Source organism: Sarcophilus harrisii, chromosome 5, assembly GCF_902635505.1.
Source record: "Sarcophilus harrisii chromosome 5, mSarHar1.11, whole genome shotgun sequence".
NCBI classification, from domain to species: Eukaryota; Metazoa; Chordata; class Mammalia; order Dasyuromorphia; family Dasyuridae; genus Sarcophilus; species Sarcophilus harrisii.
Genome location: NC_045430.1, coordinates 57,901,974 through 58,190,331, shown reverse-complemented (window position 1 = coordinate 58,190,331; position 288,358 = coordinate 57,901,974). Strand labels below are relative to the sequence as shown.

Below are 288,358 nucleotides of genomic sequence, written 5' to 3'. Positions count from 1 at the left end.
TACTCCTGTGCTTGACTCTTTACGTCAGGATAGAACTGAGTCCTGATAACAATGGGTAGAAGTTGCAAAAAGGGCTTCTTCCCTGTTTCTGGAATAAGGGTTATGATATAATTTTGGCTTAATGGAAAATTTTCTAACAATTGGAGGCATCCAAAATATAATGGGTTGTTTTGGGAATAAATGTTTTTTATTTTTAAGCAGAACTTCAAGAAAGAGAGAGTTGAAGTAAAGTGAGGCAGTCAAAATTTGCATAATTCAAATTTATGTAAAGCAAGAACTGTCTTGTACAAACCAAAAAAAAAAAAAAAATAGCCCCTGCCCTCAAAAGGCTTTATATTACTTTTGAGTTTTGTCTTCTCTATTAGATTTAAACTCCTAGAAAGCAATGTCTTTTTTTTTTTTTAATTTTGCATCCCCAGGGCTTAGCAAAGCAGGTATTTAATAAATGTTGATCAATTGACTTAATGTAATTTTAGGCAGCTACATAGCATAATTGATAGAGTGCCGAACCTGGAATCAGGAAGACCCGAGTTTAAATATGACCTCAGATAACTCAAGTTACTTATTCTGTAGCTGTCTCAAGTTTTGTCATCTGTAAAATGAGACTAATTATAGCACTTACTTGGGAGGGCTGTAAGAATCAGATATGATAATATTTGTAAAGCTTGTTGTATATCTCAAAGTACCATATAATTGTTAGCTATTATTGTCTATTAATGGAAGATGACAACAAATAAAAGGGATTGGGAGAGGTAAGTGTGGAGAATATTTACTTCCTTGCCTGATAAATTACTTGAATGGTGGAAAATCATGAGGATGAGAAGAGGAGGAGGAAGACAAGGAAGAGGAGGAGGAAGAAAAGGAAAAGGAAAAGAAGAAGAAGGTGGAGGAGGAGGTGGAGAAGAAACAGAGAGAGGGGAAGAATGAAGGGGAAGGGGAGGAAAAGGAAGGAGAGAGAAGGGAAGGGATAGTGAGAAAGAAGCAGGAGGAAGGAAGGGAGGGAGAAGGAGGAAAAGGAGAAGAGGGATGAAAAGGGAGAGGAGAAAGAGAAGGAAAAGGAAGAGGAAGAGAAGAAAAAATACCATGTTCCCCTTTTCTTTTATCTACAAGAGTAGGGTGTAAAGACAGGATTTATGAGACAGAAGGGTAACTACTTAGAGAATTATATGTAGCTCTGGAAGTTTTCATATTATCTCTAGAACTAATGACTGCCCATTCAAGATTTTTCTTCTGCTTTTAATAAAACTTTTGTGATATTTTGAATTATGACCATGTAATCAGGCCATCATTTTTGGCATTATGTGTAGCTTATTTCCCTAGGTTTCTTGGAGTGGAACTACATGTTCAGAGAAGTTAAAAAACTTCTCCCAAAGAGGACTTAGACCCTTCATCACACAAGGGCTCTGGAACAAGGATCATGTTAATAATTCCACTCTTGTAGAAGTTATGTTGAAGTGTATATATTTGTAGTGGAGAGTTGGGTTAGCATTCCAGCTTCGGTCACTTACTAGTAATTTCTTCATCTGTAAAATGGGGGTAATAATGCTCACAAAGCCAACTTATACCCAGCACATGGTAGGGTAGGGTAAGTATTTTCATCTTGCGACCTTATATGTCACTGGCAATTGGGAAAAAGTGTGAACTGAGAAGCTTTCAGTTAAGTCCTGATTGCCCCCAAATATATCAGTGTTTTCACAATAGGCCTTGATAAGGAAGAAAGGAATTATTATTCTTATTCATCAGTGAGACAGCATGCTCAAGACCAAGTTTTATATGGGTCAAGCACTTCAGTTACAAAAATGCCTGTTTCATTATATATAATTGAATTCAACAAACACTAAGCACCCACTTTAATTAAAGTACTGGACTGAGTGCTAGAAATTCAAAACTGAAAGATGATATAGTCCCTTTCCTTCAATATTCTTATACTCTAATGAGATGGATATACAAGTAACTAGGACATAAATAGAATGTAATGGAGAAATGCAAACATAGTCTTTGCAATTTGAGGAAGTTTTTATTGTTTAGCTGTATCCAATTCTATGACTTCATTTTGGGGTTTTCTTTTCAAAGAAACTAAAATGATTTTCCATTTCCTTCTCCAGTTCATTTCATAGATGAGAAAATTTGAGGTAAACAGAGTTAAATGAATTATCTAGAGTCACACGGATAGTGAGTGTGGGAAGTTAGATTTAAACTTAGGGAATTGAGTCTGATTCCAAATCCAGTGCACTAATTGCTGCACACCTAGCAGTCCTTAAAGAGGTACCTCATACTTTCAATTGAAATACATCACTGACATAATCACATGCATATAATTGGGGAAGGGAAATGAGAGAGGGGTGATGATTTTTACAACCTTCTCCAACCTGCCTTTGTAATCATATTATACCCCACTGCTTTCACATATTTTGTAGTCCAGCTAAGTTGATCTTCCTCTTCACTGATTCAAGGACATTCCATCTGCCATCTTGCATGAGCTATGTGCCATGGTGGGAATGCATCAACTCATCTCACTTCTTACAATTCCTAGTTTCTTTCAAAGCTCAACTCAAGATCCACTTCCTGCCCAAGGCTTTTCCTGATCCTCTCAGCATTAGTCTACTTCCCCAAACTACCTTGTTCTGTATTTTCTATATCTCTATATTTTATTTGGAGATGCATAATGAATATAGAGCTGGTTTAGGGGCCAGGAAATCCTGGCTTCGAGTCTTGCTTTGGATCCGTATTGTTTCAATGCTTCAGGGCCAGATGGATTTTCAAGTGGATTAAGCAGACAAAGAAGGAGTCCTGTTAAATTCCTTTTATGACACAAATATGGTACTGATACCTAACCCAGGAAGAGCCATATTGTTTCTATGACCTGGTAGAACAGGTGCCAATCTATATGGGTAGAGGAAGTTTCCTCACTGGGAATTCTCTTTACTAATGAAACCAAGGGGATGATAAAATGTGTATTTTTTCATTTATATTTATTTAGCATCAGTGATCAGTTGGTCCAGAGGACCAATGATGAAGAATGTTACCTACCTCTTGATAGCAAATGGATGAACTAATATGCAAAATGAGCACACATTTTCAGACAGGGTTAAAATGGGAATTTGTTTTGCTTGACTTTTGCTTATTTATTGCAAGGATTTTTGTTTTCCCTTGTCTTTCCTCATGATGGGTGGAGGAAGTTGGAGAATTTTTTTAAAAATTTGAGATATATATATATATATATATATATATATACATCTCTATATATGTGTGTACGTATGTATATATATGAGTGTGTGTATGTATGCATATACACATTTATTTAGCATCAACTAAGATCTGTGTTGTCTCTCTCATAAAATATGTGTCTTGGGATAGGCAGGCTTCATCTATCTCCATTTCCTAGAACAGTGCAAGGCTTATAGTGGGGATTTAATACATTTAAATTTTTTTTCCTTTTTTTATTACAGCTTTTTATTTTCAAAACATATGCATAGATAATTTTTCAACACTGATCCTTGTAATACCTGGTGTTCCAAATTTTTCCCTTCCTTCCTCCCCACCCCCTCTTCTACATGACAAGTAATCCAATAGATTAAACATGTTAAAAATACATCCATATATATGTATATATATATACATATATATATATAATTAATTGGTACAGTGGATAGAGCACCAGTCCTTAGTCAGAAGGATCTGAGTTCAAATCTGACCTCAGACAAGTAACACTTACTAGCTGTGTGAGCCCCAGCTGCCTCAGCAAAAAAATAAAAATAAATAAATAAACATATCTATATCTATAGATATAATTAAATCTAATATATGTGTACATATTTGTACGATTATTATGCTGTACAAGAAAAATCAGATCAAAAAGGGAAAAAAATGAGAGAGAAAACAAAATGCAAGTAAACAATAAAAAGTGAAAATGCTATGTTGTGATCCACACTCAGTTCCCACAATCCTCTCTCTGGGTGTAAGATGGCCCTCTTCATCACAGCATCATTGGAACTGGCCTCAATCATCTCACTTTTGAAAAGGGGGGGGGGGAGGGACTTGATAAATACTTAAGCAGCTAGGTGGCTCCTTGGATTGAAAGCTCAGCCTCGAGTCAGGGAGGCCTGAGTTCAAACCACACCTCAGGCATTAACTATGTGATTTTGGGCAAGTCGTTTGCCTCAGTTTCCTTATCTATAAAATGAGCTGGAGAAGGAAATGGAAAAATACTCCATTATCTCTGCCAAGAAAATCTCAAAAGGGGTGAACAAGAATTGGACACCACTAAAAAATAAACAACAAAATAAACGCTTACTGATTGATTAATGGATAGAAGGTACAGTTGGACAACATTCTCTTAGTTTGGTACTACCTACCCCTGGAAATTAATTGATTAAAATTCACTGAACTGGGATGGGGGAAGTAATATATTAACAGGTGTGTGTGTGTGAGAGTGACCCCTGGACACCAGAGGTCTGGGATTTTGTCATTTTCCCAGATTTCTGGGTAAAACTTTGCCGTTTCAGGCTTCCCGATGGATGATGAAAAGGCAAAGCTGCCAAGAGTTCTGGGATTCCAGGAACGAAGTGCTTGGAGAGCATACAGCTGGGTCTGGAGCTCGGGCATTGTCTGGAGCATCCCTGGCCCTTCCCTTTCGGGATGACGGGCTTGTCACGCAGCCCACATTGTACAGAAAACATCCTGGTTCCCACTCACCTCCATGAAGCCAAGAACACAGACCAGCCCACCGTGTTTGGGGCTCCGGAGCCTGCCGACACATCCGGATTTGTGGCCGCCCAAGCCCTTTATCTCTGCATTCTGGGTCTTTTTAGCTCCAGTTCCCTCCCACCTCCCCTCCCTGTGGACACGTAGCCCATGCAGCCTTCTCGGAGGGGAGGGCTATTTTCAGCTGTGGGGCCGGTAACTCAGCCCCCGCCTATGTGCTTGCTTGGGACGGGAGACTTGACACGTTGTGGGTTCAGCAGAATGCAGGATGTCAGGACTTCCGGAGACAGGCATCCCCTTGGCTTTTGTTAAGAGGTCAGGGTTATTGTCAGGATGGGGATAAGCAGGACATACACGTCTATCTCGATGCGTTCGAGAGGTCAAGAATAGCCCTTCCCCCCCAGGCTACGGAGCAATAATCCTTTTCTCAGGGTGGGGAGGGAATTAAGTCCCATCATTGTCCCACTCCAATTAATAAATGCAGTGAATCCTGATGGCCTCATCCATCCTATCAGTTGTCTGAATCTATAACTTCACCAATTTATTTTCCCCTCAATGACATCCCCCACGGACTCATTTATAGAAGAGGGAGGACTTTGGAAGACACTGAATTCAGTGGAGAGTATCAGTCTTGCAATCAGAAAATGTGAGTTCAAATCTTGGGTCCAGATTTTGTCTTAAGCAAATCACATTCCTCTGAGCCTCATTTTGCTCATCTGTAAAATGAAAAAAAAATATTTGCTCTATTTACCTCACAGATTTCTGGTAAAGAAAGTGCTTTATGAGTTTGGACAGAACTTAGCAACTAAATTACTATTTGATAGGTGAGGAAAGTTCGGCATAATAAGGTGATATGACTTGCCAAGATTATAAAACTAATAAATAGTAGCCTCTCCATTCATTTCACAGGCATTTATTAAATACCTACTGTTGAGTAGAAAACACCAGGATAGGCATTGAGAGAGAGCCAAAAATAAGTTTTCCATATAATGGAGGGAGGGGAACGGTGATATAGTAAGACAAGTACATGAATAACCATAATATAAGTCAGATGAAGCTAAATGCACAGGGAGAATAAAGTTTTACGAGATTTAAAAAATACAGAAGTCATTTTCAGGTAGGAGTATCAGTTAAGACTTTACAGAGGAGTGGAGCCTTCCAACTAAATGAATTTATCTGTGTCATAGGTTAACTAGATCTTGGAAGTGATATTAGAATTCATCTCGTTTAATTTTCTCATTTTGCAGATATGCAGACTGAATCCTAGCTTTATTTTTTTTGGAGTGGGGAGGGAGTATTAGGTATGAATTTAAAGCTGGTAATGGCCTTTGAGGTCACCAAGTTCTATCACCTCATTCTAAAGATGTGGAAACATATTCCCAAATCTACTTTCTCTGGAAGAAAAGTAAGGATAGAAAGACTACAAATGGCTTATGTTACTTAGGGTAAATATGCTAATAATAACAACAACTCACATTTCTACAGCAGATAAAGGTTTATAAAACTTTCCCAAATGACCCTATGAGGTAATATAAGTATTTTAATTTATTTTATAAAGAGGAAGTTGAGACAAAGAGATTACATGGATTGCCTAGAATCACATAACTACTTAATGTCAGTGCAGGAATCCTAAACCAGGTGTCCAAGGCCAAAATGCTTTTTGTCACCATAGTGATGGAACAGTGTCCAACTCAAAATTTTTCATTTGTGATATTTTATAACTTCTTTGCCTTTGCATTTACCATGTTTTCTTTCTTGTCCTTTCTTTTTTAAAGGTAACCTCAGATACTTGACACTTATGAGCTGTGTGACTATGAACAAAGACACAACCCTAATTGCCTCACCACCACCCCCAAATAAATAAATAAACAACAACAACAACAACAACAAAGACTAGATAGAAAGTGTCCCTGAAGAAAGCCAGCATGGATTGAAGTATCATGGGATAGAAGCCCAAAGCATCATTGAAACTGGAAAAGCCTTTGTGTAGGGAGGATAGGAGCATTGCCTAAACTGTGGAGGCTTTAGAGGGATGGAAGTAGTTCCCTAATCAGGAATAGTTGATCAGAGGGCCAGACAGAAGACAAAGAAACTTAGCATCAGTCCGACTGCTCCCTCTGGGAGGAAAGGGGAAGGGAAGAGCCTGGCCAAGGCACAAAATCCCAATCCAGAAATTAGGGTTGGAGATATTAATAAATAGAAAAAAAAAAACTATCACCAAACATTTGTGAAGAAATATTATGGATCAAGAGATACCTATAAGTTAACCTAGAAGAAAGTTACCCACAAATTATGAGTCTTAGGAAAAATTAAATGGCTGGGCTGCAAGGAGTACCTGAAAGAAATGAAGCAAGAGAAAAAATGTGTAAAAATTATACAGAAGATGTAAAATCTTATTTAAGTAGGAAACTTCTAGAAAATTAGAATAGAAAAAAAAAGAAACTCAGTGTCTATAATACAATAAGAAACATTAAAAACAAATCAAAACATCAAGGCTGGGGGTGGGGGGAGGACCAAGTGAAAATGTAAGGTATCTATTACTAAGAACAACTTACCTGGAAAATAGACCAAGGAGAAAATAATCAGACTATTTCAAGAAATCAGAAGTGAAAACTGCACAGATTTGCTAGAACCAGAAAGCAAAATTAAAAAAAATCCATAGTCACCTCTTGAAAGAAACCCCCAAATGAAAACTTCTAGTAATGTCATAGCCAAAATTTAGAATTTGTAAGTCCAAGCAAAAAGAGACAGCCAGAAACAAAGAATTCAAATACCAAAGAACCAATCATGTTCCTACAAGATTTGTCAACAATCATCTTAGAGGAGAGAAAGTTTTAGAATACACGATTTCACAAAGCAAAGCATAAAGTCATACAAGCAAAATTTTAAGCAAAACTTGTAAGACTGAGTATAATTTTATAGAAGGAAAAATAAAAGGGTCTTTATTAGAATAGAGAACTTCCTAGAATTTGTGAGGAAAAGATCAGAGCTGAATAGGCAGACATACAGATAGAAAAAATAAAGCATTTTTACATTTGTATTATGTGTGCTAAGCACTTTGCTAATTTCTAAGGAGGAAAAGCAAACACAAAAACAATAACCTAGGAAAAAACGAGATTATCTTTACATTTGAGGAACATGTATCAAGAAGGCCACAAGGTGGCCTCATCCTTGGGGTCTGGGGGAGGAGAAGGGAGCTGGTAATGCAGCTAAGTTTGAAATACAGCAAACCAGAGAGTGGGTCAGGAGGAATTATAGAAACTTAGAATTGTAAATATAGAAATCAAGAAAAATTTAAAAAGTTAAATCTGTTGTTGTTCAGTTTCAGTCATATCTGACTCTTCATGACACTAGAATGGTTTTCCATTTCCTTCTACTACTCATTGTACATATGAAGAAACTGAGTCAAGGAGAGTTAAATATGCCTAAGTTCACATAACTAGTAAGTGTCTGAGGCCATGTTAAAACTCATCTTCTGACTTCAGGCCTATCTAGTAGTGCCATCTAGCTTCCTCAAGAAAGATAATGACATTTGAAGAATTGGAAGGGATTAAATGATAATGAAATATTTATAATCTAATTGGAAGAAAAGAGGCAAAAGTCAGTTCAAAATCCTAATCTTCAAGGATCAAAGAAGAAAAGACCAGCAGAGATCTACTGATGGTTTTTTTTTCTTTTCATAGTCTTGAAAAGGGATAAAAAGGAATAAATTGGGGAGGGAATGAAAAGAAAGGAGTAGAACTTACTATATCTAATAATTAGGGTCCATGAAAAGAACAATATGTATAAGGAAAAGATTGAAGGAGTAATTAACCAGGAACTAATTTCTTTTTTCTTTAAATTAAAATAAAACATTATTTTAAAATATATTTCCATGTTATGTTGTACAGGAAAAATCAGACCAAAAGGGGGTTAAAAAACATGAGGAAGAAAAAACAAATAAACAAAAAATAGTGAAAATACTCTGCTTTGATCCACATTCAGTTCTCTCTCTGCATGTAAGTGGCCTTTTTCATTCCAAGTCTATTGGAATTGTCTTGGATCGCTGCATTGCTGAGAAGAGCTAAGTCTATTATCGTTGATCATCATATAATCTTGCTGTTACTGTGTACAGTGTTCTGGTTCTACTCACTTCCCTCTGCATCAGTCCATGTAAGTCTTTTCAGACTTTTTTGAAATCAGCCTGCTCATCATTTGTTATAGAACTATAATATTCCATTACATTCATATACCATAACTTATTCAACCATTCCCCAATTGATGGTCATTTGTTCAATTTCCAATTCCATGCCACTACAAAAAAATAGCTACTACAAACATTTTTGTACATATGGGCAGGAATCAAAGACTTATCTGAATAGGTTAGCAGGAGGGTTGAACACTACACATAAATATTGTAAGATATTAAACTCCAAAAAGAAAGGGGAGAAATTTAAGATGGAGGGAAGTAATAATCACAAAGTAAATTTCTACCTTAGAGAATGCCTCACAAATTGGAAATTAAAATAGAAAGTAAACCACTGATTGGGATTTAGATGGGGGAAAGGGAAGAAGGTCAACGCAATGGAAACAAATTATGTTATTTTCAGATCACTGGTGTTGATCACATTCCTATTCTGGTGAAGCAGGATCATAAAACCAAAACAGTAGGGAGTTGGAGAGGGGGGTTGATAAAGGAATATGATGGAGGGAAATATACAACCATGAATATGAATAGGATAAAATGGAATAGCAAAATGGATTAAAAAACACAGTAGAATTCAACAATACTTTGTTTACAAGAAATATATTTTAAAATATGAAAAATTCACAGAACTAAAATAAGTGATTACATCAGAATATATCATGCTTCAAGTGAACTAAAAAAATGAATAGGAGTACTAATCATGATTTTAAACAAGGAAATAATAAAGATAAACCTGACCTAAAGATATAAAAAGAGAAAGTACACTATATTTTAAGGCATAGTTAACAACAAAATAATATACATATATCTTGAATGACATAGCATCTAAACATTAAAAGGAAAAGTTAACTGATTTTTAGGAAACATACTTTCCATAATTAAAATTATAATAGTTGGGTACCTTCAACATGTTCTGGTGGGGCTTAGACAAATCTAAGAAATAAGAATGAAGTTAAGAACCTGAATAGAACATCAGAAAAGTTAAATACAACACATCTCTACTAATTACAGAATGACAACATAAAAGAATATATACTTATTTCTTAGCTGTGCATAGCACCTCTATAAAAATCACCCACATATTAGAGTATAGAAATCTGATAAGCAAATGCATAAGCTTGTGCCAGAGTAGGAAAGGTATGGCAAATCTGGATAGCATATTAAAAAGCAGAAATATCACCCTTCTGACAAAGATCCATAAAGTTAAAGCTATGATTTTCCTACTAACAATATATGGCTATGAGAATAGGAGTATAAGGAAAGCTGAGCTCTGCAGAACTGATGCTTTTGAATTGTGGTTCTTAAGAAGGCTTTTGAGAGTCCCTTAGGGAGCAAGGAAATAAAATCAATTAATATTTAAAGAAATTAATTCAGACTGTTTATTGGAAGGTCAAATACGAAAGCAGAAGCTTAAATATTTTGGCTACACCATAAGAAGACAGGAGTCTGGCAAAGACTGATGTTGGGAAAAATTGAAAGCAAAACGAGAAGAGAATGGCAGAGGATGAGTTGGATATATAGAGTAATGGAAGTAATAAATATGAGCCTCAACAGAGTTTGGGAGGATAGAAAGATCTGGTATACTGTGGTTCATGGGATCACTAAAAGTTAGACATAATGGAATGACTGAACAACAATGACAATAATAGGCAAATGCAGAAAAGCAGAAATATTAAACATCCTTTACTTACCACAACAAAATTAAATTAAAACTAGTAAAGGACTTTTGAAAAATAATTAAAATTTAAATATAGACCAATTAATTTAATCCAAAGAATTGGTTAATTGAAGAAGAAAGCATAGAAATAATAGGGATTTCATCAAAAAATTACAATAATAAGATGATTTCATAAATCTTTTGGGATGCAAACAAAGAAATCTTTCAGGGGAAATCGATATCCTTAAAACAAAGAGAAAAATATCACATCAATGAATTGGGCATGCAATTAAAAGAATTAGAAGAGTAACAACAACAGCAACAATAACAACAACAATAAAAAAAAAACTAAACAATAAATACAAATCCTGAAAATCAAAAAAGCCAAATGGAAGGCCAAAAAGCCCATGATTTACAAATACAATTAGAAGCCAATCTTTTGAAAACAACAAGAACGATGAAATATTTAAACAATTAGCTAACCCAATTTTCAAGCAAAAGGAACCCCAATTTCCAATGTCAGAAATAGCAAAGAAGAATTCACAACAAATGAAGAAGAAATAAAAGAAATTATTAGAAGCAGTTTTGTTCAATTATAGTCCAAAATAAATGATAACAAGTGAAAAAATGTAAATATTTGAAAATAAAGTAAAATACACAGGTTAACAGAAGAAGAAATAGAGGATTAAGATACCATCTCAGAAGAAGACACTAAAAAATTCAAAAATTGTTACTCAAATAAAAAAAAACCAACCCACCACTTCAGCGTCCTGTGAGTTAATAATTTAATTAAAAATATTCAGAGAATAATTAATGCCAACATTACATTAAAATGTTAGAAAAAATAAGAAGAGATAGTGTCAAGTTATTTCTGTAGTATGAATATTTGGATACATAAAATGGAAAGTGAAAAATAAGAGAAATGAAAGTATTGACTAATATAATAAATATCCTCTCCATTTACTCTCCTTAATTCTCTGCAATCTGGCTTCCAACCTTTTTATTTAAATGAAACTACTCTCTCCAAAGTTATCAATCATTTCTTAATTGCCAAATCTAACAGCTTTTATTCTAATCCTCATCTTTCTAGATCTCTCTGCAGTCTTTGACACTTTAGAAACAAATAGAAACAATCTCCACTAGCAGCATATTGACATAGAACATTACACATTAAGATTAGTTATATTATATTGTATTTTTATTTTATTTATTTTATTAAACATTTCCCAATTCCATTTCTTTCTGGTTCAAGTGCAGGGGAGTCTTTCAGGTCACGTGCTTGGGCAATTGACACCTCTGTCATAGATCACATTCCCCATATTCATTTGTAGTCCTCTCCTGGTTTTCCTCTCACTTGTCTGACCACTCATTATTAGACTTATTTTCTGGATTTTCATCCAGGCCCTGCCTGCTATCCATAGGTGTCTCCCACAAAGGTCTGTCTGGGTTTTCTTTTCTTTTCCCTTTATGCTATTATGATTAATGATCTCATAGGCTTCCATGAGTTCAATTACCATCTCTCATCCAGATGATTTCTAGATCTACTCATCCAGGCATAATAATACTTTTCTAACCTTCAATCTTGCATCTCAATTGCCTAATGGACATCTGGGGTTGGGTGTCCTTTAAACATCTTAAATTTAAAAAATCCAAAATTGAACTCATTTTTCTCCATCCCTTAAGCTCTCTTCTCTTCCTAATTTTCCCAGTACTGTACAGGGCACCACCTAGCTGATCAGGCTTGAAACTAGAGATTCTTTCTCCCCCTTTCTACATTCAATCAGCTGCCAAGCCCTGTCAATTCTTTTAAAAAATTAAATAATTTATCCCCCCACATACACACTTAATAATATTTTATTTTTTCTAATTATACATAAAGATAGTTTCAACATTTACTTTTATAAGGTTTTGATTTCCATTTTTTTTTCTTCTTGCCTTCCCTCCCCCTCCTCCAAGGTAGCAGGCAATCTATTATACTTGTACAATCATATTAAAAACATTTCCACATTAGTTATGTTGTGAAAGAAGAATCAAAACAAAAATGGAAAAACTATGAGAAAAAAAGTGAAAATTGTGTGTTTCCATCTGCATTCAGACTCTATCATTTTTCATACTGGTTTGTTGTTTTTTTTTTTTTGAATTGTCTTAGATCATTATGTTGCTGAGAAGACTTAAATCTATCAAAGTCTGTCATTGCACAATGTTGTTATCATGTACAGTGTCCTCCTGGTTCTGCTTGCTTCACTCAAGATCAGTTCATATAATGAAGGCCAGGTTTTTCTGAATTCCACCTGCTTATCAATTTCTTGTAGAACAATATTATTCCATTATATTTACATAACATAATTTGTTCAGCAATTTCCTTGATTTCCAATTCTTTGCCACCACAAAGAGAGCTGCTATAAATATTTTTCCACATGTGGGTCCTTTCCCCTTTTTTTATGATCTCTTTGGAATACAGACCTAATAGTGATATTGCTGGATCAAAGGATATGCACAGTTATATAGTTCTTTGGGCATCATTCCAAATTGCTGATCAGAATGGTTGGATCAGTTCACAGCTCTATCAGCAATACATTAGTGTTCCAACTTTCTTACATCCTTTCCAACATTTATCATTTATCATTTTCCTTTTTTGTCATATTAGTCAATCTGATAGGTGTGAAGTGATACTTCAGAGTTGTTTTATTTTCATTTCTCTAATCAGTAGTAATTTAGATAAGCCTTTTTGATTCTACCTTCATAACAAATCTCTAATATATCCTTTTCTATCTTCTAATACTGCCACCAACATATCTATATCTATAGCTATTATCAATCTATCCACTCTGTAAAAACGTTTTAAATTTTAGATTTGTGATTTCTTTATTCTTGTGCTGTTCTTATTTGTATATACAAAATAGATTGTATAAGTAATTTTTTCTTGTCTGAATATTCATATCACTCTAGATCTTACCTTTTTTGATCCTAATTTGTAGCATAAAACCTCTCTATAAAATCTATAGTAAGTAGTTTTTTGGATGCTCCTTGCAACTTCCAATTCAAAGAGAATGTATCACTTATCAAAGCATTGACATAGCACTTTGAGGCTTGTAGAGCTATTGACATATGTGATACCATTTGATCCTAGTGACAACCTTATAAAATAAGGAATATTATTATGATTATTTTACAGATGGAAAAAACTGAGTTTAACTAAGTTTTCCAAGATCAAAATTGAACATAATATCTTCTCATTCATATTTTATTTTACTCCTCTAATTTGGTTTTGATTTTGGCCTTTTCTTTAAAAAGTTAGTGATATAACTAGACACTGACATCTAGATGAGAAATGAATCTTATTGTGGTAACCAGTCATTTCTTATTAATATATAATAACAATATACAATAATATAAAGGCATCGCATATAGGGAGTTATTCCTTTTTTTGTATTTGTATCCCCAGTCTGTATCTCCCTCCTCAAGTTAGGCAGTCTCATTCAGTTGGAGATCTTGGTCAAATCAACTTCCATTGAATCTTTTGGGGATGACCTGGATCCCCTTCAGGAAATTCTATTTGATGGGGAGATTCTGTTTTATGGGAGAGTTCATCCCATTCACATTCATAGTTAAAATGACTAATTCTATATTTCCTGCCATCTTATTTACCCCAAATTATGCTTTTCTCTTTTCTTTTTCCCTTTCCTTCCTCCTCAGTATTTGCTTCTAACCACCACCTCCCTCAAACAGCCATCCCCTTTTATAGCCCCTCCCCCTTTCTTATACCTTTTCCCTACTACTTCTGTTTTCCCTTCTATTAGCCTCTACCTTTCCTTTCCCCTCTTTACTCTCACTTCTTTATAAGAAGTTTCTCTGTAAAAACCAATATGTTTGATATTCTCTCTTTGAGTGAAATCTGATGAGAGTAAGATTCACACAATGTTCATTTACCTTCTTTTCTTTCCCCTCAATTATAATAGTCTTCTTTGCCTCTTCATGCCATGTAATTTCCCTCATTTTACCTCTATTTTCCTCTTTTTCCAGTATAATCCCCTTTCTACCTCTAGGTTCTTTTTCATATTATCACAATAAAGTCAAATTGTACTCTTTAAGTATACCCATAAGAAAGATGTCGTTCTCAAGAGTTCTTCATTTTTACTTTTTTTTTTTTGGCTGAGGCAATTAGGGTTAGGTGACTTGCCCAGGATCACACAGCTAGGAAGTGTTAAGTGTTCCTTTCTACCATTTTATGCTTCTCTTGAGTTCTATATTGGGAGATCGAATTTTTTGTTCAGCTCTGGTCTTTTTATCAGAAATAAATGAAATTCACCTGTATCATTGAATGTTCATCTTCTTCCCTGAAAGATAATACTCAATTTAGCTGATAGATAATTCTTTACTGCAATCCAAGTTCCTTTGCCTTTCGGAATATCTGATTCCAGGCCCTTCCATCCTTTAAGATGGAAGCTGCTAGGTCCTGGGCAATCCTGATTGTGGCTCGTTGATATTTGAATTGTTTCTTTCTGGGTGCCTACAATGTTTTTTCCTTGATCTGATAATTCTGAAATTTAGCTACAATATTACTTGGAGTTTTCATTTTTGGGTCTCTTTTAGGAGGTGATTGATGGATCCTTCTTTCCTTCTTTCTCCCTTGCTTCCTTCCTTCCTTTCTTCCTTCCTTCCTTCCTTCTTTCCTTCTTTCTTCCCTCCTTCCCAGCTTCCCTCCTTCCCTCTCTCCTTCCCTCCCTCCCTCCCTCCCTCTCTCCTTTTCTTGCTTGCTGAGGCAGTTAGGGTTAAGTGACTTGCCCAGGGTCACACAGTTAGGAAGTGTTAAGTGTCTGAGATCAGATTTGAATTCAGGTCCTCCTGACTTCAGAGCTAGTGCTCTAACCACTGTAACACCTAGCTGCCCTCTGTGAATTCTTTCAATGTCTATTTTGCCTTTTGGTTCTAAGATATCAGGGCAGTTTTCTTTGACGACTTCCTGAAAGATGATGTCTAGGCTCTTTTTTCATCATGGTTTTCAGGAAGTCCAATAATCTTTAGCTTGTCTCTCCTAGTTCTATTTTCTAGCTCAGTTGTTTTTCCATTGAGGTATTTTACATTTTCTTCTATTTTTTTCTTTTGGTTTTGTTTGACTGCTTCTTGATGTCACATTGAATTATTCATTTCCATTTGTTACATTCTAATTTTTAGTGAATTAGTCAGTTACTTTTTTAGTTCCTTTTGTATCTGGCCAATTGAATTTTTAAACGAATTGTTTTGTTCATTTTTTTTTTTCCCCATTTCACAAATTCTGTTTTTCAGTGAATTGGTTTCTTTTTCATATCTATTTTGTAAGGAGTTTTCTTCAGATGGTTTTTGGTTTTCCTTCTCCATACCATCTTGCAAAGATCTCATTTTCTTTCCCCATTTTTCTTCTAACCCTCTTTTAAGATCTTTTTTGAATTCTTCCAAGAGAGCCATGTGAAATGGGGACCAACTCATATCATATTTGGGACTTCATCTAGAAGTGGTTTTCCTTTAGGAACTTCAGGGTTTAAGGTCTGTTCTCTCTCTCTCTCTCTCCATAAAAAGCTGTCTATGGTCAAAATTCTTTTAGTTTTTTTGCTCATTTTTAAAAAAAGGTTGATGTTTACTCTTGAGGCAAAGGGGTGACAGCCTCTTTAGTTTGCTCTGGGGCCAGTGTTTCTTTTTTATTATTATTATAGCTTTTTAGTTACAAGATATATGCACAGGTAATTTTTCAGCATTGACAATTGCAAAACCTTGTGTTCCAATTTTTCCCCTCCTTCTCCCCACCCCCTTTCCCAAGATGGCAGCTTGACCAATACATGTTAAATATATTAAAGTATAAGTTAAATACAATATATGTATACATGTCCATACAGTTATTTGCTGTACAAAAAGAAATGGACTTTGAAATAGTGTACAATTAACCTGTGAAGGAAATCAAAAATGCAGGCAGACAAAAATAGAGGGATTGGGAATTCTGTGTAGTGGTTCATAATCACTTCCCAGAGTTCTTTCGCTGGGTGTAGTTGGTTCAATTCATTACTGCTCTATTGGAACTGATTTGGTTCATCTCATTGTTGAAGAGGGCCATGTCCATCAGAATTGATCATCATATAGTATTGTTGAAGTATATAATGATCTCCTGGTCCTGCTCATTTCACTCAGCATCAGTTCATTTAAGTCTCTCCAGGCCTTTCTGAAATCATCCTGTTGGTCATTTCTTACAGAACAATAATATTCCATAATATTCATATATCACAATTTATTCAACCATTCTCCAATTGATGGGCATCCACTCAGATTCCAGTTTCTGGCCACTACAAAGAGGCTGCTACAAACATTCTTGTACATACAGGTCTCTTTTCCTTCTTTAAGATCTCTTTGGGATATAAGTCCAGTAGTAACACTGCTGGATCAGAGGGTATGCACAGTTTGATAACTTTTTGAGCTAGTTCCAAATTGCTCTCCAGAAGGGCTGGATGTATTTACAATTCCACCAACAATGCATCAGTGTCCCATTTTCCTACATCCCCTCCAGCATTCCACATTATCTTTCCCTGTCATTCTAGCCAATCTGACAGGTGTGTAGTGGTATCTCAGAGCTGTCTTAATTTGCATTTCTCTGATTAATAATGACTTGAAGCATCTTTTCATATGGCTAGAAATAGTTTCAATTTCTTCATCTGAGAATTGTCTGTTGGTATCCTTTGACCATTTAGCAATTGGAGCCAGTATTTCTAATCGACTTCCAGTGCTGGATAATTGTGGTCAGGTGGCCAGGTCCCACATTCTTCCAGGGCTCAATGGCTTACAATTTACTTTTTGTATTTGCTTTTTGGTGTCTCATAGAAAATCTGCTAAACCATCAGCTTGCAATCAGCGCACAGTAGCCTTAGAGACTCACAGATTCCTTAGTGCACTGACACTGCAATATTCTGGCTCCCTGTCCCAGTTCCTTGCCCCAGACTCCCTGTACTTCAGACTGGTCTTGGTAGCTTCTCTCCCTGCCCAATTAAAACAGATGTTTCCTGAAGTTCTTCCAAAATATCTTCTTCTGGAAATTTGTTGTACTCCAAATATTTGTGGGTTCTGTCACTTCAAAACCAGGCTTAATCTACTGTTGATTTGAAGGAAGATCGAATGAGGTTACATAAAGCCATGTCTGCTCTATGCCATCTTGGCTCTGCCCCACTATGTTAAGTAATAATGCAAATAATTGTTATCTTTACTTTACCCTCATATTATTGGAAAGTCCTTTACCTTATTCCAATTATATACAAGTCTAGCTCTTTGTTTAGAAAAGTTCTATTTACCTATTGAGGAAAGATTTATTTATTTCTATGCTTTCTAATGTTTTTTTTTTTAACAGTTTTTTTCTCTATTTAGTTTTTTGGCTTTAATATTCATTAGGAATATTTGTCCACTACTTTTTCTATCTGACTTGTTTCTCTCTAGGTATCAAAATCTTAGAAAAGGATTTGTTATGATCCTTTCTTTTCAAATTTTTGTAAACATTTCATCTAACATTGGGATTGTTTTTTTGAATATTTGATAGAAATAAACTGCAAATTCACCTTCTACAGAGACCTTTTCTCTTTAGGAGTTCATTTATGTCTTATTTAATTTCTTTTTCTGAGATTAGGCTGTTTAAGTTCTTTACTTCTTTTTCTATTTAGTCATTTTGTTCTTTATTTTTAGCTATTTACCTGCTTCATTTAAATTTTCTTTTCTTTTCTTTTTTCTTCCCTTTCCCTTCTCTAGGTCAACATTGGGTATAATATTTTTCCCTATGAGTGCTCTGCAAAGGAATGTAAATTTTGATCACTGAAACTTTACAAGATATCTTGGGGTTTATGAGCTAGATTTCTTTCTTAAGGATCATATCTTAAATCCAAATCACTATGGCTCTCTTTGATTGACCAATAATAGATCCTAACCTAAGCCCTATTTGGTCCTTGTGCAGACCCACTTTGTCTTGGAGTGACTATAATAAATAGCAATTGTTTTGTTTTGACTAGAAACCCTAAAGTTCTTCCCTTTTCAGACTGATTTTTTTTTTGACTAGGTAAAAGAGGCCATTCTCTGTCTTATTTCTTATCTATGTTAATCCCTGATTGGATGTTGTCTCTGTCAAACTGAGACCTGTTAAAGACCTTAGCTTAAAAATACCAAGGTCTTCCTTGGCATTCACAGCCATTTCCACTCATCCTGATTCATCATCATAGATAGACCATATCTGTATATCTTGCCACTGGACTCAGATGGCTCCAGAGAGAAAGGGAGGCTGATGACTTTTCATAGCCCTCTCTCACTTCAATCCAATTCACTGGCATGTCATAGCATCACCTCCTTGATGTCATGATTCTCCAACTTTCTCCCTCCCCTAGTTAGTCCTGTCAATTCTCCACCCAGGAGTTTAGATTCTGAGAATTTCCAGAGAGCTATGTTTAAAAGTGGGAAGTGTCCTTGGCACAATAATGAAAAAGAGAGACCAGTTCATGGAAATCTTTACATGCTAAATTGAGTAGTAGACTCTCGGTTATCCATATGAATAAAGGGAAATATGACATAAATAAAGCAGAATAACAGATAAACTTTGGACAAAGCAGAATGGCAAATAAAATCACTTCTACTGGACTCCAAATACAACATGATATGTTTTCTCCAGGAGAAAAATTTAGTCTTCTTAGAAAAAAGCAACTGACAACAAAAGGATGAATACTACTAAAATGAGTAAGTTCTACAAATTTATTGAAGAATCAGTAAAAATTAGGCATTTTAGATCACTGTTATTATTAGAATATTTGTATAGCTTTACAGTTTGCAAAACACCTTCCCATATGTAGGAAAGGTAATTATAATTCCAGTTTTATAGCTATAGAAATTGAAGTTCATTAAGTGATCCAAAGCAATCCCAATATATTTTGTTTATTGTTGTTGTTTTTGTTTTTTGCTGAGGCAATTGGAGTTAAGTGACTTGCCCAGGGTCACACAGCTAGGAAGTGTTAAGTGTCTGAGATTAGATTTGAACTCAAGTCCTCCTGACTTCAGGGCTGGTGCTCTATCCACTGCCCCTAAAAATAATTTTTAAAAATTATCTAAATTTAAAAAAGGGAATCCCCTAAGGTTGGGGAAAAATATCTGTTTTCTTTTCAATATTAATCAAAATAAGTAATATAGTGGTTGACATAAGAAAAGTATTTGATAACTGTTAATCAAATGAATGGAAGATAGTTTTTAAAAATTAGCAATAGCAACACAGTTGAATGAAATAAAATGCTATTTATCTATCTTTCCCTATCATCTATCAATCTATTTATTTGTCTATCAATTTATGTCTTGAAGCATTTGGTGGACTAATTTCTTTTTCCCTTTTTCTTACAATATGGAATGTCATTATTAAAAAAACTTTGCAGGATTGCACTTGCCTTGGTCTTTATACCTTAACAGTAACCTCATTACTTCTCTTTATCCCTACCCCCCTTGGAGGGCAGAACAAAGATCTCCCAATAGGGCCCTCCACCATCTCATTGCTCTCTTCTAGATACTGTCTAGCTCGTCTAAGTCTTTTCTTAATAATGTGTTGTCCAGCAAAGAACTAGAAATCGAAGGAATGTCCATTAATTGAGGAACAGCAAGACAATAATCCAAGACAATTCAAAAGGACTCTTGATGAAAAATGATATCTACCTCCAGAGAGAGAGAGAGAACTGATAAAAGCTGGGTGCAGATTGAAGCATACTTTTTAAACCTTTCTATGTTTGGTTTGTGTGTATATTTTCTTTTGAATCATGGTTCATATGAAATTAAATATTTTATGATATAAATAAAATTTTAAAAATATGTTGTTCAGAAATATGTGCTTCAGAAGCAGCCTAGGGTAGCAAATTCATTAGTGGAAAAGAATATGTATTTGCTATGTAGCAAGTGTAAAGGATAAGATGAATTAGCCTGAATGTTAAACTGATAAACATAAAGTGCAGTTGGGTAGATCTTCTGTGGAGAATTTCCAAGAAGCCAAGAATGGACAAGTATCCCCTGGGATGAAAAGGCATGGATGGACAGCTATCTGTTGCAAGAAGTCAAAAATCCTTGGTCTTTGACTTAATGGTAGATACCACAACTTGCCTCTTATCATTCCTTCACTATTCTCAATACCTTCTAAGATTTCTGGATAGTTTCCAAGATTTCAAGATAGTTATTAGGAATCAGAATGGAAACTGCAAATGGGTATAAATATTCCCAGATTTAAAAAGATAGTTTACACCCAGAAATAGGAGACAAGGGAATGGAATTAAATGGTCTTATTTTAATAGGTGCAGGAACTAGGCATCTTACATAGAACTCAAATTATTATAGTTCCAGCCACTTAGGTAGCCCTTTTGTGTGCTATCTAGGGTAGGCTGTGAGGCCAGGTAAGAAAAGAGTTAATGTGTTAAATAGCATGTTGTTTCAAATAGTCTTTCTCTAAAAGAGTGATTGCATTTTTTTGGATCAGCAGAATCAGTGGATGATAGTCATGAAGGCAGAATGAAGTAGCAGAATGGAACATCTCTCCATCATCAGTGAATAGTATCTACTGAATAAAGATACTGTGAAAATTTGGATTAAAGAAGTAGCAAGGGGCCATAGTCAATCACAGGAAGATGGAGCTGTGAGAACCTAGACCTAAGAGACATGATAGCTGGGAAGCTCAAATAATTCTTTGCTTTCAAGCATGATTTTCCTGGGTTATATACCCAGGTTATATACCTGGGTATATAAAAGAAAAGGTTATATACCCATTAGTTTGTGAATCTCTTTGAAAATTATTCATTACTGTATGGAGAAGAGAATGATTGTATTGCTTGATTTCCCTCTGTATTTTGTTTTACAGTTTTCCTCCAGTTAGTTATTTTATTTGTGGTTCCTTTCTGGTATGTTAGTAGAGTAAGCATTTGATCAAAGTTCAAGACAAGTATTATCTCTGATTGAATCCAGTAATACATAGAATGCCAGAATTATTGGAAATGCATGCTTAAAAAAATATAGTTTATTTTTGCAGTTGTATTCTTAAGATTATTCTTTTTTAAAAAAATTATTTATTTTTAACATTCTTTTTTTTAAATTTTGAGTTCTAAATTCTCTCTTTGTTCAGTGCATCTCTCTACCCCTGCATTGAGAAGGCAAGCAATATGATATCAACTATACATGTTAAATCTTGCAATATATTTCCATATTAACCATATCATAGCTTTTTATTTTGAAGGGATCTTAGGAATCTAATGTAGTACAAAGTCCTTATTTCAGTAGCAAGGGGCAGAACAAGAAACCAGGTCTTATGATGACCTTATATCAATACTCTTTGAGGAAACCGAGGCTTAGACAATTTAATGTAATGCCAGAATCAGGATATGAATCCAAATTTCATCTCTCCTGACTTTCAACTCTTTTCCATTAAACCATAGTGGGTACAATAATGATATACCTGGTGCTCGCTGTGACCTATAAAATTCTATCTTGATACTTTTGATCAATATTATCCCCTTTTCTAGAGTGTCTTCCCCTCTATGTAAATTCCACCCATCTTTGAAGGCCTATTTCAGGTTGTAGATTCATGATGAACCCTTTCCTGATTAACTCAACCTACAAGAACTGTTTCTTCTTTTGATCCTACTATATGGCCTTGTAATAAAATTTCTTCTGTTTGTTACTAAACTTTTTATTATTATACAACAATACACATGTGTATGACCCTCAACTAGAGTTTAAGCTTCCTGCAGGCAGGTTTATTTATAAGAATTACTATGAACTCATTCAAGAGCTGGGCACAAAATATGCTCATTGAATACTAGTTTTATGACTAAATCAGTGAATTAATGGTACTTTTTTTTTCATTTTTGCTATGAAAGATGAAAAGGACACCAAAAATATTCTCTTAACAAATAATTTATTGAGTTTCGGTTTTTTTGCATGCTGTACTTTCTCCTTGTTCTTCATAAAGTTTTATTTTTTATTTTTATTTCATTTTATTTTTTGGTAGATTTTTGAAATTTATTTAAAACTAAATATAAAGTAAGACAAAACAAAGTAGAAAAAGAAAGACAGAAAAAGGAAAAACAAAAACAAAACATTGTCACGTATCCTACTAGGAAGGATTCAAAATATGTAACAATAAATTCCCATTTCAAGAAAGCACATATAATTATAAAAAAAACATTACATTTACAACTGTCCATCTTTTCTTTGCTTCCTTGTAAGTTTTTCTTTTGTTTTCTGCTGTGAAGTTTTTAATTTATTCTTTTTTCCCTTTTTCATCCCCTCACTGTCCTTAAGCAGGCTACAGTTAAGCAAGGATATATTTATACACACACACATATATACATATACACACACACATACACATACACACACATTCACACCCACACACTCTCCTCCAATACATATATCTATATGCACACATACATACACCTATATGCATACATATACACATATTTACACATATAGATATACACAAGCATTTATACATATATAGACATGCCTTTAAAACAATTTTAATATTGCTGAGATATAAGGCAGATTTTTTTTTAATTTTTTTTATTTAATAGCCTTTTATTTACAGGATATATACATAAAATTTTAGCATTAAAATTGCCAAACCTCTTTTCCAATTTTCACCTCTTCCCCCCACCTCCCTAAATGTCAGGATGACCAGTAGATGTTAAAATATTTAAAATATAACTTAGATACACAATAAGTATAATAAAAACATTTTTGCTGTACAAAAGAATCAGACTCTGAATTATTGTACAATTAGCTTGTGAAGGAAATCAAAAATGCAGGTGTGCATAATATAGGATTAAATTAATGTAATGGTTTTTAGTATCCCAGAGTTCTTTTCGGGAAGCTAGTTCAATTATCTCCATTAAAAAGTTTGGTTATCTCTTGCTGAGGATGGCTGATCCATCAAATGGTCATCATCTATTTGTTTAGAAGTATAAATGATCTCCTGGTCCCTTCATTTCACTCAGCATCAGTTCGGTAAGTCTCTCAGGCCTTTCTGAAATCATCCTGTTGGTCATTTTACAGAATAATATTCCATAATTTTCATATACCACAATTTTTAATTCTCAACTGATGGACATCCATTCAGTTTCCAGTTTCCCACAAAAAGGGCTACAAACATTCGTGCACATACAGGTCCCTTTCCTTCTTTTATAATCTCTTTGGGATATAATCCCAGTAGTAAACTGTGGATCAGGGATGCAAGTTTGATAACTTTTAGGATAGATCCAAACTACTCCAAAATGGTTGGATTCGTTCACAACCCCCAAAAATGAATCAATGTCCCAGTTTTCCCAAATCCCTCCAACAATCATTATTTTTTCCATCATCTTAGCCAATCTGACAGGTGTGTAGTGTTCAGGTTGTCTTTTTGCATTTCTCTGTTTAATGACTTGGAGCATCTTTCATTGTAGAAATGTTTCAATTTCTTCATCTGAGAATTGTCTGTTCTATCCGCCATTTTCAATTGGAGAATGGCTTGATTTTTATAAATTAATTAATTCTCTATATTTTTGGAAATGGGGCCTTTATCAGAACCTTTGACTGTAAAAATATTTTCCCAGTTTTTCTTCCTTCAATCTTGTCTGCATTAGTTTTGTTTGTCAAAAACTTTTCAGTTTGAAATAAGAAATTTTCTATTTTGGTCAGTAATGATCTTAGTTCTTTTGGTCATAAAGACCTTCCCCTTACAGGTCTGAATAAACATCCTATTTCCTCTAATTTATTAATAATTTATTCTTTTCCCAGGTCTGAACCATTTTGACCTTATCTTGGTGTACTGGTAAGTATGGATCAATCCTGTTTCTGCCATATTGTTTCCAATTTCCCAAATTTTTTTCAAACAGTAGTTCTTTCCAAAAGCTGGGTCTTTGGGTTTTAAAGACTAGGTTGCTATATTTGTTGTGTTTTATCCGAACCAATCATTCCACTGATCAACTAATCTATTCCTTAGCCAATCAAATGTTTTGGTAATGTGCTCTATAATATAATTTTATATCTGGTCAGCTGCCATCATCATTTGATTTTTCTTAATTCCCTTTGAAATTCTTGACCTTTTGTTTTTCCATAGAACTTTGTTTTTTTTCTAGGTCATTAAAATAGTTTTTTGGGATCTATTTTAGCCTAAATAAATAGATTAGTTTATAATATTTCTTTATTATTTTTCTCCCTATAAGGCATTTAATATTTTAACAATTTTAGATCAGACTTTTTTTGAAAATGGTCTGTAATTTTGCTCTAAAGTTTCTGATTTCCCTTGGCAGAAGATTCCCAAATTTTTATATTATCAATTACTTTAAATGGTTTCTTTGTAACTCTGACTGTTGGATTTGTTAGTGATATAAGAATGTGATGACTTATGGGGTTTTTTTATAAACAACTTTGCTAAAGTTGTGGTTATTTCTTTTTAGGAATCTCTGGGGTTCTCTAAATACCATCATGTCATCAGCAAAGAGTGATAATTTGGCTTCCCATTTGCCTTTCTTATTCCTTTTCTTTTTCTCTTATTTTAGCTAGCGTTTCAAACAATTTAAATGTAACGGTGATAGTGGAACCTTTTTCCTCCAGATCTTATTGGGAATGGTTGGTTTGTTTCCCATTACAATGATGCTTCTGATGGTTTTAAATAGATGCTGCTGATTATTTTAAGGAAAAGTCCATTTATTCCTATACTCTCAAGTGTTTTTAATGGAATGGATGTTGGATTTTATCAAATCTTTTTCTGCATCTATTGGATGATCATATGGTTTTGTTAATTTGGTTATTTAAATGGCCAATTTATTGATAGTTTTCCTAATAAATTTGAACCCCCGCATTCCTGGTATAAATGCTACTTGATCTAGTGTATTATCTTGGAGATGATTTTCAGTCTTTTGCTAATATCTTATTTAAGATTTTAGCATAATATTCATTAGGGAATTTCTATAATTTTCTTTCTTGTTTTCAGCCTACCGGTTTGGTATCAGTCCATGTCGGCATAGAAGGAATTTGGTGGACTCCTTCATTCCCTATTTTATCAAAAATTTATATGCATGGGGAATTGTTCTTTAAATGTTTGGTAAAATTCTTAAACCATCTGGTCCTGGATTTTTCTTAGGAGTTGTTTAATTGCCTGTTCTATTTCTTTTTCTGAAATGGGACTATTAAAAATTCTTCCCTCTGTTAGTCTGGGAAGTCTGTATTTTTGGGTAGTCATCCATTTCACTTAGGTTATCAAATTTTTGGTAAAGTTGAGCAAAATAATTCCTTATTATTTCTCTTTTCCTCTTCATTGGGGGAAAGTTCTCCCTTTTCATTTTAAGACTAATTTCTTTTCCTCCCTCCTTTTTTCTAATCAGATTTCCAAACATCATTTTATTGGCTTTTTTCTAGAACCAACTCTTAGTTTTATTAATTAGTTCAATAGTTTTTTTTTTTTTCAATATTTTTAATTCTCCTTTTAATTTTAAATTTAATTTAGTATTTGATTGGGGTTTTAATTTGGTCTTTTTTAGTTTTTATTTAAGAATTCATTAATCTTTTTTTCTTTTTATTCAAATAAGCCTCTAAGGATATTTCCCCTCTTATTACCCTTTGGCTGCATCCCCAAATTTTGGTATGATATCTCATCTTGTCATTATCTTGATGAAAATTAATTGTTCTATAATTTGCTGCTTCACCCAATCATTTTAAAAGATAGTTTTTAGTTTCCAATTACTTTTGGTCTATTTCCCAACTTTTTGTTGAATAGTTTTATTGCATATGATCTGAAAAGAAAGCATTTATATTTCTGCTTTCTTATTTAATTTTGGGTCTTGTCCAATATATGGAATTTTGAATAGGTTCCATGAACTGCTGAGGAAAGTATATTCCCTTCTATCTCCATTCAATTTTCTCCAAAAGATCCAATATACCTAAATTTTCTAATATTCTATTTACCTTTAATTTCTTTCTTATTTGTTTTCTGGTTTGTTTGTCAATTCTGAGGTGCAAGGTTGAGATCTCCTATATTACAGTTTTGTTGTCTTTCTTCTTGCAACTCTTCTTTTCCCTTTAGGAAGTTGGGTGCCATACCACTTTGAATATGTTTAATTTGATTTCTTCGTTGTTTATTAACCCTTTGAGGATGATTTACCTTCCCTCTTTTAATTAGATCAATTTTTACTTTTGCTTGATCGAGATGGGATGCCTCCCTCTTTTGTCACCTGAAGCATAATAGATTTTGCTCCAGCCTTTTCTTTTACTCTATAGCATCCCCTGCTTTAGATGTGTTTCTTTGAAACAAATATTGAGGGTTCTGACTTTTGTCCAGTCAATCTGCCCCCTTTTGGGGGATTCATCCCATTCATTTCGTTGTTATAAACTTTTTCCTGCCATCCTAATAACCCCCCAGATTGTGCTTTACTTATTTTGCTCCCCCCAACCCTCCCCCTTTAAATTATGTACCCTCTTGTTCACGATACTTATCCTCTTTTAATCCCCCTCCCCCTTTGATTTTTTCCCCTTCCTTCCCTTTTCTCTTTTTCTTTTCCCTTTTTCCTCTCCCGTTTTTTAATGGGGCGGGAGAGAATTTTCTCAAAACAAATGTAATTATTTTTCTTTGAGCCAACTCTGATGAATAAATTCACAATGTTCCTCCCCCTCTAAATTCCCTCAGATTGATAAGTTTCCTTAGCCTTTTGGGATGTGGTTTTCTTTTATCCCTCCTTCCCACCTTTTCTGCCATCATCCCTTTTCCATATCTACTTTTTTTATGTTATATCAGTATATCAAATTTACATGTATTTTTTGTATATCCACAACAAAATAAATTTAAAGTTATTTTACCTTTTCATCTCTTAGTTCATTCTTGGAATCAAATTTTTTTTTAGTTCTGGTTTTTCTTCAGAAACAAATGGAATTCATTTGTTTTTAAATTCCATTTCTTCCCTGGAAGAAAATGTCACTTAGTGGGTAGTTTATTCTTGGTGATCCGTTCTTGTGCCTTTCAATATCATATTCCAGGCCCTTCTTTCCTTTAATGAGGCAGCCAGATCTTGGGTGATCCTTTTTGGCACCTCGGTATTTAAATGGTTTTTTGGTGCTTGTAAAATTTTTTTCCTTAATCTTATAGTTCAAATTTTGCCCAAATATTCCGGGGTTTTATTTTGGTTTCTTTCGAAGGTGTTGTAATTCTTTCAATGCCTATTTTACCTTCATTCTATTACATCTGGGCAGTTCTCTTTGATGATTTCTTGTAAATAGTATCAGGCTCTTTTTTTCATCATAGTTTTCAGAAAGCCCAATAATCCTGATTATCTCTCCTAATCTTTTTCCGTCTTGTTTTGTGATAGATAATTCGTGGTTTTTCCAGTTTGTCATTTTTTTTGTTTTTTGCTTGACTATTCTTCTCAATGAATTTATTTTTGTTCAGTTCTAATTTTTAAAAATTATTTTCTTCAATGCTTTTTTACTTCTTTCTGTATATGTCAATTAGTTTTGAATGTATTTTTTGGTCTGTGGAATTTTTTTCCATTTCACTAATTTTTTTATGAATTATTTTCTTTTCAATTCACAGATCCTCTTTCTTGGTTTCTTTGTCTTTTCAATTACGGAAACAACTCACCGGCAAGAAAATCTGCAGTCTGCCAAAAAGGTTGGTTCCGGGGCCAGGGGAGATCCGGGAGCGGGGAGAAATTGGTTCCAGGAGAGCCAAACCGAGGGGAAGGCCAGATCTCCAACGGCCCCCCCCCCAGACGGGGCTTTCCTTGGGGCAGTTTGATCCTCCCGGGAGGGGGCGCCGGTTAGCCTCAATCTGCCAGTGGGGAGCTCCCTTGGGGCCATAGAAGCTTTCAGGGCCGTTTGCACAGGAGAGCGCTGGCAGAGTTTGTGGCTTTTGCGCCCCGCAGCTGCAATACCCCAGTCCCAAAAAGGGCCCGGCCTGGGAGGGAACTTTCACCCTTAGTTCTCAGCCGGGGGCAATGATAATCCCCCAGCCCTACTAAGCAGTTTTGCTAGGCCGTGCTGAATCCCTTCCTGTTGGGGGAAAACTCTCAAGGCACTCCATACCTCGGGCCAAAATCGGTTTACATCTTTCCCTGCTCTGCAGAGGAAGCTGAACCCCTTGCCGAGACCACCCTAAAAGGCTTTCAAACATGAATAAAAGATGAAAAGCGATCGACAGTTTATGAAAAAAAAGAGCAGGTCAGCAAACCTGAAGAGACCTAAAACAAAAATGCATAACTGTCCTCCACATGATGCTCCAAGAAGAGACCATTAAAAGTCTCAAAAGAGTTAGAAGATAAATGGGGAAAGGAAAGAGAAGCCTTACAAAAGAGCAACAACTTCCTGAAATACGAATTGGAAAAAGTAAAAAAATCTCAGGAAAGTAAGAATTGTGAATTGGAAAAAATAAAGAATTCACTAGAAAGTAGGATTTGTGAATTGGAAAAGACAAAGAACTCGCAAGAAAGTATAAGGCAGATTTTTCTCTTGATTGAATCTTTAAGTTTGACTTTGAGATCAATGATTACTAGCTCTACTTTTTTTTCTATTAAGTTCTACTCCTAATCCTTGTTATGTTTGTGTATATTTCTTATTTCCTATCCCTGCTACTTTAGTTCTACTCCTTAACTTACCTTGCTATTATTTAACCTCCTCCCACCCATTGATCCCTCCTTTATTTCCCCACCCATCCACCCTTTCCCTCTCTCTTTTCCTTTTCCATTAATCTACACATTTTGTCCACTTCAATAAATCTACACATCTATTGTCCATCTTATCCTATTCCTTCCCCCTTTGTTTTTTAAAAATAATTTGTAGGGTGCTATGCCCATCCTGGCATATATATATATCCCCCCCCTCATTTTTAACTTGTTCCTGATGTGAGTAGATTTGCAGAACAACCAGGCCTTCTCCCCTATCTAATGCCTCTGTTTCATTTCTTCCTCTGCACTTCATTCATATGGCACAATTATATTCTAATTTTAGTTCCAGCATTTTGAATTTTTGTTGTTGTTGTTTGTTTTGTTTTATTTCTTGTAAAATTTTCTCTTTGATCTGGAGTTTTGAAATTTGGCAATAATGTTCTTATATGTTTTCCTTAGAATTTCTTTGAGGTGGTGATTGGTAGATTTTTTTTTTCTATTTCTACTTTCTTGTATTATTGTGTCACAGTTCTTTTTTTCATCATAGCTTTCAGGTAGTCCAATTATTCTTATATTTTCTCTTATTGATCTGTTCTTCATATCTGTTGTTTTTATTATAAGATGGCTTTACATTCTCTTCTATTTTTTCATTCTTTATATTTTGTTTTGTTATTTCTTGATCTATTATGCCTTCACTGGCTTTTCAAAGAATATTTTTCTTCTTCAAGAATCTAGATCTCCTTTTTTAGTTGGTTAACTTTCTTTTCATAATCTTCTTGTTTTTCCTGGATGGTTTTTATTTGTTTATTCATTCATTTACTTATTTTTTCCTCAATCTCTCTCACTTGATTGTAAAGTCTTTTTTTTGAGTTTTTCTATAAATTCTTTCTGAGCAGTTAGCCATTTTATATTACTCTTTGGGATAGGAGAGGCTTTTTTTTTTTTTTTTTAACAGCCTTGTCCTTTTTGAAGATGAATCCTTGTCTCCCCTATTCCCATAGTAAGTTTTTATGGTTGCATTCTTTCTCCTTTGCCTGCTCATTAAAAAAAAAGAGAGAGAACTTATTAGTTTTAAGAAACTCTAATCCTGGAGGGCTGCCTCTAGCTTCACTTAAGGTCTTACCTCAGACCTGGAGTGCCCACATCCCTGGCCCACTGTTTCTGTATTCTCTAGATGTACTTATTTCTTCTTGCTCCAGGGCTACATCTCTGCAGCACAGCAGGGCTTGGCTTTAGATTCTTTCAATCTTCCTAGAGTTAGACCCCCAACTCCCCTCACTTTTCAGGAGGTGCAAATTCCTGTGGCTCAGGCTGAGACTGCCTTCCAACCCAGCTAGGGTTTCCTGCTTGCTGTTTCTTCAGAGATAGTGGGAAGGTTCACAACAAATAAATCCTGGTCCTGAGGTCTTTTGGATCTTCTTGGGTTGTCCCAGGGGGACCCCTATTCTGCCCCAAGTCCTATTTGTGTGTGGGAGAAATCTGAGGAGTTTGAATTTTCTGACCTAATCTGTCATCTTCCCAGATTCCTCCTCTCTTCATAAAGTTTTAGAGGTATATAGAATCTTAGAGATGATCAGGTCCCAATCCTTGATTTTACACATGATAAAACTGAGATAAAGTGATTTTATCAAAGTCCCACAGCTAGTAAATGGCAAAACTGGAATTAGAACCTAGGTTTCCTGATGGAAACTCATTCATTTTTTTCATTTAATTTAGCTAAAAAAAGGACTTTATAAATATTTCATAAATTTATTACATTAAGCATCTACTGTATGGAGAATATGATGCTGGGACCTGGGATTGATACAAAATTTATAGAAGACATAATTTATTCCCGTCATGACATTTCCAGACGAGGAGTAAATTAAATTGCAAACATAGATAATGATACTATACAACATCATATGACAAGAGCAACTGAGAAGTATAAAAAACAATGTCATATTCTGTTTGTGGGAGGTCATTACTAACCAGGGAGATGAAAGAAGGTTTTACGTGGGAGATGGCACTTCAGTTGGGCTCTAAGGATGGAAAGTTTTCAATAGATATAAGGTTATGTTCTTTCTACCACACTACACCATTCTCAAATCACTCATGCATTAAATGTCCACAGAATGCACATTACTTTACTAAAAACTGTAGATTTATCTGCAGCCTCTATTCTCATGGAGCTTGTGATCTACATCATAGAATGTCCACAGAATTGAATAGGGAAGTCAGAATCATCATCTCTCAGAGTTACAATGAAGAAATGCAAAAGCCTTCCAGCTCTACATAGACCTCTACCTTTTGTAGTATTTTTAACGAGCGGTCATCCAGAATCCTCTTAAAATCCACACCTCTTGGTGCAGCAATTCAATTCTTGAATAGCTTTAATTGTTAAGAAATTTTTCTTTATCTAAGCTCCTCTGCAACTTCCTTTACTTTAATTTCTGCCCTCTGGGACTAAACAAAACAAGTCTAATTCATCTTCTAGCATAACTCTTAAAATATTTTATAGACAGCTATTATAACTCCTAACTCATCACTTCACAAGGATAAAAATTCCTATTTCTTTTCATTTTTTTTCTCATAAAGCAGGATTTGCAGTTGTCTCAATCCCTTTGTCATCTTCATCAAGATGTTCTCTTAGAAATAAATTCAGTACTCCAGGTGTTGTTTTCAAGGTATCCCAATGTTTACTCTGGTCACATTAAATTCAGTCTACTCAGTATTATAATCTGGCAAGATCTTTTTGAATTTTTATTCTGTCATCATTCTACATGGAAGCTACATTTCCTTTGTGCCATGAGCAAATTTGATTACATGCCATTTATGTCTTCATCCAAGCCCTTGACAAAAATGTTAAATAGTGTAGGACCAAGGACAGATCTCTGGGATACTCCAGTGGAGACCTTATCTAAGTTGATAGATTTTTAATGATCATTCTTTGGACCAGGTTACTCAACTAGTTCTAAATCTATCTGATATTGTCTAGTCCATATCTCTCTATCTTATTTACAAAAGTATTAAAAATCTAGCAAACTGTATAATTACAAATCTAGGAAACTATATAAACTATTATATAACTATAGTATTCTTCTGATCTCTGAAATGAGGAATCTAGGGGGGAAATAAATAAGTTTAGTCTGACATGAACTGTGTAGCCTTCAGAAATCAATACTTATTTGATTCTGCCTGAAGGTAGCATAAACCATTAATATAGCAGAGTCTCTGACATGAACTACAGGGGTTTGAATGGCAGATCAAGAAATCTAGTGCTACACCTCTCAGATTGGCTAAGATGACGGGAAAACATAATGACGGATGTTGGAGGGATGCGGGAAAACTGGGACACTAATACATCATTGGTGGAGTTGTGAAGTGATCCAATTTCTGGAGAGCGATTTGGAACTATGCCCAAAAGGATACCAAACTGTGCATATCCTTTGATCCAGCAATGTTTCTACTGGACTTGGATACCAAATAGATCATAAAGGAGGGAAAGGGACCTATGTGTACAAAAATGTTTGTGGCAGCCTTTTTTGTAATGGCAAAAATCTGGAAACTTGGTGGATGCCCATCAATTGGAGAATGGCTGAATAAGTTATGTTATATCAATATTATGGAATATTATTGTTCTATAAGAAATGATCAGCAAGATGATTACAGAGAAGCCTGGAGAGACTTACATGAACTGATGCTGAGTGAAATGAGCAGAACTAGGAGATCATCATACACAGTAACAACAAGATTATATGATGATCAATTCTGATGGACATGGCTCTCTTCAGCAATGAGATTATTCAGGTCAATTTCAATGATCTTGTGATAAAGAGAACTATCTGCATCCAGAAAGAGGACTGTGGGAACTGAATGTGGATCACAACAGTATTTTCACTCCTTTTGTTGTTGTTTGCTTGCCCATTTTTTCCTTTTTGATCTGATTTTTCTTTTACAATATGATATTTGTGGAAATATATATATAGTAGAATTGTACATGTTAAATATATATTGGATTACTTGCCATCTAGGGGAGGGAGTGAAGGGAAGGGAGGGAAAAAATTTGGAACTCAAGATTTTGCAAGGGTAAATGTTGAAAATTGTCTATATATATATTTTGAAAATATAAAGTTTTAATTAAAAAAACTGAAACCTAGTTCTAGTGTTACTAATTACATGAGTGACTTTGAAAAAATCACAAATCACTTTATTTCTCTTGATCTTAAGTTTTTTTTTGTTTTAAGAAAAGTGAGTGAATTGGACTAAAAGATCTCTAAGGATCTTTCTGGTCTCTTTATTCTTTCACTTTCTACTTCTTTGGATAACATTTATTTGTTTATTTGTTTCAAAGATGATACCCTTCTCTGCCTAAATTATACTCCATGAGAGCAGGGTCATTGATTTGGAGCTACAAGGGACCTTAAAGATTCTTAAGTCTAAATTTGACTTAACTTCAAATAAGTTAATGACTTACTCATGATCACTCAGATAAATAGTAAGTAAGACCTTGACAGAGTCAAGGTCCAACCCAGTCCCTTTGAGCAAATTCAGCACTCTTACAACTGCACCACACTAACTCTTATACTTCTTTAGTTCTCTCAGATTTTGTCACAAATGTTTCACACCATAGGGCAAATTTAGTGAAGTACTTGTTGACTTACATTTGCTGTAATACTAGTTCTGAATTCAATAGCTAATATATATATTAAGATTCATTAAGCTCAACAACTTTATGTGATAAACACTGAATTGTTCTTGCTCTCTGTGGCTGAGAGGTCTGGAGACAATTGCCACTTGTCTTCATGAGGCCAGGCTGTGCTGGCATGGTCTGTCCTATGATTGTACTCCAGACCCACCTCAATATAACGGACTTCTCCTGCCGACCTTCCAAGCTGCCTTTAGATGAAAAACTATCATAAATAGAAGGAAGATTAGACTTCATCTAGTCTAATTCCTTTCCTCCCATTTTCCCCCTCAAGTTTATTATTCTTTTGGCTTTTCATCACATTCGTGTCTTTTCATCATAATTCATTCCTGAATATATTTCACTTCACCCTAGCAAGACTTGTCTTGTGCAAAAGTTAACCAAAAAATCAGCAAAACCAGTCAACATCATCTATATTGTAGACAAATGCAGCATCCCAGGCTTATAGTTGCCCCTCTTCTCTCACCATGAGGGGAGAATTGGGTATTTCTCAACTTCTCCAGGGACATGATTTCTCATTAAAATTTCAATGTTTAGTTTATTTTTATTTATATTATCTAATTGTTCTAGTCATCATGTATGATGTGTTGTTTATCTGGATCTGCTCATTTAATTATGTTAAGTCACTTCCTGTAAGTCACTCCATGTTTTTCCTGAATTCTTCTTATTCTTTGTTTCATACAGTACAATACTATTTTATTACATTTCCATACTACAGGTCGATTAGTCATACCATAGGTGATGAGTATCCACCCAATGTTCAGTTCTTTGCTCTCATAAAAACTGCTATTATAAATTTTTTTTCACAAAATTCCACATTGGTTTTTTTCACAATGTCATTCCTTTTTCTTTACAGAGGATGAAAGTAAGATCCAAGGAGGAAAACCAACTTACATCAGGACACATAGTAAATGGAAAAACTCAGACTAAAACGTAGGTCTTCTCTTTTAAAACCTAATGGTCTTATCTCCCTTTCCCCTAATCCCAACCCCAATTTGCTCCATCAGTACTCTCCATATTTTTTCAAGATCAGAGAATATTGTACAGCTAGACTCAGCTTTGATTGCTTGTTTTAAGGAATTAGACTCAAATATACTGATAATACCTTGGGGGAACCTAGTAGTTTTTCCATTCTACCACCCAGAATTTAAATGAACCAAACTTTGCTGGGCATGAGTTTCCTCTTCTGTAAAATGAGGAAGTTATACTGGATAGTGTCTAAGATCCCTTTCAGGTCCTGAACCAAAGTGAATTGATTTGAAATGGACTTAAGTTTCAAAAGAAGGAATTTAAATTAGGCATAGGGATGAATTCTATTTAAAACTGCTGTCACAAAATACAACAGGACATCACTATGTCTTAGAGATATGTTCCAGAAATTTCTTAAAAATTAAAAAAATCTAAAGGATTTGCATTAAGAGCAACTGGTAGAGGTTGTTGGGAGAACAGCAGCAATTTTGGCTGTAAGCTCTTTTAGGAAGGGTCCATACTGACCTACTTGAGAGTTGGTGGCCTTTAGTCTGCTTTAGAGAAATTGATGAGGTTATAGAGAGATAAAAGAAAATATCCTTTGGAAGTTTTCAGCTTTAAAAATGTAGAAGGAGATGAAGAGAAATTTGAATGTGAGATTTTCACCATCTCTTCATTAATAAACACAACACTAAAAGATATTTTCAGTACTATTAACTTCTGTATTTTTTTCTTGTTAAATATTTGCTCAAAATGCTTCATTTAGATGTTTTTATATTAGTATATGTATTCATTAATTGAGTTACTTCTGTATAGAATATTCTGTATTAGGATCTTAACTGGGACAAATGCATCTTGACTGTCAAATTTGGCTACATAAACGAGTGAACCTTAATTTTATATTTGGCCTGGGAATCTGGGATCTTTGGACTGTTTTCATTTCTGATAGTGGTCATTCTTTGTTAACTTTATGTAAATGAAAATTACCTCAAAGTTTACATAGTATACTAAAAAATCATACTTTAGAAATGGTCACGAGTGACCAAAATGGAATATGTGCAGAAAGATTTGTCTGTATAATTTCTACAAGGTAAAATCTGTATAATTTTAATTTGGCCTATTATTAAGCCAGATATTATGACTTCTCAGTCAACATGGCTTTTAATAAGTGTATATTCATATCTATATATATGTGTATGTGTCTATCTATAGCCATATCTATCTTATCTACACACATGTGTAATTACTGATTAGGACTCCATTTATCAATATTCTTATTTAACCAACACTGCCAAAATGTAAAAGATTATTTTTGGTTAAAATAAATCAATCAATATATTTTAAAAATTTATTGTATATCTTAAAACAAATGAAGTCATATGTAACAAATAAAATCTCTATTATTTTATTAAGCAAAAAAAAGGAAACAAACAAAAAAGAATTGGTTTAGGACTAAGCCCATCTCATCTCAAGGTAGGGGAATGGAATTGTTAACTTCTGAAGATTCCTTCCAGTTCTAGGATTCAGGAATTCTTTGGTTCCTAGAATTGTTGGCTGGAAGAGTCATGCTTACAATAAATTGTTGTATGTAGGGAACTAAAGGTAACAGGAATCATGTTTTTGGCTTGATGTTTATCTTGTTGGCTAGCCAGAGACAGCTGTCTGTTTGCCAACATCTCATCAGCTGCCTATGCTTTCTCTTCTCCACTTCCTTTGCCGTATCTCAAAACTACTGTAAATTGGCAATGAGGAAGTGAAGGCACAATGGGCCAGGGATCTGGCCAGATCCCTACATCAGTGTAGAGACCAAATGGAAGACAATGTCCCTCCTGCCTGGGAAGCCACTGCTGCCTTTTTGTCTGTGACCCCTAACCCAGCAGAGACAGTGAGTACAGTGAAGGACAAAGAACACTGGATCTGTTTGACGGCTCTGCTGCTCAACTATCAATGGGACTTTGGCCAAATCACTTCATTCCCTGACTTTGCTTTTCTCGTTTATAAAATGATGGGGCTCTACTCCTCTGAGATCTTTTTCTTCCACTACAGTCTATGATATAGGAATTCTTTTTTTTCCCTTCCTATGTATTTAGTAAATAATTTTAATAGTTCACTATGTACATAGTATGGAGATCAGTTCCAAAATACTAGCTGTGTCTGAATTGTTTATTTTCCTTTCAAATTGGCCTTATGGGTCTCTAGTCAGCAAAATAAAAAATGTTCTGGTAGAAACAGGCCATCAACAATGAAAGAAGAAAACAGGATAATTGATTTAGAGTTAGAAGGGACCACAAATTCTTAAATGGAGCGGTCACTTCTCCCCAGGGTTCTCATCATTTTCAGCTCAGCAACCAGCTCTTCTCTTAGTAAAACAGATATAAAATCGAATTCCTACTTTTTTGGTCCCTCTATCTTTGGAGGGTGAAATTATCCTAAGAAACGTCAAGGATTTATTTATTTATTGTTGTTGTTGTTGTTATTGTTTTTGGATACTTATATGCTTATCACTATGCTAGACAATTTAATTATTAGGATAAAAATAAATAATTTTTGCTTTCAAGAAGGTTATTTCCTATTGTGGGAGGTAACATACATCCATAAGTATATAAAAATAAATATGTGCAGAATAAACACAAAATAAATGCAAGGTAGTTAAACACAAAAGGAGGATACTAGCAGCTGAAGTGGTTTTGTGTAAGAGATATCTATGTCTTGAAGGAAGTGGGGAATTCATTGACACAAGAGCAAGGAGGGAATATATTCCAGGCAAAGGAAAGAGTCAACGATACGTGAAATGATACATGAAATGTGAAAAGCCATATATGAAAAACAACAAGTTTGGCTGTGTCATTGAAAGAGACAAAAAGGAAAGAAGCAAGCAAGAATTTGCTAAGTTCCTCTCGTTGCCAGGCACTGTGCTAAGCACTTTGTAAATATTATCTTATTTGATCCTCCCAATAACTTTGTGAGACAGGTGCTATTATTAATCCCATTTTACAATTGAGAAAATTGAGACAAAGGTTAAGTGATTTGCCCAAAATCACACTGCCAAAAAGTCACCTAAAGTCACCTTTAGACTCAGATCCTCCTTACTCCGTATCCAATGCTCTATCTACTGTGCCACCTAGCTCAGGAAACAAGAAGATGGATTGGGTGGGGGAGGGAGAGCGCCAAATTTTGAAGAGCTTTGAAAGCCAACCAATAGAGCTTATATTTTGTCCTAAAGGCAATAGAAGGTCATAGGAATTTTTTAAAACTGAAAACATTTTTTCCAATGAAAAAGTATTTCTTTTCTTTCCCTCCCATTTCCTCTAGCCCCATTGAAAAACAAAAGGGAAAAAAGTCTTCTAACAAATATAGATCATTACTATGCCCAAAAGGATATCAAACCATGTATACCCTTTGATCCAGCAGTGTTTCTACTGGGCTTATATCCCTAAGAGATCAAAAAGAAGGGAAAAAGACCCACATGTGCAAAATATTTGTGGCAGCCCTTTTTGTAGTGGCTAGAAACTGGAAATTGAGTGGATACCTATCAGTTGGGGAATGGCTGAATAAGTTATGGTATATGAATGTTATGAAATATTGTTCTATAAGAAATGATCAGCAGGATGATTTCAAAGAGGCCTGAAGAGGCTTACATGAACTGATGCTAAGTGAAATGAGAAAAACCATGAGCTCATTTTTCATGGCAACAATAATATTATATGATGATCAATTTTGATAGATATGACTCTTTTCAGCAAGAAAATTATTCAAGCTAGTTCCAATGATTTTGCGATGAAGAGAGCCATCTGCACCCAGAGAGAGAACTGTGGGGACTGAGTGTGAATCACAACATAGTATTTTCACTCTTCTTGTTGTTTGCTTACATTTTGTTTTCTTCATTTTTTTGTCCTTTTTGATCTGATTTTTCTTGTACAATATGATAATTGTGGAAATATGTATAGCCAAACTACACATGTTTAATATATGTTGGACTACTTGTCCTCTAGGAGAGGGGTTGGAGGAAAGGGACTGAAAAAATTGGGCACAAGAGTTTGCAAGGGGAAATGTTGAAAATTATTCATACATATGTTTTGAGAATAAAAAGCTTTAATAAAAAATAAAAACAAAAAAAGCCAAATATAGATCATTAAGCAAAACAATTCCTATACCTCCATGTCCAAAAAAATGTATGATGCATTCAGTGTCTTGAGTCCATCACTTCTTTAAAAGATGAGTAACATCCTTAATTGCAGTTGGCCACTACATTGATCAGAGTCCTTAAGTCTTCTGAAGTTGTTTTTACAATGTTGTCATTGTATAAATTATTTTCCTCATTTTCCTACTTCAATCTATATCATGTCAGACACCTTCCCAAAAGTACCCCTTTTTACATTTCTTTCTTTCTTTCTTTGCTGAGGCAATTAGGTTTAAGTGACATGCCCAGGGTCACACAGCCAGGAAGTGTTAAGTGTCTAAGATCAGATTTGAACTCAGGTTTTCTTGACTTCAGGGCTGATGCTCTATCCATCCTTTTGACATTTCTAATGTAAAAATAATATTCCATTGCATTTACATAGCATAATCTGTTCAATCATTCCCCAACTTATAGGTACCCTTTAATTTCCAGTTTTTCACCCTTACAGAAAGAATTGTTATAAATATTTTCATACATATGATCACATGATTACTCTCTCTCTCTCTCTCTCTTTGTATAGGCTTAGTATTAGTATCAAAAACTAAATGGTGCTCTATCCACTTTGCCATCTAGTTGCCCCCAAAATGTTTTTCCTTAAGGAGACACTTGATTAAATCATTTCGCTACTGAATAAATTCCACTGAGAAAAATAAAAAATGACGGATGCTGGAGGTGCTGCAAAATAGACACATTGATGCATTGTTAATGGAACTGTGAATTGGTTCAGTCATTATGGAAACCAGTTTGGATCTATATATGCCCGTAAAGTTACTAAAATGGTATGTATTACGAGTTGATGGAAATTACTATTGATTAATTGATATAATAATCTATTAATAATAACCATTAAAATAGAAAGCAAGAAGACATATGAAACCCTCTTTTGTAGGTTTGAGATTTAAGTAGTTGTAACTTCTCTATGTTTTTAATCATCATTTTTCCATCTATTCCCAGCAAGAAACTTGTTCCTTCTTTGATTCTCTTTTTTCCTAATTATGTCAAGATCTCCATTTGGATGACAAAGGAGTTCCTAGGTGACTAGCAAATCTAATAAAAAGACTTAAAACTAAAAACAATTAAGGGTGGGGTAAGGCAATGTATATTACCAAAGCTAGATACTATAAAGAATAGCCACAAAGAAGGCAGAAGAACAGATAGCTGAAATACCCAGAAATTTATCAGTTAACCCAAGAAAGGAACCGATAGTAACAGCCATTTTGATGGGAGTGAACCCTGAAATTGTTCCCTTTGACTTTGGGGGGAAGCAATGGAAGTGAACCCTAAAACTGTCTCCCTTGACTTTAGCGGGGAAGCAATGGGGTGAGCTCTGAAACTGTATCCCCTTTGATCTATAAAAGAAAGGTGATTCAGAGTCTCAGACTTCAAAAAGTCTGGGAAAGCATATGTTCCCAGATAAATTAAGTGGCTTTATTCAATTGGAAATCTTGGTCAAATCATTCTCCATTGATCTTTTGGGAGTAGCCCAATCCTCTTCAGGAAATTCCAGGGTCTGGAAAAAAGCCTTCAAAATGATTTAATTCAGTTGGAGATGTGGATCTGTTGAGTGGCTTGAAACTCCAAGATAAGTATCTAGGCTTGGGGACACTGACTTTCTTTTCAACTGGAACCAAGCCACAGATCCCCAATAAAAAGATAGTTTTTGAACCCCGAATCTTTGTATAAGTCTGAAGTAAGATTATGCTTTGCCAAGGGACCTCTCTTCTTGTCACAGCTGCCCACTAGGACTCTTGTCTGCTGTGAAGACATTCTTTTCTCAGTGATAATCTTTATTTCTTTGACAGGACCTCTTGCCATTGAGGAGTCTGTCTTCCTAGCAAAGCTGGCTTCTCAGTCAATAATAAACTTCCCTTTTGCCAGTCAGACTTTTCAGGTTCATGAATTCTTTCATGTTGGACCTGCATCTCTGACCAGAGGGGATTCTCACATCAATTCTCTACCACTAGACCCATATCAATTGCATCAAGTGACTATATTAAATTTAAGTTAAGTTTAGGTGATAAACAAGAACAACTAATGCAAAAAGACAAATTTGATCCCATAGGTAGAACTGAAATTTGTTAAGATAAAATTCATGACTGGAATAGGGCTCTTGATAGCTATATCTTAAGGAGAGGTGAGGAGAACTTTGTGTTTAACGAAGTATACTTGTGAGAGAAAATCCAAGAAGCATAGTGGAAAGACATGATAGAGGGTATTTGGATCAAAGGAGGGAATAATAGAAATCATTTTCTTACTGGAAAACACCCAAACAGAATGAAGAAATAAACAAAAAGTTTGAGAAACATCATAAACCTCTCACAGAGGCATGGGGTGATGGGAACTTTAGTTATCCAGACATCTGCCAGAAATCTTTGCTAAAAGCAGAACAGCTAATAATTTCTTGACTTAGCTTAGAGAAAATTTCATAGTGGAAGGACTAACAGGGGTCATTCTATTATGGATATGATACTAACAAAGAGAAATTTATTGCTTGTGTAGAAATCATGGAAAACCCAGAGTAAAGTGACTCTTTAGTCCTAGAGTTGTGATACAGAAGAGGACATAGAAATGATTTGATATATAACCTAGCTTTGAGAAAAGCAGATTTTAAAAGACTAAGAGGAATGATAGGTAAAGTTATAATAAAAAGCTTCAAGAAAATTCAGCCCAAGTAGTATAGATCTTCTTTAAAATAATATTCTGAAACCACAAAGAGACAATTCCAGTGAGAAAGAAAATGGGGAAATCAATGGAGATATACAAGGAATTCAACAACCAACTTAGATTTTTAAAAGAAGTGTATAGAAGATGGAAGACCAATAACTGAAGATGGATCTAAGCTTGTGACAGCCCTATGAAAACAGTATCTGAAATGCTAAATTTAACATAAAGCTAGCGATGGAAAGTGAGGACAAACAAAAAGGGTTTTTAGCTATATTCAGGAGACAGGGTCAAAGAAGGAACAAGTTCCTTTCTGGGAGTTGATGGGATAGTGATATTTAAAAACATAGAGAAGCTAGAATTACTCAATGCTTAAACCCTAAAATGGAGAATGACCTTCACAATGGAAATGGTGGAACAAAAATGATACCTAATGCTTTTCTCTAATGCAGAGAGCTCCAATTCCATCCTGGTGTGATTTCCCTAAGCTTAGCTGTCATCACTCAGCATCCCCGTTCCATTTAACCACTTAACATCAATCAGCCTTTATAAAAGGATATTTACTTTGAGGGATATTTACTAGAAGTCTTAGATGAATTCAAGTCACAAGTCTATAAGAACTGGTAGATGTGATTCCTGAATAATATCTGTCAGTAATATCTGAAAGGTAATAGAAAACAGGAGTGGTATTAGAAGATTGGAGAAGTATGAGATCATTTTTAAAAGTATTTAAAGTTTCTCTTGTTATAACTTCTTCTTGAACAACCAAGAGTTATGGAAGTAGAATCCATGTTTTTACAGTTTGTGGTTTACATCCTAGAGGTTCAGCTCTATTTTCAATCTCCTAGAGCCAGATTAGATATATTGCTCTCTCAGGATTCTAAGAGTACTCCTAAGAAGTTGGAGTATTCTCTTCTAGTGTTATCAGCTCAAATCCCATCCTAATGTATTTTCCCTATTCTTAGCTGTCAGCACCTAATATCCTAGTTTCATTCAACTAATTAACATCAATTGGTTTTTACAAAAAGATAGTTTTTTTTCAAGAAATAGAAAAAAGTATACCATTTTCTTCCCAGCTCTTTGGGGGGGCAGGGTACACATTCTCTTCTATCCACTTTAGTCTCTGGGAGAGTTGACTCATACTTAATCCGTAGCATTGGTCCCATCAAGTTCATATCCAAATGTGGCCTTACTGTTGACTGAATCCTATTTTGGCTACTACTGGATAGGTCCTTAGGTAAAAGTCATCCCTCATTCCTCAAGGTCCCAAAACTTAACAAATTGATTTCAAATTTTCTCATGAGTCTTTTGAGTCTTTTGGTGGTTTGTTCTTCTAACCTTTCAAAATTCACAGTGAAGTAGACTCTAATTTACTTTGTCCATAACAAAAGAAGAAATGTGGCAAAGAACCAAGACACATGTCATAGTCTATGTCAGACTTTGACAGAGTCTAAGGTCCAAGGCCTCCTCTTAATATTGTCTCTTTTTTCTCCCAAGAACACTACTAGACCAGAAGTCATATTCAGAGAAAGGCAAAATTCTGATCATCTAATGCCTTTTGAATACAAACCCAGAATCCTTTACATCATATGGCTAAGCACCTGGAACCAGTTACGGAATGTCTACACATAAGAAATCACCTGAGAATTCTATGCATGCTCATGCTTCATTGTTCCCTTTGAACAATGCATAGAAGATGGATTTTTATTTGTTTATTATCTCTAGTTTATTCTGTATATATCTTATTTGTGCATAGTTGTTTGTATGTTTACCCTCCCCCCCCGAATGAGTTCCTTGAAAGCAGAAACGATGAAACAATCTTTTGCCTTCCTTTGTAACCCTAGTGTTTAGCACAGCGCCAGACATGTAAAAGGCATTTAATAAATGCTATTGATTAATCTTTTATTTCTCAAAATAAATTGTTATCATTTGTTTAGTTCTACAAAGTACCTTTTTGGTTGTTGTTTGTCCTTTGGTCTGAAAAAAAGACCAATGGCATCAAGAAAATGATGTCTTAACTTGCAAGTGAATTGCATTTAAGTGAGGGATGGCTGTGCAAAGTCATCAACCTCCCTCTCTCCTCCAGTCTTTGGAGTCCAATGGAAACACATAGTTAGGACAATAGGAGATATCCTAAGTACAGTGAGAGACTTTGGCCTTTTTAAGCTAAGGTTTTTCCCAGGTCTCAGTTTATCTGAGACAACACCCATTTAGTGATTAAAGGCTAGGTAAAAATTGAAGTAAAAGAATTTGCTTTCCCAAAGAATCAATCTGAGAGGTGAAGACCCTCAAGATTTCAGGCCAGAACTGAAACAACTGCCATTTATACTCACTGTGAGCCATCAAAACTTAGACAAAGAGCAAGTGAGGTTTGGCCTGGGACCTATTATTGGCCAATCAGTGAGAGATTTGGGTTTAAAGGAATAGTCAAGTAGCTCCATTTGAATCACTATGGGTTTTAACAGTCTGATTTTTTTTATAGCTATTTTTCCAGAAATCACAAATAATAACTATATGAGGCAAAATAATTAATTGTTCTGATTTAAGAAAAAAGGCATAGAACATATAAGTGAGGAAGAGGGAAAAAAAGGAATAAAAGAAAAAAATCTGTCCTTAGCATTTATTAAGTGTTTTTTGTATATTTGGCACTATGCTAAGCACTAGGGGTACAAAGGAAGGCAAAAAATAGTTTCTGCTTTCAAAGAATTCACACTCTAAGGGAGGAGAAAACATAAAACAACTATGCACAAATAATATATATACAGAAAAATTGGAGATAATAAACAAAGGAAGACTTTGGCTTCCAAAGGGAACAATGAAGTGTATTCACTGAGTGTGTGGGCTAGACAATGTTTCTCCTGTGAACAGAGGGAGAGAAAGAGGTAGAAAGGAGGAGGCAGAATTTTAGGATTAGGTAGCATAATTGATAAAGTACATATAGTGTCTGTAGAGTGAAAATATAAATTGATATAAATAGTATAAAAATTTTATTACATAGGTAAGCTCTCACCAAAAATAGTGACTAGGTCTGCAATTTAATCCTTTATTTCTATAAAAATGTTGTTTATTGTTATGCTTTTGTCAGTCATGTCAGTCTCTTTGTGACCCCATTTGGAATTTTATTGACAAAGATAATGGAATCAGCTCATTTTACAGATGAGGAAACTGAGATCAACAAAGCTAAGTGACTTGTCACACAGCTGGTAAGTGTCTGAGGCCCACTTTTGAACTCATGAAAATGAGTCTGACTCCAAATCTGGCACTCTAACCACTGCCCCATAAAGAGTATGCTGTTGATATACTTATGTACATTTAGATGAGTTTTGTGAAACTTGCTCTCAAATGTTTAATGCATTTAAAAACTATTTTGAATGGAATTCCTTCATGTAGCTCTTTTTGTTTTGTTTTATTTTGTTTGTGATGTTCAGAATGGTTGATGTTTGTGAATTTATTTTGTCTCTTGTTATTTTATGTTATATTTTAATCATTTTATTGAATCTCTGTGTTTTTTTAAGTAAATCACAATATTGTCTGCAAAGAAAGATATTTTCCTCTCTGCTTCTGCTAACTGTTAATCCAACAGTTAATTATTTTTTAAAAAAATTATTAGCATATTAAGCACTGTATCAATAATAGTGGAAATAATGCACTTTAGCTTGATCTTATTAGGAAAGCTTCTAGTGCTTGTCCATAGCAACTAATGCTGATAATTAGTTTTAAGTACAAACTTTCGATCATACTTGTAAAAAAAGTATTTTTAAAATAAATTAAAAAAAATTTTTTTAAAAATTCTTTCATTTCTATGCTGTGTTTATAACATAAAAGAGAGCTGCATTTTGTCAAAGGTTTTTCCTGAACCTATATAGAGATTTTTTCCCATTTGTCTTGTGATTTTATGATAATCAAAACTTCCTTTTAAAATTAAAAATTTTTTTTTCCAGAGCTTCCTTTAACAATATTGTTGATAATATTTAACATGTATAAGACTGCCTGCCATCTAGGAGAGGGGGTGGAGGGAGGGAAGGGAAAAGTCAGAACAGAAGTGAATGCAAGGGATAATGTAAAAAAATTATCCATGCATATGTTCTGTCAATAAAAATTTATAATAAAAAAACCCAATATTGTTGATACCTTCATTGCTACTTATTGTTCTATTTGCCTGAATATGAAAAGGTTAAGTTATTTGCCCCAAATCACACAGCTATTATAAGTCAGAGAGGGAACTTGAAAGTGTTTCTTCCTAATTCTAATTCATAATTACATGCTCTTTATTATTTTTGTTTGTTAACATATTTTGTGATATTTGTAGCTTTCCTGATGTTGAAACATTATTACAATAATGAATCCAATCAGATCATAGTGAATAACTTTTTAAAATGTTGCTGTAGTTTCTTTGTTCATATTTTAATATTTTATTCCAATAGTATTCAATCATAGTGATCTATAATTTTACTTTTCTCTTTTATTTCTCACTGGTTCAGATATAAAGTATATTAATCCTATAGTTAGAATCTGGCAAGGCACTTTTTCCCTCTGCTTTTGTGAACACTTTATTTATCTTAGGCATTAATTGTCCTTATAATTTGTGTAGATTTTCTCACTACCATCCCCTATTTGGTTTACTCAGTCTCTCTTTCTAAGCTCAGATTGTTTAGATTCTCATTTTCCTTCTTTTTAAAATCTAGGCATTTTGTATTCTTTTAAATATTCACCCAATTTATCTGTTTTTATTTTTGTTTAGATACAGTTAAATAGAATGGTTTCTGACCATTTTCTTTATTTTTGTGTGTTCTCTGTCCTACACTCTTTCATCTACATTACATGGTCATTAGGCAGGGATCAGTACCATGATGAGAATATGAGTGTAAACTCATTTCAATAGGTAAAGGAGGGGGAGGGCTTATTGAATCTAGGATTATTCAATTAAGGGAATTATCACATTTGCTCCTCTCCACTCACATGTTTTAATTATGAGATTTGGGGGTTTAGGGAGCAGATGTTGAGAAGAATAAGAAACATTTCTTCAGTAAATATTTAAGTACCTCTTGTTTGCCAGAATCTCCACTAAGATATTCCTCTCATGCCTCATTAGGGCATGAAGGTGACCCTGAGTTTTAAAGATCAGCAGGCATAAACTTTGGTGGTTATTTCTGAGAGGAAATAGGGTCATACAGCTAGTATGTGTTAAGTGTCTGAGGCTGGATTTGAACTCAGGTCCTCCTGATTCTAGGCTGGGTACTCTATCCACTTCCCCATTTAGCTGCCCCATGGCATTAAACTCTGGCAGGCACCATGTACCAAGCCAGAATGACTTCAAGTATAGATTCGCTGAGTGATTGTGTCTGAGAATCAGCTCTTTACCAGAAGGTTAACCACAAGGTAATTTTTTTTTTTTTTTTTTTTTTTTGCCTCAACAACTCATGAAGTTTCTGTTCTTATTGTTTAGTTGTTTTTGTTTGTTTGTTTTGTTGTCGTGTCTAATTCTTGGAATTTTTGATACTTTTCTTCCAGTGCAACCCTCCTGCACCCTGTCCCCACTCCACCTGAAGTAACATTTATTTTGTATACATTTATATGCATGTTATCTCCATCAATAGAACATAAGCTCCGTAAGGGCAAGGAATTTTAACATTTTTGTCTTTGTATTCTGTACAATTCAGGCACAGTAGGCACTTCGATGAATGTGTCAGTGGTTGGATTCTCTCAACCTTCAAAATGAGGAGAATCATTCTGGTGCTTTCTGTTGTTGTTTGTCCTTCCCTCTCAAAGGGGACCATAACATTAGGGAGGTAAACCATAACATGCAAATGAATTGAATTTGAATGAGGGAGACTGGGCAAGTTCACCTGCCTCAATTTCCCCTCCAGAGAGGGACCCAGAGGCTAGATATGAATTAGGACAACTGAAGGTGGCCCTGGATACAATGGCCTTGGCCCTTTTAAGTTAAGTTTTTTTTTTTTTTTTAATAGCTCTTTAATAAGGTTTAATAGGTTTTTAATAGGTTTTAATAGTTTGATTGGGGCAACTGCCCAAACAGTGATAGAGATACATTAGTAAGACATGCTTCTTGAAGGAAAGATACAACTGCAACCCAGAGATTTATCATTAATTTTAATGGGGGTGGAGGAAGGGAGATGGGGAGACAGAGGAGAGATACAGGATGGATTTGGGAAAGAGAAGTTGGGGATTAAAACAGCTTAGAGAAATGTATAAAAAGACCGCTTTTTTTTTCCCCACTGGTACATGAAATGGTTTGTGCACAGCACATACATTCAAAACAGTACAGAAGCATCACATCTTTTACTAACATTTGACTGATCAGCTCCTGTTTTCTGACCTGTTGTACAAACCTCTAGAACTGCAAAGGCCTGATATGAGGTATATCTTAATTTAGAGGAAGAGAAAACATATCAGGATGCAACACTGTCCAGTTTTGTGCAAGAAGGAACGCTAAAAATGCGATTGTTCAATGAGGTATATCTCGGACAGGTGATGCAGGTGGGCAAATGAGGAGGGCCCAGAATTGAATAGGAGTACAAAGGGGGCAGAATCACATTTGGTAAATGTCTTAGCATTGTCAAAATGCTTGCCGCTACAAAAGAACATTTTTTTTAGCACCAATATTTTTCCCAGTCATGCAATGTGGCTATGAGCCATGGCACCTCTTGATCTCCAAAGAATCACAATTTTGAGTGACCCAAAGGAGCAAAGGAAAGAACCCTGATAGAAGTGAGCAGGCTGTACAATACTAATGATGATTTATGCTTAAGTTGAATTTATCTACTCTCAAAAATACGTGAAGAAGTCACTAAGAACCACAGAATGAGAAGGGATGAACTGGTCGTGGTGGACACAATAGAGACAACGACCATACCAATGAGATCTCTGACCCATAAGAGCACAAACGATTGGTTTAAGGTGTCCAGGTGGTAGGAAAAAGATACATCTGCAATTCACGTGGCCTCTGATTCACATAGTGGTTGGATGGGCATAGATGGCATATTAGGGATTGATACTTGCTATATAATGTCAAGCAACTCCTAATCCCTTTCCCCTTTTCCTTTTTAGAAGTTTGATTCCTCCAGACAGCAAGAAAGTATTTACATTCCCTGGGGGATGACAAGGTACACCAATATACTGGACACTGCTAAATGATTTATGTATCTGGAGGACTACAGATCCCCCAGATCTGAGTTGATTGAATTTTTCTCATCCCCTACTCATTTTCCTCCATTTTTCTATTTGGTTTGAGACAAAAGAGTATCAAACGATCCAAATTACTCGATGGGGTAGGAAACATATTCTCAGGAGCTCATTGCCCAGAGCCTAGGGGAAGAGCAGAGGTTTCTAGAAGATGGAAAGATGAATAAAACTAACACCTGGATTCATATATAAAAGGGCAAAGACCTATATAACCTGAGGTCAGGTTGATATTCTAAGGTCTTAGAAGCCAGAAATAGAGCCCAGATTACTTTGTAAGGAGATGGTATCCAAGGCAAAAAAGGGGGACAGCATTTAGACATTAGTGCATATAGAAAGTGGAAGTGAAGGCACATGAGTTCTTGCAGATAAATGTATCATCAGCCATCATGAAAAGTAGATAGTACTAGGCCATGATAGAAGTGCTCCAGAAAGGAAATTTATCCAGCGCCCTAAACTTCTAGAGACAAGAGTAATAGATCATTCATCCTTAAAGTGATAATATGATAATCTGAAAAAAAGAAGAGGAAATTATCCCTTTCTTAGATCACAATTCTAGGTAGAATTCAAAGGATGGGAGATGGGGAGGGAGAATGAATTTATAGTTTTTTTTTAAAAAACTAGTTTAAAGAGTTTCTACAAAAGAAACATGTATGAAATAAGGAAACTCATAGGGGACATTGGAGAGGGGGTGTGTGTGTGAGAGACATGACTGAGATATAATAATTTTAAAAAGGTAGAAAAGTCATTTGGTATTTTCACAGTGGGTCTTCATAAAGGCAGAAAGCCTTTAGACAATTCTTGAATTGTCTAGTAAAATTACCAACTCCCCCAGCTCCCAACTAAGGAAAAGTATATCTACAATCAGGGTCAAGCATTTCCACAGTTTTGTTCTTTATACTGATCTCGTGAGTCTAGAGAGGTAATAATACCACGCCCTTGTCCTCAGGGCTAGAAGACAAGCCAACCAGCCCTGACTGGAAGTCAGGAAGTCTGGAAGACTTCTTGAGAACTTAGGAAAGGTGTGATCTAAATCATATTTCCCTAAGTGACTGGACTTCTGTGGTAGAGAAGGAAAGTCATCCTTGGCTTCCCCTTCCTATGACTGAATCAGTCCTCTCAACAATCATTTTGGTTCGGTGGGACTGGCTAGGCTGGAATTAGGACGGTATATATAAAGAACAGATAGGTATGAGGATAGAGGTACCCCTCATCTATTCCTGGGGTACCCATTCTTATCCCTCCACAATGATCTGTCCTGGGGGAATCAGAGTGGGCTCAGGACCCTAAAGTCAATACAGTCAATGTCAAAGAGTGACACACTTCCAATTTATGAATTACATGAGTTTCTTTTTTCTCTCCCTCCTCTTAGTCATCATGTGACACATTTTCACCTTCACCAGAAAGAGGGGATGAAATTTAAATTGTCTGTTTTACTAAATTCAGTTAGTAGGGAGACATGTAAACTTTTGGCTATTAAAATGTGGCTATTAAAATTTGGCTATTTGCAAATTACATTACAATTCCCACAGATAATCGAAGGTTGGCTGCAGGATTGCCTAACATATCTGAGGAAAGACAACTCACTAACCACTGCATCCTCTAGAGGACATTTTTCACTGGCCTCATTTTCAATCCACTCCTAGATTGGGAAAGGGAAGTTGATATCTGAAACAGCTCCCAGTCAGGGTTTGAGTCATCCAATATGGATCCAATAACCAATTTCCTTGAATACAAGATGATATAGAAGTTTGGCTCTTATGGCACTCTCTAGAATTTCTTTCCATTAAAGCCAAGTTTTTGCAAAGAGATAAAAAGACAGGAAATGATCTTTCCCTCTTTCCCTGACTGAGATGATCTACCACCTTTCCATGGAGCATTGTGCTGCCATTCTTTCATCTAGAATTCCAGTGCTCCCTGAACCCCAAATTTTGAATTCACATCTTAAGATCCCTAATGATGATGCTATCTACCATCACTGACTTAATAATCTGGAAGATGCCCCCAGAAGTCATTTCACTCAGATCCCTGCTTCCAAACAGACCAGACACAAGGCTGCCTTTGGCATTTGACAGATAGGACTATAGCTAGCATAGTTTTTTGCCTTTGGGTTCTGTAGAGCCATCTTTGGTCCACATACCCACTGCTCAGATCTATTTATAGATGGGAGCATCTACAAATAGAGAGGTATGCTGAGGTTGAAGGTATTTGCAACAGATGAGGGATTGTCTTGCGGTCGGAGGAGGGGTCAAGAAAATGGCGGCAGGGTGGGATATCAGGTCATTCTGTAACTTTCTGGTTCACATATGCAGAGAATGTTTTGTACTCTGATACGGCTCAATCTGGTTTTAGATTTAGGAGTGCTTCAGCAGGGTGGGAATCTGATGGCAGAGAGTCAGTATTTATAGTTGATTTGGGGACCTCTACTTCAAAAGGCAGGGGGTGTCATAGAATTCTAGCAGACAAGAGTTCAACTTAAGCTTGGCTGATGTCAGCAGCTCTTTTTTTTTTTTTTTAAATTAATATAACCCCTGGACCATGTGGGAAAAGACAGAACCTCTAGAGATTCATTCTACCAGCTCCAGGCTAACGACTCCAGAAATTGGTGCTGTTGCATAGTATTTGCACTTGTGTCCTGATACATGTCTATTTTTTCCAACCCCTTTCTTGTTCCTTCAAAGGGGGTGACCATATGAGGCACCTTGCCTTTCCAGGTTAAAACGATATATTTCAACACAAAGAAGAATTACGGGCAGGAAGCCTTGTCCCTGCCTTTATTCTGAAGAGAGTCTTCCCAGTGAAAGGGACCTCTTTGGACCATCCAATTCACCCTTTGCCTGCAGGCAGGTCTGTTTCAACCATTCTAGGCAGCTGTTGTCCCCTTTTACTCTTAAAGAGATACCCCCAGCTCTCCTAAGGCACTGCATTCCAGTGCCTTAGAGTCAAGAATCTTTGCGTGTCTAATCACCATTCCTCCTGTTCATAGTTGAAATCTCTTGCCTTGTACTCCGTGGACTTACAGGACAGCTGCTCCCTGCTTGCTGTGAAGTCACTGGCCTCTGAGTGGAGAGTTGAGAGAAGAGGTCATATCAGAGAGCATCCATCAATCCTGACCGTTTGACAAGTGACATACTTGTGGGTAGATTCCTGTAGCCATGAAGCCAGGAGAAATGAAACTCAATGCCTTGAAATGCCTCTGTTTTGTACATATAAGGACATATAAGTATGCATAAACATGCGCACACAAACACACACACGCCCCATGTGTGTACTTGTATCCCATGGCTGACATCTATACCTTCTATTACAGTATAAGATCACAGCAAAGACTCCATTGCCATTCTGGGAGACGGGGGCCCTCTTCCTGTGTCTAGAGGGTGACATTTCTAGGAAGCACCAGGAAAACCATATAATTGGGATAGGAGGAGCAGCAAACAGGCAACCAAATGTTGTTAAGAAGGCTGAAATTTCCTGGTCACTTTCCAGATATACACATATCCATGAACACTAAAAACACTTGATTCAAGGGACATCCATGGGGGTAGGAGTGGGAAAGGGACGCTTATTCATTTGTGCAAAATTCAGAGAAACGATCCTCTCCAGGTAAGCCTTCTTCCTGGTTTCTTCATATCCGGGGCAGAAAATGAGTGACAGTCATGGCGGGGGACACCTTATTGCCACGCTTTATTCGTCCATGCTTGCTCAGAGCGATGTAAGTCCCTCGGTACAGGTCCGATTCGTAAGCATTATAATTGTTGGGCAGGAGCGTTTCTCGGAATTTGCATTCCTCTTGGAAACTGGGCTGGGGAGAAGAGGAGCAAAAAAGTGGGATAATTGGCAGAGAAGGACTAATAGCAATCATAGTCATAATCTAAATAGGACCATCTCCTCCCTCCCTGCCAAACCTGCTACATCTCCCAATCAAATAATCCAATGAGAATCATAGAATGTAAGAGTTGGAAGAACCTTAAGCATCATCTCATTTTACAGATTATAACAATAGCTAACATTTATAAATACATATATATATATATACACATATATACATATATATGTATGTATAAGTATATAATACTATACAATTTGAAAAGAATTTTAAATGTTATCACATTTAATCCTCAGAAACCCTTTGAAGTAAGTATTATTTCATTTTACAAGAGAGGAAACATAGGATAAATCAGATTAAATGACTTGTTTAGGGTCAAGTAGTTAGTGAGGGACTAAGGCAGGATTTTAATTCAGGTCTTCCTGACTCCAACTTCTACATTCTACCCATTTCCCTATGAGGAAACTGAGGCACAGGGAGGTAAAGTAATTTGCACATAATCTCATAATGAATTATTATAATTGCTGAGATTAGAACTCTAAATCTAGTGCTCTTTCCATGGCCATAATTGACAATGTTTTGTGCTATTCTGGAAAACAGTTCAGTATTTGGGGGAGTTATACTTTATTAGTTGGTGCAGTGGATAGAGCGGCAAGATGAGAATCAGAAAGATACACGAGTTCAAATGCAACCTCAGACATTATTAGCTGTATCAATTAATCCTTATTTGCTTCAGTTCTTTGTCTATAAAATGGGGACACACTGGAGAAGGCAATAGCAACCCACTTTACTACTTCTGCCAAGAAACCCCTATGGAGAAAGTCTATGGGATCTTGTAGAGTTGGACACTGGGTGAGTGAACCAAAAATATTTTCACTGATCTCAGGATTACCAGCACCAGAGTAGAAGGGAATCTCTCTATAACTTGACAAATAGTCTCAGAGAATTACTGTAGCTGAAAGTCAAAGTTTGTGGCTATCCTCCTAATGAGCTTCTTAAAACACAGCTAGTCTGGTCTTCAAATTATAGGTACATAGTTCATTAAATCAACTAGACTCAAAGTCTGACAAGCTCTAAAGGAACTACCAGGTATTATACTCCATAGCCATCAAATGCACAGAGTCACCTCTATGCCAGGATGAGGCATTAAAGTAGAACTCTAGGGGCAATATGGCTTAATAGATTGAATATAATGACTTCTAAGGTTCACTTTTAGATCCATATCTATGATCTTTTAAAACTACACTGTGAAGTTAGCTGATTTGCCTAAAGTTATACAGCTAGGATTTAAATCCAGGTTCCATCTTATGTAGCCAATATTCACTGCACCACATCTTTCAGTTTCCAATTGTAAAATTTCCATGATCATTTCCTGATTTTCAAAATGTGGGGTTTCCTTTTTGTAACTTATCTAAAGAAATGTTTCAGATCTATTCAGATCATTCCTATAATTTAAAGAGATCCACTCATAAGTTTTTAATGTAACTAATATCATCCCCCAGATAATAATTTTTGCAATAGTTGTTTTCTGCATTGTTTATGCTTGTGTAATGTCAGATAATGCCTGTACCCATATCTCTGGAGATCTCCAATACTCAGAGATGAATTCTGAGATTTCCCAGACAATTTAAACTAGGGGTAATAAAAAGCCATACTAGGGGCAGCTAGATAGTGCCAAAGTGCACAAAATATTGCATTTGGAATCAGGAAGACTCATATTCCTGAGTTCAAATCTGGCTTCAGATACTTAGTAGCTTTGTGACCTTAGGCAAGTCATTTAACCCTGTTTGCCTCAGTTTCCTCATATGTAAAATGACCTGGAGAAGGAAATGGCAAACAATTCCAGTATCTTTGTCAAGAAAACCCCAAGTGGGGTCACAGAGAATTGGACACAGCCTCAACAAACAATTTAGGATTGAATTTTGAATAAACCTAGAGTTTGGAATCCTAAGCTATGAGTTATATAGACACACCCACCATGAGATAAGTGTTGTATTTATTAGCTTTGATTTATACATGAGGAAACTGAAGTTGAGAATGAGCAAATGATTTATCCAAGATCACACATCTTCTGCCAAGAGGAAAGACTTAAATCTAAATATTCTGACTAAAAGTCCAAAGCTCTTTCTACCATCCCTTTCTACTATGGGAGTATGTGAATATGGTATTATAGAGGACAGGAAACCCTCAAACCTAATAAAGGAGGAGAGTAATTATTTTCTAGAGATCACAGTATCATCCTATTTTATACTAATTTGTCAGAGGATAGTAATGCTCAGATAATGGATGTTAGCTTTCTGTCATACATCAATAAGCTCTTCTCCTCTTCATCCTCTCCCCTCCCTCCCCACCTCCCCGCCAAAAAAAACCCACCCATGCCTAGAAAATAGTGGTCTCTGTTCGTGTCTAACAATTGCTCTTTGTCCTATGCCAGAAGTTGCTTGAAAGATAAAAGAATTTTCCTATGCTATAGTTGGACATACAAATGGAATTTTGATAAGAGCATGTGACTTCCCAGGAACCCCTACAACCCAAAGAGACACATTTTCAAAAGAAAAACAACCCCGGTAACCATATTCTTCACTGCTTCTTGCCACAAAGGATCTCAACTAGTTTACTTATTTATTTTTTCGATCAATGCTATTAATGCTCATGATGTGTCATTTCATTTATGGCCAACTTCTTGTGACTCCATGTTGGGGTTTTATTGGTAAAGATACTGGAGCAGTTTGCCATTTCCTTCTCCAGCTCATTTTACAGATGAGGAAACTGAGGCAAAAATGTTAAATGACTTGCAGAGGGTCACATAAGTACTAAATGTCTGAGGTTAGATTTGAACTCCTCATTCTGAGTCCAATGCTCTATCCTCTGCACCTTCTAGCTGCCCATTAGCTTCATCAGAACCATAATATAAAGGCCAGTTTAAGAAACACTGACTCAGAGATCTCAACTTTCCTTGCTTTAATTCATTGTCTACAAGCGGGCTTAGAGTTGGACAGAGATTAGTGTCCTCATTAGGAATACTGCCTTCCAGCATAGCTTAATTAACCAATTTCCAAGACTGTGAACAATCAGGTTCATTCTGAGTGCATAATTTGGGTTCTTTTTCCTTTAATAGTCTCATAGAAGCACTAAAGCCTAAAGCCGGGGAGAAAAAAATAAATCAAGGGGTTGAGATAACTCAATTCTTAGAAAAAACAATTCATCGTTTTCCTAAGGGAAGAAAGTTATATTTGGTTAACCAACTTCCTATTAGTTTCATATAATCTGCATATTTAATTGTGGCAGATTTGGACTATAAATCTCTGAATCTGAATTGGGCACTAGGGAATATTTCTTTGGAAATTATAGACATGATAACAGGAAAATCACTTTTAAAAAGTTCATCCTTCAAAGGAGATCTATCAAAAGATAATAAAAAGACAATGTTGGTAAAGTGCTCAGTAGAGTGTCTCTAGCACATAGTAAGTTCTTAATAAAGGCTTGTCTCTACTCCACCCCCCCCACCCCCTCATCCCCTGCCCCTTTTTTCCTTATCAATGGCAAGTCATTTTTGGAAGGAACAAGTGACATGTTATTATTTTAACCTATTCAGAGAGATTTCTATGTATATGTATATCTAGATACTAGTAAGAAGAGAAAATCAGCTTGAAATCATAGTTAAAATACCTTGTTCATAGGTCCTGTATGGTAAAGTCTTTATAGTGAATAATTCCACACATAACTTGAGTAGTATGACATATTCATCTTTGTCATATTCAAAAGTTTGTAATTTTTTGTTAATCAAAAAAGGGTGGGTTTTTTTTTTTTTAGAAAAAAGTAAATATTTGGGTAGTTTTCTGCCTTCTTACAACAGAAGTTTTCAACAAATACTGAAAATTTGTGAAAATGTGAATTTAGATGAAAATTATTGTTCTTTTAGTAAAGCAATTAATTTTTTAAATGCTAAAAATGATTTAAAATAATGTAAATGCATGTCAAAACAGTTTTTAGCAAAGTTATTACTTTTTCTTTCTTCTTCTTCTTCTTTTTTTTTTTTTTGCTGAGGCAATTGATGTTAAGTAACTTGCCCAGATTTACATGACTAGGAAGCATTAAGTGTCTAAGTTAGAATTTGAACTCAGGTCCTCCTAACATTAAGGCTGATGTTCTATCCATGGTGCCATATAGCTGCACCAAAAACTATTACTTTTTTGCTGAAAATACTTATAATCTGTAAAAACAAATGTGAATTTACATAAAATAATTGTTTTTTAGTAAAGAATTAATTTTTGCCAAAATGTTAAGTTTATGAAAACTACTGTCAATTTATGTTGAAACAACTTTTTTTAATAAAGCAATTACTTTTTTTACTGAAAATACTAATAATGTACAAAAATGAATGTGAATATATCAAAATAGGTTTTTTAAAACAAAGCAATTTTTCTTACTTCTTTTTCCTTAAAGCCTTTGATATCATAAACGTGAATGGAAAAGTTTTTACATGCATGATGGTATTGCTATGATGACAGGTCTTGTGATTGCTTTAAAGCAGGGCTTTACACATGGAAAACTTAAGACATGATCATGCCTTTTTAATTTGTTAAGTTTGGGTTACTAAACTAATAAATAAGTTTAACTAACTAACTAGCAACTAAACTATCAAGTACTATTAGATTGTAAACTCCCTAAACACAGAAATGATTCAGTTTGCTTTTTATTCTTTGTTTTTCTATAATGTATTCATAGTATCTTGATGCTACAGGGTAGTAAGTATTAAATAAATATTTGTTGATTTGAACTAAAATAAATTGCATTTATTCATTGGTGGATATGCGGAAATAATCAAAGTTGTTTGCTCTTAGCACCATCATATACTCAGCTATTACAGGTGGGCATTTCTTCCCTGTGTCAGTCAGTGAATAAACATTTCACTAAGCTTCTATTGCATGCCAGATACTATGTTAAGCACAGACCAGATAAAGACAGTGGTTCCTATTTAATGGTTCTCAAATTCCTTGGAAGTTTGTGAAGATGATCCAAGAGGTTTGTGCTAAAATTTCTTTAATGGTGCCTTAAGCAGTAAATGACTTCTCATTCATGATATAATTAGAGTTTTATAATTTTGAAATTAGGATTTTCATGATAATAAAATTTTAAAGTTTATAATTTTAATTATATAATGCAAATTTTGATTTGGAGCTTTTGGGGGGCAAAAGGCATTAAATAAGTTACTGTGAATAATAATTCTAAAAGAATATTATGAGTATCATATTACTTTACACTATGTTTTTATTGTTGCTGAAAGGGGTTTTTAAGAAAAAAAAACACTGGGGAACACTGCTGTAGTATAAGGATGCATGACTTTATATTGCTCCAACACCTACCTCAGAGCTCTGCCCATGGTAGGAGCTTAATTAAGTGCTTGTTCCATTGAAATGAATGTAAGATCAAGTCCCTGTATTAGTTGTTAATTTACATGAATATCCAATGACAGGGAATGCTGGCTTCTCATCTCTGGCAAGAAAGAGTTCCAACCATGTGAATGCTATGTTAATAAAAGCAGCTACTGTATATTATTACTTTAACAAATGAAAATAATCCCACAGGATCACATATCCTGGGCCTGTCATGCCTCCAGCCCTTGGACTATATGGTCTTAAAATCTGTGCTGATCTAATGGGACATATGTGCAATCTATCTCTCCAACACTTCTCTGCTCTCAGAATCAAAAGAGACATTTTGCAAAGAGACAAATTAATAAATGTTTCAAGGTTTATTCTCTGGAGCAAAAATGCTCCTTAAAAATATGGGATTCCAACAGTGTCAGGAAAGGTTGTCTCCTATGTTCTCTGTCTTAAACAGAGTTTTATATTTAAACCAGCCCCAGAAATTGAGGAGGGGACATTCTGATTTTAAAGACTTTCAGAGAAGAGGTCTCACTCAGGACTTAGAGGACTCTGGTTTTATTCCTGGTTCTGCTGCAAAGGTAAAAGGGAATTTTTAAACTGAGGTCTCTTCTTGATTTGCAAAAATGAAAGTGTTAGAAGAATTGATCTCCAAATCGATTCCAAAGACTTCCTTGGCTATTTATTCCAAACTTCTCACAATCCTAGCTACTATAAAGTTCTTCCTGAATATCCTAAATCTCGCCTACTAAATCATTCTTCCTTTTCTAATCTCATTTTTAATGAATAAAGGCCAAGTAACTGAGGTCACTTCTTATTTTCCAATTACTCTTCAGTACCATTTATACTGTATTGATCTATACTTTTTAAAAAATGTTTTTAGAAAATGTTTTCTGGATTTTTTGCTCAATTCTATTTGTTTTGTTCTTTCAGTTAGATTGTAAGCTCTGTGAGGCATTCAATCTTCTCTCTTTGGCATCCACTAGAAGGGTTTACCCTGGAAGGATTGAACAAACAGCACCCACTGTCCATAATCCTTAATATTAATTCCCTCCCTCCTTCCTCCCCCCAAACCATGAATCCAATGTTGTTCATGGAGGCATGGCCTCCTGTTTTCCTCACCTCCTTACTCCATTAAAACTTATATGGACGATGTCCCATTCCCTTCAGAGCCATACTTCCTGGTGGAAACCAACATCAGATGTTTTAGGTCACTAAATTACTTCCCTTCCTCATATCTTCCAAGATAATGCCTTTGATCACTAGTTCTCAAACTTTTGTTCTTGGTATTTTTATGTTATTAAAAATTATTGAGGATAGAGCCAAAAGTTTTTATTTATGTGGATTATATTTATAGATACTTCCAAATTAGAAATAAAAACTAATTTAGAATTTGTAGATCCTCTACAATAGTTTCAGAGACCCCCAGGATTCTGTGGACCACACTTTGAGAACCATTGCCTTCGACTTCAGAATCAGAGAATCCCAGAGTTGGTAGAGGCAACACAGGTCATCTAGACCAAACCTCTGCTCTGATAGTAATAATACTGGACATTTAATTTATTTATTACTTTAGAGCTAAGGGTCTAACCTTGAAGTCCATGAACTATTCTTTATTTTTTTGCTCTATTTATTTATTTATTTTCCCTAATTATGCAGTACATTTTTTTTTTTTAAACACAATTCCTTATGCATCATGTTGGGAGAGAAAAATCAGAACAAAAGAAAAAACACAAGAGAAAAAAACAGAAGAAAAAGAAGGGAAAAGTGAATATATTATGTGTTGATTTACATTATGTGTCCATAGTTCTCTCTCTGGATGCAGATAATGTTTTCCATTCAAATTTTATTGAGATTTCCTTGGGTCACTGATCCATTGAGAAGAACCAAGTCTTTTATAGTTGATCATTGCACAATCTTGCTATTATTGTGTACAATTATTCCTGGTTCTGCTTGTTTGGCTCAGCCTCAGTTTATGCAAATCTTTGCAGGTCTTTCTAAGACCAGCTTGTTCATCAATTAAAAAAAAATAGAACAATAATATTCCATTACTTTCATATACCATAACTTATTCAGCCATTCCCCAATTGATGAGCATCTACTCTTTTTCCAATCATGTACTATTAAAATTTTTTTTTGATAACTGTAGATCGATAAATGTATTTTGTTTGTAATCTTTTGTATTTTATATTTAAAACCATTATTTTGAGAGAAGGTTTATAGGCTTCACGTTGTGAAATCCTGATTCAAAGGCTACAAAACTCTACAATATTGCTGATTGATTAATGGTTATCTGGCTCCTAGATGAAATACTCCAGTGCTGAGAACTCATTATCTCCTGAGGCAATCCATTCCACTTCTGGATAGTTCCTAATGATAGGATCTAATGAAGTACAAGGAAAGAACTGTCTCAAAACCATACCCATAAATGCAGAGTATTAATCATATTGGGCATAGGTGTAGCAATCTTAATACCAAAACAGTCCTAATGTCAAGAGGGAAAAAAACTTAGCTTTAATGAAATTTTTTGGAAGGAATATTCTTTGTTTGACTATCTAGTAGTACCTCCCATTCATCCTTCATTCTTTCCTTCTTTCCCCTCCCTCCCTCTCTCCTTCCTTCCTTCCTTCCTTCCTTCCTTCCTTCCTTCCTTCCTTTCTTGCCCTCATTTTCTATCCCCATGATCCCTTTCAGCTTTGGGGAGATCCCAGTCTTCATCATCTCAGAAGCATTTCCAAACTTCTGGGTAATTTAGGCTCTGGGTACAAACAGCAGTCTTTCTTGTTGAAAACCACGTTGCTGTTCCCGCTGAGAATTCAGAGTGAAGCAACTCTAGGAGCTTAAAGAGAAATAGCTTGAATGAAATCACCACCCAACAGGAGCCTTACTGGCTCGGAACTCAGTTGGGCAATTGTTTTTTTAGATTGTGATTACAACCTCTGAGGCTCCTAGTTTGGTGCTGCTGGGTTGGGGAGGAGAAAAGGGGAGGAAGGTTAAACAGACCACCTGGTCTCCTGCCACACCAACTGTCAGCTGCTGTCAGCACCCAGGACACAGGCTCCGTAAGGCCCACGCAGCTCTCCCATATAGCTGCTTAGAGTTCTGAGCAAAGATGGGGGTTGGGAAGGAATCTCCTATATCAGAGAAGAGGCTTTGATGAACCAGTCTTTTCTCTGGCCAGATGCCACAGGGAGAGGAGAATTAAGGATTTGGAAATTCCCACAGGGATTCTCCCTTTTCCTCTGGAATTTAACCATTTAAGAATAATATGTTTTACAAATTTCTGTGTCCCTTTTAAAGTTACTTACCTCATGGTGTGCAATGAGGATATGCTTTATATGTGCCTCTAATAGTAAGAAATTTTCAATAGTTTGACTCCGTTTTCATTTGTGTTCTCTGAGTTTCTTTTTTTTTTCTTTAGCCTTTTTTCTTAAAATCTTAAAACCTCATATCCTTTTGCAGCCCCCTTCCCCATATTGGTTCTGAATAAAATTGTGAAATTTGCTATTGATCTTCACAGTCTCCTGTCTTCTCTCTTTTCCCACTTTAGCATGCCTCCAGCTCTCCCTCCGTGCCTTTGGGAGAGGGTATCATGACATCTTATAGGAAAGCATGTGTAATATTCAATAGTAAGAGAATTCTCAGTGAAGGTTTCATCTGATGACCTTAGAATGAAAAGTTTTTAATAAAATTGTTATCTGCAAGCTTCTACTTGAGAGACAACTTGGAATAGGGAACTGAAGACTGAATTTCATGTTAGAAAACCTGAATATAGATCTGATTTCAGCCTTTTACTATTTGCATAATCATTCCTTGTCTGTAAAAATGAGGGCTGCTTTCTAGCTCTCTCTCGCTATGGATAATAATGGTAAAACATTCTAGGATCCTTGAAATCATTTCCTAAAGGAGGTTTCCTACTCTGCCTACTGGTAAAGCTGAGGTTACTAGATGGCATCTTAAAGCACTGGGTTTGGAAACACAGGAAGAGCTGAGTTCAACTACAGCCTCAGAAACTTTTATCTGTGGGAATAAGTGATCCCACTTTTTGCCTCATTTTTCTCAACTGTAAAATGAGGAAAGTAACAGCATCTACCTCACAATGTTGCGATGATCCAATAAGAAAATACTTGTAAAGTGCTTGTCACAGTGCCTAACACAAAATCGGCGCTATATACGTGCTTATTCCCTTCCTTTATCCCTTACCTAAGTTCCTTGTACTAAATCTTTTGGGAGACTCATTAGGTCACTCTACTCCTTGAAAACAGGATAGGATTGTTTCATTTTTGTCTCCGTTCCTCCATTTCTTTGCAAAACACCTGATACATAATAGGCTCTTAATAGATGCTTGTTGATTTGTTGCTTGATTGCTGAAACTATTCTGTCCCATGCTCACTGTCTATTCTCCAATATGGTTACCATGTTTAAAAATTACTGTTCCAATATGTTCCATCTCTCTTTCTCTTTCCATCCTCCATTCATAATAGAAAAAATTTCCAAAGTAGATGATTTCCCTTATCTCCAGGTAAGACTTCCCTAAAACCATCCTGGACATTTGAAAACCTGCATTTGGTCAAGTCCATTATAGCATTCACCAACTACATGTAACAAAATATCTTTTCCCAAATCCTCACTTAATTTCCCTTCTTAATTTTCAAAACCACTTCCTCCTAGTCTATCTCCAGTGAAGGTGTAGAACTTATTTCTTGACACATATTAACAATTTGTATTTCTTGAAAACTGTCTTTGTCCTCAGGATTAATAATGTCACTTTTTTTTTTTGGAGGCAATTGGGGTTAAGTGACTTGCCCAGGGTCACACAGTCAGGAAGTGTCAAATGTTTGAGGTCAAATTTGAACTCAGGTCCTTCTGACTTTAGGGCTGATGCTCTATCCACTACACCAACTAGCTGCCCCCAATAATGTCATTTTTTAGCCTTTCCTAACAAGGATTGTATTCCAGCAGCAAACTAACACAAATCAGTGGACAGGAGTGAGAACAGAATCCCCTTGGATTATGGCAAGCCATAAATCCTAGAATCTCACAGGGAACTCAAAGTTCATAAAGCTCAATTCTCACCTGTAACATAAAGTAAACCTTTTTCTCTATGAAAGTGCCAAGTAATTCTTTCCTAAGAAGTGATAGGGTTTTTTTTTAAAGCATTAATGCTAGATGTAATAAGAAGAATGATTTTACAGTCTGGTATCTAGTCTAGAAGAGAAAGTAGATTGGATTTGGGATCAAAAGATTTGGACCTGGGTTCAAATATGTTCACTTTCTACCTTAGTGTACTTAGTGAATTATTTTCATTCTCTGGGCCTCAGTTTCCTCATTTGTAAAATGAGGGGGTTGGTATAGATGAACTCTGAGACCCTTCCAACTCTAGATTTTTTAAATTATGAAACCTGAAGAGGAAAAACATTTCATCTGGGTTGCAGAGAATTCTCCTTCTTAATACCCCAGATCCACTGGAATTCAACTCTGTACAACCACTCCCTGAGAGAATATAAACTTCATCAATTCAAAAACGGTTTCATTTTTTTTCTTTTATATCCCCAGCACATAGCACAGTGCCTGATACACAGTGGGTACTTAAAAAATGCTTGCTGATTGATTGTGGGGAACAAGAATTGCTCTATTCACCAGTCATTTTTTGTGGGGAGAAGTTGAATCACTTTAGAGTATATCTGTAAATCTTTCATAAAGGGTAAGAAACAGCAACTCTTAGTCCCACAAACCCTATTCCTACTTTAACTTAAGTGTGCTTCATCCAAAGCACCCTTGGAAAAGGTTTTCCCCTCATTAATTCCAATAGATTCTGAAGGGAGAGAAAATTAAACAGAAGAAATAGAATCATTCTGTCAGTACTTAGACCCTTGATCTGAGGTTTCAACCAAGAGTCCATGGATGGAGGGTCCATGACTTTCTTGGGAAAAAGATTGGATAACTATTTGAATATAATCAGTTTCTTTCTATCGTGCAGTTAAAAACATTATTCTGAGAAGGGAACTATAGACTTCTCTAGACTGTCAAAGATTAAGATATAAAAAAGACATTTAAAAAAAAAATGATGACCTTCCCATCCCCATCCCCCGCATATGTACACTAGACCTTCGGAGGAACTTGCTTATTGTAATTCTTATTCATTTACAGAGCTTCAGGAGAATTAGAACTATAAAGAAAAGGGTCCATGTACTCACTGTTCCATAAAGTCTTCCTTTACTATTCATGGCCACAAAAAGAGCACTCCTTACTCCAAATAGACTCACAACACCTCTGTCCACAGTTGAAATTTCCAGAAGACCTAAGTAAAAAGAAAGACTGATAACATTAAACTCTTAGAATGCATCTAGGGGAAGGGTCCCTAAGGGCACCCTGCTTCAGTGTCCTCATCTGACTAAAAAGAAAATTCATGTCTAATCAGAAGGAACAGCTTGCTCAAAGTAACAGAGTTGAGGACAAAATCAGAATGGGAACCAGAATAGCATCTCTGGACTGTTTACTTCCCACTGTACCTTTTTCTTTCCCTGGGGCTTGTGTTAAGCAAGAAAGCATTTTTCAGTGTCAAGGTCTGGCTAAAAACTCTGAATTTGGGGACTTAAGGAGGACATCTAATTCATGCTCCTGCCTTCAAGATTGATCTAAATTTCTGTCTTCCCGAAAAGTTGCATATGTTAATCACTCCTTCCTCCAATCCTACCTCTTTTTCATATTGACTTCTGGGAAGAGACAGTGTGGAGTAGTGGATCAAGAGTGCAGGTTACAGACCTACCTCTGACAGGTAACCCTGGGCAAATCCTGGATAATAAAACTGAGGTATAAAGGAGGTGTAGTCCTGCATTATTAGAAGGAATTTCCTCAAGGGAATTTCCAAGATAGATGGAATCATCAATCTAGTTCCTACTTTAGCATCCTTACTGCTAGTTCTTTCCTGCGGCTCAAAACTCTTGATGATCCAAAAGTACTTTCTGGTGTCTAATCCAGATAGTCTAGTCGAATACCATCACTGCACTTAATTTAATTTGTGCCCAAACAAAATTAGTTCTTACTAGGAGAACACCCACCAGTAGGAGAATGGGTCAAAGTGACTGAGTCTCTGCCCACTTCATTTACATTTAAAATCTAGCATCTCCTAAGGCATCACCCATCACAAACAGCCCTTTTTCTGAATCAGTATAATGTAGGAGAAAGATCACTGAAATGAATCAGGAGCCAAGACTTGCCAAGCAAGTCACTTGTTTCTGGATCTCAGTTTTCTCATTCCTAAAATAAGGGAGTTAGACTACATAGCTAAAGTGTCTTTATAGAGATTTACAAGATTTAGAACTGGAGGGGACTTTAGACATCATCTACTCTATTCGTTCATTTTACAGGTGAGCAAACTGAGGTCAAGAGGGATAAAGTGACTTGCTGGACACAGTGGTTAGTAGTCAGTGACAGCTTCTAAGCACAAGGTTCTGTGGATTCACTGGTCTGATCTCAGACTGTCATAATTCTTAAACACTTAACTTGGTTTCCTCAGTTTGTTCCCCTCCCCCTTCCTGGGTCCTGGAATCGGGATAGTTGTCTCTCTGTCTCTCCCACATCTACCACAAGCAGAACATTTTAGAAAGAAGAAATAGGTGAGAAAAGAGGAAGGGGTGAGATAGGGATTTTGGAAGACCTTTCCAAGGCTAGAAATTGCAAAAGCTGCTTTCCTTTCCTCCTCTGTGGAGCAAAACCTTTTTTTAAAAAATAAGCTAGAGTCTATTTGGTCCAAGTATTACTGACACATATTCCCTCATGTTTCCAGAACTGAAGGAGCTCCAGGGATCTTAATAAAGTGATAGATAGGACTTTGCTAATCCTGTGGAGGTAATTAGCAATAATAATAATAAAAAATGACTCATATGGTGCTTTACAAAGTACATCCCTAACAACCACTCTCTGAGATAAGTAGTGCAAGCAACATTATCCTTATTTTGAACTCAGTTGAGTAAACTGAAGGTCTGCAGTTATGCAGCTAGTAAGTGTGGGAGCCAAGATTCGATTGCAGTCTGTGCCCTTCCAGGCTCAGGCCATTATTTCTTCTGTACTACTCTGTCCCTCAGGTGCTCGGAGAGATGATGGTGAGAGGCTGTGAGGATCTTTAACCAATCACTTGCCAACACAAAGGTTCAGTCTCGAATGGGGGGCAATGAGAAAGAAAGGGGAGGTGGAATGAAGAGGAAAGCCCCTTCTCTTTTAGAAGAGATCTATTTTCCAGATTTCCAGATTCCTGCAAGCTTTCTTCCCTTGCCCCACCATGAGGGCACTATTCCCCCTGCTCTCCCTTCTCTCTCAGGGTCCTTATTCCCCAACCACCCCACCAGAGGCCACTGTACTTACTGTAGGGATTCTCATCATGGGTCCCACTGATCCTGCCATCTGGGGGCACCTGGAGGTGAAAGCCAATGCCCACGTTGCAATATAGTCTCCTCTGCCTCTTGATCCCCAGCAAATAGCCACTCTCCCAGTTACTGCTGGATAGCCCACCAGGCAGTCCAGCCTGGGGCTGGGAGCCCAGCAGTGTCCCCCAGCCTCTTTCCAAGAGCACAGGGTTGGCCAAGCCACCCACCAGTGGCCAGGGTACCAGCATGCCAGCCAGAACACCCAAGAAGATGAAAGCCCACAGCGTGCCCCCGAGGCAACCTCCTCCTGCAGGCATAGTGATGAGCAGCTTCTGTGGGAAGGCCATCCACCTTGCCTCCCAGGCACGTGGTCAGAATTAATGGCCCTAAAAATACCGCCCTTCTTGTTTTTCTCCCCTCAGCATGGCTGCTTATTTTTGGAAGGCAGACTACAGCTCCTGACATGAAACCAAAACCTGCCGCAGGCACTCGGGTTGGGAGCAGAGGGACCCTGGCTGAGCCTCTGAGGATGGTGGAGACCATGGCTCAGGGACTGTCTCCGGCTCCCTTACTCTATCCTGCTGGGAGCTCAATTATATTTTATTTGACCTATCTTTAGAGTTCAGAAACCCAGCCCTCCTCTATACCCATCATCACCCTGACGTCAACTGGCCGAGGTCACTTATCCAGAGCTGTAACATTAACCTGCTCCTCGGCCCTGGCTCCCACCACCTTTCCCTCCCCCAAGGGATGTTGAGAGCCAACAGACACTGTCATGCATGTGAACTATGAGGCTGGAATGAAGCATGAAGGAGCATCCCTGGAAAGGAGATAGTTGGGGGGGTGGGGGAGGTGGGGAAGGTTTGGTAATCAGGAAGAGAAAGGAGCTGCAAAGGACTGAAATTGGGTAGCTCGACAAAGTCTGGTTGTTTATTTTGAGGTGAAAGGATCTAAGTGAAGGTTAGAGCTCAGCCATGGGAAGGCCGGTGATGGCTGGGGCCCAGAGTAAGGCATCAATGAAAAGTTTTCATTACCGAAGTTGGGAGGGACTGGGGAAGGATGTCTATCACTTAAATTATCCATTTTCCAGAAGAATATCTAAAGATCCTGAAGAACCAAACTTTCAGTGCAGAGAAAAGTAGGGTCTTCAGTGGAAAGAGACATTTCTGAGAACAGAGGGATATATATCTAATGATCTATGAAGAACCAGACTTTTTTTTTTTTAATGGAAGGAGGGATACTATTAATTTTGGATATTCTGTTAAGTGGCTTGAATTGATGGTAACTTTGTCCAGCATAATTTGCAATCCCTTGATAAACTAGAATAATCATTCTCTAGTGTTCTAATCTAGTCCACTCTCTTAGTTACTTAATACAACTAGATGACTGTGTCTCCATCCCTAAGTCTCTCTCTTTGCTTCATACTACAGTAAATAGTCCCAAATCCTTTTCTTTCTTTCTTCAGATTTCTTCCCATTTCACTCCCCTGAACATCTATCTTGGTCTTACCTAAGCCCAAAGTCCACTATTCCCTACTTAAATTTCTCAAATATTCTTTGGAATAATCTTAACAAAAAATTATTTTCTTAAGACTGAAGCAATCTAATAGACAATTCAGATAAAGTTAGACTGCCTGATTAGTACTAAAAGCATTGGACCAGGAGTTAGAAGTCTTAGGTTCTCAGTTGATCTTTTACTAACTAGCTATGTGACCTTAGGCAAACTTTAATTTCTCTAGTCCTTGGTTTTTTTCAGCTAAAAATGGAAGGACTGGAAACTAACTGAAATCTCATATCATATACTAGAACAAATTCCCAATTGATCTAAATATTTTTTAAAATATGCCTTAAAAATCTATGCACGATCTTTTTCCCCTGAGGCAATTGGGGGTAAGTGACTTGCCCAGGGTAACACAGCCAGGAAGTGCTAAGTGTTTGAGGTTAGATTTGAACTCAGGCCCTCCTGACTTCAGGGCTGGTGCTCTATCCATGATATCAACTAGCTGCCCCTCATTGCTAGTACAGTGTCCTGCACATAATATAGCCATTGACAGTAACCATGCCATTAAAAACAACAATAGCAGCAACAAATTTATTCCATACACATGGGTAAATGAGGTAGAAAAAAATCTGGGAAAAAAAGGAAGATGTAGATAATATGTGAAAAAGCAGCATTGACCAATTGATAAATAATTATTTATTAAGGATATACTATGTGCTAGAACACTGTTCTTAGCACATCTTTTGGGGGTGGGGTTAAGCATTATAATAATAATAGATTTTTTTAGGCACATATTAAATTGTTTACAAAAATGTAAAAATAATAACAAGTGAAGGATTACATTAAATGACATTCATGAATTAAATGTCCCTTCCAACTCTATATTTCTTTGATTAATTTCATCATTTTCCCAATAGGATATAGTAATGTACACTATACCTTGATTCAAGAAGGTATGTCTGGTTTTATCAGGCTTATTTCTTTCCCCACAAATAGGATACATCCAGTTCTACAAACAAGTTGCACTCCTCCAGGAAGTCTTCTCTGATTTCTCCTGCTGGTAACAACTTATGTCCTTTGACCTCACAAAGTAATAGGTTCTGCACTCCTCTAGACTTAGTGCATACATCTAATATAGCTTCTTATATTAGTCTGTGTTTTGGTTATACCATAGATGGTAATTATCTTGAGAGCAGGGACTTTGTCTTATGGAAACTTTGTAAAGCTTTCTTTCTTCCTTTCTTTCTTTTATAGCTTTTTATTTACAAGATATATGCATGGGTAATTTTTCAGCATTGATAATTGCAAAACCTTTTGTTCCACTTTTTCCTCTCCTTCCCCTCACCCCTTCCCCCAGATGACAGGTAGATGCAAAACATGTTAAATATGTTAAAGTATATGTTAAATTTGGTCAACCTGCCATCTGGGGAAGAGGGTGGGGAGAAGGAGGGAAAAAGTTGGAACAAAAGGACTTGCAACTGTCAATGCTGAAAAATTACTTATGCATATATTTGTAAATAAAAAGCTATAAAAAGTATATGTTAAATATAATATATGTATACATGTCCATACAGTTATTTTGCTGCCTTTGTAAAACTTTCAAACCTAGCACAGTGTTCTGTGTAGTAGATGATTATTAAATGTGAAATGAATTGAGATAAATTGAATTATGTTTTGGAAATCTAGCTGTCAGACAGTTGTCAGAAATCAGACTACAAGCTCCCATGAAACTAAAAAGTGTTAAAACTGGAGAGAACCTAGTCCTAGTTGGATCTCTTTGTTTTACAAAAATGATGATTTAAATATTAAGTTATCAGACTAGCTAATAATTCAATAAACATTTATTAAGTGCCAAACATAAGGCCTAGGGTTAAGTATCTGAGATACAAAGATTTAAAAAAAAAAGGTGATGCAGTCCCTGCCCTCAAGAAGCTTACATTCAAATGGAAGTGGGAGTTCAATAGAACAGGTATATAAATATCAGCATACTGCAACATTAAGGGTGAAGGAGACAAAGAGGATATTCTAATATAAATACTATAGCTAATTTTAAGGAGGAAGAACAATTTCACCTCTAGCCATTAGAAAAGGTTTCACAAAGGAGATGTTACTTGAGTTTAAATTCGAAGAACCACTGCTTCACAATATACCTGAAGCATAAGATTAACATTTCCACTATAATTGTTGTTTAAATATTGTTTCAATAAAGAAAACCTCTAGGAATATGTCTCATCTTCTTGTCCTTAGCAACTGTGTGGAATATAGGCTCTAGAAGGTGAGAAGGAGGGTAGGATATACTTGGTGCCTTTGTAAGTCACTATATTAACTATTCAGTTGCATAAGAGAAAGCACTTCTGTAATATTAACTCATATTTACATACCACTTTATAAAAATTATCTCATTTGATCATCTCTATATCTTAAAGAGGCAGCTAGAGTAAATGTGGTGATTTCCATTTTACAAAAGAGTAAACTAAGGCTCACAAGGAATAAATGATTATACAATCAGTCAGTAAACATTTATCAAGAGTCTATGTTGTGCTAAGTAGTGAAGATAACAAGAAAAGATATTATATTATATTATAATATTATTATATAATATTCCATTACATTCCTATGCCATAACTTATTCAGCCATTCTCCAACTGATGGGCATCCACTCAGTTTCCAGTTCCTTGTCACTACAAAAAGGGCTGCCACAAACATTTTTGCAAATGTGAGTCCTTTTCCCTTTTTTAGATATCATATAGTCTTGCTGTTACTATGTACCTTATTGTCCTGGTTCTGCTCATTTCATTCAGCATCAGTTAAATCTTTCTAGGCTTTTCTGAAATCAGCCTGTTCATCAATTCTTATAGAACAATAATATTCCATTACATTCATATACCATAGCTTATTCAGTCATTTCCCAAGAGATCAGCATCCACTCAATTTCCAGTTCCTTGCCACCATAAAAAGAGTTGCTACAAATATTTTTGTACACGTAGGTCCTTTTCCCTTTTCTTTTTTTTTTTTTTTTATGGTCTCTCTGGGATACAGACACAGGAATGGCTCTGCTGGATCAAAAGGTATTCACGGTTTTATGGCCCTTTGGGTATAGTTCCAAATTGCTCTCCAGAATGATTGGATCATTTTATAATTCCACCAACAATACAATATGTTTTCCCACTTCTCCTCCAACATTTATCATTATTTTTTTTCTGTCATCTTAGCCAATCTGAGAGGCATGAAGTGGTACCTCAAAGTTATCTTAATGTGCATTTCTTTAATCAATAGTGATTTAGAGCATTTTGAAAAGCGTTTTCTTAAAAACTTACATTTTAACAGAGGAATATCAATCCCATAGAGAAAAAGTGGCCACACATGAAAGACTGATGGACCTTGAAAGACTGTGGACCTTGGATGAGAAAAGTTGGGTCCCATTATTGACTCTGTCACTGATTAGTTTTAGAATCTTATGCAAGTCACATTATAAATTTGAGGACCACTCAATTTGGTTGGAATTTATTTAAAGCAAATATCATTTGGGAAAGACCAATTGGAGCTTTCCCACATTGATCCACTGATTTGATTTGGGAAGTCTCTAGCACCTGGAGTAGATGTAGAAGACAATTGATTGACTTTTCTCCCTGAAAGATCTTATTTGATTACTACTCTTGATAAGAGACTTATGGAGCTGTTTAAGGTCCATTGCGATAGACTGTAAACTTCTGACTGGCATTCTTTGAGAATGGTCTCAAAGTTCCAGGCCCATAAACAGTTCCAGGATAATAGATTTAGAGATGGAAAGAGTCTTAGAGATGAACTTATTGAGGACCAACTTTGATGAGAAAGCTAAAGAATAGAGTGGTTTATTGGCTTTTCCAAGGTTACTGTGTATCCTTGATCACATAGCTATTAAATGGCTGAGTCAGGATTGGAACTTAGTTCTTCCTTGCTTCAAATCTATGACTTCATCCCTATTCCAACATGTATGCCAAAGCTTAGAAAAAAATAGTTCAACTTTCTTATTTCACACTTGAGAAAACCAAAATCCAAAGACTGCAAATGATTTCTTTAAGGTCACATAGCTAGTTAAATAAGGAACACAGATACAACTGGAACCTAAATCTCATGATATTATTTACATTTATCTTTTTCTTTTTTTCTTTTTTTTTGGAATTTTCCCTTCATTCCCTTGTTTATTCTTCATAATTGGACAAATAAGTTCTTAAAAAACATGGCCTTTGAAGCCAATAACAGCCTTTAAATTATACCCTATTGGGCATGAATTGTCAGGACCAGATGGCCCTGATCAGTTGAATCATAGTGTATGACTACTTCTTTCCTCTGCAAATTTTTACAAAGATGATATTATTTGAGATGATTGAGGGAAGCCTTGAATAGAAACTGTAACCTAAGTATCAGGGGCAATAGCAGAGAGAAGTGTTAGCTGATGGAGAGAAGAGATCACAGATGGGCAACATGAAGGGCAAGGAAGAGGGAGAGAACTGTATTGTCAATCAAATGACCATATCTTTGTCCCCCCGCTTGATGTTCACTAGGGTAGGGAGAGGAAAAGAGAGTGAGGTACTAAAGAGTGAGTTATGTGACCCTCCATAGTTTTTTTATTCCTAATTGATTAATATATTTTATTTCAGTTCAATAAGATACTTCCCAATGAATACACTGTCAAACTTCTTTATGCTGCTGATATAACCTTTGTTTTTGGCCCCAAAGAATGGATTTAGTCCTTGGGGAGTTGTCTCTAATGAAAATGTTCAGTCTTTTATTTTTTATACTCTTCAGAGTTAAACCCAGATTCTGATATCCTGGATTTCATTTTACTGATGGCTTAGTAGATTTTGGTCTACATTTAGCAGCAAAAGATAGGAATAAAAAGGTACTTAATGCATAGTATGCATCAATTGAGATAGGTAGTTTAGTCATATACATAAAAGGAATCGCTCAATAGAAAAGAATCATAAGTGTATTTCTAACAAAAACTGAATTTAGAACATGGTTCTCTAACTTCATTTATAATTATTATTACATTTTGCATGAGTTTAATATTTAAACCTTATCAGGATATAAAATGATTTGCAAGATTGCTACTTAGGTATTTTACTTGGTTCTGTATGGTTCAAAAACTCCTGGGACACGTTTTCTGATAAAACAATTAGGTTTGAGCCAATCATCTTGTAGGTGGTTTTCTTTTGTATAAGTACTATAATAGTGACTTGGCATTCGTTCCCTATCTTCATTAAACTTCAAATAATTCATATGTGTTAATTTTCCTTCTATAAAGATCTGTTTTTGGGTTTTGCCAAAACTGAAATGACCCTCATACCTAGCAAAAATATGTTTCTTCAGAATAGTTTCTCAAGTTCTATTGATGTCAAATCCAACATCATTATTTGGATAATGGAAAAGAGCTGGCTGGGTGATACAATAGATGAACATCGCATCCCAGTGACTTAGAAAAACCTGAGTTCAAACTGGCCTCAGATACTTTGTTCCAAATTGTGTGACCCCACAAACCACTTAACCACTGTCTGCTTCAAGTTTCTTTTGTTGTAAAATGAGGATAATAATAGTATCCAGGATTGTTGTGAGGAAAAAATAAGATGTTTACAAAGCACTTTGAAAACCTTAAAGTGCTATAAATGATATTACTTCTTTATTCAAAATCCTTTAAAGATTCTCTTTTGGGACAGCTAGGTCCCACTTAACCTTAGACACTTAACACTTCCTAGCTGTATGACCCTGGCCAAGTCACCTAACCCCAATTGCCTCAGCCCCCCCCACAAAAAAATTCTCTTTCATCTATAGATTAAAATTCTAAGTTCTTTACCTAGTGCTCAAGTTTGCCACAATCTGTCATCACTTTTCCTTTCTGATTTCATCTCAAACTATTTCATGCCTTGCACATTAAACTCCAGCTAAACTGGCCTATTCATCTTTCCCTTTATATACCTCCTTCCTGACTCTTTGCCTTGATTCCTTATTCTTGGAGTAGTTTCCCCAAACCTTCCCTGAACCCTCTTCCCCTAGAATATTTGCCTATTCTTTAAAACCAATTCAAATGCCATCTCCCAGAAGTCTTTTCTGATTTCTCCAATTAGACTTTTAGATAGCACATAAAATGTTTCTTGCCCCTCTCTGATGCACTAAGAATGGAGATTGAACAAGAGAATACCTGATCAATTTTTTGAGTTACTTAAATAAACTTGATGAGATTAGAAAGGGTAAACATTACTTCAGGTATCTGAAGGACATTTACCAAGGAGTTGACACCTTACTAACTCTGACAAGGTCAGAGTTGCCTTCTAAGGTTTGTTAGACTGAAATTCAGGAGTATAGATTTTCATTGGAGGACCTTCCCTCCCTGTGGTCTCTAAGAGAATTTTGAAAAGACTCAACATTTTCCCCCTTTCTTTTCTTGGATTTTCTCTCTCTTTGACTTCTTGACCAAAAATAGGGGAGTAGATTTCTTTCTCCTTCTTGTTTAGGGAAAACAAAATGATGATTTTCAGGAGAAGGACGTGGCAAAATGACTTCTGTTTGTCTTGATGAGCTTAAAATGAGCATTTAGAGATTGCCCTTTTATTGAGCACATATTAGAGACCAGGGATTCTAAGAATGGACATCCTTCAAGATTACCTTATAGCTGGTTTTCTGGTGTGCAAGAGTAGAAGTTTAATGAGCTAATGATTATGAAAAAAGGAAACCTAACTCTTTTCATTAGAGGCAAACACCCCCAGGACTGAACTTGGTTCAACCGAATGTCTGAGGCCAGAGCAGATGCATCCCTTAGAGAAGAGAGTGTTCCCTGTGGATCCAGCAGCAGTTCCTCAATAATGAAGTAGAGCAGTGGTTCTCAAACTTTTGTTTTCAGTATCTTTATCCTATTAAAGATTATTGAGGATCTCTCCAAAGAGTTTTTGTTTATCTGGATTATATTTATAGACATTTACCATATTGGAAATAAAAACTATTTTTGAATTTGTAGACCCTCTAAAAGGGTTTCAGAGATCCCCAGGATTCTCTAGACCATACTTTGAGAAGCACTGGAGTAGAGTATCAACAACTCTGGGTTACACATAGTGAAGGGAGATGGTTTGTGGTGGAGGAGTATTCATAGTACTCTTCAAAGTACATCCTTAATTAGGTGGTCATCTTTTCCACTTCCATGTAAGTTCATCACTGCCCTCTTACCCCCAGCCATGCTTCTTCAAACCCACCTTCTGTTGGCGTGATTGTGATGTTGGTGGGATAATAAGGTAGGTTGTCTCAGCCCTTATCATTGTCCCTATTACCATCAGCAGCTTTTGCACCACCATTTTTTTTTATCAACATAACACATGATATTACAAGGTCTTGTAGATGACTTCATGATATCCTCTTGACACTGCCATAACTAAACTCTCTCTCATGATTATCTAAGAGACCTTGCTGATGGTATTCCAATTCTCTTTTTAATGACATTGTCAGGAACTAACATAAAACTTCTCATTTTTGACTTCCGCAAGATACATGTGCAAAGTCCCTCACCTGAACCAAGTGACAATATACCCCAGATCAAGAAGAGACCAAGTCCTTAAAAGGGGAGAGAAATCCATGAAAGCTGGCTCCACAGGGTCACATTCAGGCCCTCGAGGCTGCTGGGCATATGTTGTGATGATGGTTGTTAACATATGCCGGAGGAGGCAGCTCAGATTCCTAAGATATTCTGAAAACCAGTAATAGCTTCAGTGCTGTCCCCAGTTATGTCGTCCCTAGTTAAATATAAAACTTAAGTAATTTGTTCTATTAAAAAAGTCTGAGTCTTATTTTTATTGGGTGACATGGTAAAGCCTGCTTTAAATCAACCACAAGACCTGTCACCATAGCAATACCATCATGCATACACACATACACACTTACAGTCTCTCTCTCTCTCTCTCTCTCTCTCTCTCTCTCTCTCTCTCCACAAACACACACACACACACACACTCACTTTTGAAAAGTCTAATTAAGTATAAAACTTCTGAGGTGTCTTAATTTACTGGGTTTTCACTTGACTTTTCTCAAGTTGGGACTCAGTTGCTCTACTAAAAAGGAAGTGCTGAAGGACCCAGGTGGGGTCCTCTCCTTAGTACCTTCTTTCCTTTATCTTAACCTGCTGGCAGTTGGGACTTGTCAAACACTCACTCTTCCAGAATAAACCAAGAACTGGAGCAGAAGAGTAGGGAAAAATATTGATTCTATAGGCTCTTTCTTTAGCCAGAGTCTCTTTTCTCAAAGGGTAAACCATTAGACTGCAATGACCAATTTTAGGACCCCAGAGGGGAGCAGGAATCTTCTCTCCTCTTCCCACCCAATTCTCCTTCTTTATCTTTCTGTCAAAAAAAGGAGCCAATAATTTCTAATTGTCATGGGGAAAGGATTCCTGATTTTTTTTTTTTAATTAAGAAATTGTTTTTGCTATTGTGATGTTGCTATGGGCAAAGCATGCACTTGGCAAGCTTCCCAGGTGATATTTGCAATACTACAGAAGCTTGAACCTGGCTTCTTTCCTGTTCTGCTTTCTGCAAGACTACAGGAAATCAGCTGTTGCTTTAATTCCTTAATTAACCAGTGAAAGAGCTTTCTTCTATGTCTGTGTGCATGCAGCTAAACCTGCCCAATCTCAGGCTTGAAAGAAGATAGCAAGAAGGAAATCCTCACTGACCCAGCCAGGTTCCTACTTCTAGGAGAATGAAAATGAGATGCTCCTTGGAAAAATATTGGAAAACTATGAAACAATTCATAGGGACCTCTCCTTCTCAATCGTAACCCTCTATATTTATATTTTTATACAGTCTATTCTACTTTATGAAACCACATGGTTTATTAAACACAGGAAAATTGTAAGAAGATTGTTTCATGTATAATTGATATCACACTACTTGCCTTCTCAAGGAATGAGGGAGGAAGGGAGAGAATTTGGAACTCAAATTTTAAAAAATAAAGTTAAAATGTTTTAAATATATAATTGGGAGATATTTAAGAAATAAATCATATTTGTGTGTATGTTTTAAAGAAAGAGAATTAAGTACTCTCCCTTCATGAAAAGCTCAGCCATCCATAGATTAGGAGTAACATTTGGGCTCTACAAAGCTCATAAGAGTTGAATGTGAAACAATTATAATGAAATTGAGTTCTGGAAAGGACCATTAGAAAAGGAATCGAGAATTTATTAAGCCTTTCAATTGGAGAAGATAGAATAAGAAGTCATCTTCCATCTTTTCTCTTGAGGGATTGGAGGAACAGTTCCAAATTACCTGCCCCAATATTGATCATGAAGAAATCACAGGGTAAATTTCCCGAGAGATCTCTTCTAACAAAGTAAAAAATTGATCTCACTTGAAAATTCATGCAATATTTCCCATTCATATCACGAACCTTTCTACTTAGAAAAATTAACAGATATTTATTTTTTTCCCTTCTCATTTTTTGCATCATTGAAGGAAAAGAGAAAAACAAAACTTTCTGTAATAAATACGAATAGTCAAACAAAGCAAATTCCCTCAAAATCTAATTGCTACTTGATGATTACTTTGGTCTAGGTTTGATGATAATTAAATTTTCATGTAGATAATGTCAAGTTCTATATATCCAGTTCTAGTATGTTTTGCTGCTCTACTCTGGACCAGTTGCCTAATGGACATTTCAAGTTGGATATCTATAGGCAGCTTAATCTAATATGCCATCCCCAAACTCATTTTTCTTTGCTATTTCTGCTGAGGGCATCATCATCCTTCCAAACACTCAGGTTTATGAATTATAGAGTCGTTCTTAATTCCTTACTATCCTTCACATCACATGTATACAGTTAATTGCCAAATCTTGTTGATTCTACCTCCACATCTCTTACAATCATTTCTTTCTTTTTCCATTACCCTAATTCAGTTTTCCCAGAATCTCTCACTGAATTATTGCAATATCCCTTCTAACTGGTCTCTCTGTGTCAAGTTGTTTTCATTGCAAATCTAATCTCTATATAGCTGCAAAATGATTTTCCTGAAATACAGTTCTGACATATCACTCCTCTACTATATCTAAATCTATCTATAATATATATGCCATGTATCTATAGTATATGTATGCATGTATATTACACATACATACATGCATACATATAATATAAATAGATATTCCAGGATCAAATAAAAATTCTTCTATTTGGTATTTAAAGATCTCTATAATCTGGTCCCACCTTACCTTTACAGCCCTTTTAGAGACTACTGTCCTAAAGCTGAAGCTCAACTACTTTGGTTACATAATGAGAAGATGGATCTCATTGGAACAAACTCTGATGTTGGGAAAGATGGAAGGCAAAAGAAGAAGCAGATGGCAGATAATGAGATGGATGGATAGGATCATGATCCTGGAAACAGTGGACATGAACTTGGACAGACTTTAAGAGATGGTTGAGGATAGAAGGATCTGGCTTTCTATGGTCCACTGGGTCACAAGAATTGAACAACTGAACAAAAAACCAAAACCTCCATATTAGAACCTAATGGCAGTTAGAGCAGGAGATAGAATGCCCAGTCTAGAGTCAGGGAAGAGCAGTAGATAGAATGCCCAGTCTAGAGTCAGGGAGACCCAAGTTCAAATGTGGCCTCAGATACTTACTAGCTTTTTGATCCTGAGCAAGTTATTTGACACTGTCTGCCTTGGTTTACTCATCTGAAAAATTATCTGGAGAAGGAAATGTCAAATCATTCTGGTATCTTTGCCAAGAAAATCCCAATGAGATCATGAAGAGTCAGACAACTGAAATGATTGAAAAACAACAAAATTGTAACCTAACTGAACTTACTTGTCTCTAATCTCTGTCTAGAAATGCATGTCAGGGGCAGTTATGGATAGAGCTGTGGATAGAGCACCAGCCTTAAAGTAAGGAGGACCTGAGTGCAAATCTGGCCTTAGACACATAATATTTCTTAACTGTGTGACCCTGGGAAAGTCACTTAATTCCAATTGCCTCAGCAAAAAAAAAAAAAGAAACGCATGCCATTTCCAGATTATCCCTAAGAGTTTCTTGCTTCCTTCAAAACTTTTCTGAAGTGCCACCGTCTAAATTAAACCTTTTCTGATCCCCCCAGCTGCTAATACCTTCCCCTCAAAATTATTCTGTATTTAATCAGTCAATTGACATATCAATATGACATATTGAGGAAATGATATAAACATTTATTAAGTATCTAGGCTAGGCACCCTAAACGCTGAGAATACAAACCTAACAAGATTTGATAGGCACCCTGGGATTTATAGTTCAAAAGAGCAAACATTGCCTCTCTCAGGTAAGAGAGAGATTTGAGACTATCTTTGAACTAGAAGGGAGACTTGAATTATGCTCAGTAGTTCTTTTTTTTCTCCTTTTAAAAAAATATTTATTTTATTTTATTAAAGCTTTTTATTTACAAAACACATGCATGGGTAATTTTTCAACACTGACCCTTGCAAAACTTTGTTCCAAATTTTTCCCTCTTCCCCGACCCCTTCCTCTAGATGGCAGGTAATCCAATACATGTTAAATATGTTAAAGTATATATTAAATCCAATATATGTATACATATTTATACAGTTATCTTGCTGCACAAGAAAAATCAAATCAAGAAGGAAAAAAATCTGAGAAAGAAAACAAAATGCAAGCAAACAACATAGAAAGAGTGAGGATGCTATGTTGTAAACCACACTCATTCCCACAGTCTTCTCTCTGGGTGTAGATGGCTCACTTCATCATTGAACAATTAGAACTGGTTTGAATCATGTCATTGTTGAAGAGATATGCTCAATAGTTCTTAAAGGGACTTATACAATCTGGGAAGTATGTAATGTGGACTGTTCAAGGAGAACTGGTGACGTTGGTGTGAGAACTTGCCTAGTTCTTTTTCAGGGCTGTTTAACCACCTTTGGTGTCCACTTAGAACTCAACTGTCACATGTGGCTCCAAGAAGCTGTGTAGCTTGTGCAACCTGGACTAAACCAGGTTGAGGGGAATCAATGGGCTTCAAACTAGTCATTGAATTAGGATAGGTGTCTACCCAAGTATGTGAAACTTTTGTTGGCCGAATGGACATATGAGAGCAATTTGTTTCAGTGGCCATGAAGGAAGCTGAAGCAGGTGCTATGGAATTCCTAGAGCTTTCTCAGGCATTGAAGACCCCACCAAGGTCATCCATTGCATTCTAGGCCATCTCTAGTCATTCTGACTTCTGTCTTACTCCTAGATTTTGAAGACTCCAGAAAAGAGAAAGACTGAGAACTTTCTGCAACTATGTCTTACTTAAATCCAATTTATCACCCCATGATGTTGTTGAGGCTGGAAAAGGGGGATCCTAAAAGTTCCCCAAGCTGGTGTTGTGAGGTGTCTCCAAAGAATTTGCAGGTTTGAACCCTTCTCCTAGTCAAGGGGCAAAGTTTATTGAAAGTAATGTACCACCATTACAAAATGGACTGAATTGTAAGGGAATCTAGTAAAGAAAATAAGCAAGGAGATACATTTATACAGCTTTCAATCATAGATATGCTACTAAAGCTCAGAGTAGGAAGGAATGGTCTCCAGAAAGTGTGGTTCTCAGTTGATCAGATTATTACTGACAAGATTACCAGTCAGCAATGAATTGGAGTGGTCTTATTCATTGTCTCAGGAGTTGGATCTGTGGGAGTTTCCTGAGGCCAGAAGCTATCTGGCCAAGGGTGGTCAGAATCAGACAGATGAGTGTGAGAGTTTCCTGAGGCAAATTCCAAAGCCAGAAGATCCAGGACCACTGACCCATTAGAAGAGAAGCCCCTTAAGGTCAGGGGACCACAAAATCAATGACATTGGTCCTCTTTGAAAATGAAAGATAAACAACACCAGTCTGTGAAATATAAATTTAGGAGCAGTTTGAAAGCTGAACAGCAATAGCACTAAGGAGACAGCAAGCATCCTCAGCCCTGGTTTTATAAGCAGAGGCAGAAAGGGTTTCTGACAAGGAGGTAGCAGAAGAAAGGGAAGAAGAAAATAAAAAAGGGAAAAATGAAAATGAAAAGGTGGCTGAGGTGCTGTGGGTAAAGTGTCAGTAAAGGAAGATAATTGGGACCTTACAGGAATCTCAGAGGAGACAAGTCAAAATTATACTGGTAATTGTACATATCACTTCAAGGACTGAAGGGAGTTCATTAAAAGATCCACTCTGACTCCATTTTTCCCTTTCTGTGCCAATTCAGAAACAGACATTGGGGTATACTTTTTGCTTGTTTTAACAACATATTTCTCTTACCTCGATTTTTGCCTCCAAACATTTAGAGGTTAAGGGTGAGCTAAAGATAAACAAAAATTTAAGTCAAAATAGAGACCCAGACCTCTATCTGAATGTTAGGAATTTTCATAACGGGTGGGAGTTTATGAGCTGTTGTGGTTCAATTAATAGCATTTCTTCTGATAAAAATAGACAAAGGGATGATGTGGATTTGGGGCATTTTATGAAGAGATCTAATTGTTGTAAGAGGGTGTAACTAAATAAGTCTTCTGAGAGAAAAGGGATAGGGAGGGAGGGTCTGTGTCTAGAAAAGCTCATAACCTAAGGTACTTTAAAAGAGAGAAAAAAAAAACTTTTTGGATCTAGAAAGGATCTTTGTCCCTAATCACTGAGCAGGAGGGAGTACAGAAGATTAAGGATGTTACAAGTGCCAATACTACAATCCACTCAGACAACCACAGGAATGATGTACACACACACACACACACACACACACACACACGGAGCTTACATTCTAAAGGGGGAAAGAATAAATACATACTTCCACATCATTGTCCTGTGCCTGTTTTGTTGGTATATGCTTATACAAATGCTGTTTCATTTTTGTCTTGCAGTGTCTAGCACATAGTAAACAATCAATGCTTTTTGACTGATTGATGACTTCTTTCCTATCTCTGGAGATGTTCGGGTACTGAGTGATGATTGAAACCAAAGACCATACACTGTGAGAACTTAGTTCCCTTCAAAACTGGTGGACAAAAGGAGGCATTAAAGACTGGTACAGCTGATATGACCCTGTGGAAATCTGGGGCCAGGAGCAATAATAATAATAATAATTAGATTAATAATGTTTATCTAGCACTTTAAAGTTTGAAAAGTTCTTTCTCATTTGATCCCCACCAGAAAAAAATTTTTTTGAGGCTTTGACCAATGAAGTGAATTGCCTAATTGCCCTGTCTGGGGCACGATTCAAACTTGGATGTTTCTAATTACAAGTCCGGTTGAGGGGAAAGGAATAATGATGTCATTAGGGACAGTTTTCATGCATAAAGTACATTGTGTACTCAAGGGATGAAAATTCCTCATATGTGGGAGAGGCTAAAGTGTCTGCTTCTGGGACAGTTGTGATGACAAATAATAGAAGGGCTTTGGAGAGACACTGGGTTATGCCTTCTGAAACTGGATTTTGTCAGCTAACCATGTGGTCAAACAGAAGACTCCTTGATTGACTGAAGAAGCAAAAAGAACTAATTAACTAAATCCTTGGCCACTTTACTCTTTGGTTGTTCTTTGGTGGTCTAATTCTTTTAAGGACAGCATCCAGGGGGAGACAATGGAGAGAAGCATTGGGTTTTCTCCCATCTGAGGTCATGTGGCCACATGAAAATTTTTGGTGTTGTTCAGTTGCGGCCACCTCTTTGTGGCCCTATTTGGTGATTTCTTCGCAAAGATATTGTAATGGTTTGCCATTTCTTTTTCTGGCTCATTTTTCAGCTGAGGAAATGGACAAATGTTTAAATGACATAACTAGTAAGTGTCTGAGGCCAGATTTGAACTCAGGAAAATGAGTTTTCTTGACCCTATGCTCAGTACTTTAACCATTTTGCCATCTAGCTGCCCTCTCGTGAAAATGGGCCTCAACATACGTTCTTCTGTTCTAGGTAAGGGAGATTAATTCAGAGCTCCAACCTTGTGAGTTTCAGAAAGTCAGGGGGTCAAGTCATCGGGAACCTAGAAAATGGATGGAGTTGGTGTTTGCAGCCAGTTTAGCATCAATGTGCTAAGGAATAAGAAGAATTCTTCATGAAGAACATCTGAGACTCAATCCAGTGATAGCTGAGACAAAGATTCACTCAGCAGCAACGCTTAATTTGTATATAAACTTGGTGAAGATCAATGTCATTTAGAAATTGAGCTAAGTTTGCCTAAAGTACTATAGGAGACGGTTTGGCCCCAGAAATGTTGTATGGGTGAGAGAGAAGTTTGTATTTTGGTTCTTGTTGTAAATATCTTTTTCTTGCTAATTAGTTGCTAATGGTAAGGGCAAACACAATTGGTGGGGGCTTAAGCCAGTAATATTAGAGATAAATTATACCCCTCAGGACCATACTGTGAGTGAGATATAGCAGCCTCACTCTGAGAGAATGAACCCAAAGTATACTTGCTATAATAGTAATGGTTAACATATATGTAGAAACTTTATAATGCTTTAATTTTTTAAAAAATCATTTGATTTTCACAACCCTATGAAATATGTAGAACATGTATTGTTAGTACAACAGGAGAATGTAGTCAGTTTGAGGAGACTTAATTTAATTAGACAATAAAGATGGTGGTTATTTTTGGAAGGCAACTGAAGGGCACAGGGTGATTGGTTGAATGAGGATCTATCACCCTTCCTCCTATCCTATAGTAGAAAACTAGCCTATTCTTACTTTTCATGACTAGCTCTTTACCTTTTCTCTTTTGTCTTTTTCTTGAATATAACAAAGGGGAAAGGATGAGGAGGGCATGGAATTTCTTCCATCCCAAATCCAGCTGCAAATGAGATTTAGACTAAAAACATGGTAGAGTGTTTACACATAGCCTGAGAGGTGAATTTAAGACCACTTTTTAAAACCCCAACTTCCTGTGTAAAAGAAGGGAGGAACTTTAATTCCCTAGTTATCATGATTCCAGGATTTAACCTTTAAATCAGAGAAGGAAGATTCTTAGTTAGTACCAGGCATGGGAGTTACTTCACACAGGGAACCCTCAAGTACTAGAATTGTTGAATTCAACAATTCTAGCACTAGACCTTTTCTTTTTTTTCTTCTCTTTAAAATAGTATTTAAATTTTTTTCCAATTACATGTAAAGACAATTTTAAATATTCATTTTTCAAATTAAAATTTTAAGTTTCAAATTTTCTACCTCCCTCCCCTATACCTTAAGATAGTAAGCAATTTAATGTAAATTATTTATGTGTGCAATTATGTAAATAATTTCTATATTAGTCATATTGTGAAAGAACAAATAGACAAAAGGAAAACAATGATAAAATAAAGTACAAAATATTGTTTCAATCTGCATTCAGATTCCAGCAATTCTTTTCTCTTTTTTTTTTTTTTTGAGGTACATAGCATTTTCCATTATGATTTTTTAAATTGTTTTAGATTATTGTATTGTTAAGAAGAGCTAACTCAATCATAGTTGATCATTGCAAAATGTTGTTGCTATATAGAAAGTTTTCCTGGTTCTGTTCATTTCACTCAGTATCAGTTTATGTAAGTTTTTCCACTTCTTCCTCCTTCCCCCCCCTTCTTCCCTCCCTTTACTCCCTCTCTCCTCTCCCTTGCTCCCTCTTTTCTTTCCATCCCTCCTTCCCTTCCTCTTTTCCTTCCCCTCCCTCTCTCCCTCCCTTCCTTCTTCCTTCTTTCCTTCCTTCCTTCCTTCCTTCCTTCCTTCTTTCTTTCCAATTTTAATTATGAATGTAGGCAATATAGACTTCACTGGACTGGTAAAGATTCATAAAAAGCTTAAGTTCTCCTATTTAGAGAGAAATGTCTTAATGTCATATGTTTCTTGGAAGAAAAAGAAGACAGTTCACATGATTTTTCTACAGTTTTCTATTTGATGAACAAAGTCAGTTACACAGTGAATATTGAGTCTCAGGAGAGTGTATATGACTTTAGGGGAAAGAGGGACAACCTGGAACAACAGCAAGCTGCCCCATTCAGAAGTCCAAGTTCAGCACCATTTCAGAGGAAATTGATGGGTCATTTATGTTTTGGTTCTCATGAGTCCTTAGCATCTCATGTATTTCCTGGAGAGTAAAATAAAAGCTGTCCTATGCCCAATACTCACATAAATGAAGGTTCAGAAAAATTAAATACATGATTGAGATCACATAGTATGTGCAGGAGCTAAGACTCTCTGCTAGGTATTTTGACTCTAAAATTTGGTATATTTTTTCTTTACAACAGACCATAGAGATGAATCAGACTGAAAGTTTCTGGGTAAGACTTTTCCAGGAAATTAGAAGGTATGTTTCTGTGGGAGAATCTAAATCCTTAAACTTTTCCAAGGTCAGAGGGATCTAGGGATCACGATGGATAGTCAGGAAGACTTGAGTTCAAAGTTGATTTTGAATATTTACTAGTTGTGTGACTCTGAGCAAGTTCTGTTTGCCTCAGTTTCTTTATTCATTTAATGGGGATAATAATAGCACCTACTTCCTAGGAATGTTGTAAAGATCAATCAGGATGATAATTTTAAACTGCCTGGCACATAATAGTTGCTCAAAATAAATGTTTATTTCTTTTCTTCCAAGGTAGGGAATGAGAAACCATAGATGAACCTCCTTAGATACTCTTTCTAGTGGATGGCTTTATGGGAATTTGTCTTACCCATTGGACAGAAATTGTCCCATTTTGATAGATATCCTGCTTCCCAAGTTAGTCCCTTTGCTGAATTCTTTTTCACCTGGCATCTCACACTGTCTATCCATGTTTGTTTCTCTTCCTTCCTCCAGCCACCTGCTCCATTTCCAGTCCTGGAAGGCCAGCCAATTGCTAGAGAATCATAACATGAGAGCTGATTGCCTTGCCAGCCACCTTGCAAAGTTACATAATAATAATAACTGAAATTGATACAAGGTTTTAAAATTTGCAAAATGCTTTTCAGACATCTCATTTGAGTCTTACAACTCAGTGAGGAAAGTAAACCAGATACTATTATTCTCATTTTACAGATGAGAAAACTGAGACTCAAGGAGATCATATATCTTTTTTATTTGTACCACACAGCTAAAGGCAAATATTTGAAGCGTGGGATTTCTGACTCCATGTCTAGCACTCTATCTGTATAACCCTACCTCTCAAAATAAAATTTTAAAAAACCAAACAACTCCATGACAGAGGAACAGGGAGGAAAGAAAAAAAAAAAGAAATTTACATGACAATTTTGTTATATACTTGAAAGGAAAAGCAAGTTGTACATAGTAGATTTGCAACTTTTTATATAATCATCCTTTTTATGGTACTATGTTATAAATTTTTAAAATTTTATTCCACAAATAAAAATAAAATAAAATTTAAAACAAACAAACAAAAAACAACTGACATTAAAAAACAAATAAACAAACCAAACAACTGAATAAATGGCAACAATTAAGTCTGGGAATAAATATTATTATCAGTGTGGTCATCATATTTCTTCCTTCTTATCCAAGAATAAAGCAAGAGGATCTTGAGCAAGTTTCTTCTCTCTGATTCTTAATCTCCTTTGTAAATAGAGGAGGTTTGCTAATTGATCCCTAAGGTCCCTTCCAATTCTATCTTATAATATTTCTATAAAATGCATATAGTATCAAACAATAAGGATTCAGCAAAAAACCACAGTAACAATGATTCGAATTGACATAGCACCTTCCAATTTAAATAGATAGAATAGGCATTATAATTTCTATTTTACAGATGAGAACATCGAATCTCAGAAACATATAGTTGGCCCAAGGTCAATACTACTTAGTATTAGTTCTAGCTGGGACTTCTGAATCCAATTCTAGAATTCTCATTAAAATAATAATTCTATCCATTTTCTGGCAGCAAACCATTATAAAACTGTATGTTGTTGTGAAGGGCCACACTGAAGAGCATCTACCTTTCATTTGATACAGCGATTCCTTTCACAATATCATTGAATGAATTGCACAAAGCCAGTGTAGTGTGGGGCAAAGAACTTTGGCTTTAGGGTCAGAGGAAAGAAGTAGTATTGTGTTATGGAAAGAATGGTAGGGTAGAAATAGTGCTGGTTTTAAAGTTAGAAGATCTGGATTCTAATGTCAATTCTGCTATAAACCATGTACTCATAGATGCCTAGTATGGCATCCTGTTTTTAAATTACAAGAAGTTAAAAAATCTAATGAGAAAAATAACAAACAAACAAATATATACAAATAAGCTATCTACAGGATAAATAGGAAAAGTTAACAGAAGACTGTAGCTCTTCGGTCTTTTGAAGATTTTCTTGGCAAAGATATTGGAATGATATGTTATTTGCTTCTATGGCTCATTTTTCAGATAAGAAAACTGAAGCAAGCAGGGTTAAGTGACTTGCTGAGAATCACACAGCTAGTTAAGTGTTTGAGGCCAGTTTTGATTTCATCTTCCTGACTCTAGGCCCAGAGCTCTATTCATTGTGTCACTTAGCTACCTCTCCCTCACTCCACCAATGATGTTTTCAGTCATCTCCAACTCTTATCATTGCCTTTGGGGAATTTTCTTGGCAGAAATACTAGCATTGTTTACCATTTCCTTCTCTGGTTTATTTTACAGATAGGGAAACTGAGGCAAGCAGGATAGCAGCCATGGTACCTCATAGGCATTTGTCCACTGTGTCACTTAGCTGTCCTTAACAGAAGGAAAGCACTCAAATTAAGAGGGATAGAAAACGGGATTTTAGAAGAAACTTGAAGAAAACCAGGGAATCCAGGCTGCAGAAATGAAGAGGAAGAATATTAAGGGATAGAGGAACAGTAAAGTACTTAGTACAGTGCTTGACACACAGTATGTGCTATGTAAGTGTTAATTAGCCAAATGAAATGTGTCACAATGTAGGCTCATAACATCTGACAGACAGAAGCATCAAGCTGTGACCATTAGATTTTGTTTAGGGTACAAAAATACTTGTTTAGTTGAATTCACTTGGCATCTAATTTATGCAAGGCAATGTGTGAAGTCCTGAGAATAAAAGGATGAAAAAGTAATTCAACCACTATCGTCAATTAGCATACAATCTACTCAAGGGATATGACATTATAGCTATCTGTATTATAAGATAGAGTATAATGAAGAGAAAGGAGAAATCTAGGCAAAATGCCCTAAGAAAAAATGGGTAAAATTTGTATGAATTGATGCAGAAGGAAGTGAGCAGAACCAGGAGAACAACATATACAATGACTACAATAACATAAAAGAAAGTTATATTAAAAGATACCAAACTTACATGAATGCAGTGTCTCAGGTTGCTTTTGGAAGAGGTAGAAGCTGGTAAAAGGAGCCTTAAAAGCAAAAAAGAATTTTAATAAATGAAAATGAAAAAACAGTACTTTCCAAATATGGAGGATGAACTATAAATTCATGGAGTTAGAAAGCAGAAGTTAAAAATCACTTCTCTGGTCAAAAATTTTCAGTGGTTCTTGACACTGAGAGGATAAAATAAAACCTCAATAATTTAACTGTGATTTCTGTTTGGCTTATTTCATACTAATATCATGGATTTGTTTCACACTCATCTCATGTACTTTGCATTCTAGGCAAATGGTACTTTTAACTCTTTTTAATCAGGGAAGATTTATCTTTTAAAATTATTCTGGGAGGTGCATAAAAGATGAATTCCAGAGGACATGGATAAGAGACAATGAGACTAATTAGAAAACCAAAAAGTGGTGCAGGGGTGAGAAAGCCTGAAATGAGTTGGCAATATGAGTCAAGTTTAAGAGATATGGAGCATGGTTGAATATGAAGAGTGAGAGTGATGAAATATGGCTGAGGTTTTGAATTTTCAATAGAAATAGCAAAGTTGGGAATACAGGTTTTGGTGGGGAAAGAAGGTAATTAGCTCAGTTTTAGATGTGTCGAATATGATATTTTGGGAAGATATCCAGGAACAGTATCTTATAAGAAATTAAGAATTATAGAGTGAAATTCAGGATAGAGATTGGGGTTAGATATATGAATCTGGGACAGTGCCTTGCATATGGTAAGTATTTAATAAATATTTTTGAATGGGATTGGATCAACTCTTTTTCAAGGTAAATATTGAATCCATATGAGAATATGAGATCTCTGAGGAAGCAAATATAGACAAAAGACAGACAGAAGAAGAGGATAAAGTTTTGCAGCATTACCACACTTTAGGAGCAGAGAGAGAGTTAACAAACACTCAGTGAGAGAGACTGGTAGGAAGAGAATCAGAAGAGAGAAATTTCATGAATGCCAAGAGAGGAAGAGAAAGTTTTCAAGAGAAGGAGGTGGTAAGTAGTGCCAAACACTGCAGAAAGGTCAAGGAGAATGAAGGATGAGAAAAGGCCATCGGATTTAGCAATGAAGAACTTTTGGTGACCTTTGAAAGAGCAATTTTAGGAGAGTAGTCAGGTGAAAGCTACTCTGCAAGTGAGTGAGGAGTGAGTTGTAAAGAAGTAGAGGATGAGTTTATAGAGGATTCTTTTTAGGACCTTGGCAGAGAATGGGAGAAAAGCTAATGATAGCTTTGCAGGATGGAATTGTCAAAGGAAAAATTTTTCAGAATAGGGGAGACCTGAGAATATATGTAGACAGTGGGGAAGGAGTCATTATATATGAAGAGACTGAAAAGGAAGAAAATGATTAATGGTCCTGGTTTGACCTTGGTATCTGATTTCCTGGAAATAATACCCACCTGTCAGATTTGGGTGAAGTATAATCCTTTTGGGAGGCAGGGCATGCTAATGGCGGTGGAAGGAAATCCTGAGAGAAAAGACTTAGTTAAAAAGCACTTTGTATCTAATTTTGTGACTGGAGCAAGTAGGGCATAGAAGTAGAAACCAATTAGGCCCTAGGAAATTAAGATATATGAAATTTTCTCTTCTGCTGAAGTACTGGCTACCATTAAGGATGGGGAGGGAGCATGCTTTATGTAAGAACAATCAAATAAGAGTTAGAGTCAGAGGATAGACTTTTTGTATCATTTTCATGCTCCCAGAACAAAGCCACAATCCCTGTTATAGGTAAACTAAGCAGGGAAGCAAACTTGGGATTGTTCTGTATAGTTGCCAAAGCAATTCCCAAGGTGCACCTTGAGTGGATACTGTGAGTGGGATCCAGGACTCCCCATACTGTAAGGTAACAGAGAAAATGACACAAAAAGTCTGTCCTCTGACTAACTCTTATTTGATTGTTCTTACATAATTTGTCTTTGCCTTGTATTTATAAATGAATCTTTATTAGATATAGATAGAAATAGATATAGTCTTTGTGCATGAATAATTTTTTTCATTCCCTCAATCACTGAGTTTTCATGCGCAACAAAGATGTTCTTAAAATAATTTCAGCATGCTTATTATACAGTAAGAGCAACATTGTGTGAAGAATGACAGGTCTTCTCAACAATATGATGATCCAAAACAATTGGATAGATAGAGGTATTTCTAGATCTCTCTTCTTCTTCTTCTTCTTCTTCTTCTTCTTCTTCTTCTTCTTCTTCTTCTTCTTCTTCTTCTTCTTCTTCTTCTTCTTCTTCTCTCTCTCTCTCTCTCTCTGTCTCTCTGTCTCTCTCTCTTTGTCTCTCTTCTCTGTCTCTCTCTGACTGTTTGTCCCTCTGTTTCTCTTTTTTTTTCTCTCTCTCTTCCTTGTTTATCTGAAGTCAATCATTTATATCTTCCTGAGATTAGAATGGCTAGTCCACCTATGAGAAGTTGTCTATGCTTCCTACATTTTCAACTTTGGGGCAAAGTTCTATACCACCTTCCTGGCTCAGATTTATTCCAATATTGACACAATCCAAGAAATCAGATTTCTGTTCTAAAAAGCATTTAGAGGAAGCTAGGTGGTAGAACGGAGAGAGTGAAAACCTTAGTTAAAATCTGGCCTCAGAAATGTACTAGTTATGTGATCCTGAGTAAGATACTTTTGGCTACCTCAGTTTTCTCAACTGTAAAATGGGAATATTAATAGTACCTACTTCTCAAAGTTATTGGGGAGATCAGATGAGATATTTATAAAGGACTTAGCACAGTATCTGATATATTTACTTAAAAATGATTACTTAATAAATCTTACTTTTCTTCTTTGTTTTCTTCCTTCCTTCCTTCCTTCTTTCCTAAGATCAATCTCTCAAAGAAAGGATGAGAAAATGTAGAGGGCCGCAGCCTTCTGTAGATGGCAGTTCCCCCACTATCTGTGGCCCTCTATAAGAAAAGGTATTTCTTTACTTTCACTGAAGAGGTATTTGGGTTTAGAATATTGTATAAGTTGTCAGCCATGGTAGATATGTTGATTTGTTTTGCTAAAATTATTTGTTTGTAAATAAGATTTTATTTTTCTAATTATGTATTAAATATAATTTTTAACATTTTTAAAATTAGATTTTGAATTCTAACTTTTTCTTCCTTCTTCTCTTTCCATTGTCCTTCCCTAAGAAGGCAAGCAAGCTGATATAGGTTATATACATGCACAGTCATAGTAAACATATTCCCCTAAATAGTCATGTTGTGGAAAAAGAAACTGAAAAAAACGGAAAAGTCATGAAAATTTTTTTTTAAAATTAAAAATAGCATGCTTTGATATACATTCAGACTCCATAATATCATTTTTCATCATGAGTCCTTTGGAATTGTCTTGAATCATTGTATGCTGGAAAGAACAAGTCATTCATAGCTGATCATTGCACAATGTTGCTCCTACTGTGTAACATGTTCTCCTGGTTCAACTCACTTTCACTCAGCACACTGAAATTATTTTTAAAAACATCTTTGTTACACAAGAAAGCTCAGTGATGAGGGGGAATGGGGAAAAAATTATCATGCATGAAGACCAGGCATTGAGGATGGCCTTCTCGCCATTAATTTCTCACATTTCTCACTTTCTTATTCATCCCACTACTCCTCATATATAAATCAGAAAAACACAGTCACTTTAAAATTACTACTGTTGGTTTTTCTCTTTTGTTCTGATTTTTCTCTCCCAACATGATTCATAAAAATGTGTATTAAGAACATTAATGTACATATATAACCAGAAAAAAAAAACAATAAAAAAGCAAAATAAAACAAACAATTCATATCATTCTTTTTTATGGTACAACACTATTTCATTCCATTTCTATATCATGATTTCTTTTTTTTTAAGTTATTTAGATCTTTTTGTTTTCTACTTCTGTTCTTCTGTTTTTTTTTTTAACGAAGCTTTTTTGTTTTCAAAACATATGTAAGGATAATTTTTCACCATTGATAGGAATCAAAAAACCAAAACCTTGTGTTCCAATTTTCTCACCTCTTCCCATTCCCTCTCCTGATGGCAAGTAATCCAATATATGCTAAACATGGTAAAAAAATATGTAAATATAGGCATGTAAAATCTAGGCATATGTGTTTATACATTATACATTATTTTGCTGCACAAGAAAAATAAGATCAAAAAGGAAAAAATAAGAAAGAAAATAAAATTCAAGCAAACAACAACAAAAGAAGTGAAAAGGCTGTTTTATCTATATCATAATTTCTGTAGTTATTTTCCAATAGGTAGGTACCCCCTTAGATTCTAGTTTGAGATTTTCACTTATTAGTTTAGGGCTACTTCAAAAAGAGCTTCAGTAAATATTGTTATCTGTGGGTGCTCTTCTTTCTTTGATTTCTTTGGAATATTGGTCTGATAGCAATATTGCTAGGACAAAGAGTAGACAGAGGTTAGTGACTTGGGGCACAGTTCACAACTGCTTTCCAGACTTAGTGGATCAATTCACAGCTTGACCAGCATGAGTCATTCCCTTTTAAAAGTACTTCCAAGTTACTGGCATTTTTAGCTCAGTGGCAAATGAAGAGATTGCTTCAGCATCCCAAAAGTACCCAAGAACTGAATTAACATACATAATTATTTGGAAGTAGCAAGGGAGTTTTCACTTGAAGCATCCCACACTAAAGGGTACATGTGGTTGACTAGAATCAAAGAGGAAAGCTTTGTGTAATCTATGATTGTAAACTAAATCTATACAGGGGCATCTCAAAAGTCTTAATGCAGTTTTAAGCTTTTAAATAAAATTGAGACACCCTATATAAAGATCTAAACTATTATTATTACTCTTCCTCCTACCACTATATTACTACTACTACTTCTACTAGTATGACTAATACAACTAGTACTACCATCACTATCATCACAATATTACTACTACTACTACTACTACATTTGTTGCTACTAGTAGCAGTCTACTAATAGCAACAATAGAAATAGTTATGGTGGTGGTTGTAGTGGTGGTGGTGATGGTGGTGGTAATATTGGCAACAGAAGCCACAGTGGTAGTAGCAGTGGTACTACTAGTAGTAATTTTAAATAGTGACTGTGTTGTTCTGGATTATTTATCCTGAGTATAAGGAGGAGAGAAATTAGAAGACAAAAGACCATCCTCGTGTTTGGTTTTTGTGCATAATATTTTTTTTCATTCCCTCTAATCACTGAATTTTGGAATTCAGAAAAGTATAGGAAGATGTTTATAAACTAAAATAGGTTCAAATCGCTTTAAAAAAATATAATTCCACATTACTTTAAAAACTTTCCTTCTCGGAAGCAATAAACTGGGAAAATATTTTTACAGTCAAAGGTTCTGATAAAGGCCTCATTTCCAAAATATATAGAGAATTAACTCTAATTTATAAAAAATCAAGCCATTCTCCAATTGAAAAAATGGTCAAAGGATATGAACAGACAATTCTCAGATGAAGAAATTGAAACTATTTCTAGTCATATGAAAAGAGGCTCCAAGTCATTATTAATCAGAAAAATGCAAATTAAGACAACTCTAAGATACCACTACACACCTGTCAGATTGGCTAAGATGACAGGAAAAAATAATGATGATTGTTGGAGGGGATGCGGGAAAACTGGGACATTGATGCATTGTTGGTGGAGTTGTGAACGGGTCCAACCATTTTGGAGAGTAGTTTGGAACTATGCTCAAAAAGTTATCAAACTGTGCATACCCTTTGATCCAGCAGTGTTACTACTGGGATTATATCCCAAAGAGATTATAAAGAAGGGAAAGGGACCTGTATGTGCACGAATGTTTGTGGCAGCCCTTTTTGTAGTGGCTAGAAACTGGAAACTGAATGGATGTCCATCAGTTGGAGAATGGCTGAATAAATTGTGGTATATGAAAATTATGGAATATTACTGTTCTGTAAGAAATGACCAACAGGATGATTTCAGAAAGGCCTGGAGAGACTTACACGAACTGATGCTGAGTGAAATGAGCAGGACCAGGAGATCATTATATACTTCAACAACAATACTATATGATGACCAGTTCTGATGGACCAGGCCATCCTCAGCAACGAGCAACCAAATCATTTCTAATGGAACAGTAATGAACTGAGCTAGCTATGCCCAGAAAAATAACTCTGGGAGATGACTAAAAACCATTACATTAAATTCCCAATCCCTATATTTATGCACACATGCATTTTTGATTTCCTTCACAAGCTAATTGTACAATAATTCAGAGTCTGTTTCTTTTTGTACAGCAAAATAATGTTTTGGTCATGTATACTTATTGTGTATCTAAGTTATATTTTAATATATTTAACATCTACTGGTCATCCTGCCATCTAGGGGAGGGGGTGGGGGGGGTAAGAGGTGAAAAATTGGAACAAGAGGTTTGGCAATTGTTAATGCTGTAAAGTTACCCATGTATAAATCCTGTAAATAAAAGGCTATTAAAAAAAAAAAACTTTCCTTCTCTGTGCTTCCTTCTGAATTTCCTTCTACCTTGTGCATTTTTTAAAAAAACTTCAATAGCCCTCTTCTTTGTTGGTATCCCTCTCCATTTCTCTTCCCCAATTAAAAAAAAAAATGAAAGTGGGGGAAGACCCTTATAAAGAAATAAGCACAATTAAACAAAATGAAACTACACAATAGATAAAGTTTAAAAAAATGTATATTTACTATATCTACTTTGAGTTAATTAATTCTCTATCAAGAAGTGGATATTATCATAGCTCCTTTGGAGACGTGATCGGTCATTATGTTGATCAGTTTTTAAGACTTTCTAAAGGATTTTTCTTTGCAATCATTTTGTCCAACATATTGATTCCTTGATTATGTTTACTTCATTTCACATCATTTCATATTCTCCAGGATTCTCTACAATTATCTCTTTTATATTTCTTTATATTTATATTTATATATCACTTATATTTGGTGAAGTAACATACTAATCATATACCACAATATTTTCAGCACTTTCCTAATTGATGGGCATCTTCTTAGATTCTAGTTCACTGCTTTCTTTCTTCTTATTCTTCTCTCCTTTTCATTTCCTCTTCATTATCTGGAACTTTTAAAATCCTATACTTTAAGTAAATATTCTACATGGAGTTGCAGTAAGGGCATAACAAAGTCAAGCTTTTGAAAAAAAAAAAGAGCCCAATGCTTTTCATTAAAGGCCAGCCTCCCCCAGGACTGAGCCTCATCTGATTCTGTGTGGGAGTCAGTGAAAGGGATCCTGAGTGGAGGAGAGAGTCCTCGGACCCAGTGGTAGTTTGTTGTTAGACTTATATTTAACTAATATTCTATTAATAATCCATTCAATTTATATAATTTGTATTAACATTGTTTATATTATAACATGTTATGTTACATTGTGTTGTACTCTATTATATTATATTAATTTTTGTTCAGCCAATCTCCATATGATAGGTACTCAGTTTCCTGTTACTTTGTTTCAACAAAAATGCAACTATGAAGATTTTGCAAAATATAGGACTTTTCTTTGTCTTATTTAGGGGGATTCCTATCTGTGCCATTGGAGATACATCCATCCATCTAGAATCTGGGGTTCTCAAATATTTTAAAAGCTTTATGGACTCCATGAGCCATATGGTAAGGACTACAGATCCCCTTCTCAATATTAAATTTTTAAACGAATAAAATAAAATATTTAGAGTTATAAAGGAAATCAATTATTTTTAAACACCATGATCAAAATATCTTTTGAAAAAAAGGATAAAAACTTAGGATAAGAACTGTTGAGTAGGATGCTGTTTTGGGGGAAGTACCTCATATACCATAAATATAGAAATATAAGTGCATACCTATTGTTACAAACATGTACAGTTGTATCACATATACACATAGGAACAGACATATACAGATGCACATGTACATGCATATACACAAACACCCACCACTGAATCAGGGCAGGTGTGGCACGAAACTGTCAAGCATCCAACCACAATCACAGAGTTCTTTTTGGCTCTGGCTTCTGAGAGGAAGGGGATCATGGAACAGTCCAGCTATTATAGGCTCCTGGGCACCCAATGAAATGCTGGGCTGCAAATTGTATATCATCAGCGGGGGAGATTTTCATCTCTTTGTGGTCACAAATGGGATTTGACTTCCTCTCATCTAGGAAGAAAGGAATTGGCTTTAATTCGTGCCAGGAAAATGGCCCAAGTTTCAGCTGACCAATTTGACCAAAGTCCTTTCTGGGCCCTCCCTAGGTTTCCCTGCTAGGGCCTTAGGAGTAGGGGCTTTATGGAAGGGGGGTCATGGGTTCCTTCTCCCACCTAACTCTTCCTCTCCCCTTGCCTTCCTGCTTTTACCTTTGCTCCCCAACAATCTGCCCCAAAGCCCAGGATAGGGACATTGAAAGATGTTTTCACATATGTGGAAGGACCAGAATAAATCTTGTACAAGTCTAGCCACACTGCCCACTCAATCCCTAGCCTATGGCACTGGCCAAGAGGACCACACCCTCAGCATAGTCTTGCTTATATCCCATTTCTTCTGGGCCTATCATAAGTCTCATTTAACCAGAGTCTCAGGAGAGTCCACATGGCAGATTATATAAGGGGTTATATAACATGGATACAGTTCTAAGTAGAGATAAGTGTCCAGAGCAGTGGTGCATGGAATGGGTATCCAGTGACCTTAGTTCCAGTACTGGCTTTGCTGTTAATTTAGTATGTGACCATCTACATGTCGCTTCATTTTTTTCTGAGCCTGTGTCATTCTTTATATAATAAGAGCATGAGATTAGACGGTCACTAAAATATCCTCAAGCTTTGACATTTTATGATCCTTTGGGTCATCTTTTGGGCTCCTTGGTCCCTCCCCCCATCATGATCTATGGTGTGGAGTCTCATCTATCTTATTGTTGCTAAATAAGTCATGTCTATCTCTTTCTGTTATCATTTGGGGTTTTCTTGGGAAAAATATTGGAATGGTTTGCCATTTCCTTCTTCAGTTCATTTTACAGATAAGGAAACGGAAGCAAATGGGATTAAATGACTTGTCTAGGGTCATACAGCTAGCAGGTATCTGAGGTGAGATTTGAACTCAGGAAAATGAGTTTTCCTGACTTGACATTGTGTCATTTAGATGCCCTGTCTCATCAATCTATTCTCCCCAAATGTCAGTCAAATAGTCTGAATGTTCCACCTAATTTATATAGACATCAACATGCATCGGTATAATTCCTGACCTTGGACAACAAGTAGTTTCATGCATGTTATTCATCTTTGTAGTCACATTTAGGTGCTGGTGCTTTTTATCTCTTGATAGACACAATCTTTCTAATTTATTGTCATCTTCCTTTCTTCTCTCGGCTAAACCCTGTTAACTAGTCATTAGATTGTAGCTATAATGTAGTTGCATTTCTATCAAATGAGATAAGGTATATGTGGCCCTTCTATCAATTAATCAATCAATAATCATTTATAAAGTACCTATTATGTGCCAGGCACTGTACTAAGCCCTGTGTATCACAGCATGTCTACCTGTTTTTGGAAATCTGGGAAATTAAAATCATTCAAACAGGGTTCTTCAAATTTTTGTGGGTTCTGACTCTGAAGAGATTATCTTCTGGAGAAATATCAGAAAAGGTGAAGAAAAAAGAAGTGCTAATTGGAATGTCCATCCTGCTTAACTGGGACCCTTCTCTGATTGTAAGGATATGGAGGAAGGAAGGGGCATAAGATAACAAATAAGGAAGCCTAGAGCAGGAAAATGGTTTGCAGTTAATCTGTCAGATCACTCACTTTATATTTCCCTTCTGACTTAGAGGTGTAAAGGGGGTGGAGGATGGGGAAATAGAAACTATTAGTCCCATCTTGGCAACAGTAAAAGCAGTTAGTATTTTTAAAGGATGGTGAATGGCCCTGAATCCATGATACATGAGGGAACTAGGAAAATTCAGCCTGGAGAAAAGAAAAATCATAGGAGATATTTGAAGTATCTTTGAGTGTCTTCAGTCTTAACAGAGAAAAGAATAAGTAGACTTGTTCTATTTGGTTCTAGAGGTAGGAATCAGGAACAAGGAGCAGAATTTTCAAAGAAGTTAATTTATATTTGATGTTAAGAAAAACTTCCCAACAAATTCGAGTTACTACCTCAGAAGGTAGGTAGATTCTCTTTTAAAACTCCTGAAGAATAAGAGAGCTAACCACTTGTCAGATATCTTATAGGAGGGTTTCTTTTTGACTATGAATTGGACTAGATGGCCTCTTCTAATTCTCTGTACTTCTATGATCCTGTGATTCTGAGTATTTCATAAGGTTCAAATCTCTCCTCCTCAACCACAGATGCCTGTCTTTCCCATTGAAAGCTTATTTTTGTTTTCTTTAGTAACTTGTTAAGCTTCCCAATAACGTGGAGGTTGGAGAAACATTCTTCAAGTCCCTTTACTTTCTCTTCCAAGATGGAGATCAGCTTATACTGGAACACAGATAAATTCCTTGGCTATGAAAGTAGTTTGAACACCACACATCACACTGAACTATTTCTCTGTAATGACTGAGATTTTTAGCTTTGTTTCTTGAAACTACTTGAAATGTTTACTCCTTAACTTCATTAATTTTTTCTTCTAAGGATTTTTTATTCAAAATTCTTTCCTTTGTCCAAACAACTTCCTAGAAACAAACCTTTCCATTTCAGCTTTGCATCAATCTCTTGTAGGTTTTACCATTTTATTCCACCAATTTATTCTACCCACCAATCTATCAATATTCTTAATCTGATTATGCCATTTTACTTTTCTTACTTATCTTGCCCTTATCTTGCCATCTACCTTTTCCTAGCTTTCTTGAGTCTTACTTCCTTAGGTTCTATTAACTAATTCTCTTTGATCTTCCTTAACTTATCCTTTTATATTACTCTTAATAGTGCTAGATCCTATTTCTTTACAATCAGGAAGAAGTCTAAAATAGTATCTGGGGCTGGTGGCTGTTTTTTACCTTTCTCCCAAAAAAATTTCCCAAATTTTGCTAAATTTCTATCACTAATCCATATCTTCCCAAATCACCTACACATTCTCTTCTTTTCATGTAGCTCAAATCTTCTTGTCTTACTCATTTTCCCATAGCCTTATCCCACAAAAATCACAAGTAGAAAATGAGAAAAATAATTCCTTCAATTGCTTATTTTTATAGCTATATTATTTGAAATGATTATTTAAAAACACAGTTTAGCTAATGTAGTCTGATATCTGATCTCATCAAACTTGAGGAAAGAAATAAGCATTTATACAGTCCCACTTTGTATCAGGTACTGTGCTAACTGCTTTTGTATAAACATCTCATTTGATCCTCATAACAACCCTGTATGGTAGGTTCTATTATTATCAACATTCTACAGTTGAGAAAACTGAGGCAAACAGAAATCAAGTGACTTGACAGAGTCACACACAACTCGAATCTGAAGATGGATTTGAACTTTGGTTTTCCTGACTCTAAGCTCAGCACTACCTAGCTGTTCTCTCTGAAGTTACCAATGAACTCTTAATTGTCAGATCTAGTGACCTTATATTTTATGACTTTTCCAAAGCCTCTGAGATTGTCCATCATCCTCCACTGATACTCTTGTACATTTTCATGATTCTCTTCTCTTCTGGCTCTCCTGTCTGATTGTTCCTTCTTATTCCCCATTGCTGGACCTACATCAAGATTATTGCTGCTAACTGAATATAACCTAATCCTCTGACCTGGGTCCTTTTCTTTTCTTCTCTATCCTATCTCACTTAGTGATCTCATAAACTCTTTTGGATTGTTTATCATCTCTATAAAGAATACCTAAAAAGCATCCATAAAAATGATTGGATCTGTTAATCTAACTTTAATCATATCTCCTGATATCTACTGCACATGTCAAATCAGTTGCCATGTAAGACATCTCAGACTCAATAATTCTAAAACTGGATTTATCATTTTCTCTCAAAATCCACCCCCTTTTCAAAATTCCATTAATAATGAGGGAACCATCATCCTCACTGTGACTTAGGCACACAACCTCAATATCATCTTATCTGTTTCCAAATGCTATTGATTCTACCTTCATAACATTTCTTGGCTAACTCATACTTTTTTCCCTCCTTTTTACAAAACTGTCACACTGGTATGGGTCCTCATCACTTCATGGCCACATTATTATGGTAGCCTTGTGATTGATCTCCCTGCCTCAAGTCTCTCTAGTCCATCTTCCACTCAACTGTCAAAATCGATCTTCCAAAAGCCCATGGTCTAACCCCTTTTTCAATCAATCACATTGGCTCCCATTAGATTCCTGCAGGATCAAATATAAAATCCTCTATTTGGCTTCTAAGGCCCTCCCTGATCTATTTTCTCTATTTCTGTTCTTACAATTCATTCCTCTTCACATTGTCTACAATCCAGTGACCAGTTTTATTCCTTCCACATGGCTCTCCATCTCCAAACTCTAAACTTTTGGAATGTTCTTATTTCTTATTTCCACTTCCTGGATCCCCTAGTTTTCTTCAAGCCTTACAACTCCATCTTCTTCAAGAAGGTCCCTTCTCTCTGATATTATCTCCAATTAACTCTATTTTGTCTCTCCTGTTAAAATGTGTGCTCCTTGAAGACAGAGAATGTTTTTTACCTTCTTTGTCTCCTCAGTGCTTAGTACAGTCCCTGGCACATAGCAAGTGCTTAATAAATGCTTGTTGCCATATCAATTTGTAAAGAGTTTGCAAAAAGGAGTTTTATTAATTTAAACCTAAAAGGAAAGCTTGTAGTCATAGTGAAATGCAGAGCTGCTCAAAGTATCTGGTAATGATATGATCAGACCCGTGTAGAAGAAAATTATCTTTGGCAGTGGTGCAAAGGAAGAATTAGAGAGAGATGAAACTAGAAGTAAAGGAGTCAATCAGCAATATAGTGCAATAGTCTGGGTAAGAGGTGATCATGTCATAAAACAAGGTAGTGATCATATAAGAGAAGAGAAGGGGACAGATATCAGTGAGAGATAGACTTGAAAAGACTTTGCATCTGATTGCTTAGATATGAGAAGGAAGAAGTTGAGAATGATGTTGGGGTGTCACAGTTGGCTAACAAGAACGATGGTACTGCTCTTCATAGTAATAGAGAAGTTTGGGAGATGAGTAGCTTTTCAGGAGTGGGGATGAAAATAAAGAATTCTTTTGGAAATGTTAAGTCTAAGATGTTAGAGTTTAGTAAACAGACTAAGTTTAGTTATAAAGATCTGGGAGTCATCTGAATAGTAATGATAATCAAACCAATGAGATTTGATGGCATAACCAAGAAAGAGTGTAAAGACAGAAGAGAAGAGTTATAGAACAGAACACAGAAGTATGCCCTCATCTAGCTGAGTCTGTCACCTTTTGCCCATACAATTTTAAAACTTTCTATGCTTAACTAGCTAAGCACATGGAACATGAAAAGTACTCAACCTAACTGATTTTTGATGATTAAGTAGTCACACTGAAGAAAAGTTGCATTTTTATTGACTAAGGAAGAAGAAGAAGAAGAGAGACAGAGAGAGACAGAGACAGAGAAAAAGAAAGAGAGAGAGAAAGCAGTTTGTATCCCTGGAGAGAGAGTAGTTTGTATCCCTGGACATACTTCCTTGTAGCTTGGCATCCTAGGCATTTTTCCAGCCCACTATGCGGCTAGTCCCACCCTGACAATGGATGGTTGGCTCACAGACTACAGTCTCTGGCACCCACAACAGTCTCTGGAAGGAAATGTGGCTATTTTCCCCTTGGGACTTATTTTTAAGCAGTGGCTTAAAGAGTTTGCTAGATGGCATGTTAGACAGAAGTAGAATGCATCCAGTTACTGATAAATGATTGCTGTCCCCCCAGGAGGCACAGTGTCAAGCTCTTAATTTCAGTCTTGCCTTATCCAAGGGGAAGGAGTCGAGTCAAAGGGAAGGGAGAACTTGCCTGAAATGGATCAAAATTTCCGCTCCAGTACAACCCCATGGTCAGGCAGTGGTTTGTCTAGCACTAAGAGCAGCTCAGATTCTGGGACCAGGCCAAAGGACTCAAAAGGGAGATACCACAGCCTCACAGACACACACTTATCTGGAAGTCCAAGGGAATAACCAAACATCTGTCCAGTGGTCTGTGGGAGAAACCTTTCCTTTGGGCGTCATTCCAAAGAATAGAAGAGGTGGCAGTAGCCCAGCTTCTTAGCCTGATTTGGGGAGGCTATCATCTTAGAATTTCACTGAAGTTCTTTAATAGGTAACAATAAATCAGTGATGTTAACAGAGTTTCTCTTATATGTCTATTTCTGTTCTAAGAGAAGAAAGGGGTCACAAAGCACCTAAGATTCCTTCTCTTTCCATTCTTCTCAAGTTTCTCCTTTTGTCCTTATTTCTGAATTCCACAAAAAGAGAAGTAGCTCAGTAGAAATTATTCCAAACGTGGTTTCTTATGACTTGGTGCTACAAGGCTAAGGACACTGGATCCCATGACTTAACTTTTCTGGGTTTTAGTTTTCCTGTCTATTAAAGGAGAGTGAAAAGTAAGAGAGATTAATGGGAGATTGGGAGTCAGTTTCTGAAGCTAATATGCTGCCAATTAGCCAAAGAGCAAGGATGTATGTGCTAATGAAGGATCAGAGTCTAGAATAGACTGCTATAGGCTCAGTTTTTGCCCAAGGTCTTAAATATCAAAGCTTCCAGTCAACCCATTTGCTCATATTGTAATTGCTCAACATCTCTAGCATCCAAAGCATGGAGATGATACTATATTAAATTTAGATTTAGATAATTTAGATAGATAGATAGAAATTTAGATAATAGAAGACCTCTACAATTCAACAACTATTTATAAAGTGCTTTCTATATGTATGGCTATTAGGCATGCAATGATGAAAAATGACACTATCTCTACCCTCAATGAAGTTGTAATCTAATGGAATTGTGACATATGTGAGTAATATTCAAGATATGATTTAATAAGCAAAAGAGAGGCTCAGCATTCCAACTTAATTTGTGAAGGAAGAAATCACATTTAACTTGGAATTGGGATGGGGACGAGGGAAGTCTTCATAAAAGAGGTTGTATCTAAGCCAAAACTTGAAGGAAAGGTATTTCTTCAGGTAGAGATGAATAAATGCTAAAGCATTTATTAAGCAGTTAATGTTTCAAGTACTGTGCTAGTCATGGGGCATATATATAGAAGAGCAGAGAATTCCTGTTCTCAAGGAGTTTACCTTTTAATAAGCAGAGACAACACATATAGGATAAAAAGAGGATGCATTTAAGCATAGTGAATGACTTGTATAAATGTCTAATTCAGGAGACAGAGCAAATCAGGGTAGAGCCAGTAGTTTACTTTGGCCAAGGGATGTGATATAAGGTTAGAAAGGTAGACTGGAGCAAATATCTAGGGCCTTAAGTTTCAGATTAAAAAGTTTCTATTAATAACCAGTGCTCACACTTAGTCCTCTCATGCCCCTCAATAATTATACTGTCTCAGGGTTCAGGGTGATGGTATTCTACACTATGTTAAGAATATGAAGTATTATGAAGGCACTACTAATATCTTTGCCAAGAAAACCCCAAATGTGATCATAAAGAGTTGGACACAATTGATATGATTGAATAAACAACAAAAATTCTTGGATCTGTGCCTTCATGCCCCCTTTTTTCCCTTTCTTTTTGCTCTTAAGAGAGATTCCTTCAGCTATACCTTTTGGCAAAGGGGAATAGAGAGATATAGTAAACCACTTTGGTAGAACTCCCTGCTTACTGCTGCTTTAATCTAGACAGCAGGAGATGAGGCAGACCTTGGAAATCAGCTTTGTGGAAGCAGAGACCAGAGTGTGGAAACTAGACCAAGTTATTGCAGTGGTCATACTTAGCTTGGGCAGTAGCCAGGCTGAGACTGGCTTGGGGTATTCCAGGTCCAAAGAACAGCCAACTGGGTATAAAGGCCAGTTCAGACAAGGTAGCTAAACAGGTAGCTTCCAAAAACCTCAGCATAGGAGGAAGACCAGGATACTGATAGTCCTCCTGCATTCTGCCCGGTTCTCCCTTGCTGAACCCCATATACCATAGCACCATCACATCCCAAGTTGTGACTTATAGTTTGGAAAAGGAATAAATATGATAACATGTAGGATCAGTATAGGTATGATGAATTTTTTTGCTTTACTTTTTCAGTCTGTTAAATAAGTCAGATATTACAGAAAGTTCATTGTTTGCATAATATCAATACACAAATTGAAGATCAAAAGGGTGCTAGAAGATATCCCAGATGTAGAGTGGGAACTAGAAAGATGTCTCCAAAACTTATATTTTTTGAATGGTATTTAACATTTACCACTGGGCTAGAATTTAGATCTTTCTTGATTGTCAGTCATTTGAAGTTGTCTGGCTTGGCAGGATGGGAGGCAAGGAGCTCCTGTGGATGTGCCAGAGAGATGCTGACAAGATCATTGGTCTTGTGGTTTGAGGATAGTACCATCTTGTGGGCAAATTATATGTGACACTACCTGGTTGGTCATAAAGTGGCATCCTATATTTGTGCAGCCTTACACAAGGCTTCCCATGGACTGGTATGAGTTAACATCTCTACTGTAGTAACTCCAGTGTCATACAGGACACCCACTCAGTGCATACATGAGGCCCACACTTGTATTACATATTTCATCTTAAGGCAACAGAGAACCATTGGAAAGTTTTGAGCAAGGGACAAATTGGTCAGATTTGTTCATTATGATGACAATTTCAATAGCCATGTAAAGGGAGATTCTAGTAAATGTGTTCCTCTGCCTTTGGGTAGGGATAAATCTGAAGCCCAATGGATATTTTAAATAATAATTTAAATACTTTAAACGAAACCCAATGGACACTTTATAGCTCTAATTTTTCAAGGGCTTCCAAAATGGAATTCATTTTTACAGAATATCTGTGGAAGTTTACTTTGAACATTTCTTGTATATGTTCCCTTGGTCTCCCTGTTTCAGATCTGTTCCTATAACAGTTTGCCCTCCATTCAGTTGCCAAAGCAATCTTCCCAAAGCTGAGATCTGACAATGTCATTCCCTATTTAATCAAGTCCACTAACTCTCTATTTCATCTTGGATCAAATTTAAAATACTTTATTTGGTTTTTTAAAGCCTTTCATAACCTGGCCTCTTCTTATATTCACTATTCTTATATCTCCTTCTCCACCAATGCTATGACCTAATGACATTGGTGTTTTTGCTTTTTTTTGCATAAGATATTCCTTCTTCCATTTCTGTGACTGTTTTTTTTTTAAAACAGTGTTTTATTTTATCCCTAGTTACAAGTCAAGAAAAATCTTAACTTTCATTTTTACAAGATTTTGAGTCCCAAATTTTTCTGTCTCTCCCTCTTTTCCCCTTTTCTGAGTATGCAGGCAGTCTGATATAGTTTATACATATGCTATCATGTAAAACATATTTCTACATGTCATAGTTGCAAAAGAAGAAACAGATCAAAAGGAAAAAAAAACATGAGAAAGAATAAGGGAAGTGAGAAAATATTTTTTGGTTTGCATTCCGAGTCCATCAGTAGTAGTTTCTTCTTTTCCTCCTCCTCTTCCTCCTCCTCCCCACCCCCTTTCTTTGTGTCCCCAGAACTTAGTATAGTGCCTGACACATAGAAGGCACTTAATAAACATCTATTGACTTAATTTGAGACCAGAGTCTCTTGAGTTTTGAGACATATAAGAAGTCAAGTCACAGAACACAAATGAGGAAAGAGAAAAAGAGTCTTTAAAAGTACATCTCTGACTTAAACCAATAAAATTTTACAAAAGCATAGAATATTGGAGTAGAAAGTAATTTCATCTAACCCATGCTTGAATAGTAATCTTCCTAGAGAAAGCTCTGAAAAGATTTGTCTCTAAGATCTTAAAGATCTCGAAATAAATTGTGCCACCTAAAAATGACTAAACACCATCATTAAGGTAGAGAGGTAGAAAGATAAGTAAATAGATGGATCAGCATTTAAGTGTTTACTATATATGTGTTTACTAACACCAAAACCAACAACTGATATTGGTTTACAACACACTTTTCTTATAACAATGCTGTAAGGTAGATAGTAAAGGCATTGCTATTGCCATTTTCCCAATGAGGAAACATAATCTTCAGAAGATTATGACTTCCCCATGATCATACAGATAGGAAATGTCAGTGAAGACTCAGTCTAGGTTTTCTACTTTTCAGTCTAGTCAGCATTCTTCCCATAGTACCTTATAATTGTACTCATCATTCCAATATAATTTCTAGCATCTACAGTTATTTGTTCTTTATAGGTATTATTACAATTATTACAGTTGCCATGGATGGTTTATTTTTGACCAGACTTGTTCCTAACTTGTTAAGAATGGCAGAGACTCCTCAAACAGGAAAGCTTTCACAGTTTAAAAAGAAAAAATTTCATTTTAATCATATTTTCAGCAAGGATTTTTCTCCTCACCTATCTCTCCCACTGAGGAAGAAAGATTACCCCCACATACCTTTTTTTTTTTTTTACAATTATGTATAATTAAGCAAAACAAATTCCTGCATGTCTAAAAACCACATAAAATGCATTTTTCATTACTAATAAATAAACAAATAAAAACCCAGGTGCTTTCTGCCCTGATGTTTAGTCTCAGCTGCCTAAAGAGATCTCAAGGAACCCCTAAATTAGTTCTGGGACCTAATTTGAATTCATTACTTTTTTATTTGGAAGTGGGTAGCATATTTCATTGTGAATCCTCTTGGAATAGTTCTCACGCTTTTTTGACGTCTCATAGGGTCATTAGCTTTCATTTAGCCAATTCTAATTTTTAATGAGTCATTATTATTATTGTGTAATAAAGTATTTTTTTTTACTATTGTTTTTTACTATTTGGCTAAATCTCACTTTTAAGGAATTATTTTCTTCAATAACAATTTTATTTTTTTTCCAAATTTAATCCTTTCTTCATAACTTTCTTGCCTAATTCTCATTTCTTTTTCTATTTTTCCTCTACTGCTCTTGCTTGATCTTTAATTTTTTTCTTTTTTAAATCTAAATCTTCTAAAAACTCTTGCTGGACTTGTACCCAATCTATAATTTTCCATGAGGCTTTGTGTGTAGATGTTGTCTTATGTGCTTATGTCTTGAGCTTTCCTGACACTATAGCAGCTTCATATTATGGCCAGGTTCTTTTTTTATTTGCTCATTCTTTCATGCTACTTCTTGACTTTGGATGTTAATGTTAGATTCTGCTCACTTTGAGTGGTGGTGATGGAAGGGGAATATCTGGCCTGAGTTTCTGTCCTTTTATGTCTTTCTGCTGCCTGCACAACTCAGTCTGGGGGACTGCAAGTGCTTTCAGAGAGGCATAATACAGGGACTATTCTGTTCACTGGCCTCCTGGGCTGACCTCTGCAAGCTGGGTCCATTGGCTTATATGTAGTTGAGTTTCACAAACTGTTGCTGGACTCAATTGCTAAAGCGCCCTGGAGATTCTAAAGGCTTAGAGTGACTGAATTGCTGGCTCCCCTTTGGTCTTGATCTCCTCTTTTCTGGTTATCTATTGTAGGTTTATGTGTTGGACTAAAGATTAGAACTGAATCACTGCTCTGCTTCTGAACTGAGACCCAAACAGTTGAGTTTCTGGAATTTGTTCCTTGATCTGTACTTAGCTAAGTTCTCTCTAGTGCGCAACAGCTCCCCTTCACTCTACCTTTGTAACCTAGAACTGAGTAATGGGTGAGAGAGTGGTCAGAAAACACACATTTTTGGTCCCAGAACTAATTTAGGGGTTCCTTGAGATCTCTTTAGGCAGCTGAGACTAAACATCAGGGCAGAAAGCACCTGGGTTTTTATTTGTTTATTTATTAGTAGTTGTGTGATCTTGGGCAAATAAGAGCCATATAGCCAGTTTTTCTAAAAGTCTAGGTGCTTTCAGTATCAGGTCCCTTATAGTGGCTGGGCACTGAAATGCTCCATCCCTGTGCCATACCTCTGGACAGCTTCTATTCCAGTGTCTGCTGACTTCTCTGTTTGTTTCCCCAAGCTGCCTTAGGCTGGAAAAATGACTCACTGTGACTTTCTTTTGTTTCCCGATTAGAATTCAGTTTGGTGTTTTCTAGGTTATTGTGGATGAGGTTGAAGTATGCAAACATGCTTCTCCCTCAGCATCTTTGCTCTCATACTTTCTTAAAGCATCTCTGAGAGACAAAAAGCTCCCCAAATAGGAGAAGCAGGAAGGCATATAGTGAAGGTTTTAAACCCAGCTCCCTTGTACCAACTAAAAATCATGACAAATGGGTAAAGGAAAGTAAAAGGTTAACAGCCAAGAATAGAGGGAAAAGGAAAGAGCCTCATACGAAAAGCCTTTCAGGCAACTAATAAAAAGGACCAAGAAATGAGCATGTGAAAAAAAGGGGTTGCTATCCAACAAATATCAACTCCAATAAAGGGCTAAAAGACATACTTATAAAAGCCTGTGGATGATATGAAATTGGGAGCACTAATACATTGGATTACATAATTAAAGATACTAAAAGTATCTTTGCAGAGTGGAGCAAGGCTATATCTAATTAGGTATGGTGGCGACAAATGTTAACTTTTATTCTTTGGTTAAAAGTCCACCGTGGGAAGTATACCTAGGGGTTTTAACAGACTACAGACTCAATATAAGATCAAATAACAGCCAAGAAAACTAACTCAATCATAGGATAAGGATGAGGGAGGAAGTTGTTCTTTAAAACTCTGGATTAGACCATATCTGGAAAGTTGTGTTTAGTCCGGGTACCATATTTGATGAAGGACCTTGATAATTTAGACCATGTCCATAGAAGGATGACTAGAATGATAAATCTATTGGAAACCATGTTATGTGAGGATTGTTTGAAGGAACCAGGAAGTCTAGAAAAGACTTAGTAGATATATCATTAAAATTTTAAAATATTTGAAGTGATAAAGATGTAGACTTGATTGTTTTGATTTTAGAAGGCAGAACTAATACGAATTAATAAAAGTTAGATTAAGATATATTTAGATTCAATATAAAGAAAAAATTTCCTATCAATTAGTGTTTTCATGGACTGCTTCAGAAAAAAATGGATTTCCCATCATTGGAAGTTATCCATGGTAGAGGATAGAATATTACTGTGTAATAAGAATGATGTTTTTTTTTTTTTTAAAGGAGAAACACAACAAAGCAAAACTGCGGAGCTGCAAAAGGTCAACGACAGACCTCTGTAGCATTCCATTAGAGACTTCTCTTCAAGATGATATATCCTAATCACAAATCTCTATAACACATGAAGCTGTAGAACCATTTATTGGGTATATCATGAAGGAAATCTAATGCCTCAAGTAGTTTGGACCAGAGGACTGCTGAAGTTCCTTTTAATCTCTCTGGATTTTGTGATATCTTATCTCCTCACATAAATTGTCAACTCTTTGAAGGCAGAACCCATATCTTGTTACCTAGCACAAGATAAGTAATATAGTAAGTAATCAGAAAGCACATATAGATTGACTGCTATCTGAGTAAATTTTCTTCAGGGTTTTATTTTTTTGTTTGTTTGTTTTTAAACACTTGCCTGTATCAATTGCAAAAATATAAATGGAGACATTCTATACTCTGCCCTAATCAGATCATGTCTGGAGTATTGTGTTCAGTTGTAGGGGCCACATTTTAGAAGAGACATTGACAGATTGGAGTCCATCCAGAGGAGTCCAGAATGGTGATAGGATTTGAAACCATACTATACAAGAATCGGTTAACAAGAGGAGGCTGAAATGCACAAGTTTAACATATATTGGATTACTTGCGTTTTAGGAGAGAAGTGGGGAGAAGGGAAGGAGAAAAAAATTTGGAACACAAAGTTTTACAGGGATGAATGTTGAGGATTGCCTATGCATCCTCATAGGATATAAAATAAAAAGCTTAAAAAAAAAACAGGAGGAGGCTGGAGAGAACTTGATAGCCATCTTTAAGTGTGTGAAAGGTTGCTGGGTGGAAGATTGATTCTGCTTTGCTCCAGAGAGCAGAATCAAGAGCAATGGGTTTAAGATATAAAAAGGCAGCATATGGACTCCATATAAGGATGAATTTCCCAACAAGCAAATAGAATGGAAGGGTCAGCTTCAGGAAACAGTGAGTTGCCCATAATTGGGAGTGTTCAGTGGAAGGTTTAATAATAATAACTTGCATTTTATTTCAAAGTTTGCAAAGTACTTAAAAATATTACCCTGGTTATGAGCCTCATTACATTAATGAGAAAGTTGAAGCTCAGGGAGTTTAAATAATTTGCCTTGAACTCTGCTCTGTTTGACTCCAATTCTAACATTCTATACACTTATGGATCTTGACCTCTAATTTCCCATTCAACTCTGAGATCCAAGAATTCTTTGACTGCAGTAAAGATCAATTACTTGAATGAAAGCACCAAAGCTGGAACATTTGATTTTATATTATTATATAATATATTTTAAAAGAGGGTAAGAGGAGAGAAAATGGAGGCAAAGGAATTTTTCTAGACAATAGGGAATGAGTCAGTAGACAGGAAGATATTAAATATAAGTAATAGAGTGGGCATAACAAAGAACATAATTTGTTGGTGAAGTTGGAAAGGAATTGAATCAACAGAGAGAAAGGGGGGTTAGTTAGCCTTCATAAGAAATAGGGCCATTTCATCATGTAGGGCAGAGGTGAAGAAGGAGGTAGTGGTAGAAGGCATCTTACTTATGAGGAAGGGGGGAGAAAGAACTTGTGGTGAATGGTCTTAATTTTGTTCTATAAAATGAGACAAGGATTTCAGCTGAAGGGATGGGAACCATGGGAATCTTGAGGGAAAAAAGGAAAAGTTTCAAAGATTATGGTGGAGAGTTGGATAGAGAGTTGATAAGGGAAGTATTATCCAGCATCAATGAAGGCCCATTTAAGGTTGTGTAACATGAATTTCTATTGGAACAAGTCAGAATTTTGCATCATTTTCTCTACCTTTATTCAGGAATATGTGAGTAGAAATGAAGGAGGCAAATGATGGGGAGTGATTCAAGCTGAGGCTTGGCAGGGGTTAACAAGCAAAATGATAAGGAGACTAAGAATTTAAAAGAGGGGTAAAGTAGAGTATAATTGGTTCACCAAAGGCTGAAGAGTAAAGAATCTTAGAATCTCAAGAAAAGCAAAAATCCCTAGAAGTAATTTCAACCATTCAACACTCCTACCCCATATAACTTTAGAAAAATTTCACCTCATCAATAACAGACAGCCAGATGTTGGCTTTGTTTCTGTGAAAATGGAATGGTTAATGACTTCACTATTTGTTCCTTGATTTGTTCATGCTCCCTTACTATACAAAAGAGGCCATCCTGACCCGAGAATCAGATAAAACTGAACATTCCTTTCCCAGTATATCAGAGGTTTTTTGCAGTATTTGCACATTGGAAGTTCCTTATAGAACTTCCCCTGCTATGCCAGAATGTCAGGGGCAAGATCTTTAAGGCAGCCTCTTCTCACCATTGCACTTCCCTTATTTTAATCATGAGTGGTGGCAGCTGAAAGTTACCTAAGAGAGAGTGGCAAAAGCCCAGGTAGGGAGACCTTTTTGTTGCAGAGTGAGCTGAGAAAACTTCATTGCATCATATGCAATAATGTCTTCATCCACAAATCCTATATCCAAAATGTTGTCAAGACAACAGGTTCATACAAATTAAGACAGGGATAGGGCCTGGATTTTTGACTTCATTATCAACACAGATTGATTCATATCACTCTCAGTTCTGAAAAACAAATCAGTCCAGAGATGATGTGATAAAGACCACCATACAATTATACTACCACTGCTTCCTCTGTGATTTTTGTCTTGTGCCTATGATTACTTTGAGTTCAGTTTTAACTGTGCTCCCGTGTATATATGTTTTCTTAGAAGGAATAAAGTCATGGATAAAATCTGTTTTGTCATTCTTAGACCAAACACTTAGAAAAAAGGTTGACATTTCTAAAGATGTCCAGAGGAGATTTTTGTCACTCCCCTTTGGTAATATATTTCAGTAGACTCATTGTCTAAGTATAATAGATATAATTGGTGTGTCTAATCCTCATGATGCATATTACATAATTCATCTAAATCTTCAATAAAGCCAGCACCTGAGTCTTGGTACACAGGGTGTTTTGAAAGTCTTAGTGCAGTTTTAAACTATTAAAGCTTTGCAACTACATTAAGGAGAGGATTCTGGGAAGATCGCAGAGTAGGTCAGAAAACTTTCCTCTACAGTAAAAAACACAACATTGACTCAGAGGGTATGTGGAGTAGAGGTAATAAATAAGTCAGGGTAAAGCAGTTCTCCTAAGATAACCTAAGACCCCAAGAAAGACCTGACCTTCAAAGGCAGAGTTTTGGCCTGAGTAGAATGAAAACATCTCTAGCCCATTTCTGTGCACAGGCAGAGAGTAAGATCATATACATGAGACAGCATGAGTAGGGGCCCTATCTGTGATTTAGGAGTGTAGTAGAGAGCTCAAGACTGGGTCCTGGAAGAGATCTCAGGAAATAACAGTAAAGGCTTGGGGCAGTATTCTCAATACCTTGGGACCAGACTTGATCACACTAATAGCTACTAAAAATGAAAGAAAAAAAAAGTGAGCAAGCAAAGCTGAAAGAACTTAACCATAGGTAACTGCTGTGGGGACAAAGAAAATCAGGGTTCATATTCATAGAAAGATAGTAGGGCTAAAAAAGCCACTCCTTTTTTTACAATGAGAAATGTAAAATTATCCCAAACACAAGATTTCTTAGAAGAACTTTAAAGAGAGATTAAGGACAAATTTTAAGAGAGATTGAGGACAAATTAGGGGGAAAAAAGAGCAATCCAAGAAAATCAAGAAAATTATGAAAAGGAAGTCAACTAACTTGAAATAGAGAACCAAAACTTTAAGGAAGAAAATAATTCCTTAAAAATTAGAACTGGGAAAAACAAAGCTAATGAGGTTTTAAGACACAAAGAAATAAAACAAAATAAAACAAAATGAAAAAATAGAAAAGCATGTGAAACATCAGAAAAACAACTGATCTGGAGAACAGATTAATGAAAAAAATTATAAGAATAGACAGACTACCCAAAAATTATCACACACACACATGAATCTTGGTACAATATTATAAGAAATTATCAAGGAAATTTGTCCTGAAATTCTAGAACAAGAAAGCAAAGCACAAATAGAAAAACCTACCTATCAACACCTAAAAGAAATCCCAGGAAGAAAATTTATAAGGAATATCATAACAAAGTTTCAAAGCTCCTATGTTAAGAAAAAATCTTGGAAGCCACAAGAAATAAACAATTTAAAATATCATAGAGCTACAATAAGGATTACATAAGACTAGTAGCTACTGTGTTGAAGGTCTTAAAATATGAAATTTTATGGAACAAAAGAGCAGGGGTTACAACCAGTGGTAACTTACTACACATACTTGAATATAATGTTGAATGGGGAAAAAAAAGGATAATAACAAAGTGAAATACTTTCAGATACTTGTGACAAAAATAGCAGAACTTCAGGGAAAAATTTGATGTATAACATCCCAGAAGAAATATAAACATTAAGGATCAATTACATTGGACTTATATATGAAAATATTATCAATTCTTTTATGTGTCATTTTTATTTGGGTAATCTGAAAGAAAGGCTTGGACTAAGTTGTAGAGGGCTGAAAATATTGGGTTGATGCACTGAGGTCAGAACTGCCGAGCACTTGAGGCTAACTACTGATTGGACGATACTCTATGGCATATACTTGGAAAATGGTCCTTTCCATTATCCGTGCTGGCTCAATGATTGGTATATAGAGGATTGTAGGAGGGACTAGGGGGTGGAGTAAAACGAGCCAAAGAGACACTCTTGGCAGTAGACTAGTGAGAAGGGGTCGGTCGAATCTGCTTCCATCCTGTTTAATCCTGCATCTGGGGACCGAGAATAAAGATTGAGGACTTTTGCTTATCCTGACTCTGGCTGATTCTGGGGTGCCCTGGGTGCTAGCGTGGTCGTTACACTAAACTATGTATGATAGGGTGAGTCTTCAAAAACTATAGAAGGAGAGATAAAAAGGAGCAATTATCTTGTACAAATGAGATTAAAAAAGGGAAAAATAATACAGAAGTTAGTAGGAGAGAGTGTTGAAATCTTACTCTCATCAGGAATGAGTTAAAGAAGAAATGACATATACATATAGAAGGTTATGAAAGTTTTTTATCCAGAAAGAAATAAGAGGGCAAGGGGATATGACTGAAGGAGAGGATAAGGGAGGGATTCTTGGAGGGGTGGGCAAGTTAAGGAATAGGAGGTCAAGGTACTAGGTAAAAGAGGAGTGAGGAAGGATAGAAATAGGATGAGAAGGACAGTGAGGAAAAATTGGAAAGAATAATATATGCAAAAAGTTATTATAGCTTAGAATTTGAGTAGGATGAATTTTGCCCATAAACTGGAAACTGATACATTAAAATTCTGAATTTGGCAATATGTTGCTTTCAGGAAATGCTATAAAAATGAGAGATACACACAGACATAAAATAAAGGTCAGGAGTAGAATTTATGGAGTAGTAATCATGATTTCAGATCAAGTTAAAGCTAAAATAAATTTAATTACACATGAGAAAATAGAGAAATTATCCTATATCCTATATTATTCAATATTGTCTTACTATTGTACTTACTTAAATAACTAGACAGTATAAAACACCTGAAATTATATCTGCCAAAACAGACATAGGAACTATATAAGTATAAAAACAAAATTCTTTATGCAAATGAAGTTAGATCAATAATTGAAGTGATATTTATTTTCATGGATAGTAAAGTTAATATAATAATAAAAAGACAACTTTACCTAATTTATGTAATGCCATCTCAAATCACTAATAATTTATCTTACTGAGTTAGAGAAATTAATAACAACATTCATATTAAAGAGCAAAAGGTCTTCAAAGAAACTGGGGAGAAAAGGGAGAAGATGTAAAGAAAGTAGATTCAATAATATCAGACCTTAAACTGTATTATGAGGTGAGAGCATTGCTGAAGTATAAAATAGATAATTTTGATTTTTAAATTAAATTTTTCTTGCATAAATAAAGCCTACATATTCAAGAAAATTGGAGGAAAAACTTTCACAGATAATTTCTCAGATAGAATTTGATTGGGTTGGAATATTATTGTGGTATAGGAAATGATGAACTGATTGATTTATAAAAACTTGGAGAGTTTTGGACATATGAAAGAAGATGCTATCCATCTTCAGAAAAACAGATGACAAGTAGATATAAACATAGTACAATTTTACTTATATGCCTATGGCTATATATGTGAATATGTATCTTTATAAATGTGTATATGTATATATGTGTATATTCATGCTTAATTATAACCTTTAGGGGAGGGAGAGGAAGGGGAAAAAAATAAAAAGTGCATAGCGGACAACAAAAGAAAACCTACAAGGAAGCAAAGTTGGACAGTTTTTAAAATAATGTATAGAATTTATTATATAGGTTTTCTTGAAAGGAAAATTTATTGCTATATATTGAATCTTCTTATGTTCTGCTGTGTACATGGCAATTTTTTCTTTTCTTACTGTATACTTAAATTTAAATACTAAAAAGAAACTGCACTAAGACATTTAGGATGCTGTATATTAGAAACCTCCAGATGGTTTCTACATGGTAAATACATAAAAGGAAGAATGAGATTTGGAAAATCCCCTTAATCTTAGGATGGGAAGTGATGCAAAGGGAAGTAATTAGAATCAGCAAAACACAATGACTACAACACGTAAAAGGAAATGGAAAGAACCATCACCAGAAAATAGTCAAAATCATACCTGCCATCGCTGCTATAGTTGTAATCATTACCATAGATATTAAAGGATATTTCCATATCCTTGATAATAAGTCATTAAATCTCTGATTCCAGTTTGTACTTTTACCTCATTCATGACCTCTAATCATAACTTCTAGTAACAACTCATCCGCAAGCTATGGCCATCCCTTCCTCCTTTATATACTGTACCCTCTTTGAGTTATACAACTTTAATTTCACACTTACCAGAATTAATTTAATTGTATTTGCCTTTTAATGAGTTCTTTACTACTTCTTTGACCTGTGTTGTTGTCTAACTCTTTTTGATCCATTTGGAGTTTTCTTGGCAAAGAAAGATTACTGGAGTGGTTTGCCATTTTCTTCTCCAGTTCATTTGACAAATGAGGAAACTGAGGCAAACAGGATTAAGTGACTTGCCATCACACAGCTAGTAAGTATCTAAGGCTAGATTTGAACTTAAGAATTTGAATCTTCTTGACTACAGGCCCAGCATTCTATCTAATGAGTCACCTGGCTGCCCTTTTTAACCTGTGTATGTGGTAATGTAAAATCCTTCTTCATTTGTTTTTGTGTCCATAGTAATTTCAAGTTTCTTAATTTCTCCAAATTCTTCCAAATATTCTCCAGTTTATTCTTCAGCTGTATCTTGGACTTAATCCACTCACAAAGATTTGACTTGGGAGAAAGAGCTCTTTTCTGTTTGAAGTTTATCAATACTATTCAGTTTATATACTTTTAAAGTTCCTGGACCTTATCAACACTGAGTCTGCCTTTGAAAAACACAAATCTAAAGTCCCTCAATCTAGTAACTGGATCTCTTCTAACTACTTCACCAAAATAAGGCAGGCAGGCGTTTAGTCAGATATCTCCTACTTTTATCACAGTTTGGTCCATCACTACAAATAATCACTCTGCTAGTTCTTCCAAATGTTTGACTCCTCAGAGGACTTTTCTATATTGCCATACTCAGTTATTCCCTTTTTGGTTGGAGGGACTGTCAGATAGGAGCCGGTGGTGGAGACATGGAATCACAAAGATAACAAGCAACACATGGTGTGGTAGTAGATTTAAAATCTATTTTTTAACGTAGGAGAAATCTACTTTTTAAAAGGGGAAAAGAACCAAATGGGTACTATTAAAACATTTTTCTATCACAGAAAGGACCTTACTGGACAGAGGAGTTGAAGCTTAGGAAGATTGTGACTTAACACATAGCTAATGTCAGCCAGAATTAGAATGCTTATCTTTAAAGTCTTAGTTCAATTTTCTTATATACAGACACTCTTTTCTATATTCTCCAGTTGAGAGCACTAGTTCCCTACATGAAAAAGCCATTGCATGTAATAGGGGAAGCAACCAAGTGCAATGGTAACTCAAGGACATCAATCCCACTCAAATACTGAGTTTACTCTATTGCCTTCACGTCTTCACTTGGCCCAGGATTCAATGCATGTCCTCTTTTTTCTGTGGCTTTACAGACACAGTTCATATTATTGTGTTTTGCTTTATTGCACTTCACAGATTTTTTTTTTAAACAAATTGAAGGTTTGTGACAATTCTGTGTTGGGCAAATCTAATGGTGTCATTCTTTCCCACAGCATAAGCTCATATCGTGTCTGTCTGAAATTTTAATATTTCAACATTTAAACTGTCACTTTTATTATAGGTTATGATGATCTATGATCAGTGATCTTTTTTTTATATTACTATTCTAATTCTTATGAGGTACCACATACTGTGCTCATATAGGATGGTTAATTGATAAATGGCATGTATTCTGACTGCTTCACTGAGCAATTATTCTTCCAACTTTTTCCCTCTCTTTAGGCCTCCCTAATCCCTGGGGCATGACAATATTAAAGGATATTACATAAACTCAGTTGATAAAAGTGTCAGAATTTGAGAGGATTGACTCCAATTTTGAAAGAAGCCCTACGGTTAGTAAAATGCCATCAGACACAGAAATCTTTCATGAAAAGAAATTAATGGAAGTGGCAAATTTATTTTAAGAAATGATCATAGTCATCCCAATCTTCAGCAACCATCACTGATCAGTCAGAAGCTATCAATATCAAGGCAAGAACCTCCATTTGTAAAAAGATTGGGGCAGATGATGGTTACCGTTTTTAGCAACAAAGAATTATTTAAGGTATGTACCTTTTTTTAGACATCACATACTTAATAGACTTAATATGAAAAAATGATTTTTATATGCATGGGAAACCAAAATATTCATGAGACTCACTTTATTGTGATATTTGCTTTATTGCAACAATCTGGAACCAAACCCATATCTCTGAGATGTGCTTGTATGTTTTTTTTTTCCTTCTTTTTTTTTTTGCTGAGGCAATTGGGGTTAAGTGACTTGACCAGAGCCACACAGCTAGGACATATTAAGTATCTGAGGCCAGATTTGAACTCAGGTCCTCCTGACTTCAGGACTGGTGCTCTACCACTGCACCACCTAACTGCCCCTTGTTATTTTTCTTCCCGGGACAATTGGCTAGCATCCAGCAGAAGTGATACAAACCAAACATCTCACGCCATCTAGAACATTCGCTTCCTCATTAGAACTGCCAATTCTTGAGTAAGCTAAGATGGCTTTGTTGTCAAAGTTACATGTTTTTCCTTGATGAAGAAGGCAGAGCAAGTATACCACTCTTCCTTGGGGCACCATGCCTCTGGCTCCTTGCAATGGTTGTGTCAGATCTTGCTTGGTCTGGCATTTAGAAGAAGGGGGAGGGAGAGAGAAGAGGTAATAGATATAAAGACCTCAGGGCAATGTCTCTTCTTGGTACATGCCATTTTCCAAGAGTATTTTGAAGGCCTCGGAGACTGTGCTGTCATGCAAGGAATGCAGCACTGTTTATACAAATAGAAAACTTCATGCCCATTGAGTCATTCTCCTTTTAATGTTCAGACCTCACTCGGAACCCAAAAAAGGAGCTAGTCTGTTTGAGCTATCTCAACTTTTATGGTAAGTTTGTCCATCGCTATGTCCCTTTACCCTATTCCTGTCCCTTAGCCTTCTAAGATTCCCCATAAGCCTAAAATATCCTTTGTGAACCTAACTTGCCAAGACCTCTCCTTTCCAGGAATTCAAGTAGCACCTGACAGTCCATCTTATTCCATGGAGTCTTTCCAGAAAACTTGGGAAATGATCATTTCCTCTATTATTTCAACCTTTAAAAAAATGAATGCCCTTTACTATACAATATTATACAATGTGAATATGAAATTTCTTCAAATAGTTAAGCATTTGGTTATTATTTATTCTCATGCTTGTGTTATATCAGTGTTGTCTTATTTAGAAACTCTTAAGGAATGTGACTGGAACTATTTAAGATCGGTATTCTGCCTGGTTATAAATATGTGCAAATTTTAAGTGTTTATTGAGTGTCTTTGAATGGTGAGAATGGTTGGAAAGCAAATTATTACATGGTTTGCTAAAGAGATTCACCAATCAGTTCTTGGCAAGACAACTGAATTCATCTTCAGTAGGACAGAGCTATACAATACAGATAGTCCTCATTTTTTAAAACAAATTTAACTTTATGTAAAGAATTCTGAAAGAAATCCACATTCCAAAAAAGCATTTGTTAACTTTATGGTATGGTAATGTGCTTTTTCTTTCTCTGCTCCTATTCCTTGGTTTTGGCTTACTGGTTATCCAGGTTCCACCCCTCTCCCAAAAATACTAAATAAAACCCTTTTAAGTAAAAGCAGAAGGGGGGCTGGAGACAGACCTTTGCCTCCTCTGCCCATTTGCCCTATCTAATCTATGTCCCTAATCCAGCTCCTATTTTGTCCTCCCCATTTGGCCAACCCCCCCAAAGTGACTGGCCCCAACCCCAATGTGTTCTTCCTCCTGCTCTCACTTCTCAGTCTCTGGCTCCCATGTGTGCTAGCCTCCTCCCTTTGAGGGACGGTAACAATCTTCCTGCTCTCTTCCCTATGTCTGGAACAAATTCTCATTACATAAAAGTCACTTTTTGTAGAGGTTTGTAGAACTGTTTGCTTGTGCTAGACTGGGAGTTTGAGGAACTGCAGAGTATCTACCTTTATGCATCAGGTCCCTCATAGTATACACACACACACACACACATACATATAAATACATATATGACAATTGTATATTACATAGAAGACAATAGTGAAAAATAATGAAAGAAGGCAATAAAAATTTGATATTCAGAACGTAACTTACTATTTCTTGAAATTGTGTCTTTCTATCCAAGGATCAATACATTAGACTTCTCGTCTTTAATACCTTATAATCCTTCAGTGTGAAAAGTACGCTGAGATAGTGTTCATTTTACTCTTTTATCCCTTTACAATATAATAATGATGTTCTTGTTTGTCCTTAATTTTCAAAGAGGCTTACTGACATCATGGTAATGTCTTGACTTGGGCATGAATCAGATTTATGTAAGACAGAGTTGCACAAACTCAAAAGCTTCACCATCTCTCTGAGTCATCCAAGTTCAGCAGCAGGACAAAAGTCAAGATGGTATCTGATGTCTGAACAAGCTCTAAGCACTCCAAGGGCCTGCTTCATCCAGCTTCATAGTCATTGGAATGCCCATTGCTCCAGGGAAAGTCTTCACACTAACTCTAACCCACTTACGGGTTTGGGGTTCGTTGGTCACCCTATCTCGGGAGGTAGCCACAATGCATGTTACAGCTTCTGGGAGTCACAGGTGAGAGTTGTGTGAATCAGGGGGACATCAAAGTTGGCTGAGATATGTGGCAGCCCTCAAACCAGAGTCCCCATACATACCAATAATAATGACAGTATTTATTTAGCACTTTAAAGTTTTCAAACGTACTTAACCTGTTATATCACTTGGTCAATAAATAGATGTTTATTAAGTGTCTATTATGTGCCAGGCATTGTGCACTATGTATACAAAAAGGTTCAAAAGACAGTTCCTGACCTCAAGAAGCTTAAAAAATAACCAGGAAGATAATTAAACAAATATAAACAAAGCAAGCTATATACAGGATAAATAGGAAGTATCAATAGAGGGAAGACATAAGAATTAAGAGGGGTTGAGGAATAACAGTGAAGTTATCTTTTCATTTGATCGCACTGAAAAGGAAAATGAGAAGAAATACAAAATGAAAGGAAGTTTATTGGTTACAGAACAGGAATTTCAGAGAGCACAGTGGAAAGGATGAACAGAATATGGGGACAGAGTTAGGGCTGCGACAGATAAGAATGAAGGATTGGCCTACAATACAGATGAGGAATATTAACCAATGGGGAATAAGTCCATGGGATTATCTTTGGGCATTTCTATATTTGTCTTCTGATCAAGAGTGTTTAATGTGCTCATTTCTCCTGGTGCATCTGTCATAAATGTAGTGAATTATTTGTGGGAGGTAGCTGAAAAAGCTTTAGTTGGCACCCAGAGGTAGAAGGTAGGAAAAGGCAGTAAAAGCAATGGAACAGAGTGAAAAGTAAAAAAACCAGAACGAAACAAAGAGTATCAAGTGGTGAGTAGAAAAGGAGAAAGCAGCAGATAAGTCTGAGAAAGCAAAAAGCTGAATATAAGCAAAGTTAAAAAATACAATAGAGGAAGAAAGGGGGATAGGCAGAAGGACAGCAAAAACATGGAAAAGAAAATTAAATCATATTACAAATATAGTGATCAGATTGTCACAAGGTTGCTAAACATGAAAATCCTACTGGGAATCACTTTTTCAGGTTGATTTATATTAAACTGCCAATCAATCATCATCTACTACTAGCCTACCAAATAAACTAAGTAAAGCTTAGTCTCATCCATCAGTTCTCCTTCAGTATGCTAAACTGAAAGCTTGAAAATATACTGCAGGAGCCAAAGCAGTAATAAGGGGAAATTTTATATCTTTAGAGGTTTACTTGAGTAAAATAGAGAAGGAAAAGATCAATGAATTGAGCTTGCAGGTTAAAAAGCTAGAAAAAAGACCAAATTAAACTCCCCCAATCAAATACTAAACTTGAAATACTAAAATTAAAAGGAGAAATTGATAAAATTGAAAGTAAAAAAACCTATTGAAGAAATGACCAGCAGGATGATTTCAGAAAGGCCTAGAGAGACTTACATGAACTTTGGAACTATGCTCAAAAAGCTATCAAACTGTGCATACCCTTTTACCCAGTAGTATTACTACTGGGCTTATATCCCAAAGAGATTTTAAAGAAGGGAAAGGGACCTGTATGTGCACGAATGTTTGTGGCAGCCCTTTTTGTAGTAGCTAGAAACTGGAAACTGAATGGATATCCATTAGTTGGAGAATGGCTGAATAAATTGTGGTATATGAATATTATGGAATATTACTGTTCTGTAAGAAATGACCAACAGGATGATTTCAGAAAGGCCTGGAGAGACTTACACGAACTGATGCTGAGTGAAATGAGCAGGACCAGGAGATCATTATATACTTCAACAACAATACTATATGATGACCAGTTCTGATGGACCTGGCCATCCTCAGCAACAAGATCAACCAAATCATTTCCAATGGAGCAGTAATGAACTGAACCAGCTATGCCCAGAGAAAGAACTCTGGGAGATGACTAAAAACATTACATTGAATTCCCAATCCCTATATTTATGCACACCTGCATTTTTGATTTCCTTCACAAGCTAATTGTACAATATTTCAGAGTCTGATTCTTTTTGTACAGCAAAATAACGTTTTGGTCATGTATACTTACTGTGTATCTAGTTTATATTTTAATGTACTTAACATCTACTGGTCATCCTGCCATCTGGGGGAGGGGGTGGGGGGTAAGAGGTGAAAAATTGGAACAAGAGGTTTGGCGATTGTTAATGCTGTAAAGTTACCCATGCATATATCCTGTAAATAAAAGGCTATTAAATTTAAAAAAAAAAAAAAAAAAAAAAAGAATGTTTGTGGCAGCCCTCTTTGTAGTGGCCAGAAACTGGAAACTCAGTGGATGCCCATCAATTGGAGAATGGCTAAATAAATTGTGGTATATGAATATTATGGAATATTATTGTTCTGTAAGAAATGACCAGCAGGATGATTTCAGAAAGGCCTGGAGAGACTTACATGAACTGATGCTGAGTGAAATGAGCCGGACCAGGAGATCAATATATACTTCAACAGCAATACTATATTATGATCAATTCTGATGGACGTGGCTCTCTTCAACAATAAGATAGACCAAATCAGTTCCATTTATTCAATAATGAATAGAACCAGCTACACCCAGCGAAAAACCTCTGGGAAATGAGTATGAACCACTACATAGCATTTCCAATCCCTCTGTTTTTGTCCACTTGCATTTTTGATTTCCTTCACAGGTTAATTGTACATTATTTCAAAATACAATTCTTCTTGTGCAGCAAAATAATTGTTTGGACATGTACACATATATTGTATTTAACATATACTTTAACAAAAAAAAAAAACAAAAAAGAAAATATACTGCAGGGCTTCTGGATAGCTCTGGGACCCAACAATCTTGGGCTCTGCTTGTGTTTGCTTTAACAAAGAGCTTTAGGATGCACTCCATCCCCCTTTCCCTCAGTTCAATACTGTGAAGCCAATTTGGGAATGGTTTTCAGATACCATAAGGCTGCCTGGTGCAGAGGTAAGCCATGCAGAGATTCAGAATGTTCTATCACCTTTCTTCATCTGTGGAACTTCTCCTACCCAAAGATAAACCCATGGACTTATTCCCCAGTGGTTAAAATTCCTCATCTGTATTGTAGTCCAATCTTTCATTCCTATCTGCTTCAACCCTAACTCTACCCCCATATTCTGTTCATCATTTCCATTATGCTCCCTAGAATGCCTGTTCTGTAATCAACAAACTTCCTTTCATTTTGAATTTCTTCTTCTCATTTTTCTTCCACCTTCTGGCATTCACTGAGAACTGGCTGTCACCAGACAGCATTACATCTATGGTCATTCTCTGGAATATTAGTTGTACCTTCCCTTTTACCTAATACCTACTCCTTACTGGGCCTGATATAGGGATGGAAGCACCCTTTGCCTTTCTGTTGCCACTTCTAGATTTTTACTTTAATGTCATCACTCAGCAATTCCTTTTTCTTTGAGGTTCACTCAGGATCTTGGTGGCTTTTTATAAACCCAAGACATTCTCCCTTCTTGCCCAATGAGTGCATTGCATGCTTTGAAATCTGACTTTCCACCCAACTCCCCTCCACAAACTAAAGGGCTTCATTATGCTAGTTCTCTCAAATGCTCTCTTTTCAGTCCCTCAATCTGCCCAACACCTATGGCTCACTCTTTTACTCTACCTCAGCTACACAAAGTAATCCTGCCATCACCCAGAAGTGTCCTAGAATTCTGGAATTCCTTTTCCAGTCATTATCTTTTATAATTTCATCTCTTCCTATGTTTTATTCTCTCTTAAGTATATCTTTTATACTCTCCATGAGCTCCATTCCTTCTATCCCTTTAGATTGTCCCAGAACATTCTTGCTGTCTAGCAACTTTTCTAATCTCAGCCCCTTAGAGATCCAGTTTGACTTCATACTATATTCTTTCCCTTGCTCCTGCATCCCATGAACCTCATATTTTGTCAAACTCCAATCTTGCCTCTTCTTTCTCTATTCTAATTTAGCTATCTTATCAAGTTTCCATAGGTTTAGTTACCATTCTTATACATATGAATTTCAGCCTATATATGCAGCTCTAGTCTCTCTCTAGAAGTTCAATCTCAAATCACTAGCTACATAGTGGACAAAATTCTACCAGATATACTGTACACATGGGAAAACTCAATGTGCCCAAGGAAGAATACCTTTCCTCCCAAGCCCATTCCTCTTCCTAACTTCCTATTACCATTAAAGTCACCACCATCCTCCTAATTACCCAGGTTTACAATTTTAACACCATCCTTGATCCCTCATTCTCACTCATCCTACTCATCCAATCAGTGGCCAAATTTTGTTTTTCTTCATGTTTCTCATACAGCTACCACAATAGTTCAAGCCTTTATCACAATACTCTTATTTGGTTACTGCAATAGACCCAATTGGTCTTCCTGATGGTGAAGAATGAGAAATACATCTTTGGATATGGCTAATATGGGAACTTATTTTGTATGCCTATACACATTTGTTAGAAGGGTTTGTTTTTATTTTTTTTTCCCCCAAAGGGGGAGGCAGGAGAGACAAGGCTAAGTTGGTGATAGGTTTGCCAATTTTTTTTTTTTTTTTCAGGGGTCTTTTTTTTTTTTTTATTTATACATGGGTAACTTTACAGCATTAACAATTGCCAAACCTCTTGTTCCAATTTTTCACCTCTTACCCCCCCCACCCCCTCCCCTAAATTTGCCAATTTTTTTTAAAGGTAGATAGCGCAGAAGATAGAACAACCCTGGAGTCAGGAACAACCCAAGTTCAAATCCTGCCTCAGACATTTAACACTTCCTAGTTGTGTGATCCTGGGCAAGGCACTTAACCCTAATTACCTCATGGCCCAAAATGAATGAAAGAAACTCACTGAAGTATTTTTTTTTTAAATGCACAGAAGAGGAAGGATAGAGGAAATATATTTTTAAGGTTATATGTTTAACTTATTTTATATGTGAAAGGAAAAACAAGCTGTACACAAGATTTAAAATTTCACATATAATCTTTTTTCTAAAATCTATTTTGAATATGAAAATATTCATTTTATTACATGTTTAAATTTTAGAAAAATTTAAAATTGGTCCTCTTGCTTCAAGTTTTTTTCCTATTCCAGTCCACCCTCCACAGAGTCACAAAGGTGCTTTTCTCCAGTCTTGGGCTAACCATGTGGGCTACCACTTTCCCAACAAAATTCCCATAATTCCAGAAGCTCCCTCTCATCTAAAAGATCACATAGAAATTCCTCAGTCTGGCATTTTCAATTCTTCTCAATTTGATCCCCTTCTATTTTTCCATTTCCAGCACACATTTCTTCCCTACAGTCTAGTCATAATAACTTACTTGCTGTTGTTCAAACATGATGCTTTATCCCTCATATATGAGTTTGTAGTGGCCATGCTCCATACACAGAATGCTCTCCCTGCTTGCATCTATGCCTAGGCTTCCTTCAAAATTTAGCTCATAAACTGCAGGCCTGAAAGAGGCCTTTCCTAGTCACCTCAACTCCTATTCCTTTCCCTTTTAAGGTTACCTTGTACCTATTTGATATGTTTTTGGATATATAGATGTGTGTGTGTGTATATATCCTATGTGTGTGTGTGTATATATATGTATATATATACATATATATACACACACACACACACACATAGGATCTCCCCCAAGAAGATGTAACTTCCTTGAGAGAAGGGACTGTCTGACTTAGTTTTAATTTGGATCACTTAGCAGTGTCTACACACTTTAGGTGATTACAAATAAATGTTTGTTGATACAATGAAATAGCAATTATCATTTCCACTAAGAATTTTCACACAGACTCTCTTTGCTGCTTATATTTCAGTTTATTTTCATTTTTACTTGATAAGTATTATATAAAGAACATTTCATTTTCAGTTAAGTTTTGCACATGATTGACATTTAAATTTTTCATTATTTTAAGATTTAATTAATATCTTTCCAAGGTCATGAAATGTTAGATCTCCCCACAACCCTCCTTTAAAAAAAAATGCAGCTAACTTTCTACATGAAGGGTTCATGTGTAACAAGACTTTTCAAGTGATGAAAGCAAAATGTGGAGTACACAAATATTCCACATTTAATAACTGGTCTCATTAAGGTGCTTAAGGGACTGGTCACAGGAGATGATTTTTAAATATCATGTTATGAATTAAAGACCAAACACCATTTCATGTAGCAAATAACTATTTGACAAGCTTAACATATACATCTTACATTATAACATATGACTCATCACTTAAGTAAATACACTTTGAGATAATTCCAACATTCTTCAAGACAAAACATTTAATCATCCATTTTCATAACTTGTTGTCCAAGAAAAGTTTAATGCTTAGATGTCAAAGTGAGTGTGGATGACACTCTGAAGATTTGTGGGAGCATGTTACTCAACTGGTAGAACATTTCTTCAGAAATACTCTGTAAGAGGTAAGGAAAAAGTCTTCACATCTGTTATAAGACCATACCTTTAAGAACTAAACCATTGAATAATTTGAAACTTATCTTTCAATGGTGGCTTAAAAACATGCTGAGATATTTAATTCTTTGAAAATAAATGTTGTGATATTTATTGTCAATAAATATGGTAATGCAAGGTAATTGCTAAAGAGCTATTTAATAAGTAGTATTGGCACTAAAAATATGCCAAAGTCTAGAGAGAAAACTAGAATGGAAAACCATACAAAACAGAAAGACTTACTTAAAGTGATATAGAAAAGACTTTAAATAATAAGCACAACCAGGAAAACAATACACATAATGGCAATGAAGTTTAAAAAAAACAAAACAGAAAATGAACACTATCAATAATAATAAGTAACCCTGTCTAAGAAAAGGTAAAAAAATGCACCTCCTTTCTCCCTTCTTTTCAGAGATGGGAAACTGAGAATGGAATGCTATAAGATAATATAAGATTAGGTGGTATGTTAGTAAATTTTATTGAACTGCTTCTCTTGCCTTTCTATCTTTTAAAATCTTTATTATAAAGGATGACTAGCTGAGTAGGAGAGAAGGAAGGGAGATACTTGGAAATGAAGGTATAAAACTAAATTATATCAATAAAAATTAAGAATTTTTTTTGAAAGAAAAAATTATGCTTAAGTGTGAGACTGATTCTGGGTTCTCTTAAATCATTTTTCTGCATTCAACCTTCTACTACAGGAATAAAAGCTACTAAGAGTATGCCTAAATTATACCTAGAGTGTGCTTTGCCAGAGTAAGGGACTTGGAGTAGGGTCAGTCTGACTCAATTAACGTACCTGTGGTACCAGGAACTGTACAGTCCTAGAAATCCCTCCATCCCAAGAAGCCATTTCCATCATGAAACCTGAAATAAAACCAGTGAAATATTGCTAAACTAAGAACAATGATCTTTCAAATCTACTGCTCAAGTACTGTGGGGGCAGAGGTAAATATTTCAAACTCTCTCTGTGAGGCATCATTTTCCCTCAGTTTTCTGCAGCCATTTGCCTGATAGAGTCCCCAAGTCTCAGACAGAAACAAGCTTTTCCTAGTTCCCCCAGGACCTTGTATCATTTTTGATGTGGCAGCAGTTAAGTAACCATCTGACAATAGATTCCTCTCCTTTATTTTCCCTCAACTCTAGCTGCTAAAGCTTTAAAACACTGTTCCCAAAACTGGATTCCATAGAACCTTGAACAGGACTTGCAGGTGGAAATTTCAATATTTGTGTACATATCAAAACATTAACTAATGTATGTATCAAAAATATTTACTATGTGTTGAAATTTTTCAGTATGAAAACAGGTTTAGTTTTCTTAATTTAGCTCCAAAATTTATTCAATTCTTCATCTCAGAGATATTACATACTCTTAGGTCCCTCAGAGCAGCAGTTATCACTATCAATAACATATTTCAAATATCAAAGTATCATTGGTCAACTTCATTTGGGAAATGCTTTTCTCTAAGATGCTATTAAAGATTTCCTGAGAACTAATTTAATGATCTGTGGGTGGGTTGATGTTAATGTTTAAGAGAGGAGTTACATGATGATGTAGAAAGAGTTTCAGACAAGTAGTCAGAAGAACTGAGTCTAGTCCTAGCCCTACTATTAGTAATCTATGCCTCTCTGAGATGTAATCCCTCCTTTCTAAAAAGGAAATAACATCATTTATCTTGCCAGGTAAATATAAAACTAAGATGATTTATCCTGATCAATATTCATAAGAATGAGAAGCAGAAGTAGACAAGAATGGGGGGGGGGGGGAGGAAATGTATCAGAAGAACTAAAGAAGCAATATTATACATTACAGCTGGCAAAGGGAGAAGGAGGACCTTCCTAAAATGTTTGCCAGCTAGGGCATAAGTACCAGATTGGGGTTGAAGTTTTCAACATTCAATACTCTTTTTGAGCTGGCCTATTTGCCAACAATTTATAAAGACAAATAGTTAGCCATGTGAATTTTCTTTAAGAAACACTAACCTTTTACACATTTAAACACAAGTTCTGCTCTCCTTAAGCACCACGGTATGGTCATTTCCTAAAAACAAAACAAAATAAAAAATAGAAAAGTTTCATCAGTAGTTTTCTACTACTGTAGAAATTTTTCTACTGCTGTTTTATTTTTTACATTATGTTCATTTTCAAGCATAACTTTCTCCTTGCTACCTTACCATTGAACTTTCCTTTAAAACAGATCAACAAAGGAGGGAATAAAAACCCCAATACATTTGACAGTATGTTCAATTTTCACCATGACTTATTAAAAATGAAATCAACACTTGATTAACCCTGGGTATATCATGCCCTTTGTTGACAACTGTGGCCAATTAATCCCACAATGTTTTTCTTCGTCCTCTACCATATCCTATTTCTGTTGTGGTGGTATGAGGTAAGGTAGCATGCAAGAGGCCTTGTCCGTATAGGTCTCAGTTCACCCTTTCAGGTTCCACTCTATCACTGGGTCTCGCTACTTTTTTTGGGTACTAAAGAATCAGATCATCTATAAGGAAGCATGACCAAGGTTTCCTCACTTCTTCACCTGGTACTTATCAAAACCTTAGTGATACTTAAGGGACTTGAGTACTTAAAGTACTACTAGTACTTATACTACTAGGATACATACAGTTAGAGAAAACAAGGAGAATACAGGTGAAAAGGTTAATAATTTAGTTTCCAAAGCCTCTTTTGTTTTAGTCTTATTCTTTATTACTACAGGACACTTAACTTCTCCTTATCTCATTAAAACTTTTTCTCAATCTATCTAGACTTAGAACTACTCTGTGTAGGCTTCAGAAGCCTTTGCTTTCCCAAATCTCAGCATGGGGTTAAGAAGGGACTTCTTTCCTGCTACCTCCAACTCTAGTTGCCTTTAGGCAAGCCTACATCAATCGCATTTCCTAAGAAGATATTTCTTATCCCTGGGTTTTGGAACATCAGTGATCCAGCTCCATTAGAAAGCAGCAGCTCTCATTATCCCTATACGCCCAGATACAAGAGGATTATCTATTCTACTAATTTATAACATTGCTATGGATAATTAAGACTCAACTGTTTAGAATTTCTTAAAAGGCAAGAATTATTTCATGTAAATCCTTTCTCTAGCCCCTTCTTTTAGGTCTACTTAGTGATAAAAAGAATCTCATTGAATTTATTCAAGAGCCTTTTTTGGGATAATTCCTTTAATGGTTTTCCCCCTATCCTTCAGTATTTCCCCCCTTTTCTCAGATATGGTGAAAACCGCATTTCATTTAATTCTCAAATTGATAGTTACTTTGATGCTTTTAAAGATGGGTATTTCTTCCACCTAAAAGGATCCTAGGCCTTTTAGCCTTTTTATAGAGAGTCTAAAATATTTCCAGAATCTACCCAACTTTCTCATGGTTTTCATCTTATACTTTTAGAATTTGAGGATACCAATATACCCCATTAATTTCAAGTTAATAGCTATTTTAATATAACCTCTAACAAATACCTCTGTAGCACGCATACTTTAAGAAGCATTATAAATTTTCCATAAATTTATCCACCTTACACATAATGTAGGAACTCAAAAATTTAATGCAGTTTTAAGCTTAAAAACTTTATTAGTCTAAAACTACACTAAAATTTTTGGGACATACTATATATAGTTAATTACAATAGTATATATAGAGTTCCAGGGCTAATCTGTATTATTTTAGGGAATAATACACAAAGAAACATCTGTGGAGCTTTTAAAGGAGTTACTGTGTTGAAGCTTTACCAGTGTTAAAGAGTTGCCATAATGAGGAAGAAAAAAGTGTCCAGAAACCACAAGGGGCAGTGAACACTTGACCTCCTTGCCAAGCAAAGACTTGTGGTCAAGATGCCAAGAAAAAGATATAAACACATTTGCAAAATCTTAGAAAGGAGGATGGTTTAAGATTGTAGGCTAGATTGATTAATAAAACAGCTGAGAGTGGTAGAGGAAAAATGAGTCGGCAGAAAGTTTCATGTGAGACACAAATAACTCTAGCCATTCCAAAAGTATATATAGCTGAAATTGGAAGGACAACAAACAGACCTATTAATATTTCTATAACAAATTATTTTAATCATCAATGATACTACATTTAGACTAAACTTTACTGCTATTTGAAGAAACAGAATTGCCTCTAAAAGATATCAAGACAGGAAGAGTAGCTGGATCAGATTGAGGACACACAGAAGAAATACATCCAAGCTGGATTTGACAGTATTGAGAGAATCAATTTTGAAGAGGGGAAGATGAATATTCAAGGGTAGGGGAAAAAATAATATAATTATTCTAAAAAAGGTAACTGAACGGTAATTATTAACTAGCAACCCATATTAATTTCTCATCTCTAGAAGTTTCATGAAAAAAATGACACAATGAAGACTCTGAAGACTCTTTGATGAAAATTAAAAAAGAGAATAGGGCAGACTTTATAATTCTTTTTACCATACTATATCTTTAGTCATACAATGGATTGAAAGATATAGAGAATACCAGATCCTGATGTGTTTGTTGAGTATAAGAAAGTATTTGACTTGATATATATATAAAAGAACCAGCAGGAAAAAAAAAAGAACCAGCCTTAAAGAATTCCCTTTATGAAAATGTATGATTATATTTGTTAAACATCATAGAATCATATCATAACAAAATTGAAAGGAACTTTAGAGCTCCTCTAGTTCAACTATAATTTACCAAATAATGAGTATTTGGCCTTTGAAAACCAGTAATGAAAGAGAATGTACTATCTCTAGATATAGCCCACCTAAGGTTTTTTTTCCTAATGTCAAGATTAAATATGCTTTCTTTGCAAATTTCACACATTGTTCTTCTATCCTCTGAACCCAGCAGAAAAAAAGTTTAATCCCCTTTTAGATGACAATCCTTCAATATTTGAAGACATTTATCATGCTCCCTAAGTCTTCTCTTCTTCAGGCTAAGTACTCCCAGTTACTTCAAGCAGTCTCTGGCATGACCTCAAAGTTTTCCATTATTCTTGTTATTTTGATGGCAGCTCTCTAGCTTACCAATGTTTTTGCTGAAGGTGGTGTTCAGAATTGAATGTGATCAACATCTTCACAGTTAAAGGTTCTGATAAAGGCCTCATTTCCTAAATGTATAGAGAACTGACTCTAATTTATAAGAAACCAAGCCATTCTCCAATTGACAAATGGTCAAAGGATATGAATAGACAATTTTCAGACGATGAAATTGAAACTATTACCACTCATATGAAAGAGTGTTCCAAATCACTATTAATCAGAGAAATGCAAATTAAGACAACTCTGAGATACCACTACACACCTGTCAGATTGGCTAGGATGACAGGAAAAAAGAATGATGATTGTTGGAGAGGATGCGGGAAAACTGGGACATCGATGCATTGTTGGTGGAGTTGTAAACGAATCCAACCATTCTGGAGAGCAATCTGGAATTATGCCCAAAAAGTTACCAAACTGTGCATACCCTTTGACCCAGCAGTGCTACTACTGGGCTTATACCCCAAAGAGATACTAAAGAAGGGAAAGGGAACAGTATGTGCCAAAATGTTTGTGGCAGCCCTGTTTGTAGTGGCTACAAACTGGAAAATGAGTGGACGCCCATCAATTGGAGAATGGTTAGGTAAATTATGGTATATGAATGTTATGGAATATTATTGTTCTGTAAGAAATGACCAGCAGGATGAATACAGAGAGGCTTGGAGAGACTTACATGAACTGATGCTAAGTGAAATGAGCAGAACCAAAAGATCATTATATACTTCAACAACGATACTGTATGAAGATGTATTCTGATGGAAGTGGATTTCTTCGACAAAGAGACCTAATTCAGTTTCAATTGATCAATGATGGACAGAAGCAGCTACACCCAAAGAAAAAAAACACTGGGAAATGAATGTAAACTACATTTTTGTTTTTCTTCCCGGGTTATTTTTACATTCTGAATCCAATTCTCCCTGTGCAACAAGAAAACTGTTTGGTTCTGCAAACATATATTGTATCTAGGATATACTATGACATATTCAACATATATAGGACTGCTTGCCATCTAGGGGAGGGGGTAGAGGGTGGGAGGGAAAAATCGGAACAGAAGTGAGTGCAAGGGATAACGTTGTAAAAAAAAAATTACCCTGGCATGGGTTATGTCAATAAAAAGTTATTATAATAAAAAAAAAGAAAAATTAAAAAAAAAAGAATTGAATGTGATCCTCCAAATGAAGTTTGATCAAGACAGATTCTATAGCTCAGAACACTGCACCATTCTCTAAAAGCATTTGAAATCTTTTTATTGATGACATGTAATCAAAAAATTTTAAGAAGAGGACAAAATAATAGTTTAGCAAAAATAATAGCAACTGTCTCTAAAGAACAAATAATATAATACCATCAAAACAATTAAAAGTGGGTGGGAATTACATTTCCCTTCCCTTGGATTAAATTAGGTTATTACAATTAACAATAATCAGTTCCTGGTTTCCCCCCTTTCTACTTACATTATTTAGTATAATGTTTTCCTGTTCCTCTTCCTTATCCATTCATCGGGTAATATAAATCTTCCTGTATTTCTCCAAGTTCTTTATTGTTGTTGTTATGTGACTTGTATCCTGACTCTTCATGGCCCTGTGGCCCATAACATCCTAATCCATGAGGTTTTTTTGGGCAAACATACTGGAGTGGTTTGCAATTTCCTTGTTTCCAGTGGATCACCATTTGTCACAAATCTTTACTATGACTTGTCTGTTTGGGGTAATCTTCACTGACCTATGCTAGCCCCTCTGCCATGACTAGACAGTGATCTAGGAGAGGTGTTGTATCTTATGACATTAATATTTCATTAAGTTTATGCACTACAATTTGTTTAGCCATTCTTCAATTGATGAGCAGCTACTTTGTTTCCAGTTGTTTGCTACCACAAAAAGTACTCCTATAAACATTTTAGTTTTATATAAAACTTTTCTTAATGTACCTCTAATTAAACAGATTAAGATTGTAATAATTTTTTTGATGCCATAGCATACTATTGACTTATATAAAGCCTATAGTACACAAAACTCCTAGAACTTAATTCTCATTTTAAAAAATCATTTTGATATATTTCTCTAAAAGTTAAATTTTTTTGAAATATTTGTCTATTACCTTCATTTCTAAATATATGTCCCCTCACTCCTCAACTAACTCATTTCCTGAAACAAGAAATAAAAAGAAGAAAGACAATCGGTCAAGCTAACTAATCCATGAGCCAAGTTTGCCAGCTCTTTCCTGGCTTGATGTTTTTTCCCTAAGAGGCAAGAAAAGTTCATTGAAGTACACATTATTCATTGCACTCTGACTGCATGGGAGCTGTGGATCTTTTCCAAAGCTTTTTGAGAATTGCTCGACAATCAATTGCTTTGACTGAGAGCTGAAGCTAAGGAAGGATGGGTTTGTTCCGAGTGTGGCCCTCCTTTTGGGATGGGGATGGGAGCCCCAATCTTTTGTCTCACCAGGTGAAGACCTTTCTTGGACTTTCTGGGAGAGGAAAAGACCGCCTTGAGGGAGATGCAAGAGCCCATCAAACTATCACTGCTGCTATAAGCTACTCCTCGGGAGGCCAGAAAAGTCTAGTGGCCTGATCTGATAACTCCATTAAAAAAGCGAATGAGGTTAGTTTAAAGTGACATGGTGATTCAAGCTGCTCACTGATTTCTTTTTAAGTGCTCAATTTTTAAGCTCTTAATCCCCTTTTAGAACTGTTACCAAGGGCAAATGTCAGACTCATTGATTGATTCAGTCTGTGGAATCCACATTCTTTTCCTTTTGGAAAATCAGGATGTTTGCCTATTTCAAGTCTCCTGGAGCTTTCCAGATCAGACTTTATTTAGAATAGCGCCAAAGGGAAGAGAGTTTGGGGGCCATCTAGTCTGACTTTTTCATTTTTGAGATGGAATCCAAGTCCAGAGGGGACAATGTCATGGCCACAGTCACAGAGCAAGAAAGACAGAATTTGAACCCAATCTTCTGACTTTATCTCCAGAGTCCTTTCTACTCTATGATGGCTATATCTTTCATTATTTGATTTCCTTATATGCTCTGGACTTGAATTTCTTTTTAAACATGTTTGTCCTACAAATGTACTTGGGAAAGAAAACACACAAGATGGACTGGGGAAATGTCCCCTTGGAAAGAGCTGGAGGATGAGGCATTGTCAGCATGCCATGGGTGCCGGGTGCGCAGTCTGCAGCCTTCAAGCATGCTGACTTCAGGTTTAAACCTTACCAGTGATCTTAATTATATAGGACAAATGCTCAAGGGGCACTATTTAGACTCCTTTCTGTCACCTAGATTGGCTCTTCTAATTAATGTTGGATCTTCATGGGGAAAAAAAGGTTTCAGTTTACAAGTGATTTTAGTGTTTCACGGCATACTGCATAAATTGGACCTTCCAATGATTCTTTTAGCTGATCACTCAGAATATGGATGGTCTGGAGAATTTCTGTTGCCATCTTACATTCCTCAAGCACTTTTGCTAATTTATTGAAACACTGTTTCCATTCAATCTCACTACCACATTGTGGGGGGCTGGTCACAAAGATTCTCTTGCTTCACACAGATGGTTTTCAGATCTAGCCTTGAATTCTCTCCTGACTATTAGACCAGCATTTCCAAGTTATCTATTGGACAACTTGAAATAGATAATTCACTCTTTAAAAGTGAACTGTTTATCTTTCCTCCCTCTTCCTAACTTCTTTCTTAGTGTTGAGGGTACCACAAATTTCCTAATCACCCAGACTCAAAATCTAAGTGTCAGCTTCCAATCTGTTTCCAAGTGCTATAGATTACATTTCCAGCACTTCGCTACATTTCTTTATTAAGCAGGTACTTAATAAATGTTTGTTGCTTGAGTGGACACTGGAGTGATAAAATTACTCAACCATTTACTGATAAACCAAAGAGGGAAAGTAGGGTATAGTAATAGCATCTCAGCAGTCTTGACTCCTGGTTCCAACTCCTATTTCCTAAAAATTTAAAGCTGATACCAATGATTATATGTAACAGAATTCTCAGATCAAAGAGCCAAAATCGATAGCTCATTTTTCCTCTTGGGGACAAATGTTTGATTTGATTAAATAAATATATATTTTCTTTCCTTTTCATTTTTTTTTCTTTGTACTGCTTTTTTATTTTTGATACATTCAATTTCATCCAATATTTTACCCCAACACACAGTGCATGGCAATTCACAGCTGCTTATGTTATATAGGACAGAATTTAGTCCCAGACCCAGGTCTGGATCCACAGCAATAATGGATCTATATTCAATATTCACCCTTATTTTTAATGTGGAAAAAATATGAAATTGCTATTCCTGGTAGACAAAAATTATTATGACATGAAGGAGAAAATCTGGGTATTTGTCATCTCTATATGGCATTACGACAAATTATAAAGCGATTTAGGAGCTTTCCATAGGAAGCTAACTACAATTACCTTTATAGCCATTTGACTGATTTTTTAGGTTTGCAGAATAAACTTCATGACCTGGATGGGAGGTTTAAATGCAACTGGAGAATCAAGGCTCAATATACTTATGTGAATTAAATTGAATGCTTTGGAAACCAGTTTAATGTTCTGCAGCTGGCTGTCCTAATTTAAAACATGCAACTTTTGTAACCCATTGTGGGAGAGGGAATGCTAACAGTATCAGATGTCTGGAAGTTAATCTGAACTGAGTGACTTTTGGAAACATTGTTTTTGAGGTTGTTTTCCACCTACATATAACCATTTTTATAAACTGGGTTAACCAGGACCACAGCTGCAGAAATGTTTGTATGTTTCCTTGTGACCATCATTCATCATAAACTTTCTTTGTTACTTTATTCTCCAAATACTCTTATAGATGGATGAGTGGCTGTAACTCAAAAATGGCAACAAGTTCATTGAGAATTGAGTAATTGAGGATTTTATTGCTGGAAGTGAGATTTCATAAAGGAATTACTGTGGAAAAAAATGGGGGAAAGGGAGAAGAGAACTATGAAAAACAAATCTGTAACCTGATCTAAACTGATATCTTTGCTTTGTATGGGATAGGTATAAAAGTGATGAAAAGGAAAGGTTAATGGAATCTGGTTAAAAGATCAAAGAACTAGGTGGTACAAGTCACTTAAAAATATATATTGAACAGTACTAATAATCCTTTACATTTATATAATAATAATGCTTATGTAGAACCTAAATAAATGATCTCATCTGAATCACACAGTAAATTTGGGAAATAGGGTCCTATTAGTTTTAGTTTATAGACAGGAAACTGAGACTAAAAGGTTAAATAACTGCTCAGTCATAGCTCCGGTAAATGCCCAAGGCTGGATTTAAATGAGGGTCTTTCTGACTCTTAAGTCCAATTACTAGCAGTGCACTATCCCTAATGCAGCTGCAATCTGTTTCAAATTATATCCCATGTAAAAACTACATAATACCTATTCTTAAACAGGTCAAGCTTTATAAATTTTTTTTAAAAGGTTGCTCTCTCTTTTCACACTATTGTAAAATGTAACACACACAAAATTTTCATATTTATTAATAAACACATTTTCTTCTCCCAATTTCCAACCTATTAGATGTAGGACTTCCTTCTTTCCCTTTTTTCCTTCCCTCTCTCCCTCACTTCCACCTAAAACTAAGGGGAAGAGACAGCATGAAGTAGTTAGAGAACTGGTCTCCAAATCCAGAATCTTCAGAAACTGAAAAGAATAAAGAATGCTGGAACCCATGATAGATCCAGGATAGGTAATGGACCAAGCTGCCATCCTGGAGAAGACAGGACCTGCAATAGTAATTCTGTATATAGTGTGCTTTTAGTTTAAGATCTGTGATTTCATCAGTATGGGGGATCATGTTAGTATAGAAACTCCTATTGTCAACAATGCCCATTAGCAGCTGCCCCAATATTTATAGTCTTAGAGACTGGACTGAGGCATTAAGCTTAAGTTACTTGCCAGGCTAGAGTTACAGATCTCCCACCACCAATTTGTGTGTGTGTGCTGAGATAATATAAGTTAATTTAAATAAGAAGTGAAATAATTCAGAAAGTAAGTCTGCTACTACTAAAAACAAAGAAAAGGGGGGGGGGGAAAGAAATCATCTAATCTATTTCAAAGTTAAAAATAAATCATTCTAAATTATTCAAATTTTGAATTTTGTGTCACAGTCCAACACTGTCAATAATGCAGCTTGTTATATATGTGTACAGTCATGATAATTTTTTACCAGCTTACCTCTGACATATCATGTACTAGCAAGAGAGGAATGCTAATTGTTGTGATGTCATGAGTGCAGCAAACTTTTAAAATATTTCGGAGGCCCATTATGGCAGGATCACGAGCTGTGATGTTACCAGATCTCACATTATCATCCACACAGAGATGGAAAGCCACATGGATTTCAGAGAGATTGGAGTGTCGGGTAATATAAAATTCTCCTGCAAACAAGAGACATCATTATATATTTCAAATGAACACATCACTCCCAATTATATCCAATGTAATGGACTAATAGATATAACCAGTAAGTTATGAATGTTATAGTTGAATCAATATTATTAAATCATGTGTGGTGTAGGTTTCTATGGGAAGTCAAAATGCTATGAACTCTTGGCAGCATCACTAATTGGATTTATTCCCCAGAGATAAAAGAAAAGAAGAAAAAGATCAAAAGTAAAAATATGTTTATAGTGGCAAAGAACTGGAAACTCAAGGATTGTCTATCAAGTGTGGAATGGCTGAACAAATTTCGGCATAAGAATATCCTGGAATATTTTTCTATTATAAGTAACAACAAAAAGGACAGTTTTAGAGAAACTTGGGAAGACTTGTATGAAGTATCACATAGTGAATAGAACTAGGAAAACACTTTATTCTTCATCATACAACATAATATAAACAAATACAGAAAACTTAAGAACTTTGATCAACTCAGTAATCAATCATAATTCTACAAGATTGATGATGAAGTATGCTAAATATTTGCTAACAAAGGTGATGAATGGATTCAAAATGCAGAAACAGATAAAAAGACTTTTGAATATGAATTTTTTTCACTTAACTATGCATATTTATTAAAAGGCTTTTTGATTTTCTTTTCTTGGGGGAGGACAGGAGAGAAAAAAAATTTTGTTAATTGAAAAACAAAAAACCAGAACTGCTCCCTAATTCCTGCATCACTTCCATGGCTCACACTGTCTAGGTGGGTGAAGAAAAAGTTGGCAAGAGGGGCAAATGAGTGAGAATAATAATCAATTTCATATGATACATGGACTCATTACTGTATCTGATTTAATTAGTAAAAAAGGAATAAAATGTTCATTTTCCAAATGTGCACTAACTTTTTTCCAGGTCCCTAGGGTTCTGTTTAGCAAATCTACATTTCTAACACACTAAGAGATATACAACAATCTTTAGCCCTAAGTATCCTTAATGGACATAAGAACTATTCAAAGGTATCACTGTTGACCTGAGACAAAGGTGAAATAGAAAGAAGAAAAGAAGCTATGAAGAAAACCAAAAAGGAACAGAAGGAAATAAGGTGAAGGAAAAGAGAAGATATCAACAAAGAAGATAGCATGGTGAGGAATTCTAATATGACATTTATAATTTGGGCTCATTCAGTTCATTTCGACATTGGAGTAGCAGAGTTAAATAACACTTCTTTTCAAATCAGAAGGCTTAAGTACAAGTCATAGGTCTAATACTTAGTACTTGTATGGTCCATGGCAAATCATTTAACCTCTCTCTGCCCTGGTTTACTGATCTGCAAAATAGAAATTATAATTTGTTGTGTTACCTAATCAAGGACTGTTCCAAGAAAAACATGCTGTAAACATTAATCATCACTCTGACAATGTTACTCATGACACAGATGGCCCATCACAGGTCTAGTGGAATGACTGAAACAATGTAGTTTCTCAACAGACTTCATTCTACCTTCATTAATGCATTCTAAGACTATTATATTCTTTGCTAACTTACATCTGCAGGTCAAACAACAACCAAAGTCCACCTGAAAGGCAAAATAACTTAAAAGATTCCAGAATCAATTGTGGGTAATGCTTGTTCCAGTACTGCTTCTGACATGGGTGATATAAGAAACTTCTCTATTAGTCTCATTTTCCTTCTCAATAAAATAGGAACAACTTACCTGTCAATATTAAATTAAACATTCATTGGGTTCCTACTACATGCAAAGTACCATTTAAGTAATATAGGGGAACACATAGAAATATAAGATATTGATAGTTTTCATCAATAAGTTCTTTTCAAATATGAATCTTGTAATATGAAAGCACAGTTCCCTTGGGACTGATTTACTATGAGCTAAGATATCACTTAATAGTTTATAATATTCTTTTCCATAATATGGACCTACAATAATATCCTGGTTCAAAAGCAGTAACAGCCACTTAACTAGGTTTTGCCCCAAAAGACCAAGGAGTTCAAGGAAGGAAACTGATACAACAAAAGAGTAAAGTTAAAAACAACAAAAAAATCTCAGACGTCAGTGCCTCCGGAACAGATAACAAGACTGGCACAATTTAAGAAAGCCACAAAATATGGATGCTTTTAATTATGGAGCTGATGGAAAGGAATATGATGAACCTTGTCTCAATGAAGGTATTTTTAGATGGAGTGAAAGATAGCTTCCTGTTCCATAAGGTGGAGGAAACAGCATGAGATGATGTAATGTTGCTTCTAACATTATCCACCAAGGTACCAGATCTGAAGGTGGAAGGAAATTTGAAGCCTGACAACCACAAGTTAACCAGCTGGACTGTCAAGAAGAGCACATTAAAATGTAATATGATTGACATGCAGAAAAATCTACTTTTAAGAGGTGACTGTAATGAAACTAATTAATCAGGAAAAGAATGGACAAGCCTTCAGGAGATGGTCCTATTATAAACTCTAGCACTATCACAGAGAATCTTGGCTTTAGTTTCATTTGTTAATAAATAAGGGAGTGGGGAAAGGGTCAAACTAGATCAGATTTTAAATCTAGTAATTCACATTAAATTTTTACTAGCTTATAAAATTTATTACTAAAAGGTCCTGCCTTATTAAAATCTATTAGCTTTTAGAAACTGTCTCTCCCCCCTACCTTTCCCACCCAGGCACCTTGTTTTCCTGCCCCCACCTCTTTTTTTTTCTCTAATTCTTGAGGGTACAAAGGGTAGAATAGTCTACAGTAAAGAATTTAGGCATTTTGCCTGTTCTATTTTGGATTGGATGGTCTCTAGTTTCTTTTTCTAAAATTCTATTACTACCGTATTGGCCTTGTGATATTTGAGTTCACAATTCAATAAAAATTTTTCCTATCACAAAATGCTTAATAAGGCCTTGCCGGTAAAATTTTATAAATAAGAAAATTGTAGCACACTCTTGCTGAGATCAAGTGAGTTAAGCCAGGATGAGAAATAGGAGACTCTAAATTTCCAGTTGGTTAAAAGGATGAATAAACATCCAAGAACACTACAGGAAATGAAAGAAGGGGAAGTAAGATAATCTGTTGGGAAATGAAAATAAAACAGATTCTAAATCAGATGACTCATGTTCTAGAAGTTCAATTCTCCTGTCTGTATCAGAAAGAGTAAATATTTCTTGGCTCATCTTTCTGAGAAACTAAAAAAACAATGAATAAAAAGGAAATCTTAAGTTGAAAATAATACCTATATAACTAAATGACAGAACTTTCTCCTTTGGAATCAAGAAAATAACTGAGGCAGAATATTTTTCTGTGAAGTTATTACTTAAACCAAGATATTTTGACTGATAAACAGTCCCTAAATTATAGTATAAAAAAGCTATATTTCAAATCTATTATTTCAGTGCAATTGAATGTAATAATAGTACTCACCAGGTAAAATATTTGAATAGTTTCGTTCAATATTCTTAGTCTTATCATCATTTCCTCCATTCCGGTTTCCTGAATCTGTATATAGAATGGGAAAATATCCTCACTACTACAATCAATATCTCATATTTATACAGTCTTTTTTTTTTTTTTAAAAGAGTCTAAGACATCATGTATATGTGTGGATTGTGTGGATATGTGTTAAAGTTATATAACATGAGATCTGTGTAGCCCAGTTATCTATTTCAGAAGAAGAAACAGACTCCAGAAGTGGCGAAACTTGCTCAAGATCACAGGAAGTGTGTGATGTAGTGTAAAGCTGACCAGGAATCAGAAGGTCTGGTTTTGAATTCTAGTTCTGACACCCCTCTGGGCCTCAGTCTCCTTTGTAAATGAAAGAGGGTAAACTTAAGGAGTCCTAAGGCCCTTGCCAGCTTTAAATCTATCATCCTATTCCCTTGTAAAATGCAGCTTCTTAATTTTTCCATTACTTTCCAATCTCCTGTGTCCATTTTTTAATCCTGTCATTCTGCCTTCTCAAATACCAACAAAATACATTTAACTCCTGCATCTCAATCTTCTTCTCCCCTGACCTCTCCCGAATACCTCATCTTCTCACACACTTTCTCTTCCATTGGTTTCTGGGGACTTCACTCTTCTGTTTCTTCTCCCTATTCCTTTATATTTATTCCTTCTTTATTTGAGCCCAATGCAACTTCCACTAAGCATAGATACCCCCAACACTGTCTGTAATTTTCTTCTCTTTTCTTTATACACTCTCAGAGATCTTGTTCAAAGTTCAAATGTTATCTTCATAAAAATGATTCTTAAATCTATTTATGAAGAAAAACAAACAGCATATACATTGGACATGGGAATTTTTTTGGTATCTGATCTGCGATTTCCCTGGAGTAAGGAATTCTCGAGTAGGAAACTTCCTTTACTATACCAAAGTGGATCTGTCCTTAGACAAATCTCCAGAAGTTAAGAGACTTGCCCGGCATCCCAGCTAGTAGAGGAGAAGCAAGATTCCTTGACCTCTCCTTATGGCCTTTTTAAAAGTAATGTGCATAGTCTTTATTTCTTTCACAGTAATGGTATGGTTACATGCAATTCTTTTCTTTTTTTCATTTGGTTTTGTTTAATCTATGATTGTTTTTGAAAGGAATTAGGACATTTAGGTTGAGAGAAGGACATGGGTTATCCTTGTTTTTCATCTTTAAAATCAGGAAGTTGGATCAGATACCTCTGAGAGCCCTTCTAGCACTAGATCCATGATCCTATGATTTTTGTCTATCATATATTTGAAAATTTGCATTTGGGAAGTAAAAATAAAACTGATTACTTATCTCTCTATTGGCTCCTTTGGGGTTACCTGTAAAGATGTTTAGGTCTCCCCATTCTTAAAAGAAAAAATTCTTCATTTGAACCTATGATTCTGTTAAGTTACTGTCCTCTTTATCTTCTCATTCATAGCCTAGGGAACAAAATCATATGCTTGTTGTCTATTCTTATCTCTTCTTTTACTCATTTTGCAACATCTTGTAATGTAGGTTCTAACCTCATCATTCCCTTTAAACTACTGATGATCTCTTAATTACCAAATCCAATGGCTCTTTCTCAGTTCTCAACTTTGACCTCTGAAGTATTTGATGTTGCCGAGTATTCCTTCTTTGAGATAATGTTTCTTCTTTGTACTTTCATGGAAATGATCTCTCCTAATTCTTCTACTGCTTATTCCTCCTCAGTTTCCCTTGCTAAATCATTATCTATACCGTGTGTTCTTTATATATTCTATGGATCTCTCTTGGGATCTTTTCTCTCAACACCCTTTTTTCTCAGTGAAATCAGTAGATAAAACAATCATTTCTATGCAGATAATTTCCAGATATATCTGTCCAGTCCTACTTTTTCTCCTGAAAATTTTGTATTAATATTTGTCTACCAGTTATTTCCTACTGCCTATCCTATAGGAATCTAAAATTTAAATGTCCAAAAATAATTCATATCTCTTCCAAACTCAGCCCTCTTCCTAATTTTTTTATTTCTTTTGAAAACACAACCACCAGGCCATCTGAAATACAGCTTCCAAAGTGCTATTCTGAAAACATAAGTCTATCTATGTCAAATCTATCCATGAGAGTATTTTTAAAAGACTCTTCTGTAACAACATGTGGGGTTCCTTTAGGAAAGTGGACTTTTATAACCCTACTTGTTTTACTGACTCACTCAAACCACAAAAGTAGTTGCTTGAACAAGAACAAAATAACATCATGATGTACATGCACTGCCTGTGGTTTGCAAACTTCCTGTCATTTGCGGCACATATGCAGTCTTGTCAACACAGTCAAAATTCTCTCAAACTCTTCCACACCTGTAGAGGCCCTAGTATTCATGTCCTTATCATTTCTACAATGTGTCTAAATAAAATAAGAGGATGTATGGAGAAGAGGGAAGCCTGTATTAGGGAATGTTAGTCAGATTTGTGGTAAATAAATTCTCTTTCATTTTCTTCATGTGGTTGGCTCTGTCCTGAAACATGTTTCACAGAATGCCCACAGCAAGCCCCAAGACTACTTAACTAGTTTACCTTTTTAGCCTCTTGGTAAATGAGAAAAAATTCAATTGTAATAAATACTCAATTATATGTGAAGATCCAAGTCAGAGATAGATTGTTAACTAGAAGAATAAAAGGGAGCTTCCTAGAAGAGGTGCCATTTGATATGTATTATGGTAGGAATTCAGCAATCAAGTCAGAAAACTTGGATTTCAACCCTGATTTTGCTACTTGTCATTTGTGGCAAGTTACTTAAATTATAAGGTTTTCATAGGATTTGGAGCTCATTTAGCCCAACTGACTCATTTTACAGATAAAGGATAGAGAGTGAGAGAAATTAGCTATATTAACTAGGTGAACACGAATATCACTGCTCTGATTTATATTAGAAATGCAAAGGAAGTCCAGCCATGAAGTAAAAAAGTAGAAAAATTTATTTTTCCTTGTGATTCTTTAAAAAAACTATAATCATAAAGAGGAATCTTTTACGCTTGGAAGATGATTCAGTGGATTAAGTTTTATAATTTACCAAGCATTCTGCTTATCTACCAAGTAATTTTATAAACAGTAATAAATTACTGGGATTACATACAGACTAGAGTAATTACTGCAATTCTATGCCTAAAGCATATAATACTATAATAGTGCATAATATGTAAAAAGAAAGGCAAGTGTACATGAGACATGTGACATTCATGTATCAAAAGTGTTTAAAAACAACATTTACACTTACATTTTATGGCCAAAACGGGGTTTGTGTCTACCTTGGTATGAATTTATGTCTCTTTTTAATTTATGAAGATGTAAAAAAAATTAGGAGACTTGAAAGAAGTAATTTCAAATAAACAAAACAGAATGAAAAGAACAATATATACAATTATTTTACCCATATAAGTCAATATAACTTTAAATGGCAACAAAAAATAGTTTAAAAACACTGGAGAAAACTCATATTAATTTAGAAAACACTCATTTTTTTTCTTTTAACAAATAAAAAAGCAAATTGAGAGTAAAATTGCATGTACTGCCTATCAGTTATAATAACTCTTTGATACTGTTTTACTTTACTATATTTATTGTTGTGGATGATTGCAGTGTATACAGACTCTGCATGATGTATGGAAAACAAACTATATTAATTCTTAAAGATTTTTTTAAATTAAGGGCTTTTTTTTTTTATCCAAATAAGAACAGAGTAAAGGGTTCTGAAATTTGATCAGAGTAGACTTATGTTTTTACCAATATTTTATTATTATAGAAGGAGAAAGAAGGAAAAATTCATTCATTCAATGAAGAGCATCTATATTATATCATCATATATATATATATATATATATATATGAAGAGCATATATATTATTTATAAAGTGTTTAGAAAATAAATTGCAAAGACACTTGTCTTGAGTGTAAAGAGTAAAATAACAACAAAAAAATTTAATAGGGCATAGAATCTCAAGGAAATAATGAATAATCAGCATGAGCAAGAACTTACTGCTTTGTGCCACAGGATTCTATTAAACATTAAGTAGAGGGGAAAAAAGGAGTGGAAATAATGTTACTTTAATGCTTTTTAAAAGTGTGAAAGCGACAAAATGATTTTTTTTTCTAAAATTAGAGCTTTTATTCTACTTGTGGATCTGAAATAGCACACATAATACAAATAAGCAAAATCTTACAGCAAAATTATACATATTTTATAATTAAAGAAACTGAATCAATGAAGCAACAACCTTTGTTTAATGTCCATTTTGTTCAATTCTATAGTAGTTATAAAACAAAATTTAAAAACTTGGGACCAAAAGAAAAAATTAGCATACATATATCAGAAAATTTAAGGAGTCTCATCATTATTAATCATCATTCAAAGCATGGTGACCTAAGTACTATTATTGAAGTGGATTAAAAATAAAGTATATTTTGAAAGAAATATTAAGAAAATTTCTGAATTAGAATTTACCAAGTAAGATATAGTTAGATAGTGTTTATGTAATGTTACTAAAAATCAATAAGAATAAATGAAATTTAAATTTTTTTGGTGAACCTTAAAAAAAAAAAAAGTTTTTTGTTTTACTGACCATTTGGTTCTTTCAATTTACTCCTGCGTTGAGTTCGAGCATAAAGTACTACCTGTTGGACAATTTCCAACTGCTCTTCAATCCGAGGGAAATGAAAGTCAGTGCATTCTTGACAAACTGTGGCAAAATCTAAGAGACACAAAAACTTACACATAAATTTAAAATTCAAGTTCTTGAATCTTGGGCTTTTACTTATAGACCACTCTAGTATGCATGGCAACACACACACACACACACACACACACACACACACACACACACACACATAAAAGATTTATAATCCATCTCTCATATTTTTATCTTCAATTAATATATGAAATTAAGTACTTCAAAAATCTGAGATTTTGTCTTCTGGCCAAGAGGGCTGCCTTAATGGAGATACAGTACAATTCTCATATATTTATTCCAATAAAAACTTGAGATAGCATTAGTCCAAATAATGATCAGGAAATCCAATGAGAAATTATAGCAACTTTTTCTACTATAGAACCTCAAAAGCCAACAAGAAGTCTAATAGGACTTCCAATGAGGAGGAGGAAAGGGGACCAACAGCAAAGCTAGCACCAGAACTTTCTTATAAATTTATTCATCAGACAATTCTCAGATGAAGAAATTGAAACTATTTCTAGCCATATGAAAAGATGCTCCAAGTCATTATTTATCAGAGAAATGCAAATTGAGACAACTCTGAGATACCACTACATACCTGTCAGACTGGCTAGAATGACAGGGAAAGATAATGCGGAATGTTGGAGGGGATGTGGGAAAACAAGGACACTGATACATTGTTGGTGGAATTGTGAATACATCCAACCATTCTGGAGAGCGATTTGGAACTATGCTCAAAAAGTTATCAAACTGTACATACCCTTTGATCCAGCAGTGTTAATACTTATATCCCAAAGAGATCATAGGAAGGGAAAGGGATCTGTATGTGCACAAATGTTTGTGGCAGCCCTCTTTGTAGTGGCCAGAAACTGGAAACTGAGTGGATGCCCATCAATTGGAGAATGGCTGAATAAATTGTGGTATATGAATATTATGGAATATTATTGTTTGGTAAGAAATGACCAACAGGATGATTTCAGAAAGGCCTGGAGACACTTACACGAACTAATGCTGAGTGAAACGAGCAAGGCCAGGAGATCATTATATACTTCAACAACAATACTATATGATGACCAATTCTGATGGATGTGGCCATCCTCAGCAATGAGATGAATCAAATCAGTTCCAATGGAGCAGTAATGAATTGAACTAGCTATGCCCAGCGAAAGAATTATGGGAGATGATTAAAAACCATTACATTGAATTTCTAATCCCTGTATTTTTGCCCACCTGCATTTTGGATTTCCTTCACAGGCTAATTGTACAATATTTCAGAGTCCGATTCTTTTTGTACAGCAAAATATTGGTTTGGTCATGTATACTTATTGTGTATCTAATTTATATTTTAATATATTTAACATCTACTGGTCATCCTGCCATCTTGGGGAGAGGGTGGGGAGAAGGAGGGGAAAAATTGGAACAAGAGGTTTGGCAATTGTCAATGCTGTAAGGTTACCCATACATATAACCTGTAAATAAAAGGCTATTAAAATTTTTAAAAAAATTATTCATTTCTCTTTGGTCTCTTCTACTTTTCAAGGAATGCAAACAAAAGAAAACAAAACCAGTTCACACATATGCAAGACCCGGAAATTTGTACTGTAAGTTAGAGGAGACCTTGAAATACAATATTACACAAGGCAAAAGATATAAGCTTACAATTAAGAATAACTTAGGTAAAATGAAGTTCAATCCTAAGGAAAAAGGGGACCTTAATGGAGAGTACTAATACACACAAGGAACTGGGCAAATAGGTTTTTAAAAAAATATAAGGAAATATTATCTCATTTGATTTTAACAGTTCTTATAAAGTGCTATTATTATTATTCCCATTTTCAGTTGAAGAAATTGAGGCAGTTTAAGTTACTTGCCCAGGGCCATACAGGTAGGCTAAATTTGGACTTAAATCTTTCTTATTCTGGATCAACTGTTCTGTTCACTGTTGTCTCTGTGGAATAGGGGACTTTTGAGCATTTCTATTCAAAAGACCAGAACCGAGCAATGCAAACATAAGATTCAAAAGAAACCTAGAAAGATAAATTTGAGCAATCTGAAGGGTCATTATAATGATATAGTGCTGAGATTCTAATAGTAGGGGAAGACACAAGTGTCCCTTCAAAACCTTAATGTCTTTAAAAGCTTCTGAGAGAATCAAATAAGAAAAATAGAACATTGGGTGTAGATTAGTTCAGTTGCAGGAGTTTTAAGAGACAAAAGAGAAGGAAAAGGAAAAGGAATACAATGGCATAGAAAGGAGGGAAAAAGGAATATAACTTATTATTTACAATTGAGATGCTTGAGAAAAGGAGCATATAAACTTGGAGGAAGGATAGAGAGGATAAGTGGCAAATGAACTTCACTCTTATTTGAAAAAGATAATGGAGAGTTGAACATATACATAACAGAATGAAATAGAAATATAACAAACTTAGTGGGATAACAAGCAAGGAGAAGGGTGTAGTTAAGAGGAAAGATAATACCAGGAAGGAAGTATTTACAAAAAGATGATGGAAAAGGGACTCAAATAAACATATGAGAATATATCCCCAGCCTAATACTTTATGGAAGAGAGAGATCCATAAGTGCTACACATTCACATGTTTTTGAACTCTTTCAATATACTGATGGTATATTGTGGTAACTTTCCTCCTTTAAAAAAATATCTTTTTAATTTGTTATATGGGATAGCTCTCTGAGAGTTTAGAAAGGGCAGGGAACATGGGATACCATGCTGATATAAGCAGCAGAAAACATCAGTAAAAACTTATTTACAGAAAAGAAAAAGATAGGATGACTGTTAGAATAGAAATTAATTTGTTTTCAAATGCTAAAAAGAAGAAAAACGATGGATTTTGATGACTATAAGCAAAATAACTTCCTTGTCTAGAAGTAGGAATTAATTGGAGGGGAGAAAAGAGAAAAGAACTGGAACTTCCTATCATTTGGGGGAAAGACTGAATTTAATGGATTATTATTTGTAAGAAATGATGAAATAGATAATTTTAGAGAATCCTGGAAAGTATGAACTGACAGAAAGTGATGTCAAAACCAGGAAAACAATTTACATAAGGATAAGAAGATTATAAGGAAACATAATTCTGAAAGACCTAAGAACTCAGATCAATGCAATGATCAATCATGTCTCTGGAAGATCTATGGGGGAGGATGCTACATATTCCTCCTGCCAGAGAAGTGGTAGACTCAAGGTGCATAAAGAGACAAACATTTCAAGGCATGGCCACTGTAAGGATTCATTTCAATTGAATATACCTAATTTGTTAAAAGGGCTTAAATTGGGGGTGGGGAGGAAAAGGGGAGTTACTCAAAAAAGCTTGAAATATATATTTTTTCAATGCATAGAAAAAAAGAGAAGGAAGTTAAGAAGCACAGACAAGCAAAGCAGTTTTTAAAGTAACACAGGAAATGCATTATATACTTTAAAAAAAGCGACTGGTATGAAATAAGAGATACATGGCTTCATATACAATTCCCTTTTTGTGATTTATTGCATTTTTGAAAATGTTTTATGGAGAATTTAATCTTATAATTTAAAAAAATTGTTAAAAAAAAAAAAAAAAACTATGATTTTATCCATAGGGATGGTTCCTTCTACCTTTGCAGATGATTTAATATGATGTATCTGAAAAAGTCATATATATGGCCAACACTTTGTCTAAGTTTTATCTTGGACAGTGATTAAACTACTTGGGCCTCACATCAATCAACAAGCACTTATTAAGTGCCTACAATTTTGTTAGGCATTGGACTAAGCACTAGAACTTCAAAGGCAAATGTGAAGCTTCCTGTCCTCAAAGACCTTATATTTTAAGGAGAGAGCTATCATATACACATATAATACATACGGAATGAACATTCAAGGAGCAGATATTTAAGGTTAAAGAGGATCAAAAGAAAAAAGCTGTATGTGATTCTAAATATTCAAAAACTTGTTACCTTTTAAATGATTATAATACAGTTCAAAAAGTAGGAGAGAGTACATTAAAGTTCTTAATAATGGGATATAAATTCCAGTAGGTTTCCCAGCTCTTTAACAAAGTTACACTCTCAGATATGTTTAGTTTAACTCACTAAAAATGAACTTCTACTCTAGGTGTAGTACATAGTTTTTTGGAGATGAAATCAAGAACATGTACCTTCTGGGCAGCTAGGTAGTATAGTAGATAGAATGCTGGGATCTGGGATCAGGAAGATTTAGCTTCCTGAATTCAAATTTAGTCTCAGACATTTACCAGCTGCATGACACTGAAGTCACTTCATCTTGTTTGCCTCAGTTTCCTCAGCTGTCAAATGAGCTGAAGAAAGAAATGGCAATCTATTTCAAAATCTTTGCCAAGAAAACCCCAAATGAGGTCCCAAAGAATTGAATATAACTGAAACAAAACAAGAAGAACAATAAATGAGTTTGAATCCTACTTCCAGATACTTGGTAAATCACTTAAATGATAAAACCTATTATTTTATTTAAAATCATATTTATTGATGCTTTTTGTTTTCACATTTCAATCATTTGACCTTCTTCCCTTCTCCCAGCAGGGAAATGAAGCCTCCCTCATTAAAAAAAAAAAATCTATATATCTATATATCTATATATATCTATATCTATATCTATATATATATTGACCTGATCGTGTATGGCAATGGATGTAATCTACTGCCAAATATTTCCTCACTCTCTGCTTAGTGAAGGAATGAATGTTTCATTGTTTATTCTCCAGGACCAAGACTGGTTACTAAAGTTACTCGAGTATAGCTCTCTATTAGTGTTTGTTTCATTTATACCCTTGTAGTCCTGGTATTGCTACACAGCCTCATAGATGATTTAAAGCTGGTAAGGACCTTAGAAATCATTCCTTTTACTCCCCTAATTTTACAGTTGATGAAACTTGTGATACAAAGAGGTTAACTGTTTTGCCTATAGTTAGAAAACATAAGTGGCTGGGATTCCAATCAATGCTCTCTGATTCCAAATCTCAAACCTTTTCTTTTGATCAGGTTTATATATGCCATAGTATCTTAAGGTACTTATTTTTATAGTTAATTATAATTTCATTATTAACCAAACATATTATCAAGCAATATAATTAAAGTATAACAGAACTTTTGACAGGGAAAAAAGAAAATAGAATGAAAAGGAAGCTATTAATAGAGAAGCAAGAAATCTGTGCAAAATAATTATGCTTTAGTTCCTGGTATAATGTTTTGTGTATTGAGATATGTGTTATATGAAAAAAAAAAAGATTTTTGAAAAAAGGTATATAAAAAGGAATTTAATAAACAGAATGAAACTACATGAAAAAGGATTAATTTACCTCTTTTAATACCACTGTATGAATTGATGCGATTATCAACCAATAAAACCAGGCCACAGAGAGACGCTGAGTAGAGTGAGAGTGCTGTCTGCAGCCGATGGAGTTTTACACCACTCCGATGATTTCGTTTGTGTTTACAGAAGTCTAACATGTCTGCTCTCAGCAATCTCAAATTATGCATGGTCTTCAGCTGGGCTCCTAGGTGTAAAAAATAGCCCTATTTTAGAGTAATTTTATTCTGAACTTGACAAATACAAGCAAACATGAACTTGTCCACATACAAAGAACAGAAAAAAATGCTACAAATCCATTAATAAAAATATATAGGCTAACTGCAAATATGGAACACAATATGTGATATAAGGAGTGGTATAATGTGGTATAAGAGAAACCCATTGGTCTGTATTGTAAATCTTAATTTTAATGGCTAATTTTATGTTTAATAATGCTACATGCTAGATAACTAATTAATAAGTTATAATAATGGCAATGTGTATTAAAAAAGGGAGTAAAAAAATACTCTGGGAAAACATACCAAGCATTCTTTCTCTTATAAAAATACAAAAAAATCAATTATTGTAATTATAATTACACTAAGTTATTCACTTACCTAAGTGAATGGTAAAACTTTCTTCTAACTTCCTTTGATCTTCATAAATTCTTCCATTTGCTTCTACAGATTCTCTGAATTGACTGGGCTGAACTTTAATTTCTTCACTAAAATTTGTTTTTTAAAATGTTATTGATAAATTCTAAACAAAAGCATTTTTGAAAATGAAATGAGAAAAAACTGAACAACTAGAAAGGAATATTTAACTGATCCCCAACTTAATCCTTAAGCTTCCTTTGGCCTACTTCACTAGCTTCACCACTTTCTGGGCTTTAGTATTCTTTTTTTTTTTTTTTTGGCCAAGGCAATTGGGAATAAATGACTTGCCCAGGGTCACACAGCTAGGAAGTGCTAAGTGTCTGAGACCAGATTTGAACTCAGGTCCTCCTGAATTCAGAGCTGGTGATCTATTCAGTGTGCTACCTAGCTTCCCCAGCTTTCACATTCTTGACAGTATTTTCAATATACCATGCTCTTATAGTCATATTTTCTGTCCAAACAAAACAGGACTACAGTTATCCAATAAATTACAATTTTTAACATTCAATATTTTTATATGCTAATTCTCTTAAATTAATCAATACTAATCTTACTATGAAATATGACTACTAAGGTTTACTATGAACACTATGCAATTCTCATTAAAAATGTGCATGACTACAATTATCTAATAGTTTGCTTAATACAAAAACTCATGACTTCTTAATGAGTTCATTCAATGCATTTAAAATATGATACATTTAAAATTATAAAATATGCACTTTTTTCTTTTTTAAATCTTATTCTTTTCAATTAATAAACACTTTCTTTTTTCTCTCTCAAATCTCTGTCTCCAATTTATGGAAAAAAAGGAGATAAAACTCTTGTAACAAATATGCATAGACAAGAAAAACAAGATTTCCACATTATCCCAATCCAAAAATGTAAAATAGGAAACTTTCAAGAAAAGATGTTGCATATAATGAGAACATGCCTGCCGGGTATTCTGTCTGATCAAAATAAGCATGTGCTTTTCTTATGCCTCCCCACAGTGTGGAGCTATCCCTTGATTCTCAAAGACCTTGTTTTCTAGGACAATGAAAACTCTAGAAGGTTCTATCATGATGAATAACCTTTGAGAACAGCCCTGGCAAACACAAAAGTTTACTTTATGAGGACCAACCTGGCTAATAAGCAAGAAGGACATCATCTTTAGATTGGCCACCTACTTATACTTTGGCCTTGGCAAACAAAAAAAAAATTTAAAATAGCTCTCTGACCTATGCAGGCTATGATTTCACAGTGATGTGAAAGGAGGAAAAGGGTGCTAAAAAGCAATTTTCAGACCATCAATAAATTTAAATTTGACTATAAAATTAAAATTTGAATATGTGAGATATTTATCCAATAACCAAATACGTAGGCATATTACTAGAAAAATTCAACCAGGTAAATCTTGATATTCTTACTATAAATGAAACCAAAAGGAGAAGATGCAGCTTAGCAAGATGGCTAATAGTTCTCTATGGAGAAGCAAAGAAAAGAGTTGGGAGGGTAAGCTTTAACAGATGTTCAGAAGCAAGAAGAAACAGTATCTACAAGATATCTGGTCATCAGTTACTGTAGCACTAATGATAAATATCTGAAAAATTCACTATAAAAATAATTGCAGTTTATGAAAATATTCAATTCCACTAATTTCAATAGTAAATCACAAACAAAAAGAATTATAAGGAGGAAAAAAATGAGACATCCCTGATGCAAATGCTTAGGAAACTTACCAACCAATCAAAATTTCTAAAGAAATGCAAAAAAGATAGAAGCTAGGACAGATAATATGGCCATAAGAGCATGGTACCATCCTGTAAAAACAGTGTCAAGAATGCTGAAGCTCAGAAGGAAGTGAAGACAGTAAAAGAAGCCAGAGGAAAACAAAAGAAGGGATAGAGCCTTTAATTGGAGTAGATGGGGAAATGATAATTGACTACAGACAGAAAGCAAAAATACTTTTTAATGCTCAATTATTATTTTCCTTTTGTTTTAAGAAGAAAAACCTTTTCTTGGAAATGACAGAACAAATGACTAACGGGGAAAGTAGTAAGGAAGAGGAAATCAAACTGAATTGCTTCTGGGAAATTACAAACCTGATTACTAACCTGAATTTCCCATGAAAGCAAAAGTTCACTTTTTAATACTAATATTTCTGCCAATGTTGTTCTATGGCAGCAAGATATAGAACCATAATTGCCTCCAAAAAACTAAAAATGAGCATCACTCAGAGGGCAAAATCACAGCCACTAGTAAGAAATGCTGAAGAAAAGGAATAAAAGATGTCATATCAAGGAGTAGGATGATAGGAAAAGAAACTAAAAAAGTCATATATGGAAGGAAGATGGGATGATAATGATAATCCAAGATGTTGCATTAGTATTCCTTCAATGTCAGGAGAAAGAGAGAAACACATTGGATAGATCTCATATAGCAGAAGGGTTGCAAACGCAACTAATGGAAGGAAATCCCAAATCAATGAGATCACAGATCCATTTGAATATCTGAGTAACAGAGTAGTGAAATAAATCAGTACAACTACCCTCTTGGTGGAAATGAAATAAAATTATCTGGGGGTAGGGGAGAAAAACATAAGTGTGGCAGATGGTAAAGAGAGTGAAGAAATTGAGAATCAAAGTAAAAACCAGATTTCCCATCTGCCAGAATCTAATATGGGCTTTTATGAAGCTTTAATACTATTTTTAAAAAAAATAATTTTTATACCAGTATTTCCCATCCCTGAGTTTAAGACATGATAATCTACTGCCACTTACTTCACAAAATCATATGTTAGCATTACTATCTGGATACAGATTGAAGTCTCTATGTAGATTTTTAAAAAACAGCAATGTAAAAACATGCAGCAATGCACTGAGCACTGGGTGTGCAGACTGAAAACCTGTTTTCCAGTGCTCCCTTTAATATTCCAAGTTGTGTGACTTCAGTTGTGTCACTTCACTACTCTCAAACTCCATTTCCTTAACTGTGTTAGCTACTTCACATAGTGTAAGTCCATATTTGTCACTTCTCACTCTTATGTGACTGCTTTACAAGGATTGGGTTGTATTAAGATAAGTTGTATCCAGGATCAGGTAAATGCTGGCCTCTCTGTGCCCTGCTCTAGCCATGACACTTGGGAAACACCACTTTCATTTTGGATAGGTCATTAAGATACTGAAGAGTATATAGAGGAAGGCAATGATAATGGTGCAGGGATCTCAGATTAAGTTCTATGAGGATCAGTTAAAGGAACTGAGGAATATTTAGACTGGAGAAGAGAAGAAAGAAAAGATGCTATCTGTCTACAAGTAATCATGAAGCTAAATGAAAGAGGAATTAGACTTGTTTAGTTTGGTCTTAGAGAGCAAAATCAGAAGCAATGAGGAAAAACTGCAGAAAGATAAATTTAACCTTGATGTAAAGAAAAAAATCCTAACTATCGGAACTATAGATGGGATATTTTGGGACATGCTGCATTCTTTCTTCTGAAAGGAAGGATGATCACTGCTAGGGATTCTTTTTCAGGAACAAGATGGTCTAGATCACCTCTAAGTTTCTAATTCTTAGATTCTGTAGGTTTTATTCCTATACCTGCTATACTCTGACAGTAGGGGAAGTACATTAATTTTTCTCAAATTAGTTTAGGGAGAATAACAACCATGAAATGACTTATTTACTAATTAGAAAGAGTTGCTTTTTATATAATACTATTTTAACAAAAACTCAGTTTTATAGAATTAATTTGATTTTCACTGAGTTTGTGGGAATCCCAAATGAAATCCAAAATGAAAACAATGCTTCCCATGTAGTATGGCTAGAGCAGAATACAGAGAGGCCAACACTTCTCTGATCCTGGACAAGACTTCCCTTACAACAATCTGATCTTTGTAAAGCACTCATAAGAGTGAGAAGTGGCAAAATATGGACTCATACTTTGTGAAGTAGCTTGCCACTCCTACATCCCTTGAGAAAGAAAATAATATATCTATATTATAATATACTTTAAGATGAAAAGATGTACTACATCTTTTAGTACATGAGGCTTTAAAAGCCTCATCAATTCAAATACCAACTTTTACTTTCTATTTTTTGGCATTATTCAGAATTACATAATATTTGGGTACAACAACTGTATGTTTTCTAATAATGTTAGAAAACAAGGAAAAGATGCTGTGAGCATGAAAATGCTCAAAAATATTCTAAATTGCTGAAATAATAAGGGTGCTTTGATGATTATTATATAGTTAACTCTCTATGCCCTAAAACAATGAATATTATTAGAAAATGCATATATTTCAAAATTGTTGATATTAGATGTATAAATTTTATTGCCTCTTCCATCTCTTGTTTGTTTGTTTGTTTGTTTGTGTGTTTTAATCGGGAAAAAACTCCTAAATTGGAAGTAACAACCTTAAGTGCATCTGTCAAATTATTTCTTGCCTAAATGCAGATAGAGCGTTCATTATTGCTTCAGAAGTATGCAATTCCAATGTGAGTCATTACCAGACTCGGTGAGTCATCACCATTATTCAGAACACATATAGATAGGATATAAAGTATATTTGACCAATTTGTCTCCTGTGTTGGGGTCAGCACTAGGCAAAAACAGAAAGTGACTCTTGTATCCCTTTACAATCAACTCCCCCTCAAGCATCTAAATATGTCACAAATATGGAGCTTCAGTCAGAAGATGGCAAAATGATAAACATTTATAATGAGGTTTAACACCTTTAGAGACTCACATTTTAAAAGAGGAAGAACGTCATAAAATACAATGCTAAACTCAATTGAATGACATTCATTCAATCAGTTCTTCTTAAAAATATTAGAAATTAAATTTTGGGTGAAATAGTACCTAAAAAGGAAAACTATTTTGTGATAGGATCCTTCTTATCAACCTATATATCATGATAGGTGTGCAATGCCTCTCCTGTAAGATAGACAGGCCCTGCCTCCCTGGTGCTCACTGCTCTTTAAATAGGAGATGAGATTTACATCCCAAAATAGCAACTCTCAAGGATGTCATTTCACTTCTAATCAGTGACAAATGACCTGACTTTGTTCTGCATGGAAATATGAAAACATGGGTAAGGGGCCAATTTTAGATGAAAAAAATCTTAACCAGACAAAGGCTTTCAAGATTCAAATGAGAAGTGACCTGTATACAAAGTGACTATATGAACGAGAAGCACATAATTATCTCTAAATGTGTACAGTATATGTCTGGACACAGAAATAAGACACTACTCTATAGCATTTTAAGTAAACATCTAATTCAATGTATCTTGAAAACTTAAAAAACAAAAGTGAAATAGCTTTGGCAGCTTAAAAAAAATGAAAAATGAAGATCGCTTAAGAGAAAAAAAAGATTGAGGTCAAGAAGTAACACAGGATATTATTTGTATTATAATTAAACTAACTTAGGGACAAGTCAATTTAAAAGAAAAAATGATCTATGGAAGACAAGTGGTATTAAAGTTTTTGGATTTAAAATGTTTCTGAAGCTTTTTTTTCCCAAGAAACAAACAATAATAACAACCCAAAAACTCTCCAAAGCCCCCAAATCCCACATCACACAAATCAAACAAAAAAGAAAAAAAAAATCACAATTACCTTGAAATTCCACATCTATCTCAGGGATTTCTACAATCAAAAAGATATTTTCCCTAAATGACCCTAAAAACCCAGTATAGTAAACAATAAAAAAAAATGCTCACTATTTCAGATAATTAATACCTGATGGATTTGTTGTTTGGATTTTTTAGGTCTTGGTGAAGCTTTATTACCCATTCCTGATATTCCTGTTTTTGGATAGCAGTTGACTGTTTTAGCTCACTGGTCCATTTATTCTCTAAGACCTAAAACAGTATCCAAAATAATTAATTTTATTTTAAAAAGAAACATAAAATATAACTACATGAATGAAAAACCTTCCTTTTTATTTACCTGTTGGGATTCAAAATGCTGAGCTGCCAATGAATTTACGTCCTGATCTGTTAGGGACTTACCCAGTTCTTGCATTACTTTATCCATTTCTGCACCTTGCCTGAATACAGGGAGGAATACACAAATCAGTTGAGGTAGCAAACCTAGTCTGAGCCCTAGTGTAGAAATAAAAGGGTTTAGTTCCAATTTCTTACCACTACCAACAAACTAACATTTCAATTATTCTTATCTCTTTTTCAGCAAAATGAGGTAACTTGTTACTTTCTTACCTCCCAAGGATTAAGAATTATTTTGTTAGAAAAAAGCACTTTGAGATCTTCAGGGAAAGGAATAAAACTAGCCCTGTAGTTTTGTTTTTTTTTTTCCTGAGACAATTAAGGTTAAGTGACTTGCCCAGGGTCACACAGCCAGAAATTATTAAGTGTCTAAGTCCAAATTTGAACTCAGGTCCTCCTGACTTCAGGGCTGATGCTCTATCCACTGCTCCACCTTAGCTGCCTCCTGACCCTGTAATTCTGTAAATTATCAGAAACTTTGCTTATAAAGGAGATTTGTATCTGAAATTAATGTATGAGAAACTACTCAAATCTAATAGATTTTTGATTAAAACTGCATTAGAGAATTCTTATTAACAAAAGCACAATGCTTTTGACATCTATAGATTTCTTGAAGCACATACCTGCAATCTTTATTCAAAATACATTTGTTATATAGGATAATGTGAATTTTTTGACCATCAATCAGATGCAAAGGAGTATGTAAGCCAGAGAACTTGGCTTTTTTCAAAGGGCTCAAAGGAAAAATTGTAGGAAAGGTAGATGCTCAAGAATGAAATTTCATTTCAAGAATGAAATTCTGAAGACACAGGAAAAACAAATCCATTGTGGAGGGAATTCACCAACGAACTTAAGACTTTTTAAAATATATATATGGAAAAGAAGTCAAGAACAGAGAAAACAGAATAACAATAATAGTTAACATTTACAAAAAATTTTAAAGTTTGCAAAGTGCTTTACAAAATTGTTTCACTTTATCCTCATGAAAACCCTGGAGATAGGTATTATTATTATCACGATTTTACAGATGAGGAAACTGAGACAGAGACTATGTGACATAATAAGAGTGGGGCAGCTGATATTCATGGGAAGCAGAAATTGAACAAAGGTCCTCCTGATTCCAAGGCTAGCCAACTCTATTCACTATGACATGCCATTTCACACAAACATACATACACATACACACTCATACACACACCCACACACATACCTACTATACTTTCTAAATATTTTCAGTACCAATTAATGTCTACTTAACTCTAACTCTTACAGACTTAAGGGCCTCCATTTCAATCTGGTAAGGGCCTCCATTGCAATCTGGACCTGAAGAGAAATTTTTTCTCAATATAACTGACAATTAACCATCCAGTGCAGTCTGCCTGAAGACTGTCCATAACAATTCACTATTTCCTGTGATAGCTACGTCTAGAGTTCTAATTATTAATGATATTTTCTTACACTAAAATGAAATTTACTTTTTTTTTAATCTTCTCTCTATTTCCCTTAGTTTTACAAGCCCTTGGAGACATGCTACTGCAACAATAGTAGCATTTATATGATGCTAAAACATATGCAAAACAAACATTATTTCATTTAATTCTCAAGACAAGATAAAGGTAGTTGGATCTTCATTTTAAAAATGAGGAAACTGAGGCTAAGATAGCTTTAGTGCAGGCCTCACAAAGAGTAATCTGTCTGATGCAGAATTCAATATCAGGGCTCCTGACTTTAGCTCTGGCACTGCTATTCCACCTTTCTTCCAAAAACAAGCCTAGCCCCTTTTTACACTGTAGACATCAAAATGCAGAACAGTTGTTTTGTGCACTGTCAGATAGTTTCCTCACTTGGAGTTCCCTATGCTCACATAAATTCAGAGGCAAAAAAAAAAAAAAAAAAAAAATCTGAAAAAGGTTTCATTTGTTAGAGGTATGAATACTGACAGACACATCTGGATGTAAAATCACATGCATACATATATATGATACATGCTCCCCCTGGTGGATGATGAATGTTATTACAGTTTTGAAAATTTAAAGAGAATTATTGAAAAGTTATTGAAAAAAACTTTAATAAATAGAATTTATTAAGATTCCCCAAATTTTTCTTCCATTATTTAAATGTGGCCAGAAGTACTGCTGACAGGTGCATAGTGCTCTGGTAGGTAATATATTTGAAGGTAAACTCTAGAGTAGTAGTGTCAAATTCAAATAGAATTGGGGGTCATTAAACTCTATATAAAGATTACTGCAGGCTCCATACTGACTATATTTTATTGTAGCTTTATTTATTTGGTTAAATATTTCCCAATTACATTTTAATTTAATTTGGGTAGTACTAGGGAGTGTTGAAGATTGTGTGTCTGGCCAACCATCAGGAATTATTTTCATTTTAAGCACTAAACAGGTCAGAGTGGTGAACCCCTAGTTTTGTGCAGGCCTTGAGATAAACGTGAAGAAAAGAGAAATCAAAATGATAGTGTGATTTAAAGCATTATTATATTCTTTAAGATATTTTAAAGTGAAAGGCACTGAGATATAGTGAACAGTCAGCCTTAAAGTTGGGAAGAACAGGCCTCAAGTTCTGTTCTATACATACTGATTATGTGGACATCAGTGATTCATTCCTCTCTATGGGGACCCAGCTCCATTAACCTTTTCTTCATGGAGCTTTCCTGAGCTGAACTGTTTCCTAATTGGAACTCAGGACTTTATACTTGGCTGAACATTTATTATCTCCTTTCCAGGTTTTCGTGGCACTGCTCCCCTTGGCTTTCCTTTCTGGCTAATCTTTCTCAGTTTTTTTTTACTGGATTTTCTTTCAGGTCATCTCAAAGATTTACCTTCAGATCTCTTCTATTATGTCAGAGAAGAATTATGTCCCTTTATCCTCATTCCCCCAATACTTTCCCCCAACAATTACCTCCCCACTAGTTATATATAGTTTATAGTTGTCTGCATGTTTCCTTCCCTAATTGGATACAAATTCCTTGAGGGCAGAGACTGTGTTTTTGCCTTTTCTTGTATTCTAATTGCTTAACACAATGGTGGATACATACTAAGAACTTAATAAATACTGACATTCTGTCTGCAAGCAGCAACTAGGATAGCACCATCAACTGCAACGACCGCGCTAGCACCCAGGATACCTCAGAATCAGCCAGAGTCAGGATAAGCAAAAGTCCTAAGTCTTTATTCTTGGTCCTTAGACGAAGGATTGAACAGGATGGAAGCAGAATCTCTGTGACCACCTTCTCCCTCATCTACAGCCCAAGTGTGACTCTTGCTCATCTTACTACACCCTCTAGTCCCTCCTACAATCCTCTGTATACACCAATCATTGAGCCAGTATGGATAGTGGAAAGGACCATTTTCCGAGCATATGCCCATAGAGTATTGTCCTCAAGTGCTCAGCAGTCCTGACTCAGTGCATCAACCCAATAGTTTCCACCCTCTACAATCAGCAAAGCAGAAAGAGCAGTAGCACTGTGGGTTGTTGGAGCTGGCCCATGTTGGCTCCTCCTTGTTGCTGTCTTGATGAAGCCCCCCTTTTCTCTGCTGTAAGATTGTGAGCATGAAGGAGTGGGCATTATTTTGAAGGGGAGCTGATTTTTGTGACTGGCTATCAAAGGTTATTTTTGGTCAGGGAGAGTACTGTTGCAGTCCAGAACATTAATGGAATTGGTATAGTTTGAGTTAATTCTCACATGACCAACTGGTATGGTTGAGTTAAGGCTGTGGAGCAGAATAATGTGAATTAACTTTGCCCCAAGTAGGTTAAACTGGGACCTAATTGGGATCCTTTGGGTGAAGAGATCTCTAGGACTCTGAGCTATAAGGCTGAAAATTCCCTTTACTGAGCCATGAGAACTTGTCTGTAATTTATTGACTTAAGAGTGCCAATAGCACTAAGAATTAAAAGGTTTGCTCCTAAGTTCACGTAGTATATGACCTAGGCCTTCCGGATTCTAAGGCTGGCTCTTTATCTACTTTTAACCCACTGCTTCTCAAGACCTGAAAAATGGGAATGCCTATGGAAATCTAATTAATTTATTTCTGAATGCAAGGAAACAATTTAAACAAACATTTCCAATAATTTAGTTAATATGACCATGTTCCCGAAAAAGGGCAGGAAAAGCAATGGATGAGAGCAAATAACCTTGGAGGTTTTCTTGCCATATAGGCACATGGGCAATACAACAATTTTTTCCCTTTTAGATGAAGCAATAGAGTGGCACAAATTCAAAGCTTCTTCTAATGTTATTTTTTTTCATTAACATATATAGTCTTAAAGACTATTATGAACTTAGAGCATAGACTTGACTACAAATGATCAATGAAACTAGGATTTAAACTAAGAACTGAAAAGCTTAAAATGCAATCATTAATGGCATATTTAAGAAAAACTTCATAAAGCTACAAGGATCTGCAACATTAATTTCAACAATTAGACTGAAATGAACCAGGAAATTATTTGTACACATAAGAAGGAAGATATTTCTAATTTACTCCTTCAATTTTCTTGAGTTACGAAAAATTCCTCCCTAGACAAGTATATCTAACAATTAAGCATAAGAAAAGCTGAAATACCTTTCTCGTAACTTTTTCAGCTCCACATCTCTTTCCCCAATAAGTTCTGAAATACTAACAAAGTAATTGTGCTCCAAATTTAAGAGTGTTTCAGAGGCAGGAGAATGGATCAGGTCATGGTAGACATCTGCAAAATCTTCATCCCAGCTTGGCTCTTCAGGTCTTGCATGCTCTAATGTGGTCTAGAAGATAAAACAGACACAGGAGAAAAAAGAGAATGTTTCCTTTTAAAATATAATGCTTCAATTATATAAAAAAACTTCTTTCCCCTATATCAAATGGTTCTTGTCCAAGTTTTCTCATAAATTTTCTTGTAAGTACATTGTGATACAAATGTGCTCTTTGGATATTTTATCCTTTCATTCTTGATATATAATCAATCACTTCCCTTTCTGTTTGTTTATGTCCTTGATATGTATTTTTTCAAAAACAACCCTAATCAGACTACATCTGAACAACTGGTTCTGAACAACTGTGTTCATATTTTAAGAAAACACGAATATGATGAGGTATTCTAGAGGTGGGCTACTAAGATGATGAGTTGTTAGAAACCATATCATGCTCTTCTTAGCCTTAGAAAGTAGAGCTAAATAGAAGCTACAAGAACATATTTTTGATTTCAGGTTCCTCCATTACTTAGTGCCAAAGTGGCCCTCAATATTAGAACTCAAGCAGAATCTGGATGCACATCAGCAAACAATGACTGTAAATCAACTATTGGCCAGGTAGGAAGTGCTGATCAATGTTGATCTATCCATGTTGGGGGAAGAATGTACATGATACACCTGAAAGTTTAATCTGCATTATTAACTTTTTTTCTCTTTGCTTTCTAATTCTAGACAACCAACAAAACAGCTCAAGCACTGGTTTGTGGATATTCCTTTCTGAAGTTACAGTGCTCACAATGAAAACTGAACAGTCTCTCCAGAGCTGGCACTGGCATGAGGCAGCTCTCTAGCATAGCACTGTGCCCATGGATAGACTGGATTGCTAACCTCTGATTCTATGAATGAGGCTCACAGCATCAACAACAATAAGTGGCAAGAGTCAGGCTGCACAAATAGATGACTGGAATAAAACTTTACTCAGGATTAAAACAGAATTAGGAGAAATCAGACCCAGAAAAGCCTTGTCAAGTTAATTGAATTCCCACACTGAAACAATCTTTAGTGTGTTATACTCCAGTTCCTCTTTTATTACTAATCTATACATATACAATAACAATGGATAAAATGTTAGCAAAGATGCTACATCAATTTTTAAAAAATTATTTACCACGAATGTGTTAACATCCCAGTTTTGTTAAGTATGAATGAAACTACTCTGGTTAATGAGACAACTGGTTTTACTTTAATGATTCTTTATTTCTCTATTATTAGTAACTCTACCACAGACATTGTTTTCCCTCCAAATATCACTTTTATTTAGCAGGGAAGCTATATCAATAAATTTCATTGACTTAATTGTTCAACACTGAGAATGCCTACCTTGTCCATTTTTATTACAAAAATAAGTGTAATTGCACTTTATGTAGTAGTTGGGCTCTTAAAAAGTAAAGAGAATTTAACTTACACACTTACACCACAGTCAGGCTGCCTACTAAATAATTTATGAACTCTTCTGTCAGGAACCTTGAATTCAAATCCTAGCTCTGGCATTCACTAACTGTTTTATTGTGGACAACTCATTTAATATTTCTGAGTGTCAGTTTCCTCATCTGTAAAATGGGCATTATACTTGTACTATTTGCTCCCTAAAGCAGATATCAGTGCTTTGTAAAATCTTAACACCCCATTATATGTTAATACTTATTCACAAGACCAGTGAAAATTTTAAGGAAATCAGGAGGGAAGGGAAATTACAGCTTGACGCATGTTCTCACCTCAGCATACGTTTTTGCCCAAGCACTTGTCAGCTGATGTAGATCAACTTCACCAGATTTTAAAGCTTCTAGTGCAGCTTCAGCTTCTCTATCATAATCTCTTAGAGATTCTTCTTCTATAAACTGGCTCAGAGATTCCTTTAAGTCTGGAGCAGGAATAACACAAATCAACATCAATTAGACCCCAAAAGATCAATTAATTAGTCAACAATCAGGCAATGAGGGAAAAAAGACAAACATGAACCAGCCTTGGATCTCAGGTAACTGGGGTATTGGGGGAAGGGGCAGGAAGAAAACCTGTACATCTATGGATAGAGAAAAACATTTTAGGGGCTGTTCTTCCAAGTTTAAAATTTAATTTAATATATCTTAATACAGCATACCACTAAACAACTAAAAGAGTCAACTTAAGGAGTCATTTTAACTCTCAGTTCTTAATTTTTTTTAGAGTCATGAATCTCTTTGACAGTGTCAGTCACTTCTTGCCTTTCTCTTCTGTGCAGTCTCTGTGACACTGCTCCCTTCTGGTTCTCCTGTCTAATGGAGTTACTCATTCTCAGTCTTCTTTTCTGTATCTCTGTCCAGATCATGCCCATTAACTACTGATTTCTTCCAAAGCCCTCTCCTGTAGGGGCTGGAATTCTGGAGAAGTATACTTGAAACAAGGATACTTACAAAGTGTTAAATCGGTAGAATTGATGAGACAATGGTTATCTAGTTTACATATACTTAGTACTTAGCATGGTGATGTAATAGTTCTACAATTGACATAATTGTAATAGGGTATTTAAGGGCTAAGAGAAGGGGGAACAGAGGCAGACAGAGGCAGATTATGACAGAGTCAGACTACTGAAGGAGACTATGTCAGACTCAGACTGTGAAGGAGACAATAAAGACTTTAGACTCTATTCCTGTCCATCCTCATGGTGACTATCCTGCTGAAACCAAGGCCTGTCCAGAGGACTTCCAGAAAGCTAGACTGGACATTACACTCTCCTGAGGCCTTTTCTCTTCTTCTATAATATTTTTCTTGATTATCTCCTTGATTCTCATGGATTCAATTTATCATCTCCATCTCCAAATCTACTTATACAGCCTAAATTCTTTTTTCTCATCTAACCCATCCCTTCTTCTTCACTTCCCTATTATCATCAACTAATTTCCAATCCTCAGTTACCCAAGGTAAATTGTCACCCTAAACTCATTATTTTCTCTTATCACCCCAACTTTCCATCCTCATAAAGTCTGTTGCCAAATCCTGGTGGTTTGACCATCATTTCTAAATATGCTCCCTTCTCTCCTCTGACACTGTGATCACCTGGTGCAGGCCTTCATCATCTGTGTAGAACTGCCACTGCAATAGGCTGCTGGTCAGTCTCCCCACTACCAGTTTTTTCCCATTCTACTCCATCCTCTACTCATCTGTCAAAGTGATCTCCCTAAAGTACAGGTCTGACCATATTAATACTCGAATAAATTCCAGTAGCTCACTATCACCTTTAGATCACACCTAAAACCCCTTTTTTTGATATCCAATTCCCTTTTTAACCTAACTTCTTACTAGCTTTTTCATCTTCTCAAACTTTACTCACTCCCATGTACTCTTCAATCCAGTGATACCAGACTCCTTGCTCTTCTTCAAACATGACACCTCATCTTTTGACTCTGGGCATTTTCACTGGCTATCTCCTATGTGTGGAATTCTCACCCTCCTGAACTCTGCCTCTGAATTTCCTGGCTTCCTCCAAATTTGAGCCAAAATCTCCCTTTCTATAAGAAGCCCTTTCCAATCCTTGTAAGGTTAGTGTCTTTCCTTTATTATCTGCAATTTACCTTGTATACATCTTATTTGTATATTATTGTCTGCTTTCAATAAAGACTGTGAGCTCAAAGCAGGGACTGTCTTCTTCAATTGTATCTCCCTTCTCAGAATAATGTTTTAAAATAATAATTAAAAAAAACATAAAGGATTACAAGAAAAACCAATTATAATTGTAAATTGTTATAAAAAAAAAAGTAAATTGTTATCAAAATACTAAAAAACTGACAAATCCCAGGTTAAGAATTCCTGATTTAAAGGTAACAAATTTTTTATTTTATTATTTCAGGTTAATCTCTGTATTTTAATGAAAAGAGAAAAGTCTACCTATTCTTTTTAGATTGCAGCATACTCTGATATTTGATAACTGTTAATGAATGGTAATACCAACTTTCTTGTTATTGGCTATGTTGACATAAATCCCCAAAAGAAAGTTTCCTAAGGATTGTATAGGAATGGGAAAATTTCATTACTGTCCCCTAGAAATGTGATTGGAGACATTTTATCTCCTATGTGACTTCAGAAAATTTAGTTACACTCAGAATTAGAATGAATATTATAATAAACAAACTTCAAAACAACCTTGAAATGTTATATCAATATAACTTGTAGTTTAATCCAAAAACAATTCTAATATCCTAAGTCTAGTAACAAATTATATATGCTCTTTAATTAAGTCTTCATCATCTTTAGGGTTTCTATACCATTCCCTTAGTTTTGCTTGCTTATTTGTTGGGAAAGGTAAGGGCCAGGTTTAGACCTCTCATTTCATCAGTGTAGCAGCAAGGTGGTGAAGTGAATAGAGCACCAGACATGGAATCAGAAAGACCTGAGTTCAAAACTGACTTCAGATACTTATTATCTATGTGACCCTGGGTAAATCACCTAATCTGGTTATTGGTTTCTTCATCTATAAAATGGAGATAATAATAGCATCTACCTGCCAGGATTGTTGTAAGAATCAAATGAGGTATTAATTGCAAAGTATATAGCAGTGTCTGGCACATATAAAGTGCTATATAAATGTTAGTTATGATTTTTATGATGAAGAACTCCAGTTTTGGAAACTCTCTCTATTCATGCAGATTGTCAGCTGTTACCTGACAACTTTAGAAAGGTATCTGGGGTACTGAGAGGGTACGTGACTTCTTCATAGCCCCAGTCTCCATGAGATGCAAGCCAGGAACTCAGGCCTTTCTAACTCCATGACTGGTCTTCTATCCACTATCTGGTGATGCCTTAGGTAAGTAAGGCTAAGTCATATTAGAAAATTGGTGATATACAGAAACTAGATCTCTATTTTCCCAGACTTTCTGAGGTACTAATAACTGGATCTTTTAAAGAACAATTCAAACAGTAAAATGTTCTGCACCATCTTACAGACTCATGCTACAAACTAAATTCAGAGAAGCATCAGTCCAGATACCCTTGCCCTTCCCACTTGTATTATACCTGCTAAAGAAGAAAATCCCATGTTCCTAGAGAGGAAGAAGGAGAAAGTTACGGGGAAAGGTATATAAAAGATTGAATATTTTTAGTCTATGTGTATATTTTTAAGTTTTTAGTCCACATTGCGGCTGACCTTTTTGTGGGATATGATACAATAATTTTGTATTATGGTTTTAGTATCATAGACCTAGAGTTGGATACAACTTTAGAAGTTATCTTGTCAAACAGTACCTGAATTAAACTACAGAAGGGCCAGAAAACTGGCTACAAGAATGTAGCTTCTATTTATTGCAATGATATTATTAGGCATAAGGGCCTCTGAAATGTTAGCTTCCATGACGTTATTTGTTTGAAGAATCAATGAAGCTAGTTATCTTTAACAATTCAGGAAATTTTTAAATTAAGGGTGAATAAATTTCTTAGTGTGCAAATTCTGAAGGACTATAAATTTCTATTATATTGTTCCATTTATTCAGCTGAAAGGCTTCTTGACTTTGCTCTACTGGCATGCAACCCAATTGAAGGACAAAGTTTTCTGGCCCTTCTGTAGTTTTATTCAGATACCATTTGACAAGATAGATTCTATGGTTGTATCCAGCTCTAGGTCTATGATACTAAGACCATAATACAAAATTATTGCATGATATCCCACAAAAAGTTTGTGAAAACAATTGGTGGGGATCAGAAAGCCCTGTTTATACTTATAATACTACTATGGGCACAGAAGGAAAAGTATTAGCAGCTTTATCTTTTTAATCACTTTTTTAAAACTTGTGACTATTTCTAACAAAACTTCATTCTTTTTAGGATATGTAATTAAGCAAACCCAAAAAACACAACAGTCAAACAATCATCAAAATTAGTACTCACCACTTTCTATGAAACATGGTAAATTGTGGAGAAGCATCAGACGTCCATGCAAATTATTTGGATTCTCTTTAACAGGAAATTTCAGCGGCACTGTAAGCTCAAAGCACTGGCTTCCTACATTGAATTTATACACAAATTCTCTTTCTCGGCCATAGAACTTGTCTTGATTTGCTTTCATCTTATCTGGTTCCAGAGTAGCTGTCATCTAGATTGTTCTATATTAAAAGTAACACATCATTCATGAATATTTTATCATGGAGAACTGGTCTTCAGAGAGTACTATTTCAATTAAAGTTCTTTCTCCTGCCATTGACTTATTAAATGCATGATAGAGTGCTGAATATAAAGTCAGAAGAGCAGGGGTTGACTTTTGTCACTTGCTACTTGTCTGACTGTAAGCAAAGTTAATCACTCTGGAGGAGTAATTTCAAAACCCCAGCTATAAAATGAGGGAGGGAGACTAGATGACATCACAAGTCTCTTCTATCTCTAAAGTTATGATCCTGTGACAACTTTTCTTCCCATTTCTTCAACTTCTCAAAGTAACACATATGCATTAATATTAAGCTTTTTTTTGCTTTTTCTTGATATACTCATCTGTGAAAAGGAAAATTATAGAAATGGAATCAACAGGGTGTTCCTGAATGATTTTAAAAAGAAATAAGAATAATGAAAGCAGAATTTATTGTCTGTGTAGCAAAAATAATCAGCAGAACAGAAAAACTCAAATCCACAGGAGCAAAGAAGCAAAGAAACAAAAGGATCCCAATCCAGGATTCTCCTAACTCTAAAGGTCAGTGCTATTTTCACTATTCCCTGCATTCTGTTTGCTTGATAAATGTTGACTATTCTTTCTTTCTCCAGCATGTAGAGGAAGTGGAATAGTCAACTGAGTGCTAATCAGTTCTTGGGATTCTGGTGGAATCTTACTCTCTACTGAAAAAACAACAACAACAACAAAAAACTAGATGAATTTGTGACAAATACTTAAGAACATGGAGAAAGAAGCAAAAAAGTTAACAATAATTCCAAGCTGTAATGAAAGATATATGTGTTTGCAATGTTTTCTGAGGGTTGCCAATTCAAGTGGGGAACAAGTGGTTAACTTTTGAGTGCCCAGTCTCACATTGTTTCCTGAACATGCACCTTCCATTAGCATCATTTATATCTTACTTCAATGTGTGAATTGTATTACCTATTTCTCTTCATCTATTTAAATCCTATTCAGATGTCACCTTCTCTAGGAAAGTTTCCCTTTTTTAGAGACTATATTTCTCTTGGAATTCACATTATTCCCCACACCCTTTATATTTCAGAAGCATTATTTTTGCTTTATGCACCTACTGTATGTTCCTTGAGGATAGGTACCCACTTTTCTTATTCAAACAGTTTCTACTCTAATTCCTATTATTTAAATATAATCATCAATGAACATCTTTTCAAATTAAAGGGGTAAACAAGGAAGTAAGAAAGAGCCTCTGCTCTTAAGAAGCTTCTATTTTGAGGGAAGCCAACAAAACCTACTAAAAATAATGATGAAAGATCCTATCACAGATAAGAGAATAAAAACAAAGAACCCTGGTATCAGAGGAAGTGGGCTCATGCAATCATAACTTTGTAACTGAAAGGGCTCCTGGAGGTTTTCATCTATGACAACCAACTTGGTTTTACAATTGAGGAAACTTAAGGACAGAGAGGTAAGGGACTTGCCCAAGATTACATGAGTTGTAAACCCCACTTTGGGGTTTTGAACACAGATCCTTTCATTCCTAGTGGCTGACTAGAATTTTAAGTTTGACTTTAGGCAAATTAGTCCTCGGGTCTTAAATTTCTCAGTCTGAAAAACGAGGAGATGAGAATGGATGCCTTCTGAAGTACATATATGATTCCAGCAGTGAATATAGGATTCTATGAGCACACACAATCAAGGACTGATTGAGACAATGATGTGAGTTGTGTCCCCTTTAACCTTTGGGGAGGCCCTGAAACTGTGCCCCCTTTAATCTGTGAGAGAAGGTCCATGTGGGGTCTCCTTTCCTTTTCCAGACAACACCTTTAAGTTAAGTGGTCTCATTCAGTTGGGATTGGTCAGGGGCGGAATCCTCACCCTCTGGGGACACAATTTACATCCGTAGGATTTGCAAAGTAAAATATTTGTCCAGACAACATAGTTTAGTGGCAAGAGGACATGGATGTGAATCTATTTGTGACATTTCCTCTCTGGGTCTCAGTTTTTTCCGTATATGAGTATATGAAGGCGCTATACTGGATGATCTTTAAAGTCCTTGTCAGTTCTAAATCCAAACTGATTCTAAAGTTCTAACTCCAGCCTAAGACTCCTTTGGCGAGTTTTTTTTTTTTTTTTTTAATTCCGGTTCACATATCTTACAAATTACAAACCCTTCCGGGTTCAACTGGTTCTTTAGTTCCGCTGGCTTTTTTTTTTTTTTTTTTTCTGAGGCAATTGGGGTTAAGTGACTTGCCCAGGGTCACACAGCCGGGAAGTGTTGAGTGTCTGAGACCAGATTTGAACTCGGGTCCTCCCGACTTCAGGGCTAGTGCTCTATCTACTCTACTACCTGGCGGCCCCCCACTGACCCTTTTCAATCCACTTTTAATCAATGTTTAAAAATCAGTTTGGGGATCTGTACTGAGCAAATCAGCGTGGTTTCTATAGTTTTTATTCCAAGGTTGGTGTAACTTCCTCGCTTGGCGAAGGGAAGGTTACATTCAGATTGTGGGGAGCTTTACTAAGGGCTGGGGGACAGGACCCTAGAGGGCTAAGGAGGGAGGGGGGAGGGGCGGGGAGTGAGGGAGGGGGGAGGGGCGGGGAGTGAGGCAGCGCGGTGGGTGCGGAAAGAGGGGGCCAGAAAGGAGGGGACGACAAACTGCCCAGGACTGGGAGATTCCCTTCGCACGTCCCGCGCCTCACCTGCGTTCTACGCTACCTGAGCCCAGAACGGGCAAGTTCCTTCAGCTCATCGCTCAGAACCCATCAGCTGACAGGCAGAGCCAACGGCTTCTGATAATCACCGCCGCAGATTCGCTTTTTTCTTTTTTTCAACCTTAAAGGATTCTTTGTCAGAACCTCCTCGTTTTTTTAAACTTTCCGTTGTATTCCCATTTGAGAGGTGGAAATATGTTCTTTATTTGATTTCTTTTTCTTCTAAGCTTGCACGGAGATGGAGGGTGGGGGGAAGGGGAGAACCGGAATAAATATATGGCGAATGTGTTGATTAAAAATAGAAGACTGAGCGCGCCTGGAGTCGCGGCGGAAGTGGGGCTGGTTTCGAGTTCCGGAGTAGGCGGGGCTCCCGCGCGCTTGATCTTCGGCGGGAAGAGTTGCTCGCGCCGAGCTGGCTCCGGCTTCTGGAGGCTCTGAGGTCCTCAGTTCCCTGACCGACCTCGAGTAGCCCGCGATCATGCCGAGGCCCGTGCGGTGAGCGCCTAACTAACTGATTGGGGGAGAGGAGGAGGTGGGGACCGGACGAGTTTAAAAAGAGGGAGGGGGCAAAGGGCAAAGGGCAAGAGGTTACGAATGGTAATATCTGAAACCAGATTCAGGGAGAAGAGATGGAGAGGAGAAAGGCTCCCGTTACATCACCTAGAGGATCATATAATAGTGATAATAACCCTTGTATAGCGTTTTAAAACCTTACAAACGTTAGCTTGAAAGAATATTTGTTACAATTATTTTCCTATTTTTAGTGAAAATGTGTCTCACCCATTTTGGGTGGGGGATAAAAAGGAAATCAGATAGCATGGGCAAGCAGAATATTGCTGCGTCGTCCCCCCCCAAGCATTCGCGCGCGCGCGCGTGTGTGTATGTGTGTGTGTGTGTCCGCACAGACGCGGCTCATGCTGCGTCTTAAGTCGGACACTTCTTTGTCAGGAGCCTGTTTCCTCTTTAGCCCCTGTAATTGAAGGGATTCGAGTTTCAGAATCTTTCAGAGGGTTTGTCCGGACAGTGGTGATGTTGTACAGCCTGACCTTCACTCTGCATCAGTTCATACAAGTCCTCCCAGTTTCTTAGAGGTTGCCCCTTTTACTTACATCGTAAGAACGTTCCATTGAATATGTGTTTCATTGAAATTTTATATATGTGTGTGTCAGTGGAACATAGCGAGGTCCATTGACACACACACATACACATAAAATTTCATCGGAACACAAGAATATTTTCAAAGAGGTCCAAAATGACATCATTATGTTTATTTTATTTTTTTTATTTAATAGCCTTTTATTTACAGGTTATATGCATGGGTGACTTTACAGCACTAACAATTGCCAAACCTCTTGTTCCAATTTTTCACCTCTTACCCCCCACCCCCTCCCCCAGATGGCAGGATGACCAGTAGATGTTAAATATATTAAAATATAAATTAGATACACAATAAGTATACATGACCAAACCGTTATTTTGCTGTACAAAAAGAATCAGACTCTGAAATATTGTACAATTAGCTGACATCATTATGTTTAAAGAGTGTCTCCTGCTATGGCTTATCAACCTAATATGAGGTTAGAATGCTCTGCCGCAGGCTGGACACAAATAGTCCATATGAACATTTGGGGTGGCTTCTCTAATTTTGAGTATTTTGAGTGGGCAAATTCAATTCTGCTTTATTCATAGAACACAACGTCTTCTCTGATGAAGACATGCCATACTGTGCCGTCCTGTGTCAGTGTCTCCCCTTGTCATACAATCAGTTCTAAAGTTCTTAAGAGATAATGAAATCTATATATATATATATTCAAAGGAATATACATATTCAATGGAAAATATGCATTTTTTAAAAGCTTTTCATTTTCAAAATAAATGGATAGAAAGTTTTCTTTTCTTTTTTTTTCTTTTCTTTTTTTTTTTTTTTTTTATTTAATAGCCTTTTATTTACAGGATATATGCATGGGTAACTTTACAGCATTAACAATTGCCAAACCTCTTGTTCCAATTTTTCACCTCTTACCTCCCCACCCCCTCCCCCAGATGGCAGGATGACCAGTAGATGTTGGATAGAAAGTTTTCAACATTCATTCTTGCAAAACTATGTTCCTAGTTTCTTTCTCCCTCTATCCCGCACCCCTTCCCATAGATGGCAAGTAATCCAATATATGTTAAACATGGAAAATATTAAATTTTCCATTTTCAATGGAACATTATTATGCTGTAAGAAATAATTATATATAAGAAATATTATACATATACATATGGAACACTTATGTATTATACATATACACACACACCAAAATTTATTCAACCATTTTTCAATTGATAGGGCCTCTCCTTTCCCCTTTCCCCTTCCCCCGCATTTCCAGTTCTTTGTCACTACAAAAATTTTTGTCCATATGGGTCTTTGTCTTTTTTTGAATTTGAGTTCAAAATGCCTAGGGGTGGCATTGCTGGGTCACAAGGTATCCACAGTTTAGCAAATTTTGGAGCATATTCTGGATTACTTTCCATAATGGCCAGACCACTTTGCAGATTATTCCTAAAGTGTTTTCAGGTTTTCCACATAATATCTTCTAATATTCTATTTACTTCCTTAATTTCTTCCTTATTTGTTTTGTGATTTGATTTATCTAAATCTGAGAGTGCAAGATTGAGGTCTCCTGCTATTATAGTTTTGCTGTCTATTTCTTCTTGCAACTCTCTTAACCATATAATATCTTCTAAAGCAATCCTGATTTTACTGAGGAGGCCCCAAAACCCTGAGCTATGAAGTGTTTACACAGTGAAAAAGTGTAAATACCCCACGTCTCTGACTCCAAGATCTGTTGCTTTGCCTGAACAACTCTTTGTGCCCTGCTTTGAGTGTCTTTTCTCCTTCGTACACACTCCACTGCCAGAATGACTTTCATTAAGTGTAGATTAGACCATGTCTTCTGCCTTACCCAATGCATTCTACTAGTTCCCTGTTTCTTCTAAAATGAAATCTAAACTTTTCTATTTCTTATTTAAAGCTTTTTATAACCTGGCCCATTTCTACCTTTCTAGTCTTGTGACATTTCTTTTTCATGTAGTTTAAGCCTAGTTATACTAACTCATTTGCTGGTCCCCTGTATCATACTCTATCTCCTAACTTTATACATTACAATAGTGGTCCTTCAGGCCTAGAATGCTCTCCCTCCTTCCCTTCAAGATTTGAGCTCAAAGCTTACCTTCCTCCAGAGATCTTTGCCATTCTCTTTACTTCCCTAGTTGCTACTGCTGTTCTTTTGAGATTACTTTCCATTTGTGGGGTATCTTGTATATACACAGTTATTTTCAACCTGATTTCTTTTGTTAGGTAAACTTTTTGAAGTTGTTTCCCTTTTTATTTCTAGGGCCTAATTGAATGTTTGATTAGTAGTAATAACTTGTTGACTGATCGAATTGTTCTTTAATTATTCCTTACTTGTCTTTTGGCCCATCCCCATTTTTTCTTCTCTCCTAACTCACAGATATACAATATCAAAAATAAACATTAAGCATATACTTTGTTACATAGGAACCTTGTAGCCAGGAAAACCTGGATTCAAATACTGCTGGCACATGCTAGCAGTTTAACTTTAGAATTGTCATAACTTTTCAGTGCTCCAGGAAAATCTATAACACTTAAAAACTAATAATCGCTTTTCTTAGAGTGGTTTACCAGGAGTTCCCTACAGGGAAGAAATAATACCTAATATAGCCTCTTCCTTCTAATATATTAGTATTTTTCTAATGTAATCTATTATATTAGTAGTTCAAAATTTATTCAATGTGTAGTTGAATATAGCAGATCTTTTTCTAATATATTCAATTATATGTAATTTAACATATTCAATACACTATGCTAAGTGTTTGGGGAACTCACTTTACTCTTATTTACTTCTTTTTAACCCAGGTTTAAGAGCAGAGAAATATCAAGAAGAAGCTGTTTGTAGATGGCAAAATGTTACTATTAAATAATCTTTTCTACTTCCTTAGAGGAGAGAGGGAAAAAGGAAGAGTCTTGTTTTTTGTTTTTTTTAAGATACACTATTTATTACTGGCCTGTTTTCATTTTATTGTGGAGAGATAGAAAGGGAAAAGAGAGAAGATTCTTTGGCCTAAATAGTTTGCTGTCTAATGGGGAAGTTAAGATACTTAGTTTAGGAATAAAAACACACAGCAGAAACCTGTAAACATCCTAACTACTGTAACTATGCAAAATAATCTACTCTTGTTTATATGTATGTGTGGAATTGTATTGAATTTTTTATCCCAAGTTTTATTTCCCTCCCTTGTTTAGGAGGCCCTCCTTCTTTAGTTTTAAGAAGTGAAACTAAGTTACAATTATATTAAATTTAATATTATATTTAAGGACAATGTAAGTATAAAATCTAGTGATAAAATGAATGTAATAGATCCCAATTTATTGATTTTCCTAATTCAATTATAAATTACTTTTTGGATTACCTGCTGTTTATAGGTGTAAAACTGAAAATTCATTAATTCTGCACATTTTATGCACTAAATTTCTGAGATTAATGCTTTATGCCTATTCTAGGCATTCTAACTGTCCTTTATATGTTTTTTTAAATTTGTCTCTGTCAGTCTCTAATCAGGTTGGGAGTCTAACTTGGGTGGGGAGACTGCCTTTCCCATTGCCTTCAGGATTCTGAATAACCTCTTGTGTTAGAAGAAAAAGTAGAAGATACTTATGACTTATAAGTCATAAGAACAACTGCATATAGAAGGGAGACTTAAAAAAACCTTTATCAAAAGCAGAGTCTTCTAATGTGAATAAATACATTTAAATTTATCTTTTAAAGTTTGAAGTCATATTGGATTTTCTTAAAGTTAATCTAGTGTAATGCACAAGGTCTATAAAAAAATGATTGTACATTTATTTTCAAATTTGAACACATTCGACTAGTATTTGTAGATTCTTTGGAAACGACAGCAAGAGTGGATCCATTTAATTAAAAATCAATTTGACCTACAGAAAGGAAAATTGCCTTTCACTATTAAATTTTTAATCACTGACATGCAGTCAAGTCCTTGGGAGTTTGGTATTTATGTAATTAAGAAATTAATTACTTTTCCAGCTAAAACCCTCCACCCCAAAGACTATTTTTATTTGAAATTAGGAATTTTTCAAAGGACTTGTGCAGGGCATGAAATATTAGTTAAGTGCTTAATAAATACTTATTGATTAGATGACATCATTGCGTTTCAATTGAAAAGGAAATGAAATTAAACTTTTTCTGGAGGTGGAAAAATGAAATTTATGTAACTGAAAAATATTTGTTTTGATAATAGGAATAAGAAACCAGTCAATTACTCACAGTCTTTGGATTCAGATTATGATGGTAAGTGCAGCTTCCTATTTTCGTATTTAGAGTTGCAAGTTACTGCATTTTCCCCTCAGTATTTGCAGAATGTACATTTTGTATATATCTGTTCCTTTGTGCTATCATTAGATAAATCTGGAATGAGAATAAATCACTTTTGTATAGTTTTCAAAACATTTCATTACAAAATTTTTGAGAACTAAATGATACAAGTGTTTTTATACTTTTTTTTTTTTTAATAGATTAGGGATTTGCCTATAGTCTAATTTGGGACATAAATCCATGTTTTCTGACTTAACATTATTGCTTTTTCTTCTATACCATATTATAACCTTCAAGAAGGATAATTGTTAGCAGTTACGCATTTGTTAAATTGGTTAAGTTTTGACATGAACAAAGCCACATGGTAAGTAGCTCCTTTGGTTCAGTTTAGTTAGGGTAAGGTATTTTACTCAAGCCAAAATATTTTACTCTAAAGATATAAAGTATTTTATAGTTCTGAGTAATCATTCAGCCAGATGCAAAGCTAATAACTTGGCTTTGAATAAGTATGTGGATAGTTTTGAATAAGTATGTGGATAATCTAAGGATTAAGGATATGTTAAGGGCCTGCATAATGGATTGGATCAGAGAAAAATAAGGTATATGAACCGGGATCACAAAGAGCTTTTTTGTCTATTTTAAGACATAGGACTAATATATATTGAACACTTCAAAAAATATATAGCATTATGTAGTTAAGTGCTAATATTATAAGTTATATAGGAGTTCTTCAATAGAAATCAGTTATCCCACAATTGAGAAATGGTAGAATAAATTAGGAACCTGTTTCTGTGTTAAGGCAAGAGAATTGAGGATGCATACCTTAATCCAATCAACAGGGCTTTTCTGAGATTGTCCAAACATGCATAATCTCCTCTGAAGTCATCTTATTTTTCTGCTTTGTCCAGGTCTCCTGTTTTTTTTTCTTATTTTCCCTTCTTTTAAAAACTCTTGACTCACTGTGATGGACTGCCCCTTTCATTTAAGGAGGTGGCCCAGGTTGAGAAATGTTATAACCACAATTGTCTCTCTTGGCCTGGAGTTTGGGAGAGAGGTCAGATAAGGAGATTGAGTCCAAATCAATATGATTCAACAATGAGATATAACAGTCAAAAAAGGAAGTGCAATCTTCCTTTGCAGAGAGGTATATTGTACAGACTAGGAAGGACATAATCATTTTTCCTTTGTCCTGGTTAAATCACATCTGATTTCTTATGTTTAGTTATAGGCACCCATGACATATAAAGTAGATAAGCTGGAAAGTGCACAGAGAAGGGCAAGGCAACCATGGCAATTACTGACATTTACCCAAATTCATAAAGTTTGCAAAGTGCTCTACATGCATGATCTCATGTGAATCTCAATAATAATCCTGTGAGATAGATATTATCAATAGTATTTCTGTTTTACAGATGAGGAAATTGAGGACCAGAAAAGTTAAGTGATTTGCCTCAATTACATAGCCAGTAAGTTTAAGAGGTGAGATTTGAACCTAGACCTTTCAGATTATGAGATCAGTATTATATATTATACAACCCTATGTCTCCTGAGAGTGAATTACTTCAAGTAATATCACCATAAACTCAGTTTAAGGACCCTGGCATGTTTAACCAGGCAAGTAGCTGCAGGGAAACTAGGATCTCTGCCTTCAAATCTCTGAAGAATAGACATATAGAAGAGGGCCTAGTTGTGGATTCTGAAAATGCTATGTATCAACTCTGAAAACAAGGGCATCATACTTGGTGATTTCTAATGTCTTTTACTTAGAAATTTTCAGGTCTGTTAAGTTAATAAACAATTTCCTAACAGAGCTATCCAGAAGACAAATGGACTGGCTTTGAATGTAGGTTTTCCTATGCTAAAAGTCTTTAAGCAAAGGCTGAGTGATAATGTCTTACATATATAGTGAAGAGAATTCTTGTTCAGATAGACTTTGTAGTGTGACCCAGGGGTCCTTTTCAATCCTGAAAAGCTGAGCTTCTGTTAAATCTTAAGATAGATCTAAATTAATGGGAAAAAATTCAAAGAAAGGTAGCCTAACTGCACCAGACCTAAAATTATATTATAAATCTGTGATCATCAGAACCATATGGCACTGACTGAGAAAGAGAATAGTGAATCAGTGTAATAAGTTAGGTTCATAAGACACAGTAGTCACTGACTATAGTAATCCAGTGTTTGATAAATGCAAAGACTCCAGCTTCTGGGATGAGAACTCAATATTCAACAAAAATTGCTGAGAAAACTGAAAAACAGTATGGCAGAAACTAGTCATTGATCAACATCTAACACCCTGTACTGAGATAAAATTATGATTTAGACATAAAGAGTATTATTATAAGCGAATTAGGAGAACAAGGAATAGTCTTCTCTCTCAGATCTGTGGAGAAGGAATGGATTTATGGCCAAAAGACTAGAGAACATTATGAAATACAAAATGGATAATTTTGCTTAAATTTAAAAGATTTTGTACAAATGAAACCAATGCAGCCAAAATTAGAAGGGAAGCAGAAAGCTAAGGAAAAGTTTTTATATCCTGTGTTTCTGATAAAGGCTTCATTTCTAAAATATATAGAGAATAGAATCAAATTTATAAGAATACAAGCTATTCCCCAATTGATAAATGGTCAAAGGATATGAACAGACAATTTTCAGACAATGAAATAAAAATCATTTCTAGTCATAGGAAAAAATACTCTAAATCATTATTGATAGAGAAATGCAAATTAAGACAAGTCCAAGGTACCACTTCACACTTCTCATTTGGCTAAAATGACAGGAAAAGATGATAAATGTTGGAGGGGATGTGGGAAAACTGGAACACTGATACATTATTACTGGAGTTGAGAATTGATTCAATCATTCTGGAGAGCAATTTGTAACTATCTCTAAGGAGCCATCAAACTGTGCATACCCTTTAATCCAGCAGTGTCTCTACTGGGTTCCTACCCCAAAGAGATCATAAAAAAGGGAAAAGGATCCACATGTACAAAAACGTAGTAGCCCTTTTTGTAGTGGTAAGGAACTGAAAATTGAGTGGATGCATCAGTTGAGGAATGGTTGAATAAGTTACTGTATATGAATATAATGAAATACTATTGTTCCTTAAGAAATGACAAGCAGACTGATTTCAGAAAAGCCTGGAGAGATTTCTGTGAACTGATACTAAGTGAAATGAGTAAAACCAAGAGAACATTGTACACAGAAACAAGGTTATGTGATGGACTTGGCTCTTTTCAACAATGAAGTAATTCAAGCAATTCCAATAGATCTGCGATGGAAAGAGCCATCTGCATCCAGAAAGAGAACTATGGAGACTGAATATGGGTCAAAGAATAGTATTTTCACCTTTTTGTTGCTTGTTTTTTTTTTTTATCTTTTTTTTTTCCCTTTTACTTTTTGATCTGATTTTTCTCATGCAGCATGATTAATTTGGAAATATGTTTAGAAGAATTGCACATATTTAACCTATATTGGATTGCTTGCTGTCTGTGGGAGGGAAAAATTTGGAGCACAAGGTTTTGCAAAGTTGAATGTTGAAAACTATCTTTGCATGTATTTGGAAAAAATAAAAAGCTATTAAACAGATCCTCTGTTTTCTTCATCATCTTATGGGAAGCTAAGAGTACTACCCTGTTTTTCTCTATATAATTCATTTCTGTTATTTTTTCACATATTAGAAACACAAATTATTCTCTAGCTATAGGAAGATACTCTAAGAATCTATTGTTGAAGTTAGGAAGTTGAAATAAATGTTCTTTGATGGTTGATTGTTAACTTTCAATATGATGAACCTTTTTGACACAGACCTTTATAAATTGTCCCATTGGATCTTCAAAAGGTTACTTAAATGCATTGGTTTTTCCTTGGGCTCTTGAATATTAGTATAATTGGCATTGCAGAATTATATAAGTATTAGAATCATGAAAAAGTTGCTATGAATTGGCACAATTGCAACATGATGAAATTGTTTGAATAATAATTCTAAAAATATGTACTTTGAAAGATTTAAACTGCTAAAAGAATACCTTTATTATTCAATCAGGAAAATTTGATGAGTTTTATTTTTTCTTTCCTTCCTCCTAAAAAACCCTGCGTACTTTAAGATGACGATGATTTTGCTCCTTGGACAGCAGCTTCAAACAAAAAATCAAAAATACCAAAGGAAACAAAACGAGAAAAACAAGAGAAACCAAAATCAAGAAACAGTCATAAAGAAGAGTCTCCACTTCAAGTGAAAACACCTAGTAAAAGGTAAGAGATGTGACACGAATGAAATAGTTTTGAATATGAAATAGATTGAACAGCATGCAGTGAGCTGAGGCTCAGATTTAGTGAAGAGAGTGCTTGACATGGAGTCTGGAACATCTCTGTTCCAATCCTGCCTCAAACCTTTGACTGGCTATATGACCGTGGGCAAGGCATAGAAACTTTCTAGTGTCACTGTCATCTGTTAAATGAGTTTCTAGGGCTTTTCCAGTTTAAATTCTATGATTCTGGGATTCCATCAAAAAATCCCATGGTATTTCTTTAGATTTCTTAGTTTACTGATTTAAAAAGGAATCTCAAAGACTCTCTAAACAATCTTTTTTTTTTTTTTTTTAGCATTCTAGCATTTAGTCATTCAGCTTCTGTTTGAAACTGCCCATTGAAGGGAAACTTACTAACTACCCCACTTTCTACCTCAAATCCCCATCCTCATTCCATGGCAGCTAATTGATATAGATAGCTTAGTTGTTTCCTTATATCAAGTCTAAATATGTGTCTCTGTAATTCCTACCCATTAACATCTCCTAATTTCACAGTCTGAAGTCAAAAAACAAAAACATCAAATTTTATTTCTTTTATAAACAAACCTTCAAATATTTTAAGGTTTTCTCTGGTAAGTCTTCTTTTTAGTTTCCTGGCTAACTTCCCCACTATTTTCAGACAACTGTCACATGACATTCGTTTCATTCCTCTTTCCTGGAGATGTTCTTGTTTCCTAAAATATATACAGGACTTCATGTCGTGTTCCTAATGTGACCTGATCAGGGCAAGCTGTAGTAGAGCTATTACTTCCTGGACACTTTGTCTCTCATTAAAGATGTAAGCTCTTGGGACTACTCTATGACTCACTGAGTTTGCCTTCCAGTCAGACTTTCAGCCGCTTTTCACAGGAACTTTTTTAGCCATGGTTCCCTTATATTCTTGAAAATTGTTGAAAGACAATTGTAGGATTTTACTTTTTTTTTTTCACCTTGCTACATTACAGCAAATTGAGATCGATTTAGTTCCATGCCATTATTCATCATGTTAGCTATACTTTCAAGCTTCATGTCAAATGCGTATTTGATAAGCACACCTCAATGCCTTTATCCTAATCATTGATAGAATTAGGATAATCCCATTATCCTAATTATATTTTTTAGATAGGGCCAAGCTCAGATCCCTTAAGACATTCTTACTATAGGTTTCCTTTCCAACTGCCACCTTTTTGTTAATAACTTTTCTTTGGGTTATCATTGAACCAATGCAAATCTATCTCCTTGTAATATCCATCCCATATTTCTTTATCTTCTCCTGCAATATATGGGATTAGTTTGGAGTAATATCCTTGCAGTGGGAAATTGGTAGGCTTATGTCTGTCAGCTGGTGGGCCTAGAGTACGTATCCTTCCCAAATTGAAACAAATCATGAAAATCCAGCAACAGTTTACTACAATTATCTCCAGGCCACTATTCTTAAAGACGAAGAGCATCTTCATATCTGTTCTCTAGTTGCTAGAATGTTTACTTTTTAATCTCTTAGGGATAAATGTAGTCTCCTGTGGAGAGAGACCTCCATTGCCAGAAGCATCACCAAAAGTAGAAAGGCCAAATAGGACTCACCTTCCTCTGTCTTTTGTTATTTCAACCAGAACTTTGACTTCAATTATATAAGAAAAGCCTTATGAAACAACTCCCTTTGCATATGCAGATTAGCACTATGAATTTATAGTTACAGGCTTGCCTCAGACACTGATAGGTTAAGTGGCTTACCCAGGGTCACAGAGCCAGTAGGAATCAGAGGCAGGACTTGAATCAAAATCTTCTCGACTCCAAAGTCAAGTCTCTACTATACTATGCTGCTTTTTAGTTTTATGTATTTAAAACTGTCTTTTAAAAAAATATCAGTTATGATCACTTCCATCCCCTGTTTGCTCAAGAAGTCTCTCCCTTCCATTTATGTCTTGATTTGTTTTTTATAATGTAACCTTTTTACATATATGTTATATATCTATTTGGGTCTTGTTGTGGTATTAGGAGTTAAATTTTCTTGGACTAACCCTAATTTTTGATAAACTTTTCCAAATTTTCCAAGTAGTTCTTATGAAATGGGAAGGAGTCAATATCATTGTAATTTGTGCTCATAGGTTTAGGCTATCTCTAGCTATCTATCATGAGGGCAGAAATCATTGTGGAGAGGGGGCTTACTTTCATTATCACCACAAGCAATAGCTGCTGACCAACTGCCACCAATAGATAGATGAGTTAAGTGGTAGTACCTACAGACCACTGGTCTGCTTCTACACCATCCCATATAGCTATTATCTATGGAAAGAACTCCATGTGTCCCCACCAGTTGCTAGCCAACTGCCACTTACAGAGCAAGAAAACCAGCCTTGCTGAAGCAGGAAGGTACCCTGAAAGGGAAACAGGAGGCAAAAAATCAAATCTTGATCACCAGCCCTCCTCTGCCTGTGATGGAGACTGTGACTGAATCCAAGAGCCCTAGGTCAACATGTCTTCCAATTCAGTGTGCTTAGTCCTTATCCTAGGAAAACAATCCCTGTAGAGATTCAGCTTGGCAAATGCTTCTCAGGGTACAGCCACAACTTCTGAAGATCTGTTAAAAAAATGAAAATGGAAGTCACAGTGATAGTTGGAAGAGATTTTTTTTTTTTAATCAAACAAGGAATACCAGTTATAAAAGATAATTTTGATTGCATTAAAGTAAAAGGCAGCATGGTAGAAAGAGCCAGCCTCTGAGACAGGAATAATTTGGTTCTGGTTTAGCTTGTGTGTTCTTGGGACACTTAACTTTTCACTTTTAACTGTGTTGCAATTTTTTATTTATTTTGTGTTTCCAGTAGAAAAGTAAAATCTTACCTATTCTCACCTATAATCCTATGATGTTTTAGTGACTAGGTTTGTGTTTTAGGTATATTTCTATTTTAAAGTGAGAAAACTTAAAACTAAGACTAAATATTTATTGGGTCAGATGAGAGGCAGCATATATTAGAGCTGACTTCAAAGCTGGAAGATTGGGATTCAGTATTCCTATTGGCAAAAATTCTGATCTTGTGTAAGTCACTGAATCTTGGACAAATCTCTTAAGACTTGCAGAGAAACTTTCAAACTGCATTGGTAGAAGAAATTTATATAACTTCTTATATTTATGAAGTCACAACTCAGGGCCAAAAATAAATGGGCTAGACAGGAATAATGATGATTATGTATTTGTACATAATACAGTTTATTCTTTGTGTTGCCTGCTTTCACTTCTGTCTCATTGTGTCTATTATTTAAAAAAAACTGATTACTTTTTGTTTTCGCATTAATTTTCTGATATATTCTTTCCTCTTTGTCTCTCCATTCTCCTTTTCTTATCTTGTAGCTTTTCTATGTCATTCCCCTACTGATGCTTTCTTCTGTTCAGTATGGTTTTTTGGCAGCCTTTTTGCTTGTAAGGCTCAGCTGTCAATCCCATCTCATCCACTTTTCTTCCAATAAATCATCCCCACCATCATATCTCTTTATTATTAATCCTTTCCCTTTCTACTGACATTTTCCTTCTTACCTACAAACATGCCCAGATCTCCTTTAAAAAAAAAAAAGTCTTCATTTGCTCCTACTTTCCCCAGTGGGGTATATCAGTGTTCAGGAGACTAGTACCTCTCGTATAAGGACTGCTACACCCTTTTCAGAGATGCTTTGCATCTTTTGGGTCCAGTTGCCACCACACTCTTAGCTGTGGCTCCAAAAATGCTGCATATCCAGCAGTCTCTCTCAGATAGACTTGTGTGGTTCAGACAGCATTTAATTTAAAAAAAAAAAAAAAGCTGGAGAGATATCTAGAAGCAAAGCAAAGTTTATTATATGTTCTCACGAGAATCGAAGGGAGGAGGCACCTTAGGGGGCAGGTCAATACTTTTTATCTCTCCCACCACTGACCCTCATCCTCATTGGCTGAGGATCTTACATTCTAAAGGAGGAAACTACGCAAGAAATTGAACTTGACCTATAAGTACATAGTTGCCCATATTTGACTGAAATTGGGAGGATAACAAGAATGGGACTTAAGTATGCCCTCAGGAGGATAGCAGGGAGGGGGCTTAAGTATGCCCTTGACAATGCTTAAAGCCCTTCAGGCCTACTCAAACTCTGAAATAGATGAAGTCTTATTCGATTTTCACAACTGCCTTGAAAGATCTCACCTCATCTCATTCAGACTGTTTTGACAGATGGCTTAAACCAGCACAAGGGTAACCGGGCCTCAAACCTATCAAGTAGTTAGGAAGGCTTCTATCAGCAAAATAGGCAGATGTGAAGAGTTTGCTCCAATACCCATGAAAAGTTATTATAGAGTGTTAAAGCTTGGTTAGACATTGAACATGCCAAAATCATCTGTTTCATCCCAAATAATCACTAATTGTCTTAATTTTTATCTTGCCACTGGGCTCTTGCTAGCTTTGGAAGAGAGTAAGGCTGATAATGTCACACACAACTCTGCCAGACTTAAATCCAATTTATGTGCAAGGTAAAAGACATTACTCATACCACTTTATCATTTTATCTCCTTGAAATCCTGTGATGATGGGCAAATAACGAAGAGCAGGCATGGATACACTGGGAGCTGTAGCCATAACCCTGCACACAGGTGGCCCAGATCATGGCCTGAAGCAGCCCCCTGGGTAACTGAGCAGTCTTTTTAAAGGATTGTACTGCTCACCTCCTGGCATAAGAAAGAGACTGGAAATAGTGCCTTAAAATCGCTTCATTGTACTTGACTTTTTTCAACAGTGAGGTGATTTGAGGCAATTCCAATAGACTTGTGATATAAAGTACCGTTTGCATTCAAAGAAAGAAGTGGATCAAAGCATGGTGTTTTCCCCTTTTTGTTGTTGTTTGCTTGTTTTTTTTTTTTTCTTTTTCATTTTTTTTCCTCTTTTGATCTGATTTTTCTTGTACAGCATGATGAATATGGAAATTTGTTTAAAAGAATTGCATATGTTAAACTAGATTGAATTGCTTGCCTTCTAAGGGATGAGGAAGGGGAACAGAAAGGAGAAAAAATTGGAACACAAGATTTTGCAAAGGTGAATGATAAAAATTATCTTTGCATGTATTTGGAAAAATAAAAAGCTATTAAAAGTTACTTAATCTAAGCCACCTCTGATCTGCTTATCATAGCGGGCAGGAGATCCCATCCTGTGATCAAAACCAGAAATTGTACAAAAAATTTTTTGAAGATGATTTCACTCACCATTTGTACATGGAACATGCACATACTTATGGACAGCAACAAATCCAGTAGCCTTGAAAGACAAGCAACTCCTGTAATGAGATAGCTTAACAAATATCACATAAAAATAGCAGCCTTGATTGTAACAAAGCTGGCAAATAAAGACCAGTTTGTTAAAATCAGAGCTGGATACATGTTGTTTCACTGTGGCTGCAGTGATGGGGAACACTGTGAAACTGGTATAGGTTTTACATCAAATCTAGTTTCACCAGCAAGCTTGTATAACTCCCCCAAATAGTAAACAACAGGCTTATGGCAATGCAATTACCTCTTGCAGGAAAGCATCACACCACCATCAATGTGTATGCTTCCACCTTGAGAAATCCTGATAAAAAGAAAAATTTTACGAAGACCTGGAAAACCTCATCGTCAATGTGCTAAAAGAGGACAAGTTTGTAATTCTGGGTGACTAATTTTTGTTTAATTAAAGCTTTTTATTTTCAAAATATATGTTTGGATAATTTTCAGCATTTACTCTGGGTGACTATTTAAAGCCAGAGAAGAAATAGCCTATCAGACATGTCAGGGAGTCTTTGAGAGGAATGCAGTCAGAAACATCAGTGGTTACTTACTGAAGACATCTATGTCTCATGATCTTCTCATCATAAACACTCTCTTCTGTTTACCTAAATTTATTAGAACTTCATGGATGTACTCTTGAAATAAACTTTGACATTTAACAGCCAATGTCATTGTAAGGAAAATAGAATGTGAGAGTGATGAAAATGATGTTTGGTACAGAGTGCTGAACTGATCATAGATTTGTCCTGTCCAAGAAACATTTGCATTCAGCAAAGGTGGTGGCCCCAAGGCAAGCCAACAACCAGAAGGCTTAATGTCAACAGATTTGAGTGTAAACACTTATTGCTAATTTGGAGGGAAAAGCAAAGGCAACACACAATTGGCAAAAATGAAATAGAAAAGAATTGGGCACCTTTCAAGATCTGGTATACAGCATCATATTTATTCATCTGGGCCAGAATATTCACAAACATCAAGATTGATTTGTTGAAAATTATGGGGAAATTTAGAAGGTGCTAGATGAAGAAACAAGAACTTCACAGAGTTACCAGAAAATTAGTTTGTCTGGCTCTGAGAAGGTAGTATTTAACTTCATCAGAAGTAAAGTATCAGTGAAGCTTAGAAATATCCATGATTGTTGGATCAGTAAAAAGGCAGATGAAATTCAATTTTGATTAGATACTAACAATCCAAAGCATTTTTATGAGGCCCTGAAGGCTATTCACAAGCCAAAGACCTATGGTGCATATCATATACTCTATGCTGATGGAGCCATAATAGGTGATAAGGACTTGATCCTAGAGAAGTGGATTAAGCACTTCCAAAGCATTCTCAACTGAATCATCAACCAATGCTGAAGCCTTTGGCCATTTACCAAGTGAAGAAAGTTTTTGTATACCATTAGGCTTCTCTTATATGGAAAAGTGTCTGCTGCTGATTCTATTCTAGTTAAAATTTTTAAGGCAGGGAGTTCACTGCTCTTACAAAAGCTAACTGGACTCTTCCAGGTTTTTATGGCAAGAAGAGGCTTTTCCACAAGATTTCAAAGATGCCTCCATTGTCCATCTGTATAAAGGCAAAGGAAACATGTTTGTTCCATACTGGCAAGATTCTTGACCAAGTCCTTAATAAACTGATCCTTCAACCTGAACAATGGTCATCTACCAAGAGCCAGTGTGGCTTCAGAAAAGACTGAGGAACAGTTAATGTGATATTTGCTGCTCAACAACTTCAGGAGAAATGCTGGGAGCAGAATAGAGGTCTGTATACAACATTCATCTATCTCATTAATAAGCCCTTTGGTTCTGTTTGTTATGGGAACTTGTGGAAGATCGTGGCAAAATTTGCCTGGAATATCATATACCTGTTCAATGGTGGCATGCTTGTATAGGTTCTGAATAATGGAGGATGTCATGATGAAGTGAAACAAGGCTGTGTTCTTGCTTCCATGGCTCTTTTAGCATGTTTTCAGTGATGTTGGATGCCTTCAAGGATAAAAATGGCATCAAGATGAGCTACCATACTGACAGGCAATTATTTGACTTGAACAGGCTTGTAAGCCAAGAATAAAGTAGAGGGAGTGTTGGTGTAATGACTGTTTGTTCACAGATGAATGCACACTCAATGGAGCCTTTATAACTAAGATGCCACAGAATGTGGAACAATTCTCTGTCAATTGTGCTAATTTTGACCTGACGGCATCAAGAAAACAGGTTCTTCATCACCTAGTATCGTACCATCCATATGTGGAACTATTAGTTACAGCAAATGGGGAAATCTTGAATGCTTGTGGATAAATGAATATTTTCCAGAGATGTATATAGATGACATGCCATGAAACTGAATCATTTCCATTTGAATTGTCTGAGGATGATTCTGGACGTTACCTGGCAAAATAAAGTATCAGAACCTGACATCTTTTTTTTTTTTTTTTAATTTTATAATAGTATTTTATTTTCCCAAATACATGCAAAGATAGTTTTCAACATTTACTTCTGCAAAACCTTGTGTTTCAATTTTTTTTTTCTCCCTTTCTCTCTTCTTCCCCCTTCCCCCAAGACAGTAAGCCATACTATAGAGGGTAAATATGTTCAGTTCTTCTAAATGTATATCCATATCCATCGTGCTGCACAAGAAAAACAAGAAGCAAATAAACAATTACCCAAAAAAGGTGGAAATACTAGGCTTTGTTCTGCTCACTTCACTAAGCATCAGTTCTGAGGTCTTTTCTTTAGCTGAACTACCAAGAATTCAGACTACTTCAGGGAGCACAACTCCAATGGACTGGCCACGTTGATCAGATGCCACAAATGTGTGTTTGTTTAAAAGACTGTTTTATGGAGAATTCATACAAGACAAGTACTCACACAAGAAATGCAAGGTCATTTTCAAGATCTCTCTGAAGACCTTTAATCAACTGTGAGACATGGGAGACAGTGACATAGGATCACCCGGCATGAGATGCCTGCTTCAAAGATAATGCTGTGCTTTATGAGCAAAGCAGTTCTTCAGTAGCTCAAAATAGACATGAGATGTGCAGAGTTTGAAACATCTCTTCTCCAAATGTTTATATATATTCTTTGTGTCCAACTTCTGGTAGAATCTTCTGAGCTAGCATTGCTTGGATCAGCCATAGTGGGATACACTGTACTTTGATCTCAGTATAGTGATGTCATTTTGGACTTCTTCAAGCACAAAGGACAAGCAATCAACCCATCTTCCCCTGTTGTTGTGGTCCCTTTTTCTCTTACTCAGCTGAACTTCTTATAAAGGATTCTTGTACTTGACACTTCCTTTTCCTTCCTCTCCTCTCTTTCCAACTGTCTGAAATCTGGCTTCCTACCATATCATCCTTTTTCCAAAGTTACTAGTGCTTTCTTAATTGCCAGACCTGGCCTTTTCTCAGTCCTCTTCTTCTTGACTCTGGGAATTACTTTGTCTAGATACTCTTTCCTTTTTGAGGTATACTTGCATCTCAGTTTACTCAGTTTTAAAAATGAGAGGTTTTGACTAGATGGCTTCTGAGATTCCTTCTCACTCTAGATTTATGAATATATGCTCCTCTGATCTTACTAGCTCATATGTCTTTCAGTCCTTCTCTATATTCATCATACTCATTTTTTTTTGCAGTGTTTTATTACATTCCTACACCACAATTTGACATTCTCCAATCAAAATGGATTAATTTGTTTCTAGTTCTCTACTATTATAAAGATTTTGATACAAATGGGACTTTTTTTTTTTATTACTGATCTTGTAGTCAGCTATGGATTCTCTGAGTCACAGATAAGGACTTTTTTTTTTTTAATTTATTGAATTGAATACAAAATAAGAAAAAAACCCGAATAGAAAAAAGAAAGAAAAACAGAACAGAACATTTTCATGTTCTTCATGGGAGAAACTTCAGGGAGAATTCAAAATATATAACAATAATTTTCCATTTCAGGAAAGCATATATAATATAGAAAAAATTATATTCATGAGTGTCCAGCTTTTCTTTACTTCCTTTTAGGTTATTCTTTTGTTCTCTGCCAAACACTTTTTATTCTTTTTCCCCCTTTCATCCTTCCCACCTTCCCTAAATAGATTGTAGTTGAGCACAGACAGACAGACACATACACTCACACATACATACATGTATTTATATACACACACATATAGACCTAAATGCATATATATTCAGTGTACTCATATATGCATATGCATTTACATGTAAATATGCATCTAAAACAATAAGAATGTAGCCAATATATAATGTAGATTTCTCTCTTAATTAAATCTTTAGTTTTGAATTTGAATTACTAGCCCTTTTTTTTTTCTAGTAAATTCTACTCTTGATCTTTGTTGTAGTGTTTGTATATATCTCTTATTTCCTATTTCTTCTAACTCTTCTTCCTTAATTCTGCTCCTTAACTTGTGTTATTTTACTTAACCTCTCTCCATCTATGGATCCCTCCCTTATCTTTTCCCCCATCCTTTTTTCCCTTTTTATTTCATTTCCATTAATCTAGACATCTGATTCCACTCCAGTTAATCTAAACATTCTTTTTTGTACCCTCTACCTTACCTTATGCTATCCTTTCTCTCCTTTATCCCTTTCCCATTAATTTACACAACTTGTCCCACTCCCATTATTCTACAAATTCTTCTATATCTTCACCTTATCCTATTTTCCCTCTTTTCCTCCCCATTTATTTCTTTATAGATTTTGGAGGGTGCTGTACCCTTCATGGGTATATGTAGTGTTGCCTATTTAGTCCATTCCCAATATGAGTAAGTTTTCAGTATTATAAGCCCTCCTCCCTCTAATACTTTTGTGTCTGTTCTTCCTCTGAACTTCATTTGTATCACATTATTACTATTTTTATCTTTTCCTAGATACTTTTGCTTTTTAGAGTCAGATCATACTGAACTTTGCCCCGGTTTTTCTTTTCAGCTACTCAATTACTAATTTCAATCTTAAACATATGGTATACATTTCCATGTAAAAAACATATAATTTATCCATGTTAAGTTGCTTAAAATTAATCTTTGATATTGGCTTTTGTATATTAAATTTTCTATTAAGTTGGGTTTAGTTAAAAATAAGTCCTGAAAATCTACAAATCTATTGAATGTCCATTTTTTTTATTCAATATTATCGATAATTTTGCTAGATATGTTTTTGACTGCAAGCCTAGTTCTTTTGATTGTTAGTATATATGATTCCAAAACCTATAGTCTTTTATTTTGGCTGCTAAGTCCTGTACAATTCTAATTTGAATATTTTTTTTCTTGTTTTTTGCAAATTTTTTTTTTTGATCTGGAGGTTTTGAAATTTGGCAATAATATTCCTATGTTTTTCTCAAAGGATCTCTTTTGGTAATCAGTGGGTTTTTTGTTTGTTTGTTTCAACTTTCCCCTCATGTTCTATCACTCCAGGTCATTTTTCTTGGATTATTTTTACATTGTTGTGTCAAGGCCCTTTTTTTGGTCACAGCTTTCCGTAGTCCAGTTATTTTTATGTTTTTCTTTTCTTGATCTGTTCTCCAAATCTGTTGTTTTTCTTATAAAATGTTTCACATTCTATTTTTTCATTCTCTACACTCTATTTTGTTTTCTCTTGGTCTCCTATAGCTTTACTGGCTTCCCCTTGCCCAGTTCTAATTTTCAAGAGTTATTTTCATCCTTTAAACTCTGTCTCCTTTTCTAATTAATTTATTTTCATAATCTTGTTTCTGTTGGTTTTTAAAATTTTTTAGTTTTTCCTCAGTGTCTCATTTGTTTTTTTAATTTTTTTTTTAGTTCTTTTATAAATTTTCTCTGGACACGGAGCCATTAAGAAGAAGCTTTTTTTTTTTAAATAACTTCCGTGTCCTCCTCTAAGATGAACCAGGGTCTGCTCTATTCCCATAGTAAGTTTCTATGGTTAGGTTCTTTCTTTTTTGCTGTTTCATTTTTTAATTTTTATTTTTTAATGAAAAGCATTAGTGTAAGAAACTTTTAATGGGGAGAGGGGAGGGGGAATGGTGAATGGTGAATGGTGCTTCTTTCTTCACTTTAGCTCTTTCCTCTGACCTAGAACTCCAAACCAAGAGTTCTACCCTCCAGCAAGTGCTGGAAGCCGGTAGAGTCTCTGCCCCACTGCCTCTGCACTTCTGGTATGCTGGCTCCTTTTTTTGCCCAGGGCCATGTCTCTGCAGTACCGCTAGGTCTGGCATTCTGGATCAGTGGAGAGTCCCTCAATCTTCTCAGAATCAGACCCCAACTCTCCACACAGTCTTGGAGGTGAAAGTTCCTATGGTATCTGCTGAAGCTCCAGCCAATCCTAGCTAGCCCCAGGGGTCCCCACTTAGTGTTTCTGAGGAGCTACTTTGGAGGTGTTTATATTGTCACTTGGGTAAATCCTGGCCTGGGGTCTTTAGTTTGGATCTTCTTGGGTTGTCCCTGGAGGACTTCTGTTCTGCCCCAAATCTTTATGTGCAATCTATGCTTATCCCGAGGCCTGAATTTATTCTGTTTGTGGGGGAAATTTGGAGAGCTTGAAATTTACTGATCTACTTCATCTTCCCAAAATCCTCCCTATGGATATTATTTTAAAAATTTTTCTAGTATTATTTTATCATTATTTTTCAGTTTACAAATCACTAACAGTATATTAATGTGCCTGTATTTAAGTTCTCTTGCTATTCCCTCTTTTTGTTTTCTCTGCCAAGTAGGCTAAAGTATGAGATAACTTAGGGTTTTTCTGATTGTCATATGTCTTATTCTTAGTGACTTGGAGTGATTTTTTTTTAATAGTTTTCAATTGTTTGTGATTTTTCTTTTGAGAACTCTTTGTTCAATCACCTAACCTAAAGTCATTTGTATTAATTGGCTATACACACACACACACACACACACACACACACACACACACACACATCTTAGCAGAACCTTATTAGATATTTGATATGATAGTTACATTTTTTAAATTGTGCTATTAGTCTTAGCTAAAAATTAGTTTTTCCAAAAATTGTAAAAGTAGCAGTCATGAAAACCATTTCAAGAAAAGCTCACAGCTGTGCTTTTTAATTGAAATGACTAACAAGTATAATTATTATTGTTATTTGCATGTCTATATTTTAGGATGGCCTTGGATGACAAGCTCTATAAGAGAGATTTAGAAGTTGCATTAGCATTATCAGTGAAGGAACCTTCTATAGCCACTACTGATATGCAGAAATCTCAAGGTAAAGATTATTTTATGCATATATGGTGGAGAGGTGAAGTGACTGGTCCAAGATAACAACTAGTAAGTATAAGCAGGAAGATGTGAATAGCTTGTGGAATAGCATTTCCCAGAGTGGTCTTCTGGATTTTGCTGCTTTCAGAAGGCTAAGTAATCTTTATTGCTTATTCCTTCTTATTTTGTTCCAGAAGAGAATCCTAATCACCTAGTTCTTGAAATTTTAATGATAACTAATATTTGTATAATGGCTTAAAGTTTACAAAGCACAATTCATCGGCTATATCAATATGATCCTCATAACAAATCTCTTAAGTAGATGCTGTTAAAACTCTCATTATACAGATGAGGAAACCATGCTGAGAGAGGTTAAGTGACTTACCCAGGTTCACACAGATAATGCATGTGTGAATCAAGATACAAATTCAGATCTTACTGAAATCAAAGTCCAATGCTATATGCACAGCACCATTTCACCTACTTCAGATTACTTTCTAATATAATACTGAGAATTTTTCCCCCTCAAATTAAGTGAATATGAACAACCTTTTTCCTATATTTTTCTTTCCTGGGCATTTACATTCCTTACTCTGCCAAGTCTAGATTTGTTTAATATGTGTTTTTAAGGATACTGATGAGTTTATTTGGGTGGCTTAAAGTTTACAAAACATTTTACATATTTTCTAATATGAGAATCACAAAAGCCTTAGGAGATAGGTTCTACACGAATTGTTATCCCCATTTTGCAGATGAGGAAACTGAGGCTCAGAGGTGAAGTGACTGGTCCAAGGTAACAACTAGTAAGTATAAGCAGGAAGATGTGAAGCCAAGTCTCTCCTGACTCAAGTCCAGTATTTTTTGCAATATACTATTCTACCTCTCTTTGGTAGGCTCAAGTGGTTTATGAATTCAGAATTCATATATTATATCTTTATTTTCTGGCAATGTTGCAGCAAGTGGTACAAGTGGTAAATAGTCTGGGTTAATTGTAATCTCTACTACTTCAAAAGACTAATCACAATTTTTATTTATTTGTTGGAGTTTAAGTTCTGCTCATTTGGAATTTTTGTGCTGATTCAGATATTTTTTCATATAAGTAAATTAAAATTGGGTAGCTTTATTTTTTAGTAACTCTTTGTCAGTAATCAAGGTAGAAACATAATAAGGAATACCATTCTATTTACTATACCCACTACTTCTTATAGGAGATTAGAACGAATAAAGAATTTTCTTAGCTGATCTGTTTGAGTAAAATGTATTGTGAGAATAATTAGTAAAATTTGAAGTCAAACCTTATTAAATAGGAGTACCCTAGAAGCATAATTTTTTAATAATTAGTTTAATTTCATTTTTAAAAATATAATCTTGATTTAATTTAATTTAATCTTGATTTTTCAAAATTTGAATGCTAGTCTCCCCATATCCCTAAATTTTGTGTTTTATGGTATGAACATGAAAGTTTCTTCTTGTTCTCTTTTTCTAGATGTTGAAAAATGTGATACTGCTGAATCTGAAAAAGTGAATATTTCTCCTCACCTCTCTAATTGCAGTATAGATGGTGTTTGCTTCGGTAAGTTTGGCGTAGATCTTTTTTTTTTTTTTTTTTTTTTTTTCAATAGGGCTTTTCATCAACTGCAACTAATTTGTTCATAGGAAATAATGAAAAGTAATCAGTTTGTTTTGGGCATTGCTGAAAATGTAAATATTTACCTAATTGACTAGAATAAATACAACACAAACTTATTTCCACTAATTTTTGTTATTCTTAGATTTAAATAAGATTACTGAAGAAGATGATACTCATGCTAGTCAGAGACCAAGAAAAGCTGCATCCAAAGCTATGATACAACAGAGGAAGTTACTTAGTGAAAATAATGAAGATGATAATGTTACTGACTCTGAGCCAGACTTCACAAGTAAGTAATATCTTCTTTTAAAGCTTACTCTGAGAGTTACTGTGTATACTACAGTGATTCATAAAAATACTTCACTGACAAGACCAGCAATTTATGCATATTATTTACAAATATGAAAAAGAAAAGAGGGCAAAATGTGGTGGAACTTCAAGCAGACTTTTAAGGGATCACAGAACAAAAACATTTTCTCTTTTTCTTGCTTATTAATGCATTTGGTTTTATCTTGTTAAAAACCTAAGTGTTTTGTAAAATTAGATTTTGTGCCATATTTGAGGAGGAGGAATGAGGAAAAGAGCATCATCTGGACTCTGAGACTCGAAATCTTTTAACTGTTGTTTGTATATAGTTGTGTGTTGTCACCCACATTAGATTGAGCTCCTTGAGAACAGGTGCTCCATACACTGTCTAGTACAGACTTGATTTAGCTAAGGAATGCATTTCAGGAATGGGGAATAGTGAGGACAAAAGCAAGGGAGATGGATTTTCATGAGTGAGGATATAGAGAGAAGGCTAGTTTGGATGGGTCATAGGGAGAAGGGTAAATGATGCCCAGTGAGGCTGGAAAGATCAGTTGGGGCCAAGTTGTATAAGGATTTAAAAATTAAACAAGAATTTTTAAATCATAGACAACATAGGAAGGTACCGGAGTTCATTGACTAGGGAAATTATATAGTCACCTCTCTTAAGGAAAATTACTATTCAGGAAATACATTAGAATGTTGAGAAATTTGAGACAGGAAAGCCTAGTTACACTATAGTAACCAAAAGATGCAGTGAGGACCTGAACCAAAGTGACATTTGTGTGAATGAAAAGAAAGGCTAGAATGGGAAGAGATGCTGTTGAGGTAGAAGTGGAAGGGTTTGGCAACTGAAGGGACCTTAGGGAGTTTGATATCAATAATGCCTAGAGTATGAACCTGAGAGAGTGAAATGATGGGGACTCCTTCGATACAAAGAAGGAATTTTGGAAGAAAGGGTATACAGGGGAAGATAATGATTTCAGGTTTAGATGCATTGGATTTAAGATTACATCCAGTTTGAAATGTCCAAAATACACTGGATAAAAAGCTGGACCCTTGGTCATTATAATCCATGTTCAAGACACACTTCAGACACATAAGTCACTTTATTTGTTTGTTTTGCTGAGGTAATTGGGGTTAAGTGACTTGCCCAGGGTCATACAGCTAGGAAATATTAAGTGTCTAAGGCCAAATTTGAATTCAAGGGCCAGTATTCTATCCCCTGTGCCACCTGACTTCCCCAGTCACTTAATTTCTTAAAAAAACAAGCAAAGTCTAAATTGCAAGAGAGTCTAAATTGCAAAACAATTGCTAATCTCTGGGGATAGAGGTTTCCTATCCTGTTTCTTTTGAATAAAGTGGACTTATTCAGATTCCTAGTTCAGTCATAGATTTCACACACACGCACACACACACACACACACACACACACACACCCTCCCCCCAAATTTCACTGAAAGACTTAGAGCAATGTCTTCCCTTCCCCAAACTTTTGGTTTCTCCCAAACAGTTTGGTTTTGTCCAGGCAATACTAACTGTAGTTATGGATGCAAACCACTAACCACATTTGCCTAATTACTACAAAGTATAATAACCATTATGTCTATGATTATTACTATACAGATTGTACAGCAGTGAACTCTATTCATCCATGTTGCCTAGTCATCTGTTCACAATTAAAAAAAACCTGAAACATAGTTTAGCACATAAAGTACATTTTAGACAACCTTTGACTAGCCAGCATAGCTTCAGCTATTTAGAAAAAATCTTTTGTTCTGCTTAGGCTTGGGGTTTGAGGATTGTCAGATTTACCTAAACAACAACAACAAAAAAAACCAGAAGATTTTGTCACTATGGCCACAGTGTAGTATTCAACTGAATTTCTAGAGTGACTTCTCTATTCACATTCTCTGTTATTCTGTGCCATACATGTGATAGTAAAAGAGTTTCTGTGTTTTGATAACAATACTTGAACTAGGTCTGAGGGGATAGCTGATAATGTTTGAATGATACAATGCTATAATTTTCTTCCATGTAACAGGTGAATTAGGGCAGAATTAATAGTGTTCCTATTTTCTTGGTATGTGATGTCTTTATGCTTAATATCTCTCAGACATAAGGAAATACATCCACCATCTGAATTCTTTCAAGTGACTAAAATTCACAAATCTGTTCTTTTCTTCCAAGATGAGACTGAAATCGATAGATGTCTTGTTAAAACTCTTCATAATTAAAAAGAAATTAGAAAATTCATTTAAATCCAAAGTGAAAAAAATTTAATTCATTTGAAAAGTTTTTATTTTTAAAAGATTAATAAAAATCCATTTTCTTTCTCCCATCCCCCCAATCAAAAGGAAAAAAAAAACAAACAAAACTTTGTAACAAATATGTATAGTTGAGCAAAATAAATTTTCAATTTGCTCATGTCCCATAAATGTCTCACAGTGAAGCTACAGACAGGTATCATGTTTTTATCATTAGTTCTCTGGAATCATAGTTGGTCATTTCTTTGATTGCATTTGATAAGACTTTCAAAGTTGTTTATACAGTTTTTTTCTTTTTAGAAATTATTCTCCTGTCTCTGTACCTAATTATTTTTTTCCTTTGATTCAGGTGAAAGTGATTCTAATTTCAGTGAAAGTGAAGGGGAAGATGAAGATTTTACTACAAAGAAAAATAAAGCCAAAGAAAATAAAAAGAGAAGTACTAAGATCAAAACCCCAGTGGAAAAGAAAGAGAAGAAAGCTTCTAACACCTCTCATAATTTGGGTAAGCTTGATTTGAAGGATTGAGCTTTGCCAAAAAAGTATATTTTGATTGCTGTTGATTCTCTTCTTTTAAAATTATCCCCATTCTAATTATTTTGGAAATGCATGTTTTTGGTTAAAAATACTTTTACAAAAGTGACTACAGTTTGATTCATTAAAATTCAATTATACCACCTTCTGATAACTGCTTTTTTTCTCCTGAAAAAATGTAACCTTTTATGTAAAAGGCATTAGAAATTACTTCTTTCCATTCTCATCATTGAAACTTCTTTAACATTACCAACTTATTTTTTAAATATTTGGGGAATTAAGACTTCATGAAGGAGTTATTACTTAAACTGTGCCTCTAAGACATTGGAATTATTATAATTTCTTATGAATTGTTTGAAAAATAATTGTGTGATCTTTAAAGTATAAAAATAAATTTGGCTTATTTTTGCCCCCCCTCCCCCTTTTCTTTTTTTCAAACAAGTAGCTTCAGTGATTTCTCATCCAGCACCTGTTGAATCAAAACCAGCATCAAAAGAAGCTTTTCTATCTTCAGAGTTTGCTAGGAAGCCATTACAAACTTTAAGCCCTTTAACTGAATCTAAGAGGCCCAGATGGGTCCCACCAGGTGAGGAATTTTTATTTATATATGTATTACTATAGTGCTTAGAGAAATTAGAGAAATTAGTAGCTGCATTTATCTATTTAGTTAACAGCTTATCTTCAGAATTTGGCTGTGAAACTTAAGGGATATTTAGTTTGTCTAACTTCAACAGAAAGAACACTGGACCTGGAGCAAAAAGTCCTAGAGTTTAGAACCAGCTGTGTTATTTATGTGCCTAAATAGTTTTAGATGCTTAGCTTTTTTGGGGGTCAGCTTCTTCTTGCTGGGGTTGGAGGGGACACTATAGTGTGAAAAACTACATATACGATCATACTGTTGATATATTTGTTAGATTTGCTTGATTGTTTTGGGTTTTTTTTCCTCATTGGTTAGTCTTTTCTAGTTCTAAAATCTTTTAATTTCTATGGAAGAATTGTAAGCCTATTGGGGGAAAAAAAAACAGGAAAAGGAGGATTCACTCACTATTCTAATTAATCAGCATTATTACCTCCTGTGTGCTAACCCTTGTGCTAGATGCTGTGGAGGAATGGTTAACATAGGTTAACAATCAAATAATCTCTACCCCTAAGAACAACCAGATCCTTTTTGAGTAGCAATATATATATATATTTATGCAGTATATGACTGTATAGAATAAATACAAGGGCATTTAGGGATGCAGACATTAGCAGTTAAGGGGATCAGGATTGGCTTCATGTAGAAAAGAAAGTGTTTAAGTTGAATTTTAAAAAGAAGTAAGGGTTTCTCGGAGGTGCAGATGAGAAGGGAGGGTAATGTAGGCCCAGGTGATAGCCACTGACACAGAAACAGAAAATGAAGTGTCTTTTATGTGGAGCCATAAGGACAGCACAATTCCACTTAAGTTCAGGTAGGGGGAATAATCTGTAGAGAAAGGAGTCTGGTGGGAGCCAGATTGCAGAGAGCTTTAAAAGTTAAACAGAATAAATTAGCTATAACCTAATGAAGTACAAAATAGATTCTGGTCCACCAGACATCCCAAAACTGAGAATTTCAAATTGGCCATTATTTTACCTTTCACTGGATCTAGAAAATGTTGATATCACTATAGGATTTGAAGGTTGAAGATAAAGCTGATTTGCTGGATTTTCCTTTTGAAGTCTATGTATGTTCGTGTAATTTGTGGTCTCTCCTATTCTCTTGTACTTTATTTTAAAATGATCCCATTCATATTTTGAATAGCCATGGATATAAATTAGGAAACTTAATGATTTTTTGCTATTTTTGCCCTGTAATTAAACATTTGAAAAGATGTCTTAGATAATTCCTGCAATATGTGGCACATTCCCTTTTAGCCTCATCAGGAAGCAACAGCAGCAGCAGCAACAATAACCGACTTGGAGGAGTTTCTGTCAAGTCTCCCAGTCATAGCCTCAGACTTGGCCTGTCCAGACTTGCGAGAGTTAAACCTCTCCACCCAACTGCCAGTAGTAGCTGAAAATGGTGGGAAAGAGATAGAGCTTTAATAGATGAATTCTAGTTTTGAAAGATTGTTCTTATTTGAAAAGGATAATGATAATCTAAATACAGTTCTTTTCAATTTCATGCAGAAATTCTTAAATTCTAAAAACTTGATGTTGCCAATCTCTTTGTGATTCCAAAGAGAAGTTTGCAAAGAGCTGTCTTCTAATCATTTCCTTCTAAAGAAAACATATTTAATTTATAATAATAAGTAAAGTGATATGAGTTTTGGAAGTACTAAATGTATGATGATGTAATGTTGTAACAGTTGTATACTTATAGACAATTATGACTTATAATGTGTTGTCAACGTGGTTTTGTAGAGTTTATTGGGAAAGTGAAAATTATAATTATACTTTCCTATCTTTATGTAACATATCTCACACAAGCTAATTAAGCTATATCATCTGTTTTATTGTAAGGAGGTTTCATATTTTTATAAGCAAAATGTTTTTTGTAATAAAATGTGTAACTTTCATGTTTTTAAGTAGTTGTTGAATTGTGACTTATAGCTCAAATTGCAGTTGTGTATAATGTATAAATAAATTTTCATAACAATTTATGAAGTTTCAATATTGTCAAGCGCCTTCCTTCTAGAGAAAAAATGAATAAATATGAAAATAGTGATTTTGTGGGATTATCTTTTCCATGAAATGCTTCTCTTGATACCAATATCTACCACTCATTTTAATATTTTACTTATTGTGATAAATTTTAATCTTCATTCAACAAACATTAAAGGGTTCATTCTGTCCCATACACTAAGCCTCAGGATATAAAAAGTACAAAAATAGCTCAAGGAACTGATATTTTAATAGGGGAGGTGATTTGTAAATAGGTACATTACAAGATACATAATCAGTAAGAACTCATTAAATGCTAGCTGCTTAGCACTGTGGGCTTATACAAAGAAGGGGAAAAAACATGGTTCTTATCCCCAAGGAGCTTATATTCTAATAGAGACAACATGTAGGTAATGGTACATATAATGTATACAGTGTATATGAAAGATTATCTCTGGAAAAGCCCTAGTAAATGTATGTGTGCATTGGTGAGGAATACAAGGAAATGCTTCTTGTAGAAGGTGGGATCTGGATGGAATCTTGAAAGAAACCAAGAGGCAGAAATGTGAAAGGAGAACGTTCTAGGTATGGAGGTAATAAGGAGCCACTAAAGTTTACTGAGCTGGAGGTAGGGTGGGGGTGAGGAATAGGGATGATCTGGTCAGACCTCCATGTCATGCTAGCACTTACGTAGGAGGATTGGATTGAGGAGAAAGGCAAGGGTAGGAAAACAAAAGACTACATCAATAGTGGAATGGGAAAACTTTCTGAAAAGAAAATATCTATGAGATGCTGTTAATTAAAAAGATTGTAGATTATATGGAATGAGTGTGGGTGAGCAAATGACATCTGAGATTGTAAGTCTGGATGATCAGGAGACTAATAGTGTCAGTGATAAAGTTGAAAGGAAGGAAAGATCAGTTCTGTTTTAGAAATGTTTGAGGTTACCTACAGGATATCCAATTTGAGATGTTATGTGGGACAGAAACAATACATATAGCTTTGATATACAGGTCTGGCAATCTTCATAGTTAATTGAGTCTATGAGGGCTAATGAGATCATCAAGCGAGATAGTAGAGGAGAAAAGAACCTTGAAGAACACAAAGTTAGTGGACGTTCCCTGGCTGAAGATGCAGCAATGGAGACTGGGAGAGTGATCAGACATTGCTCTAGTAGCTGGAGGGAATGGGAAAGAAGGAATATTATAAATATGATGTTTTTACTAACTATAGAACATCTACCATAACGTAATATGTTCACATATCCTAATGTATCTATGATTTCATTGGTATAAAGGTTGGTTGTTTTCCTTCATTCTTTTAGATGACCTCACTAAGTTAGTGTCAAATTATAGTGTGTCTGACTATGGCTGATCAAGCAATACAAACTTGAAGTGCTCTGCCACAGGTCACACACAAAAAATCCCTATGAAGATTTGGAGTAGACTCTGAGAATATGAGATGAAAAATGAGGAGGAAGGAAGTCAAGGATAAGGATGATTTAAGTTTGCAAATCTGAGTGACTGAAAGGCTGGTACTTTCAATAGCAATGAGGAATTTAGGAAGAAGTTAAGCTATTTGAGGGATTGGAAGTCAAATTAAGAATGATGTAATTTCTTTTTTGCAGTATATTGCCTGGAGGTTGCTCTTAGGATGATAAATGTTCAACTTCAGTTATTGTAGTATTGAGTCAAAACCAACATATCACCAGTGGAAGAATATCGGTATTTAAAAATAGGGTTTTGGCCCCATATATACCAAAATATTTATAGCAACACTTCTTGTCACAAAGAACTGAAAGTAGATACCCATCAACTGAAGAATGACCAAATTGTTATGTGAATGTAATGGAACGATGAACGTGATAAAAACAAAAGTGTGCAAAGACTTATTGAATTGATGCAAAATAAAGTAAAGCAGAACCAGAAAAACTATACACAACAACATAAATGAAAGAGGGAGAAAACTTACAACACTAAATTTCTACTATGTGCCAGGCACCTCATCATTTGATCCTCAAAGCAAATCCTGGGAGATAGGGATTTATTCTAATTTTACAGCTAAAGAAATCGAAGCATAAAGAGATTAAGCCAAGATCACAGAGCTAATAAGATCTTAAGTTACATTTGAACTGGTCTTCCTGACTCTAGACCCAATATACTTTCCACTGGACCACTGGAATAAAAATGAAACAGAATACTGCAAAATTATGACTTATTTTTAGTCCCAAAGATAGGATAAAAGAAAACACTTCCTTCTCTCCTTTGCATAAAAATGAAACATTGAAGAGAATGCTGGAAGTTTTTTTGATATGTTGCATAGTTTTGCAGAATTTTTTTTTAAAATCCTTCCACTTTTTATTTTCTATTATAAGGGATTGCTCCCTGGGATGTGAAAGAGCCCGAATATTCAGCATGTCAGCAAATGACAACCGTTGGCAACATAAATAACTGGCTCTTGAATTTACTGGCTAACATGATGCAGACTGATGATAGATAAAATAATTCTGAATCATAGCATAGACCTATTACTCTGTCAAGTTGTTAGTTGTTCTTCCTATATATTAATAGATTTTCAAAAGGTTTCTTAATTGCACATGTTTAATCTATATTGGATTGCTTGCTGTCTAGGGGAGGGAAAGGAGGAAGAGAGTGAAAAATTTGGAATTCGAGGTTTTGCAGGGGGTGAATATTGAAAACTATCTTTGTGTGTATTTTGAAAAATAAAAAGATTTTTAAAACAAGGGTTCTTATAACAGCAGTAGTCCATTTAGTACATTATAAAATGTGTAGTTTCCTTTCTTGAATAGTTATCATGAATTGCTGTGTTCTAATAGATAAGTAATCAGTCCTATGATGGTGAACTCCCCTAAGCTTAAAGATAGCTCAAATGATAGCCACACAAAGTCCATTCATTATCCAATGCATACTTAAAGCTTTTTCTTCTTGGTAGAATATGCCAAAATTTATCATCTCCTAAGGGGCAGCTAAGTGGCACAATGGATAGAATGCTGAACCTAAAGTAATTAAGACTGAGTTCGAATTCAACTTCAGATACTTATTAGCTCTGCGACTCTGGGCAAGTCACTTAACCCCATTGCCTCAGTTTCCTATCTGTAAAATGATCTGGAAAAGAAAATGGTAAACAACTTCAGTATCTTTGCCAAGAAAACCCCAAATGAGGTCATGAAGAGCCAGACATGAGTGAAAAACAACAGAATTGATTCTAATTTAAGGAAACAATTTTAATCAACAAATATTTCTCGAGCTGTTGCCAGCACCTACATTATGCCAGACACTGCAGCTAATTGTTCGGTGATGTATATTCAAAGAATGAAAATATATCATTTAAAAATAATTTTCACTATATATATATATATATATATATATATATATATATATAATTGCTGGGAGCAAGGTCCCATCCTCAGCTCCAGAGTCAATTTTCACTATATATATATATATATATATATATATATATATATATATATATATATATAATTGCTGGGAGCAAGGTCCCATCCTCAGCTCCAGAGTCACAAAAGCTTTGCTTGGGAAGGGTGGAAACAGTTTCTATAGCGACTGGGAGGGTGGAGGGGGAGGGCGGGTCCTTCTAACCCCCCCTTGGGAAATTACCCAATTTAGTCTCTTGCAGCAACCAGATCAGTCTGCTCCGGTTTGGTGAGGCTACTCCAACATCTGCCCCCACCGGACCAAAGTAAGGAGGAGCGGGGAAGGGGTCGCGTTATGACGCACCTCAGAACCTCCCACCACCCTGGCCCGCCCCTAAGGCTAGGAAGAGGGACCCGGGGCTCGGGGAAGGGGGGAGGGATGGTTATATAGATGAAGAGAAGGTAGGAGGCGGGGAATGGTTGGGCCGAGGGTGGAAGAGAGGGAAAGGTAAATAGGATTTAAGGAGTTCCATTCCACTTCCTTTCCCAAAATGCAAGGATCTGCCGTCTAATCTTTTCTGCCAATTATATCCCAAACTGGGATTTGGAATTTAAGGGACTCCCCGACAACTCCGAAGGTGGACTCGCAGCCACGCCCTCACTCGCACTCCCGTTCACTTTAATTTTTTTTCCATATTTTCATCACCTCCCCAGCAAGGCTAATAGGGAAAGATCACAGTCATTTTGGACCACAGTGGGCTGTCTTTTAAACATTCTAGCTCATGTACCCACATTTCTATCCTTAAACAGAAACTAAGCAACCATTCACATCTATCTGGTGCTTTACAGATTGTGAAATGCCTTCTCTTGAACCTCATAATGTAGCTGGAAAGCAAACAAAGAAGGCTTGGTGAGATGGCGGTGGCAGTGGGGATAGGGGACGGGCAAGACAGTTGGCTTCTAAATGTTTGAAAGGCTGCTATCGCTGAAGGGGTTGCATTTATTTTGCTTGACTCTTGAAGGCCAATATAGGAGAAAGAGTGGAAGTGATTGAGAGGGGTGTATAGATTTCACCGCCCTTGCCCTCCCCCAATTTAAGAAACTACATAAAAATTACAATTGCGCAAAAATAAAATGAATTGCCTCCTGGGGTAGTGAGCTTCTTATCACAGGACAATCCTCAAAAAGAGACCGTAGAGAAGTTTCATCTATCCAGAAGAAGCTTTAGGATTCTATAATTCTAGATAGGTAAGACAGTGTCATTTATTCCATTTTACAGATGAACAGACTTTGAGAGGTTCAGACTTACTCAGATTGACATACATAGTAGTAAAGTCAGAACTTGAACCGGGATCTTCTAATTCTTAGACTGGTGATCTTCTACATTCTCTAAAATAAGACCATAATGGTCATGAGTGGAAGGAAGAAACTCATTTAATTGTTCTCCTTCTTCCACTGTGATATGTACAATATTTGCAACATTCTTGGGATTAGATTTTTTTTCTTCAATCTGTAGTCAATCTGTGAGATTTGTTCTGTTAGCCTAAATTGGGCAAATCTATAAACAAAATGTAATCACTTGCAATATTATGTCATATTAACTCACACAAAGAGGACTTTTTCAACCTCGAAGGTAGGAAAATACAAATATTTAGTCAAACTAAAATCTACAGTGACCATTATGGTATAGAGACATGTAATTAATTGTGCGTGATACATGCATTATATATGTGTTTAGTAGATGTAACTTTGGGATCCCCTTATACTTGGGCTCACTAAAGCATGTGAACATTACCTCAAGAGTGTGGTGGGGAATTGAACTACAAGGTGAGATGTTTGGAAATGGGGCAAGGCAGCAGACAAGGAGAGGCAAACAATAGAGTTTGAGTTGTAGGAGGAGATGGAAGACATCACACTTGGAGAGGAATATGTCATGGTATCCTTAAATTTAGCCATCATGTCTAGACTCAAATGACTCCAGAGCTAAAGAGTTTTAGCCATTCTCAAGCCTGTTTAAGAGATTTTTTGAAAACACCTTCCAAGAAACATTTCAGTACCAATTAAGTATTTAATCTTAAATCTGTGAGTTTTGAAGACTCCTACGACTTGTGAGTTCCCTTGTGTCCTCCTAATATGCTAGGGGAATTAACAGTAGTGGGATTTAACTGTAATATCCTTGGAAGTATAACAAATTGCACTTATTTGCGAATTGGTACTAAGAATTATTTTACTTGAATCTTTCTTCCTTGTTAATAATAATAATGAACATTTTTATAACACTTTAAAATGTGCAAAACTTAGATAATGAAGTTTATTTTGCAAAGTTTTAAGCAATTTAATCTATTAATAAAGCTTAAAACTACACTAAAGACTTTCGAGACAATCCAATATTATCTTTTGGTCATTGCTTTTAGTGATGACATCACTCATTTTGTGAGTTTAGTGTTAGCCCATTTTACAAATGAGAAAACTGAGACTGAGAAAGTGTTAGATGATTTGTCTACAGTATGTTTTAAACTTAGGTTTTCCCAATCCAAGTCCAGCTCTTTATCCACTATGTCATATTCCTCTTATCCACTATGTCGTATTCCTCTTCCTTATCTACTTTGTTTCATGTCTTCATTAAGTGCTTTTGTATTTAATTATATCTTTTATATGCCTGGCAATAGAAACTAGACTTGATTGTAGGTTATGCTATAAGATGAATCATTGATTACCTAAAATAATCCCAGTGAACTTCTTGAACACACAGCAAGATACTAAATTTGTGGAAACTCATCTGGAATCTTCATGGAGTGATTGTCTTTTGGGGGAATGCTGGGTCAAGTTAAGCTATCTGCTTTATCTGGCATTGAAAAGATGCAGTGAAGGTTTTTTTTTTTAAAAATAGGATTTGATGTAGGCATTGATATTTCAAGATTTTTTTGGTGTCACCATGTTTTTATATTAATAGTTCCTGGTAGGTTACATCCCTCCCCCCCCTTTTTCCCTTTAGATTATAATTGGGAGAGCAAGTTTTCCAATGAAAACTACATTATAGGCAAGGCAAATTGATTGAAGCAAAAACTGTGCCATTTTGTATCAGAATGTCACTTGTTTATTGCTGAAGTGACATTGTATCCTGTACAATATAAGTGAAATACAGATATGTTAAAGGATGCTAATCAATCAGCAAGCATTTAGTAAATATTTACAATGTGCCAGGTACCACTGAAGTAATATTGCCCAACTGTCAGTGTACGATGTGTACTGGAGTCATCATTGTGCCAGTTATGGCTATTCAGTTATTGGGAAATTGATATAAAGAAGTATGGCTGTCGTTAAGGACTGTTGATTTTAGGTATTCTTCATACTGATGATATTGGTCAGGATCATACAACTAATAAGTATGTGAAGTCAAATTTGAACTCAAGTCTTCCTGACTCCAGCTTCAGTATTCTATCCATTGAGACTCCTATCTGCTTCTAACTGCCTTTCTTTGAACAGTATTCTGCATTTAATTCCACATGCTACATCATATATTTGCATTTGATTTATATGACTTGGTCTGCTGAATGCAAACTTTTTTTGGGGAGGGAGGGTGAGGCAATTGGGGTTAAGGGACTTGCCCTGGGTCACATAGTACATTTTAAATGTCTTGAGGGCACATTTGAACTCAGATCCTCTATCCATGTTGCCACCTAGTTGTCTCTCTGAATGTAAACTTTTATATGTGGGTGCTCTTGTAAATTCAGATCATTTCCTGTCCCGATATTATATATCAATTAATGGATGCTTGTGATATATGATTTTAGATGGACTTGTATACCTGATGAGATTATGGTAAGATGTTTTGTGTGTGTGTGGTTTTTAACCACAGGAAGGATATAGCATATTTTGTTACCCTCTAGATTCAGAGTAGCTATTTGGTGTAACCAGTTGTACCATTTCTGACATCAGCCTTGATCCAATCTATTCTTTATGGAAAGATCATACAAGAAACACATCAATTCGATGCAAAAAGCATTAAACTAAGACATGAAACAAAGTAAAAAACAAAACAGTAAAGGAGAAGGAATCAGGTAGCAAATAGGAAGCTTTCTACTATTCCTAACTGCTAGTGCTTTCCCTCTGAAATTTCTTTCTGGTTAAGTTGTATATATCTTTTATGTCAATTTGTTTTTCCGGTATGCTGTCTTCCCCATGAGAATGTGAACTCTGGAGGCCTAGGAATATGTTTTTGCCTTTTTTTTAAATCCTCAGAACTTAGCTCACAAGGTCTGACACATAATAAACACTTAATAAATGCTTATGGACTGACTATTGACTGATTAGCTGTCATATTGAAAAAGATGCAAATTTTATGTTCTTCTAGAGGATAAAACTAGGATTAAATCAGGGAGGCAGATGTTGGCTCAATATAATTAATCAGGGAATTGGTCAACAATAGAATGGGCTGCCTTGCAAAAAAAAAAAAAGAAAGAAAGAAAAAAGAAAAAGTGATAAGTTCTCCATCATCAGAAATGTGAGTTTCCTATCACTGGAAGGAAATATCTATCAGAGTTTGGAGGACCATCTGTTAGAGATATTGAGGAAATTAAGTGTGGAGGTTGGCCTAAGAAATCGCCAATGTCCCTTCCAATTCTGTGAATGAGTCCTTGATTTGGGGGATGATATGTGGCTCCTCCACATATCACATCTTTGGCAGAAGTGAGTGCAACTTAAAAACATTGTTTCCTGTTCACAGACATGCAATGGGAGTCTCTACAAGTCCTACAGTGCCTCAATTTCTGCTTCAAAGACAGCCCCCCAGGGAGTAAAGCCTCTGATGAATGCAGTAGAAATACTGAAATCACAACAGGTAAATCTAAAGACAAATTTACTATTTGGAAATTGAAATTGCATTGTATATATATCATGCATACTTCAATATTTAGAAGACAGATTGTGGATGCTTTTATTAAAGCTTGGTAGACAGTCTTTAAGAATTGCTGTGGTCAGAAAAATCACCCTGGATTTCCAACACTGATGAGCATTTTGGAACTTAAATGAGATGGTGGACCTTAGATGCCAGACATGCTGTCTATGCTTGAATTCAAAGCCCTTTGAATTTGGTGTAGGACCTGAAAACTTATTCTTCCCTGGCACAGTTTGTGAGAATTTGGGTGGGTGTCATCTTTTATACAATGTTTAGGCATAAGAACAGGACTTTAATGTATAATACAATATAATTTCCATGCATAATTTAAATAATATATTCAATATATTGATATAATTTATTATAATATATATGTTTAAATAAAAATATAATATTTAACTAAGTATCAGAATTTTTTTTAGGCAATAAAAGTTCAGAGGCAGACATGGCCTAAAATAATCAGTTTGAGAATAAAATTAATATCAATAACTCACATTTCTATAACACTTTCCAATTTAGCCAGTCTATAAACATTTATTAAGCTCCTAGTATGTACCAGGCAGTGTGCTAAGCACTGAAAATTTACAAAGTACTTAACTTACAACAGCTCTGTGAAATAAATATTATTATTATTACTACCATTTAACATACTAGGTAACAGAGGTTCAGAGTTTAGATAACTTACCTGAGTTCATTCAGCTTTCAAGTGTTGGAGCCAGAACTGGAACCAAATCTTCTGACTTCAAATCAGTGCTTTCAATTTCAATTCCAATTTTCACAGAAACTTTCTTTGTTAGAGCTTTGGTCTAAGTGGCTTAATTAAACTTTCTTTTTGCTTTGTATTTCACAGGACACCATGAAGTTAAACTGAACTAAACTTAAACTAAATGCTCACTTGTCCCCTTTTTTGATATGTCTTCTTCTGCATAGATCTTTTGTACATATCTCCCTCTTGCCTAGAATGGACTTTCTCTTTTCCAGCCACCTTTCTTCATCTCAGGCCCCAATGAAGACCTTTCTGATTCTTTCAGTTGAAAGCTATCAGTCCTTCTTCCTTATTTCTCAGGATCTACTTCCCACAACTTCTCCTTTGTACTTAGAAGAATTGTTTTGTTTCATAATAATTTGTATACGTCTTGTCCCCACTCCCTTCTATTATTGGGTCAAGGAAAGATCTCTGTCTTGTTCATTTTCACAGCTCCAGCAGGGTGCCTTGAATATAGTAGACATTTAATAAAGGGTGCCTTGAATATAGTAGACATTTAATAAAAATTTCTTGAAATTAACTATGTGTACAAAGTTAAAAATTATTATGAAAAATAATACCACAAGGGAATAGATAAGAGGAAAAATTTTCCTCTGGGAGAAAAAAGACTTTGTTTATATTCATTTCAAGTTGGCTGAATTATTCAGAATATGGATGGTTAAGGTAGAGTAGGACCCAATAATACCTTTGAAGCTTGATAATCTTTTCATAGAATCAGAATCATAGAATGTTCAGGTCATAAAGCTGTCTAGTAGCCATACTTGAACTATCATTCATATTTCTTAACTCCCCATTAAGGACTTTTTCTACCACACCAGCTTTTTTTTTTTCTGTATCCACACACACAGACACACAGACACATACACAAACACACACACACTGATAAAAGAAGCAAGCATTCAAAGGTTTTTCAAATTATTTTTTCTCCTAGTTTTGTTCTCTCTGTGAGCTAGGCAGAGATAGCACTGCTAGTGACATTTTATCAATGGAAAAACTGGACAGATGATGTTTATATTAATCTAATAATTTCCAAATATCTCACAATTTTTAAAAGTACTCTGTTATTTCATTTGATCCACAACAACCCTTTGGGAATAGGTAGTGCCACGTATTCATCTCCTAATTTAGTGGATGGGGATAATTAAGACCCAGAGAGGTTAAATTTCTTGCCCAATGTCGCACAGTGGCAGAGTTGGAACCCAGATTTTCTAATACCAATTTCAATTGTTCTTTAATCCAATCTTTATCTATGGCTTTCTAGTTTTAAGGATAATGCAAAGGAACCTGGGGTTTGTCTAAGCATTTAATTAAGCATAATCAAAAGCTACAGACAATGAACTGACTATAGGCATAGCTCAAGTCCAATATTTCCTCTGGAAGAAAGAACCTTATTTGTTTTGTTAAGCAATTTTCCATTCTCTTCTTTTCTCCTTTGTTCTTCCTTCACTACTCTATTAATATCACTCATGCATTCATGCTGGATATCCCACTTCTGTTGTTGTCTTTCCCCACATGCCCAGTCTAAGTTTGAGTCAGTGGGGTTGGGATGGAAATTATATTGAGCACCATCCTTCTGTACCTATATTTATTACTGCTCTGATGCATTTCTGTTTACCTCTAGTTGTCATATCCTTGATTCTGATTGCACTCTTATAGACATTCTTGTGACTATATTTCCCTGTGGTGAGGTATCTACTATAGCTTGTGTTTCAGCTTTAAGAATAAAAGATCCCCATTTCTCCATGCCATTCCATTTTCCTGTGTATTTTTAAGATAACATGCTTACTATACTAATGCATTATCAATGGGATATTGGAAAGGTTATAGGAAATTTCTTTGTGGGGCTTTCCTCATACTAGCCAGATCTTAACCAGTTTAACTTCCCCCTTAACCACTGTGATACTATTCTATCTTTTATTGTATTAAATATGAAAAATGCAGAGTACATATAAAATGTTTTTCTTGGTCTGTATTCTTACAATGGTATCTAACTAGAATAGATTGCACCATTTCTTCATCCCACTGTTCTCTAGTTTATCTCTATCTTCTAATACACTGATATTAGACCTGTACAGTAAGGAGAAACATAAGCAATACTCTAAAATCATAAAATCCAAAAGAGAAATTAAAGTCTAAAAGTAGAGAAAGTGAACTGATAATTGAGACTCCATATGTATATATTAAAAACCTCTGGAACATATGATCTATGCAATATATATGCCTACAATATCCAGGTATTGTAGGCAAGCTGTGATAACTTCTCCTTTGTCTCTCTAGTAAATAGGAATATTTCCTATCATTTTTTTTAAAGTGACTGATTTATAATTAAGAGTGTCTGAAGAAGGAAGGAATTACCTTTCCCATAATTGTATTTAGAAATTTCCAGAGGATCCTAGCCCAATTTACTTGACCCTCCAAAATGAGGTTATAAAAACCACTACATCCTTTCCTATAAATTCCCTTTTGTCTTCACTATGATGTCAAAGGATTGTCATGAGACAGGCTACACTGATGTAGTGAATATATGGTAGGTATGTTGGCTAGAGTGCTGGAATTAAAATTAAAAAGACTTGAAATCAAATCCTGCTTCATACACTTTCTAACTCTGCAAATCATTTACACTCAATCCTCATTTGTGAGATGCAGATAATAATAAATTTTCCAGGGTTGTTGTAAGATTCACTTGAAAAAAATATGTAGATTTAAAGCTTTGAAAACTTTCAAAGGCTATAAGGATGGTTATTGTTATTAGTTACAGTTGTATTGGAATAGAATGTCTCAAGTCCCAAAGTCAACAAATACTAAAAGTCATTCAGGATGACAGGTTATATTCTACATAAAAGATAGCATCTGCAGTAGTGTACAACTATCCAACTTTTTTTTTTCTGGAGGCAGACTTAAAGTTCCCATGGTACCCAGACAGTTCCAAAGAGGACCTAATGGACTTCTCTGTGAAAGATGTTCTAAATGCTGATATAATTCCAAGTTATTGAAGTGGTAAACCTAAAAATTATGGTAAAATGATAAAATCCCAATGAATCTTATCTCAACACATCAGTCATTAGGGGGATACATTATGACCCAAATAAATTCCCTTGTGAGTAAAGAAGATAATAATTTTTCAAAATTAGTCTTCAAAACAAGACCTCTTTCTTAATATGCATTATCCCAGCTAACATTCCAAGTCTTTTAGCTAAACTGGCTAGAATTGAATCAGGTTATTTATGGGTTGGCAATTCCCATTCCCTGCAGATTAATGTACAGGCTACCTCCTTCAGGATACTTCACACTAATTGGGCCAATACTTACTATGATTGGCATCATGATATATTGAGAATTCATTTCTTACCTGTTGCCATATGTTGGAAATCCTTAGATCTAAATTGGGACTTCTTCAACTTTTACCACTCATGACTCCTTTTTGCCCAAGAAATTTTTATGCAACTCTGTCTTGAATTTGAACCAAGATGTTTGTCATGTTCGTGTATACCTAATGCAAAGTGCAAGTTACATGTTCAGAACCAAGCCTGCAGTGAATTTGCACGATACTATATGGGCAAACTCTGTCAGAAACATCTCAGATTCATTATACATTTGATTTTGAATTAATTTTTGGTCATTGGATTCACAAACCTTTTACTGTTACCAAATTTTTCCACAATCCCTACATTTGGTTATGTAACCCCACATGGAATCATAACCTATGGTTTAAGAAGCTTTGATCTAAATTGTTTGTATGTTATCTTATTCAGTTGTTTCGGTTGTCTTCAGTTCTTCATGACTCAATTTGGGATTTTCTTAGCAAAGATATTAGAATGATTTGCCATTTCCTTTTCTAGCTTATTTTATAGATGAGGGAACCAAGGCAAATAGGGTTAAATGACTTTCCTAGTTTCACACAGCTGGTAAGTATTTAAAGCCAGATTTGAATTTAGATTTGCATATTATAGGGTATATCTATTCTTTTTAATTCTTATTAATTCCTATCTTCCTTTCCAATAATTCAAGGCACAGAATATTAGTATCCATTTAGTCTACACTCAATCTACTGTCTAATTCTTCTCTAAATTTTTCACACTGTATGTGACCCAAGATTGTATTTCCCAGTATATCCTAACTTGATCCCAAACTTGCCCAAAATAGTCTGTTCTCTGACAAGTAAAAGAGGCTTAGAATATTTTTTATATTTATGCTGAATTGGGAACCTATCATGCAAGTATCAGAATCTCAGAATCACAATAGCTCAGAGCTGGAAAAAACTTCAGAGGTGACAGGAACATAGATTTAGTTCTAGAAAGAACTTTATAGGTTATCTGTCTAATCCCATAACATAACATAAAATGTTCATATAAAAAGATACCTTTTCAGATATAGATAATTTTGCTATGGAAAAAGGGAAGAATCATGGACATTTAGGAGAGAAATACTGAGAAAACCAGTCACTCAAAGAAAAGATACATGCTCAGGTTGTAGATGAATTATTTTGTTTCCTAGCATCTAATTTGCATGTGACTGACATGAGAACTTTAAAAATAGCTAAAAACATTCTTAGGAATGTTTGGAGACCATGAGATAAATGTATATTGCCTAGTTATGTTCTAGATGGCAGAAATAATGATTTTATTTTATTTTCAGAAAGTAGAGGCAAGATATTTCACTGGAGAGACTCATCTTAAAATCTTAGACTTAGTCTTTGCTTTTAAACTAGAACAAAGTACAATAGAATTGAATTCAGTTCTGACCTTAGACAATTACTAGCCATGTGACTGGGCAAATCACTTAACTCTGCTTCAGTTTCCTCACCTGTAAAATAAGCTAGAAAATGAAATAACAAACTACTCCATTAACATCGCCAAGAAAATCCCAAGCAAGGTTGTGAAGAGTCAGACACAACAGACACAACTGAATAATACTTATTTTTTTTGGGGGGGAGGCAATTTGTTGAAAGAGAGATAGACTTTAAGGTGGTGTTTTTTATTTTGCTGAATGATATGTGGGATTTTTTTCCTAGCAAAACAAATAATAGACAAAGTAGGATATTATAGTCTCCAAATCGTTTAGTCAATTCTGTGAGGTAGTCAGGTGGCTTCATAGATAGGTCAGATTTAAAGTCAGGAAGACCTGAGTTCAAATCTAAGCTCAGACACTTGCTAGTTGTGTGACCCTCAACATGTCATTTAACCACTGTTTCTTTTAATTCACGGGATAAAGAAACAGCAACTCACTTCAGTACCTTTGCCAAGAAAACCTCAGGGACAGCATAGTCCATGGGGTGATGACAAATTGTTCATAATTGAACAATAACAGCTCTTTGGTCAAGTCTGGGAAGACATTTTGGGACTTGCCTTGCTATCTGTTGCTTGGAAGAACAAATCTAAACTCAGACACTTACTTGATGTGTGACCCTTGGCGTGTCATTTAACCACTGTTTCTTTTAATTCACGGGAGAAAGAAACAGCAACTCACTCCAGTATCTTTGCCAAGAAAATCCCAGGGACAAGCATGGTCAATAGTGTGATGAAAAGTTGGTCACAATTGAACAAAAGCAGCTCTTTGGTCAAGTCTGGGAAGACATCTTGGAACTATCTGTTCCAGAACTGAGTAGAGGGAGAGATAGGCTTTGCCTTTTCTTCTCCCTGAATGTCATCTACTGCCTCAAAGTCAAGCCAAGGAAGAAGGCTTTTAAGAGATCTACAATTATTGGGCTTAGAGGAAGTCTGCTTTATCATTTCTGGAGAATATGCCAAGCTGAACTGATTAAAGGAGTTTTCTAATCTGGAAGTTCCAAGTTGTACATACACACACACACACACAGACAGTCTCTATTCCTTACACCTATTTCTTTAGTGTTATACAGTGTTACCATTACCTTTAAATCCATTTTTAGATAGTTTTAATAATTAAGAAATTTTCCTATATATTTAAAAGGATTGCACATATTTAACCTTAAAAAGTGTATTTATACACAATGGCTTAAGTGCTAAATCAACAGTTTAATAATTAAGTTCTTGGTATATTGATCATTACTATATTAAAGTGCATTCTATCAAAAATAAAAATAATAAAATTTTCCTTACCAAATTTCCTTATTAAAAGCTATATTGACTTCTCTGGAACTTTTTAAATCTACTGATCCTCCTGCCCTTGGGAACAAGTGGGATAAAGCTAACACCTCTTTCAAATGATAGATTTTCAAATACTTGAAGATAGCTATCATGTTTCCCTCCGAGTCTTCTCTGGATTCCATCTTATATGGCAAAATCTTGGAATCTTTCCACCATCCTTGCTGCCCTTTTCTTAATGTTCTTCATCTTATACATCAAATTCCTAAAATTTATTGCCAGAATGAACATAATACTGGAGGGTGGCAGGATACTCTTAGACTTGAGCATCTTAATATTTTACATAGATCTGTGCCCTCATAGATGTGGTCTTTACATGCTGGGATCAACTCACTCATGGTTGGAGTTATTTACTTATACTTATGCATGATTATATAATTGCATGATTGTCTACTATATCCTCCAAAAACTTTACCACAAGGTTCACTTCCAACATACTGGGGGTCTTTCTCAAATTGTTTTATTATCTATGGATAACTCCATTGATAACTCTAATGGAGCATCTCAACTATATATTTATTATTCCTTAATGTCACTAAGTAACCAACTCATCTTGAATGCATCCTTGACACCACTTCTGTGCATAATTCTTTGTGCATAATGTGTATTCCTGATTGAGACAGCATTTGGACTTGGAGTCAGGGATGCTTGGGGGGGTTTGAAGAGTACTATAGATACTAGCTATGCAGTTTTGATCTTATCTTTTTGAGTCTTGATTCTCCTCTTCTGTAAAATAGGGATATTTTAGTATCTGTTTTAAAAGATCAAATGAAATATAAAAAGTGTTTCTCAATCCTAAAGTGCTATCATAATATTAGATTTATAACAATAATACTGGATTTCAGTTTGCTTACACTCACCATTTATTTCTTTATTAATATGACTATAGTTCCTTTGATTGTCAGTTTCAGTTGAGGATAAAAATGTTCCATGATTTGTTACCAGCCATACAACATTACTAAAAGAACTTTAGTATTTAAAAAAAATGAAACATGGGGATCATTAAAAAAATTTCAAAATTTTGTAATTTCCCAAAGTCAATCCAATACCTGTTCCATTCTGGCTTCAAATTATTTTCCACTTGCACTGTCTGTCCAAGATACACACACACACACACACACACACACAGACACACATACTTGCATGAGCATTGTAGGTTGTCTATACAATTATATGCCATAATTTGGACAATAGTTTTTCTTGGGTTAGATGATTAGGTCAAACTCTTTTGTATGTTTTTGGAAATCATTTTGGAGATCCTGAGGGGTTCTACTTGAACATTAAGTGGCACTTAATACAATTAGCACAATTTCATCTACCTTTAGAAGTCTTATAGACCTTGCTAGGTAATATCTCTTAAATTTGAGTTTTGTGCCAAATCTCCTCTATGATGATGGCAGACAATTTTTTTGGTCCCTACTAATTTTCCTCACTCTTTTTTTCTTGCTAGAGTCATTGAATAAAATTATCTCTCTTACCTTTTAGGAAATTTCCATAATTTTGACATATGTATGAGGGACAATTTTTGAAGGGGAGAGACTTTAAGGTGATTTTTTTTAATTTTGCTGAATGAAATGTGTTTTATCCCTAGAAAACAAATAATAGACACAGTAAGATCTTGTAGTCTCTAAATCATTAAATTAACTCTATGAGGAAGCTAGGTGATCTACAATCAGAAAGACCTGACTTTTCAGATATGGCACTTATTAATTGTGTGACCCTCACCATGTCATTTAACTTCTATTTGTCTTCTATTTGTCTTAAACCATGGGGGGAGAAAATGGCAAACCACTCCAGTATCTTTGCCAAGAAAACTGCATGGTCCATGAAGTGATGAAGAGCCATACATAATAACAAAAATGTTGGGAATGTTATGGCTAGTGTGCAATAACACTCATAGAAACTTACCTTATGTCTTCTAATATCCTCATTAAGGATGCTTTTGTATTAATTATCTTCATGAAAATTATATGTAAATGAAAAAGTATTCATAGGTCAGTAGATATTGATGTTTTCTTGTTTTCTTTCTCTCTCCCTTTTTTTCTGATGTCAGGGGAGAGATATTGAAGTTTGAGAGTTTTTCAAGCCCTTAGTATCTTTCCCTTCCATCATATATTGGGAAAACTGATAAAAATTGTGGTTGTGCTCATCATGAGTCTCCTCCAAAAGTGTGTAGTATAGTCCCAAACTATTTTCCATTCTTTTTCTTCAACTCTATTTTCAATTCAACAAGAAGTATAGCTGAGATTGGAATGTTATAGTCCAAATATTCTGTCTCTGTTGTATTCAAAGATTAAAAAAGAAAGAATTTCATGCGCAAAACTTTATAGATCTTTTCTATCTTTCATGTATTTGTTGCTTTCCTTTCCAGTTTTATCCTTGTGCTCTCAGAATGACTTTTCTTGGTAGGGCCTCTCATCTAGCTTTCTTCAAATTGACTTTGTCTAAACTTCACTCCTTGATGAGGCAATACTGCTTGTGATTTTCTATCAACTATCTTTCTCTGTATTTCTTTTAACTTTTAAAAAATTTACTTCAGAATAGAAAAACAAACAAAATAGAAAAAGGGAGAAAAGGCCAAAAAAAGAGACAGAAACATTGTCATTTATACAACAAAAGGAAGTTAAGTGATTATTTGTCTCAGGTTAACACAATAAATATCAGAAATAGAATTTCTCTCACAAAACTGAAATTTTTTTGATATTCTAAAGTATAATCATCAAAATGTTCTTCTATAGACAAAGAAGAGCAGAAAGTTTATATTAAACTGCAAATCTCTTAATGTACAACTTTTCTTTGTCTTTTTTATTTGAAAAATACATAACAAATCCATTATATTATTTCCAAAAAGCTTTCCAGATTGTTTCCTTCTAAACCTCCTTTTGTTCTCTTATGTTTCATTAATGTTCATTTTCCCTTTTCCTTTTCCCATCTCCCCTTCTCTCCTTTTGTTTCCCTCCCTCCCTTCCTAAATCCCTTCCTTCCTTCTTTCCTTTTGTTCCTCCTTCCTTCCTTCCTTTCTTCTATTCTCCCTCTCCTTGCCTCCTCTACAACACAAATTTAAACTTTCTTGTAAGAAGAAAGCATAGATAAATAGATCCACATACGGAAAATGTGTACCTCATTCTGTATTTCACTATCAAGACATGGGAAACATCATTTAAAGACCTCTGGAATCATAGTTGGTCATTGTATTGCTTAAAGTTCTTAAGTCTTTCAAGATTTTTTTTCTTTACAATGTTGTAGTCATTTTCTTTGTTAATGGCAGGTTTTTCTTTATTAGAAGAAATGTCTGTTTGACCAGTTGATCAATTATCTCTTGGAAGAAGGTACAATTCATATGAATCAATTTCTTTACATATTGGCCATCAGATATTTATCAGAGAAACTTTCTGCAAAATATTTTCTTAATCGACCTTTTACTTTCTTATTTTAGCAACACTGAATTTATGCAATAGCTTTTGAATTTTGTGAGATTAAAATTGTTCACTTCATCTATTCTGATCCTTTCTGGTTATACTTGTTAGGTCCTTGTTAGGTTATACTTCTATCTATATATAGCTCTCTATATTTCTAATTTGTTTATGATGTCATCTTTTATTTCTAGGTAATGTATAAGTTTTGAATGTATTTTGTGAAATATAGTGTGAGATGCTGATCTAACTTTATCTGCTAGAGTTCATTCCAGTCTTCCTAGAAAAATTTTTTTTTTTTAAATAGTAAATGGACCTTTGCTGATAGGATTTGACTTAGGGTATATTGAAAACCATGCTACTAAGTTTGTTTTTGATTCTCATGTTCCTAATCTATTCCACCAATCAGTTTTTTTATTTCTAATTGATTGTTTTTGTCATTTTTTATTTTTCTATTTTTTTCAAACAGTTTATGTAATATTGGAATTAATCATCTTTTGACTGTTTGATCGAATTAATCTGTAAATTCACATGATCCTGGGACTTTTGTTTTTGGAAGCTCCTTATAGCTTATTCAATTTAAACATTTTTTGAAATAAGGTTACTTAAATTCTTTTTTCTCCTTTTAATCTGGACATTTTAGAAGTTTTCATCTAATGTTGTGTCTGAACTAGCTCTCTGAAGGATCTCGGTATCAGCCCAAATCCTTGGTCTTAGAACAGGAGTGATGAGGCGGGATTCACTGTGGATGGTCAAATATGGAGTCTGTTTATTCCAAATTCTCTCACCCTTCCTTATATACCCTAATACCCTTATATAATCAAAGCAACACTGTGCATGTATTAATTATATACTGTGCATGCGGGACCACATAAACAACTTGCTATTGTATGTAGATGACTCTTTGCCACTTGGCATCACTCTGCTTCAATTACAACACAGGATGTCACTGCCCCCTGACTTCTCAGGAAGACTGAGAGCCCTTAGGGGAGATGGAGGGCCTAACCAGACATTGTCAGCAGGTTCTCTGGCCCTCTACAATTTAAGTTAATGAGCAAATAATTGTATAGAATAATTTTTTACTGTTTTCATTATTTCACCTTTAATTATTGTAAATTTTCCTTTTTCTCGTATTTTGATAATTAGGTTTTCCTCTTTTTAAAAAATCAAATTTAAAGAGTGTACTAGTTGACTTAAAAACAGATCTATTGTTTATCAACTTTTAAATGTCTATTTTGCTAATCTTTATTTTAGCTTTTTTTTTTTGTTGAGTTTTATATGTTACTTTACTAGTTTTTTTAAATTTTTACAAAATTTATTGAAACATTTTTCTTTTCTTTCTTTTTTACTGAGACAATTGGGGTTAAGTGACTTGCCCAGGCTCACACAGCTAGGAAGTGTTAAGTATCTGAGACCAAATTTGAACTCAGGTTCTCCTGATTTCAAGTCTAGTGCTCTATCCACTGTGCCACCTAGCTGCCCCCTTCTTTCTCTTTTCTTTTTAAAAATAATTTTTTTTCTGAGGCAATTGGGGTTGTGACTTGCCCAGGGTCATACAGCTAGGAAGTGTTAAGTGTTTGAGACCAGATTTGAACTCAGGTCCCTAACTTCAGGGTATGGTACTCTATCCACTGTGTCACCTAGCTGCCCCCTTTTTCTTTTCTTGAAGAAAGTGTCTAGTGATATAATATTTTTTTACCTGATTGTTTTGTTTGCATATCAAGTTTTGGTATTTTGTCTTTTTATTATTATTTTTGGTGAAATTGCCTATTGGTTCTTTGAATTGTTTTTTGTTCTATTGTTTCTTTAGAATTAAAAAAAAAATGTCTCCACTGAATTTAACCCTTTCTTTAAATGTTCCATTTTAGTTATAATAATTGTGTTGTGAACAGCAAAAACTGTTTAATATTTCTATTTCTTTTCATTTCTTTTTGAGTTTTTTATTCTCTAATGCATGATTTTGTAAAGTACTACACACACCTGAAAATGTGTAAACTCCTTCTTATTACCATTAAATAACTATAAGAGAACTATTATTTCTAACTTTTGAAAACATCTATGCATGTGTTTATCATTTTTTCACCCAGCTTGTTTGTTAGATTTATCTAGGACTGAGGTGTTTATATTTAAATCTGAAACTAATTTTTTCTTGTAACTCAATTAACTTTTCCTTAGAGTACTGCTGTTGTTGTCTTATTTGAGCTATTCATTGTTATCTATTGCTACCCCCCTTTTTTGTATAGCTGAGGTTTTTTCTGTTTTTTATTTTTACTTTATGGAATATTTCAAGGTTTTTAACAGCCCAATTTTCCATGGTTAATCATGATTGTAGGCCCCAAATTTTATTTTTATATATGTTATTGTTTTAAATCCAGTACATCTCTAGCAAGAGGTGGGTGGTATATTCTACTATAGTTCTATGAATTTCCACTAGGTTTATAATTGCTTTTATCAGAGTTCTAAAGTCTTTCAAAATTGGTTTTTTTTTTTTTTTAATAATGTTGTCTTCATATAAATTGTTCTTCTCATGTCATTTCCAAATAGTGGGTTCCTTTAGCTACTAAAGGAAAGAGCTGCTATCAACATTCTTGTCTTTTCACTTTTTCTTTAATCTCTTTGAGGTATAGCCTTACTAGTAGGTATAACTTGGTCAAAGAGTATGTGAAATTGAGTAAATTTGGGGGAAAGTTCTCCATTGCTTTCCCAGATTGGCTGTACCAATTCACAGTTCCACCAACAGGGCATCACTGTTTTCCCACAGACCCTCCAAGATTTGATATTTTTCTCCTGTCATCTTTGCTAGTCTGATGCCTATGAGTTGGAAATGCAGAGTTGCTTTAATCTGTACTTTACTTTCTATTAGGAAGTTGGAGCATTTTTTCACATTGGTAGTAGCTTGGATATTTCCCCGACCATTGTCTCTTCATATACTTTGACTGTTTATCTATTGGGATGGCTATTAATCTTATAAATCTGATGGAGTTCCTTATATATTTTAGATAAGAGTATTTGTACAAAAATATTTGTAAAGTGTATATATTCCTTTCAATTGCCATTCAGTAATTTCCAGTATCATTTCTAATTTTTATCAAGTTCTAATTGGGTGTTTAACTTCTTTCTTTTTAATCTTTTAGTTAGATTTGTTTAAATCTGAAAGTGTACACTAAGGTTCCAGTACTAGAGTTTTACTTTCTCTCTTTAGAAATTAATTTTTCCTTTTAATTTAAAAAATTTTCTTAATTGAATAGTATATTGTCTGGTGAATATAATTAACTATTGATATTGGCTTATTATCTATGGTACCTTTAAGCATAATATAATTTCTTTGCTTATCTCTTTATCATGCCTTTATTAATTTGTAGCCTTCTTTCACTCTTTTTTTGAAACGGAAGCACAATAAATTTTTCTTCAGTTCTTCATTTTAACCCATATGAATCTTTATAAATCAATTGTGTTTTTTGTAAACAGTGTATTGGATTCTATTTTTCTAATACATTCTGCTAATGTTATCCATTTTATTGGTGAGTTTATGCCACCCACATTTGCAGTTATAACTGTTAATTTTGTGTTTTCCTCTAACCAATTCTCTTGTCCTTCTTCTTCTTTTTACTCCTATTTTCACCTCAAAATGTTCCCTGTATAAATAAAAAGGTAAACTATATAGAATCTGCCAGACACTCAAGATCTATTAGCAAAATAACTTATTTCAACATTTTATCAATTCTTTTCCCCTTGCCTGATTTTTAATTTTTATTCTTTCTTTTCTTTTTTAAGAAAATTTATCCTTCCCTTCTTACACATTGTAGTTTGTTTTGCTTATGACTATTCTCTTTGTGTGTGATCAGCCCTTGTTTATCTCATTTGGAGTGAAGGTTATATGGTACCTGATCCTTCTACTTCTTTCAAGTTTTTATTCCTTTGTCATTTACCCCAATTGTAAAACATAAGTTATATCACCTTCTTTCTTATCTTCTCTAGTATATTCATTCCCTCTCCCCTTCTTTTTTCCTTCCCCTCAAGACCATCAGAAATAGAAAACAAAAGAACACTCTCGGACATTTCTCTCTTCCTTCTAAAGATTTTAGGATTTGTAAAAGACTCTTTTCTCTTTTTTCCCTATTAGACTGTAAATACTTCATTTTTATTCAGGCCCTTTCAATTGCTCACATGTATTTTTCTTTCTAGTTTTCTCTTGATTCCTGTGTTTGCATTTCAGAATTTTTTTTTCAGATATGGCCTTTTCATCATGAATGCTTGAGAACATATTTTTAAAAGGTACCTTTTCCCTCCACTTAAGATGATGATCAGTCTCATAAGATAAGTTATTCTTAATTGTTTATGTTTATCCTTGTAAAAAATTTTATCACTTAACTTTCTATGTTTTATAGTTGTCACTGTTAAATCTTTATACTTGACTCCTTTATACTTGAACTCCTTCTTTCTGGATGCTTGCATTTCTGTCCCCCTGACTGGAAAGTTTTAGATTTTGTCTAAGATATTCCTGGGAATTCTAATTTTGTGCTTCTTTATAGAAATTTACTGGTGGGTTCTTTTTTTACTTTCCTTAGATTTCATGAAATATTGTATTTAAGTGTTTTTTATCATGATATTCAGATAATCTTATGAGTATTAAATTATTTCTTCTTGACCTACTTTTCAGATTGTTGTTTTTGATAGTATATGTACCTTATTTTTTTTCTTTTTATGTTCTCAGAATTTTTGAGTTCTATTCTAATTTTAGAGGCCACTTTCTGGGTGAGATTTTTAACCTTCTGTTTTAAATTATTTATTCTCCTTTCAATCCTTTTCCTTTCCCCCACCTTGGGTTCTTATTTATATCTTGCTTATTTTTTCCCAGATATCTTAGTTTTTTGTGGCCAACCATTTCCCCCTTAAGATGCTGCTTGTACATGCCATTAAGTTACTCTCTTAACCTCTGTTTACTTCTTGGGTATCTCTCCATTGACATGATAGACTATTTCTTCATAACTCTGGATAATTTGAGACTTTGTATTGTGGCTATATTTTTCCTTCTAATGCCTTTTTTAGTGAAGTAGTTAAATATTCTGGTCTTTTGGCGCCTACTGCTGGCTCTCACTTCTCTTGATGCTCTGGTCTCAGAATGCTAACAACTTCAATGTCTCTCATCAGATCATTGTCATTAATTGTACTATCCCCAGTCATGGTGCTTCTGTCCTTTCTAGGGATTCCTTACTATGGTCATGGCTACAGGCATGGAATAGGTTTTCTATTCAAGCCACTGTCATGGGCTGCTATGGTGAAAGTGAGTTTTGGATTTCATGTGGTATTCCTCTTATAGCACCTGTGACTTTGTGTGCTTTTTGTTTTAGATTAAGAGTTCACTAATGTTTCTTTGAATCTCTTGATCATTTTTTGATCAGTTGTCCTTTGTAAATCATTACTACAATATCACAATATTGGCATTCGAGAGTTGGTCCAACTCATGCATAAAAGGAATCTATAATATAAAATAACCAACAAGTTCTTCTCTAATTTCTGTTTGAAGATTTCTTAAGAGGGGGAACTGTTGCAAATACAATTCAACAAAAGTAGAGTAAAGTACATTCCCTCCAAGCAAGATAACGTTTTATGAACAAGAGTACTACCTGACAATAGAATGTATCAATGGATTTGTCTCAGTTAGCCAAAGACCCTAAGTTGAAGACTTAACTTATTTTTATATGGATAACATAAAGAACAAAACAGAGTAAGTGACATCATGGGATTGACAACATTACTGGTTACAAATCTGAGGCATGTAGAACAATAGGATTGGTTGGAAGATGGAAATATGGGTTAACAACAGGCTCCTTTCTTTACCTTCTGTAATAAGAAAAATCGGTTGTTTAATTCTACCTACAAGGTCAAAGATATTGACCAACTTCTTTGGACAATGCTAAATCCTTGAAAGATAGTTTAGTGATGTAAAGATACTAGACCAGACTCTGTGTGTCCATCCATATTTCTCAAGGTTAACAGATTTTCTTTAGGCAAGAATAGAACAGTGATAACAGGACAGATGGATTTCTAAATTTAACTCATTATAAATAACTATGACAGTTATAGGACAAAATCAATTAACTACAAAATAGTATCAATAGAAAAATGATACAGAATCAATTTAATCTTCTCAGAGCCTACTACCTTTCAAGGCAAGTCATTCTCCTTTGAGTCAGCTCTAATTACTAAGTTTTTCCTAACAAAAAATGTAAATTTGCCTTTTTGAAACATTCTGACAATGACTCAGTTCAGTTGTCTGAGGCCAACTACAAGCCTAATCCTCCTTGATAATAACAGCCCTTCCTCTAGGTGAAGACAATTACTGTGATCTCTGTCTGAATCTACTTTTCTCAAGCCTACACTCACCCAATTCATTCACCATTGTTGTTACTCTTCTCTGGATGCTCTTCTCTGGATATTCCATTAGTTACCTTTGTCTTTCTTAACCTGTAGTACCCAGAACCCAACATATTAGATTAGATAAGAGTACTCTAGAATTATCACCTCTCTATTATTAGAAATTTTTACTTTAGCTTTTTTTCTCCTTTTGACTGCCTTGTCTATCACTTGCAGACTCATAATAGTCTCCTAAAATCTTCAGATTTTTTAAAGAACTATTTTCTAATCATTCTTCCATTTTTGATTTTTTTTGCATAAAAGTACAAATTTTTATATTTATCCCTATAGAATTTAAATGTTTTACTTCAGTATTTAGATCTGTAAAAGTCTCTTTGAATACTGACTTTGCCATTCACTATGCTAGTTATTTCACCCAGATTTGTTTCATCTGCAAATCTGTTAAGCATTATGTTAAAACCTTTATTCAGATAATTAGTAAAGATGTTAATTTTATAGGGTCAAACATAGATACTTAATTTACTCCACTGGAGACCTCCTGACATGTTGACAGTGAACTAATAAGCACCAATTGCACTGTGTCTAGTCTTCCAACCGTACTAAATCCTTCTCTCTCCATATTTTCCACAATAAGAAGCATTGCTAAAAAAACAAACAAAAAAAAAAAACAAAAAAAAAAAAAAAAAAAAACCTTAAGTAAACTATGTCCATACCATTCCCTTCATCAACTAGTTTATCTGTAAAAAAAAAAAAAAAAAAAAAAAAAAAGGAAAAATAAACTCATTTCGGCAGAACTCTTTCTTATGAAAGCCATGTATTGCTTCTCTTTCCAGATGTTTGCCAAACATCTCTTCGATATTGTGTTTTAGAATATCCCCAGTTCATTGAACTAAAGTTAATAGACTGCGTTTCCCCCCATTTCTTGATTATCAGGACAATATTTGTTCTTTAATTTAAAAAAAACTTTTAATTATAGTTTTTTATTTACAAGATATATGCATAGGCAATTTTTCAGCATTGACAGTTGCAGATCCTTTTGTTCCAACTTTTTCCCTCCTTCCCCCTACCCACTCCCCCAGATGGCAGGTTGACTAATACATGTTAAAGTATAACTTAAATACTATATATATATATATATATATATATATATATGTCCAAACAGTTAATTTGCTGTATAAAAAGAGTCTGACTTTGAAAGTGTGTAATTAGCCTGTGAAGGAAATAAAAAAATGCAGGCAGACAAAAATAGAGGGATTGGGAATTCTATGTAGTGGTTCATAGTCATCTCCCAGAGTTCTTTCCCTGGGTGTAGCTGGTTCAGTTCATCACTGCTCTATTGGAACTGATTTGGTTCAGGTTCATTGTTGAAGAGGACTACGTCCATAAGAATTGTTCATCATATAGTATTGTTGTTGAAGTGTATAATGATCTTCTGGTCCTGCTCATTTCACTCAGCATCAATTCATGTAAGTGTCTCTAGGCCTTTCTGAAATCATCCTGCTGGTCATTTCTTACAGAACAATAATATTCCATAATATTCATATATCACAATTTATTTAGCCATTCTCCAATTGATGGGCATCCACTGAGTTTCCAGTTTCTGGCCACTACAAAGAGGGCTGCCACAAACATTCTTGCACATACAGGCCCCTTTCCCTTCTTTAAAATCTCTTTGGGATATAAGCCCAGTAGTAACACTACTGGGTCAAAGGTATACACATTTTGATAGCTTTTTGAGCATAGTTCCAAATTGCTCACCAGAATGGCTGGATGTATTCACAATTCCACCAACAATATATCAGTGTCCCAGTTTTCCCACATCCCCTCCAACATTCCACATTATCTTTCCCTGTCATTCTAGCCAATCTGACAAGTGTGTAGTGGTATCTCAGAGTTTTCTTAATTTGCATTTCTCTGATTAATAATGACTTGGAGCATCTTTTCATATGGTTAGAAATAGTTTTAATTCCTTCATCTGAGAATTGTCTGTTCATATCCTTTGACCATTTATCAATTGGAGAATGGCTTGATTTCTTATAAAGTAGAGTCAATTCTCTATATATTTTGGAGATGAGGACCTTTATCAGAACCTTTGAGTGTAAAAATGTTTTCCCAGTTTGTTGCTTCCCTTCTAATCTTGTCTGCATTCATTTTGTTTGTACAAAAACTTTTCAATTTGACATAATCAAATTTTTCTATTTTGTGTTCAATAATGAGCTCTAGTTCTTCTTTAGTCATAAATTCCTTTCTCTTCCACAGGTCTGAGAGGTAAACTATTCTATGCTTTTCCAATTTATTTAAATCTCATTCTTTATGCCTAGGTCATGAACCCATTTTGACCTTATCTTGGTGTACGATGTTAAATGTGGGTCAATGCCTAGTTTCTGCCATACTAATTTCCAATTTTCCCAGAAATTTTTGTCAAACAATGAGTTCTTATCCCAAAAGCTGGGGTTTTTGGATTTGTCAAACACTAGATTATTAGAGTTATTGGCTATTTTGTCCTTTGAACCTAACCTATTCCACTGATCAACTAATCTATTTCTTAACCAATACCAAATGATTTTGGTAACCACTGCTTTATAATATAATTTTAGATATGGTACAGATAGGACACATTCATTTGATTTTTTTTTTCATTAATTCCCTTGAAATTCTTCACCTTTTGTTTTTCCATATGAACTTTGTTGTTATTTTTTCTAGGTCATTAAAATAGTGCTTGGTATAGCGCTAAATAAATAGATTAGTTTAGGCAATATTGTCATCTTTATTATATTTGATCGCCCAATCCAAGAGCATTTAATATTTTTCCAATTGGTTAGATCTGACTTTATTTGTGTAGAAAGAGTTTTGTAGTTTTGCTCATATAGTTTCTGATTTTCCCTTGGCAGATAGATTCCTAAATATTTTATACTGTATCTCTAACTGTTGGATTTTATTAGTGATATATAAGAATTCTGATGACTTATGTGGATTTATTTTGCATCCTGCAACTTTGCTAAAGGTGTGGATTATTTCTAATAGCTTTTTAGTAGAATCTCTGGGCTTCTCTAAGTATACCATCGTATCATCAGCAAAGAATGATAATTTGGTTCCTCATTACCTACTCTAATTCCTTTAATTTCTTTCTCATCTTTTATTGCCAAAGCTAGCATTTCTAATACAATATTGAATAGTAATGGTGATAGAGGGGAACCTTGTTTCACTCCTGATCTTACTGGGAATGGTTCCAGTTTATCCCCATTACATATGATGCTTACTGATAGTTTTAAATGTCTTTCAATTTTTTGATATACCTCTCCTGTGTTTCATGATCTTTCAGATAAAAATAATAGTTCAGCAATTACATCTGCTAGTCTTTTCAGGATCTGAGAGTATATTTCAATTGGGCCAGGTAATTTGAATTCCTTAAGGGCAAATAGATGTTTCATTAAGTCTCCTTATTTATCTTGCATATCAGTTCCTATTAGTCCTTTTCAGTGTAAAAGTTATTCTGCTTTGCAGAGAAAACAGAAACAAAATAAGACTTGAACAGCTCTGTCTTATCTAGGCTGTCAGTTGTCACTATCTTATCCAACTCAAACAAAGGTGCTCCTTTTTCCCCAAAAACAGATTTGGATAACAACAAAACCCAAACCCAAACCAAAACCCCTTTGGTTGTCCTTAGGTTCCCTCACTTGCTTCTGCTCAATCTGAGCTTTAGGATTCTTCACTCTGTTTTTCACAAAACTGTGCCACATTCTTGTATATCTTCTGTTGCCTAGCTTTGCTTCTTTATGTAGGAGAGCTGGGCTTCTCTGTATCCTTTTCTTATATCTTAATGGGAACTGCTCAGAATTTTCTTTGAGTTTTTATTTCCATTGCTTTCCATCATTTAATAGCTCAAAAGTATTTTTATTTTTTCCCATAAGATTTTATAAACATGCTTATAGTCTAAACTGTTGATATAATGCTATATGTGTGATCCCAGGCAAAAATCATTTATCCAGTTTTGCAAGGTTACTATGAAGATCAAACTAGAAGGCATTTGTAAAGTGCTTAACGTAGTGCTTGGCTGTATAATTACTCCCTTCCCTTCCCCTCTGTTTTACTTCTAGTAACAAAACAATTCAATGAGATCCTGAAAAGTAGTCTCTGAATTCTTGGCTGTTAGAATCAACTTCATCCATTTCTCAAAGTTGCATCTACTATCTAGATTGTTAGCAGATATAAGGACCTTGGCTCTTGGGCTTAGCCTGCTTCTCTCCTATTTCTCTATCCACTATTGGGATAGAAGGATAGAAGAGAATTAGGGTTTGAAAACTGGGAGAACCCAAAATCCAGAATATTTTTTGTAATAATTAGACAAAATAATTATTATATGGCTTATAATGGACTAACCTTCAAAAATTTTTAAAAAGTATTGCTACTTTTCTTTTTATTCTTTATTAAATGTCTTTGGTTTGAACTAACTGGTGTTGTTAACTAAAAACTGCATTAGTGGGGACTCATGAAAATCTTTTTAAGGGGTAAAGACCTGCAGAATATTTTTGATTTGAGGTAATTCTCTCCTGGGGAATGCTAGGAGAATGGAGGTAAAGGAGTACCTTTACCATATGTACAAGTTCTCCTAACCACCAGGAGTAGAGTCATACTAAAAAATTTTTTACCTGGAGCAAAAACAAATTAACAGATTTGGAAGTTCAGGAGAAGTGAAGTGCATCTAATTTTTCTGGGAGATTGAATAATTTAGCTCTCAAGTACAGAGGGATTTGTGGCTTGGGAAAGGATAATAAGATCCTAAGAATGTCCACTGGACACCCAAAAGGATGTTGATGGGTGATAGTTGTGCTGCACAGAAATTTCAGTAACAGGATCCTGACTGCAGTTGCTTCCCTTTTATGGTGAAATAAGGAACAGTGACATTGAAGTAGAATAATCCAATGAAATGAATGTTAGATTTGCAGTCACAAAACCTGGATTCAAATCCCAGCTTTGTCCCTGAGACCTTAGAAAGTCATTTCTCATTTTCCTCATTTATAAAATGAGGATAGATAAGTAGTTAACTTTCAAAGATCCTTTTGGTTTTCAATCTCTGTAATTCTAAACAGAACGGTGGTTACCAGAGAAAGAAATAAAATTACTTCAAGGAAAATGGTCAAAGGATATGAACAGACAATTCTCAGGTGAAGAAATTGAAACTATTTCTAGTCATATGAAAAGATGCTCCAAGTCATTATTAATCAGAGAAATGCAAATTAAGACAACTCTAAGATACCACTACACACCTGTCAGATTGGCTAAGATGACAGGAAAAATAATGATGATTGTTGGAGGGATGCGGGAAAACTGGGACATTGATGCATTGTTGGTGGAGTTGTGAACGAATCCAACCATTTTGGAGAGTAGTTTGGAACTATGCTCAAAAAGTTATCAAACTGTGCATACCTTTTGATCCAGCAGTGTTACTACTGGGATTATATCCCAAAGAGATTATAAAGAAGGGAAAGGGACCTGTATGTGCACAAATGTTTGTGGCAGCCCTTTTTGTAGTGGCTAAAAACTGGAAACTGAATGGATGTCCATCAGTTGGAGAATGGCTGAATAAATTGTGGTATATGAATATTATGGAATATTACTGTTCTGTAAGAAATGACCAACAGGATGATTTCAGAAAGGCCTGGAGAGACTTACACGAACTGATGCTGAGTGAAATGAGCAGGACCAGGAGATCATTATATACTTCAACAACAATACTAGATGATGACCAGTTCTGATGGACCAGGCCATCCTCAGCAACGAGATCAACCAAATCATTTCCAATGGAGCAGTAATGAACTGAACCAGCTATGCCCAGGGAAAGAACTCTGGGAGATGACTAAAAACCATTACATTGAATTCCCAATCCCTATATTTATGCACACCTGCATTTTTGATTTCCTTCAGAAGCTAATTGTACAATATTTCAGAGTCTGATTTTTTTTTGTACAGCAAAATAACGTTTTGGTCATGTATACTTATCTAATTTATATTTTAATATATTTAACATCTACTGGTCATCCTGCCATCTAGGCGAGGGGGTGGGGGGGTAAGAGGTGAAAAATTGGAACAAGAGGTTTGGCAATTGTTAATGCTGTAATGTTACCCATGCATATATCCTGTAAATAAAAAGCTATTAAATAAATAAATAAAAAATAAATAAAATAAAATTACTTCAAGGAATAAAGCATATCCTCTAGAGAGAGTACATTTCTATCCGTTTACTCCCCACATCAGGATCCTGGGGACAGATCTTGGTTCACTGTGTTAATCACAGCTCTGCTCAACAAATCCATTTAGAAAGAGTATAAATACAGTTGATCAATTTGGATTGGCATGAGTTACTCACCCTTATCTTATTAGTCCCTGATATTTTAGTAGCTTAGGGTGATTTCAGAACTAATACAATATCTCACCTCACATTCCTTCACTTCTTCTTTCATACTATGAAACATGAACTGTAAACATGAATACAAAGTTCATGATTAGGTGGAATATCTCCTCCTTGGGGTACCCATGAATGATTGACCTGTGTAATCATTTTTATATAGTCCAACTATAGGACTATAGCAGTTTTATCTCTCATGAGAATCAACCCTTGGTTTATTGGAAGTCCTGAAGTCTTTTTGCTTTTATCTTATTTCTTATGGTACATGTCAAAAGCCCATTGTTGTTCAAGAGTAGTGGCTATAATGACCTCATTGATAATTTTAGAAGAACCAACATGTTATACCTTTCTTGGTTTGGACAAGGAGTCCATCATATTCAGTATCTGGCATCTGTTGTGTGATAGACTTTAACCTTTATCATCTTTTATCCAGGTTGCATTTTGGACCACTTTATGAATGATTTCCAGTGTAAGGAAAGGACCAATGTGATAGCTATCATTTTCTATACCCAACTGCATGTCTCATTAATGCAGACACTAGTTAGTTCCCAGCAGTTACATATTCTCATTCTGAGACCATTTTTGTTGACTGGTAGAGATTAGTATTGGTATAGTGTAAAACAAATTGACTAACTTGAATTCCTATGTAGAACTTCAGGTCTCATGTAACTGGTCTAAACCCTAGGCCGCACAATCCAGGGACCTTCCATTCCCTTAGTTACCAAGCCATCACAAGAATAAGTGGGAAGTCATAGTTAAAATTCTGCAGGAGAGGACTTTGATAATCTTGAACTATCACCATTGTCTAATCATAGAATCATGGATGGTAAAAAGGGGAAGTAAATTGTCCCTTTTATTAATGACTCAAGCACCTATTGTCCAGTGATTTGAAGTCTTCAAAACAGCATACATCATTGACAACTGACAAATTCATGAAAAGGTGATTCCTCAGGCTTTTAATTTTCTCTGTGCTGTATCATAGTTCAAAGGTTATGATCGTCTTACCTAATGAGTAAAAATAAAAATTTTTTGTGATATCTAACTGATCTGATCATCATCTCCAAATTTTCGCTTTCATGAAGAACCCATAATACAAATGCTAGAGCGCTCAACTGGAACCCAGTCTTCTCAACTGCCATGCATCCATAGTCAGAACTTGCTAAGTAGCATAAATAGAAATTAGCATTCCTTTCTGACAGAGCTGGGGCTCCAGAGAGACTATTCTTTAGCTTAGTCAAAGAAATTTGCTTCCTCTGTCCTGAAAAGGAGTCCTTTGAAGAGGGCCTTGGTAGTTTTGCTCAAGTGTACTAGCAGAAGCAATAGATTTTCAGTGAAAGTCTGTCAGCCTCAGAAAATAGGACTAGACCTCTTATATCAAGGTGGGTAGAAGCTTTCAATTCAGGAGTCTCATCTAATCCCTTTCTAATTACCTCAGAATATGACTACTTTTCCAAAAAAGTACCAGATTTTAGGCATAGATGGATATTGTCACCATTTACCTTCAATCTTGAATGAACCCGACTGTTGAGTATGGCCAGCTATGATCTATCCTTCCCTGGTAGATAACTGAGTGAAAGTTCATCAATGCATGCTATGCATTATGAAATCAATACAAAGCTTTAAAACTGTCTAGAGTTTGATGGCAAAAAAATGTTGGTGAGTTATAAAAGCTCCAAAGATAGTCATGGGTTAAATACATTATTCACCTTTCCATAGTTTAATCTCAAGTCAGCAGAATGCTCCAAAAAGCATTAGAGATATTTAGACCTGAGTGATTTTCTGAATCAGGCAGGAAGACACTCAAAGTTCTACATAGTTGACAACCCTTGTATAGAGAGTAACCCATACAATGATCAGAAATCTCCTATTTAGATTTTTGGTGTTTTTTTTAAAACTAGAATTGCAACTATATATCCTTGGTAAATCAATTCATAAATCAGTTCCTTATTTTGTCAATGACCTGTTTGGAACTGGGGTTGTCATTGTCTCTTTTATCAATTCCACACTCAGTTCATCTACTACTTAATGCCACTTGAGGTTTACAAATGCCTCTTGAGATTATGGCCCTTAATGTGTCAGCAAATTTCAGCTTTATCCATAAAGTCAAGGGAAACCTCAACCTACAACATATTGTTAATCAAGTCCAATATTTAATATTTGTGTTCTATTTAAGTAGTAATGGAACTACATTGCCAGAATTTGATTGTCAAAGTCTGCCAGGATGCTTCTGGTAAGTCTGTACTTTGACCCCACCAGATAACTTATATTTAATTTCTTTTTGGTACCAATCCATTCAATTACCTCTATTTCTTTTACTGCCTTTTGAACAGATTTTAAGCATATTGGTTGATAATCCAATATTAATCAAAAAGGAAATGACTCTCTATTCCTCAAATCCTGATTTACTTGAGGTCCCAAACAGAATATCTGGAGCCTCAGCTCTGTCAGTCCACCATGTGCGTGCTGGACTGTCCTAGGTACTTTGTCAGGAAGTAGCCATCTCTCTCTCTAAGGGTATCTCTATTCTTGCCACATTTGCATCCTGTAATTAAATGCATCTTTCCCCAAGAGTTCAAGTTTCCTAGTCCTGAAGGGAATCGGTAGGAGGTGGGTTTTCAAATTTCAGCATAATAGGTTATTTTTCTGTAGTAAATTCACATCTGTTCCTTATTCTCCAACCCTTCACCCTCTAATAGATCTGTGCTTTCCTAATGATCTTCAGAAGGTTATTTGAATCAATAAGTCTCCCATTTTATACTACTTCACAGCTGGGAAATAGTACTGCCTCCTGATTTTGCATCTAGCTGTAGGCAGTTGTTACATCAGTTCTACTGGACAAACAATGGTGGTGGGAAAAGCCTGGTTTGGAATCAGAAGAGATCTGTATTTAATAGTGCCTCTGACATTGTGTGATCATGGGCAAGTCAGTTAGTCTTTTCAAGACTCAGTTTTCTCATCTGTAAATGGGAACAATAGTAGCTGTTGTATTTATTTTATCAGGATGTTATGGAAAGAGGAAAAAACAATATAAAAATCAGTTATAATTCTGCATTATAATTCTGAATCCTTGGAGGTTATTCCAGAGTTGATGAGATCACAGATCAATTTAAGTATTATTATTTTATCTACCCCAGGGCTCCTGCATCTCAGGGATTTTTACCCTTAATGAGACCAAGCTAAACTCAGTTCCATAGGGAGTCGTGGATGAAAAACAACGTAAGTATCACTTCCTTCCTAGCAGTATAATACACACTGTCTCTAAATGATACAGCTGCTGCTGAGAGCACCAACCCACATCCCATAGTTCATTGTAATCTTCCTCACTAAATTGTTCCATGGGATTCTTTACCTCCCCTCCCCCCCATCAATCAGTGAGTGAAGAGAGTCTAGTCACCTGGATATAAGCTCAAGCATTTATAGCAACTCTCCAACTGTGCAGACGGCTTCCAAAATATGCCAGTTGTCTCCCTGACCCAATCTCCACACACATCTCCTGGCTGGAGGCATACCAAATATGGTTCTAGACTAGCCACATTTCCTCTAACATTTGCCTTACTTGATCTGAACTTAAGATCAAGTCAACCAAGTCTTTGTGACTGAATCAGATTCATATACAACTGTCACTAAGGTCATGGAGGTGCCCCCCTTAAATATCAGCAGCCCTTATATCATTTACATACTGGATCCATCTCAGGGAGTGGAAAATACAAAAGTTTCTTTTTTTTTCCTTGTGTGCTTCATTGCCATTTTCTAGTAAGCTCAAACCCTGTCTTTTGGGTGTCATTAATAAATGAAAAATGTTCAGTGTTAGTGTACAATATCTCTCAAGACATTATTTTTCTGTTTACCTCCATAGTAATTGCACACTTCCCATCAAGGTTTAGGAGATTCTTCTTTGCCATCTAAAATTTAGTGTTACAAAATGGCCCTTGCCTACTCTCTTAGGTCATAGGGGAGGAGAGAGGAATCTTTTCAAAAATCTCCAAGCTATCAAAGCGCCCCTTTAACACAAGGGAGGTGTGTAAATATAACATGCAATTTGAGATGGAAATTGTTTTATGTATGACTTTTCAGCCTAGAACATATATTCTACATGACATCCTCTCTCAAAGATGAATAACATACTGAACCCCAATCTCCTGGGCCATATATATGATGGAAAATAAGCCTTTGATTCATTCAGGATCTAGCTTTTTTTGTTTGCCATTCTTGTCCTGCCAGAGGGGAGGTTCTTATTGCAAAGGCTCATAAAGGAAGAACAAGGATGTTAAAGGATTGGAAAAATCATTAGAACTGAAACCAAACCCACTTACATTTGCAATGATTCATTTCCCTGTCCCATCCCATTCCATCAAATCCTTTACTACCTGATCTGGAGGCCTTTACTACCTTCTAGGAGAGGAATCATAGAGTTAAATGATTTGCTTACACCATATATCTAGGGAGTGACATAGCAGAGATCTGAACCTTTGGTATCTTTCAATACCAAATCGATGACATTTAAAGCTCCATAAAGCAACTTAACTATTTAAAATTTCTAAACTTAAAAAAGATGTCCCCCACCAACTTCCTTGGAGTCTGGTATCTATGGGAAAAGAATAAAAAGCAATGAAAAATACATAGTAGTTGGAACCTAGGTCTAGCTTGGTTGCCTCCTTTTTCTGTATCTACAGGCTTTCATCTGCCCAAATATCCCCTTCCTGAAGCCAGAGGTCCTTGTGAGAAGTAGGGTTCCAAGAGCTGCTGGTTTTTAAATGAACAAAAGAACATGGAATCTTTGGGGCCTGAAATCCCCGAAGTTCTAGATGCTTCCTTGGCACCTCTCCCTTCTTCTCTTCCCTCATTAGGGTCAGTATCTTGCATTAAAGATTCTCAGAGCCTTCCCTCCACAGGCCTTTTATCTTTCCACGTAAAGGGAACAGAAGGAAAAGAAAGAACACATTCCCTTTTTTTCAGCCCCCTCTTCTTGGTTTCCTTTGCATTGGCTCCAAATTTTAGGGTACCAATTAGCCTAGAATTTATTTTTTCATTGAGGGTGTTTTTAATTTATTTTTCTCTCTTGACCCTTCCTGATTTTCTATAGGACAAAAATGAATGCCAAAAAGTTAGGAAAAAGAAGTTCAACATCATTTCCCATTCTGAAATCAAGAAAAAAACACACCTTAACTTCTATAAGGGTAAGAAGTATCTATTTTCAACCAAAAGCTAGAGTGGGAATGGAGTAAAGGAAGAAAGGGGAATACCTGGACTAAATAGTGATCACTTGGTCATAAACCTGTAAGATGTAATGAGTACACGAGGGAAAGAAATGGAAAGGAAAGGATGTTTGCCACGGTGGGTCTTGCTTCATTATGCTTTTTGATTTTGAAGTGGTAAAACTCACCATTAAAGCTGACATAGGGAGAGGTCAGAACTGAGGGCTTGACTTCTTGATTTGAGATTTTTCAGAGCTTCCAAACTTCCCCACTCTTCCCTGTGAGCCTGTGTTTTTGGAATTCTTGACTTAGTGTCCTTTTTAAAATTAATTGTTTTATTTTTTCTGGCTATACATGTATATTAACTTTTAAAATACACATTTCTTATGAATCATGTTAGAAGAGAAAAATCAGAACAAAAGGGAAAAACCACGAGAGAAGAAAAAAAAACAGAAAAGAGAAGTGAACATAGTTGAGCCTAGTGTCTTTAACTTTGCCTTTTACTTTGCTCTATGTATACGTAACAACAGCAAAAGTTTCCTGGAGTAATTTTGTCTGGTGTGCATTCAAGAACAATTTCAAAACAGGTATGTTACTTATGTCTGGTGTCAACATGTTTATAATTCTTACAGTCTCTCTTTTTGCACTGTGTGCTTTAAAAGATAGAAGAAGAAGAAGAATTTGACCATCTAGAAATTATGATGACATTGTAATATTGAATTTTTCAGCCCTGGATTTGGAGCAAATGCAAAGGAAACCAGGGGGAGGGCGCTGAAAAGAAGGGGAATGTGTTCCTTCTCTTCTTTGGAAGAGATAAAAGGCCAGTGAAGGAGACTCAGAACCTTTAATGAAAAATACTGGTCCTACTGAAGGAAGAAGTTTGCATGAAAATAACAAGTTTCAATGATTTTGTTGAAAGAGGATTGTATTTAGTGTGAAAGCACTTGGAATCAAATTTCAGATTGACTCTTTGCAGTTTGTATGAAGTTGGACAATGGTCTTCATCTCTCTGGGTCTTAGACTTCTCTTCTGTGAAATGGAGGAGCTTAGACTAGAATTCAGGGCCTCTTAAACTTTCTCCACTCCATTTTTTTTTTTGCCTGAGAATTTTTATGTGACCCCAGGTACATAAAATGGGCATACAAATCAAACATTTATTGATAATAAATCATAATTTTGTGAACCATGTGACACATGAGACCTCATATGGGGTCATGAACCATAGTTTGAGAAGTTGGGGTCTAGATCATCTCTAAGGATTTTTCCAGTCCAAGAGATTTTTTAATTTTATAATTTATTTGGAAGAAAGCATCATGGCATCTTGTTCTGGAGAGTTTTTGCAATTGTTTTTTTGTTAGAAGCATTAAAGTTTTGACTCCTTGGTCTAGGCTTCTGCTCATAGCACAGATCCAAGTATAGGGCCTAAAATTACTTTGGCATTCACTGACTTGGTCAGTGGAAGGAAGCCTGTGGCATAGCTCATTGCATAATGCAATGAAAAAATGTCTCCTCCTTAACTACATAAAAAAGAGGTTTGGACAACCAGGAGATATGGGTTATATTATGTAGTGCCCCTAGCACAATCACTAGCCAAGTCTTTTTTATAGCTGATCTTGTGTGAGGAGCTTTAAGATACACCTGATTATTTCTCAAAGACTTCAGGGATACTTCTGTGATTTTACTAAGTCTAATTATCTATCAAACCTGTTGTGTTTCATAAAAAGTCCTCAATGACTATGCAAATGTGTACAGTAGTTGTGAGAGTTTGGTTTTCTTCTAAAGGTCCCCAAAGTGGAGATATGATTTAATATCCAAGAAGTGCCTCCCGAAGCTATACCCACCAGGTGAAACTGCTGTCTCTGGGGGATATAAGTGGGCAGTGGTCCAAGATGGGAAACAACATCCTTGAGATTGCATTAGAATTATCTCACACATACCTTTTTCTTCTCATCTTCAGTCTAAATAAGATGGGTGTTGATGAGTTCCTAAGTATTAACTTTACATTTGATTCTAAATTTGAACATTGGTATTTAGGATAATTTATAGGGTAATTCCTCCATATGGTAATCAGGAGCAGCTGAAAGACCCCAGAACCATACATTTAGGATTTATCCTAAGGAATGAGGTTCCCCCTATTTTGAATAAGAAAGATCACACTCTAATCTCTACTACTTCTGGGTACTACTGTGAAGATGACTATAATCATTTTCAAAATTCAAAATAAATGAGCTTCAAGGAAACTCTTTGGTACATTTGAATGATTAATTTATTGGTTATGGGGCATTGACAATAGTAATTGTATCCTAGTGAACTAAAACTTATTAATACTAGAGGCCTAAGACAAAATTGGATGGGGTGTGGCAAAGTGACCTGATCCTTCAATGGGAAGTCACTATGTTCAGGGATATATAAAATAGTATAAAATGTGATTTCTCCATCAAGAAACTTACTATATGGATGGGAAGATATAAGTGCCAAAAAAGTCTTAGAGATTGTATTTAACTATTTGTGTTAACTAGGAATTCAAAGTATAGAGAGAATATTCTTAGGATAACTTGGGAAAGTGTTCATAAACATATAGGATTAAAGCTGGGCTTTATAGGATGGATTTTTTTTGAGGTACTTGTAAAAGAAGTGACTTACCCAAGATCACATAGCTAGTAAGTGTCTGAGGCTAGATTTGGATTCAGATCCTATTGACTCCAGGGTTGGTACTCTATCCACTTTGCCAAAAACTGCCCTACCAGATGGGCAGATTTATAATGAGTAGAATAGAATGTGTGTGGGATTAGGGGAGGGGAGAGATTTTCAAGGAAGAAGAAATGAAAAAAGGTAAGAAGATAGTAACTAGTCAAATTTTACAAGAGACAAATCGTAAGGAAGCCAAGATTTCTTGCAACACAATTGTACTGTTTTGGAGTAAGTCAGTGTTATAGCTTTGGACCCAGAAGACACCTTACAGGTGACCTATTTCAATGCCTTCATTTTACAAGTAGAAACTGAGTATTAAAGAGATTAAATGACTTGTCACACAGGTAATAAGTAGCAGTCAGAGTATGAACTCATCCTTTGACATAACATAAGTGCTCTCTCTATGCCGCAATGATTTTTCAAGGCAGACTAGACCAAAATTAGAAAGAAAGATTTGAGCCAAATTGTGGAAGTTTGAATATTTTCAGAACTGAATAACAGAAAAGGAGTTGAAATCACATAATCAGTGAGCCATCAGAGGTTTTTATCAGGGAATCAAGGATGAAGCAACACTAAGCATTCTTAATTCTGTCTTTCAGTCATCCCAAATGGATAATAAAATTCAAAACCAACAACCAAGTTCCAAGCACAAGAACCAGAGGCTGAACCGATATTTGCGTAAGGTAGAGAGTTCTGTGTACTTGTTTCCTTCTTTCTCCAGCACAGAGTAGGATGAGGGTGCCTTTTTCAAATACCTGGACACAACACTCTGGAAATTCTCTTGCTACTTTAACTGTTACTACTTCTTTTTTGTCCTCTTTTCACAAGATTTCCCAAAGATTTTAATATGTTTTTATTTCATTAAACATTTTCTGATTCCAAATACACAATTTTAACACTCATTTTTAAAAATTCCAAATTCCTCTATTTCCTGCCTCCCCCCTAACCTTTGAGAAGTCAAGCAATGTATTCCTTATACATGTAAATATGCAAAACATATTTCCATAATAGCCATGTTGCAAAAGAAAACACACACAAATAAGAAGAATAGAGAAAGTTTGAAAAGTATGCTTCAGGCTGTACTCAGAGCTTTATCAGTTTTCTCTCTGAAAGTAGATAGCATTTTTTATACTGAGTCCTTTGGTCTTGATCAGAGTAGGAAATTCTTTCACAATTGATCATCCTTACAACTGAAGCTGATTTTAGACTTAAGTAGTTTTAATTTAACTAATGTATAAATTGATTCAATTGCATAAATCTAAACTAGGAGAAATAGAGGAAATGGAAGCTTCTGTTACAAGCAGAGGGATTTGCATTAATTAGTAGAAAGGATTTCTCCCTTTTGGGATTATGAAACACTAGAAGGTAATCATTGAGGGAAGCTAGAGAATTCCTCTAGAGAATTTTAAGAGTAGGTTTAGGGATCAGTCATAGCTTTGGGGTGGATAGAGTGCTGCAGACGACTTCTTGGTTAAGGTTAAAGGGATATTTCTTTTTGCAGAAAACAAACACCAGTATTACCTTACTCCCTCATTTGGATAATCGTGGGAGGAAGAATGTGACCGCTGTGGCAAAGATCTCTTCTCAGGACAGTAACCTCCCACTCATCAACAGCAAAAGTTTGGCAAAGGTACTGTCAATGTCCCACATTGGTGAAGATCTCAAGCAGGTGTTGGATGGAAAAATCCTTGGTTACCAAGAGTGGGATCTGGTTGAGAAGTCACTTAGTTTTTCTGGGCCTCAGTATCCTATGATCCTATGTGTGCTTATATTTCCTTAGAATACAAATTATAGTGATGTATAATTGAAGCTTCATGAGAATAAAATAATAGCAAGAGAGACTATCTTTGAAAACTGGTTTGATCTTAAAAAGAAAAGCATTAAGTACATCTGAGGGTTAGTCATATAATTCTTTTCCTCTCACTGGCATCCTGGGGCTCCATTCCCTTATCTTTAAAACTAAGATCTCTGAGATCTCTTCTAGCTCTAAAGTTATGTGATTTATTGGAATATTGGTGAGACTTGCTACTGAATAGCAAAAAACAAGAAAATTGAATAGGTGGGTGGAGAAAAGTGATTTTTCTTCTTTACTATATCTTTCCTTCAGGGAATGTCTATCTCTCAATTTCCTTTAACCTGGTAATAAGGTCTCCACAAAATAAGGGCCCAAAGGAACAGATTTCTTCTTAGGGTAGAAAGAATCCTGCCTGACTTTTATTAGCTGCTATGGCAGTAATGACTTGTGGGCTTTTCCTAGAGTTGAACAGTGTCTCTGAAGAATTAGGTCCAGAAACTGGTTTTGGGAAATAGAACCCTCCTACAAAAGACCATTGTAGATTTTTTGTTTGTTTGCTTGCTTCTATTGCTTTATTTATCAAACTGCAGTCATTAGAGGGACCAATGGAGCAATGTGTCCAACAAAAGAGGGAGAAGACTTAGTCACTCAATAACATCACTAGAAATCACAAGTTGTTTGAAGTCATTAAAGTATCCTCCAGGAGCATTCTCTGGCTATACTTGGTTTTTTGTTATTTTCCATGCAGAACCTATTCATCCCACTGATAATGTGGGTATTAATGGGAGAGTGCTCTAGATTTATGAAGGGATGTTTTTGTTGTGCCTCCCCTCCCAATGTATAATATCATTAAATCTTAAGCCTTTGATTTAAACTATTTCTGTGCTCTGGAAAATTAGGGAATTTCAAAAGTAAACCCATTATCGTGGGCTACTCAAGGTTTTTAATAGTCAGATACACAAAATTCCTTGAATAGTACATGTCCTGGTGCTATCAATAGGTACATTATTTAATAGCTTATTTTCCTCAATGATACTTTGATTATTATAGAATTTGGAGCAGGAAGGAAACTATCCTTAGAAATTTAGAAATCGTCTAGCTCAACCTTAAAAGTTTTTTCCAGATGAAGAAACTGAGTGAGGTCTGAAGAACATAAATGATTTGCCTAAAGTCTCATAGATAATTAAGTAGCAGGTAAAAATTCAAATAGGTTTTTCTGACTTTTGATTTGGTGTTTTCTTCACTCCTTAAGATTGTCTTTGATATAATATTTAATTGGCTTTCCTCTGAAGGGGAAGAGGAGAACTGATCTATTCTAGTTGTTGACAAGTTAAATCCCCCCGGAGTTAAAATTTATTATAAATTATACACAATAATATAAATAAAAATTTATTCTAAATTATCCACAATAATATAAATAAAAGTTAATTGTATTTTCCTCCTATATCAATCATTTTTAAAAGGCAGTGAGTGGTAAAATTAATACAAAACCAGAAAAGAGAAAAGAAAAAATTCTAGGTGACTTGCAAGTTGATTGATTAGGTGTATTCTTGTCAAGGACAAGGGGAAGAGTCTGTCTAGATTGGGTGGTCCTGAAAGCAAATCTTTCTCTCTGGTCAGGATAAGCAACGCCATCCATCCTCTGAGATCAAGGCTTCATCCAGTCGCAGCAGCCAAAGTCAAACCTTCAAATCAGAGGATAACCTGACACCCCACAAGATACCTCTGACAGCATCAGGTATAGCCTCTCAGCAGGTTGTGTGTGTGTGTGTGTGTGTGTGTGTGTGTGTGTATGTGTGTGTGTGGTGTGTATGGTGTGTAAAGGAAAAGAAGGGTGAAGTTTTAGGGTGGTCAACAAGGAATCCACCAGTGGCTAAACCCTGAGTATGATTTGATAGGACAGGTCAATTCTTGCCATGTCAGGCCATAATTAAGACTTAAGTTTTCCATTCCTATCAATGTGCAAGTTTATCTCTTGTGGGCCTGGATATTGCCCATGTAGCTCCAGTGTTTTGTGGGGCCCTCTCTTTTTCCATTAGGGGATTTCTCCTTTTTTAGGTATCCTTGAAAAACATATATGTTACAATGAGGGGAAAATCATTATATTTGTAGTGATATAACCTGTTTGAGTCCTGGTTCCTCTACTTATCAATTGTATTATCATGGACAATTTTCTTTTCTTTTCTAATTTTCAATGTCCCTTCTATAAAATGGGAATAATAACAATTTTACTCTCTGATTTACAGGTTTGTGAGGAAAATGTAAAATGCCATATGTAAATAGTAGCTATTGCTATCTATATCATTTGTGCTTAGGGACTGAGAATTTGAACTGAGATTGCTGGACAAAATACCTGGTTTGGCTTCCTAGCTGGGAATGATTGAAGGCAATCTTGTTTCCATGAATTTCTTACACCATGAAATCACAAGTATATTCTTTGTTCCTGGTCTTATAGGGTGGTTGTAAGGATCAATGAGATAAAGAACATGGAACTCTTTATTATCACAACACACTGTCTAAATGTAAGCTATTATTACATGGTAGAGGAAGGACCTGGATTCAGGTTCTGCTATATATACTAGATATATGACCCTCTTGTAGGTGTGACAGTGGCTAGAGTTTTGGATTTGGGGTTAGGGTGATCTGGGTTCAGATCCTCTCTTGGGCATTTACTTATGTTCTTTAGATCTCAGTTTCCCCATTTGTAAAATGGGAACAATAATAGCACCTACCATACTGGGTTATGTGGTATCAAATGAAATTATATATATATATATATATATATATATATATATATATATATGACTTTAGATGCTTTTAAGCATCAAATAAATGCTAATGATTATTATACTCATTATTAACTCCCAGATAATGTTTATAATATTATATATTGATGAACATGTTCTGATCTGCAATGGTGAAGAGAATTTCCTCTTCCATGAATTCCTGATATTAATAAAATCACAAATCTAATCTCTATCACTCATCTTACCTGATGACTGTAAGAATCAAAAAGATAAAGAAAAAACAACTTTTTATTGCCATAAGGAATTGTATAAATTCAAGCTATTTTTGATTCGAAAGAGTCAAGAAGACCTGACTTCAAATCCTATCTTTGACATATATTACCTCAGACAATACCCAGACATATCCCATATGATCCCAGTCAAGTCAATAAATGTTTATTTAACATTTAACTACTCTCTGATAACTCTCTAAGACTAACTTGCTGAGCATCTTCTGATCTGCATTGATGGAATTTTTTCCTTCTAACTAGCAGTTCCTTATACTGATGAAATCACAAGTTCTTTCCAGAATTAAAAATAAAACAAAATTGCATATGAACATGAATGGCTCTCAATTCCATGTAAATAAATGAAATTATACTTCCAAGACCTGAATCTAATAAAACTGGATAGTTACTTCTTCCATTTCGCTACATTTTAACTAGCTTCCAGCTTTCCATTTCAGGTAGGGAATGTAAAATAGTACCTTCCAAAGTGATACAAATAATCCTGGCTCACACTCTTTTTAGTAGAGGTTTAAGACAATCTTCCATTGAACTACAGATTTCAAGGAGAGAACCCCAACAACAATAGAGTTACTGAATTTGGGGGGGCAACTTAATAATTTTATTACAAGGCCAACAGATTTTTTAATTAAAAAGAATGGTCATTTGTCCATCTCTTTTAGACCAAAAACAAACACTTCATTAAGGGTTTTTTGGGACTTATGAGGGAAGACAATGTGAAAGGATGGAAAATAGATGGTACTTGACAAAAATCAAAGGGAGCAATTCCCTTTGATAACATTGACAGAATCAAAGAGGGGGTAGTATCCTTTGATAAATAGACCTTACAGATAAAAGTTACAAAGAGAAAAAAAAAATAGATGTCTTCCTTCCTCTAAAAACATTTGCTGCAGTTCTGTGGTTCTCGTGTGGTCTGTTCTTTCTCTTGACAGTGACAATAGGTCAAATCAAAATGCCAGAACTATCTACTTCCCGAAATCATTATGAACCAAGGTGCTTTGCAAACCTTGAGTGATGGATGATGCACAAAATGATAAAAAGAGAGTATTTGGAGTCAGATGAACTAGTTTGAATCCTGATTTTGCCTTGCATGATTTTGGAAAAGTAACTTCCCATTTCCTGAATTCCGGCAGTTTCCTTATCTGTAATATAAAGGGACTGGACTGGATTGGAGGCTCCTACCCATTTTTATGTCACTGATGTGATTTTTTTGGCAGTCTGGTGAAACCTATGAACCTTCTCAGATTGAAATTTTAAAATAATTGAGGGAGATGCTAAATTTCATTAAAGGTTAGTGAAATATATATATATATATATATATATATATATATATATATATAACCAAATTCTTGTTCCCCATAAAATCTATTCTTGCACCTTTTGGAGGTCCATAGACCCCAAGTTAAGAATCCTTGAACTAAATGAATATGGAGACCCCTTCTGGTTCTAATTCTTATATTCATAGGTCAGCACTAAATTTCCGTGAGGCAGCTATAGTTTAGTGGAAATTTCGTTTGGTAGAGGAATACTTAGGAAACTTAAATATCAAAGTCTTGAAGATCCTAGATTTTAGAGCTAAAACAGTGTTCACAGTTTTTTTTTTTTTTTTAGTACATTTCCTGTATATTTTAGATGAGGAAACTGAGACTCAGAAAATTTAGTGACTTTTCTCAGTTTTAATATAAAGCCAGTGGCATGTGATTCAGTTAAATGGCATAGCAAATAAAATATTAAACTTTTAGTGAAAAAGACCTAAATTTAAATCCAACCTAAGTCACTTACTATGACTCTTAATCTTTGCCTGCCTCAATTTCTTCTTTTTTATAAAATTGGAATAGTAGCAGTGCCTATTTGCCAGAATTATAAGTTCAGATGTAAATTTTGAAAACCTTAAAGTGTTATGTAAATGTTAGCTATTATTATTATTAATTATTTTATTATTAAATGGCAGATTTTTGAAACCAGATTCTCTGATTCCAAATCCAACACTCTTTCCATTAAGGTATGCTGCCTCACTTACTATTATGTCAATTATTAAGTGACCCAGCTAGCTAGTCAGTAATCTTCTGACTATGTAGTTCCATGACATTATATAGTCCTGGGTTCTTCATGATTCATCTAGTGATGGTATATGTGATGAAATGGAAAGAGTTTAATAGAATTAAAAAAAAAACAGCACGGAGATTGTTACCTCATAAGTATAACTGAAATGATAAAAGGTTGTGATTCATATGAACAAAGTTCTTAAACTGAATATGAGATGATGTGGAGTTGAATATGAGATAATAACAAGACAATAAGAATTTTCAAAAGCAGGATTTGCTTTGGAGGTTTTGCGAACTATTGAGAGCACATTAAGAATTTACTCTTCTTTAACTGGAATTCAGTTGATAGTCAGTTTGGTGGAAACATTGTTTGGAGCCAACTACAAAGATGATTCTTGTCCTTATTTCTCACACAGAAGCCCTAAAATATTACAAGAACCAACTGTCTGTGTATGAGCGAAATGAAGTTCTGGGCTATACAGAACTGTGGTTCCTAGGGCTTGAGGCCCAGAAGTTAGATGTGCTTCCTGAAAAACATAACAAGACAAGCTTTGATGATGAACATGGCTCCTATATAAAGGTGAATATGTAAATTACTATGCTAAGTGCATTTTATTTCTTAACTGAGTATTTGAGGTAACAGTACTGAAATTCCTCCAGGAATGTAGGACGATTTCTTGTGAAACATAGTAACTCCATTTAAAAAAATCATCTCATACCACTACACACCTTTGAGATTGGCTAAGATGACAAGAAAAAATAATGATGAATGCTAGAGGGGATGTGGGAAAACTGGGACAACTGATACATTGTTGGTGGAACTGTGAATGGATCCAGCCATTCTGGAGAGTAATTTGGAACTATGCTCAAAAAGTTATCAAACTATACATATCCTTTATCCAGCAGTGTTACTACTGGGCTTATATCCCAAAGAGATATTAAAGAAGAGAAAGGGGCCTGTATGTGTAAGAATGTTTGTGGCAGCCCTCTTTGTAGTGGCAAGAAACTAGAAACTGAGTGGATGTCCATCAATTGGAGAATGGCTGAATAAATTGTGGTATATGAATGCTATAGAATATTATTGTTTTGTAAGAAACAATCAGCAGGATGATTTTAGAGAAGCCTGGAGAGACTTACACGAATTGATGCTAAGTGAAATGAACAGAACCAGGAGAATATTATTGGCAACAATGAGATTATATGATGTTCCCTTCTGATGGATGTGGCTCTTTCCAACAATGAGATGATTCAGATCAGTTCCAATGATTTTGTGATGAAGAGAACCATCTACACCCAGAGAGAAGACTGTGGGAACTGAGTGTGGACCACAACATATCATTTTTACTCTTTCTGTTGTTGTTTGCTTGCATTTTGTATTCTTTTTCATTTTTTGCCTTCTTGATCAGATTTTTCGTGTGCAGCAACTATATAAATATGTATACATATATTGAATTTAACATACATATTAACATATTTAACATATATTGGATTACCTGCCATCTAAGGGAAGGGGTGGGGGGGGGGAAGAAAGGGAAAATTTGGAACACAAGGTTTTGCAAGAATCAAGTGTTGAAAAATTACCCATGAATATGTTTTGTAAATGAAAAGCTTTAATAAAAATAAACAAATAAAAAGAAAAAAATCATCTCAGTTGAATAAATATCGATGTGTGTGTGATATGTGGTATGTAGACTCTTGTTCTAGGTATGTACTGAGGGAGATAAAAGATTTAGCAAAGATATAGTGCCCGCTCTTTTAGAGTTTTGAGTCTACTAAGAGGATAAGACATAGGTTACAGTAATTCAAGAATTTATCTTTTTTGATGGTTTAGCTAGTTTGCACCTTGCCCCCTCCACAGCTTGGTAACTGGTCTTTGAAAATTGCTGTGGCTGTAAAATTTATCGCCTTTAAGACAACTTGATAATAAAGCTCTAGGAATTTAGGTAAACTGGTCTTCAGAGGACACACATCCAGCTTGTCAATAGGTTCATATTAGAATATAAGCCTTTCTAATTTAAGGTAATCTGTCAGAAGTATAAGACCTAGCATGTCATTTGAAGCTCTGGAATTACTTCTATGATCAGAACATTAATAAACTAAAATACAGACGAATAAGTACATTAGAGAGGCAAGAAATGAAATATTATATGAATATAAAATGTTATAGCTTCAGTATATAGCTATATACAACCCAAATCCTAGCTTTGCCCAGAATTCTAAACATCTAATGCAAAGAACCTTCTCTCTAGTCCAGGAGTGCTTATAATTTTGGATGTGTTATGTGTCCCTTTGATATTTTGGTGAAATCTATACTTTCTCAAAAAGGTTTTAAGTGCATAAAAATAAAATATATATATTTTATATTTATATATTTTAAATATACCTGTCTGTTATATAATATATAAGCATATATCATATATCATAGTATATGATATATACTCTATTATATTAAATTCTGTAAATGATATTATTTATTTTATTTTAAATTTATTTGAACACACATATATAAATATATACACCCACATATGCATGTACATATAGATAGATATAAAATGAATTTGTGGTCTCCAGGCTAAAAATCACTGCTTTAGACGTTATCATTCCTATTTCATTCAGGCCTACACTTTCTTGTTTAAGTAACCAGATTAATGCTAGTTATGCCTTCTTCACTGGGAATATGACCTTATTTCCAAGAGCCATCAGGATTTTGATCAGTTTCTCATTGTGGATTAACTGGGGTTTCATGCTGATATTTTCTTTGATAACTGACCCTTTTACTTTTGGGGGAGATAGCAACTCCCCCCTAAAATACTCATCCATGTATATATCTCTGTGCATATCCCTTGTCAAGATATATATAATATGTATTCAAACACACCAAATGTATTCTTTGTATACACATTCATCTCCACACTACACATCTTCCAACACACTGTAATAGATTTACAAGTTCCTTCATTCATTCAAGCCTGCATGCATATAATATTATTTTTAATGCTTAATATCACTGTTTTCAAATTACATTACAATATATTTCAGTATTCATTTGTGTAAGATTCTGAGTTCCAAATTTTTCCCTCCCTTCCTTAACTCCTTCTCCCCAAAACAGCAAGAAATCTGACATAAGTTATATATGTGCAATCATTTTAAACATATTTCCATATTAATCTTGTTGTGAAAGAAAAATCAGAACAAAAGGGAAAAACCATGAGAAAGAAGAAAACAACAAAAACGTGAAAATAGTATGCTTTGAATTTTGTTCAATCTCCACAGTTCTTTTTCTGAATGAGGATGGCATTTTCCATCCCAAGTTTATTTGAATTGTCTTGGATCATTGTATTGCTGAGAAGAGCTAAGTCTATGATAGTTGACCATCATATTATCTTGCTGTTACTGTGTACAATGTTCTCCTAGTTCTGCTCACTTCACTCAGCATCAGTTCATGTAAGTCTTTCCAGACTTTTCTGTAATCAGTCTGCTCATCATTTCTTATACAAGAATAGTATTCCATTACATTCATACACAATAAATTATTCAACTATTCCCCCATTGATGAATATCCACTCAATTTCAAATTCCTTGCCACCACAAAAAGACCTATACATATATTATATGTATACTCTTAGATATTTCCTTAAATGTACAAAGATCCATAACTCATATACAGATATTCCACAAACCTTTTAAACACAATCACATTAATAAGAGAAGGGATCACAGAATCATAGAACATTAGAGTTGGGAAAGACCTTAGGAGTCTTCTAATCTTCATATTTACAGAAGAAACAAGCCCAGGGAAGCTATGTTAAATGATTTCCTTACCTTGCTGAATATAAACATGAGAATTTTATACTCCATACCCCATAGTGATTTTGACCAAATAAAAACTGGCTAGTTTAGGAGTTAATACCAAATGAAATTTTTGTTTCTGTATCTTGGAAGATCCCTCTAACCTGATGTGTGATAGTAGTCCATGTCTCTGTGTTCAATTCCATTTTCGGATTAAACCTGGTCAAAGCAGAGATGTGGAGAGAGATTCTTGAGGTAAAGATGAGGCAGAATATAGACATCTCTAACTTGTGGAGAAGCATTAGAAAAGAGTCAAAATTTCTACCATAACATTAGCTTATTATTTCAACCCCTACTTTCTCATTGCTTCTCCATTCTTTTTCACAGTTAACTACCTGGTCCTCTTGACAACCCTGTAGCACAAAATTCTAATTCTAGAAGGAATATCCTCTAATCTCTCTATTCATTTTGCTGAATCATACTGAGAGAAATAAAATGACTCATGTAAGCTGCTGTTAGTGGCAGAACCAGAACTAAAGCATAAATACTTCCCTCCTTTCTTCCTATATTAAAGCTGTTGGATTGTTTCTGGCCTATGCACACTCAGAATTTGATAATTCCATGGTTGGATAGAACATTTACCTTGTAGCCTCCAAGAGAATTCATATCTTTTAGGCTTTTACAAAGATGAGAGATAGTAGTAGTAGCCTAAATACTGGGAAACTGTTTAGAAGCCTGTTATCGCCTCGTGTCCTTTGTGAAGTAGTTCCACTTATTTGACAATAGTGTGGTTGAGGTAACAAGGCTGCTTAGCTTTGCTCATTAATGTGAGAACCAGGATGTTCTCTTTTGGTGCTAACGCCCACAGCAGATACTAGTGTTTTAGTTACCAGTTCCACTGGATAGATTCAGAGCAAGACTTTCTCTGCAAAAACCTACCACCCTTGATCATCCTTTACCTAACCATGGTATGGCTTCAACAGGTCCTACATGATCACATTGCCTATCGCTATGAGGTCCTGGAGATGATTGGCAAAGGATCCTTTGGACAGGTGGCCAAGTGTTTGGATCACAAAAAGAATGAGTTGGTGGCACTGAAAATCATCAGGAACAAAAAGAGGTACTGCCCTCTAGAACATTCTAACCACAGAGACATGACCTTATTTTGGTCACCTATCCTGAGAATTTTTTTTTTCTCTTTCTTTTACCCACTGTCTTCTAGGTTCTCCTCTTCCTTCCTCTCAAAGGAAAGCTCAAAATATTTTTCCTTCATTGAATGTTCACTTTTTTAAATTTATGATTAGGTTCAAGTTAGCAGAGTATGTCATTTTAGCTTTTACCTTGAATTTCTTTGTTTAGGGGAATATATTATTCCATTCTCTTCTTTAGATTTTAGTGGGTGAAGAATAGTCTTGTGTTATTCTAATTTTCTTCCACTTTTACTTGAAGTTCTGTCTCCTGGTTATTTGCATTTTTTTTGTAATTAAAATTTTTAACTCTAGCCACTGTGTATCTTGGAATTAGAACTATAAAGGGCTTTTTTTTTTTTTTTTCTGAAGGCAAACTCTGGATTCTCATATTTGTTGCTTAATTTTCTGTATTCAGAAGTTTTAGGCAATTTTCTTATTTATTATATCATGATGTTCAAATTTTTTATTTGTCATATTTTTCTAGGTCTGTGATCTTGAAGTTGTCTCTACATATCTTCTCTTTGAAAACTGTATTTTGCTTGCATAGAGATCATTTATTCTTTTTTTTTAATCATTATTGCTTTTTTGCTTCTCTTCTTTTTTTGCCTTTTCTATTTATCACTGTCTGTGCTGAGTTAATGTTTTATTGCTTTTCAGATTTAATGGAAAGTAGAGTGGATATTGTCTTTGGATTTCCTAACACTAAGGAACATTGGAGATGAAAAAAAGCATACTCCCCTTCTCTTATTTCTCCTTCTTCCCTCCAACCTTTTGTACTTGCTTGGTGATTGAGCAGGATTGAATTCTGATGTTTGTTATAACAAGACCCTGGGGGAAAAATAGGGATGGGAATCCTGGCAAAGATTGCAGGTGGAGGGAAATCTCTTGAGTAAATTTTAAAGCATAAAATTGTGGGTCAGTTTTTATGCCTTATTGAAGTATGGAGATTGGTAGAGGAGGACAAAGAGAGGAACTAAAATAATGGAGAATGAGCATTTTCCATTGTTAATTCATAAGGCTATTAATTTTGTTGAATTTTTTGCTTTTTTGTCCATTGGAAAATAGCTATATAGTTGCTTTATCTTTGGCATATTCTTTCTGGGGAGTATTTTTGAAGGTTAGTGGGTATTGGGTACTAGAGAAAATATCTTGTCCTCCATTGTGTCAGTAATATGACCTGGAAGGCATTTTTATTACTCTTTATTATGAAGGTTATGTTATTATTATTCTTTATTATTCTTTTATCATTTTATTATTATACATATTATTATTTTATTACTCTCTTCCTGACCTTTTCCTTTGTTTTATTATTATTCATTATTATCCTTTTATTATTTTTATTGTTATACATTTTATTATTTATTATTATTTTATTACTCTCTTCTGGACCCTTTCATTTAGGTTCTTATTTCTTTCTCCTTCCCCCTTTCTAGCCTTTTACCACTCTCCTCACAATTCCTTTTTTTTTTTTTTTTTTTTGCTGAGGTATTTGGAATTAAGTGACTTGCCCCAGGGTCACACAGCTAGAAAGTGTTAAATGTCTGAGGGCAAATTTGAACTCAGATCCTCCTGACTTCAGGACTGGTGCTCTATCCACTGTACCACCTAGCTCTCCGGCTCCTCATAATTCTTTTTTTTTTTTTTTTTAATTCCCATTGTTTCTATGGGGGCATTATCTAATTCTCTTTCTGTCTTGTTTTCCTCCTTCTGCCTCTTCCCCTCATTCCTATATTTCCATTCTATTTTTTCTTTTCCTCTCTCCCATTCTCTTTTCCCACTGTGATAGAAATTCAACAAAAAGAACTATGTAGTTCTTTGAATAATTTATATTAGGATATAGACTATGTATGAGATATAAAGACAGTAGATTCAGAATGTGACACCAATACACAAATAATTTGTCTTATCCCCCCAACCTCCCAATATTTAATATAGTGGTAGGCACTTAATAAATGTTCATTAAATTGAATTTATCCTTAGACCTATAAATAATAAATATAAATACAAATATTTACTCACATCTTCTCCTAAGATTTCTAATAACAGTTTATTAAGTGCCTACTTAAGGTACTGAAGGTATATAACTCAATACCTATATTAAAAAAAATTTATGATCTAAGTAGTGGAAAATAGATGAAAAACTATTGTTTGAAACAAGGGAATATATATATATATATATATATATATATATATATATATATATGTCAATAAGTCCAGGTAAGTGCTATAGGAAACCAGAGGCAGGAAAGATCACTTTTACCCAAAGAATAAGGGAAGGATTCACGAAAAAGGAACCTGACATATTCTTTAAAGGAAAAAACTTCAAAGAATGGAAATTGGAAATCAGGTGGGTGATAGAATGTCCATTTTAGGGATAGATGAGCAAAGCCATAAGAATCACAGGATTATATAGAGCCAGAAGAAAAGTTGGAGATCATCTGGTTCATCCTTATTTTAAAGAAAAGAAAACAAGGCCCAATAACTTGCACAACATTGCATAGGCAGCAAATAGTAAAGCCAGAATTTGAACCTAGGTCTAATGACTCTAAATCGAGAGTTCTTTCCATTGTACCAGAAGGAACATGGCAGCATATTTTGCCAGAAATAATGTAGTCCATGAAAAAGAGGAAGGTATAAAAAGGCTAGAAATAATACTTGGACCCAGATTATGAAAGATTTTGAATGCCAGAATCAGTAGAAAGTAGGGAGGTTTTTGATAATCAAGCTTAGAATGGCATCTTAAGAAAGAATCATTGATCAAAATAGCATATTTGGAAATGTTTCTGGTTATCAATGTAAAGAATGGATTAGAAAGAGGAGAGACTATAGACAGGGTGATGCATTAGGTAGCTATTTAAAACATTTTAGGCAAGAGATGATAAAAGTGTGAATTCAGGGTGGTGGTAGCAGGGGAAGTGTGAAATAAGAGATAGAGATGAAGGAAATTTTAGATGTAGGATTGACTTGACTAGATAAAATTCATTGGATATAGAGGGTAAAGAACTCTGAGATTCTCCTGGTTTTAGGAGCCAGAAAAGTAGCGATCATGTTAGCAGATACAGGGGTACATTTAGAGGATAATATGAGGAGCTTAATTTTAGATAAAATGAGTATTAGATGCAATAAGGTTATGATGTCTAAAATGCAGTTGAAAATTTGTATTTGGAGTATTAAGGATATATATATATAATATAGACATGATATATATATGTGTGTGTATATCTATGGAGAAAGAGACAGAGAGAGAGAGATGGAGTGCATGTATCTAGGATGATAATACTTATTTAAGGGTAAAGAAGAAGATGAGTATCCAGTTAGGGAGACACAAAAAGGAATAAATGGGGAATTAGGAAAAGAGAATGAGACTGGAGTGTTATTTAAGCCAAAACAGCATGAAGTTTTTCTCCAAGAAAAGTGTCAAAAAATGTCAGATGTACTAGAAATATCAAGATGGATTTGAATTGAAAAAAGTTCCACTGAACTAGCTCCCCTAGATTTTTTTTCACAAGGAAGTTATTATAATGAGAGTAGAAACTGGAGAAATGAGAATTATGGTGTATTAAGAGTTGAGGGATTTTAGAATACCTAGTCTAACCTTTCATTTTTCTTTTTTACAGATAAGGAAATCAAGGCCCAGAATGGGCAAATAACTTGTCCAATTTTTACAAGATCACCATAGAGCCAGGGTTAGAACTCACTATACCTGATACTCAGTCCAGTGCTCTTTCCAGTAGTGGTAGAACTCACATTTCTAAGGTGGGGTGAAGGGCAAAGAAATGCTATTGACCCTCTTCCATTCAAACTGAGAAGACAACATGAAGGAAACAGGATTTCAAAAATTGTTTGAAAGTAGGGAGAGAGAGAAGCTGGCAGGCTGGCAAGAAAAATTCATTCTAGGAATAAAATCGAAGATGTTTTTGGGAAGAAAATGAGCAGATTATCTAGGCCATCTAGGCAGGATGGCTGAGATGCGTAAGGAGCTGTAGGTAGAGTGTTGAGGGCAGGTTCAAGCATTCTCCTGAAGGACTTTGAAGGCTCATTGCTGTCTGACATCCCAAAGCATAAGAGTTGTCATTGGTGGGAAGGGAAGAACAATTAGAGAGACAGATTTTTGGTAAGCCTGATTTTCTGACATGACTCAGAAGCCACATTTCCCCCATTTTCCCCTCTCCTTATGTCTCAGATTTCACAATCAAGCCCTTGTGGAGTTGAAGATCCTGGAAGTTCTCCGAAGGAAGGACAAAGATAACTCATACAATGTGGTACATATGAAGGACTACTTCTACTTCCGGAATCATCTCTGCATCACTTTTGAACTTTTGGGGTAATCTTTTTTTTCTGTTTCCTTCTTTCTTGGTTGAAAATGATCTTAAGCCATAGAAAAGAACTGAAGTTAGAGCTTAAGTCCTTCTGGACACTTTGGATTATATTAAATTATTTCTCTTTCATCCCTTTTCAGCATAAATCATTTTTTGATATACAGCTACCTTAACTTTCCTTCTATTTTTAAAAAACTTTCAATTTGCTTTAAATATTTCTTGTTGTCTCATAGAGTCATTAATTTCTATATGGTTCATTTCAATTTTCAGGGAGTCTATTTCTTGATTTTTTAAAGTGTTAAACTGTTAATTTTCTTTTTTAAGACTCTTCTCCATAGCGATAATTTCTTTTTCAGTTATTTTATCTAGCACTGTCATCTAATTGAAAAAATATTACTCTTTAAACTACTTCTAATTTAAAAAAAAAAAAAATCCTTGCTTCACTTCTAGGAAATTCTAATTGATCTTGTGAGTGACCTATGTCTTTTTGTTGAGACTTTGCTTGTGAAATTTTCCTTTTCTTTCTGTCTTTCTTTCCTTTTTTCTTTTCTCTTCCTTCCTTCCTTCTTTCCTTGGCATTATAATAGCTCTTTATCTTTTTTGTTTTACTCATTCTTCCAGCCTTCTTGATATTGTGACTCTGTGCTAAGACCTGGATCTGTACACTTTTAGTAGTACTGCCATGACCTTTTTTTTTAAGCCTTGGCCTATCTTCTTTATAAAGTGTCTTTCTGTTGTCCTCCAGCTATATGCTATATCACATATATGGTACATATATGTCTTCAACTATATGTCCACCAACAATGAATTAGTGTCCCAATTTTTCCACATACCCTCCAACATGATTTTGTTTTTCCCTTCTATCATTTTAGACAATTCAATAGGTATAAAATGATATCTCAAGTTGTCTTAATTTTCATTTTTCTAATAAATAATGATTTAGAGCATTTTGCATATGACTATTTTGACTTATTCATCAGAAAACTGCCTATTCATATCATTTGACTATTTATCAAGTGGTGAATGATTCATATTCTGATAGATTTAACAAAGTTCTTTATATATGTTAGATATAAGACCTTTATCTGATAAACTGTCTATTCAATTTTTTGCTCAGTTTTCTGCTTTCCTTCTGATTTTGGCTATATTTATACAAAACCTTTTTTAATTTAATACAATCAAAATCATCTATTTTACATCCAACTTTGCTCTCTATCTTTTGTTTATTCATAAATTGTTCACCTATCCATAAGTTTGATAAATAATATGTTCCATATGTTTCATGTTCTTTTAATTTTTTGAAATATATCTCCTTATACCTATATAGTTATATTTATTTTATTCTCTTTATCTTCTTCAGCCTCCAGCTAGAGATGGCACCTCTGACTAAAGCCCTTAGTGTTAAATCTATCTCTATCACTTCTCTGATGATGTTTCCCACTTGAGTTGCTTTCTCCATTTACCCAATAAGTAAAGTCTGAATAGTGCAAGTGGTTACTACTGTTTTTAGTGACCAAGGGAATATAAATCAAGGAGAGATAAACTCTATCCTTTCCTTGACTCTCCCAACTCCCCATGTATAGAGAAAAAAATCTTTAAATTATTATGAAGGCACTCTAGAGGGAGAAAGAGAAACAGGATTACCCTCTTGGGTTCTTTATTGGGAGAAAAAGCTCAGCATTTATATAGCTTTAGTTCTGACATATGGCCTGCCCAAGAAACCATGTCCCTTTCTTTGTGGCAGTTCTTTGTTTTAAAATAACTTTTTATTTACAAAGCATGTTCATGGGTAATTTTTCAACATTGACCCTTGCAAAACCTTCTGTTCCAACTTTTCCCCTCCTTTCCCTACCCTCTCCCCTAGATGGCAGGTAGTCCAATACATGTTAAATATGTAAAAGTATATGTTAAATACAATATATGTATATATATTTATACAGTTATCTTGCTGCACAAGAAAAATCAGATTTAGAAAGAAAGTAACAATAACCTGAGAAGGAAAACAAAAATGCAAGCAAACAATAACGGAAAGAGTGGAAATGCTATGTTGTGGTCCACACTAATTTCCCATAGTTCTCTCTCTTGGTGTAGCTGATTCTCTTCATCGTTGAACAATTGAAACTAGTTTGAATCATCTCATTGTTGAAGAGATCCACATCCATCAGAATTGGTCATCATATAGTATTGTTGTTGAAATATATAATGATCTCTTGGTTCTGCTCATTTCACTTAGGATCAGTTCATGTAAGTCTCTCCAAACCTCTCTGAAATCATCCTGCTGGTTGTTTCTTACAGAACAATAATATTCCATAACATTAATATACCATAATTTATTCAGCGATTCTCCAGTTGATGGGCATCCATTCAATTTCTAGTTTCTAGCCACTACACAAAGGGCTGTGTGGCAGTGTTTTCTGGAGTATTTTCTACTCTCAGCTTTGTGAAGTTTCCTACATTATCTCTTTCTCTATCTTTAGGCTTCTGTTTTTCTTATCAAGAGCTGGATTCCTCCTTGACTGTTTCTGCTGGATTTAGTGAACTGACTTCTAAAGGTCATTCTGAGACTTGGTCTTCCTTTCTGATCTTTCAAGGGATTAATTTGTACCGTGTGAAGAAATCAGCTGTCATGTGTCTTCTTTCATAGTTGCTTTATCATCTCCTTATTTGCCCCCCCCCCTTTTGATTAGATTCTAGGCTTTCAAAGACCACTCTCCTACATTAAAAAAAATTTAAAAAGAATAAGTCTTTGAGGCTATAACTGGATATAAGTAAAAATTAAGGTGAGGGAAAACAAATGATATTAATAAATTTTTAAAAATCCAATAGATGTTTTCTCATTTAAACTGACCTTTCTCCCTCTTTTCCCCAGGATCAATTTATATGAGTTGTTGAAGAATAATAGCTTTCAGGGATTCAGCTTATCTGTGATTCGACGCTTTACACTCTCAGTTCTAAAATGTTTGCAAATGCTGTATGTAGAGAAAATCATTCACTGTGATCTCAAACCAGTGAGTACCTCTTTTACAATGCTTTTTCTTACTTTTCCTGACCATTTTCCCTAAAATTGAACAGACATCTGAATTTTTAACTATGGACCCAATCAAGACTGGAACCCAACCATCTTTTTCTTTTCTTTTAATATTTTCTTAATATTTTTTGTTATTGCATAATAAAACTACCCATTTTCTAGCTTACTTTTTACAGAAAGAAGTAAATGGTTACATTTTAATAATTTATGATCAATATTTCCCATTGTCTTTGTTCTATTGTTGCTTTTTGTCAGTGTTCGACTTAAAATACATTGTTGCATATAATATATATTATATATATACACACACACATATATACACACATACTTAAACACATACATATTTAGCTTTGTTCTTTTCACTGAATATGTTTTCCCAAGATTCCTTAAAATCATCATTCCTTATGGTACAATAATATTCCACTACATTGATACATAATTCCTTCAGCTATTCCAAATCACCGGGCATGAATTCGTTATTATAAATAATACTATTTTGAAACTTTTGCTCACATGGGTTTTATCTTGCTATCACTAATCTCCTCTGGATATAAACTTATTAATTGGATCTCTGAGCCAGAAGGCATGAAATGTTTAGCACCATTTCTTGCATGACTACAGTTTGTCTTCTACAATATTCCATTAGTCATTTTCTCGGGTCAAGTAAAAGCTTAATTAATCTCAGCTAAGATTTTAAAGTGCCTAGTAGGTAATATGATGGGCATCTGGGTGGATACAACATCTGTTCTGTAGTCAGCAAAATTCATCTCCTTGAGTTCAAATCAGCCTCAGAGACTTACTAGCTGTGTGACCCTGGGCAAATCACTTATCCCTATTTACCTTGGTTTCTTCATTTGTAAAATCAGCTAAAGAAGGTAATGGCAAACCATATCTTTTCCAACTCCAAATGGGCTCACAAAGAGACAGGCACATCACAGGTAATATGACAGGTAGTAGCAGAGATCAACTTAGGAAATTTTGGAGAGAGCAAGAATTTTAGGAAATTACTGTGCATCTTTATATGTATAGTATGGTTTCAGAGAAAGAGGAATTGGGACTCTACTGTTTTTATTTTGTCTATGAGATAGGAGCAAGTCATAAAAAAAACTATCTGGAGATCTGACTACACTAGAATAGACATACAAAATTTAAAATAAAAAAATGATTCTTTAAGTACTTTGTAAATCTTGGAACAATATAAAATATGAACTCTTATTATTAATCAATTAATATTACCATTAGAAACATAATTCTTTTCAATCTAATAGACACTATAAAGCAACAATTATTTGAATAGTATTGTTCTAGATTTTGGTGATAGCAAGACAAAAATTCAAAAGACCCTATTCTCAAGTAGCTTGCATTCAAATGTAGATACACACATGCATACATGTATATTTATACAGTTAAATAAAATGATAAAACAAAATACAAGTTAATTTTAGAAGAGCACAAATAATATATAGAGAAAGAAAAAAACAACAAAATAACCAAAATTGAATGCTGTAAAAGGATAGTGACTAATGATGACAAAATAAAGGTTTTGAAAGGAAGAGATGATGAAGGTTAAGTATTCCAGGCATGGAACTGTGCATTTAATCAGGAGATGGCAAGGACAAGAAATGACAAATAATCCAGTCTATATGGATTGTAGAGTGCATGGGGATGATTAATGTGAAACAATGTTAGGATGATATATTGGATAGGCTGGAGACCAATCAAGTTTTAGAAAGGAAGATCTGGGTTCAAGTGCATCCTCAGACCTTGATTATCTGTGTGACCTCTAGGCAAGGAATTTAACATCTCAATTTCCTTGTCTGTAAACTGATGATGATAGAAATGTGTAATTTCCAAGGTTGTATCAAATCAAATGTTGTATCAAATATTTAAAGTGCTTTGCAAATCTAAAATCCTACATAAATACTAGTTATTAAGTCAGACAAAGAGGCAATAGGAAGAGATACTGATAAATCTTGAGCAGAAAAGTGACATGGAAACATGTGCCTTAGGAAGATTATTTTGACAGCTGTGTGGAGAATGTATTGAAAAGTGGAAAACTGTAGGCAGACATATATGCGATGTGGTAAGGACTTGAACTAGTATTTTCACAACTTGAGTGGATAGAAATGGATGGCAGAAACGTGGAAATAGATTCAGTAGGATTTGGCAACTGATATGAATTAGAGAAAAGAGAAAAGTTGACTTCAAGGAATTACCAACTTGCCTAACTAAGAGATTAGAACTTTTCTGCCATGTCTCTGCTCTTATCAATAAATCCTTTCACATTCACTGGGAGGAGAATCCAAGGGTCCTGCCTCCTTGACCATGATCACTTTAACTTTCCCTCACTCAGCAGATTAGATTACAGAATTTGCTATTCCCAAATCTATTGTTGGTGTACCTATAATCTACTATAAAAAAAGGCTAACATTTTTTCCCCCAATTATTGCCCTTTGTTGCCCTCCACTGTCATATTTATAAAATGGCAAGATGGGAAAAAATTTGGAATTTGAAAATTCTGAGAGATCTAAGGAAGATCATTTAGCAATCTCTTTTATTTTGCAATAAAAGGAATAAAGAATTGTCCAAAGCAATATAGATGGCCAAGGTAGAATTCTGATAGTCTTATGACTCCAGCACCATGAATTCTAGATTACATGAATTCTTACATTTTTTTATGGCATTTTTATGTACATTCAGAAGTAAAAACTAGGAATTTACAATCTAGTTATGCAGACACGGCACACATACATAAAATACACAGTTAAGTAACAATGTTAGTTGCTCAGTTTGTTGTTCAGTAATTTCAGTTGTGTCCAATTATTTGTGAGATTTTCTTGGCAAAGATACTGGAGTTGTTTACCATTTCCTTCTTCAGCTCATTTTATAGAGATGAGGAAATTGAGATTAAGGGACTTGTCCAGGGTCACACCGTAGTGTCATGGATTTGAATTCAGGAAAATGAGTCTTCCTAACTTGTAGTCCTTCTAATCTGTCACCTAACTGTCCCAAGATGCTGGTACTAAAGACTGAATAAATGATCTGGTCAGTGAAGGCTATATGTGTTCAAAGAATGAAAAGCTCATTGTAGTCTGGAGTAATGGTGGAAGGCCTGTTGAAAAAGATGAATTTGAGAGCTATTCTGAAAGATGGATAGGACTCAGCTATGTGGAAAATAAGACAGAAGGTATTCTTAATGAGGAGAATATTACTGCAATATTGTGAGTATGTCTTTTATTTCCTCTTTAGGAGAACATTGTTCTATACCAAAGGGGCCATGTTTCAGTTAAAGTTATTGACTTTGGCTCAAGCTGCTATGAAGATCAAAGAGGTGAGATTCTTTACCAGTTTCCCTATTGAGATTCCTTCATTTTCTTTTTCTCAATGAAATGTATCTTTTCTTGACTTGTGGCTTAACACGTATCTATGTAAGCCATTGACTCTAGTATTTCTTTCTATTCTAACAACCCTAATAAAAACTTCAAGACCTTTGAGAGTAGTACAGTGCCTTCCTGGGAGATAACAGAGTGTTTGGAGAAAGATTGAAAAAGGAGCAGGAAAAATTACATAAGGTTTTAGGGGAAAGGGAGGAGGCCATCTATGGGAAAACATGAACAAATAGGAGAATTACTGAGCCTGGAGAAGAGAAATGTAGAGAAGAAAGGGAATGGAACAAAATGAAACAGAATTCCACAATCTTTTTCTCTTCAGGTTGTGGTTTAGAGATATGGATTTATTTCTAAAAAATAAACTGTCATTGATTCCACAAGCACCAATGACAATAAAATTTTATATTATCCCTCAGATTGGCCGTATAGCCAATGATGAGCTTGGGGGTCCACAGGAAAGTCTATGCATGTCACAGGATTGCTATTGCAAGATTAATTATTGCAAAATTATACAATGTAATTCAGGTACTTAGAAATTTATTTAGAGAGATGGTGGAACTAACCCTGAGCAGCAGCCTTCTTAGCAGAATTACTGAAGGACCTCTGCAATCCTGCTCAGTATGCTGGAGTATGGCCAAGTGAAATGGAAACACTTGGCAGGATAAAGCTCTTTCGCATTTTTGAATGACCTGCCCTTTTCTCAAACTACAGGATGAAAAGTACCACCAGAATCGTTTAAAAGTAAAACGGGGACCCAGTAGATAGAACTCTATCTTTCCTCCCTTTCTTAAATTCCTTGAAAAAACTCTCTATACTTGCTATCTCTAACTCCTTTCTTCTCACTCATTCATTATTCAATCTTTTGCATTCTGGCTTATGACCTCTTCAATCAACTGAAACTGTTTCTTCCAAAATACCTAATGATCTCATAATTTCTAGTCCCATCTTGGTTTCTACTTTTCTTCTCAGGATTCTAGGGCAAATCAAGAGAGATGGGGGAATTTCATCCTAATATTGTTAATCTTAATCTTTCAATCATTTGTGTTTCTCTAAATATCATCAAACAATATCTCTTCAATATATCACCATTGTCAATTAACCAATTAACATTGACTAGCTTTTTACTAAGTGATATTTACCAAGAAGATATAGCAAAGACAGAAGTAAAAAAAAAAAATACCCTTCCAAACCAGGGAACACTCTTCCTTCTACATACTGATTTAGTCTCTGAGGAAAGCAGATTATTAAAGTGATGACTACCAACATTCTACCCACTAAGTTCATTTCTGGATGTTATGTAATTGATGGAAGATTTGCTGCTTTACCTGAGGAACATGAATGTTGTCTTAGTTGATGGTTCAATTCACTTCTGTGCTAGCTTAAGCAGATTTCTCCTTAGGGCTGTCTCCTCAACAAGTTTGGTTGCTGTGACTACCAGTATACTTTGGAATAGACTCCAGTTGCTAGACTTCTGGTGGATCTATCAGCCTTTTAAAACTTACAGGACTATAACCTTGCCTATTCCATCTCTGATATTCACCTAAGATCAGAAAAGAATAAAATACAAAAGAGACAAATTGTTGGCATTGTGTTTTTTGCCATATGGCAAAATGGATGGGAAAATACAGCTATGACAGAATTTGCCACTGCTACTACTTCTACCTATCTTCCCCATCCAGAGGCTTTTACCCAAGCTTCCATGTGGATTACCAATAGTCAGAGTATTGTGCATGCTCCAAAGACTTGGCTTTCATTGACTATTTTCTCCCTCTTCTCTGCCTTCTAACACTTTCTAACACCATAACTATAATGATGTAAATGAAAAGATGACTCAAACTCTGAGCAGTGGAAAAAGACAAATGAAAATTTTAGAGAATAGATAAAGAAGCCTACTATCTGATCCTGACAGACCTGTGAAATCACTGTGAAGGAATGTGGTATACATTATTAGAAAAGGTTTCTCTATCAGATGTTTTCTTTGTCACCAAGGAGGAGGTTTCAATCTGTATATATGGGAAATGATGCTGATATAAAAACAAATGCCATCAATAAAATATATATCTATGGGGGGAAAAGGAAGCACTGATCATAAAGAGCCAGAATGGCTTCAAAATGAATAAATCATACCAGACTAATCGCATTTTCTTTTATGACAGGACTATTAGGCTGGTAGATCAAAGGACTTCTGTAAGGTATAGTTTACCTAGATTTTGGCAAAGCATTTGACATTCTTTTGCTATTCCTATGTAAAAGATGGAGAGATATGACTAGATAATAATACAATTAGATGAGTTTAGATATGGTTAATTGCTAGACCTATAGAAGAGTCACTTAGGGTAAATATCAGCTTTTGACTTGGAAGGTCTCAGATGGAGTACTACCCAAGGGATCTGTGCTCAATATTGTACTGTTATAACATTTTTAAAAAATCAATGGCTTGAATAAAGCACATATAACATTTATCAACTTCTAGGTAATACAAAGCTGAGAGGAATGTTAAATGGCAATTAGGATCTAAAATAGTCTTGACCAACAAGAATCTAATAAAGTGAACTTTAATCTAAATAAATACAAAATCTTACCCTTGGGTTCAAAAAATGAATTTTGCCACTACAAGATAAGTGATATATGACTAGATAGAAATTCATCTAAAAATTTCTGGGAGTTTTAGTGCAATTCATATTAATAGTATCACAGCAATATAATATGACACCCAAAAAGCTAATCCAATCTTAGAGTATTTTTTAAAAGTCATGGTACATGTTTTTCTATACAGAATTTCATTTCTTCTTCCCAACTGTGAGGTAAATACTTCAGTTATTATTATCTCCATTTTACAAATGATGCTGAGAACAAATTATATCAACTTAACCACAGTCCCACAGCTACTAAGTATCTGATGTGGTATTTGAATCTCAGTTTTTCTCACACCAACTCCAGCCCTCTATCCACTATCCATTCTGTATCTCTCTAGACTATTCTGCCCTCTCATGGATGATAGATTAGGAAGGTGATTAACCTGTTATAGACAAATTTATGGTATTATAGCACATAATTACCTCATTTTAGGAAGGGCATTGATAATCTGGAGAATGATTAAGAGAGAACAGCATGGTGAGTTTCAAGAACATGTCATATCATATTCAACTAAAGGAATTGGGCATATTTAGAATGAGAAGACTTTGAAGGAGATGTAATAATAATTTTCAAGTATTTAAAAGGACAGTATTTAGACCTTTTATGCTCTATGGACTCCAGTATGAAGAACTGATAACAATGAATAGAAGTTGGAGAGGCGCATGCTCTAACTTGATCTAAAGTAATAAGCATGGTGGGTAGGTGTGAAGAGGGCTTCATGGGACATAGCAAGATGCTCTATGCAATGGGTTAAATTGGAACAAAACCAGAAATAAGGAGTAAATATTATAGGTATGCTACTTGAATTTTAGACAAATGAGTCTATGAAACAAGATAGCTAGTGTTGGAGACCCAGAAGAATAGAAGGGAGATTGCTGTTGAGATATTCTTTTGGCAGAACTAAATCAACAGTGAATTTTCCAAATGAGTTTTTAATGGGCTTTGTGTTAGAATCAAAGATATTGGTGTTTTGGAGTGTAGCTACTGGTGATCTTTATTTGAGGCAAGCTATGGTTCCCTGCAGAAGACTTCCAAGTCTATGCTCTTAGCCAGAGGTATCCAAACAGTTTTGATTATGTATTCCAAACTCAGTGCTCTGGTGTCAAGCAGTCCAAAAAGCTCCTGAGTGCCATTGATAGCAGATTGAAAAATGTTTAACAAAATTTAAAAAATATATTAAAATATAGATAATGTTAATTTTTGATTTTCTAAGTGAACATGTGACCCCAGAGATCATTTATGTTTCAGTTTAATACCTCTAATATTCTAAATCAATATTTTGAACATCCAGCTCCAATATGTATATATTATTCATAAGATGTATAATGTAGTAATAATTGGGTATATTGTACATCTCAGGGCAAGAAATAGACATTTTAAAATGGTGAGATTGAATGGAAATATTATTTGAAGTAAGTCGGAAGCCATTGAAATTTATTGGGTAGGAGAGTAGAAAAATCACTTTATCAGCTTGTTAAAAATGGATTCGAATGGGAAAAGACTTAGGTAGGAAAACCAATTAAGAGACATTAGTCCAAGAGAAAGGTGATAGGCCACCACTAGAGTGGTATAGTATGACTAGAGAGCAGGGAATAGATGTGAGAAATGCTATGAAGATAAAAGCAAGATTTGGCAACTAAACTGATTGGATATGTGGGATTAAGGAAAAGTGAAGCATTAAAGACATTGAAGTTGTCAATCTGGTTAAATGGAAGAATGTTGCCTTTGGCTATAATTGGAAAAATCAGAAAAGAGGGTTTTTTGGGGGGGAGGGGAGGTTGAAAATAATTTAAAGATGCCTACAGTATAGATTTCAACCTTTCCATGTCTGCTTCTCTTGTGCTATCCTACTCCATCTTACCTAAAAATGTACTCATATGTTAAGTGAGAGGGTTGGACTGGATATTTTCTACAATTCCTTCTGTTTCTAAAAGATCCTGTGGTCATCTTTCTCTTCCTTCATTTCTTCCATCTTTTTTTTATTCTTCATCATCTTATGCTCTATCTTTCAGCTTGATGAATTTCATCTGGCCTCTTTAGAATAGAACGAATTGACCAACAGAGCCTTTGGAGATGAAGATTAATCTTATAACTATCAACCACACTAGGAAAGATTTCTTGAAGGAGGGTATGGGGGAAGATCAAAGATAGTCACACAAGTAAGCTCATGTCTTTCCTTCTGTAGTGTACACTTACATCCAGAGTCGTTTCTATCGTTCCCCGGAGGTGATTTTGGGCCAACCCTATGACACCGCCATTGACATGTGGAGCTTGGGATGCATTCTGGCAGAGCTGTACACTGGCTACCCACTTTTTGCTGGGGAGAATGAAGTAGAACAACTGGCCTGCATTATGGAGGTGAGGCATAAGAACCAGGGAGTGGGGTTTATTACTATCCCCAGCACAAAGTCAGACCCAGATTGAGCAGATATACATCAACTTCTGTCCTAGCATCAAGGGCTGGCACATTCACTACTTCTGCTCAAGGTCTTGAGGACATGAGATGAGGATTGGACCTGGACTAAAAAAAAAATCAAATTTACTGTAAAGCTACCCATCAGCTCCAAAACTTGAGATAAAAGATAGCCTAGTTGTCTCTCCTTGGGGTTATATGAATTATTGAGCCTCTCCTGACATCTCTCGCAATGACTTTATTCAAGGTAACTCCAGTAAAGATGAATAAACTCCTTTGTATTGTCTATTGAAGGTGCTGGGTCTACCACCACTCTACTTAATTCAGACCGCCTCCAGGAGGCAGACATTCTTTGGTAAGTATCTATGCTCACTCTACATTTTGGGGTATCTACTGGGGACATAAGATATAAAAAACTTTCAGGAAGATTTTTGTTCATTCAAAAGAAACTTATTAGGTGCATAAGGCAACATTAAGACTATGAATTGTAGAATATCTTCATTGGTTTAGGGAATCTTAGGAAATCATAGTATGCACCAAAGAAAATGTGTAATCCAATGAATGAGTCTTTGGGGAAGTACAAAGATAAATAAGTCATAGTCTCTGCCTTTGAGCTTGCAATTTTATATTCTAATTCTAGTAACACTTAGCTGATTCTTTAGATTTTCCCCCTACAGATCAAACCTAGATTGAATATTTTTTTTTTCTGGAATGGTTCAACTCAGAGAGAAAGTAGAACCATTCACTTAGTGGCTAGGATGGGGGGAGGGTTACCATGTAGATAGATATAGCTGTGGCAAGTCTAGGTAAGAAAGTCCAGGTTATATTCAGGATTGAATTTGATCATATCCATGTAACTGATACATAGAAATAAAACAGCTTGAGATGTTACATAATGCATATTGAAGTAATTTGCTGCAGCCATGCCTCTTTTCTATGACATACTGCTATGTATATATATAATATTAAAATATGAAGTTGCAGAGCAATGTTATTGATTGAGGAACTCTCTTGGGAGATCTGGACCAAACATATACATACACACAAATACTTACAAACACACACATATATACACACACACATAGACATATATGTATATGTATATATACATACATACCATTGTGTTAGCCATTATTAGAGATATAAAGGGTATGAATGAAGAATATGTGTTTTGAATCAGTGTGATTTTCAGAGAACTTTAATGGGGAGGAAAGTACAGCCAGTAGTTACCCCCTACTATCTATCCTGTCAACAATTTGTACTTACATAACTACCTGAGCAGTATTTTCCTTGCTCTCTTTTCCCTAACACTCAACAATCCCAAGGGTTAAAGGAAAATTAAAAATAATTTCACATTTAGGAAAAATAAAAGGCCTTGGGACTAGATTCTTAAGAATTGAACTCATATCTTCCCATACAGAAAATCTTTTAAAGCCAGAAGCATTCACAAGTAGTTTCATGCTGGAAAGAAATTGGAAAGGGTCAGCCTGGTTTACCTTCAGTTCAAGTACTCAAGAGCTATGGTTTAACCTTCAGTTCAAGTACTCAAGAGCTAATTTTAGCCTGGGTCCCATATTGCAACCTCTAGACCCAATTCTGACATGCTTTGCTATTTGCTGTGTGACTTCAGGCAAATAATTTCACCATCTTCATTGTAAAATGAGAGATTTGGATTTGATAATTTCTAGGGTCTGTTCTGGTTCTAAATCTTATGACCCTGGAGAGATGACAGTGCTAGTGATGGCATGAGGTCAACACTATCTATTTGAGGATATTAAAAAGTCAAAGAGATATTCCTTCAAATGTGAAATTGAAAGGATGGTATGCTATAGTGAAAACATGACTAGATATGGAGAAAAGTAGTAATTCCATTTCTCCTACTTTAGTTCCTGTGGGACCCTGGACAAACCATTCACTTTATATATAAATATAACATTTTGAGGTTTACCAGTTATTTTCCTTAGCCAATTTGAGCCCCAATTTTCTCATTTATATAATGATGGAGTTGGAATTTAAGGAAGTTTCTAGTGCTACATTCTCTGAATCTATGCCAAAAAGACAAATTCAGCTTAGAAATTAAATCCAGAAGCCAAAACTTTCAGGTAAGAAACATAAGAAACCAAAAGGAACTGAGATCAGCTAAAAGTTTGTCAGAATGTGAGGGGAAGAGATGTACATAGAAGAGAGACTGGCAATTGCAATCCAATAAAATGGGGGTTAATAGGTATCTACTATGTCTGAAGCATTGTGCTAAGTTCCAGGAATAAAAACAAAAGAAAACATGTCTGACTTTGAGGAACTTACATTCTACTGGGGATTTTGTTGTTTATTTGTTTCAGTCGTATCCAACTCTTCATGACCCCATTTGGGTTTTTCTTGACAAAGATACTGGAGTGGCTTGCCATTTCATTCTTCAGCTCATTTTACAGATGAGGAAACTGAGGCAGACAGGGTTAAGTGACTTGCCCTGCATCATACAGCTAGTAAGTGTCTGAGGCCAGATTTGAACTCACAAATATGAGTATTGCTGACCCCACTGCCCCTTTATTGGGGATACAGTATGTTAATAGATCAGTATATACACAATTTGAATAGAGAACAACAGCTGGGATTGTCAGGAAAGGTTTGCCAACAAAAATAGCACTTAAACAGATTTTTGAAGTAAAGTAAAGGATTCTGAGAGGCATTAGTGATAAGAGATAAGCCTGGAGCAGAAGTTAGATGTTGGCTTTGGAATTAGAGGATGTGGGTTCAAATGCCAGCTATTTTCTTTCAACCTCTGAACCTATGATTCTCTGGGTTCCTTATCAATATAAATTGAGAAGTGAACTCTTAAATTCTCTTCCAAGGTTCTAAATCTATGACTCTCTGCAAAGGCATGGATACAGGAGAATCAGTGCCAAGTTTGTGGAAGAACAAGTTGGACAGTTTGAATGTAATATATAGGGTTTATGAAAGAGTATGATATACAATAATAAGTCTGAAATATTAGGTTGGGGACAGGTTATTAAGGACTTTAAATACTAATGGCACTTAGTGGTTTAAACTACAGGAACATTTTTGATCTCAGGGAAATATGATCAGACCTACCTTGAAAGAAGTTTATTTTGGCCATGCTATATGTAATAGATGAATCAGAGTGGGGAGAGACTTTACATTAGGAGGCTACTGCAAGAAACCTGATGAGTGGTAATGAGGGAGTGAACAATAGTTATGGCCTTGTGTGTTATATATGTAGCAGAGGAAGAAACCACAATATTTGACACCTGACTGGAGATGTGGAGTAAAGGAGAGAAAAGTCAAGCATAATGCTGAAATGATAAGCCTATGTAATAGGAAAGATGATGGGATTTTGAATAAAAATGAAGCAATTTATAGAAGGAACACATTTGTGGAGGAAGAAAGTGAGATTTGTTTTAGATAGGATGAGTTTGGGATTCCTATAAGATGTTTACTTGAAGATGTCTAGTAAATAGTTAATGATACAGATTTGGAGCCCAGGATAGAGATTAGAGCTCTGGAAATTTGAGCACTTCTTTCTCAAGTTCCAGGTAACACAAAGGGGAGGGATGTTGAATGCCAATTTATACATAAGATAAATAATTAAATAATTTATGTATTTATGTATGTATGTATAGATAGTTCACTAGATAAAGATGATAATTAGGAGTTAACAAGATCACCTATAAAACTGAAAATCATAATATTGGGATTGCACTAGTTTTTGTTCTATCTCAGGGGCGTCTATTAGCTACGGAATCTTCAACTCTCCTCTTTATGGTTTCTAGATATAAAGGGCAATTAGCCAGCTACCATCCCTCATCTCAGAGTTACTGTAGTCCAATGGACCTTCTTTTGTACAAGCCAATGAGTATATCTATCCTCATTAGTCTTTATGGGTTCTCCTGCTAGGAGGACATATACCCACCTAACAAGATACTGTTAAGAAATGGAGCATTGGTGACCCAGGTTCTTTTAGAACTAGTTGTGATCTGAGAATGCATTTTCGAAATTTCTTGTATTATACATGGTTCAACTTTATAGGTAAAAGGTGGAATCATGTTAGTAGATAGAGAAAGTGGGATATAGAGTAGAGGAGATTATAGGTAGGAATATGCTGGAAGCAGTTCATAATAGGCTCTCAAGAGTTGATTGCTTAATTTTCAAGGGCAAGCATTTATACTTTAGAAATTGATAAATGTTACAAATAAGGATTTAATTTATTGTTTTGTTCATTGTCTAGATTTAAGAAAGTTATGGAGAAAATGTTAATAATGAGGATTAATCTTAAAGATATGTCATGTGTAATTTTGCTTTCAGATTTCAGTTGTTAAACATTTACCTGGATATCCCTAATTGTAAGAGTTAAGGCAAAGAAAACCTTTCTAATTTTGGTCAAATTGTTCCAGGGGTCATCAGCAGTAATAAAGAAGTTCAGGATGGTGGTAGAGGATTGTCTAAAATAATTTCAGTACCTGACTATGAGCTGAGTACTAGTGCTTGAGTGAGTTCTGAAGGTATACCTTACAATGAATAATATCCATCAATAAAATCAGTCTTTTTACCTTCCCAAATATGTGTATTCACACTCAAAAATATGCATTTCACACTATATATATTCTAATTATTTACATATTACTTATATATTCATATTAATGAAAGTAGATGTATTAGTCATATGTCAAGAATAAATTATAATAGATGGGCAGTCAAAATATTCCACTGGTACTCTCATTTTGTCAGGAGAAAATAAATGCCCCAGAATTTTAAGGGGAACCCTATAAAGTTTTGGGTAGCTTTCTGGAGGTCCTTCAGACAGACTGGTCTCAGCAGGATAGACACCACGGGAATGGTCAAGAATAGAGTCTAGGTTCTTTATTCTGGCCCAGTCTTGATCTTAGTGCAGGAAACATGAGAGCCACCATGAGGCTGGTCAAAGATAGAATGTCTCTCTTCCAGTCCTTCTTTGCCTTTATAACTTATTGTAATTATATCACTGCAGCATACTGATAATGTGTGAATTTAGAGAACCATTACACCACCATACTAAGTACTAAGTATATATGTGAACTAGGGAACCATCATCTCATCAATTCCACTGAGTTAACACATACCCTCTCCAGCCCTCTACAGAACCCCAAGGGTAAAATCTTTGGAGGACAAAGAATTGCCCAGAATAGGAGGGTATGACAGAGTTGTGATCTGCATCATTAGGTGGTAACTCCTGAATTGATAACAGATCCATTTTAGTATGTGAAAATCATGTATCTGTGTGTATATGTATTCCTGCATCCACATATATATACACACATATATGACATAATATGGCTACACACACATAGACACACATAATTTTCAATTTGGATGAGATTTTTGAAACCAGTGTCTTTATTTTGTGGATGAGGAAATGTGTGGGAAGCTGATTTCCCCAAGATTACATAGATAGTAGTATGTAGCCAGATTTCAAACCAACATTTTATGAATATGAATCCAATGCACTTTCCATCACACTTTAATTAGAGGCCATCAGTCCAACACTTTATCATATAAATGAGGAAACTATGGCTAGAGAGGATGTGATTTGTATGAAGTGCTAGCACTGTAACTAGGGTAGGACAACAGGGGCTTGGCTTCATGGTACCAAAATTTGGAGGATAGCAGGTGTACTTCTTTACCAAGTAGCAACTGGTATAAGAATCATCAACTAAAATAGGAAACAGCTAGATATCACACTTCCTCTCTTCCCCTTTTCCCCCAATACCTGCTGGCCACACAAGAAGTTAGTTTCTCCTTAGCCTGATCCTGTCACTCCTATTAATGACCTGGTCTTAAGGCACAATGTCCCAATTTCTTCCCACTTTATATCCCACAGGCCTTTGCTACTTCTGCCATATTTTGTGGCAGAATCATTAATTGTACCTTTGTGACTATCATATAACTACTAAAGAGTAGAACAAAAATTTTAACTCAGGCTATCAAAACTTTCTTTCTATTAAACTATGGTACATTTCATTTAAATTCAAAAGTTAATTAAGAACTTACCAGGTGAAAAGTGTTTTGTTTTATATATATTTAAATCCTGCTAAAATCACATTATTTTACATTCATAACTTGTATATATCATCAATTCAATTATCTACATTGATAATCAGGGGCTGTATCAGAGATAATACAAATTATCTTCAAAATCATGTTTTGGTTAAGTATTAAGCTTGGACTATATTCCTTTAATACATAATATCTTCTAGAGAAGGTAGGGATGGTGCAAAAGAGCATCAGAAGTTTGCAGGATGTCACTAAAAAGTTGTTATTCAAAATATAAAAGTACCTACTGCACCACCCATTTTTGAACTCTGTGTGTGTGTGTGTGTGTGTATGTATGTGTATACTTGTGTACTCACCTACAAATTCAGGTACTTGTGTTGGGGATGAGTAGCAGGGAGGTTAAAAGTGGGATTTCCTAGAATAAATTGAGTAACCAGTTCTAATGGGTGGAGCTTTATTGATTTAAGTCTCTTACTGGCATTAATTGTACATTATTTCAAAGTCTAATTCTTCTTGTGCAGCAAAATAACTGTATGGATATGTATACATAAATTGTATTTAACATATACTTTAAGATATTTAACATATATTGGTCTACCTGCCACCTGGGGGAAGGGGGGGTGGGGAGAAGGAGGGGAAAAATTGGAACAAAAAGTTTGGTAATTGTCAATGCTGAAAAATGCATATATCTTGTAAATTAAAATATATATATATATATATATATATATATAATAGTGATATAAAGCAAAAAAAAAAAAGTCTCTTATTGGCTATAGAGAATCAGTTACCTAGTTGGGAGAGCAGTTGGGAGAATGTTTTAATTGTGAGGAATATTTGTACCTGGAACTAAAAATGAATGTTGTATCTCTAAAGATTCCAAAGGTTTTCCTAAAAATATAACCAACAACAGGGGGAAAAAAAGATATCCAGACTCCAAGGATCTCACCACAGTGCTGAAAACCTATGACACCAGCTTTCTGGACTTTCTGAAAAAGTGTTTGATGTGAGTTGGTCAGGACATCTTTCCCTCAGTTCTTCCTCTTTAATTTTGTCATCAAAGTGGGGCTAGGAAATACATATCTCATCCTCATTTCCCCTGGCAGTGGAGTTCAAAGCAAATGCTTGATTTTGCTTCTGCTTCAATCAAGTGACCATATTAGCATACTTAGCAGAGGCAACAAAGTATAAATGTACTTTGTTAGTTTCCCTGCTTCATTTCCTCCTTATCCCATATGGATTTGGTGCTTCCAAGCTACTGGAAGGGCCATTGCAGTTGTATACGACCTGGATCTGCCTAGTTCACCAGGCATAATGAAATAGCAAATGTCATTGTATTATTCTCACTGAGATATGAAAAACAGACTCAAAAGGGAATAGGCTGCAGTAGTTGCAGACCACATTCTTTAATGCTTTGAACTTTACAAAGTGAGTTTTTTAAACATATCCTTCTGAAGGTTGATAAAATATTATTACTCCTATTTTACAGAAGAGGAACATGAGATCCATTAAAATTAAGTGACTGGCCTACAATCATATAACTAATACATGCTAGAGTTGGGATTTAAACTTCGGGTCATCTGGCTCAGAGTCTAGGTCAATTTCTGTTTTTGTTCTGGACCTTTTATTTCATTGGGATGGATTCCCAGTGAAGAAAATCCCTTTGCTGAAAGAGATCAGCAACTCAGCTGGAAATTATAATCTCTAGAGATCTAAGAACTCTAAGATCAAAGAGTTGAGAACTTAGAAATAGGCAATCACAAAAATATTTTGATATCTATTCACTAAAGTTCATGTAACTTATTTATACCAGAGGCCTTGAGTCTTTACTCTTAGTCTATTTATTCTAAATTTAATTATTTTAAAGATGAACCTTTAAACTTGATTTTCTAGACCAAATTTATCAGAAATATCAAAATGGAAGTTGATTAAAGGATGGTTTAAGAGCCAAGTTTCATAACTTGGAGTTTGTGAGCTTGCTTTTTAAAATTTTGTTAACTATATTTCAATAGAATCAATTTCCTTTGTGTAATTATATATTTACTTAAATAATATAACATGATAAAATTTAATATTTTATTTTAAAATATGATTAAAATGATAATAGTACAGGATCATTTAGCTTAGGAGTCTCTGAAAACATTTCTGCACACCATAATAACTGATATTCACAATGATGAGTTTGAATTATTAATCTAAGATTAAATAACATTGAGTAAAATCTCTTAAAGGAGACAGGAAAATAAAACCAAATGCTCTTGGTTAAGGTGGGAAAATTGAAAGTTTTTGACAAAGGGGGCAAATTTCAATCATCTAGAAAATTCATTCCCTTACAAATCCACATAAATGATGCATTATGATACACAATTCAGTGCTAATTTTAGTATGGAAAACTTAGTATAGGATATTAGCACTCAAGAAATCTTACCAGTTATTACTGGGTTTGGAGCTCAGCTCAATGAATTGACTCCATCTTCTTAGTTTGGGTCAAAATGCACTTTTATAACTTCAGAGTATCCCAAAATTTTAGTGAAGTTTTAAGCTGTAATAGCTTTTAGCTTTTTAGAATACTCAGTATACTCCATTTGACTGAAATTATCTAGTAAATGTAATATAACTAATTTTTATAGAATGCAATAAAGATGTGAGAAAAGTAATTAAATAAAATTGAAAATTTCAGAAAAGATTCTTACTATTGAATGTAGGTACAGTAGCTAGATGTGGCATGGTGGGTAAAGCACAGGGCTTAACATCAAGAACATCTGAGTTCAAATGTGGCCTCAGACACTCACTAAGCTGTGTTATTCTCAGCAATTCACTTGACCCTGTTTTCCTCACTTTCCTCATCTGTAAAAATAAGCTGGAGAATGAAATGGCAAACCACTCAAATATCTTTGCTAAGAAAACCATAATAAGTCACAAAGATATGGACATAGCTAAAACAACTGAACAGGTATTGGATGTAATCCTGATGACAATATTACCCATTCCCCATGGTGCACCCTTCCCTTAGAATTTCATTTAGTGTCTCAAAACTTTTCACTTTTAAAGAGTTCATAAAAGAGCTGAACTTTGTGTATACAGCTTTTGTACAGTGAAGCTGTAAATCAGTAAAGTTGATTCAGCATTTCTCAAGATATAGATCTGTGATTCAAGAATTTAATCCTCTCTAGTGTTTAATGGATAAAATATTTTAGACTGATTGTATGGGCTTCTTATGGGTAGAGATATTCTTTACTATTTCTTTTAAGTAACATATAGAGAAACTTTCAAGAACCCCATGCAATTATAACCTATTTTTTTTTAAACATTGTATAAATATTTAGTCTACATAACTAAAAACTAATTATACGATTGGGCCAAGTCTAGAATCCACTTTCCTTCTGTCCCCACAAACATGATTTATGTTAAAAACTGAATTTTTCATAACTCTATAATGTTTTTCAGTATACATGTATGTCTACACTTTGACACATGTAATGGGAATGACATTCAGAGTGGCTTTATAGTCTTAACAGATATAATAATCCCTATTTTATAATTATACCTTTGATTTTTAACTTGTCTTAAATTAGAAATATTTTTATGTAGACTATTTTCAAAAAGCATTTTAGTGAAAAAAATTCATTGAAAAATAATTCTTTTGGGGGCTTTGCTGGCTTCTAGATGGGATCCTGCACTTCGAATGACTCCTGACCAGGCTCTCAAACATGTCTGGATTCAGGAGTCAAGGAATCTTAAAGGACGGTCCAAAACTCAGAACGTAAAGAAAACCAGCCTCTGCTTCCTTGCAGAAAAGAAGGAGAAAACCCAGCAGCAAGTCCGTTCAGGAAAGACAGGTGCAGTCTTACAACTTCCTGGTTCTTTAGTACAGTGAGTCAGATATCTATGGAGGACTTTGGACACAGAATTCTCTGAACTAAATGTCTTTGGCTAATAGGTTCACTGAACTCCAGTTCAATAATTGCAGCCCTTTACTGTTGACTCTCTTGTCTCTTGGTCATTCCTATTCTCTTGCTATCATCCACCTACAGCTAATAGCTCCAAAGTTTTCTATTTTTATACCTTTTCCCCTATAGCAATTTTTTTTATTACATAATCCAAACACATCTACTCATTCTCAACTGTTTGGATCCTTGTTGAATTTTGAGGTCAGTTGTGAGAACTGAATCATACTCTCAGCGCACTCACTTGCAGTGGCTTTGGCAAATCAACTAACTTCTTGGGGTCTGAGATTCTTTCTGGCATCATTTACCATTTACCTCACTGGGTCACTAATTTAAAAAAAAAATTAGTTCCAAATGCTTTCTCTCTCTCCATCCCCACTCCTACCCATTGAAAAGGCAAGAAATATGATATCCTTTATATACATATACAAAACATATTTCCACTTTAGCCATGCTATTAAAAAAAGCAATAAAGTGGGAAAATATGCTTCAAGAGTTCATCAGTTCTGTTCCATCATAATGCTGTCATTGTTAAAAATATTCTTAGTTTTGCTCATTTCACTATGTATCAGCTCATATAAGTCTTCCCAGGTTTTTCTGAAACCATTTCCTTCATTTTTTTAACAGCACAATTATATTCCATCACAATCACAACTTTTTGAGACATTCACCAATTGATGGACAACTCTGTTTCCAGTTCTTTCACAAAAAGAGCTGCTCTCCTATAAATTTTTTTCATATATAAAGGGTCCTTCTCTCTCTTTTTAAATAAAATTTTATTATTTATTAAAATAGCAGAATAAAAAAAAACAAGGAATACAAAACAAAATAAAACAAAAGAGAACATTGTCATGTGTCTAGCAGAATATCAGGGAGGATTCAAAATATATAACAATGAATTACCAATTCAAGAAAGTATATATATGTATATATTAGTAGGAGAAATTATATTCATGTGTCCATCTTTTCTGTACTTCCTTGTAAATTGTTCTTTTGTTCTCTGTTGTGTAATTTTTTTACTTTATTCTTCCCCCTCCTTTCATTCACTCCTGTTTCCCACCAGCCAGCTGTGATTAAGAAAGGAGATATTTATGTATACATCTACATACCCTGCCCCCCCCCCCATGTATCTTTCCTATTTATTCCTGCTGACTCTTTGCTTTAATTCTACTCTTTAACTTGCATTGCTAAAACCTCACCTGCCTTCATCCATGGATCCCTCTCTTTTTTTCTTCCTGCACCCTTTGCTCCCCTGACTGCAATCCCCTCCCCCTTTATTGTTTTATAGATTTTGGAGGGTGCTATACTCTTCATGGTATATATGTAATGTTACCTATTTAACCCATTCCTGATGTAAGTGGGTTTTCAGAACTAAGAGGCCTCCCCTCTCTAATTCCTCTGTCTATTCTTTCTCTGCACCTCATTTGTATAACATAATTACTATTTTTACATTAATTCTGCTCTAATCTTTCTTTTGAGCTTACCCTATTGCTGGTGTCAATGTTAAACATATGGCATACATTTCTCATGTTAAAAAAACACAAACAATTTGTCCATGGTAAGTTCCTTGAAATTTATCTTTGATATTGATTCTTATTGGATAATTTTGCTGGATATGATATTTTTGGCCACAGGCCTAGTTCTTTTGATTGACAGGAGACATAATTCAAAAACCTGCAGCATTTTATTGTGGTTGCTGATAAGTGCTGTACAATTCTAATTGTAGCTCCAGAGTATTTGAATTTTTTTTCCTTGTTCCTTGCAAAATTTTCTCGATTGGATCCTTTAAGGTGGTGATTGGTGGATTTTTTTCTATTTCTATTTTCTCCTCATGTTCTATCACTCCAGGACAATTTGGATTATTTCTTGAATTATTGTGTCAGGGTTTTTTTGGGTTTTTTTTTTTTTTGGTCACAGTTTTCAGGTAGTCCAATTATTTTTATATTTTCTCTTCTTGACCTAGTCGCTAGATCTGTTTCTTTTCATAAGATGTTTTACATTTGTCCTATTTTTTCATTCTTTAGAATCTGCATTGTTATTTCTTGGTCTCTTATAGCTTCAGTGGCTTCCTCTTGCCCCGTTCTAATTTTCAAAGAGTTAGTTTCCTCTCTATCTCTTTTTCTAGTTAGATAACTCCCCTCCCCCCCCCCCAATAATCTTCTTTTCTTGTATGGCTTTTGTTTTTCAGTTTTTCCTCAATGTCTCTTACTTGATTTTTAAAGTCTTTTTTGAATTCTTCTAGAAATTCTCTCTGGGCAGGGAGCCATTTAATGTTAATCTTTGGGGTGAAAAAAAACTTTTTCAAAATTTCAGTGCCCTCTTCTTAAGATGAATCTCATTCTTCCCTGTCCCCATAGTAAGTTTCCTATGGTTGGATTCTTTCTTCTTTGCTGACTCATTTCTTATTTTTATTTTTTAATAAAAAGTATTAGTGTAAGCACCTTTAATCATAGGATGAAGGGATGGTACCTCTAATTTTTACTTCAGTTCTATTCTCTGACCTGGAATCCCAAGCCAAGAGATCTCTCCCCCCTTCCAGCAAGTTCCACAGTCAACAGCATCCTTACCCCACTGCTTCGGCACTTCCAGTGTGCTTGTTCCTTCTCACCCAGGGCCGCATCCCTGCAGCACAGCTGGGACTAGCACTCCTGATCAGCTAAGGTTCCCTCAGTCTTTCCTGACTCAGACTCTGCCTCCTCAAGTTGTCTGGGAGGTGAAAGTTTCTGTGGTTCCTGCTGAGCCACTAGCCAAACCCAACTAGCCCCAGGGCTCCCCATTTAGCAGTTCTGTGGAGCTGGAGGTGTTTGCACTTCACACTAGTTAATCTCTGACTGGGATTTTTGTTCCAATCTTCTTAGGTTGTATCAGGAGGACCCCTGTTATGCCCCAAATTTTCTTGGCTTTTCACCAATCTATGTTTGCCTTGAGGTGCAAATTTGTTCTTTTTTGGGGGGAATTTGGAGAGCTTGAAATTTACTGATCTACTCCATCTTCCAAGAATATTCCCGCTTTTCTCTTTTTCTTTGCTGTCTTTGGGATACAAATCTAGTAGTGATATCTCTGGGTCAAAGGGTATGTAGTTTTACAGACTTTTGGGGATTGTTTTAAATTTTTCTCAGAATGGTTAGACCAGTTCATTGCTTTACCAGTAGTTCATTAATGTCCTTGTTTTTCCATATTCCCATCCAGCATTTGTCATTTTCTTTTTCTGTCACATTTGGTAATATAAGTATGAGGTGGCACCTCCAAATTACTTTAATTTTCATTTATTTAAATATTAGTGATTTAGATAACTTTTCATGATTATAGATAATTTGGGTTTTTGTTTTGTTTTTTGTTTTGTTTTTTTTTAGAAAATTGCCTCTCAGGGTAATTTTAAGAAAAGCTTTAGGGAGACTAGATCTATGATTTCATTAAGGGCTGACTAGATCTACATATAAGGAACCAATGGATGAGGAAACTCTTCCTAGCAATGTACAAAGCAATGCTTTGTAAATTATAAAGTACTATAGTTTTATGAAAATGAGGTATTGTTGCTACCACTTTTAAAGGTTAAAATTAGAATGCAAATAAATATAAGATGCTATTTAATCTTATTTTAAAAATTCAAATGAATATAATATTGACTAGATTTTTATTGATACCAAAATCTCTTAGTAATATGATTAATGTCTAGAAGAGATATGGGGAAAGTTTTTTTTTTCCTTTTTTTTTTTTTTTTTTTTGCATTGAGGAGACCCCTGTTAAAATTCACGAAGGGGGCCATATAAGTGTACAGCTTTTTTTTTTAGAATGAAAGAAATATAAAGTATTTTGCATATGCAAAATACATGGAGCTTTTCAGTTAAAAACAGCAAATTATTTTAAAATATTTTCTGTCTTAAATATAACCAATAGAGACAGACACAGAAGAAAAAGGGATATATAGGGGTGGAAAGAGACAAAGATAGGCAAAGTGAATAACAGAGGGGAAAAGAGATATATACACATAATAAAAGGGAACTCAGTCACAGAGAAACAGATATGGAGAGAAGACATATCCTTATCGAATACTTTTAGGCTATTACTGCTAAGAATTCTTTAAGCTTTGTTGTATTTTTGAAAGGGCATAAATATGGCTAAGCTTTTTGGTATTTGTTTTAAGAGGTAGAAGAAATTTGATTCTTAGCTTGTTTCTCCATCCCTGATCTAGAAGCTGAATAAAATCATTGAAGAATGATTATATTATTATCATCTCCACCATGATTTTCCCTGGAACACACCACCACCAGGTATATGAGTATAGGAAAGGCATACTCATATGTCAACATTTTTTATTCATTTGCCTTTTATCTTTCCCTTAGCAGAAAAGACCTCGGGGATAGAGATCACAGCAGACACAAGCAAAAGTGGAACAACTGGGAATGATCAACATTGTGGTGACCAGCAGGTCTCCACCCAATCTTTGGGTGAAGGCAAAGTAGAAGAATCGGTTTGGTTGCCACCTTTAGCAGAAGCCACAGGAAAACCAGAGGCAAATGAGGAATCAAAGGAGTGTACAGGCTTCGAGGGAGAACATAAGAAAGAGACATCTCCCAAGAACTCTACATCCTTCTTACCACCCATTGTATGACCTTCACTGGGGATGGATTCTGTTTCTTTCCACCAGTGATTTATATTAGAGACAACTCTTATATTGTACAATATTTCAGATTGTTGTTTTTAATTTATATAGGTTCATTAAAAAAAATGTCCATTCACACAGCCAGCTGGTATGATTCCTCTTGCTGGGGGTGTGATTTCCCTCCCCTATAAATACACTTAAACACACATTCATGCACACAACCAGAAACAGACCAGTGCCTGTGTATTTTTCAACCTGTGTCAGGATTATTTTCCTAGACTCTATCCCAATCATTTCTGTATCATTTAAACTGAATGCTGGCTTATATCCATAAATAAATCAAGTCTTAATTTTCTTCAGGTCAAAGAAAAACATATAAGCAATAAGAAGCATAATTAAAAGGGAGAGAAAACAGTATGTGTTTGGAACATTTTGGAGGGTCTAGATAAGCAGTTTGACAATATTCAACATTAAAAATCACTCAGATTCTTTTGGTCTTATCCTATTATCCTGTAGTGGACATAGTTTATGTTCATACCCTCCATACATACCTCCTTGGGAAAAAAATTATAATTTAACATCATATTCATTAAAAAAAAAAAAACCTTCCCAAATTCACCCAGAAAATCATTTCCTGTAACAAAGATTAAGAACAGTTCATCAAAACTAACCAATATATTTCCTATTTCTGATAGCATGTACAATGTTCCATATTTATACTTCCCATCTTTGCACATTTTTTCTCTAGAACCTTTTAAGAAAAATGGTATTTGTGTAGGACTTATGGATTATGTGCTACAGGTATTCCCATTTCACAGCTGGAAAAACTGGTTTAGAGCAGTTAAGTGATTTGTCCATGGTCACTTGGCTAGTGTCAATGGTCACTTGGCTAGTGTCAGAGGTGAGATTTGAACCCATTGTCTTCCTTTCAAGTCCTAGCACACTATCCACCATTATTGGCTGCCTTTCAATAAAATTTTTTTTTGGGGGGAATATGGCTGAATGTAGTAGCTCTACTAAAACAGTGCGATTTTTCATATTTGGCATATGTCATATTCAGCATATTCTTATACTGTGGCCAAGGAGAATGCCTGGAACCATATGTATAGACTAATGTAGAGATGATCAAAATCATGGGGCACATTAATGTCTTTAGATCCATAATTAAATCATTTCAGACAAGTTTAGTAAAGGTGAATTCTGAAATGATTTAATTATGGATCTAGTCACCCAGCTTACCACATTTGGTAATATCACTAAGTGAGACAATGAAGAGGAGGTCCAAGGATAGATCTGTGGGGGAAACCCATAGTAGTCATGGAGTATAAATGTGAATGCTGACTTGGTACTGATGATCATATTAAGTTCTTCCTCTGCCTCTTCAACCTCTGCAACAGTGGACCCAATTTCTTCCAAACAAGTCCTAGTACTCTATTCCCTATTATTGGATGCCTTTCAAAACACAGGGAAAATATATAGTAACTTGTCTACAGCTATGTTAAGGCTGGTGGCAAGATTTCCTCTCCACTCCAACCAAGAACGAATGGTCTTAATGTAATGGTCTTAATGTAACATTGTACAAGAGTTATAAAAAGATCGTGGTATCTCCTTTGAGGGACATAAATTTAAGATAAACAGAGTAACAACCTATCTGGACTGGACTCTTTGTAATGGTTCAAAGGCAGTGTGATAGATGGATTGATTCTTTGGGGTTCCCGCTCCCAGCCTAAATATGTTTAATACCTTGGTTAGAATTGTTTTTCAAAACTTAAGATATCTACCTTTGTCACCCCACAAGTCCCCAATGAAACCAAACATTGTGAGCCCTTTAATTGTAATGTTTTTATTTTACGTCCATGCTCGTTTGGATAGGAAAATCTGCAAAATTCAGTGACCAGCATAAGATGTCATGTGTTTCACGTGAGTGGTATGGAGACTGTCAGGGCTCTGTGACAGTGGGTAGGCAGGCAGGTGGGGGAAATAGGTGGAGATGGGGAGGGTACACGGAGTGGGATTTGGGGGTTGTCCAGCCTCCGGCCCCACTGCTGGGAAAGGGGACACAGAGGGCCTGCACTGCTCACAGGTTTGCCATCAGCCAGTCCAGTAGCTGCAGCCGAGTTACATTCCCCACTGCCTCATCCAGCTGCCGCTCTTTCTCATAGCGGAGTACTGATTGTAGGACCTCCCCGACACTTCGACCCTTATCCACTGCAGCAGCAGAAAGCTGGAGGAGCTGCAGACAAAAAAGTAATGGAAGGTCAGATGATCATGAAGTTATATATGGTCAGAGACCCCTAAAGGTTTTTAATTCTTGGTAATTTACAACAGGAAGAATTAAGGCTAGAGCTCAAGGAGTTTGTATTTGCTGGAAGCTGTTAAGTTTACAAAAGAAAAATTTTTCTGGGAGGTTGTTTTTCCCCTCCAAGGCAAAATCAGGGTTAAGTGACTTGCCCAGGGTCACACAATATGCATCAAATATCTGAGGCTGGGTTTAGACTCAAGTCCTCCTGATGCCAGATCTTCTGTGCCACTTACCTACCACTCTGGAAGTCCTTTAAAGAGTCAAATGACATTGATCATTTGTCTGGGAATAGGAAAAGAGTTCTCTAATGAATTTTATCTTTCTTGAAGACAGGAACTGAAATGATGGTGTTGCTCATAGTATTTTCCCAATCATCCATCTTTCCCAATATCCATCAATTTTTACTAGTCTTTAAAATTTGAATTGTGCTAAAAGTCCTTATTTCTTAAAGGCTCCACAAACTTTAGAAAGCTGGCACCTCTGTGGATCCTTGTCCTTTTCATTCAATTATATTCAAACAACCATTTATTATGTGGCAGTGCTTAGTGCTTAGTGCTATGGGTCCAATAACAAAAAGCGAAATGCTCCTCAAAGAGACTACCTTCTTTTTCCCTCCTTCCTTTTTACCTTGTGCTCTTGGCCAAGGTCTGGTGCTGAGACTGTGGAGGGCATAGCAGTTCACAGAAAAGACGACATTTTATTGAATGTGGCAGAGTTTGTATTGAGAAACAGTGGTCTGGATACAGAAACTTCCCAAGTTTTCCATGGTTCTAAACTCATTGTCAAGTCTAAAACATGAACATTACTATATTTATTCAGCCTACCTGAGCTATTTGGAGGCAGGTCAGGAAGATACCCAATGGGGAAAAAAAAACCAAACTTGATCCCACTTTCCCCCCCACCCTTTCTGTAAGAAAGAACTAACTAATGATTACAATTTCAGTAATGGCAACAATAATGCTGTTTATCTGGAATAGTATGATCACCCTAACTAACCCCCCAAACCTCAATGGATAAATTGCTCTGCTTTTAGGGAAGATATGTGACAAATCAATAGGCTAATGGTAGGGTTTTTTTTAAAGATCTACCAATTAGTTGGCTAATAAAAGCTGGGGGATGGGTTTTTTATTTCCAGGTGCTCCATTTATATCAAGGACATGTCTGGGGTATGTCAGAGGTTCAGTTCAGAACAAGCCCAATTTGACATTTACAATCCCACATAACAATAGTTTACACTATAAGTTGCTTTATTGTGTTGTGTCAAGAGTGCCTTCCTTCCTCACATTACTCCTGTAAGCTGCAGAGGATAAGTATATCTCCCTTTTAAAGATGGAGTCAGTGAGGTGGAGGGACTTGCCTATGGCAGTCACACAGCTAAGTGAGTGTAGAACCAACCCAGATCTTTTAAAGCTACTCCCATTACCACTGCTCTGTCTTTCAAAGAGAATTGATGTTTGAGTTAATGACTCGAGTCCCTGCTGGACACTGTAGTACCTTCTGCTTTACCCCCCAAAAAATATTCCATTAGAGGCAGGCCAACATGAAGTTGTCCCAACTCCTGATGCTACCACATATAATTGATGTCCACTTTAAAGTTTTATAGCCTATTAGAAAGTCCTTTAAGATTTATTTGAACTCCTAAATGACAAGCGCAGCTCAGCTCAGGCCAAGTGTGCCTTTTAAGACTTTGTTCTTCCTTTGGATTGCTATTTATCACAGAAAGATGTTAAGAAAATGTTATAGTGATGTATTAAGAACCTAGTTCTGATTTATAGCAGCCAAATTTCCCAAGGACCAGAAATAAAATTTTCTAAAGAAGCAACAAGTAAAATGTTCCACTGTTTCCTCCTTCAGAACACACACACAAAAACAAACACAAAAACTTAAAGTTTTATAAATTCTTAAGTCTAATTCAGAAAAGTTCAAAGTGATCATTTCATAGCTTGCCCTATTTATTCTTCTATTCTCTAAGAGAAAGGGAATTCTGATCGAAGAAGCTACAACTTTCTCCCCCTTCCACTACAGTTAGGTCTCAGTACAACTCCATTCCTTTCTTCCTTTCAGGAGATAGATTACACCTTCATCAACTGGGGATAATGATTTTATGGGTAGTATTGAGAACTCATCTGAAAGTTGTTATCTCTGGACTATGAGTTAAAATTTAGGAGATAACATCCATAAAGAATTTTGTTCTTAAATCCTTTTATAAATATTATCTATTATCTTTGTTATTAGGAAGGAAAAAATATTTTCTTTCCCAGCTCCTTCCAAGAAGCAACTAGATTCCTTTGTTCTTCCAACCCAGTTACACCCCACAGTCCTCTATCCCCAACTCTATTTCCATCCCAAACTTTAGGGATATTCTAATGATGATAATGGTGTTTCCAGTCTCCATCTAAGCCATATTCATATACTCATGCTCAATCTAGCCCTATTATTCTCTTTTTTTATTTAAAAAATAGCTTTCTATTTTTCAAAATACATACAAAGACAAGTTTTCAATATTCACCCCTGCAAAACTTTGTGTTCCATTTTTTTCCCCTCCCTCTCCTGGGCAGCAAGTAATCCAATATGGATTTAAACATGTACAATTCTTCTAAACATATTTCTACATTTATTATTATGCACAAGAAAAATTAGATCAAAAAGGGAGATCTTTTAGCCCAAAGCCCATATTTTTTCATATAAGACCCAGGAAGGCACCTGGCACATAGTAAATTCTTTATAAATGTTGACGAACTAAAATGACTTGTTCT

The 288,358-nt window shown here is 35.3% G+C and overlaps 5 protein-coding genes and 2 long non-coding RNA genes across 22 annotated transcripts in view; 2 read left to right on the top strand and 5 right to left on the bottom strand.

The window, feature by feature from the left end:
* Positions 1-51,488: 51,488 nt before the first annotated feature.
* FGF6 (fibroblast growth factor 6) lies at positions 51,489-66,811 on the bottom strand. Its single transcript, XM_003771295.2, has 3 exons — positions 66,463-66,811; positions 64,296-64,399; positions 51,489-52,687 (listed from the first exon to the last, which is right to left on the bottom strand). Exons 1-3 carry the CDS (start codon positions 66,809-66,811, stop codon positions 52,511-52,513), a joined length of 630 nt encoding a protein of 209 aa, XP_003771343.1. The 3' UTR covers positions 51,489-52,510.
* A 59,689-nt stretch (positions 66,812-126,500) lies between these two features.
* On the bottom strand, positions 126,501-172,366 carry C5H12orf4 (chromosome 5 C12orf4 homolog). 2 transcript variants are annotated; one of them, XM_031938992.1, is made up of 14 exons: positions 172,273-172,365; positions 169,341-169,555; positions 165,203-165,348; positions 163,321-163,502; positions 158,679-158,778; positions 158,469-158,590; positions 152,706-152,812; positions 152,096-152,293; positions 146,658-146,786; positions 142,030-142,104; positions 138,399-138,601; positions 129,130-129,187; positions 127,946-128,013; positions 126,501-127,106 (listed from the first exon to the last, which is right to left on the bottom strand). In XM_031938992.1, the coding sequence occupies exons 2-14, from the start codon at positions 169,543-169,545 to the stop codon at positions 127,014-127,016; spliced, it is 1,686 nt and encodes a 561-aa protein (XP_031794852.1). In that variant the 5' UTR covers positions 169,546-169,555; positions 172,273-172,365; the 3' UTR covers positions 126,501-127,013. The 2 variants fall into 2 exon arrangements, with proteins under 2 accessions (XP_031794852.1, XP_031794853.1); XM_031938993.1 differs by lacking the exons at positions 126,501-127,106; positions 127,946-128,013; positions 129,130-129,187 and adding an exon at positions 133,683-137,947 and having other exon boundaries at positions 172,273-172,366.
* A 144-nt stretch (positions 172,367-172,510) lies between these two features.
* Positions 172,511-201,819, top strand: RAD51AP1 (RAD51 associated protein 1). Of its 2 annotated transcripts, none has more exons than XM_003771300.4 (9): positions 172,511-172,779; positions 177,607-177,656; positions 181,787-181,934; positions 194,355-194,458; positions 195,938-196,024; positions 196,224-196,370; positions 199,004-199,159; positions 199,634-199,774; positions 201,085-201,819. In XM_003771300.4, the coding sequence occupies exons 1-9, from the start codon at positions 172,763-172,765 to the stop codon at positions 201,225-201,227; spliced, it is 993 nt and encodes a 330-aa protein (XP_003771348.1). In that variant the 5' UTR covers positions 172,511-172,762; the 3' UTR covers positions 201,228-201,819. The 2 variants fall into 2 exon arrangements, with proteins under 2 accessions (XP_003771348.1, XP_012406237.1); XM_012550783.3 differs by having other exon boundaries at positions 199,631-199,774.
* LOC116419370 lies at positions 181,397-211,346 on the bottom strand. The gene is made up of 3 exons (XR_004229666.1): positions 210,787-211,346; positions 184,306-184,547; positions 181,397-181,816 (listed from the first exon to the last, which is right to left on the bottom strand). It is a non-coding gene; the product is annotated as an uncharacterized LOC116419370 (long non-coding RNA).
* DYRK4 (dual specificity tyrosine phosphorylation regulated kinase 4) lies at positions 205,431-283,438 on the top strand. Of its 9 annotated transcripts, none has more exons than XM_012550778.2 (17): positions 205,431-205,530; positions 209,931-210,044; positions 236,321-236,402; positions 238,270-238,363; positions 241,672-241,755; positions 242,574-242,702; positions 244,488-244,605; positions 248,360-248,523; positions 252,716-252,852; positions 257,106-257,246; positions 260,111-260,249; positions 263,519-263,600; positions 268,481-268,653; positions 269,003-269,063; positions 275,627-275,756; positions 278,417-278,589; positions 283,041-283,382. In XM_012550778.2, the coding sequence occupies exons 4-17, from the start codon at positions 238,277-238,279 to the stop codon at positions 283,307-283,309; spliced, it is 1,887 nt and encodes a 628-aa protein (XP_012406232.1). In that variant the 5' UTR covers positions 205,431-205,530; positions 209,931-210,044; positions 236,321-236,402; positions 238,270-238,276; the 3' UTR covers positions 283,310-283,382. The 9 variants fall into 9 exon arrangements, with proteins under 9 accessions (XP_012406232.1, XP_031794849.1, XP_031794850.1 ...); XM_003771294.3 differs by lacking the exons at positions 205,431-205,530; positions 209,931-210,044 and adding exons at positions 237,860-238,034; positions 238,912-238,968 and having other exon boundaries at positions 283,044-283,438; XM_012550774.2 differs by lacking the exons at positions 205,431-205,530; positions 209,931-210,044 and adding exons at positions 237,860-238,034; positions 238,912-238,968.
* Positions 234,041-252,443, bottom strand: LOC116419371. Its single transcript, XR_004229667.1, has 3 exons — positions 252,375-252,443; positions 251,897-251,951; positions 234,041-234,191 (listed from the first exon to the last, which is right to left on the bottom strand). It is a non-coding gene; the product is annotated as an uncharacterized LOC116419371 (long non-coding RNA).
* A 1,685-nt stretch (positions 283,439-285,123) lies between the features above and the next one.
* The window catches only part of AKAP3 (A-kinase anchoring protein 3), a 20,479-nt gene continuing 17,244 nt past the window's right edge, over positions 285,124-288,358 (bottom strand). For all 6 annotated transcript variants that reach the window (XM_023504602.2, XM_023504600.2, XM_023504603.2 and 3 more), the window contains one exon: positions 285,124-285,533. In XM_023504602.2, coding sequence (XP_023360370.2) covers positions 285,378-285,533 — 156 coding nt within the window. In that variant the 3' untranslated portion in view covers positions 285,124-285,377. The remainder of the gene's footprint in view (positions 285,534-288,358) is intronic.

Excerpts from the sequence above, each read along its gene's own strand:
- FGF6 (XM_003771295.2), bottom strand. The coding sequence starts at position 66,811 with ATGGCCTTCCCACAGAAGCTGCTCATCACTATGCCTGCAGGAGGAGGT. Across the intron at positions 64,400-66,462 it reads CCATGATGAGAATCCCTACA|GTCTTCTGGAAATTTCAACT; the intron begins GTAAGTACAGTG and ends CTTTTTACTTAG. Across the intron at positions 52,688-64,295 it reads AAGGAAGACTTTATGGAACA|CCCAGTTTCCAAGAGGAATG; the intron begins GTGAGTACATGG and ends TCTTCTCCCCAG.
- C5H12orf4 (XM_031938992.1), bottom strand. The coding sequence starts at position 169,545 with ATGACAGCTACTCTGGAACCAGATAAGATGAAAGCAAATCAAGACAAG. Across the intron at positions 152,294-152,705 it reads AAGTTTTACCATTCACTTAG|GAGCCCAGCTGAAGACCATG; the intron begins GTAAGTGAATAA and ends TTTTACACCTAG. Across the intron at positions 142,105-146,657 it reads TAAATTGAAAGAACCAAATG|ATTCAGGAAACCGGAATGGA; the intron begins GTCAGTAAAACA and ends TTCTATATACAG.
- RAD51AP1 (XM_012550783.3), top strand. Across the intron at positions 181,935-194,354 it reads GTGAAAACACCTAGTAAAAG|GATGGCCTTGGATGACAAGC; the intron begins GTAAGAGATGTG and ends TCTATATTTTAG. Across the intron at positions 199,160-199,630 it reads TAACACCTCTCATAATTTGG|TAGCTTCAGTGATTTCTCAT; the intron begins GTAAGCTTGATT and ends TTTTCAAACAAG.
- DYRK4 (XM_012550774.2), top strand. The coding sequence starts at position 237,955 with ATGGAATCTTTGGGGCCTGAAATCCCCGAAGTTCTAGATGCTTCCTTG. Across the intron at positions 248,524-252,715 it reads AACATGGCTCCTATATAAAG|GTCCTACATGATCACATTGC; the intron begins GTGAATATGTAA and ends TGGCTTCAACAG. Across the intron at positions 278,590-283,040 it reads AGTCCGTTCAGGAAAGACAG|CAGAAAAGACCTCGGGGATA; the intron begins GTGCAGTCTTAC and ends TCTTTCCCTTAG.